Below are 288358 nucleotides of genomic sequence, written 5' to 3' on the forward strand. Positions count from 1 at the left end.
ATTAAATTAATTAATCAATTAATTTTCGAATTAATTGACTAATTAATCAATTAAAAATTAACTGAAATTAATTAAATAATTAATTCAGATTTATTTTTGAATTAAAAATAATTTTTGGAATTAAAATAATAATTTTTTGAATTAAAATAATCATTTTCAGATTTTTTTTGAAATTAAGAACAATTTTTAAAATAATTTATAAAAAAAATCCGAATTTTAAAAGAATTCAAAACAAGAATCCAGAATTTGTACAATTCTGGAAACTTCAGGTACTAACTTGCAAAAACGCCAAAAACAACTTTGATTTAGGAATAATTTGAATTAAAAACAGGTTTTTAATAAAAAGAAATGGGTCAGGAACCGGGTCGCCGGATCGGGATGAACCGCCGGACGAACCCAGAATCCGGTGACCCTTTCCGGATTTCGGTGACCTTAATCGGGGTTCAAAACAACCTTGTTTGATCTGTTCTTCGATGCAAAATCATTCTAAACACCTCCAGAAACCTAACCATTCAACAATCTATCAACAACAATCATTCAATCAGATTTTCGACCAAAGCCGGCCAAAACGCGAAGAACTCCGACAAGAATTTCAAAAGACAACTCCGAGCTTATCAGGAATCGTTTGTGACATATGAATATATGATTCGATTGCAAATTTGATAAGGAACACGATGCACCCATCAAGATCGACTGAAAACCCCTAACAAAGATTCCCCAAAATCGAATTGAAAACATTCAAACAATATAAACCCTAATTCCTTCAATCAGAGAATCAAACCTAAAATTAAACATGTTATTGAACTCCAAATCAAGAGTATAATATACCAAAATGATCAGGAAAATAAGCTCTACAACATACAATCATCAAATCATTCAAACAATCATCCGTATAAAAATTCATAATTTAACTACCAAGAAATTTGAATATAAATAATTAAATAGGAAATCACCTGATATTTCTGGGTTGAAATTGATGGAAGATTTGGATTCTAGATTTCAGTAGCTTCGTTTTGAGTATATGTACGCCAAAATCGGATATCGATAACGCCTCTGAATTTGTGTTTAATTACGAAGAACAAAATAGAATTATAGTATGTATCCCGTTGAATCATTCCGGATATAGAACGGTACGTTTATTTATAAAAACTGATCCAAACGGTACCGGTTTTCGAGATAATTATTTAAATCAGTACAATTTGTACTACGGTCTTGGTCTCAGTGCCTGGTTACATGTATTACGAGGTGATAATTGTGATAGTTTAATAAAAAGCTCCCGTTTATCGAAAATACGAGTTTTATTGATTTACCGAAACGAATATTGTATCGAAAATGTTGCGCCGGGACCCGTGCAGGACAAACCGTACACCGGATCGAAAAAGTCGAAACATGGAAAATGCTCGTAATATTGCAATTAGGTTAGGAAGGAGTTCTCGGAAGAGTTTCGGGTTCCAAAAACGTAACGGATGACGTCGGTTGGTTCCCGTTTTTATAAACTAGGTTTTAAATACCCGGAAAAAGATTTTATAAAATTCATATGATTCCTATAAATTCATAAATCAACATAAAAGTAATTAGTAAGATATGACAATTATCTATAATTTATTTTGGACATATAAAAATTAAAATATTCAATTAATAATATTTTTAAACATCCAAACACATTTAACACTTAACAAGTAATTCACAGAATAGATACTGAACACATATAATAATTATTTAATAGCAAAAATAATTACACGATATATCCCGGATATTACAATAACTAATGTTTATTTAGCTTGTAGACATCAATTTTCTAGAAAATTAATTGATGTTTATGGTCATCTTAGACATTATCATGTACAGATATCCAAGAAACTTATAAACATTAGTTTTTTTATAAAAACTGATTTTTATTTTTCTGAGACATAACTTTTGCCGACATCAGATTTTATTCTCCTCGATATTTCCCAATGATTTTAGAACTGGTCGATATATTTAAAGTTATTAGATGCATATCCATCTGAACACCCACCCGATATGTACCAAAATTTTGACATTTATATGAATAATATTGAGTGCTCAGGAATTGAGGTTAGGTTTCTTCATAGGTGACTACAATGCCTCCCAGCTTTTGCATGCAATCCAAATAAGGAAGACAAAAGGAAAAGGATGCAAGAAGCAAGAGCTCAAAAAGGAAATATTAAGGCCATTTAAAGGCAGATAAAAGAACCTTTGAAAAGTCCTAATAAAGAAATTGTAGGTCTAGGGACATAAGATATTGGATATATTTGAGATGTCATGTCTAATATATTTCATGTTTAGTTTTCAGATATTAACTGACAGGAAATATCAGTTCTTACTGGAATCAGTACTTACTGGATATCAGGACTTAAGGATATCAGGACTTAGATTATCAGAAGATAATATCAGAAGATGGATATCAGAACTTAAGTACTGGAGGACTAACAGTTAAGGAAGGAAGCTGATTTACAGGTCGAGACTAATACAAGAAGAAGATATGCATGGAAAGAGTTAGAGGACTACAAGAATTATATAAGATATCTGATTGATACATTTTAGGAGACAGAATTATATTCCATATCAATTAAAAGTTATCTTGTAACTGTGTGTCTATATAAACACAGATATAGGTTTACACTATATGTGCTACGATCATCGAGAAGATCATACATTGTAACCTAGCAGCTCTCGTGATATTTTTTCATCACTGAGAGAGAACAGTTCCATTATAACAGAGTTTATTATATCGAATACATTTGTTTTCTGTTACTTATGTTTTAAATCGATTTGATTGTGTTCTATACTGTATTCAACCCCCTTCTACAGTATTGTGTGACCTAACAAGTGGTATCAGAGCCTATCTGTTAACACACATACAGTAAAGATCCAAAACAATCATGTCTGAAGAAGCAGAAAATTAACCAAGCCCGCCAAAACTGAAGAAACTCCAAAGACTCAAACCCACAGTCGATATGAGACTATCAGGGTTCCTATGCTGAGACCTTCTGAGTATCCCATATGGAAAGTGAAGATGGCTATGTTTCCGGAAGCTACAGATCCAGAATCCCTTGACAGAATTTATGAAGGACCGCATAAGCCAACCAAGCTCTCTGTTGTAGTTGCAGATCAGCCAGCAAAGACCATACCAAAGGAGAAAAGTGAATACACAGCTGAAGATATCTCATCTATTGCCAAGGATGCAAAGGTAAGGCATTTGCTGCATAGTACCATTGATAATGTCATGTCAAATAGGGTAATTCAATGCAATACTGCAAAGGAGATATGGGATGCTTTGGAGACAAGGTGTCAGGGAACTGATGCAATCAAGAAAAACAGGAGGACAATACTCACTCAAGAGTATGAGCACTTTGACTCAAAAAGTGATGAGTCATTAACTGACTTATATGACATATTTGTCAAACTCTTGAATGATCTGTCACTGGTGGACAAGGAATATGACATTGAAGATTCAAATCTAAAATTCTTTTTAGCTCTTCCTGAAAGTTGGGATTTGAAAGCTACTATTATAAGAGACAACTATGCTCTTGATGAAACTACTCTTGATGAAATTTATGGAATGCTCAAGACTTATGAACTTGAGATAGATCAAAAAAGCAAGAGACATGGGAGAAATTCAAGGACAGTTGCTCTTAATGCTGAGGAGGAATACCCCAAAGTGGCTGTCTTAAAGAAAGGAAAAGGAAAGGCTCTCATCATAAAGTCTGATTCAGAATCATCAAGTTCTGATGATGATGATTCAGAAACTGAAAGTCTACCTGAAGTAGATGTTAATGAAGAGATGATGAAGCTGTGTGCTCTTATGGTGAAGGGTATCACAAAGATAGCCTACAGAAAATTCAGAAGGGGAAAGAAGTTTTCCAGGAAAGGTATAAGTTCTGATAAGAAGGGCTTCAGAAAATCTGAAGGCAAAGGAGGAAAGTCTGACAGAGGAGATTACTCAAATGTCAGATACTACAATTGTGGTAGGAAAGGCCACATATCTCCTGACTGCAAGAAAGGAAAGAGTGACAAAGGTAAGGCTCTTATCACAAAGAAGAAAAACTGGAGAGACACCTCAAATTCTGAAGATGAGGAGAACTATGCCTTGATGGCAAATGCTGATAGCAGTTCTGATGCTGCTGAGTTAAAGGTACCTCAAACAACTTATGACTTTCATACTGATGATATTACTGAGTTGAGATTATATCTTAAAACCATGTTTATTAGCTATAGAAATCAAACTTTAACATGTGAAAGATTAACTTCTGAAAATCTTGCTTTTAAAAAGAGGAATGATTATTTAGAAAAAGAGTTAGTTATGTTCCATCAAACTCAGAAGGATAGAGATGGTGTTTTCTATGTTAGAGATGAAGTGCTAAAAATGAATAAATCTCTAAAAACTGAGTTAGAAAAGGAGAGAAAGATTATCAGGACTTGGACTAACTCTGGCAGAACAACTCAGGATATACTAAGTAGTGGGAACTGGGAAGAGGGCTTAGGTTATGGAGATGAGAAAAGTGAAAAAGGAACTGAACAAGTTAAGCCAATTATTGTTAAATAGACTACTAAGCCAAAGGTAAATCCTATTAAATTTGTAGCTAAAACTGTAAAGTCTGATTCTGAAAAGATGAAAGATACATTGAGACAGAAGTGATAGCATAGTCAACTTCTGACAAATTAGAAGAGGATAAACCAACTGAAGTTAACATAGGCTTAATGACTAAGAAGCAGCTTAAACATAAGCTGAAAGAGATTACCAGTGTAAACAAGGTAAAGGTAAAATAGGAATGGAAAGGAAGGTGTGAATAAAAGCAACAATTATATGCCTGTTCCTAATGCTCCTAGAAAGAAATGCTATAACTGTGGAAACTCTAACCATCTGGCTTCTTTTTGCAGGAAGAATAAGAATGTAAACTCCTTACCTTCTAAGTCAGGAGTTAAGAGTCAGTCTGTTAGGTTTAAGCCACAAAATCCTTGTTTTCATTGTGGTAGTATATGGCATTCCATTTATACTTGTAAGGAATATCATAGTTTGTACTATGATTATTATCAGATAAAACCTTCTTTGAAGAAAGTTGCTTTAATTCCTTCTAGTGTAAAGTATGATGCAAAGTCTGATATTGTTAATACTGATAAGAAAAATGTTAGCATAAACTCTGATGTTAAATCCGCTGTAAATGTTAACAAACTTAAAAAGGACAAAGGATCCAAGCAAGTCTGGGTCCTTAAAACTAACCATTAGTGGTCTTTGTTATTGCAGGGCAACAGGAAAAACATCCTAGTTATGGATAGTGGATGTTTAGGACATATGACTGGAAATAAAGCCCTGCTATCAGATTTTTTAGAGAAAGCTGGCCAGGGAGTTTCTTATGGAGATGGCAACATTGGAAAAACTATGGGATATGGCAAGATCAATCTTGGGAATGTCATCATTGAATCAGTAGCTCTTGTCTCAGGACTTAAACACAATCTGTTGAGTGTAAGTCAAATCTGTGACAAAGGTTATCATGTGGATTTCTTTGAAGAACACTGTGAAGTTATAATAATTCTACAGGCAAAGTGATTCTGAAAGGTTACAGGCATGGTAACATTTATGAAGCCAGACTTTCAACAAGTACTGATGCTTCTACAATCTGTCTGTTGAGTAGAGCATCAATTGAAGAAAGCTGGTATTGGCACAAGAAACTCTCTCATTTAAATTTCAACAATATAAATGAACTTGTAAAGAAAGATCTTGTGGGAGGATTGCCAAAAACAGTATTTGCTCCTGATGGCCTTTGTGATTCATGTCAGAAGGCAAAACAAAGAAAATCTTCTTTCAAGAGCAAAACTGAGTCATCAATTCTTGAGCCTTGTCACCTACTGCATGTTGATCTATTTGGTCCAGTCAATATCATGTCTATTATAAATAATAAGTATGTTATGGTTATAGTGGATGAGTTCACAAGATACACTTGGGTGTATTTCTTGCACAAGAAGACTGAAACAGCATCTACTCTAACTGATCATGTCAAACAGTTGGATAAATTGATCAAAGATTCTTTTAAAATAATAAGGAGTGATAATGGCACTGATTTCAAGAATTCAATCATGGAAGAGTTCTGCAAAGATCATGGAATCAAACAGGAATTTTTTGCACCTGGAACTCCTCAGCAAAATGGAGTTGTAGAAAGAAAGAACAGGACTCTCATTGAAGCTACACGAACAATGCTTGATGAAACAAAGCTACCAACCTATTTTTTGGGCTGAAGCTGTGCAGACTGCTTGTTTTACACAAAATGCTACACTCATAAACAAGCATGGAAAAACACCATCTGAGATGGTGAAGAAAAAGAAGCCAAATCTGAAATACTTTCATGTATTTGGTTGCAAGTGTTTTGTTCTTAAGACTCATCCTGAACAGCTGTCAAAATTTGATCTAAAAGCTGATGAAGGAATTTTTTTTAGATATCCACTTTTCATAAAAGCCTTCAGAGTGTACAATTTAAGAATAAGAGTTGTCATGAAATCTATCAATATCTCTTTTGATGATCATGATTAGCTGAGATTTGAGAATGAAGATTTAAATTCTGATCCTGTAAGTTCTGATGGATTAAGTTCTGATGTCATTGAATCTGTGGTAACAACTCCAAAGGAAAATGCACCTGTCCAGGGGGAGCAAGCTGAAGAACATACCACATCTCAAGACTCTCGAGAAGCATCAGAACCTGTCACTGGCTCTTCAAGTTCTGATTCGTCTAGTTCTGATGAGCCAAATTCTGATAATTCTGGAAGCTCTGATTCTTCAACTTCTGAAAAATCAAATTCAAATTCTGAAGTCTCAGAGAGCATAACTATGGGGGGAGCATCAGAAAATGCTGATGGAGACAACATGGATCATGGGGGAGGATCCAGTTCTAGAGATCAACTTCCATCTGCAAGGAAGTGGACTAAAGCACACACACCTGATTTAATCATTGGAGATTATGAAGCATGTGTTAGAACTAGAACTGCGACTTCAAATGAATGTCTCTATCATTCCTTTCTATCTCAGACTAAACCAAAGAAAGTGGAAGAAGCTCTTCAAGATGCTGATTGGGTGCAAGCAATGCAGGAAGAGTTAAATGAATTTGAAAGAAATAAAGTCTGGACCCTAGTGCCAAGACCAAAGAACATATCAGTTGTTGGTACAAAATGGGTCTTCATAAACAAAACTGACAGTGATGGCATAATTACAAGGAATAAAGCAAGACCGGTTGCTAAAGGCTACTCTCAACAGGGGGGGTATTGATTATGATGAAACATATTCACCAGTTGCTAGATCCTAAATTTCCCAATCATGTCTACAGGCTTGACAAAGCACTTTATGGCCTTAAGCAAGCTCCAAGAGCATGGTATGAGACATTAGCTCAATTCCTTCTGGAAAGTGGATTTCACAGAGGCACAAGTGACAAGACTTTATTCTACCTCAACCATGGAAAGGACTTACTTTTGGTACAGATATATGTTGATGATATCATATTTGGATCTACTAATTCCAAACTGTGTGAGAAGTTTGCAAAGATAATGCAGTCAAGATATCAAATGAGTATGATGGGAGAACTCAACTATTTTCTAGGCCTTCGAGTCAAGCAAACTGAAGAAGGCACTTTTATCTGTCAATCCAAGTATACCAGAAATTTACTGAAGAAATTTAAATGCAAGAGTGTTCAACTGCATCCACTCCCATGGCCACTGCAACCAAGTTAGATAAGGTTACTGGTAAATCAGTAGATATTACTAACTATAGAGGTATGATTGGCTCATTACTCTATCTAACTGCAAGTAGACCTGATATCATGTATGCTACATGTCTTTGTGTAAGATTTCCGGCTGATCCAAGAGAACCTCACTTATTAGCTGTGAAAATAATTTTCAAGTACCTTAAGGGTACAGCTGATCTAGGATTGTGGTATCCTAGGGAATCGGATTTTAAGCTAATTGGTTACTCAGATGCAGATTTTACAGGATGCAAAATAGATAGGAAAAGCACTAGTGGAAGCTGCCAATTTCTTGGAGGCAGATTGGTTTATTGGTTTAGCAAGAAACAAAAGTCAATTTCCACATCAATTGCAGAAGCAGAATATATTGTTGCAGGAAGCTGTTGTGCACAGATTCTTTGGATGAAGAATCAGTTACTGGATTATGGGTTAGAATTTTCTAAAATCCCTATTTACTGTGATAATCAAAGTGCTATTGCTATGACAGGTAATCCAGTTCAACACTCAATGACAAAGCATATCAGCATTAGGTACCATTTCATAAGGGAACATGTGGATGAAGGTACAGTGGAATTGCATTTTATTCCAACAGATCAACAGCTAGCAGATATCTTCACAAAACCACTATGTGAAGCTACTTTTATAAGATTGGTAAATGAACTTGAAATGGTTTCAGGTTCTTTCTCTAAATCTGCTTAGTTTTTGTTCTCATGCATCAGACTTTATGATCAGTGTTTACAGATTGTATTATCTATATGTAAACTGTGGTTAATTTGAAAATTCATTAAATGCTGATTGTTATCTGATGTGGATTTATATACTATGATAAGTGTTTTGAATGTTATGTGACTATTCAATCCAATGAGGATAACTGTGCTAGATGCTGACCTAGTAGTCTTTAACATACTAGAAATCCCATATTTGAATTAGTTGTTTATGTGGAAACTCATTAACACAAGCAGATTCTGATATTGAGCTTAGTCAAGTTTACTTTGTGCATCTTATTACTAAGTCACAAACTAGATTCTTATTTCTTATCTGTCAAATTCTGATGTCAGTAAATCTTAAGAATGAACTAAGTGCTGATAAGCCTCACTTATCAAAAGAAAAGAAAAGAAAAGAATAAAAGTCAGGTACTCCTTTGAGATCTAGAGTAAAAATGTGGAAGGGAAGACCCAAGTGCATTGCTGGTATTAAGTAATATGCAATAGAAAAGCAAAAAAATTTCTTAGTGACTTTTCACACTCTATGATTACTAGAGAAATACTCTGATAACAGCATAAATTCTGATAAGCAAGCGTGACTCACTTATACTGAGAAGCCACTGTAAAAAGGAATTTCAAAAGATGCATAAAATGAGCACAAACAGTTGAGGTGGACTCTTGCATAAATTTTTTCTATAGTAGACATCATGACTGATGACAGATTTTAAGCATTTTTCTTAGTTATGCCTTATTTCTAAGATGTATTGAAGTTTATCAGACTTTAATCTTTATCTGATATTTTGCTGAATGCACACACTTTCACTACATATGAATGATGAAAATTACTGTGGTGATTAAGTTGTTTTTGACAAACTAGTTAAGTAGTTATTTGCATAAATTCTGAGGACAAGTTCTAATGGAAATTATGATGATTAAACTCTGAAGAAAATAAGTCAGTATTTGTATGAAGAATCACAGAAAAAGATATTCACTTTTTGAGTACAGAAGCCATGTTCTGATGACTGTTAAAATCTGATATAAGTTAAGTTCTAATATTAAATCCTGATGGAATCCTTGATGCTTAAGTGGCATTTTTCTTTACTTGACTTATTTGTGATACTATCTGGAACTGTCATAGTTAAATCAGAATAATTTGGGTGAGATAAAAACAGTCATAATCATTATGGGTTAGTGGTTATCTTGTATGTCCTGAAAAACTGCATTGTGCACGGTAATTATTGCTTATTTTACGTGCCCATTAACTCCTGCTCTAACCATTTATTGATTGTTCACATGGTGCCAGTTGTAAAGTGTATCCCATGCTTCAAAAATATAACTGTTAAGTGAAGAGAGTATAAATATGGGAGTTAAAAGATTTTCTAATCTTTTACTTACTTTTTTATTCTTAATCTCTTTTACTTTCTCTCTCTGTCTAATATTCTCTGAAGTGTTTTCTTTCAGGACTTTTAACAAATACTTTGCAAACACACTCTTTCTCATTTAATTTTTTACAGAGATAGCACCAAAAGACATAATTTTCATTGCAGCTAAGTTTGTTTCTAACAATTACTCCGCCATTCTTAGCAAGGCTGAAGCTCCATCGGAACTTCACTTCATTCAGGATTTTCTCGCTAATTCTGATATTGAGTACGCTCTGACCCAACCTGATGCAGTCTCTGGAACTCAAGTGCTGGAGTTCTGGAGAAGTGGAGTATATGATGATGGTGGTGCTCAAGGGACCCCAAGTATAATCTTTACAACAGGGGAGGATGAGCATGCCGTAACTTTGGCTACAGTACGCCAAGCACTGCAGCTGCCTGAAAATAAAGCCTATACAACTGTTGAGGAGCCTATTCTTCAAAATATGATGGCCAGTTTGGAGTATGAAAGGACATCGGCAAAGCTGGGTCAATTGAAGAGACCTTACATAAGGAGGGAATGGAGTTTCTTCTTTGACTGCATCACCAAGGCTTTTGCAAACAAATGTTCTAACTTCGATGCAATCCCCATATTCAGTCAACAAATTGGGTATGCTCTCATTAATCAAACTGATTTTGATTATGCAAGTGATGTCTTAGGTTTCATTGGGGATAGGATGACAGAAGATAGAAATACTGTTTATTTTTCTAGATCATGTCAGCTTATTTATAGTTTTTGTTGTGATGATAAGCCCCAATCAGCTAGTGAATTAATTCCATCATTCAGACTAGCTAAAAGAGCTTTTAATGACTTATTATCTACTGATAATAAGAATGATGTATTAAGACCCCTCCGAGTTCCTTTATCTGTCAAACAAGCCTTAATAACCTATGATCCAGTTAAATACACTGCATTATATCCTGATGTCTAACAATCAAAACCTCAAGCATAAGCACCTACCACCTCTACACAAACACCTCGGACTTCTCAACCATCAGCACCAACAACCAGACCTTCATCTTCCAAACCTTCTAAGAGGACAAAGTCTGTTCCTCAACCTCCACAAAAGAGAAGGAAGATGATTCTCAGAGATGAGTCTGAGAGTGAAGAGGAAACAATTGAAGCACGAGTTCATGCATTTGAACCTGTGATAATTGAAGCTGAGAATGTTACTTCTCAGAAAGAGAAAGCAGCTCAAAGTTCTGATACTTTGAAAAAGAAATCTGTAAATTCTGATGATGTTGAAGCAACTCCTTCATTGGCAAGGAGATTAAAGAAAATGAAGGCTAATAGGTATTTGGATAAGGCTATATCAGAAGATACTGAAGAAGCTGAGGAAGGGGATCAGGAATCTCTGATCTCACAGGAACTAATTATCATTGAAGCCCTTCCAGCTCAAGCCAAAGACACTGCTAATGACACAGTTGTTACCCCTCATGTATCTCCTATTAAAGCTAAAGATGATGCTAAAGAACAAACTGACAATTCTGAAATAGATATTCATAATTTGAATATTCCTGAAGTTCTTTATCCGGAAGCTCCATCTACATCAAAGACACCAGCTCTGGAGATAAATTCTGCTGATCAGAATTTAGATGATGTTATTCCTGAATCTCCAATTGCTTCACACACTGTTGAGCTATCATAACAGAATGAGTCTTCCTCAAGTTCTGATGACAGTGTTTCTGTTGAGACTCCAGTACCTACTCTGGGCAAGGAAGAATTGGTGAAGAAATTTGTTGAAAAGGAAGCACCTATTCCTTGGGAGGATACTCACAAAGGTGTTGAGTGGACTAAGAAGTGGAATGAATCAGATTTTATTCCATGTTCTAAAGTTCTGATAGAGCATATTGTAAAAGCTGATGAGTTGCTCACAAATGCTGATTTCAAGACACAACTCAAGATCACAACTCTGTCAACAAAACATCTTCAAGGTCTACATACTTCTACTCATGAAAAGGTTGTTACACTCAGAGAAAAAGTTGATAAGCTAGATCTACAGATCAAGCTTGACAAGAACAGGTATATCAGACCTATTTCTGAAAAAGTTGAAGCCATTGAGAAAACTCAAGAGGAGCAACAGGCACAAATTACTGAGGTTCTGGCTAATCAAGCTTCTCAAAAAGCTCAATTGGATGAAATCCAAGCTTCAGTTGAACTTTTTCTTTCTCTTTTACTTCCTGATGATGCCAAAAAGGGGGAGAAGGTAGTTAAGTCCAAATGCTCACCTACTCAAGAACTAAAGAAAAAGGATGATAAAGGTGATGACCAGGGAAACTGTGAAAAGAGCAGAGGTCAAAGAAAAGTTCAAGAAAAATCTTCTATTCAGAACAAGTCAAGTTCTGATGCTGTGAATGCTCAAAGACTGAAGTCAAGTGGTGATAAGCAAAGTCTGATATCAAGTTCTGATATTCTGATTCAGTTAGAATCTGAAGACTCTCAGAAGTTTTTGCAAACTCTGAAGTTAAAGTGGAAGCAGACTACTGTTTATTATAAAGATCCTAAAATCCAGACACTTGATGAGGAGATAGCAAGAAGATTATTTCTGAAACACAATCCAGGAATGGATTTATTAACTCTCAAGGAGGAAGAAGCTAGATTTGCTGCTGAAAAGACAAATCCTAAGTCTAAAGCTTCTGATGCAAAGAAACCTCCAAGGCCTAAGGAAAAAGGCATTGTGATCAAGGAAAAGTTAAATTCTGAAACTTCGAAGTTCAAGACTAGATCACATACTGAGAGTGATCCCAAAGACAAAGGGAAAGGAAAAGTTGATGAACCAACCAAGTCACTGGACTTGAAAACATCTCAAGATCTGATGATGAAACTGTTCAAATTCTGAAAAGAATAAAGATAAATGAAGATTCTAAAACAACCTCTGACACTACTCAAGTTGTTGTTCAGAATAAAGGACAGGAAGGTACAGAAGAAACAGCACATTCTGATCAAGCTATCAAGACATCAACTACTGACAATGCTCAAGTTGATTTGGATAAAATGACAATTGCTGATAAGAAGAAGCTGTTATGGAAGAAAGCTACTCCAGTTGAACCAAAATCCAATCTCATGATTAATCAAATTGCTACATTTGGGTTGAAATCCAAGCTACCTAGAGATAGAGCTGGATTAGGTTCTGACGAAGAGAAGATTCAAACAGGAGTAGAGGTTACTCTAAGAGATCCTTTCATGTTGACAGACAAACCATATGACCAAATCAAACAAAGGCACCTTGATAAGGTGTTGTCTGCTCAAATTGTGATAGATGATCATGACAAAGAGAATCTAAAAGAGAAATTGATCGTATTTCTCAATGATGGAAGGATTTATAGATTAGCTGATACTAATGTATTAAAGAAGTCTATCAGAGAACTTTAACATATTCACTATCTTCTAGAAGTAAAATCTGATGTTACAAGAAGATGGTCTGAATACATTTTGAAGGTTATAAGAGATCTATTCAGAATCTCCTGTACAAAGACTTCTCATTACAGTCCAATTATTTCTGAAGGTGATGGAAGAGAAATTCATATGCTGAAGAATTCTACTAAGGTGGAAGTTATTCTGAAAGAAGATGCTTATGTTTTAATGAAAAATCTTCACATCATAAGGTTATCAGACTTGGTGATGAACTTGAAAGAACATCCATTCAATCTCTCAGAATAGCCATTTATCAAATTGGTGATAGTAAAGAAGAAGAACTGATGCAAGTCAAAGCACAGTTAGCTGAAGTTCTGAAGAAAGCTGAAGATAATCTGATAAATAATTTTGTTAAGAATCATTATGGATTCAGATTGATTTAGTGATATTGGAAAAGCTGGATGTTTTTTAAGTTGTAGTTAATAGTCTTATTAAACTCTTATTGCATTTGAACTTAAATGTTTTTGACATCATCAAATATATTAACTTGTATATTCTTGCATAATTTACAAGTTAGGGGAGATTTTGGATATATTTGAGGTGTCATGTCTAATATGTTTCATGTTTAGTTTTCAGATCTTAACTAACAGGAATATCAGTTCTTACTGGAATCAGTACTTACTGGAAATCAGGACTTAAGGATATCAGTACTTAGATTATCAGAAGATAGATATCAGAACTTAAGTACTGGAGTACTAACAGTTAAGGAAGGAAGCTGATTTACATGAAAGAAGATCGAGACTAATACAAGAAGAAGACATGCATGGAAAGAGTTAGAGGACTAGAAGAATTATATGAGATATCTGATTGATATATTTTAGGAGACAGAATTATACTCCATATTAATTAGAAGTTATCTTATAACTGTATGTCTATATAAAGACAGACATAGGTTTACACTATATGTGATACGATCATCGAGGAGATCATACATTGTAACCTAGCAGTTCTCATGATATTTGTTCATCACTCAGAGAGAACAGTTCCATTGTAACAGAGTTTATTATCTCGAATACATCTGTTTTCTGTTACTTGTGTTTTAAATCGATTTGATTGTATTCAACACTGTATTCAACCCCCTTCTACAGTTTTGTGTGACCTAACATAAGAGTATAGGGAAATACGTACCTACCTATATGAAATTGTGCCATGCGGTGATTCAAATAATCTTCCATGTAAAATCGTATATCCTCTTACGCCTCTAGACAGAAATTTCTTCATTAAGACTCTTTGAAGTCTCTTGCATCTGCTTTAACCTGGCCTCAATATCTTCTTTTTGAGCTCTTGCTTCTTGGATCCTCTTTTGTTTCGCTTCCCTGTTTGGATTGCATGCAAGAGCTGAGAGTCACTGCAGTCGCCTCTAAAGAAACCCAACCTCCATACCCAAGCGCTCAATATAATCCAAATTAATCTCCCAATTTTGGTACATATTACGTGGGGTGTTCAGATGGCTGCATCTAATTTCCTTGGAAATGTCTACAAGTTCTAAAATCATTGCAGCAATAAATGTAGGATTCCTATCTCTAAGAAGGTTGCTATGGAGGTATATCTTCTGTGAGCAACAGAGTTCGTGATACTTTATGACAGTGTCTTCTTTTTGCTTCATAAAAATACCAGAGATTCTTTTAAACTTCAACAAATTAAAGACGTTATTCTACCGTTGTTTCGGCGCACATTTCTTGTACAACTACTATTTGTTAGTAGAGATTTGTTATCACATATTTACAAGTTAAAGGAAGAAAACCAATAGTCAAGAGGATGTGAGGATGTGACTTTAAATTCTATCTTGTTCGGTGTCACCTTTGTAAGCTATTTTATATGTTTATAATTTATGTCATCTTATCCTTTATGTATTTGCTATTACCATGATCTGTTTGTGTAGGTTGTATTCTTTTTTGTAGGTTTCTCACGGAGAAGATTTTCTTTTTAAATTCAAATAATTATTGGTGCAACATGGTGTATAGATTATAGGCTCATCTTCTATTAATAATATTTTAATTAATCAGGTATGTTAATTCTTCCTTTCACATAATAAATGTATATTCCAATGTTAAATTGAAAATGGAGCCTAAAAGAATAATTGGATATGGGTACACTAGTTGTGTCACGTGCATGTAGAGAAGATGCTTTAACTTGCAACTTGTGGTAACACATCTGGAAACAAATAATACGAGCACAACAAATGTGGCCCAACTAAACTTTTTTAATTTCTTGAGCTTTTTATGATGTTTTGATGAAGTTTATAGAAAGCATTGTAATCGAGAATTACGAGTTTTGTATCATCCAGAATATGTACTTTTATTAAAATTTTCTCAGAGATTGGAATTCTGCATTTATTTTCCCAATGATTTCAGAACTGGTTGATATTTCTGGAGCTATTAGATGCATATCTATATGAACACCCCAAGCGACATGTACCAAAATTGGAACATTAAGTTGTATAATTTCGAGCGCTTAGGCATTGAGGTTAGATTTCTTCATAGGTGACTACGACTCCTCTGCTTTTGCATGCAATCTAAACGGGGAAGAAGAAAGAACAAGGATGCAAAAAGCAAGATCTCAAAAAGGAAATACTAAGATCGTGTTACAGCGGATGCAAGAAACTTTGGAGCCCTAATGGAGAAATTGCAGGTCTAGGGACAGAAGAGGATAGGGAAATATGTATCTACCTAGATGAAGTTGTACCTTGTGGTGATTCACATAATCTGCTATATAAAATCATATATACTCCTTCATCCCAGAACCTAAAATTTCTTCATTAATATTATTCAAAGTATGTTACATCTACTTAAACCTGGCCTCGATAACTTCTTTTGAGCTCTTGCTTCTTGGATCCTCTTTCATTACGCTTCCCTATTTGGATTGCATGCAAGAGTTGAGAGTCATTGCGACCCACACCCGGGGGGCTCCCGCCCCCGGACAGCCCTCGGACCCCCGATTTATTTTTTTATTATTTCTTTATTTTTTTTTCTCAAAGTACTTTATTTGTTTACTTGAGCATGGTGATGGTTATGGCCTTAAGACCTTTAGATTAAAGTTTATGGTTTTGGTTTTATAAATACGACTTGTATGTCCTTTTCATTATTCTTGTAACTATATTACCTCGAATGTAACTCGAGTTTTCTTATGTAAGTACATTAGTATAGGTTGTTTTTATGTAATGTACTTCAAGAAGGAATGATCCAAGAGGAGAAGCAGCAATCGAGACAAGAAGAATGAAGACATGTAATTGTAATTGTATTTATTTTATTCACCATAGATTGACCTTGATCCTTTCATTAGCTTGAAATGATCACATAGGATAAAGGCCATTAGCAAGCACGTTTACATACCGCACTTTACATATTGATGTATGAATATATGTATAGAATATTTAATGATGCATGCTTTAATTAGATTAATCATGCATGAATGTATGTATTAGATACGTCACCCATGCCATGCCTAAACAAGATAAAATCTGTAACGACTCAAGATTTTAAAATTTACAAACGATTATGATTCTCGTGTTTATGAAACACGGAATGAAATACGAATCTTCTTTATTTCCGACATGGGGCGATTTTGTCAACAACGAGTTCATAGAACTTGTAAGGCTGTGGGTTTTAAGCGAGACCGATGTGACTCCTCCACTACCTGGAAATCAAACCATTGACGAGTATTGATTTGAAGTATTTTATTCAAGGAAAAATTGGGAATCTCTTTATGACGGGATCATGATCGTTATAATACTAACAAAATCCTAATGTTTATATTAAGTTATTTAGATGCCTTCCAATATGTCCAACGCGTTAACCCCTGGATCGATAAGGAGTGGGTTCGCCAGAGTGAAGTACTCCCATCTATCGTGGGACGGCGTGTTGAAGTATATGATACTTTTTAGACCTTTGAGTTTTGACTTAACTAAGTTACCACAATAGGATTGTGAACTTAGAGGCATAGAGTTTGGTGAGATTTATTGGATAAATAAGAATAAATGTTGTTCCACTAAACTATCCAAGAGTTATATAGTTGATATAATTGACAAATGTTGTCTACCTTATTGAATCATGTTTTAGGAGTAAAGCCAAAGCTGAACTAAAATGTTATGAAATTTGGATCTTGGCTCACTAGGAAGTACATAGAAGATACTCTTTCTGAATTAATAGTTAGGGCTATTAATTTGATAAAATAGTGGGAGATATATATTTTGAATATATATGAATATTCAATTGAACATAATTTAATAATCATCTGTAGACTAATTTATCTTATGCATTTTAAATATTGTAGATATCAAATGGCAATCAATTCAAACAACTTCTCTGTGCGATCAGTCCTTGAGAAGGACAAGCTGACAGGAACAAACTTCCTTGACTGGCAGAGGAACTTGAGGATTGTCCTCAAACAAGAGTGCAAGCTCTATATCATAGATATCCCTCGCCCTGCACCTCTCCTTGAAGAAGCATCCTGTGCTCAACATAATGTTTATCAGAAACATATCGATGATGACACGGATGTTCAATATCTTATGTTAGCGACCATGAGTGCTGAACTTCATAAACAACATGAGAATATGGATTCTTATGACATGATTGAGCACCTTAAACGTATGTTTGAAGGACAGGCTAGTTAGGAGAGGTTTGATACTTTTAAATCGTTGGATGCATGTAAGCAGGGAGAACGTGATCCGGTTGGACCGCGTGTTCTAAGGATGATTGGGTATATTGAGTACCTTGCCAAGTTGGGTGCCCCGATTGCTGTGGAGCACCAGATTGACCTAACAATCAACCAACAAGTCACATATAACACATAACACGTCAAATAATCAATGGTATATCATTTATAAAGAAGTCTCGGGTCATAAACAGGCTTTTGGGTATTCAAAATGATTTTTAAAACATTTTTCGGAATTAAAACGGGTCGTTGGATCAATTTGCGGAGTAATAAACAGGGTTCGATTGGATAAATCTGGCTTCAAAACAATTTTATAATAATTATCGAGCCTTGAAAATAATTTAAAATAATATTTTAAAGCTCGAAACTATTTTCCGGAATTTTTAAATCATTTTTAAATAATTAAATCCAATTAAATAATTAATTAAAATCAATTAATATTTAATTAAATTAATTAATCAATTAATTTTCGAATTAATTGACTAATTAATCAATTAAAAATTAACTGAAATTAATTAAATAATTAATTCAGATTTATTTTTGAATTAAAAATAATTTTTGGAATTAAAATAATAATTTTTTGAATTAAAATAATCATTTTCAGATTTTTTTTGAAATTAAGAACAATTTTTAAAATAATTTATAAAAAAAATCCGAATTTTAAAAGAATTCAAAACAAGAATCCAGAATTTGTACAATTCTGGAAACTTCAGGTACTAACTTGCAAAAACGCCAAAAACAACTTTGATTTAGGAATAATTTGAATTAAAAACAGGTTTTTAATAAAAAGAAATGGGTCAGGAACCGGGTCGCCGGATCGGGATGAACCGCCGGACGAACCCAGAATCCGGTGACCCTTTCCGGATTTCGGTGACCTTAATCGGGGTTCAAAACAACCTTGTTTGATCTGTTCTTCGATGCAAAATCATTCTAAACACCTCCAGAAACCTAACCATTCAACAATCTATCAACAACAATCATTCAATCAGATTTTCGACCAAAAGCCGGCCAAAACGCGAAGAACTCCGACAAGAATTTCAAAAGACAACTCCGAGCTTATCAGGAATCGTTTGTGACATATGAATATATGATTCGATTGCAAATTTGATAAGGAACACGATGCACCCATCAAGATCGACTGAAAACCCCTAACAAAGATTCCCCAAAATCGAATTGAAAACATTCAAACAATATAAACCCTAATTCCTTCAATCAGAGAATCAAACCTAAAATTAAACATGTTATTGAACTCCAAATCAAGAGTATAATATACCAAAATGATCAGGAAAATAAGCTCTACAACATACAATCATCAAATCATTCAAACAATCATCCGTATAAAAATTCATAATTTAACTACCAAGAAATTTGAATATAAATAATTAAATAGGAAATCACCTGATATTTCTGGGTTGAAATTGATGGAAGATTTGGATTCTAGATTTCAGTAGCTTCGTTTTGAGTATATGTACGCCAAAATCGGATATCGATAACGCCTCTGAATTTGTGTTTAATTACGAAGAACAAAATAGAATTATAGTATGTATCCCGTTGAATCATTCCGGATATAGAACGGTACGTTTATTTATAAAAACTGATCCAAACGGTACCGGTTTTCGAGATAATTATTTAAATCAGTACAATTTGTACTACGGTCTTGGTCTCAGTGCCTGGTTACATGTATTACGAGGTGATAATTGTGATAGTTTAATAAAAAGCTCCCGTTTATCGAAAATACGAGTTTTATTGATTTACCGAAACGAATATTGTATCGAAAATGTTGCGCCGGGACCCGTGCAGGACAAACCGTACACCGGATCGAAAAAGTCGAAACATGGAAAATGCTCGTAATATTGCAATTAGGTTAGGAAGGAGTTCTCGGAAGAGTTTCGGGTTCCAAAAACGTAACGGATGACGTCGGTTGGTTCCCGTTTTTATAAACTAGGTTTTAAATACCCGGAAAAAGATTTTATAAAATTCATATGATTCCTATAAATTCATAAATCAACATAAAAGTAATTAGTAAGATATGACAATTATCTATAATTTATTTTGGACATATAAAAATTAAAATATTCAATTAATAATATTTTTAAACATCCAAACACATTTAACACTTAACAAGTAATTCACAGAATAGATACTGAACACATATAATAATTATTTAATAGCAAAAATAATTACACGATATATCCCGGATATTACAATAACTAATGTTTATTTAGCTTGTAGACATCAATTTTCTAGAAAATTAATTGATGTTTATGGTCATCTTAGACATTATCATGTACAGATATCCAAGAAACTTATAAACATTAGTTTTTTTATAAAAACTGATTTTTATTTTTCTGAGACATAACTTTTGCCGACATCAGATTTTATTCTCCTCGATATTTCCCAATGATTTTAGAACTGGTCGATATATTTAAAGTTATTAGATGCATATCCATCTGAACACCCACCCGATATGTACCAAAATTTTGACATTTATATGAATAATATTGAGTGCTCAGGAATTGAGGTTAGGTTTCTTCATAGGTGACTACAATGCCTCCCAGCTTTTGCATGCAATCCAAATAAGGAAGACAAAAGGAAAAGGATGCAAGAAGCAAGAGCTCAAAAAGGAAATATTAAGGCCATTTAAAGGCAGATAAAAGAACCTTTGAAAAGTCCTAATAAAGAAATTGTAGGTCTAGGGACATAAGATATTGGATATATTTGAGATGTCATGTCTAATATATTTCATGTTTAGTTTTCAGATATTAACTGACAGGAAATATCAGTTCTTACTGGAATCAGTACTTACTGGATATCAGGACTTAAGGATATCAGGACTTAGATTATCAGAAGATAATATCAGAAGATGGATATCAGAACTTAAGTACTGGAGGACTAACAGTTAAGGAAGGAAGCTGATTTACAGGTCGAGACTAATACAAGAAGAAGATATGCATGGAAAGAGTTAGAGGACTACAAGAATTATATAAGATATCTGATTGATACATTTTAGGAGACAGAATTATATTCCATATCAATTAAAAGTTATCTTGTAACTGTGTGTCTATATAAACACAGATATAGGTTTACACTATATGTGCTACGATCATCGAGAAGATCATACATTGTAACCTAGCAGCTCTCGTGATATTTTTTCATCACTGAGAGAGAACAGTTCCATTATAACAGAGTTTATTATATCGAATACATTTGTTTTCTGTTACTTATGTTTTAAATCGATTTGATTGTGTTCTATACTGTATTCAACCCCCTTCTACAGTATTGTGTGACCTAACAAGTGGTATCAGAGCCTATCTGTTAACACACATACAGTAAAGATCCAAAACAATCATGTCTGAAGAAGCAGAAAATTAACCAAGCCCGCCAAAACTGAAGAAACTCCAAAGACTCAAACCCACAGTCGATATGAGACTATCAGGGTTCCTATGCTGAGACCTTCTGAGTATCCCATATGGAAAGTGAAGATGGCTATGTTTCCGGAAGCTACAGATCCAGAATCCCTTGACAGAATTTATGAAGGACCGCATAAGCCAACCAAGCTCTCTGTTGTAGTTGCAGATCAGCCAGCAAAGACCATACCAAAGGAGAAAAGTGAATACACAGCTGAAGATATCTCATCTATTGCCAAGGATGCAAAGGTAAGGCATTTGCTGCATAGTACCATTGATAATGTCATGTCAAATAGGGTAATTCAATGCAATACTGCAAAGGAGATATGGGATGCTTTGGAGACAAGGTGTCAGGGAACTGATGCAATCAAGAAAAACAGGAGGACAATACTCACTCAAGAGTATGAGCACTTTGACTCAAAAAGTGATGAGTCATTAACTGACTTATATGACATATTTGTCAAACTCTTGAATGATCTGTCACTGGTGGACAAGGAATATGACATTGAAGATTCAAATCTAAAATTCTTTTTAGCTCTTCCTGAAAGTTGGGATTTGAAAGCTACTATTATAAGAGACAACTATGCTCTTGATGAAACTACTCTTGATGAAATTTATGGAATGCTCAAGACTTATGAACTTGAGATAGATCAAAAAAGCAAGAGACATGGGAGAAATTCAAGGACAGTTGCTCTTAATGCTGAGGAGGAATACCCCAAAGTGGCTGTCTTAAAGAAAGGAAAAAGAAAGGCTCTCATCATAAAGTCTGATTCAGAATCATCAAGTTCTGATGATGATGATTCAGAAACTGAAAGTCTACCTGAAGTAGATGTTAATGAAGAGATGATGAAGCTGTGTGCTCTTATGGTGAAGGGTATCACAAAGATAGCCTACAGAAAATTCAGAAGGGGAAAGAAGTTTTCCAGGAAAGGTATAAGTTCTGATAAGAAGGGCTTCAGAAAATCTGAAGGCAAAGGAGGAAAGTCTGACAGAGGAGATTACTCAAATGTCAGATACTACAATTGTGGTAGGAAAGGCCACATATCTCCTGACTGCAAGAAAGGAAAGAGTGACAAAGGTAAGGCTCTTATCACAAAGAAGAAAAACTGGAGAGACACCTCAAATTCTGAAGATGAGGAGAACTATGCCTTGATGGCAAATGCTGATAGCAGTTCTGATGCTGCTGAGTTAAAGGTACCTCAAACAACTTATGACTTTCATACTGATGATATTACTGAGTTGAGATTATATCTTAAAACCATGTTTATTAGCTATAGAAATCAAACTTTAACATGTGAAAGATTAACTTCTGAAAATCTTGCTTTTAAAAAGAGGAATGATTATTTAGAAAAAGAGTTAGTTATGTTCCATCAAACTCAGAAGGATAGAGATGGTGTTTTCTATGTTAGAGATGAAGTGCTAAAAATGAATAAATCTCTAAAAACTGAGTTAGAAAAGGAGAGAAAGATTATCAGGACTTGGACTAACTCTGGCAGAACAACTCAGGATATACTAAGTAGTGGGAACTGGGAAGAGGGCTTAGGTTATGGAGATGAGAAAAGTGAAAAAGGAACTGAACAAGTTAAGCCAATTATTGTTAAATAGACTACTAAGCCAAAGGTAAATCCTATTAAATTTGTAGCTAAAACTGTAAAGTCTGATTCTGAAAAGATGAAAGATACATTGAGACAGAAGTGATAGCATAGTCAACTTCTGACAAATTAGAAGAGGATAAACCAACTGAAGTTAACATAGGCTTAATGACTAAGAAGCAGCTTAAACATAAGCTGAAAGAGATTACCAGTGTAAACAAGGTAAAGGTAAAATAGGAATGGAAAGGAAGGTGTGAATAAAAGCAACAATTATATGCCTGTTCCTAATGCTCCTAGAAAGAAATGCTATAACTGTGGAAACTCTAACCATCTGGCTTCTTTTTGCAGGAAGAATAAGAATGTAAACTCCTTACCTTCTAAGTCAGGAGTTAAGAGTCAGTCTGTTAGGTTTAAGCCACAAAATCCTTGTTTTCATTGTGGTAGTATATGGCATTCCATTTATACTTGTAAGGAATATCATAGTTTGTACTATGATTATTATCAGATAAAACCTTCTTTGAAGAAAGTTGCTTTAATTCCTTCTAGTGTAAAGTATGATGCAAAGTCTGATATTGTTAATACTGATAAGAAAAATGTTAGCATAAACTCTGATGTTAAATCCGCTGTAAATGTTAACAAACTTAAAAAGGACAAAGGATCCAAGCAAGTCTGGGTCCTTAAAACTAACCATTAGTGGTCTTTGTTATTGCAGGGCAACAGGAAAAACATCCTAGTTATGGATAGTGGATGTTTAGGACATATGACTGGAAATAAAGCCCTGCTATCAGATTTTTTAGAGAAAGCTGGCCAGGGAGTTTCTTATGGAGATGGCAACATTGGAAAAACTATGGGATATGGCAAGATCAATCTTGGGAATGTCATCATTGAATCAGTAGCTCTTGTCTCAGGACTTAAACACAATCTGTTGAGTGTAAGTCAAATCTGTGACAAAGGTTATCATGTGGATTTCTTTGAAGAACACTGTGAAGTTATAATAATTCTACAGGCAAAGTGATTCTGAAAGGTTACAGGCATGGTAACATTTATGAAGCCAGACTTTCAACAAGTACTGATGCTTCTACAATCTGTCTGTTGAGTAGAGCATCAATTGAAGAAAGCTGGTATTGGCACAAGAAACTCTCTCATTTAAATTTCAACAATATAAATGAACTTGTAAAGAAAGATCTTGTGGGAGGATTGCCAAAAACAGTATTTGCTCCTGATGGCCTTTGTGATTCATGTCAGAAGGCAAAACAAAGAAAATCTTCTTTCAAGAGCAAAACTGAGTCATCAATTCTTGAGCCTTGTCACCTACTGCATGTTGATCTATTTGGTCCAGTCAATATCATGTCTATTATAAATAATAAGTATGTTATGGTTATAGTGGATGAGTTCACAAGATACACTTGGGTGTATTTCTTGCACAAGAAGACTGAAACAGCATCTACTCTAACTGATCATGTCAAACAGTTGGATAAATTGATCAAAGATTCTTTTAAAATAATAAGGAGTGATAATGGCACTGATTTCAAGAATTCAATCATGGAAGAGTTCTGCAAAGATCATGGAATCAAACAGGAATTTTTTGCACCTGGAACTCCTCAGCAAAATGGAGTTGTAGAAAGAAAGAACAGGACTCTCATTGAAGCTACACGAACAATGCTTGATGAAACAAAGCTACCAACCTATTTTTTGGGCTGAAGCTGTGCAGACTGCTTGTTTTACACAAAATGCTACACTCATAAACAAGCATGGAAAAACACCATCTGAGATGGTGAAGAAAAAGAAGCCAAATCTGAAATACTTTCATGTATTTGGTTGCAAGTGTTTTGTTCTTAAGACTCATCCTGAACAGCTGTCAAAATTTGATCTAAAAGCTGATGAAGGAATTTTTTTTAGATATCCACTTTTCATAAAAGCCTTCAGAGTGTACAATTTAAGAATAAGAGTTGTCATGAAATCTATCAATATCTCTTTTGATGATCATGATTAGCTGAGATTTGAGAATGAAGATTTAAATTCTGATCCTGTAAGTTCTGATGGATTAAGTTCTGATGTCATTGAATCTGTGGTAACAACTCCAAAGGAAAATGCACCTGTCCAGGGGGAGCAAGCTGAAGAACATACCACATCTCAAGACTCTCGAGAAGCATCAGAACCTGTCACTGGCTCTTCAAGTTCTGATTCGTCTAGTTCTGATGAGCCAAATTCTGATAATTCTGGAAGCTCTGATTCTTCAACTTCTGAAAAATCAAATTCAAATTCTGAAGTCTCAGAGAGCATAACTATGGGGGGAGCATCAGAAAATGCTGATGGAGACAACATGGATCATGGGGGAGGATCCAGTTCTAGAGATCAACTTCCATCTGCAAGGAAGTGGACTAAAGCACACACACCTGATTTAATCATTGGAGATTATGAAGCATGTGTTAGAACTAGAACTGCGACTTCAAATGAATGTCTCTATCATTCCTTTCTATCTCAGACTAAACCAAAGAAAGTGGAAGAAGCTCTTCAAGATGCTGATTGGGTGCAAGCAATGCAGGAAGAGTTAAATGAATTTGAAAGAAATAAAGTCTGGACCCTAGTGCCAAGACCAAAGAACATATCAGTTGTTGGTACAAAATGGGTCTTCATAAACAAAACTGACAGTGATGGCATAATTACAAGGAATAAAGCAAGACCGGTTGCTAAAGGCTACTCTCAACAGGGGGGGTATTGATTATGATGAAACATATTCACCAGTTGCTAGATCCTAAATTTCCCAATCATGTCTACAGGCTTGACAAAGCACTTTATGGCCTTAAGCAAGCTCCAAGAGCATGGTATGAGACATTAGCTCAATTCCTTCTGGAAAGTGGATTTCACAGAGGCACAAGTGACAAGACTTTATTCTACCTCAACCATGGAAAGGACTTACTTTTGGTACAGATATATGTTGATGATATCATATTTGGATCTACTAATTCCAAACTGTGTGAGAAGTTTGCAAAGATAATGCAGTCAAGATATCAAATGAGTATGATGGGAGAACTCAACTATTTTCTAGGCCTTCGAGTCAAGCAAACTGAAGAAGGCACTTTTATCTGTCAATCCAAGTATACCAGAAATTTACTGAAGAAATTTAAAATGCAAGAGTGTTCAACTGCATCCACTCCCATGGCCACTGCAACCAAGTTAGATAAGGTTACTGGTAAATCAGTAGATATTACTAACTATAGAGGTATGATTGGCTCATTACTCTATCTAACTGCAAGTAGACCTGATATCATGTATGCTACATGTCTTTGTGTAAGATTTCCGGCTGATCCAAGAGAACCTCACTTATTAGCTGTGAAAATAATTTTCAAGTACCTTAAGGGTACAGCTGATCTAGGATTGTGGTATCCTAGGGAATCGGATTTTAAGCTAATTGGTTACTCAGATGCAGATTTTACAGGATGCAAAATAGATAGGAAAAGCACTAGTGGAAGCTGCCAATTTCTTGGAGGCAGATTGGTTTATTGGTTTAGCAAGAAACAAAAGTCAATTTCCACATCAATTGCAGAAGCAGAATATATTGTTGCAGGAAGCTGTTGTGCACAGATTCTTTGGATGAAGAATCAGTTACTGGATTATGGGTTAGAATTTTCTAAAATCCCTATTTACTGTGATAATCAAAGTGCTATTGCTATGACAGGTAATCCAGTTCAACACTCAATGACAAAGCATATCAGCATTAGGTACCATTTCATAAGGGAACATGTGGATGAAGGTACAGTGGAATTGCATTTTATTCCAACAGATCAACAGCTAGCAGATATCTTCACAAAACCACTATGTGAAGCTACTTTTATAAGATTGGTAAATGAACTTGAAATGGTTTCAGGTTCTTTCTCTAAATCTGCTTAGTTTTTGTTCTCATGCATCAGACTTTATGATCAGTGTTTACAGATTGTATTATCTATATGTAAACTGTGGTTAATTTGAAAATTCATTAAATGCTGATTGTTATCTGATGTGGATTTATATACTATGATAAGTGTTTTGAATGTTATGTGACTATTCAATCCAATGAGGATAACTGTGCTAGATGCTGACCTAGTAGTCTTTAACATACTAGAAATCCCATATTTGAATTAGTTGTTTATGTGGAAACTCATTAACACAAGCAGATTCTGATATTGAGCTTAGTCAAGTTTACTTTGTGCATCTTATTACTAAGTCACAAACTAGATTCTTATTTCTTATCTGTCAAATTCTGATGTCAGTAAATCTTAAGAATGAACTAAGTGCTGATAAGCCTCACTTATCAAAAGAAAAGAAAAGAAAAGAATAAAAGTCAGGTACTCCTTTGAGATCTAGAGTAAAAATGTGGAAGGGAAGACCCAAGTGCATTGCTGGTATTAAGTAATATGCAATAGAAAAGCAAAAAAATTTCTTAGTGACTTTTCACACTCTATGATTACTAGAGAAATACTCTGATAACAGCATAAATTCTGATAAGCAAGCGTGACTCACTTATACTGAGAAGCCACTGTAAAAAGGAATTTCAAAAGATGCATAAAATGAGCACAAACAGTTGAGGTGGACTCTTGCATAAATTTTTTCTATAGTAGACATCATGACTGATGACAGATTTTAAGCATTTTTCTTAGTTATGCCTTATTTCTAAGATGTATTGAAGTTTATCAGACTTTAATCTTTATCTGATATTTTGCTGAATGCACACACTTTCACTACATATGAATGATGAAAATTACTGTGGTGATTAAGTTGTTTTTGACAAACAGTTAAGTGTTATTTGCATAAATTCTGAGGACAAGTTCTAATGGAAATTATGATGATTAAACTCTGAAGAAAATAAGTCAGTATTTGTATGAAGAATCACAGAAAAAGATATTCACTTTTTGAGTACAGAAGCCATGTTCTGATGACTGTTAAAATCTGATATAAGTTAAGTTCTAATATTAAATCCTGATGGAATCCTTGATGCTTAAGTGGCATTTTTCTTTACTTGACTTATTTGTGATACTATCTGGAACTGTCATAGTTAAATCAGAATAATTTGGGTGAGATAAAAACAGTCATAATCATTATGGGTTAGTGGTTATCTTGTATGTCCTGAAAAACTGCATGTGCACGGTAATTATTGCTTATTTTACGTGCCCATTAACTCCTGCTCTAACCATTTATTGATTGTTCACATGGTGCCAGTTGTAAAGTGTATCCCATGCTTCAAAAATATAACTGTTAAGTGAAGAGAGTATAAATATGGGAGTTAAAAGATTTTCTAATCTTTTACTTACTTTTTTATTCTTAATCTCTTTTACTTTCTCTCTCTGTCTAATATTCTCTGAAGTGTTTTCTTTCAGGACTTTTAACAAATACTTTGCAAACACACTCTTTCTCATTTAATTTTTTACAGAGATAGCACCAAAAGACATAATTTTCATTGCAGCTAAGTTTGTTTCTAACAATTACTCCGCCATTCTTAGCAAGGCTGAAGCTCCATCGGAACTTCACTTCATTCAGGATTTTCTCGCTAATTCTGATATTGAGTACGCTCTGACCCAACCTGATGCAGTCTCTGGAACTCAAGTGCTGGAGTTCTGGAGAAGTGGAGTATATGATGATGGTGGTGCTCAAGGGACCCCAAGTATAATCTTTACAACAGGGGAGGATGAGCATGCCGTAACTTTGGCTACAGTACGCCAAGCACTGCAGCTGCCTGAAAATAAAGCCTATACAACTGTTGAGGAGCCTATTCTTCAAAATATGATGGCCAGTTTGGAGTATGAAAGGACATCGGCAAAGCTGGGTCAATTGAAGAGACCTTACATAAGGAGGGAATGGAGTTTCTTCTTTGACTGCATCACCAAGGCTTTTGCAAACAAATGTTCTAACTTCGATGCAATCCCCATATTCAGTCAACAAATTGGGTATGCTCTCATTAATCAAACTGATTTTGATTATGCAAGTGATGTCTTAGGTTTCATTGGGGATAGGATGACAGAAGATAGAAATACTGTTTATTTTGCTAGATCATGTCAGCTTATTTATAGTTTTTGTTGTGATGATAAGCCCCAATCAGCTAGTGAATTAATTCCATCATTCAGACTAGCTAAAAGAGCTTTTAATGACTTATTATCTACTGATAATAAGAATGATGTATTAAGACCCCTCTGAGTTCTTTTATCTGTCAAACAAGCCTTAATAACCTATGATCCAGTTAAATACACTGCATTATATCCTGATGTCTAACAATCAAAACCTCAAGCATAAGCACCTACCACCTCTACACAAACACCTCGGACTTCTCAACCATCAGCACCAACAACCAGACCTTCATCTTCCAAACCTTCTAAGAGGACAAAGTATGTTCCTCAACCTCCACAAAAGAGAAGGAAGATGATTCTCAGAGATGAGTCTGAGAGTGAAGAGGAAACAATTGAAGCACGAGTTCATGCATTTGAACCTGTGATAATTGAAGCTGAGAATGTTACTTCTCAGAAAGAGAAAGCAGCTCAAAGTTCTGATACTTTGAAAAAGAAATCTGTAAATTCTGATGATGTTGAAGCAACTCCTTCATTGGAAAGGAGATTAAAGAAAATGAAGGCTAATAGGTATTTGGATAAGGCTATATCAGAAGATACTGAAGAAGCTGAGGAAGGGGATCAGGAATCTCTGATCTCACAGGAACTAATTATCATTGAAGCCCTTCCAGCTCAAGCCAAAGACACTGCTAATGACACAGTTGTTACCCCTCATGTATCTCCTATTAAAGCTAAAGATGATGCTAAAGAACAAACTGACAATTCTGAAATAGATATTCATAATTTGAATATTCCTGAAGTTCTTTATCCGGAAGCTCCATCTACATCAAAGACACCAGCTCTGGAGATAAATTCTGCTGATCAGAATTTAGATGATGTTATTCCTGAATCTCCAATTGCTTCACACACTGTTGAGCTATCATAACAGAATGAGTCTTCCTCAAGTTCTGATGACAGTGTTTCTGTTGAGACTCCAGTACCTACTCTGGGCAAGGAAGAATTGGTGAAGAAATTTGTTGAAAAGGAAGCACCTATTCCTTGGGAGGATACTCACAAAGGTGTTGAGTGGACTAAGAAGTGGAATGAATCAGATTTTATTCCATGTTCTAAAGTTCTGATAGAGCATATTGTAAAAGCTGATGAGTTGCTCACAAATGCTGATTTCAAGACACAACTCAAGATCACAACTCTGTCAACAAAACATCTTCAAGGTCTACATACTTCTACTCATGAAAAGGTTGTTACACTCAGAGAAAAAGTTGATAAGCTAGATCTACAGATCAAGCTTGACAAGAACAGGTATATCAGACCTATTTCTGAAAAAGTTGAAGCCATTGAGAAAACTCAAGAGGAGCAACAGGCACAAATTACTGAGGTTCTGGCTAATCAAGCTTCTCAAAAAGCTCAATTGGATGAAATCCAAGCTTCAGTTGAACTTTTTCTTTCTCTTTTACTTCCTGATGATGCCAAAAAGGGGGAGAAGGTAGTTAAGTCCAAATGCTCACCTACTCAAGAACTAAAGAAAAAGGATGATAAAGGTGATGACCAGGGAAACTGTGAAAAGAGCAGAGGTCAAAGAAAAGTTCAAGAAAAATCTTCTATTCAGAACAAGTCAAGTTCTGATGCTGTGAATGCTCAAAGACTGAAGTCAAGTGGTGATAAGCAAAGTCTGATATCAAGTTCTGATATTCTGATTCAGTTAGAATCTGAAGACTCTCAGAAGTTTTTGCAAACTCTGAAGTTAAAGTGGAAGCAGACTACTGTTTATTATAAAGATCCTAAAATCCAGACACTTGATGAGGAGATAGCAAGAAGATTATTTCTGAAACACAATCCAGGAATGGATTTATTAACTCTCAAGGAGGAAGAAGCTAGATTTGCTGCTGAAAAGACAAATCCTAAGTCTAAAGCTTCTGATGCAAAGAAACCTCCAAGGCCTAAGGAAAAAGGCATTGTGATCAAGGAAAAGTTAAATTCTGAAACTTCGAAGTTCAAGACTAGATCACATACTGAGAGTGATCCCAAAGACAAAGGGAAAGGAAAAGTTGATGAACCAACCAAGTCACTGGACTTGAAAACATCTCAAGATCTGATGATGAAACTGTTCAAATTCTGAAAAGAATAAAGATAAATGAAGATTCTAAAACAACCTCTGACACTACTCAAGTTGTTGTTCAGAATAAAGGACAGGAAGGTACAGAAGAAACAGCACATTCTGATCAAGCTATCAAGACATCAACTACTGACAATGCTCAAGTTGATTTGGATAAAATGACAATTGCTGATAAGAAGAAGCTGTTATGGAAGAAAGCTACTCCAGTTGAACCAAAATCCAATCTCATGATTAATCAAATTGCTACATTTGGGTTGAAATCCAAGCAACCTAGAGATAGAGCTGGATTAGGTTCTGACGAAGAGAAGATTCAAACAGGAGTAGAGGTTACTCTAAGAGATCCTTTCATGTTGACAGACAAACCATATGACCAAATCAAACAAAGGCACCTTGATAAGGTGTTGTCTGCTCAAATTGTGATAGATGATCATGACAAAGAGAATCTAAAAGAGAAATTGATCGTATTTCTCAATGATGGAAGGATTTATAGATTAGCTGATACTAATGTATTAAAGAAGTCTATCAGAGAACTTTAACATATTCACTATCTTCTAGAAGTAAAATCTGATGTTACAAGAAGATGGTCTGAATACATTTTGAAGGTTATAAGAGATCTATTCAGAATCTCCTGTACAAAGACTTCTCATTACAGTCCAATTATTTCTGAAGGTGATGGAAGAGAAATTCATATGCTGAAGAATTCTACTAAGGTGGAAGTTATTCTGAAAGAAGATGCTTATGTTTTAATGAAAAATCTTCACATCATAAGGTTATCAGACTTGGTGATGAACTTGAAAGAACATCCATTCAATCTCTCAGAATAGCCATTTATCAAATTGGTGATAGTAAAGAAGAAGAACTGATGCAAGTCAAAGCACAGTTAGCTGAAGTTCTGAAGAAAGCTGAAGATAATCTGATAAATAATTTTGTTAAGAATCATTATGGATTCAGATTGATTTAGTGATATTGGAAAAGCTGGATGTTTTTTAAGTTGTAGTTAATAGTCTTATTAAACTCTTATTGCATTTGAACTTAAATGTTTTTGACATCATCAAATATATTAACTTGTATATTCTTGCATAATTTACAAGTTAGGGGAGATTTTGGATATATTTGAGGTGTCATGTCTAATATGTTTCATGTTTAGTTTTCAGATCTTAACTAACAGGAATATCAGTTCTTACTGGAATCAGTACTTACTGGAAATCAGGACTTAAGGATATCAGTACTTAGATTATCAGAAGATAGATATCAGAACTTAAGTACTGGAGTACTAACAGTTAAGGAAGGAAGCTGATTTACATGAAAGAAGATCGAGACTAATACAAGAAGAAGACATGCATGGAAAGAGTTAGAGGACTAGAAGAATTATATAAGATATCTGATTGATATATTTTAGGAGACAGAATTATACTCCATATTAATTAGAAGTTATCTTGTAACTGTATGTCTATATAAAGACAGACATAGGTTTACACTATATGTGATACGATCATCGAGGAGATCATACATTGTAACCTAGCAGCTCTCATGATATTTGTTCATCACTCAGAGAGAACAGTTCCATTGTAACAGAGTTTATTATCTCGAATACATCTGTTTTCTGTTACTTGTGTTTTAAATCGATTTGATTGTATTCAACACTGTATTCAACCCCCTTCTACAGTTTTGTGTGACCTAACATAAGAGTATAGGGAAATACGTACCTACCTATATGAAATTGTGCCATGCGGTGATTCAAATAATCTTCCATGTAAAATCGTATATCCTCTTACGCCTCTAGACAGAAATTTCTTCATTAAGACTCTTTGAAGTCTCTTGCATCTGCTTTAACCTGGCCTCAATATCTTCTTTTTGAGCTCTTGCTTCTTGGATCCTCTTTTGTTTCGCTTCCCTGTTTGGATTGCATGCAAGAGCTGAGAGTCACTGCAGTCGCCTCTAAAGAAACCCAACCTCCATACCCAAGCGCTCAATATAATCCAAATTAATCTCCCAATTTTGGTACATATTACGTGGGGTGTTCAGATGGCTGCATCTAATTTCCTTGGAAATGTCTACAAGTTCTAAAATCATTGCAGCAATAAATGTAGGATTCCTATCTCTAAGAAGGTTGCTATGGAGGTATATCTTCTGTGAGCAACAGAGTTCGTGATACTTTATGACAGTGTCTTCTTTTTGCTTCATAAAAATACCAGAGATTCTTTTAAACTTCAACAAATTAAAGACGTTATTCTACCGTTGTTTCGGCGCACATTTCTTGTACAACTACTATTTGTTAGTAGAGATTTGTTATCACATATTTACAAGTTAAAGGAAGAAAACCAATAGTCAAGAGGATGTGAGGATGTGACTTTAAATTCTATCTTGTTCGGTGTCACCTTTGTAAGCTATTTTATATGTTTATAATTTATGTCATCTTATCCTTTATGTATTTGCTATTACCATGATCTGTTTGTGTAGGTTGTATTCTTTTTTTGTAGGTTTCTCACGGAGAAGATTTTCTTTTTAAATTCAAATAATTATTGGTGCAACATGGTGTATAGATTATAGGCTCATCTTCTATTAATAATATTTTAATTAATCAGGTATGTTAATTCTTCCTTTCACATAATAAATGTATATTCCAATGTTAAATTGAAAATGGAGCCTAAAAGAATAATTGGATATGGGTACACTAGTTGTGTCACGTGCATGTAGAGAAGATGCTTTAACTTGCAACTTGTGGTAACACATCTGGAAACAAATAATACGAGCACAACAAATGTGGCCCAACTAAACTTTTTTAATTTCTTGAGCTTTTTATGATGTTTTGATGAAGTTTATAGAAAGCATTGTAATCGAGAATTACGAGTTTTGTATCATCCAGAATATGTACTTTTATTAAAATTTTCTCAGAGATTGGAATTCTGCATTTATTTTCCCAATGATTTCAGAACTGGTTGATATTTCTGGAGCTATTAGATGCATATCTATATGAACACCCCAAGCGACATGTACCAAAATTGGAACATTAAGTTGTATAATTTCGAGCGCTTAGGCATTGAGGTTAGATTTCTTCATAGGTGACTACGACTCCTCTGCTTTTGCATGCAATCTAAACGGGGAAGAAGAAAGAACAAGGATGCAAAAAGCAAGATCTCAAAAAGGAAATACTAAGATCGTGTTACAGCGGATGCAAGAAACTTTGGAGCCCTAATGGAGAAATTGCAGGTCTAGGGACAGAAGAGGATAGGGAAATATGTATCTACCTAGATGAAGTTGTACCTTGTGGTGATTCACATAATCTGCTATGTAAAATCATATATACTCCTTCATCCCAGAACCTAAAATTTCTTCATTAATATTATTCAAAGTATGTTACATCTACTTAAACCTGGCCTCGATAACTTCTTTTTGAGCTCTTGCTTCTTGGATCCTCTTTCATTACGCTTCCCTATTTGGATTGCATGCAAGAGTTGAGAGTCATTGCGACCCACACCCGGGGGGCTCCCGCCCCCGGACAGCCCTCGGACCCCCGATTTATTTTTTTATTATTTCTTTATTTTTTTTTTCTCAAAGTACTTTATTTGTTTACTTGAGCATGGTGATGGTTATGGCCTTAAGACCTTTAGATTAAAGTTTATGGTTTTGGTTTTATAAATACGACTTGTATGTCCTTTTCATTATTCTTGTAACTATATTACCTCGAATGTAACTCGAGTTTTCTTATGTAAGTACATTAGTATAGGTTGTTTTTATGTAATGTACTTCAAGAAGGAATGATCCAAGAGGAGAAGCAACAATCGAGACAAGAAGAATGAAGACATGTAATTGTAATTGTATTTATTTTATTCACCATAGATTGACCTTGATCCTTTCATTAGCTTGAAATGATCACATAGGATAAAGGCCATTAGCAAGCACGTTTACATACCGCACTTTACATATTGATGTATGAATATATGTATAGAATATTTAATGATGCATGCTTTAATTAGATTAATCATGCATGAATGTATGTATTAGATACGTCACCCACGCCATGCCTAAACAAGATAAAATCTGTAACGACTCAAGATTTTAAAATTTACAAACGATTATGATTCTCGTGTTTATGAAACACAGAATGAAATACGAATCTTCTTTATTTCCGACATGGGGCGATTTTGTCAACAACGAGTTCATAGAACTTGTAAGGCTGTGGGTTTTAAGCGAGACCGATGTGACTCCTCCACTACCTGGAAATCAAACCATTGACGAGTATTGATTTGAAGTATTTTATTCAAGGAAAAATTGGGAATCTCTTTATGACGGGATCATGATCGTTATAATACTAACAAAACCCTAATGTTTATATTAAGTTATTTAGATGCCTTCCAATATGTCCAACGCGTTAACCCCTGGATCGATAAGGAGTGGGTTCGCCAGAGTGAAGTACTCCCATCTATCGTGGGACGGCGTGTTGAAGTATATGATACTTTTTAGACCTTTGAGTTTTGACTTAACTAAGTTACCACAATAGGATTGTGAACTTAGAGGCATAGAGTTTGGTGAGATTTATTGGATAAATAAGAATAAATGTTGTTCCACTAAACTATCCAAGAGTTATATAGTTGATATAATTGACAAATGTTGTCTACCTTATTGAATCATGTTTTAGGAGTAAAGCCAAAGCTGAACTAAAATGTTATGAAATTTGGATCTTGGCTCACTAGGAAGTACATAGAAGATACTCTTTCCGAATTAATAGTTAGGGCTATTAATTTGATAAAATAGTGGGAGATATATATTTTGAATATATATGAATATTCAATTGAACATAATTTAATAATCATCTGTAGACTAATTTATCTTATGCATTTTAAATATTGTAGATATCAAATGGCAATCAATTCAAACAACTTCTCTGTGCGATCAGTCCTTGAGAAGGACAAGCTGACAGGAACAAACTTCCTTGACTGGCAGAGGAACTTGAGGATTGTCCTCAAACAAGAGTGCAAGCTCTATATCATAGATATCCCTCGCCCTGCACCTCTCCTTGAAGAAGCATCCTGTGCTCAACATAATGTTTATCAGAAACATATCGATGATGACACGGATGTTCAATATCTTATGTTAGCGACCATGAGTGCTGAACTTCATAAACAACATGAGAATATGGATTCTTATGACATGATTGAGCACCTTAAACGTATGTTTGAAGGACAGGCTAGTTAGGAGAGGTTTGATACTTTTAAATCGTTGGATGCATGTAAGCAGGGAGAACGTGATCCGGTTGGACCGCGTGTTCTAAGGATGATTGGGTATATTGAGTACCTTGCCAAGTTGGGTGCCCCGATTGCTGTGGAGCACCAGATTGACCTAATTTTACAATCTTTAAACAACATCTATTCTCAATTTGTGATGAATTACAATATGAATAAGATAGATAAGAAACCCACTGAACTGTTGGCTATGTTGAAAACTGCTGAGAACAATGTTCAGAAGGCATCCCCTGCTCCCATGTTGATGGTGAATAAGGGGAAGGCCAAAGGAAAGGGTAAATGGAAAGGCACGAAGAAGATGGGATCTAAATCGAATGCCAATCCGAAACTTGATCCGACCAAGGCTTTGAAGCCTAAAGGTGGTGTTCCAAAGGTTGGTGATTGTCACTATTGCAAGAAACCAGGTTATTGGAAGAGGAACTGTCATGCTTATTTGGAGGATCTGAAGAAGAAGAAGATTGTTATTACTGCTTCTGATTCAGGTATTTACGTTATAGAAGTTAATTTGTCTACTTCTACATCTTGGGTATTAGATACTGGATGTGGTTCTCACATTTATATAAATGTGCAGGAACTGCAGGGAAGTAGGTCATTGGCGAAGGGAGAAGTCAACCTACGAGTTGGCAATGGAGCAAAGGTTGCTGCTTTAGTTGTAGGGACTTATCGTTTATCATTGCCCACTGGGCTTGTTTTAGAACTAGATAACTATTTTTACGTGCCTGCGATTTACAGAAACATTATTTCGGTTTCTTGTTTGGACAAGAAAGGTTTTTCGTGTTTGATTCAGAATAATAGTTGTTCCTTTTCATTCAATAATGTTACCTACGGGGTTGCACGTTTGTTTAATGGTTTATATGTTCTTGATATAGATACTCCTGTCTATAACATAAATAATGATAATAAACGTATTAAGATGAAAGACTCAAATCAAACATACCTTTGGCATTGTCGTTTAGGTCACATAAATGAGAAACGCATTTCCAAATTACATAAAGATGGTTACTTGGATAAGTTTGATTTTGAATCATATAAAGAATGCAAATCTTGTCTCATTGGCAAAATGGCTAAAGCTCCTTTTACCGGACAAGGTGAAAGGGCCACTGAACGATTAGGACTTATACATAGTGATGTATGTGGTCCAATGCGTACGATGGCAAGAGGTGGCTTTTACTACTTCATTACTTTTATTGATGATTTCAGTAGATATGGATATGTGTATCTTTTGAAGAACAAATCCGATTCTTTTGAGAAGTTCAAATAATACAAGGCTGAAGTGGAAAAGCAAACAGGGGAAAGTGTAAAAGTTCTACGATTAGATCGTGGAGGAGAATACTTAAGCCTCGAGTTTAAAGGTTTATTGAAGGAGTGTGGTATCGTATCACAACTTACTCCTCCTGGAACGCCTCAATAGAATGGAGTTTCTGAGAGGAAAAATCGTACATTGTTGAACATGGTGCGATCGATGATGAGTCTAGCAGATCTTCCAATAAACTTCTGGGGTTATGCTCTAGAAACGGCTGCATAAACGGCTGCATATGCACTAAACCGAGTTCCAACTAAATCAGTTCAAAAGACTCCATATGAGATATGGACTGAGAAACGTCAAAGCTTGTCTTTTATGAAAGTATGGGGATGCGAAGCGTTTGTGAAACGCTTGGTGTCTGACAAGCTGGGACTAAAATCGGATAAATGTTATTTTGTGGGATATCCTGAAGAAACTAAAGGGTATAGTTTCTATAATCCTACCGAGAACAAAGTGTTTGTTGCTCGAACCGCTGTATTTCTTGAAAGAGAGTTACTTTCAAAGAAAATTAGTGGGAGGACTATAGATCTCGATGAAAATCGAGTTGTACAAAATAATATTGAACCAGAGTTGGAAAATGGGCAGAAAGTACATCAAGATGTTCCTGCTCCGGAAACACAGGTTGTTCGTAGATCTAGTAGGGCTCGTCATGAGCCAGAGAGATATTAGGGATTTCTCTTGACTCAAGATGATGATGTAATGCTCATAGATAATGATGAGCCTCTTACCTACCAAGATGCTATGAACAGTCCAGACTCCGAGAGATGGCTAGAGGCCATGAAATCCGAAATGGAATCCATGTATCAAAATAAAGTATGGACTTTAGTTGATCCACCTGAAGGGGTAAAACTAGACCTGGCAAAATGGGTGTGGATCCGAAGAACCGAACTGAAATCTATAGATCTGAGATCCGATCCGAGATCCGAATTATATAATCCGATAATTATCCGAAAACTAAATTAAACCGATCCGAAAATTAACCGAACCGAAAATGATCTGAAATATTAGATCTGATTATAAATTAGAACCAAACAAAACCGATTCAGATAATATTCAAACCGAATATGATCCAAAATAAGAAAAATCATACTTAAATGTATCTTATATTCGTGATAACTTAATTATTTAATTATAAATTAATGTAAAAGTATAGTATATTATATTAAAAGTACTACATTTAATAAAAAGATATTTTTTTAAGTCTCGAAACATGAAAAAATAAATAAGTTATGATCCGAAATATCCGAACCGAATTTTGTCCGATTTTTATCCGAATTTCATCCGCTTTTGATCCGAATTAGACCCGAACCGAATCACATCCGATCCGATCTGAATGACCTCCAGTTATATCATAATCCGAAAGTGGAACCGATCCGAAATAGATCCGATCTGAAACCGATCCGGTTATCCAATTTGCCAGGTCTAGGTAAAATCTATAGGGTGCAAGTGGATTTTCAAGAAGAAAACTGACATGGATGGTAAAGTACAGACCTATAAAGCGCAACTGGTGGCAAAAGGTTTTAAAAAAGTTCATGGTATAGACTATGATGAGACCTTTTCACCAGTTGTTATGGTCAAGTCCATCAGGATTTTGCTAGCAATAGCTGCTTACTACGACTATGAGATTTGGGAAATGGATGTCAAAACCGCTTTCTTAAATGAGAGCCTTGAAGAGGATGTATACATGATACAACCTGAGGGTTTTATCGATCCCAAGTTTGCTAAGATGGTTTGTAAGTTATTTCGATCTATTTATGGATTGAAGCAAGCCTCAAGGAGATGGAATCGTCGTTTTGATGAAATAGTCAAAGAATTTGGCTTTATTCAAAATGAAGATGAATCATGTGTTTACAAGAAGGTTAGTGGGAGCCATGTGGCATTCCTAGTACTATATGTAGATGACATATTACTAATAGGGAATGACATACCTTCTCTACAGGCTGTTAAGACTTTTTTGGAAAATAGTTTCTCGATGAAGGACTTAGGTGATGCTACATATATATTAGGGATCAAGATCTATAGAGATAGATCAAGGAAATTAATCGGCCTAAGTCAGAGTACATACATTAACAAAGTATTGCATCGTTTCGGGATGCAAGAGGGAAAAAGAGGATATGTCCCAATGTCTCAAGGGATATTGATCTCAAAAGACAACTGCCCTAAATCATTAGATGATAAGGGCCGTATGAGCAAAGTTCCATATGCTTCGGCAATTGGATCTATAATGTATGCGATGATATGTACTCGTCCTGATGTTTCGTATGCCTTGAGCATGACGAGCAGATATCACTCTAATCCTGGTGAGGGTTACTGGACAATTGTCAAGAATAATCTTAAGTACTTGAAAAGGACTAAAGATTCATTCTTGGTGTATGGAGGAGATGAGAAGCTGGTTGTAACGTGTTACACTGACGCCAGCTTTCAGACAGACAGAGACGATTCAGTATCTCAGTCAGGTTTTGTGTTTTGCCTTAATGGAGGTGTTGTAAGCTGGAAAAGTTCAAAGCAAGAGATAGTAGCTGATTTTACAATGGAAGCTGAGTATATTGCGCCCAGGCCAAGGAGGCTGTTTGGATACGGAAATTCATAACGGAACTTGGTGTGGTTTCATCGATCACAGATCCAGTTGATCTTTACTGTGATAATAATGGAGCCATCGCGCAGGCTAAAGAACCAAGGTCCCATTCTCAAGCAAAGCATATACTTAGGAGATATCACCTCCTTCGAGAGATTAATGAAAGAGGAGATATACATATATGTAAAGCGCATATTGATGATAATGTTGCAGACCCGTTGACTAAGGCTTTGTCGCAGCAAAAGCACGAAGGTCATACTAGTTCCATGGGTATTAGATACATGGGTGATTGGCTCTAGTGCAAGTGGGAGATTGTTAGTGTTTGTGCCCTAGAGATAACACTATTATGTTTATATTATGAAACATTTGGATTATTAATTATGATTATATGGATTATTCTTTAGTAATTTATTATATCTTTATTTTCTGCGATAAGATGTTAGATTAATAAATGTCCTTGGAATATGATATGTAAATCTATACCTCTAAGTACGTGACTTAGAAACTCACACTTGTATTTTACTCAAAATGATTATATAAAACTTGATGATTACAAAGCTTGAAAGAGTGTCCTATTTATAGGCCTCCATGGAACCTATTAGAATATAATTTAATATGCAACTCCCTAGGTACCTGAAAAGCTAAAGGTCATGAACTCAAAAGACCATCAATCCAAAAGTCTTGAACCTCAAAGGTCTATTTTAGATGATTCCAAGAACATTCTATATTATTAAAATAATAATCAAAGTTAGTTTATAATTATTTCAACAATAGATTATAGGCTCATCTTCTATTTATAATATTTTAACATTTCTGATATGTCAATTCTTCCTTGCTCATAATAAATTGATATTCTAATGTTAAATTAAAAATGAAGCCTAAAAGAATAATAGAATATGGGTAGTAGTTGTGTCACATGCCTGTAGAGGATATGCTTTAACTTGCAACATGTGGTAACAGATCTGTAAACAAATAGTACGAGTACAACAAATTAGCCCAACTAAACTTCTTTGATTTCTTGAGCTTTAAAAGGGATCTCTGCAATTATGATATTTTGATGAAGCTAAAAGAAGACATGTAATCAAGTATTATGAGCTCTTTTTCAGCCAGAATATGTACCTTCATAGAAATTTTCTCAAAGATCGGAATTCTGCATTTATTTTCCCAGTGATTTCAGACTTGGTCGATATTTCTGAAGCTATTAGATGCATATCCCTGTGAACACCCCCACGCGACATGTACCAAAATTAGGACATTAAGTTGAATAATTTTGAGTGCTTGGGCATTGAGATTAGGTTTCTTCATAGGTGACTACGACTCCCCTATGCTTCTACAAGCAATCCAAACAGGAAGAAAGAAAAAGGATGCAAGAAGCAAGAGATCAAAAAGGAAATATTAAGGCCGTGTTAAAGCGGTCGCAAGAAACTTTGAAGAGTCCTAATGCAAAAATTGCAGTTCTACGGACAGAAGAGAATAGGGAAATATGTACCTAGCTAGATGAAGTTGTGCCTTATGGTGATTCACATAATCTGCTATGTAAAATCATATATCCTCTTTCGTCCCTAGACCGGAAATTTCTTCATTAAGACTTTTCAAGGTCTCTTACATTTGCTTAAATTTGGCCTCTTTTTTTGAGCTCTTGCTTCTTAAATCCTCTTTTGTTCGCTTCTCTGTTGGGATTGCATGCAAAATCTGAGAGTCGTTGCAGTCGCCTCTGAAGAAAGCCAACCTGCATGCCCAAACGCTCATTATGATCCAACTTAATCTCCCAATTTTGGTACATATCACATGGGGTGTACATATGGCTGCATCTAATTGCCTCAGAAATATCAACGAGTTATAAATTCGTTGCAGTAATAAATGCAGGATTCCAGTCTCTAAGAAGGTTGTTGTGGAGGTATATATCTTCTGTGAGCAACAGAGCTCGTGATACTTTATAACAGTGTCTTCTCTTTGCTCCATAAAATACCAGAAGCGCGGAGATTCTTTTAAATTTCCACAAATTGAAGACTGTATTCTACCATTATTTAGGCGCACATTTCTTGTACTGGTATTATTTGTTTGCAGAGATTTGCTGTCAGATTTAATGTAGTGTCTGCTGTTATTCTTTCTTTTTGGATTGTAATTACTTCTGGAAAAAATTATTCACTGCTACATTCTATGCCACTGTCGGTAGTATGGAAGACTTGCAGATGCTTTCATTTACAGTGTTCTGAGCCGAATGGTCATATTTGTCTTTGTAGTAAACTTCAAGAAACTATCAATAATCCTTCCAAGGTGATTTTTCTATTTCACACTGTTTTAATTGTTTATCAGAAGATCTGGCATAAGTTTTAACTTTTAAACCTCTGGGTTGTTTTGAATCGCATATGTCTAAGGCCTAATTTCTAGTAGTGAGACATGTATGTGTGGTACACCAGATACTTCATCTTATTTCTAAGAAAACTTTAATAAGACTTTTATATTGAAGTTTCATAAATTAGCAAAAACAAGATATTGAAGTTTCATATTTAAAAAACACGAAATTGGAACAAACTGTATATTTGCTGACTATCTTTTTGGAGGATTTCATGAAAAGATTCCTCTTCATCTCCTCTCTTCAAGTCAAACAGCTGCTCCATCCAAATTCTTTTATAAACATTATACCGAGATTGCTATAAGTTCTTTTATCATGAGAGGTGTACATGGTGGTGCACCAGTTGTTGCTTGCTTCACTTATTGCTATGACAAGCTAGTGTGACTGATCTCCTGTTTTCCGCGGATAAAACCAGTATGACCATGGTCTTGCAGGTTACATTTTTCTAGTTTCTTTTAATATAACACAACTGAAATGTTCAACTGTTAGGCATAAACAAAGCCGCAAAGCATTTAAAAGAGATGGACCAACAGTCTGACACCGCGGCAAAAGTGACCTAGCAGTCCATGACCAGTCTTACAACCTAAAATTACCCATTAATTGGTTTTCTAAATTCAAATGAAATATTACTATTACACAAATAACCTGGACTGCACCTTAGCTCTTTAGCCTATGATCATTTGTTTGTTTCAGAATGTCATCAACTAGCAGTGTCATATTTAAGTGAGAAGAGCCTCCTTCTTCAATGGCCTTAGCTGCCTTCTCTCCATACTCCCTAGCTCTTCTTCTTCTATTTTCCCCTTCTTCTCCCTCAGACATTATGCAATTGATAGCTCTTTTAACATCTTCTATCTTTACATTCACTCCAGCCTTCTCTTCCTCGCCCAACTGAACAGCATTCTTACTCCCAACACTCACACCAGTCTCTACTACTTGCACTAATAACTTTTCATTAAAAAACTGCTCCGCGAACAATGGCCATGTAATTAGTGGAACTCCAGCACAAATTCCTTCAATCGTCGAATTCCAACCACAGTGGGTCAAAAATCCTCCAATTGCAAAGTGTGACAAAATTAGAACTTGTGGCGCCCAACCACGGATCAAAAGGCCTCTCCCTCCTATTCTTTTCTCAAATCCATCTTCTACTATCCATCTCTCTATCTCTTCTTGTTTACTTCCAGCCCTTACTGCCCATACGAATGGATGTTTTGATGCCTCCAAGCCTAAAGCAAGCTCTATCAGCTGTCCACGTGCAAGACTACTTAGGCTTCCGAGACATGCATAGATAACAGAGCCAGGTTTCTGGATATCAAGCCAATTCAAACATTTGTCTTGATCATTGATGACATTGTTTCCTCTTTGGGCCTTATCTAAGCTATCTTTGTTGCATAAAGATAAAGGGCCAACACACCAAACTTTGCCTCTTTTTAACTTCTTAAACTCCTCAAAATAACTTTTTTCCAACTCCTCAAAGCTGTTAATTACAACCCCATATGCTCCTACTTCAGTTGCTCTTATTTGTTGGCGAATAACGTTCACACGATTGGGAACAGAACCAGGATTGAATAGACCAGGCAACTGGGGTTTGGTAAATTCAATAGGATCGGGTAAACCGGGAACGATAAACGACTCTGAGTCGGAAACACTCTCATACACTTTTGAAGTTGACAGCATTTCTGTGCATAACTGTGTGAAACAACTCATTCCATCAAAAATAATCCACGGAATCTGAAACATTTCTGCAGTTTTCGCTGTCCAGAACACGTGCTTATCAGACAAAATGCAGCTTGGACGAGGTATTACCTCTCCAAGAATTTTTTCCACAGGCTCCTGTAACATATTTGTAGCGGAGAAAAAGTTCACATTCAAGCTATACGACGGCAGTTCATCAACGCTTTCACATCCCTCGGGCAAACCAGCTTCCGCAGATGGGAATCGGACTTCAAGAAGGCGAATAGGTAGCCCGGATAAAATAGCCCGATTTAAGGCTGCACCAAAACGGACTGAATTACGAGGCGTGGTGACTATTGTGACAATGACATCGCGTTGTGCCAGCAGTTTCGCCATGTCTATCATTGGAATAAGGTGTCCTGGACACAGTAAGGGGATCATAACAAAGTGAACCTGCTGTGACTGTGAACCCATCAGTACAAAACTGAAGTTCGATAATAAATTCGATATTAATATTTGTGTTTCGGACAACAATGGCCTAATCGAAAGGGACTATATATGAAGCTGGCAATCATAAATCTGTGAATGATAAGCATCAAACATGGATATATACATCAACTGAGGTAGAGCTTTGAATATGTTAGTTGTAATGACATAAGAGCCTGCATCAGCAAACGGACCACAAACACACAAATCTATATTGTCAGCGTGACTTTGTATGTAGAAAACATTGTTTCCAACGTCACTTGGCTAAACAAAGAAATACGACAGGCTAGCCAAACAAATAGGTAAGAACAAACAAATATCACATGTAGTATCATTTTCGCAAGTAAGATTTAAGAATTCAGCCATTGAAGCATCAAGACAACATTTTTATATTCTTTGTACTCCTCCGTCCCAAATTACAAGTCTCTTTGACTTTTTACGAGTAATTTAAGGTGTATAAAATTTATAAACCCGCATACTTTTTTCTTAAAAAAATCTTGATTTAAAATTTACTATGTATATTTTTATTTAAAAAAAAAAATTTAAAAATAATTAGCAGAGCAATCATTCTTATTCACCTTAAAATACGCGTAAAAATAAAAGGCACTTGTATTTTAGGACCAAGAGAGTATACATGATAGGTATGACAGTGATGCTAGCCGTTTTATTACTAAAAATGTATTGTTTACAGGCTTATAATAGGTATAACAGTGATGGTAGCCGATTTATTACTAAAAATATATTGTTTACCGGCTTTAATCGAAGATAAACCAAAAATTTGGTCTTGTTATCACAGTTTAAAGACAAATTTCCTAACTATTATTCCTAAAATTTAATCAACCATATTTTTTATTCTGGCAAGCAGATTATTCATTAGTTTAATCTTCTACTAAGTAGAAGAATGGCAAGCAAGTCCTGAAGGAGCATAGACGTAAACGTAACAGAGACCAAGTACTGGCAAACGCCTGAACTGTCACAGGACTCATTGGACAACTGGCCCGAACTAACGCAAACACTAAACAAACAGAAGTTTAGGATGCTTAAACTACACCTTATAGCAGCTCCAATGGAGGGTGCCAAGAGGGGTGTCAACGCCACGTGGTATGATGTGACTTAACACCCTTTTCAGCACTCCATTGAAATTGAGGTATGTTATTGGGTGCCAAATAAGTGCCAAAAGTTGGTATCCCGTAAAGTAGGGTGCCAATTTCATTTGTGGTCCCAATGTGGTCTTAATGGTGCATAAATATCATTTTCCTAATAAATTTCTATTAAGCATTTTTTTTATTGAATTAATGAAATTGACATCTTGGAGTGTCAATCAATAAAATATTTTTGAAAAAATGGTGCTAAAAATTATATGGAAGAAAGAAAATTTAAAATATAATATTTTTGATTATGTGGCAAAGTTGACACCCTTCGAGGGGTGCCAACCATTGGAGTTGCTCTTAGACTGCTAACACCTTCCTCCAGGAGCAACCAAAATAATACAAGTACCGTCAGTAAATATCATCAGAGGGATCATCTGAGCTCAAATCTTGAATCTATTCATTGAGGATCATGCTTATGTCGAAGTTAACTAGGTCAGGCCAGGTGCTGCATTTGCCATATTATAGATTTGTGTAGAATCAATCAATTGAAGAAATGTATACAAACATGTATGTAATGTAAAGAAGACTTAGAAATATCATTGTTTATTTTCTTAGAAGTTTCAGTGAGTACAGAGAGAGCATATTTAAAGTATGATGCTAAAGGTAGATCAGGAAATAACAGAATCAGTTACAAGTGTAAGGTAGTGTTTGGCTAAAAGTTATTTGGAGTTTATGACGCAGTGATGACGTTGTTGACTCGTTGGCTATTCTTGCTATCTTTGTGACACTCGTAATAGTCCCCCTTTTGGCTGACATGGCTTTAGTAGCATTAGCCCTCCCACAAATTGGAGACACACCAGAATAAAAAAGTCCCAATTTGGAGCAGCAGTTCCAATGAGGAACCTTACCCAAACCTTTGGTGATAATATCGGCTGGATTCAGCTTGGAAGCAATGGGAAGAACCTGAACTAGACCAAGGCGAATCTTCTCTCGAATATAATGGCAGTCAAACTCAATATGCTTGGTTCGAGCATGATAAACAGGATTAGCAACCAGATCAAGAGCTGACTTATTATCGCAATGTAATGGTACTGGTCCAGTGGAAGAAACAGTGAGCTCAGCAAGAAGTTGATGAAGCCAGATAACTTCACAAGAAGAATTCGCAAGGGCTCTATACTCAGCCTCAGCAGAACTGCGTGAAGTGAGTGCCTGTTTCTTAGATCGCCAAGAAATAACGACAGGACCTAGAGTAAAAGCATAACCATCAACTGATCTTCTATCAAGAGGACAAGCCCCCCAATCACTATCAGAAAATCCATGAAGAACAAAAGAATTATTTGAAGGAAAAAATAAACCATGAGCAATGGTCAATTTCAGATAACGTAGAACCCTGTGAACAGCTTCCATGTACTTAACACGAGGAGCATGTAAGAATTTGCTTATAACTGAACAGCAAAAATAATATATGGACGGGAGGTAGTAAGATATAAAAGCTTGCCTATAAAAGTTCTGTATTTAGTAGCATCATCTAAAAGAGAACCAGATTTATCACTGTCATAAAGTTTGAGGTCGGGATCAATAGGAACTGATAAAGGAGAAACATGGGACATGTTGGCAGTAGCAATCAAATCCGTAATGAATTTATATTGGCTCAAAAAAATTCCATGATTATTTCTTTAAAACTCAAGACCCAAATAGTACTTCACAGGACCAAGGTCCTTGATGGTGAACTGATTATGCAGAAGATCTTTGAGGACTTGAATTGTGGACATGTCATTTCCAACAATGAGGATATCATCCACATATACAACCACAACAACAAAAATGGAACCAACACTGATTATAAACAAAGAATGATCTAAAAGAGAATGTTAATAACCAGCAGTTAATAGAGAAGGAGCGGCTTAGTAAATCATTCACGAGAGGCTTGTTTACGCCCGTAAATAGACTTATTTAATTTACATACCAGATTAGAGGAAGATAAGCCCTTGTATCCTAATGGAATATGCATATAAACATCTTCTGTTAAATCGCCATGTAAAAAGGCATTGTTAACGTCCAATTGTTCAACAAACTAGTTCTTGGCAGCAGCCACAGCAAGTAAACTTCTAACAGTAACAAGCTTAACGACTGGAGCAAATGTTTCATGATAATCAACTCCAGCAGATTGGGTATAACCCTTAGCCACTAAATGAGCTTTATACCTATCAATATCTCCATTAGGTAAATATTTAATTTTGAAAATCCATTTGCAGCCAACACATTTCTTGCCTGGTGGAAGAGTAGTTAAAGTCCAAGTGTTATTAGACTCGAGGGCAACTAATTCCTTTTCCATGGCTTGGACCCAAAGAGGATTTTTAACAGCTTGGTAATAATATGTAGGTTCAACAGAATTTACATTATTGGCATAAAGCACTTGATCACTAGAATCATAAGAACTATAATCTATTAATTCAAAATTAGCAAAACCTTTAGAAGGAACGTGATAGTCTTGCCCCCAAGTAGGAAGACTTTTTTCCTGGGGGACTTTCTGACAGATACTTGAATATCAGGAATATCAAGAGTATTGAGATTAGTATCAACAGAAGATGATGACACAGGAGTTGATGTATTAATGCAAGATGGTGACACATCGGTGGAAGTATCAGGAATGGAGATAATAGAAGTATCAGATAGGGGTGGTGATGCAGAAGTAGAATATTGGTGTAACCAATTTAAGAAACTATAAGAATTACCAGGAGTCACATTAGTGATCTTAGGATCAGGTGAAGAAGTGGTATGACAAGGGAAAATGTGTTCTAAGAATTTGACATGTCTACTAACCAGAAAAGTATGATTATCTAGTCTCAATAACTTGTAACCTTTCTGATTAAAAGGATACCCTATGAAAATACATTGAATAGCTCGAGAGTCAAAAAATTTTGTTGGGTGGATAGAAGCATAGCATAGGCAACCAAAATATTTAAGTAAACTGTAATCAGGTTTAGTGTTGTATAAAATCTCATAAGGACATTTATGATGAAGAACAGGAGTGGGTAACAAGTTTATGACATAAGTAGCTGCAAGGAAGCAATCTCCCCAATATTTATAAGGAAGACCAGACTGAAAATAGAAATACTTGGCTACTTCAAGTAGGTGTTTATGCTTTCGCTCAACTCTGGCATTTTGTTGAGGGGTATACGTGCATGAAGTTTGATGTAAGATACCAATACCAGAAAGAAAATGACTGAGTTGCTGATTGACAAACTCACTACCATTATATGTCCGTACAGTTTTAATGGTTGTATGAAAATGATTTGAAACATAAGCAACAAAGGCTGTGAACTTCTGAAAAACCTCTTGTTTACTGGTCATAAGAAAAGTCCAAGTAGCCCTTGAACAGTTATCTACTATGGTTAAGAAATATCTACAACCATGAGACATTTCTACTTGATATGAACCCCACACATCCATATGTAAAAGATCAAAAATATTACTAGCATGAGAAAAACTATGTAGAGGAAAAGCAATCATGGTTTGTTTGGAAGAAGGATAAACTGGACAATCAACAGTACAGGAAGTAACTGTCGGAATAGAAGAAATATGATTCAGTACATTGTTTGAGGCATGTCCTAATCTTAGATGCCATAATATTGAAATATCTTGACTAGTCTGAACAGGATTACAAATAGTAGTACTAAGAGATATAGCTGGAGGAACAGGAGCATGAGGAAAATAATAGAGTCCTTCATATTCAACACCAGTTGCCAAAGGTTGCAGCTGTTCCTGAACCTGGAAAAGATATTGAGATGAAGTAAAGGAAACTGTAATGTTAGAATTGTATGTAAGTTTGCTAATGGAAAGAAAATTACAGTGAAAAGAGGGAACCAACAATACATCTGACAAGGTAATGCTAGGACTTAGCACAAATGAACCTAATTGATGTACCAGTATGGTTTGATTATTGGGTAAAGAAATATGAAAAGGTGAAGAAATTGTGTGTAAATTGGTCATAAGATTTTGGTTACAACACATATGATTTGAGGCTCCACTATCTAAAATCCACAGGCTGGAAGCATGTGCAGAAACAAAAAACATCATGAAGTAAGCCAAACCTGCTAGATTAGAGATATGATCCTCTGGTGTGGAACAAGTAGGATTATTATTTGACAGTGAAGAAACCATTTGAGAAATCTTTGTCATTTGCTGTTAAAGTTGTTCCAAAGATATTTGAGAATTACCATAAGAACCAGCAGTTGTTCCTTGATCAATTCTAATAGAATTGGACAAAGTAACACAAGAAGCCTGTACAGTAGGTTGTGGATGAGTTCTGAAGCCTGAAGAAGAATTTCCAAGAAATGGTGTCTTACCCCTCCCTCTTCTGCTTGAAGGGGGGATAACCTATGAGTTTAAAACAGGTCTCTTTAGTGTGTCCATCCTTGTGGCAATAAACGCATCTCAAAAACTGTTTCTTAACAGAATCACCACCAGAGGCTGAGACACTAGAGCAAGTACCGGAAGAAACACTAGGTTTAACACTCGGACCAACCGTCTTGACATTTCCAAGGAAAGAATTAGATAGAATATGGTCTTGTCTCTATTTCCTCTTCTTGCTTAATGAGGGAAAATGTTTGAGCAATTGTAGGCAAAGGATTCATCATCAATATTTGACCCCTAGCAGCAGAAAAACTATCATTTAAACCCATCAAAAATTGCAGCAATCTTTTCCTTTGCTCCTTGTCTTCTAAGAGCTTATGAGCATCACATTTACAGTTACATTTACAAGTAATGGCAGGCTCAAGAGCAGAATATTCATCCCATGGATTCTTCATCTTGTGATAATAAAACTCAACGGATTTATCACCTTGCTCAAGAGCATGTAAGTCTCGTAAGATGTGATATACCTTGTGTCCATCAATGCCAGAAAACTGATCAAGAAGCTCCTCCCAAACCTCTTGTACAGTATTAACGAAATCCATGCCGTTACTAATTTCTTCAGACACGGTATTTAAAATCCAACTTATAACCATATCATTAACTCTCTCCCATTGAGCCCTTAGTGGTGAGTTATCCTCTGGTTTAGGATATGTATCACTTATCATTCATAGCTTATTCTTTGTAGATAAAGCTCTATTTAAAGACCTCTTCCATGGACCATAGGGTTCAGTTCCTGTAAGTTTCTTAGAGATTAAAACTAATCATGGATGATCTATATTCTGTAAGTACAGCGGATGCATATTAGATTGCACAACACTGTTGTTATCATTTTCACCAGATTTTGGTGCCAAAACATCTTCATTATCGTCAAATCCTCCGCCAGAATTCTCACCAGTAAGTGATTCATTATGGCGAACAGCATTAGCATAACTAGTTTTCCTCATATTTTCAATACTAATTCAACGAGAACTTGAAGCAAAAGAAAAACTTCTAAGTTAAACTTAACAACGTAGATCAACCACACAATTAACACCAGAACGAAGAGAAACAATCAAACTATCAAGAACTGAAGGCGAAATCATAAAATTCACAACGATTTACATCAATTCACAACAATTTTAGTGAAGAAAATAACAAAAAACCGTGATTACGAACTTTCAACTCCTAGTCGATTGGAACGAACAAGAGATCTTACTTGATTCGTGTTAAAAACACAATGACGAAGCAAGAAGATCACGAAGAAACGAAACTGGAAAAGTAAATCATCAATTCATCTTCAATACATCGATGCGGAAACGAACAATCTTTCATAGATCTAAACTTTGATACCATATAGATTTATGTAGAATCAATCAATTGAAGAAATGTATACAAACATGTATGTAATGTAAAGAAGACTTAGAAATATCATTGTTTATTTTCTTAGAAGTTTCGGTGAGTACAGAGAGAGTATATTTATAGTATGATGCTAAAGGTAGATCAGGAAATAACAAAATCAGTTACAAGTGTAAGGTAGTGTTTGGCTAAAACCTATTTGGAGTTTATGACGCTATGATGACTTTGTTGACACATTGGCTACTCTTATTGTCTATGTGACACTCGTAATATATATTAATACTTTTTCGTTAAGGTCTAGTAAATTTCAACTCCCCACCATGTGAAACTCTCTCTGTTAAGATAGAGTAACCAAACCAGATTACATGATCTTTCCTTTAAAACTTTATCCACACTCTCATTCAAGATATGATAAATTGTGGGTTGGTACTAACCAAGTACCACGTCAAGAAGAAACATAAAATTATCTTATATGTAAATCGGTCAATTAACATCATTAGTAGGAGGTTTTTTAGTAGATGTACCAAAACAAATCAGTATGGAAAGCAAATAACATAAACTGTACTTATGATCTCCGGACAACAGATGGCTTCTCCTTGCTCTTTAATTTTTTTGCACTTCGAAGTTCAGACAACATATAGATTCTCTTTCGGTTAATTCATCTTACATTCATTTATTATGGACAGAATTTCACATGCATAATATATTATTGGTCTTTCTAATGTGTGCTCAAGTGCACACAATAAATACTAACTCACATGAGTTTGGTGCATTTTTATTGGTGGAGTTGTTATAAATGCGGCGGTTCATCAATATTTATGATTAGAAAATCAATCAAAATACACCAAATTCATTGCACTTGACCACACATTATAAAACCCGATATACTATTTGTAGAGTAGAACCTCATTGCATTTTGCAATATTCTTAAATTTTGGAAGAGATGAAATTATGTCAAATATGTATGGTGTTGATTTTGTGACATGAATTACAATTTATTAGAAATATCGGAATTTGTACTGTGTTGATTTTGGAAGAGATGAAATTATTTTAGAATGATTTATCAGTTGAGTCTGGTCTTATACATACATCTAGGTACAATTATCAAATATAAAAATGAAATAGTGTTCATTTAAAATTTTATTTGAGCAATTTTTATTTTATTTTTTTATTATTTTTTTCTAATCAGTTACACCAAATTGTACGAGCACACTCTCTGAACTCTTTTAGTATCTCCAAAATCAGCAACTCAACTCAAAGATTCTGACAGTTATGCAAACTATTCTGTTACCGGAGTTTCGCTCCTTTTGTATTCCGACTGCATTTCCGGCCAAACCCTCATCACAATCTCACCCTATTTCATCTTTTCGCCACCCAATTGCTATAAACCCCCATCTCCCATTTTCATCTTTTCCTCTGAAAAATCAATCTTTATGTAAATTTTCATTAATTCACAAGAAAATATTACCTGGGGTGGCCCTCAAATCTGCTGTTTATGCGCCGCCTTCGAATGATGAGTCAGAAGATGCAAAACTAGCTCAGGTAGTTTCTTGAATTATTTAAGTATTTGTTTTTGCATTTTTTTAGTTTATTTGAACATTGCATTATGAAATAAATTGAACTTTTGGTGAGAATTTTGGGTTTAGGGTTTAATTTTATGTGTCTATATTATAATGTTGAGAAATTGGTATGCATTTTTAGCATCGTGGGGAGGGAGTGTTAGGTCATATGTGATATGTGTTTGGTGATACAAGACATAATTGGATTGGGTAATAATTGAATGTATTGACAATAATTATCATAACTGGATTGGCTAATGATTGTATGGGTAGAAAATTATTATTAATATAATCAGATTAGATATGTTGTTGGCTAGGTTAGTGATGGCTATATATATATAGTCATGTTATTGTTTTGACTTAAGAGATATAGTCGTCTTAGGTATCGTAGGTATCGTGATGCTTGAGTATTGATTGGCTCAAGTATCATATCGGTTTGGGACACCATTGAGTTGCTATATATTGATGTATTATTGATAACTGTTTTGATTAATAATACACGTTTGGATGTGGGTTTTTCGCGTGATATATATTGTCTCTGTACTCTGTAATGGTATAATTGAATCTCGAACATGTGAACATGTGTGTGTATTTCCTCCTAACACGAAGAAGGGCAATGTGTAAGCAGACATGACCTCTAGTACGCAGACAAGAGACTGTTTCCTCGAAGAGCCCTGATTTTGAAAGTGCGATTTTGTCATTTATAATCCAAATGAAGTAGACTGTATTGTGGAACATTGAGGACAATGTTATAAGTTACGGGCTCCTAAAGATGTAAAATGTTAGGATGATGACTTAATTTGGATCATTTATCTTTAGCATGATGTTTGCCAACTAAGTTTTAAGTTTTACATTTATGAAATATATTTCAACAACATCTAGAAGTTAAGTATGTTAGTGATCATTCAGCTGCTATTGCAAAATTTGCACGGTTGTAAAGTTCTTTTATTCGTTTTTTATTTTTTGAATAGATCCGGAGTTTATTTATCTAATGGTTAAGTGATAGAGCTACTTTGTTTTTTATGCAATTTTGAAGGCTTATTATTGGCCCATTATGTTGGGGATAATTGAGAGAATGATATAGCTAAAGTCTTTTAAGGAGATTCAATATTCTAAAATTTGGCTATTGTTGTAGGTCGCCAAGAGATTGCAACAGACTGCGAGGTATTTCAAGAGGTTGGGTAACTTGGGATTTTGGGGACAGCTGTCGTGTACTATTGTATCTGCTGTTATACTTTCTTTCTCGATTGTTGTTACGGGGAAGATTACTTCGCCAGTTACGTTTTATGCAACTGCTGGTGGTATTGCAGCTGCTTTCATTTCAGTGTTTTGGTCATATGGCTATATTCGTCTTTCTGATAAGCTACAGAAAACTGCCAATAGTCCTTCCAAGGTGATTTTTGTATTTTATATTTCTTTAATCATTTATCAGAAGATCTCACATATGTTGTTTATCTTTTTACTTGTTTGTAAGTTGGTAATTCCTAATAGCTGTAAGTTGTTTCTCATTTGTATGTCTTAATTTCTTTTCTAGTATATTTGAGATACCATTACAATATAATGTTCAAAATTAGTTATTTACCATTTATAGTTTAAATTTTAATACTTCTTTTTGATGTTAATCAAAAAAATTCAAAACTCAAAAAGACTTCAATGATGAAGTTTGAATCTTCAAGAAATACAGTATCAAAATAGGCCGTCTATTAGCTGATCATCCTTTTCTGAGAATTCCATGAAAATGTTACTCTTTATCATCTTCCTCTAATTTAAAAGAAAATTGCTCACTCCGAACTCTTTTACAAGAATAATGTTGAGATTGCTCTAAGTTCCTTTATCATAATAAGTCTACGCGGTGTTCGAGTTGTCGAGTGCTTTCGGCTCTGCTGGAATCTATGCTATCCATGTTTGATAATGGTTAAATTAGAATCAAGAGGAGGTTCATTGTGAAATAAACTTCTTATTGGTTTAGGAGTATATCTAAATTTTCATCTTAAGTAGAGTCTTGTACGATTTTATACCTTACCTACAACTCATGCCTTCTTGCAAATTTTTTTGTTTAAAATCCAATTTGCATATATAGAAAATTAGATAAATATATACCTGTGAGATATTGTATCCAAGCACTTGCACTTGTTCTTTTGTTTTGTTTTGACACCATCGCAGTTGTCGTAGATAACTGATGAAAGAGGATATACAAACTAGGACACACGTTTGGTCATGTTGCTCATGTGCTTTCATTTAGCTAAAGCATGATCTGGATCATCTTGGATTATCTTTATCCTTTATTTCATCTAAAATCAGTCAAATTTTTATAGTAGTACAGGAGCACACTACCACAAAACATAAAAGAAGTACTAATAACTTATCACTCTAAAAGAGATAGAGGAGTGTTCATTCTACACAAGAGTAAATACATAGCATAATGTGTATGTGTGTGTATGTGTGTGATTTGGGTGGGGGTGGGGGTGGGGGGTGGGGAAATGAAAAATACTTTGTTGTGTTAGATTGTCATATTGACCATCAAACTAGACATTATTTGCAGTCTCAATTATTTAAGTGGGTGCTTTGCTGCTTTGTGCTCTTATTTGCTGTGATCTTAACCAGATGATTTGGCTGTCTACAGGAATCTTCTCTGTGGCCGCAAGTATCAAATAATTGCTAATGTGTTTTTCTTAATTGAATTTGTCTAATTTTCTGCTGGAAACTAAATGTTGTTATTTCAGGCTCCTCCCCGTTATGATGTTGTACAAAGCTTGAAAAATGGCATTGTTGTGAACCTTCTGGGAATGGGTGCTGCTATTCTTGGCATGCAAGCCACGGTAGGGTGGTTGATGGCTAAGTCTCTGACGACATCAAGCAATCCATTTTACCAAGGTATCTCACCTGGGAGCAGTCCTGTTCTGGCATTGGATGTGTTATTGGTTCAGGTACTTTTTAAATATTCTCCAAACCTTTCAGTTTAATCCTACTAAACTTGCATCTGAACTCTGAATATTCTTTTACTAGAAGGAAATTTTACATACTTCAAAGCTGTATTGTTTCTTTCGAGGTGAGGTCCATTAAAATATTAAGTTTGAATTTGAACTCCTAAGAATATCTATATAATACTAGTTGATACCCGGTGCGAAGCATGGGCCAAAATTAAAATGTTAAATACTTTGAATGTATATTCCTTATTAATATTTACTACCAGATTACTTGTGTAAAGCACGAACTGAGATTAAAATATTAATATTTAAAAAATTAAATTTAATGAATGAATGAGAATAAATATATTTAATAATATTGCTTAATATATAGTTGCAGAGATTTCAGCCTGAAATTATTAAAAGTCTATATAAATTAATATTTAAATATGTAGTTATAGGGAATCAAACCGGGAAACCAAAGAGCTAAACTAAATAAATAAATATTCTATAATTATGTAGTTGTAAGGAATCGAACCCGAGTTCGAGCGAAACCCAAAATTGGTAATTTGGTACTTTTTGGTACTTTGATATTATTGTGTTCCACTAAAAGGGTGTTTCCCTTATTAAAAAAGAGTATAGATTAAATTGGCATATCAAATAGCTATTCAACAAGATTTTATAGAAGTTAAAATTATATCATGCATCCAAAATACTGCATAACATATTAGATTGCATAAGGTAAAGATTTACTAGATATGAAATACTTCCTCAGCCCCCTTTTTGCTTCACTTATTTGCAACTGTTTTAAAATATTTAATTTCTTGTTGTCGTTATTGATTTGCATTGAAGTTTAGGAGATTAATTTAAAATTAACAATTTTTTTCAAATTGAAGTACATTTATGCATCAAAAGGTGTGCAAAAAGTTGAGGGACTGTGAGAAGGGCACAAAAGGAGTATAAGAATAGTATTAGTATCAGCCATTAGGATAAACAATTATCACATAAGGTGTAAAGAGTAGAAAAATTATAACATCGCCAAGGGTTTGACTTAAAAACCAATTTTAGCTAAGCAAGACTTAGATGGTCAAATTTATGTTTTCCTCTAGCCATGCTAAATGTCTGAATATCTATTTCATTTTTCTTTTATGTGAAATAGAAGAGGATGGAGGGGACTAGAAAAGAGAAAAAATGAACAAAAAATGCAAATAGCTAGCCAATTGGACATTCGACTAGTCAAATCCATTAAGTGCAAATAGCTAGCTGTATATTTTAGCTATCCACATCATCATCACCCCCTTAAATTATATACTAACCTTACTCTTTATATGACTGTACATTTTAGCTAGCCATGTCATGCTCGAAGGAATGGTGTAAGTTTAAACTACATGGTACACAATCAACAATAAACAGTATAAAAGTTAGACTCTTAATACTTAATATGCATAAATTGTCGGTTTCCAAATACTCTGTGTAGGACAATCCATCTTTGCATTGTTTCCTATGGGCTGCTCTCCCAGTCCATATATATAGTATATGATAATTCATGCTTTGTAAAAACAGGCATCTGCAAATACCATCCTCTCTCATTTTTTGGGGCTTGTTTGTTCCTTGGAACTGTTGCGCACAGTGACGCTGCCACCTTCGAAAAGCGTTCCTGTTGCCAGGGTAGCATAAAAATCAGCTGAACAAAATTCTACTATGTGAGAACAGGTATATGCTTCCCAGTTCCCTGACCTTGTTTGGAGTACAGTGTTCAAACTTTCAACAGTGGTACACGAGTATAAGCTTGATTATTTAATCGAATTCAGGTTAAAAGGGGAAGAAGAAAAATGCACTTTTGTGTCTAGCAGGCTAGCACTAACTTATTGACTCTGTTCTTAGGTAATACGTGTGTTATGTGCTTCATATCGCTGTAGCCTTGTACAATTATGTTAGACTGTTAATTTCTGCATAATTGGCTTGTTGGCAAGGCGCCCGTTTGCTCATGAGCGCAAGGTCATGTAAAAGAAAATGCATTGTTTAATATTTTTCTTTTTATAGCAATAGATGACTATGCCTATCGGTTTTTTAGTATATTAAATATTTAGCTATTCCTTAATCTAAACAATTGTTTTTCTCTAATGTTCTTGATGATTACAATTTTTTAACCATAGGTTGGCAATTAAAATATTGTTTGTCCTTAGTTACATCTTGTTTTGGTTCATATTTTCCGGTAATAGTTGAATGTATTCTAGATTAAGATAATGATCATCCGTAGCAATTGTATGCATCTTAAATTATGGAGTGTAGCCTAAGGAACAAGTTGCGAGCATAATGACATGGATTAGACAGTAATCAGAATAAATCTTATGGCATTGGATTGAAGTGAACAAAATCTTCATAAACTAAAGACTTGAATTCTGAAGTAATGAGGAGACCAAGTACATGTGCACTACTTTGAGGAGACAAAGTACCTGTTCACTACTTTGAGGAGACCAAACTTTTGGACTATTTATATTAACTTGAATGTAAAATATAAGAAGAGTCATTGTCACAATTATATAAAGGTAACCTTCCCCTTGTTTACACTCTTTGCAATATTGCAATATTGCAATATTGTTATAAACTGAGGTTGGGATACAATTAAATGGGTGCCTTCAACATTGTAAGTAATAAAATTTTGGTTATAGCTTATAGCAATAGTCAGGCTCGGATATTGCTATCAGATATGTATAAAAAATTCAGTCTGATCTAATTCGAAAAGAATTTGACAAGTCTGATTTTTTAAAAAAATGTTTCATCTTTCGTTTCCTTTTCGTTTGTTTCGAGAAATATATAATTCCGATTCTTTCTTTTTCTCTTGATTCTTTTCCGATCGAGAAGTATAGATCCTATTCATGTTCATGATATCATGGATTAACGAAAATGTGTAAAAGCTCTATTTGCCTCTCCCATTCTATGAGTCTCTTCATTTTTGCGTATGGCATTGCCACTCCCTTTGTCAGCATCCACTAATTCGGAACTTTCTTAAAATTTCGGGCCGGCTTGAATGGTAAAAAATTCGGATAAAACCTCTAATTTTAAAAAAGTTCTGATAAAAGTCTACATTGAGCCACGAGAGTTGTTTCAAACATTCAAATTCATTTAGATTTCAATATTTAAAAAAACCAGGGATTAAAATAGCAGTAGTAAAACAAAGAGTCGATTACAAAAGTGAAACGTCTATTTTGTTGAACCGTTTTAATTAGTTACCCTAATCCCCTGTCTTATATAAACCCCTCTCTTCCTCATTTTAAACTTGGCAAAAGACGTACTCACTTATCTCGCTCAAATGGACCGAACAAAGGGGCCCTGGAGCGCAGAGGAAGACGAGCATTTATCAAAGCTAGTAGAGGAGCAGGGAGCGAGGAACTGGACCGTGATCGGCAACTCCATTCCAGGGCGATCAGGAAAATCATGTAGGTTACGTTGGTACAATCAGCTCTCGCCCGAGGTGAAACACCGCGCATTTACGCCTGAAGAAAACAGTATTATTTTCAAGGAGCACGCGCAGTTTGGTAACAAATGGGCTACAATTGCTAGGCTTCTGAATGGTCGAACTGATAATGCTGTGAAGAATTACTGGAACTCAACTCTTAAGCGTAAGTATGTTGGCAGTGGCGAAAGCGAGGAGCGTGATGGCCAAGTCATTAGAAGAAAATTGGAGGGAAATGATTCGACAAAGACAGTGTCTGGTGTGCGTAAGAGTATTGAGAATGATCAGAATGGATCGGAAATTAGTGATTCGGGTAACTCAAATACTGTGAAAACATCTCTGTCTCCGCCTGTGATGGAACCTCCAACTGCTTTGTCATTGTCTTTGCCTGGAACGGGAATTTTGTATGATATAAAGGAAAAAGGAGTCGAAAAGAACGGAAAGCAAGCTGTTAGGTTAAGTGAAGACGTTGTTATTGTGATGAAGGAGATGATCAGGGAGGAGGTGAGAAATTATATGTCAGGACTTGAGAAATGAGAAGGGGTGCAGGAATGCTGGTTCATAAAATTATGAATGAATGATGACCCGGTTCAATATTTGGAGACGTTTTCAGAAACGTTTTGAATAATTATAGCTAAAGAATGTTAAAAATAACAATTTTTTGGTGCAAATGGCTGAAAATATCCATTCTGGAAGTGGATGGCTGAAAATACCGTTTTGGATACGCATTTGTCATTTGAATATCACTAGGGACTTTTTGTCCGCGTTACGGGCCTTCCAAATTTCTTCAATTTTGAAGTTTTTTCTCGAAATTTATAATTTTTATAACATAAACGATTATCTTCTAGTATTATTTAATTTATTTATTACAGTTATTTAGGTTTCGTTTATTTTGAAATATAAAATTGATATTATAGTTTAACGTTAAATCTCAATATTTTATTTTAGTTTTCTTTCTCTCACATTTTAACCAATTAAAAGTCTCTTAACTCATATTTTAACATTTCTCTTTTACGTTTTTGGTAGTCAATATTTTAATAATTTGTACAACGAAACTGAGTATATATTTTTTTAAATTAAATACTTTTTAAAAAAACCAAGTAAATATTTTTTTTGTCCGCTAACACAAAAATTCGTCCATAACTTATATAATTTTAACTATATTATGAAAAATGCAAAAGTCTTACTTAAAAAAATGCTAAAGTCTTAACTTTTAAAGTTGTAAAAATTTATGTATTATATTCAAAAATGATGTAATATATTATAATTATAAAATTAGTAATCACTATTTTTTTCTCCGCTAACAAAACATTCCGTCCACAACTCATATAACTTAAAATTTATTCAAAGAATTATGCAAAATTCAAATATTTTCAACATATTTCATTTGATTTTTTACGTAATTAAATTAAATTAGTTTTATATTATTTACTGATACAATAAAAAAAATTATTGATTCATAGAAAGGATTTTGTTTTCCCGCAAACACTTAAATTCGTCCACAGCTCATATAGTTTTCATTTAATTCTAAAAAATGTCAGAGTTTTGCTTATAAAAAATGCCAAAGGCTTATTTTTTAAAATTTTCTTAAATTATGTAATATATTTTTATTACAAAATTGTTAATCAATATTTTTCTAATAATTTTAAATTTATTCTAATAATTATGTAAAATTCAAATATTTTCAACATATCTCATTTGATTTATTACGTAATTAAATTAAATTATTTTTAAATTGTTTAGTGAAACAATAAAAATTTATTTATTGGTTCATTCCTAAATTATTCTTAAAAATTTAAAATCATGTATTCATTCCTAAATTAAATTTAGGAATGTTGAGAAGTAAGGAAGTATCGTCATGAATAATTATTCGAAAGTAGATATTTTCATAAAATGGTATTTTATTATTTATTCATTTATCTCAAATTATTTAATAAAATTGACAAAATGCCGTATTTCTTAACAGATAATATTTTCCATCTTTAAAAGTATAAGATAAAATTTTACTTTAGAAGCAAAACATGCATGTAATACCTCTTTTGTAAATCTGCCCATCTTTTAAATTATCGAAATTTAAAATTATAATGTCAGTAACAAATCTAATAATTTTAAGTTTCAAGTAAGTGTTTTGGTTTCTAAAAAGGTAACATAATAAATTAATTTAGATATGATAAAAACGACATAAATTTCATTAATCAGCAATCATGCACATGTTAAAAGATTAAATGTAAAAACTAATACTTCAAAAATTTTATTTGTACATATTGAATAATCTTCAGACAGCCTCTAATTTTTACAATAAAGTAAACTCCCTTGTTAGAGACTCTGAACTCACTTATTTCTTTCATTGTGTACTTTCCACATTTTATCAGTATTATCTAATAGTAATTATTCATTGTCATTTTAATTTTAATAAATAATTATTTTATATATTTTAGAATAAATTTATGAGATATATGAATCAACAATCTAACTTGTATCCTTTCTTAACTCATTAATTCATAATTAAAATAAACACTATTTTTATAGTCAATATTTTATACTTATATATTTAATGAAATGAATATTACTCCAAAAATACATTTAAGTACAGATATGTTGTATTAGTATAAAGGTTTTTTTTATAAACCGGACATGATATTGATCCACACTTAAACCCGCCGACTACCTTAAAACCAAAAGCTACAAAGCATTAATTAAGATCCACAAAACTAAAAATAATCAACTACCCTTCCATACTGCACCACCGTACACATATATTACTACCCTATATAGCTAATGGAGGCAAGTCGCTCACCGATTTTAAGATTACGGGGAAAGGCTTGTTTCCAGACTTGAAATTAGTCTATCTCCTCTATCTGATCATCACATATGAAAACAGTACCACCTTCAAGAAAAATCACTCTCCTATTAAAAAAGTACTGCCTTCAAGAAAAATGACTCTCCCATGAAAAAAATCTTCCTCGATATCTACCCTGCAGAACACCAACATTGAGAGCAACTATCAAGTTCAATATATATTCTCATCCGGAGCACCCATTTGACCCAACCGAAGTCTTAGATCTAGTACAAAATAAAATTAACACCATAAACTGACTTAAACTATTGTCTGACAAACATGACAAACATACTTACCCTTGAGGTAGCCATTCATAATTATTCAGACTCGAATTAAATGTACACCAAATAAAAAGCCAAAAGAATAGAATTTACAGTACCAGCTGAGAACATGAGCTCGAATTATTTGACCATGATTCATTTCCGCCATCTTATCCCACATCTCGTAGCCGCTTATCCTCAACACTGTCAAACATTAGTATAGTAGGTGTCTCTTCTATGGTCTTGATGATTGTCGTCGTGTTTTCATTATCATTTGAGTCGAGTAATATAGTGCCTTCCGTTTAATTATAAGAGCGTCGAAAATAGCCTTGTCACTTGCACAAATCAATCAGAATAAATACTTTGTCCGAAAGACATCTAAAAAGCAAATAGTGTGTAAAATATTGAAAACGAAGGACAGACAAATAAATTTTAGTAAACGTGTTCCCACTGTTGAAATATTTAATTTTAGATCTTTAAAGCAAATATGAGGTCTTCCTTTGTCAACACATCCAGATTGTCAGCTGTTGGTTGCACCTTGGCCACCTTGGCGATAGCCTTGTTCTTTAACAACCACCCTCCAGGAATGCACCTACTATCTTTCCATCATTGATCCACTATGAACCAAACTTAGGATTCTCTGTTGCACCAAAGATTACTGCATCACCAACATTGTCACCATAGAGTTACCATGAGAGGTTGAAAGAATTGAACGTGAATAAAAGAATAGAAGGTAGTCATATTCATCAATTGTTTTTCCCTGTTTACTTGCAAAAATTGCACGTAGTTCACTTATTTTTTAATCTTTGTTTACTTTGAAATTGTACTATTTGAAATTAATAATTTTGTTAAAAAACTGTTGCTCAGGACACGGAGATCAAAATAACAGTCACTTATCATGAAATATCATATATGAAAAAATTTGAATTTTTATGAAAAAGAATTGAACTTCTTTTTTAATTCCATAAACAACCTGGACAGCCGAATTTTCTAATAGAAGTCCTTTATTCCATAAATCATGTTGATATGTGTCACTAAGGGTTGTGTCTTTCCTGTATGTAGTAGTAAATCACTTTCCCTCACAAACTCTAATGTATCATCCGCGTTTTAATTTGTCATCAGAAGTCAAAGAAAAGTATGTAATCCATAAACTATTTTTATGACATTATATTTTGTCCAGTCTAATATAGTGAAAGAGATTTTCTCTACATGAATATCTTTTTGTAGTAGAGTAACACTGTATCAAGGCGGGTCTGGAGATACTTCTGTCATTATAACCATAAGCTAGGAAATCCTTCAATCCTTCTGCAGGAAAATCTAAAGGACGCAATACTTATCTACATCTTAATTTATTTCTTAAATTTTGTGTGCGTAAATGAGGTCAAATTATTAAAATGTAATCATACTAACAATGGCAAGGTGAAGTCATCTTTTTAATTATATCCTCCTGAAACATAGAAACCAAGTACATTTCATAGTATGAAGGCTACTGAGAAACTAACTTACTAATCTAGCACTGCAACCAACTTACTGAGCAACCAACTAACTGATTAGTTATTTAAGGACATCATATTAAAAATCCTTAAAGTGGCCAAGACTCTTGCCCATAAACCTTTTCCACCATTTGTAAGGTTTCACTCAATTTTTTTTATAAATTTTATTTGTATAGGAAGTAGTATACATGATTTGTTGAATATTCTCATTAGTATGATATTAATATCACTGCATATTCAGTTCACCTTTTAAGTAAAGCTCTGGAATATTGAAAATGGAGCTTTTAATTAAAAAGAAGAATCAGGGTCGTAGACAACATATGTAAAGTTGTGTAGTTATGAGAGAAGCATGTGGACCTCGACATGAGATACTGTTATGCGAAGACCTACCAGACAACAGCCTAAAATCCAAAATTTTATAAAATCTAGAATTTGAACTCAAAAATAGCAAATCAACCTAAAATCTAAAATTTGAACTCAAAAAAAGCTCAACAACAAATAAATGCATACCAACCTTAATTACTTTAGATAAGCTTTGTCCCTGAAAACAGAAAGTTATATTTATGAGATACATCTTCATAGAAAATTCAAGCCGGGTTAATTAAAGGTGTCATACATACATACCTTATGTTCTAGAAAAATATGCACATGTTCAATTTTAACTACAATACTTATATCCAGAAAAATAGTTACATTGTTATGAGTGAAACATATAAGGTTAGTTCAAAAACTAACCTTGAAGTGGATTTTGTTGCCAAGAGTAGCATAAGTAGGAAACTCGCGATCTACAGTGCTGGCTCCAATGATGAATTGTCAGGGAGCTATGTTAGTTATTGTACCTACCTGAGAACCTGAATTTCCAGGTGATAAAACAACTGGTAAGTTTAATAGCATGAAAAGATCCAATGGGTTCTCTTTTAAGTTGGAGCCTTATTAGAACAAATTCTGAGGTTCTGATTCTATATCTTCATGATTATTCACTTCAAACTCATATATTTGCCATTGGAGGCTTCTTTTTAAATTTAGCGAAATCCCCAAGCAAAATATCTAGCAAAATAGCAAGTAATATGTTCAATAGTTGCAGTAATTGGAGTATTAGAATGATAAAACAGTCTCAATACCTAACTGACAGTCCAACAGAAGTTTATAAATGTTACTTACCTCCAATGAAGTTACCCATTTTCTAGCATTTTTGCTCAGAGAACACTTTTTCTTTAAATTCTTCAATAAGGTTTCATAAAGCACAAACTGCAAGAAAGGATTGGTCTGCATGTCCTGGTGAAAGCAATCATCAATCATTGAGTAATATGTATTAGTGATACTTTTTACCTACCATGATCAATGTAGGTTAAACACCTTTCCATATTCCTCATAATTTAGATTCATCATAATTTTCCCGAATTTGTAAAAATTAAATATTTCACTTTAGGATATGGTGTACATATCTCAATACAATCTAGCTATGATGGATCACCAACGGATAAACAGTGAAAAATATGATATTTATTACTAATGTTCTACTTATAAAAAGTATAAAACTGCTGCCTTCTTAGTAGCAGCAATTCTTCTGTAATGAGACTAATGAGCTTCAAAAAAGGCTTTCTTTTGTGCAACAAACCCTGGTTGTGCATTTCTCTCCGCCTCTTCGACATGGCTTCGTTGGGTATACCAGAAGTGTAAGAGAAAGCAGGAGGATCAAGCAAGCTGAATCTCCCGTAGATTTTTAGTTTTTGAATTCAAATTGAATTTAAAAATATATGCAAATATAATGTTAATGAAATTATTGAAAAGTAGATAAAAGTGTCCTAACTTTGTGCCGTCAATCTAATTTAATGAAATTTTGAGTTCACATGACCGGACATTAATAAAATTAGGATGAATAACTCGTACAACTAACAATAAACATTTTTAGTTAGGATTTTTTTAATAAATCTATCACGCTTTCATTAACGCGTAAAATTATATGCTATTGCAGCAAAAACATGAGCTGGAATGGAACCATAATAAAATACCAAAATCAAAAGCCATAATTGCTAATAACAATTAACTATTTAAAATAAGATCAAACTAAAAAATTCACGATTGAGATATATAAGTGTTGACGTGTAGCCGATGTTAAGTATGAGAATAAATCCAATAAATGCCTCGGCCGCTATCCAATACCAGTATGAATAAGAAACCTCGAGACTTTAAGATTGCAACTCCAATGGTCTCAGCTTCATCTGTATTTAACTGTTTCAAGAATAAATATTTCCAAAATGAGCCACTTCTTTCGAGAAAGTTTTCAGTTCAACTCTGTTTCAATCACAATGCATTACAATAACTATCCTACAATTGCAAAAATTATCCCCAAATCAACAACCAAAATCTATATCAAACCTAATATGCCTAATATATATACACATATGTATATCACTACGTATGTGCATATACACTGAAAGTGATTAGAACAGTGCTTTTTTTTTCATTGCTAAATTAAAATACTGCTTTCTGTTTTTACCTCTTTTCAGATGCAGCTGCTTAGATTTTGTTGCGTTCAAATTGCTTGACAATGCCATACAAAATCGAGGTATTCCATCTTATCATCTACATTCATTCCATAAGATATAGATTTACATTAGGAAACAAAAAGGGCTATCTTAATTGTTTGTTAAAGCTTTCTCAAGTAGAGGGAAACGTTAAATTGTTATCTCTGAACAGGCAATCCTTGAGTCTGAGAAACCACCTCAGAACGGGTATGATCATCATTTCCATGTGTAAGTTCTTCGGTTGGAACAATATCTTTAGTTGTATTCTTTGCTCAAAATTCACCCATAAAGTTAACATCCACACCCTAAGCAATTCAGTCCAGTTCAGATTCAATGTATAGTGCCAAGAAACACCATAAACACAAACCATTAATTACTTCTTAAAACTAAATCCAAAATGATTAGCATTAACTGACAACACCTTACTTGAAAAATAAAAAATAACACAATTCAACAGAGGACCATAATGATTAAACGGAAAAATTCAAATATAGATTAAAAATAATTACAACACTAACCCGAACCATCGATTAGTAGATTGAATTGGACAAATGTAGAGGCTGCAAATAACACAATTGAACAGAAAATATTGGGTAATCTTAATAATTTGTCTATTAAGATTGTTTATTAATGTAGTTTGTAGTTTTATGTTTAAAGTTACTTGCTACAAAAGAGTGTGATTGGTTAAACCTGAACAATATCACATAGACGGATTAGGATAAACATAAATTGTAAATTTAAAATTACATAATCACTACTAAATTTAAGTCTAATTGCAACTCTAGAACATACCAGACATAATAAAGGAACTAAGTCATCTCTGCGATTGTGTGAGATAGCTTTGTTGGTTACCACCAGTGTTTTTATCCTGCATTAAAAGGTCATCATAACAAACATGATCACAGCAAGTCGGTACATAATGTCAGTGTATACGGGTGTATATGCTTGATATATTTACCATTTTTATAGTTCTTAATACACAATCACACATAAAATGGATATATGGTAATCATAGAATTTGTTAATTAATTTTAAGTGACATAAACATATTATAATTTTTTTTATTGTAGCTCAATAGCATACCAGACAGATTAACGACACTAAGTCTCCTTTTGCGGTGGTGTGAGATAGCTTTGTTGGTTACCATCAATGCTATTTTTTCCTGGATACAAAGACCATCAAAATTATACAATATGAGAGGGGTTTCACATATGGTTAGTTTCTTCATTAGATATAAATTATAGCCAATTGTGCATCAATTTAGTTCCAAACCTGTATTGCACTATTGGTGTCTGGACATAGAACTACATAAGAGAGGAATTGTACATATAAGACTCCAATGTAATACAACATGAGAGGAAGTCTCTAATGTACTATATTGCTATATGTTTTTTGGCATCTGCCCATGCTTGCTTATATATAGAGTACTAAACGTGAATTGAAATATGAGAATAGTTTAAATATCTGAAATTATATGTTCAATCTACAAAAGTTAACAAACCAAGAGTAGTAAATTGTAAAATTAGAGAGTCACAGTCGAAAGAATAATAATAAGGAATGGAAATAAATAAAGGATGTTATAAAAGTTAAAATATTGTTAAGTGCTAAAGAACATATACATGTATTAGATTTAGCAAATAAATGATACTTCATCATCAATATAATACCTGTATCCATCATCTAAATAAGGATACTTCCATTTTCAAGAAGTTGACTCCACATTCTCGAACTTCTTCACCTGTATTACGCAAGTAGTAATGTAAATACAATATGTATATACATATCGCAATCCAATCATATGATAAAAGTCGAAATTTGAGCATACTGAGATTAGAATTAAGCTAAACTTTATGTTTAGTATATGACTTATAATTCACATATACCAGCAATAATTTATCTAAATCGAGCATACTTTATGGGAGTATAATATTTTTCTGTACTCAAAAAAATAAATCCAAATCAAAACTCAATACATGAGGTGTGATAGGTCCATAATATACTTGAGAAGCTCGAATGCTGAAAATAATCTAAGAAGATAATATTGGATTCACATATATGTTATGGAAATACGGATTTTAGAAGCAAGAAATACCCACAATCCGTTAGAATTTGTATCTGGTAAATTGTCTCCATCAGAAATCTTTGTAAGACATCCTTGTTTCACATCCTGTAAATTCAATCAAACAAACAAACAAACAAACATTTGTAGACAACAAATATCTTATACACATACACATATATGAACACATAAGTAACAAAAATTCGCTGAAAGAATATGAAAGAAAAAAGAAGGAAAAAAATGACACGATTGTATGAATAGAGAATCATTCAAAAATTAGGTTTTATCCGATAAGAAGCATAATAGACACAGATGAATCAACATGTGATGGTTACCGTGTTTGTGTGGATAACTGATGTCTAGTAATTCAAAACTGTGTGATGAGCGTGATAAAAGCCTATCGGCTGCAAAACTGAGTTCAAATTTTGGTAGTTAAGATGGGTTGCTAGAATTACGTTGAAGATTGGTGTATAAAATCCATAAATTTTGTGGATAGTCCATATTATACCGGGTAAAAAAATCTATAACCCTTTTATAAAATGGATAGTCCATGTTTACATGTAAAAATAGAGGTAAAAGTGAATGGATAGTATTCATGGGTTTGGATAGTATCCAGAATTTGAAAAAATAAAAAAGCTAGTTCTAGTACACATTAAGAATATATTGATGAGAGAGAATAAGGAAATCAATAATTATCATTGAATTAGTGTTGTAACATATGTGAGAAAATCATGCAAATCTTTCCTTAGATAAGATGTTTAAATTTTAAAATTCAAAAAATTTCCATGTTTAGTGTTTTGATGGGTAAAAAATGGGTAAACTTATATAGATATATCCATGGATATATAGATTTTATACTTAATATGGGTCATGGGTAAATTTATTTACCCATTGGGTAAATTTTGTGGATATATCCATGGATCTAGTGATTTTATACTTAATATAGGTTATGGGTACCCATTTGGAAAATGGGTAAATTAAGGAGTAGTCATTAAGAATATATAGATGTTTTGTACTAGATACGCATTTGTCAAATGGGTATCCAATTTATTTATTTTTTATTTTTTTTAAGGTATGCATTTGGCAAATGCGTATCCCAATGGTAATACCCAAACTACAAATGTGTATCTTTAGTAATTTTCTAGGATACTCAATTCTCAAATGCGTATTACACTTACCTAATTACAAAATGCATATTACACTTACCCAATTACAAAATGCGTAACCAAAATGATATTTTCAGCCATGTGTTTTATAATGATTATTTTCAGCCACCGCACTCAAAAAAAGGGTATTTTTAAATATCACCCGCAGTTCCAAAAGAACATGTCAATAACTTAATAAGTTATTAGCAATGTAATACAACAAATTTGAACAGAAACTGTTAGGTCCCAATTTGTTTGTAGAAGGGGGGGTTGAATGCAAACAATACCGTTTCGTCGAATAAAATGCGGAATAAAATTGTGAAACAAAATTCAAGTTAAATAAAACTTTTATTAAACTTGAAAGGTGTTACAACTACGGTATCGATTACAAGGGTTTAATCTCAAATCAATTATTACAAATTTAGAATAAATTCGACATGAACTTTTTCTATTTTTGTAATTAAAAGATCAAATGCTAAAAGCGATTTGAGATTAAGTTCTAGGGATTTTAATCCGCTAGATTGATATACAAGAACAAGATAAGTAATTCTAGTGGTTTGGATTTAACATTAACAAGCTAGAATATTTGATCTTGAATAAGCAGATGGAAGATGAAATATTTTGTCTTTGTTCTCTGCTTTTTCTTGTTCTGTGTTTTTGGCTGCTCTTTTTTTGCTGTATATTTTGAGATGATGTCTTCTGCTTCTATTTATCAAAACAGTCGAAGTTGTTGAACTGCAGTGACAATCTTTTTAAGCTTGAATGACTTTCGGTGAGACAATCTTATTAGAGCTAGGAAGACAATTAAAATGAACTAGCAAGACTTTCGGTATGACTATTGATTGTCATACCGATTGTCATATTAGTTCAAATGAAATTGTTTTTCTGAATACTTAATTGATTTTATTCTAATTGAAAATTCTATCAATTCAATTAACTGAATTAGCAAGACATTCGGTATGACTATCAATTGTCATACCGATTGTCATGCTAGTTCAATCAGTTGTCTTTTTAGAATTATCACAGATTTTAATCAATTAATATTCTGAAAATCCTTAATATTAATTCTAAATTAATTAATCACTTTAATTCAATTAATCAATAAATTAATCCTTGCAGATAGAATTTATTTTCTTAATTAAATTATATGACTTAATTAAATTAATAGAGAATTAATACTATCTCTGAGCAGCATCCATTCTTCAGACAATCTTCGAGACTTATGAATCAATTCCGTCACTTCAATGCTGACACTCGATGTACTGTCTGGTTCATGAGTGACTAACTTTCGTGACGTTTCTTCATGTCTTGACTTTGTTGTTCTGATTGAATCCTTGTAATAAATGATACCTTGACGAGATCTCTGTCACTTGATTAATTCCACGATCTTGATTTATATCACTGAGGCATGATCAACTTCTTGAACTTCTTCCAGTGAATCTTCAAGACTGCAGATGAACAATGTTTCTTTATTCTTTGACAGATGTTACTTTGTGAGATCTCTCTGATGCTTGATCCACTATTTACTTATTACATTCTTATTTGAGTTGAGTTAAATACTCGAATAAACGAGTAGGCTATGACATATGCCTTTCAGAAACCCTCTTGTAATTGAAAATAATGAATCATATTCACTTCAAAATTTTACGTTCCTTCTCTTTGCAATAAGCTCTTCCGGGCTCAATTACAACTCATCTGTATACTTCCATTCCACCATCGCCTCTTTCAAGTTATGAGCGCCTAAGCGGCTAGGCCACAACAAAGACGCACATAGTTAGCACATCGTCCATCAACACCGTTCTTTTTTGCTAATTCCACCAACATTGTGTTGCATACATCACATCTCTCAAAAATTGCAAAAACGTTATTACAAATATGTAAACAATGAGTATCAGTCACTAAAATCCTAAACTCGATAACAGTTTAGTTAATTGAAAATGATGGGCACAAATACATATTACTAATGCAAATAAACAATGATTAATCCTAAACTCGATAACAGTTTTTATACAAGAAGATAATATTGAAATTGGGAAAGCACGACAGAAAGCAGATTTTCAAGGCCATAATGGTTGGGTACTTGGGTTGGGCCAAAGACAATACAACTTATACAAGGGGTTACCGTTACAGGGGTGATAACGTAATTTTAGTCTAAAATGTATAAAAATATCAGATTTGTAGCTACATTTAGTTTACATTTTGAATCTCAAAAAATAATATAACAAATTTGTAAAAAAATAATTCTTCTTAAGAATATTTCCAGACCGAAAATACTTTTAAAAGCTGTTTGGTAAAATTCAAAAGCTGCTTTTCGGAAAAGTGCTTTTGACCTAAAAGTTGTTGTTTGAGAAAGTAAGTCTCCACATGCTTTTAAAAAAAAGTTGTTTTTCGGCTTTTGCGGGAAGCAGATCCAGATTTCACTGTCAAACCTTACCAAAAACATTATTATTTTTAAATTTTTGCCTCAAAACATATACATATTAAAAAAATTACTAAATTGTTATCTGAACTTTACAATAGCACTTTTTTAGCAGTATTTTTTCTAACAGCAATCCCAAACAGTGCCTTAATCTGTTTTTTCATTAAAAAAATGTTTGTCAGCTTGCGAGTACAATACGTTCCAAATAAATAGATACATATAGCGGTGAGCAGAAAACCGCACAAACCGCACAAACCGCAAAAACCGCCCGCACCGCACCAATCCGCACCGCAAAACACGGTTTTTAATTTTCGTGGTGCGGTTGCGGTTTGAATTTTTAATAAACCGCGCGGTGTGGTGCGGCTTGTGGTTTTAAATTTCTGAAATGCGGTTCAAAGCGCACCGCACCGCAATATTTAATATGTTATAAATAGTGAACTCATTTTGATAGGGTATGAGTAACCTGGCTAGGACCCGCGGCCCATGACCTGGATCACCTGCCTACCCGGATCCAGCCCAGAACCAGGATCACCCTTAGAGGGATCCCAGCAAGCACTTGCACATTCCACAACCCGCCAAGGAAGGGCACGTGGGCGCGTGACGATGACAGCTATTGACAACCAATATATTAGACAAACACAGCCCGTGTCAGAAGGCCGTTAGGACACCCTGAAGGTGGTCCTCCCCTGGACACGTGTAGGCAATCCACCCAAGCCAGGCGTCCTCCGCCCCCAAGAACCAACGGCCCTGATCTAGAGGTAACAACCCCTAAACCCTACCTTTGGGTTATATATACCCCCAAAGATGAAGGGTTTGGGGTTAGAAAAACACTTTCATTATATACTCTCTTACATACAACCTATACACACACAGCCACCTTAGTCCTCTCTATCTTCATCTTCCCCAACCAGCTTCTTATTCTTACACCGGAGGCGTTGCGGGGACAAAACCCCCCTCTGGTCTGGTGTTGTTTTGCAGGCTCCCAACATCAGCTACACCTCAAACACACTCAGAAGGTCCAGGAACGGCGTCGGAAGGAGCCGCCCCGCTCACTGGAGTTATCATTTGGCGCTAGAAGGAGGGCCGCTCCATCCTTGGGTCTCGGTGCCTCTAGATTCACCTTCATCAGCAAACTCTTAAGAGAGTCAACATCTCAAACCTGTAAGAACAAAAGCAACCATGCCCTCTCTTGAATATGAATGTTCATGTTAGCCACATTTGTGTGAGATCATTACTTTAGGCAACGTTTGTGTGAGCCCGCTCTCATTTGTTAATTTTGATTGTTTAGGGTTTGATAATCTTAATAGTCTTGAAGCTTGGGGTTTGATAGTTTTGGTAGTTTTAAAACCCAGATCTGCTTTAGTTTGCATATTGTCTTTGTGTTCTAGAGCCTTCTATTCTTGTTCAATATTGTTAGCAAAACCCAGAAAGTTTGTTTGGTATTTTTCTGGAAATTTTTTGTAATCTTCAAAAAAGCAACCTTAGATCCACATTTTTAGCCTCAAATCTTGGTCAGTTATCTGTACAATTGTCGTAATGGCAAGAGCAGGAAAGAGTACGGTCGGTAGGCCCTTCGCCAGTACCCATGTTCAGGACCAGGACTCCTCTCAAGCTCAAGGACCTGGGGGGACCAAGAGACCCTCCAGGAGCAACCATTGACGCAACATACCCCTGTTCGGGATGCCAGGAATGTCATCGAACTCAACCAGTACAAGTATACCAATGTTCCAGTAGCGGAGGAGCATATGGCCAACTTAACAAGTCATGAACTGGCTGAAGCAATCAGGCTCTATAGAGATGAACAAGCCTGGGCTCAGATAGAATATGAGCAAGATGATGAGCAAGAAGAGTCTGGGGATTCTCAGCAATCTAGGAGATCTGTCTTCGACCGAATTGGAGCTAAGGAATCAAAAAGACCCTAGTAGGAAGGAGACAGAAACAACCAGGAAGAAAAAGTTGGAAGAGATGAGGGAACAGATAAGAAAAGAAGAAGAGGCAAAGCTTGATCTAAAGATTCAGAAAAGGATGCAGCTGGAAGAGGAGAGGCTCTTAGCTAAGACAAAAGGCAAAAGGACTCGGAGGGACCCTACCCCCGAGATCATTTCTGACGATGAAGAGGAGGGGAAGAAGGATCTGAAAGATATGATTTATGAGCTCCAACGAAAAATGGAAAAAGATTCCGGATTGGAAATTGGGGAAACCCTTACACCCTTCATTCAGTCCCTAGAAGCCATCCCTCGACAGAAAAATCTCAAACATTACAATTTCGACTCTTTTGATGGATTGGGGGACCCGGAAGAGCACCTCAATTACTTCGAACAGATAGCACAGATATATTATTACAACGACCTAACCAAGTCCAGATTCTTCGCCTCGACCCTCAAAGGGGGGCTCAAAGATGGTTCAGCAGGATCCCATCACGAAGCATTCACTCCTGGAAAGAGTTCAGGGGGGCCTTCCTTAGAAGATTCAGAGCCAATAAGACACATGAAATGCACATGTGTGACCTGGAAACAATCCGCCAATATGATAATGAAGCACTCTCAACTTATATGCGGAGATTCCAGGAAGCCATCAACAAATCTCGAATCTTGATGAGAGGGAGGCCCTAAGCATATCCGGAGGAACCTGGATCCGAAACACAACGAGAGGTATATTGTAGAGTTGATAAACAAAGAGCTACAAAGCCTAGCCGCTGCGGACTCTATGGCAGCCAGGTTCATAAAGGAAACAGACGTCCTTCAGGCAATGAGAATGACTCGGAATGGAGGTTCCAGGAACAAAACTTTTGATGACCGATCGAAAGGGGGTTACCATCAGGAAAAGAATTTCAAGCAAAGCCAACAAGCCCAGCAGACCAATGTTGTGCAATATACTCCAATATTTCAAAGACTGTGTCCTAAGACAGAATCTAAAAGTGATCTCGGTCCACCTAGGCAAGCCAGAGAGTCTAAGCAAGAGCCAGACTGGACACCACTGAACAGGACCCGGGAAGAAATACTGAAGGAGATCAAGGGAAAGCCATTCTACTACCCACCGAAGCCCATGCAGACTCCCCCAGAGAGCATGCCTTATAACAGGCAATGCGACTATCATGAAACCCATGGGCACAAAACTGAAAATTGTCTCTCCCTCAAATACTTCATTGAAGACCAAGTCAATAAGGGCAACCTAAATCAGTACATCTCCCGGGAGACAAATCAGAAAGAAAAAAGGCAAATGAGAGGAAAGAATGTAGTGAATGTGGTCCTAGGAGGGTCACACTCTCCCCCTAGGGGCCCAGGCTCAGGAGATGAAGTATTCTCCATCCAATCCTACCCGGAGATGGTGATCTCATTCCGCAACAAAGATTATGAAGGGGTTCACCCGAACCACAATGAAGCTTTGGTAGTGACGCTTGACATCTTTGATAACGAAGTAAGGAGAATGTTGATAGACAATGGATCTTTAGTAAACATACTCTTCAAGCATACCATGGACCGGATGAAGCTAGGGAGCGTGCGCTCCAATGAATACCGAGAGGACCCTCTCTATGGGTTTGGGAACAACTTGGCCCCGATCCAGGGAACCTTATACATGCCAATTTAGATTGGCCCCAAACCAAGTCACCCATATGATAAAGTTCTACGTGATCAACACTCCCTCATCCTATAACGGCATAATCAGACGCTTAGCCCTGACCAGGATCTAAGCAATCACATCTATATCACACTTGAAAATAAAATTCCCAACCGGGGTAGGAGAGGTCAAGGGAGATTATGAGATCGCTGAAAGATGCTATAGCCAAGCTCTGGTCATGGCTGAAACTCATCAAGACAACAAGAGGAAGGCCGTAGTCCTTCGCAAACAGCAAAACATTAAGAAACATCGCCCCCACTCAAGGGATGATGCGAGAAAAGAAGTCCAGATCATAGAATCCCTCCCAGATCCAAAAGCAACCAAGCTAAGCTCGAAAGAGCAAAAAAGTAACCAAGTCACAGCAGAGATTGAATTGAGCCCAGGCCTCGACCAAGGCAATCCTGCTGTGCAAGCAACCAACCCAGAAACAAATCAAGTAGAATAAAGCAACCAAAAAGAAATGGCAGCCCAGGGTCAGGTCTACATGAAGAAGAATACAGATGCCAGGATCCAGCAATTGGTGTCAAATATGGATCATTCCAAGATTGAGGCCGCTGTAGAAATGGAAACAATTCTGATCAGTGCAAATGAGCCTTTCAAGAAAGTAAAGATAGGATCCGGACTCGAGGTTACCTTCAAAGAAGAACTGGTATCAATACTCCAAGGGTACTTTGATATATTTGCCTGGAGCGCAAGAGACATGCCCGGGTTGGATGAATTCATAGCAATGCATAGCTTGGACGTCAACCCCGAGAGGAAGCCAGTTAAGCAGAAGAGGAGGAATTTTACCCCAGAAAGGCAGAAAGCAATAGATGAAGAAATTGAGAAACTACTCAAAGCTGGGATCATATGCGGAATGGTTGGAAAATGTTGTGATGGTAAAAAAGGCAAAAGGGAAATGGAGAATGTATATTGACTACACGGACTTAAATAGTGCATACCTCAAAGATCCTTACCCCTTGCCAAATATTAATCAATTGATTGACGCAACATCCGGGCACGTCATGCTGAGTTTCATAGACGCCTACTCGGGGTACAACCAGATCAAGATGGATCCTAAGGATATCCTAAAGACATCCTTCATTACCCACAGGGCGGTCTATGCCTATATAATGCTGCCTTTCGGATTGACTAATATGGGAGCAACCTACCAGAGAGCAATGAACAAAATCTTCAAAGACCAGATTGGAAGGAACCTGGAATCCTATGTTGATGATATGATTGTAAAGTCCACAAGCATCCCTGGTCACATAGGAGACCTAAGAGAATGCTTTGATAACTTGAGAAAATACTCACTCAGGCTCAATCCTGAAAAGTGCACATTCGGAGTAGGGGCAGGAAAATTTCTTGGATTTATGATAAGCAACCGGGGAATTGAAGCCAACCCAGAAAAGATAAAGGCAATCCAGGAGATGAAGCCTCACAGTACACAAAAGGATGTGCAGAAGCTAGCAGGGTCACTGGCAGCACTTAGAAGATTCATCTCAAAGCTAGCTGAGAGATGCCTACCATTCTTTGACCTGTTAAAAGGAGCAACCAACAAGAAAGAAGTTAATTGGAGCCTAGAATGTCAAAGCGCATTTGATGAAATTAAAAGGTACCTTTCTCAACCCCCTGTGTTAACTAAAGCCCAACCCGGGGAGCCCCTATCCCTTTACCTATCAGCAGGGGCCCTGGCAGTTGGAGCAGCCCTGATCAGGGAAGAGAACGACAAACAGCAACCAGTTTATTATGTGAGCCAAGTGCTAAAAGATTCGGAAACCCGATACCCAAGGCTAGAAAAGTTCACTTTTGCCTTGGTCACATCATCCAGAAAGCTCAGGCACTACTTCCAGAGAAGGAAGATATGGGTGGTAACTAACAAATCCTTAAGGAAGATAATACACAAACCACATATCTCAGGAAGGTTGGTAAATTGGGCGGTCGAGCTAAGCCAATTCAATTTGAGTTTCATCCCAAGAGCAGCAATCCAAGCCCAGGCTCTAGCTGATTTCATCATAGAATGTAATTTCCCGAAAGAAGAGCCTGTGCCCATGAACATTGACCCTGAGAGAAACACTGATCAAGACATAGGAGCTTGGGCTCTCAAAGTTGATGGTTCTTCAACAAATGAAAGGTCATGAGTCGGGCTCATCCTAAAGAGCCCAGAAGGATTCAAAATTCAAACAACAATCTCCTTTGGCTTTTCAGCAACAAACAACCAAGCAAAGTATGAGGCCCTAATAGCAGGATTGAAGCTAGCCAAGGCACTCAGAATCCAGAACCTCAAAATTTACAGTGACTCCCAGATCGTAGTAAAGCAAACAAACGGCGAGTACATAGCCAAGGATCCAGTTTTAGCCAAGTATCAAGCTCTGGTCCAAAGCTACCTCACCTTGATACCAAAAACACAAGTCATTTAAATCTGCAGAGAGGAGAATTAAGAGGCTGATACGCTATCTAAACTGGTTCAAAACTCGTCAGATCTGGATTGCTCCGTCTACTTCGAAGAGTTACAGAGACCAAGCATAGAATCTGAAGAGGTCATGGAAATAGACAACAACTCGAATTGGATGACTCCATTTATCAACTACTTGGAGAAGGGTGAGCTCTCGGAAGATAAAGGGAAGGCTCAAAGGTTAAAGGCCAAGGCAGCAAAATTCTTCATTGAAGAAGGGATACTCTATTGTCGGACCTTCTCATCTCCAACCCTAAAGTGCATTGGCCCTGGGGAGGCACAGTACTGTCTGATGGAAGTTCACGAAGGGATATGCGGGGATCATATATCCGCAAAGGCCCTAGCTCACAAGATCATAAGAGAAGGGTACTACTGGCCACCTGTTCACCAGGATGCAATAGATTTTGTGAAAAAATGCAAGGAATGCCAGCTCTTCAGCAATATCACCCGGATGAGCCCAGTCCTACCCTCTTCAGTCTTGTCACCAATCTCCTTTGCTGTATGGGGCATTAATATCATGGGACCCTTCCCCAGGGCCAAAGGAGACCTCAGGTACCTGCTAGTCTCAATTGATTACATGACCAAATGGGTAGAGGCAAAGGCCACGAGAACAATAAACCAGCAAGACTGTATCAAGTTAATGGACAACATTTTGATGAGATTCGGGATACCGAGAATACTGGTCTCGGATAATGGGCCACAGTTTATCGGATCAAAATTTGAATCCTACCTTTAAGAGCGGGGTATCCGGCACAAGAAATCATCTGTAGCCTACCCTCAAGAGAATGGCCAAGTATAAGTAACCAGCCGAATCCTTCTCCGGGGAATCGAGAAGAGGCTCAGGGAAAGCAAAACCAAATGGCCAGAAGAATTTCCTAATGTACTATGGGCCTACAGAACCAGCACCCGGACAAGCACAGGAGAAACACCTTTCAAACTAGCTTATGGAACTAAAGCAATGCTATCAATTAAAGTAGGATCCCCCTCTCATCGAGCAATCAACTTTGATAAAATAGCAAATGACGAGGGGCTCAGAACAAACATTGAGCTAATTGATGAAGTCCGAGACCAGGCTATGGCAAGGATGGAGAAGTACAAGGAAAAAACTAAAGAGCACTTCAGCAAGAAGTCCAAGGTCAAAAACTTTCAAATTGGAGACCTGATACTTCGAGACACGGAAGCTTCAGATCCTACCAACACTGGAAAGCTAATGCCAAGGTGGGAAGGCCCTTATAAAATCAAGGAAGTTCTAAGGCCAGGAACATACAAGCTCATGAACATGGATGAATTCGATATCCCAAACACTTGGCATGGACTCAGGCTCAAAAAATTCTATCAGTAGAAAAAGCAACCAAAACCAAACAAAAACTTGTAGCCTATGGCAAGCAACCATTGTATGAAAATTCCAAATCAATGAAAAGAGTTTTCCTTTCCCAAATTGTTGTTATTTCTTTTACCCTAAAAGTAAAGCAAACAGAAAACAATCTGGATATGGCCTCATACCTGGATTGGAAGCAAAAATAAAAGCAGATAACCCGGATAGAAATTCAAATTCAGATTTACAGCAGCCATTATTTACTTAGAAAATTTATAAGTATATAAAACAATCATCAATCCGGATATGGTAGCATACCGGGATTGAAAGCAACTTTACAAGCAAAAGACAACCCGAATAAGAATCCAAGATCCGGGTTGAAAACAACCATTATGTACTCAGATTGTTTTTTAAGTACATAAAGCAAAATAAGCAAACAACAATCTGGATTGGTAGCATACCCGGATTGAAAGCAACTTTACAAGCAAAAGATAACCCGGATAAGAATCCAGATCCGGGTTGAAAATAACCATTATGTACTCAGATTATTTTCTAAGTACATAAAGCAAAATAAGCAAACATCAATCCGGATTGGTAGTCCGGATTGAAAGCAAAATTATAAGTAAAAAATAGCTCGGACAAACATCCAGACTCGGGTTGAAAACAACCATTATGAACTCAGATTGTTTTCTAAGTGCAAAAAACATCAAAAGCAAAAAACAATCCGGATATGCTATAATACCCGGATTGAAAGCCAATATAAAAAGCGAAACAAACCTGGATAAGAATACAAATCCGGGTCAAAATCATCATTATGTACTTATATTATTTTCCAAGTACACAAAGAAGCAAAAGCAACCATCACTCCGGTTATGGTACCATACCCGGATTGATAGACAATATGAAAAGCAAAATCAACCCTGATAAGGATTCATACCCGGAACCACCTGGCTATAAACCCAATACGGGTTGGGGGCCATAGCCACAGCCCGGATCAGAATCATTTATACACTAGAGCCAGGATCTGGATTACTCATAAAAGTAAACACCACTGGATGAAGTGTCCTACTCGGACAAAAAGATAAGCAAATATTTTCTAGAATGGAAGGAAAATACAAGGAAACGGAAGTAAAATTTAAAGCAGAATCCGGATTGCCATCAATCCGGAACAAATCTAAATATTACAGTAAATTTTCAATCAAAGTACGGGAATTAGAAATCCTAGAAATAGGATATTACAAGGGTTGGGCCCGAGAAGCTTAGCAAAGCTGATCCGGATCTAGAGGAAACTGGGGTTGGGACCGTCATATGGTTTCGGTTCACCTCGTCCCTCTTCAACAGCCGATTTCGCTGCAACGAACTCCTGAATGAAACTGTCTCATTTTTCTAGAGGGTCGGATTTGATGTGCCTCTCTGCAACAAGCCAGGTTCTACGGCCCTCGGGAACCCCAGCCTGGGCCACCTCAAAGTCGTAAATATCGATATCCTTGAACTCGGCGATGATAGCTTCCTTGTTCAGGTTCTCTTCAGCAGCTAGATCGGATTTAAGCTTCTCCACCTCCTTGGCAAGTCCATCAGCCCGGGCCTTCTCATCCTTCAGCTGCTCATTCAATTCGGAGTCGATATTCCGGAAACTCTCCCGGGCCTCGTCCAGCTCACCCTTCAAGTTATTAGCTCATAACTTCTCAGCTCTAGTCCGGTTGTCGGCCTCACGAATCTCAGTAAAAGCGACATCCGAGCAGATGGATATAGCACTCCCAAGCTGAAAAAAGATAAGAAAGAAACTAAGTACAGAAACTGAAAGTTGGGGGACACAACCCGGAACTAAAGCCATAGAATAATTTAATATCACCTGCCCCCATTTCCCGGTTACCCTCTTCAAAGTACCGACCATGATGTATCCCTCGACTTCCTCCCAGTCATCCTCAGAGGGGATGCTCGACATGAACCCGGCGAGGTCGACCAAAGACTTGGTACCTATCTTTACAGCATTCCCATCTGGACCTTTTCCCTCTAAGTCGCAGATGACCCGGCTGGAGACCGCAGCTTTGCCACGGGGAGTCTTGGTTGGGACAGTCTTCCTTTTCTTCCTTGGAGGATCCTCATTACCCGGGATCTCCTGGACCTCGGGCTCAGATTCATGACCCGGATCCGGGATGTTCTGAGGAACAGAAGATTCGGCACCACCCTCAATATCGGCAGACCCGGATCCGGGTCCTGGGGCCCTCTTACTTGTCTTGAAGGCCAAACCGAGGATATTGAATGCCGCAGCATAAGCAGAAGAAGACATGATTTCGAGGAAGTCACAGTTGAAATGAGGCAAACCTGCAGAAATAAAAGAAAAGGTCAAATCCCGGAATAAGGTGATCTGGATCTAAATGCATAATAAGAGACCCGGATCAAAAGCCAACATCTTATCTAAACAGTTTACAAGTCAAAAGCAAATAGGACCTTGATCTGAATCAACAAGCAAAGCAAGAGACCCGGATCAAAAGCCAACATCTTTTCTAAACAGATAAGTCAAAAGCAAATAGGACCTTGATCCGGATCAACAAGCGAAGTAAGAGACCCAGATCAAAAGCCAACACCTTATCTAAACAGATTACAAGTCGAAATCGAATAGGACCAGGATCCGGATCAACAGGCGGAGCAAGATACTCGGATCAAGGGCCAACATTTTATTTAAACGAATTTAAAGTCAGAACAGCCAATCCGGATCATACACATAGAAATGGGACGGGAACTCGGGCCAAACAGCCAAATAGTTTAAAGAAAAACTTACAACCGAGGTTAAAAAGCAACTTGTAGTTCATAAACGTGTCCCGAGTCGGCTGGAATTCAAAGGAATCGCAGAAGCATCTCATCTGGGATAAGGCCCGGCCTTCAAGCACAGTCGGACTAAACTTGATCTGAACACCCTCCATTGTAAAATAGGGGAGATAAGCCAGGTCATATCCCTTTAGCAGAATAATCTCCCCATTCCAAAATTTCAAAGAGTTCTGGTGCATAATAGGCTTGGCTCTACCCGGGCCATAACCACACTCCACGGCCCGAAACCTAATCTCATAAAAAGGCTTCTGACTGGATTTAGAAAGATAGAAGATCTGGTGGAAGAGCTTCTGAGTTGGCAAGAATCCGGACTTGTTGCAACATGCAATAAACCAGGTCATAGACTTTATCCCGTTCGGAGTAATCTGCATTGGGGATACCTTGTACACGTGCTTGCAAAGGTGTTTGATAAACATATGGCAGCAGGGGCTCCACCCGGATCTGAGATGCTCCATCCAGACCGGAACAAAGCCGTCTTCCGGGCGGTGATAGATCCTTTCATCAGGTTCCGGCCACCTCCACTTAATATCAGGGGTCAATTGGAACGCAGCTCGGACCGCCTCATCCATCTCAACCGGATCCGCCTCGGAGAATGAGTCTTTCAGTTGATAGTGATCCCGGCTTATAGGAAACTCGGCGAACATCCTCTCGAGAGCTTCCTGGTTATACACCCTGGGGTTACCATTAGGCTGTATGTCATACCTAACCCTACTATAATCGACTCTGTTGTCAATCTCTGCGGGCTTCTCAACAAAGTGGTACTTCACATCTATCCAGTAACCCTCAGGTGTAAAGGGGGCTGAATTTCCTGGAATCTTCTTGTACCAGAACTTCGAAATTATCTCAGTGGAAGGGGAGGCTTTCTTAACCATCTCGACCCGGATATGTTCTCTTTCAGAAGAATCCGGATCATTCTCCTCTCCAGAAATGGTTGGGTAGCAGTTAAAGACTCTCCTAGCCCGCTTCTTGGTCCGAACCATATACCTATTAAAATGAAGGTCAGTTAGCTTGGGCCCTACAGATTTTATTTGTTTTGCTAAGCGGTCCGGATCAAATACGTTATGTTAGTTTTACCATAACCTAAGGATCCGGACCACCAATGCAAGTCCAACCCGGAAAAACATCAACGATCCAGATCATGTTAACTACAAGCCAAAAAACTAAACCACCATGGACCCGAATCTTAATGACAAATGCCCAGATCCGGATCTAAAGCAGCCAAACAAATTGAAAACCCCTATTAACATAGTTCTTCCCAAACAGCTACCCTGGATCCGGGTCTTACACCCCCTACCCGGATCCAAACTAAAACACAAACCCATAAACAGCCAAATTGAGAATCAAAAAGCAGATTATGCACTTTTTACATATACATACACTTATTCAAGCGAAGAACATCAAGAACATATGTTGCAAAACCCAGAAAATCGAACCAAAAATCCATAGAAATCAACAAAGATCGAGCCTAAAATACAGAAAAACTTACAGATCTGCAAACACATAAACGAATACATACAAACCCTCTACAAAAACGAACCAAAAACACATAAATCCACCGATTACTTCGAAGCATACGAAAACTAGAAGGGAAATACGAAAAATCGAAAAGAAAAAGCAAGAAGAGAAGGGCTTACAGATTGGTCGGAGACGAAGACAACAAAAGACGAAATGGCGAAGAAAAATTGAGCAGCACTCCAAACCTTCGAAGGAAAGCCGAGAAATTTGAGAGAGAAAAGAGGAAGAGCAAGTGACTGTTCAGTTTCTATGAGAATAAAAAAGAAATAAAAGGGGGGTTTCGGCTTTTATAGAGGTGGGGAGGAGAACCACCCCTGCCACGTAGCAGGGTCTTACTAGGTCCAGAAGCAGTTACAAAAAAAATATACATATATATACAAATATATATGTGTATTTACACACATATAAATGCACATTAAACACCATCATCATTAGGGGCCGAATTTCAAGGAAACAACTGTCCAAATTCAAAATCGTGGGGGGAAGTGCAAAACCGTTACAAATTCCCAAATATTTCAGAATTCAGAGCGCCCAACCCGGATCAGTAAGACTTGCCCGGATTGGGGGCAACCAAGGAGCAAAAGTTTTTCAAAAGCGTCCAAGTTCTTCTACCCTTAATCTGGATTGATATCTACTACACCAGATCCGGATTGGGAGGCAACCAGGGAGCATAAATTTTTTCAAAAGTGGCCAATTTCTTTCACCCTAATCCAGATTGGTATCCACGACACCAGATCCGGATTGGGGGGCAACCAGGGAGCAGAAGTTTTTCAAAAGCGTCCAAGTTCTTCTACCTTAATCTGTATTGGTATCTACTACACCAGATCCGGATTGGGAGGCAACCATGGAGCAGAAATTTTTTCAAAAACGGCCAATTTCTTTCACCCTAATCCAGATTGGTATCCACGACACCAGATCCGGATTGGGGGGTAACCAGGGAGCAGAAATTTTTCTAAAGCATCAAGATTCTTCTACCTTAATCCGGATTGGTATCTACTACACCAGATCTGGATTGGGAGCCAACCAGGGAGCAAATTTTTTTCAAAAGTGGCCAATTTCTTTTACCCTAATCCGGATTGGTATCTACTATACCAGATCCGAATTAGGAGCCAATCAGGGAGCAGAAATTTTTTTAAAAGCGGCCAATTTCTTTCACCCTAATCCGGATTGGTATCCACGACACCAGATCTGGATTGTGGGCAACCAGTGAGCAGAAATTTTTCTAAATCATCAAGACTCTTCTACCTTAATCCGGATTGGTATCTACTACGCCAGATCCGGATTGGGGGGGGCAACAGAGAAGCATAATTTTTTTCCTAAAGTAACAACTATGTGATATTACTCTACTCCCTCATCCAGAAAATCCGCATAAGGGAGTGGGGGCAAATGATAGGGTATAAGCAACCTGGTTAGGACCCAACCTGGATTTAAGGGGTACCAGACTCAATTGATGAACCAAGACCCCCCTCACCCAAGGCAATCGAGTGGAGAGACCCAGGCTCAGAGCCAACCTAGGACCTGGATCATCTCCCAGCCAGGATCCAGCCCGGGTACTGGATCATCTTCTAGCCAGGGTCCGGCCCAGGACCTGGATCACCTGCCTACCAGGGTCCAACCCATTACCTGGATCACCTGCCTACCCGGATCCAGCCCAGAACCAGGATCACCCTGAGGGGGGTCCCAGCAAGCACTTGCACATTCCACAACCCTCCAACGAAGGGCATGTGGGCGCGTGACGATGATAGCTATCAACAACCAACATATCAGACAAACACGGCCCGTGTCAGAAGGCCGTTAGGACAACCTGAAGGTGGTCCTCCCCTGGACACGTGTAGGCAATCCACCCAAGACAGGCGTCCTCCGCCCCCAAGAACCAACGTCCCTGATTTAGAGGTAACAACCCCTAAACCCTACCTTTGGGCTATATATACCCCCAAAGATGAAGAGTTTTGGGGTTAGAAAAACACTTTCATTACACACTCTCTTACATACAGCCTATACACACACAGCCGCCTTAGTTCTCTATATCTTCATCTTCCCCAACCAGCTTCTTATTCTTACACCGGAGGCGCCGCGGGGACAAAACCCCCCTCCGGTGTTGTTTTGCATGCTCTCAACAACAGCTACACCTCAAACACACTCAGAAGGTCCAAGAACGGCGTCGGAAGGAGCCGTCCCGCTCACCGGAGTTATCACATTTAATAGAACTTAAGAGCTATGATAGACTTAAGATATTTTTCTACCTTTGGTTACTGGCTCTCGTACAGGGAGATCGGTGGTTTGGGAAAATGACTACTCTGCTGCATTAGCTACAAAAAATATAAAACATATAGACTTGAAATTAACCATTGTTGTGCACTAGTTATTTTTTAACCAGTTGTAAAAATCATTACTTCAATTTTTTATTAGAATAATTATAACTTATATTTATAGGTTATTTTTGTTTAGTAATTGAATTCCTAAAAAAGTTAAACTTTTCAGTGTGTAATTTCTAATTTATATTATTGAAGAATATTGGCGACTTTGTGTTATATTATTCGGAAATTTGATTAAATTTAAGTTTTATATTTTATTTAAATTTAAGTTTTGTATTCTATTTAAAATTTTCGAACTTGTAAAGTGTAAACCGCAGTGAACCGCACCAAACCGTACCGCATTTTCGTGGTGTGGTTTATGCAGTTTTTGAGGATACGCGGTGTGGGTGCGGTTTGGAAATTTGATCAAACCGCATGCGCGGTTTGATTTGCGATTTGAGAAAAAAACCGCACCACCCGCACCGCGCTCACCCTAGGTACATAAATAAAATAAATGAATAATATTTGACCAAAATATAATAATTGATGTGAATTGTGATACTATTATAAATGAGATTTGGGTTGTTAAAGATCCGATCCGACCCAAATTACAGTTAAAAGTTTCAGGTGAGTGTTTAGATCACAGCGGTGATTCATAGATTTCTGAATCAACAAAGGAGATCTATTCATCGATCTCTGCATCGCGAAGAGCTATAGATACATATATCTATATCATCATCAGGTGAAGAAGAAGAAGATGCTGCCCACAGTATCGAAAGGGCGCACGCCCTCTCAAAACTACCGTGCTAATCCCGTTTTCCCTCAGTACCTTCGTAGAATTATTAAGGTTCTCTCTCTCTCCCTCTCTCTCTCTCTCTCTCTCTCTTCCTCTCTCTCTCCCGCTCTCTCTCTCTCTCATCTCTCTCCCTCCCTCTCTCTCTCATGCTTATCCAATTTATGTACACACAGATCTGAGTCCTTAATTCATTTTAATTCAATTGTTGTGCTGTTTATTTGTAATTCTATCTGATTGTGGTGTTGAATTGTGCGGATAATGTGTATTTTATGAGATTGATGTGTTTTATTGGAATGTGATTGTAATTTGTAAGCTTAGGACGTTTGTGTCACTTTGATTTTTGAGTTTCGGTGTCTAGGAATATAGGGAAGTTTTGGATTGGATGGTTAGGGAATGCCTTTAAGTGGCGTGTGTGACTTTGTATTGAATATCCGAGTGGTTTAGTTATGCACAAAAAGTACAAAATGCACTTGGTGGCGTTAAATTACAACAATAACTACATGGTGTTAAATTACAGCAATAGCTACTCTTATATGTAGCACACCATTTGCTTTGCTCTTTTAGCATCAAAATGTGGTTTTTGTTTCTAAAATAACACCATGTCTCCAATGCATTGTTCTAAATCTTGTTTCAAATTTAAATATCTTCCCAGTACTTCACACTTTTGAATACAAATTTAACTAACTTCCAAATATCTCACTCTTTTAAACACCTTATTTATAGTTACCTCTCTTTTTTCACTTTTTATTTTATTTTTGATGAGTTGGCAAGTATAGCAAAATGCTAAATATTGTTCTATATATAGCACAAACTATAGCATTGTGTTATTTTAACACAATGTTTAACACACCATTGGATTGATGAAATTTGTTTTGATGCTATAATATAATTATGACACCAAATTTAGTACACCATTGGACATGCTCTAATAAATTTGAAGGTGCACCCCATGAGGATTTGGAAAAAATTAGTATTCGTCGTAATTATCTGGGATTAAGCTTTACTTTTAATTAATTGATAGATATATAACGGAAAAAATTGTAGAATTCATATGCACCTAGCTTGTTCTGTGTGCAATGATTACTGAATATTGTCTCATCTTTATACCGGTTCATGATGGTTTCAATGGATGAAAGCACCGTTGAATGAGAACCTTTGGAATCAGAAAGAGCTCGTTGTTGAAGCACTGAGTATAATTCCCAGTAATCATTAAAGAAGAGTACACAAAATTCAACTTAATTGTTTTGCCAAGTAATAATTTTATTAACCCGGCAAATAAAAGACATTATACTAGGCAACCCTCGGACAACAAGAATAGCAGGAACATTCTCCAGTTCACTCATCAAAACCAAGTAAAAACATAGATAGAGAGTCTCCACAAGGATCTTAGGTGTACTATCTGCTAGTACACTGTTAACATTAAAGAACTATTCTGCCTAGGTGCTACTTGAAATTTTCCGGAGGAAGTTGACTTCTCTCTCTCTCTCTCTCTCTCTCTCTCTCTCACGCCCAATTTTAAGATCCGAACCACCTCAGCCACGGAATGATTTTTCTTCTCGTGTATTCTTTAATTCCGCTCCTTCGATATATTGTATATAGCAGAAGAAATGAATAATTAATCCTCGACCTTTTTCTAAAGGTTCTTGGTGTTGATACTTGTTTAATTTAGAATAACTAGAAATATTGATTCTTTTTACTACATTTATGTTTTATAATATCTAAAGAGAAGCTAATCCGTTCAAAATCTATTGTTTCCATCTCTAGAACCAGGGTCCAAACTCTCCTCATAGGAGTCAAACACTGGGTGAGCTGTTTTACATCTGCATATAATTGTGAGCTTATTGCCTTAGAGAGAGCAAGTGAAGTGAGAGCAAGTGAACAAGTGTGCAAGTTAGTTTATTAATTTAATATAATTTTTAGTTTGCTTCTAACAGAAGGCTGTAAATATGGGAGGAGGCACCTAACATTGCCAGTTTACACGTCCTCCATCTCATTATACAAGTTTAACTTTGTTTTCAGTTCACATTCTTAACTAGGATGTTCGGTGTATGTTATATTTATGGTTAATTACACTCACTTTAGATATTTTCTTCAAATTCATATGTTGTGTTTAAGTGGGGTGAATGGAATGGAATAGATGAAATTAAAGAAAATTAATAGGAATTGGAAGAAAGATTTGAGAAAATAATGAGGTAGTGCAAAATTGTTATGATAAGGATTTTGAAGAAAATGGATTTAGTAAGGAATGGAACATTCCATCTCAAATTTGAGTGTTTAAATTATAGTTTAGGTGGCTAAGAATGAAACTTTTGAAATTTTAGTCATTTTGTACTTCAAATTTTATTCCATTCACCCTAACGTAACACAACAATAGTGTCTTGTTATGCTGTTCTCATATATGACACACATTAATGAACATAAAGGTGCAGATGGATAATTTACTCTTCAGTCTGCATCTTCTTTGCTATTATACTTTTGAAGACTGTATAGATCTTCAAGAATAAATAAATGAATTCGGATATCTTTATCTGATTATTATCATTTCCTGATCTTGCAGTGGCAACAAATGGACATTGAATATACTTTTTGGCAAATGTTTCATTTATGTACCTCACCGAAAGTTGTGTAAGTATCCATCAGTTTAGACTGATTGTTTGGTTTGGTTATTATGAAGTGCTGCTTTATCTTGTTGCTTATGCTCCTAGTTGCGCTGTTTACTTCAATACAGCAGGCTGAAATTATTAATTGACAATTTAGACATGCAATTTAGATAGGTCAATTAAAATATCTTGTTTAGCAGCACAATGTCTTGGAATGTTGCAGCATAAGAGCATCTCCAATAGAGGCACCCTTTGGGGGTGCCAAACATGTCCAATTCATCATAAATAATAATTTTTTATTTTTTTTTTCATTTATATCATATTTAGCACCCTTCAACTCCAATAGTTGGCACCCCATGTGAGGTGCCTAAATGATCCCCAACAGAATATAAAAAGCTATATGTAGTATAATGGGTATAAACAATTTATAATTTTAATGCAAGTATTGAGATTTTTCCATTTAGAGGAGGTGCCAAGAGGGCGCCAAAAGTTGGCAACGTCTCTTGGCACCCCTTGGCCACCCTTGTAACTCCAATAGTAAGGCACCCAAGAGTGCCATGCCACATAGGATTTGACATCCCTCATGGCACCCCTATTGGAGTTGCTCTAATAGGTTACAATATCAGAAGTAAACTAATAAGTACATACATGCAGTTATTGTATATTATCAAAATGTACTCCAATCTTTTTTTATTCTTTTAGATTAGTAAACTAACAAGTACATACATGCAAATATTTTATATTATCAAAATGTACTCCAATCGTTTTTTATTCTTTTTGATTGGTGAAAAACTGTTGACAATTTTGGTTAATGTTTTTGTGCTATTGTTAAGTAAATCCCACACTTGAACTTTCCCTTATATGGAAATACATTGCACCAGACTAATTGGGTTACCTTCTGTGAAGTTATATTAACATTTAACAGCCATTAATCTGACGCTTTGTTGGATGAATGTCTTGTTATCTTTGATATTTGTTCTATTATGTTATGTGTCTCCTTATTACTGCCAGTTGGAGGAAACTGGGTTTGGTTATGGTTAATTGGTAGTTCTGTTTTGATAGTGCCAATTGAGTTGCTTTGTAAACATGTTGTTAAATTTAATATTTGATTTTGCATGTGGACCTGAAATGTGGATGAAGCTATCAGCACACCAAGTACCACAAACGTAAGTTCCTATCGTAAATCGTTTAGGAGTTGTTTGTAGTATATCCTTGCTCTATATTTCCCTTCAAAATCATGTTCACAATTTCCTGCTGTAGACAAATATATAGAGCTTGGAAGATATTGATTAATATCTTTTTTCCTGACTTGAGCATTCGATTTCATTAATAGATTTAAGGACTTTTCTTTTTTTGATAAATTGTACTGAAATTGATTACTGAATACAGATGTCTAATCTAATTTAGGGACTCAGAACCTATCTGAAATGCTGTAGGAATAAAATCACCTTGAATAACTCAGACAGCCACCATTTTTTTTGTTTAGGTTCAATCCCGAAACCCAAATTCTTATATTCTTAATACATAATAAAACCCAACAATGTTATAACAAGATCTGATCTAATGCGTAATTTACGTAGTTATGATTTGAACAATATAAATTAACCTAGGCAGTTTCTTTTATGGGCAACTTGAGGATAAGGTGTGGGACCTTGGCATATCATGTGGCTAATGCTATTATTTGATAGAACTTATTAACTAACAGGTTCAATCGATAAGAACATAATTCTCCTAAAGTTGCTGACTATACATTTGTCCTCATCGAACCAATCTTTTGTTGCAGAAACCAAAAACCAGTGGGCACGCGATGATCCTGCTTTTGTCGTGATTTGCAGTTTACTTTTGGCAGTTTCAACTATGGCTTATTGTGCAGCGTAAGTTTTTGTTGTTTTTTCCAAATAAACGGTCAACAAAGCCTCTATATCTGTATCGGTTTATTTTGAACTTAATGTGCAAATATTCTTTATAACTTTCTAAAAAACTGTGTATTTGTAAAATTGTAAATGCTTTTGAACTTAAAATGATGTCACTGCTTTTGCTTTTGTGATTGAAACATAATAATTCTTCTTGTTCCTTGTTTTAAATATAATGATGACGATTTTTTTGGAAAGAAGAGAAAAGAAGAGAGTGGAAGAGAAGAGAGTAGAAGAGAAGATTGTTAAATAAATTTTCTCTAACTTGTTCCCAAGTTTTTGATGGAGAGAAAATAAAATTTGGATATGAAAGTAATTAAATAAATTGTTTTGTGAGACAATCCCTCCCAATCATCCCAAAAATGGGAAGAAAGTGTGAAGAATTTTCTCTCCGGTCGTTTCTGTTCTCTCCTGCTTACGGAAGAAAATTTCAAAATTATCTTTTCTTCTTTTCTCTTCTCTCTTATTTACAACTCGGGAGCACAGCTATCCAAAAAAAGTACATCCATGATTATTGATATGTTTTCTAATGTAGATTAAGCTTAATCTGATTCCTGATCTCCCTTGCTTTGTTTTACAGGTATGATCACAGTGCGGCCCATGCTGCTTTTGTTGTCATTTCAGTATTGCTATTCCATTTTTTAGTTACTGGTGCACTTTTGGCTACATGTGGTTGGTAAGATTTGCTTTTGAAGTCAAATATGTATTATGTGCATAATCACAAAATATGCACTAGCATCTCAGTTTCTTTTGTTGCTGATATTTTCTTTGATTATGTTGTGTATCATTTATTATGCTGGAAACCACAACACTAGTTGATAATCTAACTCTAATTTTGAGGGAATATGTTCTTTTAAAAATTTGCAAAATTTAATTTCTTAGAAACAAGCTTTAGGGATTTGTAGGCGGCATACTTATAGATCCTAGGAACTTATTAATGCTAAATCATTCTTTAGAAATTTAATTTAAGTAACATGCAGGTTCCTGACCAACACCTATCTTCGAGAGGAAGCACCAAATAGTCATGTTGTGGAGCAGCGGGTTGAATGGTAAGTTTAAACACCAGTCCGTTGTATGTGGGTGAAATGTTGCATTTAAATGGATGAAAGCAGTAGTCCGTGCAGTTTTCTACTAGGGTTAGATGGTGCTAAAGTCTAATTTTGTGGATGCAGAGAGCATTATTGCGAGATAACATAACTTTTTAATTTTTGTCGTGAGGTGATACATTAACTAGTTAGGACCATATTGGAAATGTTGTTTGCACACTTATAATTGTAGTGTTAAGTGTTAACTGTTCACGCGTTTGAGTCGAGTAACATTTTTGCGTGCAATTATATGCATGTTATTTTTCCAGATTTTAGTTGTGTTCAGTAGTAATTTATCAGTTGTATATTTCAGTAGTACTAACTGGGTACTTGTAGTGAAGGCTGTATGCGTTTGACGTTCACTGCAATTCTTTCTTCCCAATGTTTGTTGTACTTTATGGTACGTATATTGACATTCTATCAAAAACTTTTGACTTAAATCCTTCATTGGAGACTTGGAGTAACTCTAACGTGTTTTTTTGTGGCAGTGATACATTATTTTTTATCACCCCTCCTGGTTGCTCATGGATTCATCCCAGTATTGTTGTCAAATCTGCTTTTGATGGTGGCAGCATCCTATTATCACTACCTTAACTTTCTAGGATATGATGGTAAGTTAAATATTTTTCTCTTAAGCAAGCAATTCAGAGGATTGATGAAGTATGTTGTTTCTTTCTGTGCATGTCTGATAATTCCTGCTATTCTTTAAATCATATCAAGGTTTCAGTAGTCAAGAGTCAAGACATATTATTGCCATATACTGTATGACAAACTCAACAATAGGGTGGTTGGATGAGAAAATTTCATTTATATAGAATTAATTGTAGAAGCTGAACCATTATTCTCATGCAGCAACTTGCCCATCTGAGCCATCTCAATTACACAATATTATAATATAATGAAGTTATGTTACTTGTAAAACTGTACAAGTCACCTAGGGGGGCTTATTGGGAATCGGGAATGGGAATGATATGAAATTTCAAGGAGTTTGGAGGGAATGATTTACCCGCATAGAGGAACGAGGTTTCTATTACATGCAACAAATTGCTAATTCAAACACTAACACGTGGGATTGACGTTTCGATTTTCGTTAACCGGGTTCAATAACGATAAACCAAATACCTCTTGGTATAGCAGTATCTCTCTCGCTTCCTTTTACGGGATGTCGAGGGTTCGAACCTTGTCGAAGACAAGGAGGCTGTGTGAGTGTGTTTAATTAGCAAAAAAACACCCTTAGTTTTGGCAATGGAAGTTATAAGATTATCAACCTGCTTTAACTCGTTTACATCTGGTATTCAGTTTTTGTCCAAATAAATTTCTTTAGAATATGGACACTGATGTAATTGTTTTATAAAAGGACTTATGTACGAGTATTGAGATGGCCAATGTTTTGATGCAGTGCTTCCTTTTTTGGAGAAAACAACTTTCTTTTTGTACCCAATTGGCTTTGTAATCATCCTTTCTCCCATCTGTAAGTATCCTTCATTATTTTCTGTTATTTCCTTTAGTTACATTGTACATCAAAGTTTAATGTGTTAAACCTAACAGTGATTTTGAGTGGCTTCAATCCGTCAAGATATTTCATGAACATTTACTTCAGTCGATGGTTGTGATATCCAGTAGATAGCTCACACACAGCATATCCTCAATTCCACATTGTCAAATGAAGATTTTCTGTGGATGAGGTCGATAAGTTCAGACCTCGCATGAACTTTTGAAGACAATCTATGAACAAAATGCGGGGATTAAAATGCAGAGGCTTATATTACTTTATATGTAGGAGAGATTGTAGATTAAATTGGCAGAGAGAAAATTATGTTGCCTTTGGCTGAGAAACTTAATTAGAGAACCTGTCTAAATATGTAACGCGTTATTGCTTGCCCAATACCCTGTCCTGAGATTATTCTCAAACGGCTGAAGGTAGCAAGAGCACTGATTTAGTGCTGACATCTTTTGCTTGGTAAATTGATTTGTCCTATAAATTTTATCAATATATGGTTAGAATTTGCTACATACACGAGAACAAAGCCTTTATACACATCTCCGGCCATCCGAGGGGAGTTATCAATTTTAACCTATAAGTTTTCATTTACTTATCACTTATAAGTCATGTATATTAAGTTATAAGTTACTTATATTAAAATTTCTCAAACATGCACTTAAACACTATTTCATCTAGCGTTTTACACATATAATTTTTTTTAAAAAAAAATATTTTTAATCTCAAATAAAAAATTGTTAATTCGTAAAATACTAAAAAATTATTTAAACTGTTTCTAAAATTCAAAAGGAAATTGGTGAAACCTAAAATGTTAAAAATTATTAAATTAAACTACACCCTTAAATTTTAAAATTGTTTAATTTAAAGTTTACATTTTTGGTTCTTAAGGTTTAGGACCTAAATTCTAGGTTAAATTAGGGTTTAGACTCTAAGATTTAGGCCCTAAACCCTACATTGGTATAACATTTATTATTTTTTTAATATATCTAAAACATAAAAAGGGATTAGGTGAATCTTAAATGTTAAAAGTTGTTAAATTGTGGTATAATATTAAATTTTAAAAATATTAGTTAAAAAGAAATATTGAAAACATAACATTAAGTGATGTTTCTGGACCCCTAAACAAGACACCAAAAGAAGCTCAAAAAAAGACATAAAACGGAAGGTTGGTTCAGTTGGTTAAAGAAGGAATAACTATTCTCTTGGTTGCAGGTTCGAATTTCATAGGAGGAGAATTTATGTTTATGCCTCATGAGCAAGAGTATGCTGCTTAAATACGGTTTATCTTGATTCACGTGATTTGCAGGCTATTGTGTGAGCCTGTAGGGTTTACACAGTGCGCACACAAAGGGTAGCGGCTGCGGATTATTTACGATAAAAAAAAGACATAAAACGTTACATGAATTAATGTTGTCGCATTAAAAAGTGAAGAAAAAAAACGCTACATCGTGTAGCATTTTTGGTGGTTTTTCAAACATAAAATGATATGAGGTGATCAAGTGACAATTTGGGACATAATTTTCAGAAGTGATATTTTGGATCATTTTATATCCCAAATTAACATTTTGGTCATTTCTCGCAATTTGGTGAGTGTACGTGGCTCGGCCAGGCGACCCCTTTCTTTTAAGAAGTAAAAAATTATATAATAATATGTATAATGTATATTATAATATATATATATATATTATAATATTATAATATTTAATATATAAAATTCTAATAATATATATATAATTAATATATATATAATAATTCAGGTTTTTTCGGATTTCGGGGTTCGGATCGGGGTTCGAACCAGTATACCTAATATCCAAATCCAAATCCAAAAATTTCCGGGTTTAAAAATTAAATCCAAATCCAAAAAATCGAGTTCGGTAAATCCAAAATTTCGGATTTCAGATCGGATATCCGTCGGATCGGATTATTTTGCCATCTCTAAATGTTATCTTTATGTATATATACTAAATTATAATAAACAAACTTGGAGATAATTATTTGTAGTTTGCTATTTTGGTCGATTATGGAAAGAATGATGACCATAAGATTTTTAGTAAATAAATGAGAACCGGTAAACAATATTTTATATTTTAATATTTAAACTATCTATTAAAAGTTTAGGTTCGATACAGTTAAGAACATATTAAAAAAAGTAAATTATAAAGTGTTGGCCGTACTTTACACTTATTTTCAAGAAAATGTCCAAATTTTCAAATTTTCAAAATTTCAAAATAATGGCCAACTTTTCTTTCTGCTTTTCAAAAAAATGGTTGTCGTCAACTCCCATTAAGTCTTCTCCGTTACTTAATATATATAAAGTGTAAATTGCATACTGGTGACCGTATTTTACACTTATTTTTAAAATAGTGGCTACATTTTTAAATTTTTTAAATAATGACATTTTTAAATTTTCAATGTAGGAAGGGTTTTAAAGAGTTTTACTAGATTGATCCTAATACTAGATATCAATTAACAAATCATTATAACTTTGGTTATAAGTTTTTTCAATGGGTGGATACTCTTCCCTATATTTTTGCTAAATTTTTTATTCATATTTTTGTGTGAAGAGGTTGAAAAAACATAGAAGTCGGGCACTTGATTAAATTAGAAGAAGTGAAAAAACTGATAATTATTTAAGTTGTGTTTGTACCTATTTGTTTAGCGATATCATATGTTTGTGTGACGATAAAGATGTGAGTCCGGGTAGCAATTTGATGAAACCATTCTTTTAAAAGGTGAAAAAAGTTTTCAACAATTTATAAAAGTTTAACCACTATTTTGAAAATAAGTACGAAGAACAGCCTACCATTCTATAATTTACGCTTAAAATAAATTATTTAAGGGTAAAGACTTAACGGGAGTTGACGACAACCATTTTTTTGAAAGGCGGACAAAAAGTTGGCCACTGTTTTGAAAATTTGAAAATTTGACAATTATTTTGAAAATCGATGTAAAATGCGGTCACCCCTATGTAATTTACTCTATCAAAAATAACATTTTATATTATTAATTTTAAATAAAAATGTCATCAGTTAAATAACTATTACAACATCTCGTAATTTAAATTCCTAAACAATGCATAATTATGTAAAAAAAATATAATACTCTCCATCCCAATTTACATGTTCCCTTTGAAAAATGTGCATATTAAAAATATTGTTGGTTGAATAAATTTTTTTATCAAATATTGTTATTTAATTCATTGTGGAAAAAAGAAGTCAAACAATATAAAATATAAACAATGAATATAGGAATAATCTTGAAAAATTATATACTTAAATTTATATTAAAAGAAGAGATGGATAAATAATTAACAACAATAAATAGTAAACTTTTCGAAAAAAACAATACATAGTAAACTTTTGAAAAAAACAATAAAGAGTAAAGAAATCAAGAACCTAACGGGAATGAGATAGGGCGCACGTATAATATGGTGTTACGAAAGTTAGGGGTAGGCTGCGTTTGGTAGATCAAAATCCCATCAAACACATACACTCATTTCCTTAAATCTTCAAACTCTGCCGCAATTGCAGTTACGATTAATCGCGATTTTTTCAATTGCGTAAAACCAATTTATACAATTTTATATCTATCAAATATATCTATCAAATCTTAAAATTTTATAAAATTAAAATATTCTACAAATGTTGTAAAACCAAAATGTTCTGCGTATTTAACCACGTACTTGTACATGTGAATTACAAGTATTTGATTTTGTAAGCAAAAAGAGTGGGGACCTTTCAAAGTTTCACCAACTCCGCTGCAAGTCTGTTGTCTATTGTGTTGGGAAGATTCAGGGCCCTATTAAAAAAGAATGAAGTCATTTTTGAAAAATTAAATCATATCGGTCAGAGAGAAGAAAAAAAGAGAGAAAGCATACGTGGTTTTGGCGAGGTCATGAGAAGCATTAGGGTCATTCGAGTCGGGCGGCTCGCGAGCTCGCCCGGCTCCAACTCGTTTAAATAAGCTCAACTCGGCTCGTTTAGTTAAATGAGCCGAGTTCGAGTAGAGGTTCCGGTTCGTTTAATTATTCGAACCGGCTCAACTCGACTCATAAAATTAAACGAGCCGAGTTCGGGTAAAAGTTTAGACTCAGTTAAGTGTAAAATTAAAAGAGCCGGCTCGTCCGACTCGTTTAGCTAAATGAGCCGGATCAACTCGGCTCGTGAAATTAAACGAGTCGAGTTCGGGTAAAGATTTAGACTCGTTTAGTTAAACGAGTCGGCTCGGCTCGACTCGATTAATATCGGTTCGAATTATGTCCGGCTCGAAACTCGGCTCGCTCAGTCCGAATTACAGGCCTAAGAAGCAGGGCAGGACTGCTTAAGTACTGTTTAAGTGTGGTGTGACTGGTGTCACATTTTTTGGGTAAATTTGGTGGAATATGAGGGTAAAATTCGAAAATCTGATCTACTCGGTTGCATTTTTTAAATTCAAGTACTTCATCGATTTTTCGAGTACTTATTTTCAGCATTCGAGTACTCGACTTGTTTAAGTTTGAATTAGTTCAAGTCCGATTTCGTAATACTTGTCTGAATTTGCCGATTTTTAAAATACTATCGATATTAATGTGTCCAATTGAATAATTGATGGGAATCGGAATTTTGAACCCGGACTCATAATATTTGAATCATCAATTCAGCAGTGGAATGAAATCTCATTTTTGAAGCATATTTTTAGATTTTAATTCATTCACATTCCCGTTAAAACCCATTTCAATAATTTCATGCCCATTATCGTGAGTAAAATTCTATTAAATCACTTTTTTGTTGAAAATCTTGAAGACCAGCTGATATTTTGCAACTAAATTTTTGAATAAAAATATTACAAAACGTATTATTTTGAGAATCATGTTCTGCGAAGATTATTAATTTATTCAAAATTTTGAATATCATATATTTACTGCATGTATAACATTACAAAATATTTTATTCTACGAAATATTTTTTAGTTTACAGAATATGTGTTTAGTTTGCGTAACATACACGTTCTACTAATTAAATTTAAAAGATTTTTAATATTTTTAATGAATTTAATGAATTATTGATATTCGGAGAACATAACTCACAAAATAATATATTCTATTATAATTTAATTAGAGAATATAAGTGATTTTCGGGTTCTTCAATAAAATAGTCATCTGAATAGAACTTTATTATAATTCCTGTTTTTTATTTCCATGAATTTTTAAGCTAACGAAGAGTGAAGTTAAAAGTAATTTGGTTTTGTACGCAACATGAATCTGCCTTTCAAAGTTTCACCAACTCTGGGGACAGCAATGCTCGTCTTTTTTCCACCAAAATGAGAATAATTATCGTCATTGTTGACTTGTTGTCACGTTCTCGGTTTCCAAATTACAAAATCTTATCCGTTACTCCCTCCGTCCCGTTAAACGTTTCCTCTTTGACTTTCGGTACTGTTTACGATAAGCGATTGACTATTAATTTACGTTTAATCTATAATATTAAATATAGTCATGAGTGATCTCGTTGGATTCATATTTATCAGTACTTTAATATAGTGAAATTTTTATATTTAATACTAATACGAATTTAAAGATATTAACAATTCAAAAGTGTGCATTGACAAACGTGTCAAAGACAAATAGAAACTTTTTTAGAGACGGATGGAGTATTAATTAAAGATAAATACTCCGTGGTAGAAAATCCAAAAAAAATGTTCGCAACAAACTTTTCTAGCATATATTATTGGTGTTACTTTATTATTTCCTCCGTCCCGGCTCCTAAGCATCACATATATATATATATGGGGTGTGACACGAAATTTAAGAGAAAATGTAATTTAGTAAAAAAATTGATTTTAATTAATTTTTATTTTATAAAATTTTATTATTTTATAAAATATATATAATTGAAAAGGGTATTCCCAAAAAATATTATATTTAGTTTAACGAAAAAATTGAACGGGACAAAAGAAACAGCAGCCTTGTCAAGATTAATATGCCACCTCAGATCATTAGACTACTAACCGGTACTCCTCAGTTTCAAGGGATTATTTACCTTACATTCAGCACGATTTTCAATATTAGTTTAAAATATTGTTTCATAATATTTTTTTTAAATTTTTTTTTGATAATAAAAGTTTTATGTTTAAATTTTTATTAAAAAAAAGTTGAAAAAATATTATGAAATTATATTTTATAAAATCTCGAAATGACAATAATAGTAATTTTCATTTTTTATACTTATCGAGAAAATAATAATTTATCAATATATTTTCACTTATACACGTTAGGTGATTCTCTTTTCTAGATTAAGAATTTTCTTGTTACAGATAATTATTTGGCATCAAAAACATCGAATAATTATTGGTAGCAGACATACCAATTTAAGTTATTTTCTATAAAATTCACGTGCCAAATTTTTGAAGTACATGTGACATTCTGTTATCACTAGATTTGTTTCTGAATATATCAATCTATGTTGCAGTGTTTGAACTCTTTACACAAGTTCGGAAATTCAACTACTAATGTGTGTATAATTAATTAGCAAAACCAATACGTACCTATATCACGAGTCAAACAAGCTCTCATAAGTCATGCTACTAGACCATCAAGTGTTTATTGAAATTTTTTACTTCTCATGCACAACAAATCTTATGTTTGAGTTACAAAGTCATGACAAGATGTACAAACTTGTAGTGCTATTTTAATTTCTAAATGCAGGAGTTTTTTAAAAGGGTTAAATATCAAAATGGTCAAGTATATAGTTTAATCATCAAACTTAACGGGGTATTATTTTAATCACTAAACATTTTTTTAAAATCTTATTACAACCAAATGAAAAGTTATGGATTCATAGTATTTTAGATGAATTTTTGAGATTTTTAAAAATTTATCTACTAATTATTTTTATTTAAATAAAGCAAATGAATACAAAATTAAAAATAAACTAGTAGATAAATTTTAAAAAATCTTATTACATTATAGAAAATACTAGAATTCATACATTTTTATTTGATTATAATAAGATTCAAGAAAAATATATAGAACTCCATAAAATAAATTTTAATTTTCGAGCACATATTTTGAGGTATATGTATGATATTTATTATGAATTTAGTGATTTAAATGATACCGTTAACTGATTAAAATAACGTTCAGTTGAGTGACCATTTTGATATTTAACCCTTTTTTAAAATTATGATATTTGTATGAGACTCCACATCTCTCTTGCTGCCTACAAGACATGAACCGAAACCAGATATCAACCCATTTAGAACTAGAAGTCTCTAAAACCAATTATAAAACTATTTAAATCAAATCATACCCACTTTAGAGTTTATAGTTTTCATATCAACTCCTGTCAAGATAATGAAGTTCTTATCAAATGGCGTAAATCATAAAAAACTTAAAGGGGTGGTAAGTGGTTAAACTCTTGTCCACCTTGCGGGAATTCAAGAGTACGGCTCTCGACTAAAGATGCTAAACTCAAAACCAATTTTGTCGTGTGTCAAAAAACCAAATCCAATGCAACAGGGGAAGCATCAAACCTTAAAACAAAATAGAGATAATAACAGTGGAATCATTTAAATATATCAAGTCTGTTATACTTCACAACAATCAGAAGGAACAATCACAACAAAACATCAGATTATAGCATCTTTGAACTCATGAATAAACCACACAAATACACTTAATTCATCACATTATATTTATAGGAAAAACTGCATTCTCCACGACCTGCAACGATGTTCTTGGGATAATTATGTAGCTCTTTCGCGAGATGTCTGAGTTGATTTTATGTTTCTTGATCAAGTTTGCTGCCTGAAACATCTACAACAAACCGGTATCTGACGTCGTTTTTCTCCAACCTCTCAAAGGCTTTGTTGATGTAATCCATCTTCACTACTTCGATTGTTGAAGTAATTCCCTTTTCATTGCAAAAATCAAGCATTTCTTCTGTTTCTTTTATGCTCCCTATGAAGCTCCCTGTTATGGCCTTTCTCCCTACACAAAATTCGGAAAGTTATAACTAACAAATCATCTTTAGTACATTCGGTCCAAGTACTCATAGTTCATCACAATAATTCTGTATTAGAACGAACTAAATTCACCAATTGTAACAAATTTTAGTCATAGGTATGAAAATGAATATGTCAAATGCAACTTACCCGTATCTGAGTGAGAAAATGTATTGACTTACCGAGCATAACCATGGGGGAGATAAACTGCAAAGGAGTATTGATAACCCCCATCAAGATCAATTTCCCATCAAGTTTCAACAAGGAAAGGTAAGGTTCAAGTGGGTGAAAAACAGGCACGGTGTCAATGATATAATCAAGCGAATCAGCAGCTTCTTGCATTTGAGTAGCATCCGAGCTGACAAGATAAGCATCTGCACCAAGATGATCCAATGCCTCCTCTTTCTTCTTATCAGATGAGCTTATGACAGTCACGTGATGCCCCATGGCTTTCGCTAACTTGACCCCCATGTGTCCAACCCCTCCAAGCCCCAATATGCCCCCTTTAAGTCCAGCAATCTTACTTAATCCAAAATGAGTCAGAGGACTATAAACAGTCACCCCTGCACATAATAGAGGTGCTGCCTGTTCCGGTGCCATTCCATCTGGTATTTTCACCGCAAACCTATTGAAAAGAAGTACATAACAATCAGTTTCGTACTTAAAATCCTAACAAGTAATAGTTAATTTAACAAATGTGAAATTCAATTTTTTGTTCAGGTGTGATGATGCAAAGAATGTGTAATCAAAATGCATTATTACTTTTGATCGACGACCATTGAGCTGGAGAAGCCTCCTTGGGTGGGCTTGCCATCGGTGTAGACATCGTTGTAAGACCAGATCTTCTTGTTGCAGTACTGCTCAACATCAGCGATGCACGGCCTGCAGGTTTTACAACATCCAACGATTGTGCCAACTCCGACACAATCTCCTGTCTTGAACTTGGTCACATCAGTTCCAACCTCCACCACCTCACCAACTACTTCATGCCTTCAAAACAAGAACACCAAATAATTTTTTTTTATCAAATGTCTAGTTATTGTACAGAATCAGAATGTGACTCAACACTCATGTTGCTAAAATCATGTGAATTAATTACATATTCCATTTTGTCCCATAACTGACAGTCTAGTTATTCTCTATTGAATGCTAAAATTAAATATCCACCTATAGGCTATAAATAGTACTATTATACTACAGAATCTCATCCTATATAAATATATGAAAAACTCAGGTCTCTCTTGACAAGAAAATTTAATCTATAAAATGGTGACTTTTTCAGTTTTTTCTCACAACTAAAGAATTATCCCATGTCCTATGTTAGAATATAATATAAAGATGCTGCAGAGAGTCGAACTCGAATCATCTGTTAGCCTAATCTCTGACCCTCTATTCCAACCATTTCTTTACTCTTTCCTTTTGGGATATCTCATCAAATTCTTTACATTTCAAAACTTATAAAAAATAGTAAATAGGTCCCACCACTCTCTCACGTTTTTTTCTTTTTCACACTATTTTTACTCCACTATCTCCTTTTTATACATTAAAAATCAACGGGTCCCACTACTTCACTCACTTTTCTTTCTATTTTTCACTACTTTATACATATTTCTTAACCTCGTGCCCAAACCAAATGTAAACAATTGGTCGGGACGGAGGGAGTATCATATTAGCTAATTGTTCACTCTAAAAACTTAAGGTATCAGAAGAATCTCAAACCGGATCTTAATAATATACGCAACCCAGATATATCTAAGATAGGATGCTCTGCTTATTATATTTATATTTTGTAACAATGAAACAAAAAATAATTTTGCAGCAATGAAACACAAAAGAAAAGAAAAAGTGAACACATACATACCCTGGAACCATGGGGTAATTGGAAGCTCCAAGATCATTCTTGACCTGATGAATATCAGTATGGCAAATCCCACAACAAGTAATCCTGATAAATATATCTTCTGGGCCTGTCTCTCTTTTATTTCATACAAATATACCAAAAAAAGAACAATAAGAAACATGAAAAAAAATAATTAAAGTGTGAAAAATGAGGAGATAAATTCAAGAAACCTGAGAGTGTAAGAGTAAGGTGAGAGAACACCAGAAGGATCTCTTGCAGCCCATCCTGTTGTTTTTCTCTCAATTTCCAAGCTACCCATTTGTTGTTAAACAGAGAAAGAAGTGATAAGAGTGTTGTTAAATGAATCAACAGGGCATGTAAAGGTAAGTGTATGTGCATAACATATATATAGAAAGTGGGAAAGTTTAGTTAGCTAGGCGACATTCAAAACGGGACGTGTTAGCTAAAGGCGGGCGTGGGGTTGGTGAACCAATTATTCTAAGAAAGTACAAGCAATGTATTGTGTATATTGTATTAATGGTAAATATCAATATCACCTTTTTTGTATTTTGCAAGATAACATATTTTTATCAGTATATTCTTTGTCAGTTTCATTAACTTTTTCACTCGAAATTTAAAATAATGCACTCGAAAATGTATAAATATGAGTTTATAAATTAAAACGAGTTCAAATATATGTCAGGTCATTCGAGTAAATATCCGTGAACCAATTCGACATCCTTAGGACTTGTTTGGGTAACATCCTATGTTGTAAAAATATGGAATCGGGGAAAATCGGTCGAACTACTGATTTAGGATTAATTGAAAATCGGGGAATTAATCGGATTAAAAATCCGATGTATTATAATATTAAATTATATTTAATATATTATTATGATTATATTAATTATTTATTAACAAATATATATTTATTATATCATAATTTCTATAATTATTCATTTTTAAATTAATATAGTATTTTAATTTTGATAAATAATTATATATACTCCAATAAAGAAAAATTCGTAAGAATAAATCGGATTTCAAAGATCGAATCAGTCGGGTACTTTATAGGGGATTAATCGGGGATCTTTAGAACACTGGTAACACCAAATAATGGTTTATTAATTTATAAATCCGTAAGTAGTCATCGATAAATATTTGTTGATCCAATTTATAAGTTGGATTTATAACTTATAAAATAATAATCTGAATGTTGGTAACGACGTATTTTTTCCAAGTTTATTTCGATTTTTAATTTTTTTATCGATTTTAGTTTTAAAATATATGTTTGTAAATATTATTTAATTTAAAATTCACAATTAAGATAATTATATTTAAAAATTATTTATTATAATTCTATTAAGTAAAAGAACATTCTGACTTATACATAAATTATCCAAATACTTATAACTTATAAGTACTACCTTCGTCCCACCGGGTTCTCTACGTTTACTATTTGCACGTATTTCGAGTCTTTTATAAAGTATAGTTTCATAATGTTTTTTTAAAATTTTCTTTTTTTGAATAAAAGTTTAAATATAAAAATTTAATTCAGGAAAAACAAATTTAAAAAGATATCATGAAGTTATATTTTAAAGGAGTATTAAAAAACGTACCGAAAAATAACGTATACAATTTAATAGAACAAAAGAATATTTATTAACTTATCATTTATAAATAATTATATATTTTAAATTATAAATTATTTATTTTAAAATTTCTCAAACAACCCTGGTACATAGTTGCCACCTTACACAACATTTTTAATCAAGAGAGTACAGTCTTTGTGGGTTTCATTTTCTTTTTTCTTCGTATTTTAATGCACTCAGAAGGTACTGTACTAAAGATTTAAAAAGTATAATTCGTAATGCATTAGGTTTACTTATTACATAGTGAATAAGTGAAAGATGGTCTTCAAGATGTATAAACTATAGCCAAGTATTTAAAAACTCAAATTGACTTGCACCTTTAGTTGTCTTTTCCAAATTTTAAAAAAACAAAGAAGTTTACTTGAAAGAATTATATGTCTATTGTAGTGAGTAACGTGCTTTGGACGTGCATTTGATTAACCCTTGGATCATAAAAATTCAAGGATTGTAATCCATTAGAAAATATTTAAGGATATATAAAGTTTGTTCTCAAAAATAATTATAAAATATTATGTGTCAATTTAGTACTTGTTAAATGAAAATAAATTTTTGTATTCACACCAATTAAATTATTTTATATTGTCACCTCTGTCATGTCATATCATGTAACAATTTTTTATATTTCTTTTACCTCTAACATTACTCATATATATATGTATATTCAAATTTCATTCTTATTTCTACCAAATTTTTGTAATCATTCTCATTTTTATTAATTGAAATCGGATGATCCAAACAAACACATTAACACCAAAGTTCGATTTTTTATATTGTTTTATTTCGGAAACTATTTGATTCACGTGGTTTGAAAGCTATTGCATGAGTTCGTGAAGTTTATCCAGTACGTATTCAAATGGTAGCGGTTGTGTTCTATAAGATAAAAAAAATAAAAATTACCATGCATTCCTACCTCAAGATGTAGCATAACATATATGAATATATGATTTTTTCCAATCACAATATATTTGACATTTGGAAGCTAAATTTCTGTAAATGACCGTCACCGTTCATGTAACCACAAGTCTTGTGAAATCATACCAGGTCATTGTCGCACATATTCAACATTTGCATAAATGGTTTGCTACTTTGTAGGGCTTCTTGTATGAAAATTATGCTCCAAGGTGTGAAAATGGTCCAAGGAGTGGATGTCCATTAAAACTCTCCCAACAGAAACAAAGTTTCAAACTAAAAGGCAGACAGCCATTCACATTTAGGCACCTCAACAGCTTAACACTGCATCCACAGGACAGGAGTTGCCCACCACATCAACCATTCTATGACTTTTTTATCCTTAACTTGATGCCATGGTGTATCCTCTTTTATTGCTTAGCAAAATCAGATGTCACACAAGCGTGAGCTGAACACAAAATAAGATTTAAAATAAAACTCCCTCTATTTGTTTTTGCTTGCTTCATTGGTTTTAATAGGTGAAAAGCCCCCAATCTATTTTTTTTCCCTTTGTTTTATTCTTGTTTCTGAATAATCTTTCTCAATGGACATTGTTTGTTTTATTAATTAGTTTTTTTTTTCGTGATAGTTATTCCCAATATACTTTTGTGTTTGTTTAGCCTATTCCGGTAAAAGTTCAGTGTGTTTTGGTGTGATTTAGTGTTGGGATGTTATATATGGCCTATTTTTAAGATTTTAATTTAAAAATGAAAGTTCATATAAGATTTCATTTATAGTCTATAATCAGATATGGCAAATCGGGTAAATATATATATATCACCTTCAACAAATTGTTTGATTCTATCTCCGAGGAAAATAGATGAATCACCGATATGATCTATTTTATATTTATTTGACTCGATTGTGTTTGTAAATACTGTATGATTTTTTATTATTAAATTAACTAGTTGATAGCCCGAGCACATCAAATTAGTCTTTGCAGAGAATCTAACAATAACCCGTGTGAAATGTAGATCGAAATTAAAATATTAATATAAAATATTAAATTATTGGTACATGTAACTGAACCTGATAATAATGTATAATAAATAAATGCTTTTAAGTTATTTTGTTAAAATGAATTGAACCTAAATGTAATTATGAAATTCAGCTTATAGTTATAATTCCGCACCCAATAGTAGTTTTACTTCTTATAGAAATATAACCGATAAACTTTTTAATAATATTCTCTTGTGAAACAAATTGTATAATTATTATATGAACTAAACATGTTTGTTATTTTAAATAACTTATATTATATGATAATTATCTTTTTTAATATAATTTATCTGATATTACCTAATTATTGATGAAAATTATTTTTTTAATTAAAAGTAAATAAATATTATTTTACTTAATTTAATATTACTAAATCATTTATTACTTTTTTTTCAAGTTTAGGAAAAACCCCCTTATTTTTTTGTAAAAAACTTTTAAGTTTAACCACCATTTCAAGGAGTAAACATAATATTTGACCTAACAACCACCATTTACGAATTACTCGTAACAAAATTATGTCGAAACCAAAAATCTAAAAAGCTAGAACTTAATAATGGGCCCAAACTGGATTATCATACTTGATTACGGATCAGTATACCCCTATGACCCATCCTCTTTCATTCACAATAGGGTTGCCTATTGAATAAATAGAAAGCCGAAGGGATCACGCCCCTGAAGGCACCATCATGCCCTCGGTAGTCGTAGGACCAGCCTATGTAAACATAGCTTACGGATACTGTTGGCGTAATCGATCTTATCCTCTATCCTTTTCGTTTACACATGTCATTCACGCAAACCTCATATGTCATTTTTCTTCCTCCCCTTGCATTTCACGTGTCCCGTTATCTCCCCTCTCTACAATCCACGTGTCCCCTAGCCCGTGACAGTCACCTAGCTATTAACATAAGGGACAGCTGGCTAGTAGGAAGAATAAAAAGGAAAAATAAAGGAAAGAGAAAGACAGACACAACAAGACAACTAAAATATAAAAGAACCAAATCCTTACAGACCAAAACAAGAACTTGGAATCATAGCCATCAATACTTATACATAGTGTTCTAAAAATCGGCCGATTAACCGACTAATCGGCCGATTAATCGGAATTTGGACGGGTCTCGTCTCAATTAATCATTAATCGGGCCAACGTACGTTTTTTTTAAAAATCGGGCAGTTCGGGAAAAATCGGTCGACTCAGGTCAAAAATCGGCCGAATCAGTCAAAGTTTAAAATTAATAAAAAAAATTAAAGAAAAATTGAAGTTTTTTGAAACTAATAATTAACATTTAATAATTAATATTAATAAATTATTAATACTATATTAATATATTGACTCCTTTACATACACAAAGTCAGAAACAATAGTAAGGGTTCTTCATACAAGTAGGTAATAATTTTGTAACTACCAATATTGACTAGTTAGTAGTCAAGTAGTAAATAATTAGTATAACCACTTAAATATCAAATATGGACTAGTAATGGTGATTTTATTAAATAGAATTATTTATTAAATAAATCTTATGGAAGGTTAGTGACATTTAAATAGAATTATTTATTAAATAAATTACTTCCGATTAATAAATCCGATTAATCACCGATTATCCGATTAATCACTGAAAGATCCCTCCGCCAAACAATCCCGATCTCCGTTTTTTGGACACTACTTATACTTGATAAAGTAAAGCATAGAGTGAAGAGAGAAAAGTAGGGTTTTATTATAATACGATTTTTGAAGAGAGAAAAGTAGGGTTTTATTATAATACGACTTTTTCTGTATTACAATAGAACAATATAAGAGATGTTTATATAGTCAACAACTAAACAATAATAAAGAAAAATATCTTAACCGGGAAATTATTATAATAATGAAACTCATGATGATGAATCGCGAGTTTGCTAAACAAGAAACAGAGTTACATAATCAAACGATTTAAAATTAGTTGAGAAAATAAGAGTATCCAAATGAATCCCAACATAGTCACAAATCCAAAATAATCAAAAGTTTCCAACAGAATCCATAGCTCAGCAACATAAGAGAAATTGTAAACACGCGACAAAAGAAAAAAAAAAGCAATCCAATAAGAGAAATCGTATACGTTATCAATAAACAAAATAACTTTATCACTAAAACAATTCTGTAACCATCGAAACTAAATCCAAATAACAAATCTGCAACCATCGAAATTAAATCTAAATATAAAATCTAACCCAATAACCAATCCAAACAAATTTCAAATAACCGAATCCAGGTTAACAAACTGTATCCAATTCTCAACCAAATTAAAATTGTATCCCAATTCAAATTGTATCCAAATCTAATCAAATCCCGCGAAGGGTCGTTGTGCCTAGAGTACCAGATAAACTAAATCAATGTGCATAGAGCACCAAATAAACTAAAACAATTTCTCGAATGGTCAATGTACCTAGATTACCAAATAAACTAAATCAATCCCTCAAACGACCAATGTGCGTAGAGCACCAAATAAACTAAATAATCGCTTGTAGCGCCAATGTTTCTGGAGTACTAGATAAAATAAAATAAAAGGCGGAGAAGTATACAGATGTACCTAGGGCTACCCTATTATCAACACGAGAAAAGGAAAGGAAGATGAGAGAAAAAGAAAAAAAAAACAATATTATCGAGGAGTCAATATCATCAAAACGAGACCGAGAGTATATATTTCAGTACCAACCAAAACCAGCAGAAAATTTTACGAGAGTTTCAACCAAAAGCAGCAGGAAAAAATAACTCAATCAAAATCAAATACCCACGTGAATCCAACCAAATTAAAGTAAAAAAAACACGATTCGAATAAGAAAAAGATGAGAAAAAATAATAATCATAACATATATTTTAAACCTAACATTTGAAACCCAACTCGATATAACTTATCATTAATTTATTCTGGTCAAAATATAGTTCTTGGTACCATAATATTTGTTATCATGGTATCAATAACAATACCCTGCATGCCCAAAGAGAATTTATTGCATTTATATAAGAAACGAACATAGTTCAGAAATGTTTACTCTCTCTGTTTTTTTATTTGTCGCTTTAACTTTTTGCACACATTTTAATGTATTTTGACCGGCTAGTTAAAATTCTCATTTATAAAATTTTCTTTTTGTAAATAAAAGTACACAACTTATATTTTAATTCATAAAAATAAAATTTTTAAAATCATATTTATAATTAGCCGGTCAAACCACATTGAAATACGTGCAAAAGTCAAAACGACGAATAAAAAAAACAGAGGGAGTATAAGGTATCCATAATTGCATTTATATATTGATTTATGGATATAAGGTATACATAATTGCAAGGTCCGGAAGTGAATTCAGAAATGTGTCTTGGGGGAGTAAGTGATAATCACTTTTACCAGAAGCACTGAACGCATCTACAGATAATTGTTGTGAAAATCAAGAAATGTTTGTTCGCGGATCACATTGAAGCTTAGCTTCAACATTTTTTCGCAACTTGCTTGGAAGTCAAGTTTTGTAAGCTCAGTCTCTACTTTTTTTTTTTGACAATCAGTCTCTACTCAATCGGACGTTATTACGAGGATTGAGTGTTACAGATTTCGGAAATTGGATTTATTCGGTTGATATACCGATTTGCGATTTATCAGATGATTTATTGGCGATTTACGGAAATCGGACAAACCGGACAAATTTTTTTGAGCGATTTTTGACCGATTTATCGGCGATTTTTGAAAAATCGGCCGATTTCTAAAACAGAGAATGGGTTAATTAATAAAAATTTTTGAAAGGAGGATGGGTTAATATTAAAATGTTGCACTTTTCTGAAGTGTCAGGATCCGCATGGTTAGCCTTTTTTTAAACCAGTTTACAGAGATCAGTTAACGGAAAAGTAAATGATATTTTAAATTTACAGGCCAGCCCAAAGTTCTTTTTGGGCCTTATTGAATGTTAGTAAGCATGCCCAGTGGGCCTTCTGTATTATTTTGTAGTAATGTCACTGGCAACATGGCCTAGTAAAATTCAATGCTAAACATGAAGAACATATTATCAAAACAAAAGGTTAATTAGGTTTTAATTTTGTTCCCAGTTTTATTTATTATATTTTATTTACCTACTAGTAGAACATTTGATCAAAAGTATAGTTGAGTTGTTCGCTTCAACGAGGGAGGTCAAGAATTTGACTACTAAAGTAAACTGTGTTCAACTATCTAAAAATGGTAAGACATAAGAGCATCCCCACAAATTGGTTAACAAGTTTTCGGTTCAGGATCTTATCTTTAGGTGCCGAAAAGAGCATCCCTAAATTGATCAAGATTTCGAGGAGGAATGTATCAGTCAACATGAGAAAGTCCAATCACATCTGATTATCAAATGTTGATTTTGCTGTTGATATTTGGCAAACTTCGTTTTCACCTAAGATTTTTAGTTGCAATAGACGGGTGTTACAATTAAAACACTTCCATGGTTCATATGCATTTCGCTGACTTTTCATTTTTGTTACATTTTGGTTGGTTCATTAGTTCTAACTTCTCACAAGTGAATTGCAAGTTATCATGGTTTATAACATTTTTCTCTTCTCTTTTAAGCTTATATACAACTATATCAATCAATCAATCTAGCGTACCCGGTATCTATCGATTAGGACAGGGAGGGTATATTGCAGGCAACTTTACTATTATTCCAAAAAATAAAGAGACTGTTTACTTAAAAAACTCTCGGCTTGTGTATGCACAGATATGTATATTTTAGTTACAAATTGATATATAATGATATATAAAAGTATGTAAAATATTTTATTTATACGAATATTATAATACTACTATATTTAAACATTAATACCTTGGCCCATGATTTTTTTCGCATGCGACTCACATATCTCGTAAAAATCTTCGTTCATAAATGAGTTAGGCCCTTCTCGTCCGACTTCCCCTTAAAATCTATAAACACACATATCATTCTTCGTAGACTCACAAGTCATCGTTCGTAACCCCGGGATGACAATGGAAGTACCCGACAATAATTCTTAATCAAGTAAAATATTGCCTATAATGCTACTATGATTTATTTATATAAAGAATTGACTTGGTCAAAATCAAGAAATGAAAGGGGATATTAGGGTTTGTTCAAAAAGAAAATTCCTCATGCAGATATTATTTATGATAGCTAAATGAATGTCATTACATAATTTTTTTCGATCCAAATTCCATGAAGGGGGGGCACTGAACAGTTAATTTTTTTTGCAAAACTTTGCTATGACAGGAGGCGGCACTAACAATGGCCGCATTAAGTTGAACCAAAAGCAACTAATGCACACATCTTATATATAACTATACAATATATAAATCAACATCATTGTCAATAACTCTTTTATTTTTTCTGATGATCTCTCTATGTAAATTATAATATATAAATCAACATTCTCTCATCTCTTAATACAATGAGAAATGACCGAGTACACAGCACAGTTCCCAAATAATATGATACATGACTTCTCTAATAATGAGAATGTGATCACGCGTGCAAATATATGCTTTCATAAATTAAAAATTAACAAATGTCATCTCATGTGATTCAAGAAAATATTTGGGAACATTATTCACATTTAGGGTATCTAACATTATTCATCTTATAATAGGTTAATCCACATTCTGAATAGTGAATATAGCTTAAATTAGACAAATTATTGGACAGTATAAAGCAACACGAAGCTAAAACATGTATTATAAAATTTCAAGCAGTAATACATATAGATAACCTTAACTTGCGATAATATTATTACTTCACACACAAGTCTCCCTCATGCCTTAAAATGTGGCACCTGCAGCTGCATGTGTACAAAGTCTAGTATGCTGACTCCCTATGCGGACTTCAAATGTAAAATCTTCTCAAGATCCTTCCAAATCATAATAAGAGTATCTTCTCAGTTACATAGTAGTAAACTAACCATTTTTTTTGGTATGACATTTAAATCGAAAACAAAAGACATGCCCTAGCTTGTAGTATAATCTTCATCATGTAAACTTCTTGAATTTTAATGGTGATCATTGGCCGTGACATATTTGTGTCCAACACCAGGACTAGGACCGGAGTCCTTAAGAGTTCGAAGCGATGGAAGGCCTTTAACTCTGTGTCCTGGGCCTACGGGAACTCGGTCCAGAGGATTTGATAGCTGCCAGCTGCATATCCATGATCCTTAAGAAAATCTTCGATATCTTTGCTTACGTGATGATTGAGCGCTTGTTCTTGTCTTCTGTAACTGATCATGATCATTTGGACAATGGCCGGCTGGCTATTGTAGCAGGAGCCTTTGAGCACAGAAGAAGAGAAAACAGAAGAAGTTTGATTGTAAAATGAACGACTTTGTTTGAAACCATAATGAAAGAGCTTAATGAAAGCTAGTTAGGTTTGTGTTCTTGAGCTTGTGTGTTGTTATGAAACGTTATAGATTGGGATATATATACACATGTGGTGCATTGTGGGAGGAGTGGTGGATTTGACTAGAAAACTGAAGTTCACTATAGTTGATGGAGGATTGGACTACATTCTTGATATATATGCCGCCACCTATTTTGGGGAAAAACGTGCTACTTTCTCAGAAAAGAGGAACTCAATGAATAGAATGTACTAGAAAAAGAAACAGTTTTGGGGAATGAAAGATTTGGGAAAAGACATATAAACTACATTGGTCCTAAAATAAGGCTACCTGTTTCCCATGTTGGAGTACACTGCATCCAGATACAGATACCGATTGGTTCTTGAATGGTGCAAACGACTAGCAAACTTTTCACGCAAATCTAAATAAGGGTCTTTTGGGAAATCTACATGATAGTATCCCCAAACGCTTTATAATTTAGTTGAACGATTTTTTTTAAGATTATTACACTGAATAAATTTTGTTACGTAAAGACGTTAAAATCTTCGTTAAGTGAAACTAACCTAACGTGACAGACCTAACTTTTTAAAAGTCCACCGGAATTAAAAATATAATTCAAATGCTCATAATCCTTTTAGACATGGAAATAAAAGAAATAACTGATGTGATGATTAGCAGCGAAGTGCTTAGATTTTAGTTACCATATCCATATCTAATCGGACAAGATATCAACAGTTTAAATTCTTTATTTCTCAATATATGTATTTTTATATGAGTTTAATTAAATAAATGTGGTTGGGAGGACTCAGCATTCAAAACTAGTTGAATCAAGCTTTTTAAGAGATCAATTTATAGAAAAACTTAAATTGTTAGCGTAAGCAGTAAGGCCTATTTTAGGCTATTAAACAAGTTATATAATAGATTAGTAGTGCTAGGTGTACAGAATTTTGTACAAAAAATTTGTGTAGAATAATATAACAATTGATGTATAATATTTTTATTGAGTTTGTTGATGTGAATACAGGGTCCATTCCAATTAAAACCCACGATATGTCATTTTCTACAAAATTTTGTATACCATTTTATACACAAAGCATTTTCTTGATTCAGGTTGGTCATTGATGTGTAGGAAATTGTTTTTGGAGGATAATCTGTTTGTGCAGTAGCAGGGTCAAGTGAGAGTGAAATAAACCAGAATACATTATGTGATTGGCTGCATATTTACTCTAATGCAATGCACCCAATATCAAAGGTGTTGTCCAAGTTATAAAGATTGGAAAATCTGGGGAGGAGCCAAACCCACTGAAGCAACCAGCCTATAAGCTGCAGTTCAATTAGTCTCCTCATACTGATATCATATCATAAATCATAATATACTGCATTGACCCAACTTTGCCTTGTCATATAGCCTAGGCTGATACCAATTAAAACAGTCATTTTGTAGTCTAGATTCGATCCCCATATGTCATATAGTCCTAATTTGCAAGTAAATGTGATAGGGTTGCAGGGAGAAGCTCATCCCAAGATTCATCTTTAAACTCATTAATTCAGTGTTCCATATACAACATGCTGGATCCTTCATCGAATATAGTTCTTCTTACTATGCCGGTTTGAAATTAGAAGGCACAATCTATATATTCGATATTCTAGTTGATAAGACAAATGGGACAATCTCTTTTGTAAATGGGACAGACCCTTTACGAGTGAGACAAATTATGAGGTTTACTTGAGGTTGTCGTCTCCTGATAGTATAGCCCAGCCACCTTTACATTACAGGGCACTAATGAGGAAAGTACCACAGATCGAAGAGTATGGAAAAGGAAAATGAGGGGGAGAATAAAAGGTTAAACTAAGGAAGTTTTAACATCAGAAGTCACAAAATACTACCAACATATAAATCCCAAGTGTCATATTTTACTTTTAAGAGCAGTCAGTCATAACACTAAGACATTAGCTACAGTCCTATGGATGACCATAGATCTTTACTCCCAGTGTCGCTGTACTTATGAATCGACAGTGCTGGTATGATTTCCCAAGAACAAAAACAGGCTATCGTAAACATCTTTCTTTGCTGACCAACTGAAGAGAAAATCTAGATGACCATAATTCGGCACTTCCAGTGCTGCTGTTTCTCGTGGTGATTGTTGCAGCTCGGATAGAGTATTCCTCACATCTATCGAGTCTGACAATGGATCATTTTCCCCAGATGCAAACCACATTGGAATTGAAGCAGGAATTTCAGATAGATTAAAGCTAGGAGCATTGAATCGCCCGTATTTGTCAATGTTACCCAACTGTCCATAGTCATATACAGTAATATAACCTGATCGTACCACTGCAAATTCAACACAAACTGCACATTAGAAAGGGAGTTATGTACATAACATGTTTCTGTACCAGATATTAAGCACACATACTTTTAGCGAGATGTGCTAAGTTCCTTGTAGACGTCGGTTGAGGACCAAATCTCAAATAATTGTTCACTTTTTGGATGTCAAAGCAGCAGTTCTCCCCTGCAAACATTCAGCTAAATGCTTGATTAAGTACTTCAAATGAAAGTATTCCATTATTTATGATTGATGGAAGAAACGTAGAAGAACGTAACCTGTAAGGGATCTAACCAAATTCTTACAGTACTCTGCATCTCCCCTGCATAAATCCCTCATCGTGTGAGTGCCTATTGCACTGAAAAAAATAGGTGAAAGCATCAATGTTAGAGAACTTAAAACAACCCTTCAGTGACAGAGAGACGAAAGTGAATGAAATTATTATGAATTACCTCCTTAAATCAATTGAAGGTATGTCGTCTGTAACCATCTGTCAACAAATTATTCAATTAAGAATCGTAGTTGCATTTCTAACTAAATCTATTAGTTGATAGGATGATATTAGATAACGTTTGAACAATTTGAGAAAACTAGAACAGAAGAAGATACGTACGTTATCAACATGCAGTAGAACTGCCATTCGGATAATTGGAACCTCTACCCAGTGCAAGTATGCTATGGGACAAAGAAAGGCAGCGCCATTAACTTTGTTTGCCAATTCTTGGTTCGTAAAACCAACAATTGACATCAACGTTCCCTAACGCAGGATAATCACACAAAAGACGTTCTTCAGAAACACAAGTAAATAGCGCGGTTTACAAACCCTACCAGCTATGAAAGACATTAAGGTACCTGTGAATGTCCAATGACGAATACTTTGGAATTTGTGATATTGTTTACATAATTGAGCATTGCAGGAAGATCAAATTTAGCCAATTCCGTCCAACTCCAGGCCCAAAATTCCTAAAGATTCATCATATTATTTAAAAGATTCTTGAGTTGAGACTTGAGCTAGTACATTTTGATAGTTCTCCTATCAATAACATATGCATTTACAGTACTGTAATAACTACATGGAAATGGAATTGTGAGGTTACTGAGAATACCTTGTCCAATTTCGACAAAGATACATGGCCGGGACTCCATTGTACCCCTCTTACATTTCCAACCCAAACATCATAACCTTTGTCAGCAAGTAGGAAGCCTAGTGAGTTATCAATGCCGTTCAAGAACCAAGCTTCACCGCCCTGTTTGTAAATTAGAGCAAATTAACATTACTCATTGCAGTTAGAACAATGTTCCAAGCTAATCACGCTTACTATAGCGAAAATCTGCAGATGATACATGTACCAAAGGAAGATCTAAGTACCATGAAGAGTCCATGTAACAGCAGAACTGGAGGACCTTTCTTTCCCTCTGAATTTGCCTTACTAGACGACACCCTTTGAAGCCCCAGCAAAAATTTATCTTCTGTTTGAACCTGCAGTATGTGGTAACATGTAATCGGTATCAGTTCTTCCCTTCTATCGATTCAGAAAAAATTCGAGAGCTCGATGTAAATATAAATCCGTCGCGAGTTGAAAAAGGCCAAAAGACTTTATAATGAACAAGCCTACATATCATTCTAATTATAACATCTTTAGATTGATTATTACTCCAGATGGCAACTTAATGTGCAAGACTACACAGTAGTACAAAATCGTAACTGCATGGCTGCTTATTCAAATCAAGATTAAACAAGCACGCCCAGATAAAAAGCAGGGATTTTTTGGTCTCCCAACGAATCCATGTGTCCTACGCACCCCACGTCTGATACTGAGTGAGGATATCGGATGCTCAAAAGTCTCAATTAAAATTCATCTTTTATTACCATTTGCACTACAATGTTAGTGATTTTGTTTTAAATTCTTGTGTTTCAAATGTTATATCACCTATATGATTCAATTTGCATAAAACTATTGGTTCTTGTTAATGAATTTTCATCATTCATAACTCATAGCAAATACATATTTAAATCATTATTATTATCCATGTCTTATTCCCCGCACCAACAAGCCTCGTATTATTCTATTTACCGAATTCATGTATTGCCGCACCCGTATACGCCTAGTATATAAAACGCAGAAAAATATACAATTAAATTTACACAATGGCAGTTCATCTTCTGTAACCATAGAGAAAGATCATGTACATACAATGTGTTCGGAGCAAATATACCCGAGAGGTTGAATGACTTGAGAACATAAACCATCTGTTAAATTTCCGGTAACTACACAATCTCTCAGGCCCGCTGCTGCACTCGTTGAATTGTCGCATGCAGATATAAGTACCGGAAAACTAACTACGAATAAACTAAACGCCGCCACCACCGCCAACAGGTCGACAACTTGTCTGTCCATTAACCTGAGTATATTATTATATATGAGAATGACAATACAAGGTTAAGTGATCTAGTACGAAGTGGTTAATTTGCAGGTGTAATATAGTTCAACTGTCGAGTAATTATTGTAGAAATAGAAGTGCATGCTAATCAGATTTCTCAGCTAGATGAACTAGCATGTTTTAGTTCCGAATTAATCCTCTGGTCCATAATAATACAGGTAGTTTGACTTTCACTCAATGTGCTTTAAATGTATAGCGAAGATAATAATTTTAATTTTTTTCTGAATTAAATATATATATATATATATAATACTCAGAACAAATTATTGTTAATTTAATTCCACACTACCTTAACAAATTCATGAGATAGGAAAGATATTAATCAGTGAGAAGTTAAAAGCGATGATAAAATAGATATTTGAGTTAGTGGCTTATAAATACCATGCACGAGCTAAAATTCAAGTCGTAGATCACATTTTTTTTGAAATTCATGTATTCAAGTAAAATTCATGTATATCATAATTTATAAACAAGAAGAGTTCGGATTTTACAGAAACGTTATCATTATTTATAAACAAAAGAAGTTCAGATATTTTTTAACAAATTATAAGTCAAAAAATACACGTATAATTAAAGGAGATTATTTTGGATTTACAAAGAAAAAATATATAATTATTTAACAATGATGAGATGTGAGAATTTAGGTGGCATCCTATTCAAATTAGAAAATACATTCATATTTATATATTTAACAATGATGAGATGCTAGTATTGTCACACATAATAGGAATTTTGTGTAACACTAGACCATGGTCCATTAGCTGATTTCTAATCCAAAGCACTTGAGCACAACAACTTCCAGCAGCTATATATTCAGCCTCAGCTGTGGAAGTTGACACAGATTGTTGTTTATTACTATACCAGGATACAAGTCTTTGACTAAGAAATTGACAGCTTTCACTAGTACTTTTCCTATCAACCCTGCATCCAGCAAAATCTGCATCTGTGTATCCAACAGCTTCAAAATCAGTTTCCTTAAGATACCATAATCTCAAGTTTGGAGTTCCCTTTAAGTATCTGAAAATCCTTTTCACAGCCATCAAATGTGATTCCTTTGGATTGGCTTGAAATCTAGCACATAGACAAGTAACAAACATGATGTCTGGTCTACTAGCAGTCAAATAAAGCAATGATCCAATCATCCCTTTGTAGCTTGAAATATCCACATTCTTGTCTTTTTTGTCTTCATCCAACTTGGTTGCAGTAGACATTGGTGTAGATGCAGGTGAGCTATCCACCATACCAAATTACTTCAATAAGTCATTCACATATTTGGTTTAGGATGATGAAAATACCATCACTTCTTTGACTAACTTGAAGGCCAAGGAAGTAACTCAATTCTCCCATCATGCTCATTTCATACTCACTCTGCATTAGCCTAGAGAATCTTTGACAAAACTTTTCATTTGCAGATCCAAAGATGATATCATCCACATAGATTTGAACTAGGATCATATCTTCACCATGCTTCTTGTAGAAGAGAGTCTTATCAATAGTACCTCTGATAAAACCATGTTTGAGTAGAAATTCTGACAGTGTGTCATACCAGGCTCTAGGTGCCTGTTTCAATCCATATAGAGTCTTGAGTAATTTGTAAACAAAGTTAGGAAATTCTAGATTTTCAAAGTCAGGTGGCTGTTGCACATAAACTTCTTTTTCTAGTTCACCATTAAGAAAAGCACTCTTGACATCCATTTGACACACCTTGAAATTTGAGTGTGCAGCAAATGCCAGAAAAATTCTTATTGCTTCTAGTCTTGCAACATGAGCAAAAGTCTCATCATAGTCAGTTCCCTCTTCTTGTGAGTAGCTTTTAGCAACCAGCCTTGCTTTGTTTCTAGTAACAATTCCATTTTCATCCATTTTGTTCCTGTACACCCATTTAGTTCCAATTATGCTTCTGTTCTATGGTGCAGGGACTAATTTCCAAACTTTGTTCCTCTCAAACTGATTCAGCTTCTCCTGCATAACATATATCCAATCAGGATCCAATAGAGCTGAGATAGAAAACATGCATGTAGGCATTCATTAGCAGTTACACTTCTAGTTCTCACACCAGTTGAGGGATTACCAATCATAGCTTCTACTGTATGACTCATATCCCACTTTCTAGTGTGTGTCTGTTGACAAGTGCCTTCATCATTTTCTTCAGTATTACCATGACTGTCATTTCCATTCTCTCCTTCTCCCCCTGAGTTTGTGCCATCAAATTCAGGTGTCTGAAGAGAGCTTTCATTTCCATGATTTTGTTCAGAGGTCTCTTCATTTGTCATTTGTTGTGCCACAACTTCATCTTCCTCATCAGAATCACTATCAATGGTTAGATTCTCAAATGCAAGGGCTTCAACATCATTTACATCAAGGCATTCCAAGCCTGGACACTTGTCATCATCAAAAGTCACATCTGTGCTTTCCATAATTTTCTTTTGATCAATCACATAAACTTTGTAGGCTGTTCTTTCCAATGAATATCCCAGAAAAATTGCATCAAAAACTTTAGAGTCAAATTTTCCCACATATTCAGAGTTTTCTTTTAGAATATAACACTTGCTTCCAAACACATGTAGATGTTTCACTGTAGGCTTCCTGTTAGACATGATTGAGTAAGGTGATTTTCCATGAGCTTTGTTGATGAGATATATGTTTTGAGTGTAGCATGCAGTATTAACAGCCTCTTCCCAAAAACTAGTTGGCAACTGAGCATCTTGTAGCAAGGTTCTAGCAGCTTCAACCAATGTTCTATTTTTCCTCTCAACTACTCCATTCTGTTGAGGTGTTCTAGCTGTTGAAAATTCTTGAACAATGTCTTTGCTTTTACAGAATTCACTTAATGTTGAGTTTCTGAATTCTATTCCATTATCACTCCTCAATCTTTTCACACTAACTTTTCCTTCAACTTGCTTCTCAATTTTCTTGATGTGCTCAATTATAATGTTTGGAGTTTCATCTTTAGAGTACATGAACTCAACCCAAGTGTATCTTGAAAAATCATCAACCATGACAAGGGCATATTTGTTCCTTGAAATGGACAAGACATTTACTGGCCCAAACAAGTCCATGTGAATAAGTTGCAGAGGTGCACTTATATAATTCATAGATTTTGACTTGTGACTTGATCTTTTCATTTTTCCTCTCTGACAAGCTTCACAAACTTCCAGTTGAGCAAATTCCAGACTGGGCATGTCTCTCACAAGCTCCTTCTTGACTAAGGTGTTGATTGCTTTGAAATTCAAGTGAGATAGCTTCTTATGCCATAATTTGCTTTGCTCTTCTGATGCCTTGGTGTAGAAACAACAAACTCCATCCTTATTTGTTGAGTCTAACTCTGCAACAAACAAGCTTCCCTTTCTTACTCCTTTAAGAGCAATTTCACCAGTCTTTTTGCTAATAAAAGCACAATCTTCTTTGTTGAAAACAACTTGAAAACCTCTGTCTGCAAATTGACTAACACTTAGAAGATTTACTTCTAATCCAGCAACTAGTGCTACATCTTCAATGACAACATTTCCAGAAACAATCTTGCCATATCCCATTGTGAACCTTTGCTGTTGTTTCCAAAGGTCACCAAAGGGCCAGCCATCTCCTCAAATTGTGATAGCAGGGCCTTATCACCTGTCATATTCCTGGAACATCCACTATCAATGATCCATATGACCTTCTTTCCTTTGCCCTGTACACAATGAGAATTAAGTGTGTTTAGCTACCGAAGCTGTGTTGGGCATTTTCTTCTTGTTAACTGATTTTGCAGAAGTAGAATGAGAAATTTCAGATAAAATGGAATTCATAGACTGTTGAGCATTTTCCCTTTCAGATATAGAACCAACTTTTGATTTTATGAAATCAATTCTCAATTTGTGGCAACTCTTCATCACTTTCATGTTGCAGGGAATGCAGTCAAACTTGTCATAGAATGAATAGAGATCATTAGCCTTAGCTTCATTGTACTTGCAGACTCCTTCAGGTGGATTGCTAACAATCTTTTTACAAAGGTGAGTTAGGTGATGCATTGATCCACAATTCTCACACCTCTTTCTAGGAGCATCTGCAACATAAGCAAAATTATTGTTTTTATTTATCCCAATCTTTCCATTTATATTCTTCTTTTTCTTTTTGACCTCTTCAGCTTTAATCTCCTTCACAGCCTCCTTAGTTTCTCGATTGGCTTTTAGTGTTTCAACAGAGATGGAAGACTGAGTTGTCTCATCATTTTTCTTTTCCTTGTCCTCATCAGCTATCTCCTGTTTGATGATCAACTCTTCTTCACTGAAGTTCACCTCACATGCCTTGAACAAAGGTGATTCAACTTTTTTCAAAATAATTGGAACATTCTCAGTTTCAGTTGATTTTTCTTTGTCACTGACATACTTTTTTTTGTTGTTCAAACCCTCATAATCAAGATCAATGGCAATTTTTGCACATGGCTTGTTCTTTTCATGATATTGGCCAATCAACTCAGAAGCATTTTTGAAGGATTTCAGCTTCACTTCATTCTTCTCCAGCCTTTCTCTCAATACTGCTTCAATTTCACTTGCACACTTTAATTTGTTCTTTAAGTATGCATTTTCTTGCTTAGCAGCATCAAGCTCAACCAGCAACAAATCAGTCTCTTGTTTTTCACTCTCAAGTTTTTAGTTTTTCATTGATCTTTTTCAATCTGCTAACTTCCTCATTTGCAGCAACCATGCTTGTATGAATGTGGAACATTTCTGTGCTCATCTTTTCAACAGTTTCCTTATATTGACTCACATTTAAATCAATTGTGGTAAGAGTTGGTACCTGTGATTTAGATGATGAAGAATCTCCTTGCTCCAAGGCCATGAGTGCATAGTTTCCAACTTCTTCATCTTCATCATTATCTGAATCATCCCAGCTTTTGCCCTCAGCAATATAAGCTTTCCCTTGTTGCTTCTTTAGAAGAGCATCATACTTTGCTTCCAATTCAAGATAGGCTTTATCTTTCTTTGCCTTATTGGGTTTCCTACATTCTGTAGCAAAATGGCCCAACTCATCACAGTTAAAGCACCTTATGTTTGATCTATCAACAGATCCAGTTTTGTAGCCAATTTTGCTATCAGGAGTGTACTTCCCTTTTCCTTTCCAGCTGCTGTCTTTGTTGAAGGACTGTCCTTTGCTCTTGAAAAATCTTGGTTTCTTCACTCTAATGTTAGAGAATTTTCTAGCCAAGTAAGCCATTGATTTGTCTAGCTCATCAAGCTCATCAAGAGTGTATAACTCATCTTCTTCATCCAATTCCAGTATGACTTGCTCTTTAGTGTCATTGACTCTTTTCTCACTTGTAGAAATTTCTGGAGTTTGGGATCTTTGCTCATCATTAGAGGTCTGGCCATCATTCACAATCAGTGCACTTGAGCCATCCATTATATATCCTTGACCAGCTCTTAATGATTTCTTTTGAATCATTTCAAGTTCATAAGTTTTCAGAACCCCATAGAGCACTTCCAGTGTGATTCTACTCAAATCCCTTCCTTCTCTGATTGCAGAGATCTTTTGTTCCAAATGATCAGGGAGAGTAAGCAAAAACTTCAAATTCACTTCTTCAACATCATAAAATTTATCATGAAACTGCTAGTCATTTATCAGCTTATTAAACCTTTCAAACACATCAATAATACCTTCCTTTGGTTTAGCCATAAAACCCTCATACTGAGAAATCAATATCCTTATTTGATTTGACCTAACCTCCTCAGTTCCATCACAGAGTATCTCAATCTTTTCCCAGATCTGTTTAGCAGTGTCACAATTGACAATGTTATTATACATTACATTGTCAAGTGACTCAATTAGTATCAGTTGCAAAGCACTGTCTAGGGAAACTTTCTCTATTTCAGTTTCAGTATACTCAGAGGCATCCTTGGGAGCATAATGAGCTGGAATAACCATGTCTCCATATGTGGTTTCCTCAACTTCTAACCATAGGAGTGAAGGGCCCATTTTTGAGGATCTGAATGTAAAGGTGATTGGCTATTCTTATAAACAACAACATTTTCTTTTTCCATAAAGTGTAGTTGGCCTTATCAAAGGGAGGAATCTTGATACTACTGATTTTCTGTGTATTCATTTTTCCAAGATCTAATCTGTTTACTTTCAGATTTTGCTCTGATACCACTTATTAGATATGAATACAACACAGAGGGGGGGGTGAATGTATTTTGGCTTAAATGTTTACTTTTTGATCGACTTTGGGTTTAGCAGTTGGTTGTTATCAATGATTTTGTAGAATAGATGTTAAACATAAATAACAATGCAAATATGTAAAACAAAGATTTTCAAAACTCACTTAAATTTATATTAAAAATCAAGTAGTGTTTTGCTACAAAATCTCTAAGTTCTTGGTTTGGAACTTAGCTTCTTTCTTGAGAGAGAATTCAATTTCTAATCTATTCAGTCCTATCTTAAACAAAGGACCTCAGTTAACTTTATATGATAGTTAACTTTGGTTTACACAGTGAACAATAAGAAGTGCTAATCACTTTTCTAACCTGTCACTAATCATTTCTATTTAAAGGAAAAATGAGATTTCCATATCTAGATTAGCATATCTTCATCCACTGTATATTGGTTGATCCTCCTTTGTCAGTTAAGCTTCACCATTAATCTTGCACATCTCTCAAGTTGCTTTTTGTAGACTTGTCAATCCAGCTGTGTGAATTGTTTGTTGATTTGCAACCTTGGATATTTAACTGTTCTGTAATTCTGTACTTAGAGAAATTTCTTCACTTCGAGATCTCCAATTAAGCTGTAGAGAACTTGTCATCTCGATAGGCATGTTGGCTTGTCGATATCTCTGAAACTTCATTGTTGACTTGACTTATCGACATCTCTGAGTTCTCTAGTGAATTTTGGTTTATCGATAACTCAGAGTTCTCTAATGGACTTTGGCTCATCGATAACTCAGAGTTCTCTAATGAATGTATACTTGTCAATATCTCTGAGTTCTCGAATGGGTATCCGACTTATCGATATCTCCAATAGCATTTCCTGAGTTCTCGATAGGTATTTCTGAGTTCTCGATAGGTCTTTCTGAGTTCTCGAATGACTTCTCTATAACACTAATTTTGTGACTTGTAGAGATATTGACTTAGAATGTTTTTCACCAAACAGAATTATTCAACTCCAAGCTTCTTCATAATTCTTCTGAGGCATGACCTTCTTGATCTTCTTCCAGATAGAATTCTTAGGCTTGACACTGTTTAGGGAAAAATGCTCCAGTCTGCTCCATTTTTATTTTACAGACATTAAGTGTTACAAGTATAAATTACAGATTAAGATTACAATACAACTAATCTTAGGATTGTCAATATGACTTAGTCTTGTTATGATACATGCATGTCTTGCACAACAAAGGCTTATTGCAAAATTGCTTTATTTGAATATGACCAGACCTGATATTTCTTTTGCAGTGTAACATCTTAGTCAATTTCTTCAAGCTCCTGCCTAAACTCATCTTAATGCTGCTATGCATGTTTTGCATAATCTCAAGGGCACTATTAATACTGGTTTGTTCTATCCTTCAAACAATGATATGGTTTTAAAGGCTTACTGTGATTCAGATTGGGGTAATTGTGTTTTTTCTGCAAAATATGTTTCTGGCTATACTGTTTTTCTCGGCAATTCTTTGATTTCTTGGAAAACAAAGAAACAGAAAACCATATCTAAAAGTTCTTGTGAAGCTGAGTCTAGGAGCATGAGCTATACTACTAGTAAAATTATTTGGCTTCATGGCTTGTTGGCTGATATGCACATCTCTATTCCAACTCCTATTGACTTGTTCTGCGATAATTTAGCTGCTCAATATATTGTTGAAAATCATGTATATCAAGAACATAATAAACATCTCAGGGTTGATTGTCATTTCATTCGGGATTATGTTCTCAAAAATCTCATAAATATTTTACATGTTAATATGTTTTGCAACTTGCTGGTCTTATGACAAAAGCTCTGGGGGCAGATCAACATCGTTTTCTCTGTCTCAAGCTTGGCCTGGTTACTCACTCCATTCCCAGTCTAGCTTGAGGGGGGCTGTGGAAGTATAATATATTTTTTTTCACATATTGTAAATATTAGATAAATAGTTTTATTTAGTAATGCTGAGCTGGCGGTTAGTTAGAAAGTTAGTTAAATAGTTTTGTATATAAGTGAGTTTCATTTCATTTTTGTAAACTAACAAACAGATTTATCATCTTCTGATTTGAATGGAATTACTTTTTCCAACTTGATCTCTCTTTCATCTTTCTTGATTGTTTCTCATAGTTCTTCGTGAAAATCATCAATGATATCAGATTTAAATCGGAACCAAACCGAACCAAATAATTTTAAATGAATCAAATTGTTTTAATTTTTTTTACTTAACAATTTGGTTCAAATTGAAATTTAAAGAATCCCATATATTTGGTTTGATTCAGTCTGGAGCCTTGAAACCGCCCGATTCTCACCCCGATATGTGGGTGTGAAAAGTGAAAACAATTAGGATATATAGAAATGGACGGACTCTTGATTAGGTTGAGATGAGACTTTTATAATTAGAATCACTAAAAAATATATGTATTATATAATATAATATAATATAATATATATTATACTATATATACATTTAAATCGAATTGGATCATTAACAGATCGGATTGACCTAAACCAATATTCGCTTCATTTATTATCGATTTTTTAATCAAATTTTTCTTCAAAACAGATTTTTTAGTTAAATCTATATACGCTAAAATGATCTTGGATCGACGGGTTGGATCTGATCTTTGCTCATTAAGAGGCATATATGCAACTACTATCAGCTCGATCGTTATGCAGTCATTGGCAACCTGATTTGTAAATTTATCCATTTTTTACAAAAAAAATTGACAGTTTGACAAATTTAAAAGAAAAAAAAAAGGTTCCCACAATTTTTATATAGTTAAATTTAGATCTATCTAATTAAAAATGATAATGAGTTAAATCTCAAATTGATCACCGAAGTGAGACCCATATATTAATATCTTCATCATTTTTATCGGGGTCTCTAATATATCACTTTAGTAGATGATAATGACACTCCTGTTAGTTTGACTGTCTTCACCTAACAGAAACTGTGATAAACTATCCGTGGATATGACGTGACAGATGAATCAGTGTGTTGTTGTGTACTTATATTCTTCACTGTAAATAAAAAAACATCCATTGTAATTTAACACGAGCTTTATTTTGAAATTGGAGATAAACTCCTAATTGCAATATACCCCATTAGACCTTAACTACTTTCATGTAATACTTAAATCAATTTTCATACAAGGTTAGTTTTGTGTGTTACTGAGTTAGGTAAACTCATGTGTTTTTGTTGAAAAAACTTAGAGAAAAAAGAAGACACCTGCATTTTTTTGCAAAAAACTTGTACTGCTCTTTTCTTGTTATTCTTTTCCTCTTGTAAAATTCAAGGCAAACTAACCATTATATAGGCTTTACAAACATATTAAAACTAACTATTACTAAAACTAACCACTACTAATTAATGGGTAAATTACATGTCCATAATTTACTCCATAACTCCACTACCCCACTACTAAACAATTCTAAAATAATATTTTTCTCTAATAATTAATCTATTGCTAAATATCTAAAATATCTAATAATTAAATAAACAAATAATTAATAACTAAATTTAAGATTATTCCAACATTCACCCCATAATCTTAAATTTACGAAGCACTTTCTATTCGCATGTGATGCACTTCTCACCACCATCAATTTTGATGCACTTTCTCATCAAAAATACTTTGGAGCACTTTCTCTCCGCAACTCTAAAGGAGTGGTTCTCCCTCGATCAATTGTCGATCAATTGTGCCATCCTTTCTTCATCATTCTAAAATCTACAATTCTTTGCCAGATGCCCATATTTTTTGCATTTGTAGCATTGTGGCTTTCCTTTGAATAATGGAATAGAGACGGAGAAATTGTTTGATGCCATGGAAAATATTAAGGATAATATATATATATGTATATGTGTATTTTTATAAGAGTTTTATAAGTCCTGAATCATATGGCTCTGATACCATGTTCAAAAAATTTAGAGAAAAAAGAAGACACCTACATTTTTTTGCAGAAAACTTGTACTGCTCTTTTCTTGTTATTCTTTTCCTCTTGTAAAACTCAAGGCAAACTAACTATTATATAGGCTTTACAAACATATTAAAACTAACTACTACTAAAACTAACCACCACTAATTAATGGGTAAATTACATGTCCATAATTTACTCCATAACTCTACTACCCCACTACTAAACAATTCTAAAATAATATTTTTCTCTAATAATTAATCTATTGCTAAATATCTAAAATATCTAATAATTAAATAAACAAATAATTAATAACTAAATTTAAGATTATTCCAACAGTTTTTGCTTGAAGACTTTGGTTTCTATTCCTTCCATAATTGATAGCGCTGAGTGATTTTGTCTGAGCTTCAATCTGACAAATAAGATTGGGGTTATGTTTTTCCAGGAAGTTAGAGTTTAGTTTGATTTTAAGTAAATTTTAATTTTTCAGTCCAAACAAAGAAAAAGAAATATTACTGATAAAGAATTAAAACAAAAAAACATAATCCTTGATTTTAAAATAAAAGTTAACCCGTGGAGAAAATGTTAATTTTTTATAAATTTTACAAAAGTTTGAGATTTTAGTAAAACATGGTTTTTATTCGATCAAAAAGAAAGATAAGGAATTTGAAACAAAAACTTAAATTTTGATTCTTAAACAAATATATTTGGTATATTTTCAAATAAAAACTAAGATTTGAAGTTATAAGTAAAATTAAAAGCTTATTTTTTCTTTAATAAAAATTATTTTATAAATTTATAACTTTAAAAAAAAAGATTGAGATTCCATCTAAATTACTCATTCAATTAAAAAACAAAAGATTGGGGTTTATCGGAAAAAAATAGATTAAAAATTCAAAATATAAAAACTTAATTTTTGATTTTAAGTATATTTTTAATACATTTAATTTTTAGAAGAAAGATTGATATTTTAAAGTAATATATAACTTCTTTCGTGTTTAACGAAGAAAAAATATTTACAATTAAGTATACAAAATTAAATTTTAGCTTTACAATAATTTTTGATTGTTTTTATTTTTTTTTAAAAGATTGAGTTTTTTAAAATAAAATATGACTTTTTTCAATCGGATGAAAAGGAAAGAATGAAAAAGAAAAACTTAATGTTTAACATGCCAAATGCCAATACATATGAATATGAAACGCGTCTAATGACCCCAGGTCTGTGCACAACCTTCAAGCCACATCAACATCCTGGCATTCTCCGTTAAGTCAATTAGTCAAACAAACGACAATGTGATTACTAACCACTAAAGTGATGTATTCGAGACCCCGATAAGAATGATCAAAATATTGATATCTGGAGATAACTTCAGTGATCAATTTAAGATTTAACTCAAATGTTAATCTATTGAAATATCGATTATCGATTAGGGATTAATGAAAATGATTAATTAGAAAAATATTAGTCGGATATGTTTTAATATTTTAATAATATTTAAATCATTTATCTTATCTATAAATTAAAAATACTATTTTTAAAATTATTAATATTTATTAATTTATGTGAACGAAAATTTTCACGATATAGGTTAGTTTCATGCGGAAAAAATTATGGGTTAATATATTGTCTCGCTTGCTTTATAGATTATATGATCAAATATTTAATATTAGAATTTTTAACATTTTTATATATCATTATACACAGGGGAGGAACTAGGGGGGACCGAAGGGAGCCCCGGTCCCCGCCAACTGCGGAATAACCCCAAAATTTTAATATAAAATTTTAAAATTTACTATCAAAAATTTTTTTGGTCTCCCTAGATTTAAAAAAAAATTGAAATTGAGAATTGATTATACAAAATTTTATTGATTTTGTTAATTATTTTATTCAAAATAATATTGATTAGATGGAAATCATGGAATTTGTTCATTAATCTTAATAATTAATAAATAAACATATAAGATAAAGATAGTACAATTTGAAACAAAAAAAAAGATGCTTAAAACTAAAGTCTAAAAACAGAACATACTTGTTCAGTTGTTCTGCTCCGGTCCCAAAACCCCCAATACACACTATACATACAAGTTACAAAATTACAATCCCTAATATCATCTCTCTTTATCTACTCTACATTTGCATCTAATCCGTAAATATGAGTAAAAGAAAAGAGATTACATCCTATTTTCAACCCAAGAAGAAGCAAACAACTACTTGTGAAGATGAAGAACCTTCTGCCGCCTCAATTGAAGTCACTGGAGATGGAGTTGAGCCTCTGATTTTTGGTGGGATAAACAGAAACTCCGAGCAAAATCCTCAAAATCCAGAGATTGTTAATGAAGGTATTGATTCTGAGAACACTAATGAAATTATTGATTTCAATTCGTTAATACGTGATCCTGGTTTGCGGAAACACATTGAGACTTATCATCCAAATAAAAAAGATTTAATTAGGAGAGCATACATTGATCTTGGCCCATATCAACCTGTGCAAGTTTATCCCTTCTCTGGTCCAGAAAATCATCCCCATCGATTTCAAAAAAGTTGGTTTGATAAATTTCCTTGGTTAGAGTACTCCCCAGAAAAAAATGTCGCATATTGTTTTTATTGTTTTTTTTTTTCTAAAAATCCATTAGGAAGGTGTGGCTCGAATACTTTTACTGTCAAGGGGTTTAACAGTTGGAGGAAAGTAAACAATAGAACATATTGTGCTTTTAGATGTCATGTTGGGAAAGGAGATGGTTCTAATTCAGCTCATAATTTTGCGGCTAAATGTTATTATAATCTTAAAAATCAGCCTTGTCACTGGGAGAAGATAGTGGAGAAACAAAGTGCAGAAGAGATCAAACGAAATCGAATGCGTCTTAAAACATCGATAGATGCTATATGTAGTTTGATAAGAATGTATGGTGCTACTCGCTCGGTTTTAATTGACGTTGCTGCTCAAGGGACAACTTTTTCTCAACGAGGTGATGCTTTAAGTGCTATTAAAATGTTAATATCTTATGAATTTGTGTTTATTTTACATGTGGTTAAGGAGATAATGACTATTACTGATCTACTTTGTCGAGCATTACAACAAAAGTCTCAAGATATTTTAAATGCCATGCATCTGGTTTCTACTACAAAGATGTTGATTCAAAAATTGAGAAGTGATGGTTGGGAGAGTCTCTTAGTGAGATCATTTTGTGAACGACATACTATCTTGATTCCTGATATGAATGCTCCCTACTTTGATGTGCTTAAATCCCTTCGTCGACAAGGAAAACAAAAGCAAATGGTGACAATGGAACATCATTACCGAGTAGAAATCTTTACAGCTGCCATAGATCAACAATTACAGGAGCTAAACAATAGATTCAGTGAACAAATGATGGAGCTTCTCATTTTAAGTGCATCACTAAATCTTAGGGATGGTTACAGGTCTTTCAACATAGAGAACATTTGCAAGTTAGCTGAAAATTTTTATCCAGAAGATTTTTTGGGAGATCAAAAAATCCATCTACAGTGTGAACTACAACATTATGGGTTAGATGTTCTGGTTCATCCAGATTTGAAGAATCTGTCTACTCTTGGTGATTTATGTCATGGATTGGTAACCACAGGGAAAGCTGACATGTATCCATTAGTTGATAGACTATTAAGGCTTGTCTTGACTCTTCCAACATCTACTGCAACATCTGAACGAGCTTTTTCTGCTATGAAAATTGTGAAAACAAGTCTTCTCAATCGAATAGAAGATGAATTTTGTATGGATTATTTGATAGTGTATATTGAAAAGGAGATTGCGGAGACCATTTCTGCCGAGTAGATCATTGATTCTTTTTATTTGATCAAAGAAAGACGTGCACATCTCAAATAAATCGGTATATTTTCTACTTTTATTTATTTTGGTCCCCCATATTAGATTCCGAGTTCCGCCCCTGATTATACATTAATATTTATCTAGAACACACATTTCTTTGCAATCACAGGTCATGATTTTTTTTTATTTTGAGCATTATACAATGCACTACTCCACTGCTTTATGTAGGGGGAAATAAATTTTTCAAAAATAAATCTTTAACAAAAACGCATGTAAGATATGCTTATTTCAGACTAAACGCATGTTGCATGCGTTCCCTGTCAACTAACGCTTGTTCTTTGAAAAATGTTAAACTAGGGACTCAAACCTGGGACAACATGCCAGTTTAGTTATAGAAAATTCGTGCTTAAATGAGAAAGCACTGTTTTAACATTTTTTTAGAGGAAGGCTCATCTTTTGAATGGTGAGTTTTTGGGCTATTTATCATTAAATTGCGAGAGAAAGGGCCATATTTTCGATGTCGTACATAATTATTTGAGAAATTATCAAAATTATTAAGTTTTTTAACTTTTTTTTGCGATTTTATAATCTTTTAATTTTCTTTTAGAAAAATACGGAATTAAGAAAAATCAATCTGACATACAACTAGTTGAATCGAGTTTTTTGTTACATTTAAGATTGTACGTGGTTACATGGAGTTGTAGAAACTCGTCGAAGGGTTGAATCAAGTTGCAGAAAACCGTGTTTTTGTAAAAAAATAATTAAAAATAGTATTTTACAAATAAAAAGGTATATTTACAATTTTTTTTTTCAAATATGATAATATTTTTGACCATGAGTATTTTTCAAACAAGTCCTAATTATATTTGTCTAACATATATAGAGTAAATTTTAATGAAGTTCATCATTTTAGTGGAGCCGTCGGAGTTCATCTATATTCTGCAAATAAAATATATTGTAAAACATATTATTTTGCAAAACATGTTTCCCAATTTCATTACTTCAATAAAATCAGACAAATCGCATACATTTATAAGTATAATATCTATATTATGAAATTAAATATGTATGTTCTGCAACATGAACATTTATATTCTGCAAATTAAATATGCTTCGTAAAATAATATATTTTGCAATATTTTATTTGTAAAATAATACTCCCTCGGTTCACTGGATTCTTTGCATGAGGACGGAGGATCGACACGCATTTTAAGACTCCAGTAAAATATGATTTTCTAAATAATTTTATTATTTTTTTCTTTTAAATAAAAATATAATATTTAAATTTTTATACAGAAAAAGAAAATTTTAAATATAAATTATATAACTATCCTATGCGTGTCAACCATGAGTAAAAAGTATGTAAAGAATCCCGTGGGACAGAGGTAGAAATCACCAAGATTTTTAATAAAATAGTGATATTTTGTAGAACATCATTCGAAAAATAATATATTTTATAATATTTTAAGTTATTTTTTATTAGTGAACATATATGGACTCATGGTATTTCAACTAAATAATGAACTCCAATTAAACAATGGACTCCAAAGAAATTAACTCATATATATGTAATTATTTTCAACTTATTATTTACTAAGTTTTCAAAAGTTAGGTATCAACAATATTTATATTGTTAATTTAGATCTATTTAATTAAAATGAGATAGTTAATTGTAGCAAATTTAATCAGATATATTTTAATATTTTAATAATATTTAAATTATTTATCTGATATATAATAAAAAACTGTTTAAAATAATTTATATTTATTAACCGAATTTGAAAAATTAAAAATTAGTCATTTTATTAAAAATATTGATTTAAAAAAAAAAACAAATCACCAATAACAAGACCAGGTTCAGTGTACTTTACAACAACACTCCAAGACTTCCTGAATCACAAAAGTAAACTAGTTCAGTCCACTCCATATAATAATCTTTCTTAATCTCATTGCAATAAACACACCCTTTAATCTACAAAACCCACCCGCCGTTGCCGCCGCAAAACCCACCGGAAAATGGGTTCAGGCGAATTTAAGCCGTTGGACGAGAAGTTTTTGATAGAGTACATACAAGCAACACCATCTCTATATGCACTGCTAGGTAACAATCTTCAAGACTTGCAAATTAAAGAAGTGGGTGATGGTAATCTCAATTTCGTTTTCATTGTTCAGACCTCCTCTGGCTCCCTTGTCATTAAACAGGTACAATTATTTTTTTCGAAAGTTTTCGAGATATTATGCAAGTGCTTTGATTTTTTTTGTTAATTTTTGCAACTATGTAGAGAGGTTTAAGAAATACCCCCTCCGTTCCAAAATGCAAGTCTGTTTCACTTTTTACCCTTTGTAAGGTGAATAAATATAACGGTTATTCTGCTGTGTGCGTATGGCACACACTAATCACAAACTTCTATAAATTTAGCTTATTTTGATTGGTCAGTACTTTTTAATGATGATGGACTCCTGCATTTACTACAAATACATCAATCAAAACACTCCAAATTTTATAAGTTTTAGTGCATGTGGCTAGACAAACCCTAAATATAATAACCCCCAAATCATTTTTTTTTTCTGAATAAAAGCATACATATTAAATTTTAGTTCAAAAAAAATTAGAAAAAAATATGCGAAGCTATGACTTTTATACACCTTAAAGTACGCGTGAAAAGTCAAATGGATTTATATTTTGGGACGGAGGGGGGAGTATGTAATACGGTAAATTAGTAATAGTGGATACAATTTGCGTTTTTTCACAAATGGGTGCGAATATAAGCTGCTTGAAGCTCATAGTATAGTTGGCCTAGCAGTTATGGCTCTCTATTATAATGTGCATATTGTTATTGATACATTATGTTTGCTAACTAATTCTCTTACACCTGTATGTTATTGTTTCTGAATTACAATTTGTTAGATAATTAGGCACCTTTATGAACATATTATTTATTTTGTTACATAAAACATTGACATTGTCGTGCATGATGTGAGAGAAAGGTCAATGATGGTGTTAAAAGTTGTGTTAATTCAATAATAGAGGATCGAAGAAAATAACCTCACTCCAATGGGGTGCTAAACATGAATGCAAAATAGCAAACTAAAGTTGAGATGAATGAGTTTTTAAAGTAAAGTGACGAATAAAATAGTGCATTTATAGATTAATTGAATGAATTAGACCTATTTTTAGATATATTTAGTGCCAATTTGAAAATATGATGGCAAGTTCTATTTTAACATCAAAAATCACTTTTTGATCTCATAGTATAGCATATGTATTTTAGCACCGCCATTGGCCTTGCTCTGAGTTCTGTTAATATGTGATTCCTCATGTTTGATAATTCGCAGCTTTATTTCTATAGCTGGTCAGGGATAGTGGCCTTACACATGTTGTGCTTTTACATTGTAGGCTCTTCCTTATATACGTTGTATAGGGGAATCATGGCCGATGACGAAGGAACGTGCTTATTTTGAAGCAAGTGCTCTAAAAGAACAGGGCCGTTTGTGTCCTGATCATGTTCCTGAAGTTTATCACTTTGACAGGAGTATGTCTTTGATTGGCATGCGGTACCTCAAGCCTCCACATATAATTTTAAGAAAAGGCTTGATTGCAGGAATTGAATACCCGTTTCTTGGGGAACACATATCTGAATTTATGGCCAAGACTTTATTTAGTACATCCCTTCTGTCTCTCACCACGACAGAGCACAAAAGTGCAGGTGAACTGCATATAAATCATAAATTTTATTGGTTTCTGTGTGTGTCTGGGTTGGTATTATGCACAATCTTTAAAGCTGAAGCGCTGTATCATGATTTATCATAAAACTTATTCGGTTTCTTGTTGCATATAGATGTATTTTCTACTACATAGAAAGATGGAAGCTGAGGTCTGTTTACATTGTTATAATTAATACCACACTGTATTGAGGCATAACAAACTTATTTTTTCCAAGTTCATTTCTGTACAAGGCTTCATTAGAATAAGCTACCAGAAGCTCGATTCACTATGACTCATATATCTATTTTCCACAGTGGCAAAATATTGCGGAAATGTTGAGATGTGTAGGCTCACTGAACAAGTTGTCTTTTCCGACCCTTACAAAGTGTCTCAATACAACCATTGGACTTCCCCTTATCTTGATAAAGATGCTGAGGCAGTTCGGGAGGATAATATTCTGAAGCTTGAAGTTGCCGAGTTGAAATTAAAGTAGTTTGCAGTTTTAGAGCTTCTCTCTATTAAGAGTGTTTCCACATGATACCTTTACACATAGAAGGTCTCTTTATTTACTGGTGTCTTCCTTTCAGGTTTTGCGAGAGAGCTCAAGCTCTTGTACATGGCGATCTCCATACTGGTTCTGTCATGGTTACTCATGATTCAACTCAGGTTATAGATCCGGAATTTGCTTTCTATGGGCCAATGGGATTCGATATAGGAGCCTTCCTGGCAAACCTTATTCTGGCATACTTTTCACAGGATGGACATGCAGATCAAGGAAATGATCGGAAGGTATGCCTTTCTACTGCTAATAAATGAATAAATATATAAGAATTTATTGTGTGTAGATCTTCCATTTTATAATATGTCAACTTAATCTGTGTCACGTCTTTACTTATGTTATACATTCTTTCAAAATTTGATGCTATCATTTTATGTTTTACTCATCTTAAGAACTTATTATCTTGCACACGTTATTTCGTTATCTTTTACTGCAATTAATACTTGAGTATGTTCTTGTAAATGACTAAGATGTAAGATTGACCCAAAGCTCCTGCCTGTTTGATGGGCGAGTAGTTTTGAGTTCTAAGGATTAATAGATGCTAGTACTTCAAATGAGACAAATGTGATGAATGGGACTCCTACATTCTAGCTTCATTTTGGACATCAGCGTAAATCTAGCTATTTACGGAACTTTGGCAATTACGAATGTATAACAATTAACACGTGTCTGGAACTTTTTACTGTGCCCATACATCGATATAATGAGAACACTGACTTGCACTCCAAAATGTATTTAAATTGAAAAATGCAAGGCATAGTATGTTGCTGTTACAATGCAAACACAGGCATACAGATTACAGGCACTGGCTGCAAGCAGATAGACATGCTTGTTTGCAGTAACACACAATAAAATGCAAGCACCACTTGAACACATAGAGTTATATACTTATATGCAAACCATCTTGCACTACTCCACATATGTTGCAAACCTTATGCTTAAGGAATACGTTGAGAAGGATTCTACAAGGACTATTAATATCATGCTTAAAATTAATGACTACAAATAATAGGGATTATGCTCCAATACGAGTCTTACTTTGGACTTGAGTGCAAGATGATGCAATTGTTAGTTTTCGTATTTTGAACTAGTTAGCTATGCATTGATGAGGCTGTTACCTCTTCCCCCCTCTTTTTATAACTAATCTTTATACAATAAAATTTTGTTTCATGTCCTTGCCACATTTCTTTTGTATATTCATAGAATTGAATTTATAGGCATAATCAGTAAAGATCTGCATCACCGAGTCATGTTCTGTGCAGAATTATAAAGAGTGGATATTAAAGACCACGGCAGATACTTGGAATCTTTTTGATAAAAAGTTTACTGCTCTTTGGGATGAACACAAAAATAGCTCGGGTGAAGCCTATCTTCCTGAAATTTATAACAATGCTGAACTCCAGCTGATAGTAAAACAGAAATTCATGAAAGAGTTGCTCCATGATTCTTTAGGATTCGGTGCTGCCAAAATGATAAGGTGAGATGGTGCTTCTAATTTTATTAACTTACATTTAAGTATCTCTTTTTTTCTTTTGTCTTTTATACAAATATGAAAGCAATCGGAAGGGGTGGAAAGGGGGAGAGGTCCTGAAGTCTGCAATATCTACAAAGATTGTATATAATTATAGTCCTCTCTCTCTCTATATATATATGTGTGTGTGTGTGTGTGTGTGTGTTTGTCTGTGTCTCTCTGTGTGTGTGTGTGTGTGTGTGTATAATCATGGTCTATCTAATAAATTCACGCGTGACATTTTTATATATTATATTTAAAGAATATAGTGACAATTGAATAATTATATATGTACATTGGAGTTCAAAAAAAATATTTCTACTCTTTCTTAATTTAGAGGTGTCTTCCTCACGCCATCAAGGGTCCAAATATTGTTTGAGACAAGGTGGGTATGAGATATGTTACCTACACTCAGCTAAGGTGGGGGACGTGGGTGCGGGTCCAAGAGATAGATTCTTAGTTTTTAAAATATTTAGGATGATTTGATATGGATCCAGCATAGGACACAGGTGCGGGGACTCAAGATGAAAGCTTAACACAAGTAAAACTTCATAAAGAATATTTAATTTTTGTACATCTGTACATACAACGTCTACTACATAATTCATTTACACTTAATTTTGTATGTGAATTTGTAGAATAAATATAAAAAAAACATGAGAAGGTCATCCAGGGAATTTGTTCTCTATAAATAAGTTGGTAGGAGACTATTTATTTCATATTGAACTAGGATATAGCAAGGTCATGTATCTCACCTTAATAATAAGGATCCAACTCAGATCCCAGGGCCACACCCATTTTAACTAATAAAATGGAGAGCACCCCTTTTCCAAATTGGATCAACCCTGATCTGTCCTCAAAATATACAAAGACTTTTGTCCTTACATAAACCAAAAGATTCTTCTCAAGATGAATGACACTCTTATATCTCAAGATGAATGGCACTCTTTATATTACTATCCATAATTTTGAGGCTTCAGCTATTGGGGCGGGTGAGCTTGTGTGAATACTTTGTAGGGAACTGGTCTTTCCTTGCATACAACCAAACCAAGTCACCGGGGCATACCTCATCTTCTTTCTTCTCTTATTCTTGTCTCTAACAGCCTTATTGACCTTGATAATCTGCTATGTGTTCATTAAAATCAATTCTACATTTTGATGGCCTTAGTAATTACGGTCAAAAGAGAAGACTTCTCTGATGCTTGTAGATTGTCGTGAATCCATGAATCCATGCTACGTAATTAGTACTGAGGGTGCTTGAATAATCTGTAATTTCTCTGAGCATGCAACTTAAATCCTATATTCTCAAAATATACCTCTAAAAGGAACGGCCCAACAATATTATTTCCATAAAATAATAAAAATTTAAAATCTAATGCCCATGAATGATAAAACCCAAAGCATTCTAAAATGCCGAACGGAATTGCTAGCCTCCACATCCAAAATTGACCCAGAATACTGACAATAATGCAGCACTTAAGTAGCTAGTGACTGTCAGCAAACACCAATAACATACATTCTAAACAACGAAACAAATCAATGTATTAAGTAGAAACCGTGAATTGATAGGACTGAAAAACTGAAGGGAAAATATAAGTAAAAGTTAGAGAAAAATCACACTGTGTGCCAGTTGTGCCAAACTCAAGTGCTATTCCTGAAGTTGCGGATGGGGGGTGTGAGGCGGTGGTTCTGGTCAGCTTTTGTCTGGTTGTACTTAGTCCAGAGAAGATGACTGTGGTGGTGAAGGTGTCTCAGATTTAAGTGGTACAAAAGAAGATTTTAAGAACAGATTGTTTTTTTATACTAGTATATGTTTTTGTGGTTGTATTGGTTAAATTTCTACGGAAGCTCAGGTACCATGTAATCACATGTATTGTTGAGCTGCATACCCAATATGTATAATTATCGCTTCTTGCTTACAGTGAAATGCAACCGATCCTTATGTAGTAAGGAAGCGTCGCTGTTCAAGAATTAAATTTGTTACGATACTTAAACCACAACACTAGTAATTTGACAACTTAGCATACCTTAACAGCTGTGTGTGTTTTCCATGTGTATGTATGTCTTGTGAGACGGTTGTGTTCAACTTGGCGGAAAGTCTCCTTTTTTGCTTTCTTTTCTATATTAAACTTTGCTCTTCAAGATTTGGACTTGCTATGAGAATTACCCTACAACAGTACAACACTAATACCTTGACCTACAAGTAGTCTCTTGACAGTTTTGTGTGTGTTCCATATGTGTGTGTGTGTGTGGGGGGCGGGGTTCTACTTGGTGGAAAGTCTCTTTTCTAGCATATCCTTGCAAACTTTATAGAGCCTTTTTGGTGGTTATAACTTTCTTTTACTGATCAGATTAATGTTTTAAGCTTTCCTGGAAGTTGTTTTGAGTTTTGAGTTCTCAATTATATCTATAGCTTTCTTGATTTAATTGTTTTCTGCATTCTAAAGTGAGTTTCTTTACATATTAGGAGAATTGTTGGGGTAGCTCATGTTGAAGATTTTGAGTCGATTAGTGATGCTGCCAGACGAGCAGATTGTGAGCGGCTTGCTCTTAACTTTGCCAAGATGCTCCTAAAGGAAAGAAGAAAATTTCAGTCCATTTCTGAAGTGGTGCTGGCCATCCAGAAATCCCAGTGATGTAGACTTCTGTTTGAATTACGGTTTTTAAGTCTGCCCAACAGAGATCTGTAAGTGGTTTGGCTGTTCAAAATAATTCTGCTTTGAACTCGTTAATATTTGTCCAACGCAGAAAAAAATATGTATACCGTATCAGGGAGGTCTTCTTCTCGTCAAAAAGTATGATTGTGTCCTTGTTTTCATACATTTATGTAGTAATACATGCCGAGGTTTTTTTTACATCTTTTATTGCTGCCCTCTCCTTGTGGCAATAGGAAGTCCAGAGTTCAAGGCTCAGTAGAGGCATAGACGTGTGTGTGAGTATTAGCAATTACCTTTGACAAAAAAAGGGTTAAGTACTTTCTATTTTGCTAAGTATAAATAGTAGCAACTTTGATGATGATCATACTCAATTCTAAATTTCGTTCTACTAATTTTACTGAAGAAAAGTTTATGTGGATACATACTTTCTGATATCAAGGACCAACGCAATGGCAAGCTTAATTTTTTTTAAACATTTCTGGCTGATACTGGATAACTGGATATTAAAAAATTGATGTCAGTACATGAATTGTTCTTTGTATCGACTCAGACAGTGCTGGTTTGTTAATTTGGCCATGTATTTGTATCGTTTGTAGCTCAGCTTTCAGCTGAGTGAAATACTTCTATTGAAGTTCAGATAGCTGCTAGCAGATGATTACATTTGCTTTAGAGTCACGCACACACACAAACACACACAAACACACACACATGCACACACTTATTTTGTTTGATATAAGTGCGAAGTGGTGGCTTTCATTTCTTTGTTGATTGTTGGTCAGCTTCAGCTGAGAGTCATAGTGCAAAAAAATTAGAAAATTTGTTTATTTATTTGTTAAGAATTTATTGTAATTGTGTACATTACATCCCTGACAATAATATTCTGTGGCCAGTATCAAAGATATCTAAGTTTGATACTTGGCCTTCTTACTCACTCCAGAGCTGATCAACCGATTTTCCTAAAAGGTCATTAAATAAGTTAGCGCTGTAGCCATTCTTCATTTTCTTGTTGAGTTCAGCCACAAAACCATTTCTTAGACTGTTATAGTAGTCTAAGAACCTAGCAGTTACATCGTAGCCCTGATCCCACTTGTCACCCTTCCCCAGTTGTACCCAATGGCTCGGTGCATACCCAGCCTTGAGTCTTACAAAATCCGCAATTCATTCAATCAATCCCCCTGGAGCTCCATTGCTCCATTGCCCCATTGCCATATTTGCGCCATTTCATGATAAAGTACTCCAGTGAATTCCCTCTTCACATCACCATTGTAACCTTGTATGTACCTGGAACTTGCATGAATTTGGTTACAGCTGGTGTCCGCAACTTCACCCATATTGTCTATGAATAAACTCACTTGTTGGACATTCTTCGGCCAGTGTTCTGCTGGAAGGTCCTCAATATGAAGTCTGCTGAGGACGACATGGTTCGTCTCGTGTGGTCTAATCCGATTTGATTAGTGAATTTCTGACCACCTGGTGTTGCAGCATTGTTAGTGACACTGTATGTGACTGCATTGGTTCCTTGCAGGACTGCTAAAACCAGCGCAGATAACAGAGAGAGAAGCATATTAATAACGGTCTTCTAATATGTGCCCGACACATATTAGTCACTAACTCCAATAAAAATGGGCTCTTTTTATTGGTGGAATTGATGTGAATGCAGAGGGTCATTAACATTTATTATTCAACCACCAATAAGAAGAACCCATTTATATGGGAGTTAGTTACTATTGTGTGCACTTGGACACAGAAAATCCCATTAATAATAGGTTGTGAAATAAAGTCTGGTTTGGATCAATTATATATATGCACAAAGATGGACTAGTAAAGGATAGGAAACTAAACCAAGTAAGCTTATTAATCTAATTGTGTAAATGTACATTTTTCTTAAGTGGATTAGTGCTAATTCTCATAATTTACCACTACCCCTTCTACAGCAACTAATTTTTATCACCGGATGATCAGAGTGGGTTAATGCAAAAACGTAAAAAGGCCGACACCAAAATTTGGTCCAATACAATTCGATTAATCCGATCAAAATCCGGCCTGAAAAAGTCCAATTAAAATCTGGTCCGGCCTGGCCTGTTGCATTGGACTATTATTAGTCTAAGCAAGTATACTTTTTAGTGTCCCGTTATTCTGACAAGAAATAAACACTTAACAACTTGAGTTTTATTTCAACGGATCGGTAGAAAACTTTTGGAGGGTCTTTCATCTTCTTCATTTCCACCACTAGACAACCACTTAAATTTTCTTCTTTCTTTTGGACTTTGTCCATCATGTTGACGGAGGAATTTGGGAATAACAAAAATTGAGGTTAGCAGCCGGAAACAAGATCTATGATGACAGTTCTTCGCCGGAAATGTGAACAGTAACCGATGAATCCGATGAACAGTATTCGTCGGAAAAGATGAACAATATTTGATGATGATGATTATTGGGGGCTGAGATTACTTAGGGTTAGTGGTGGCTCATTTGCGCTCTCGCTTCTGACCCTTCACAATGTGCCTACGTACCCCTATTTATAGGGGATCAAGCCCACGTATTTTTTGGGGAACAAGAAACCTAATGGACTTAGATTTCTTATCCCGAGGCCCAATGGGAAACCCACTGGAAACCGTCTTCTACTAGCTTTAGGAATGTCCGCCGATGAGGCCCAACCACAAAGGCCCAAGACTCGTCCGCGGCTTCGAGACTTCACGGATGAGGCATCTCCCTGGCCAAGGATAACCCTCCGCTACCAGCTGTTTCTCTAGTCTGTGGACGCATGTATAGCCGTGGTTCACCCCAAATGTTGGACGCATCCTTGTCCCCCGATAAGGAGCCCCTACCAGATTACAGGACAAGTGATCTCAAGCTTTTGGGTGCAAAGTGCAGGATACTCCAAAGTCTCCCAACGAGGACACCCGTTGACTACAGAGACAGAGCTCCCAGAACACACACCAGATTTCACCCCACATCCCCAATGAGGACACCCATTGACTACAGGAGTAGGCCTTCAGTCCAAGCATACCCCTGGAGGTCTCTGACCACGGACACCGCCTTTCCTGTAGATATGCTACAGGAAGGAGTTCTTCAATAGAGTACTTGCATCAAATAGGTTAGTAATAACATTCTCCATCTTCCTTGAGTCTTCCAGAGAACCCATCCAAGCAACACATAAAAGTTGCATTTATATGTCAAGTAGAAGTTGAGGGCGCGCCCTGACATCTCTGCATGTTGGCGCCGCCCTGTGTCACCAGCCTTTGGTCTCTTCTTATATCATTCTACATCATAGGGCGCGCCCTAAACTATTCATCTTTAGGGCTCGCTCCAATTCTGTCCAAGCCAACGAGCAAGTCTATCAAAGCAATCATGTCCAAACACACCGTCCAAGGAGCCTTCCTTGCCCAAGGCGCGCCCTAAGGCTCAATACACTACAGGTTTCAATTAAGAAATTTCTTTCCTCCTTCTCGATAACTGGGCGCGCCTCCTCCACCTGTTTGAGGGCGCGCCTTTAATACATGATAATCACAACCGTTAATCAGCTACTTAGTCAACGGGGCGCAATCTTTGGGCGCGCCTTTTATTTATGGAAAGTCAATCTCATCTTTTCCCTAGATTTCAGGCGCTTCCCCTTTGATTCTGCTCATTTTTTGATCTTAATCTGAATATTGTTTATACCAATTTTTGGGCATAACACATCACTTTGGTTCAAAACTTTAGGGAGAATAAAAATTTCATAAATAATCCATCACTTCTTTCTTAGGGTTTATGATTTGTTCATAAACTCTTGATCACAAATACGAATTTATTCGCAGTATAAAGAAATATTTCATGATTTTAACTTATTTTAGTTATCTAAATAATAGATCTAATAAATAAAAACATACAAATAAAATAAATAAATTTGAGTATTTAGCATTTAATTTTGATTTAATTGTGTTATTTTTATTAAAATAATAATATTATATATACACACACTAATTAAATACATAAGTATAAATTATATAAAATCGATAAATATTTACCTATTTAGCATGTATTACAATTTAAATTATCTAAATATAAATTATTTATAAATTAAACAAAAAGTTAATAAATAGATTAAATTTAATAGGTAAATTTGTTTGTAAGTAAATGTGTGACACAATTATAAGCTGATTATTGTGTCGTCATAAAAAAATGTTTACGAGACTATATAACAGTAGTTCATATTCACTAGATATATCACACGAACCTGTTTAATAAATATATTAACAACCTCTTCAAGAAAATGTAATTGACATTGTTCACCAATTTTGGAGCCCAATTATGTTGTTCTGAACTAGATTACAAATAGAATTTTAAAATTGTGTTCATGTGAGCTTCTTTATAAACCAAACCAAACAACAAATTTTAGAGACATATATTTACGATCAGTCTCATAATGAATTTTCATAATTAGTTTGATAATCCAAGCACAATTATTACAGCATGCAGAAGAGTAGTACAAAATTAAACTGAAAATATTAGTTATGATAATCTATATATAGTATTTTCAAGAAATTTTCGTGATGCCAAATGCATTTCAGCTTTTTCAATCTTGCCCGAAAAGTGTTTATCACTCAGTAGTTCATGCAGTGTGATTGTCAGTTCTCAATGTTGTAAGAGCATGTCCAATGATAGGGTATAAGAGACCCGGATAGGCGTCAACCCGGACTAAAGGAATACAGGCTCAACTGACCTGCTAAGACCCCCCTCTCCCAGGCCAATCAAGCATAAGAGCCCAGGCCCGGGTCTATCCTATTGCCCGGATCCGGATCCACCTGCATACCCGGATCCGGATCGGGGCCAAGACCTCCGTGAGGGAGGTCCCAGCAAACACATGCACATCCCACAACCCGCCAAGGAAGGGTACGTGGTCACGTGACTATGACAACTATCAACAACCAAAACACCAGACAAGCACGGCGCGTGTCAGAAGGCCGTTAGGACACTCTGGAGGTGGTCCTCCCCTGGACACGTGTAAGTAATCCGCCCAAGTCAGGCGTCCTCCGCTCCCAAGATCCAACGGCCCAGATTTAGAGGTAACTACCCCTAAACCCTACCTTGGGGCTATATATCACTACTAAAAATATGGGATCAGACATCGGTTCTGAACCGATGTTAAAAAAAACTGAACCGATGTCTTCGCGTGTGATATTAAATGTCATCAGGCTTTGACATCGGTTCACAGCCGATGTCTATTACAGTGCTATACATCGGTTTTAAGAATAATTCTGATGTCTTTGCAACAAATTTCAGCTTATATTACAGTATTTCTAGGTGAATATGAGTATATTATGGGGTAATTATCCATTAAAACATGAAACCTACAAGCTCTAAAAGATATTTTTTTAAAAATCTTTCAAACAAACCGATGTGAAAATCTAGATCAGACATCGGTTATGTTGTCTGACCGATGTGAAATGGTCCATCAGACATCGGGTACTTTTATCAACCGATGTAAAATAATGGGTTAGACATCGGTTTCGTTCATTTGGTGATGTTAAATCCTTTTGTTTAACATCAGTTTTTTTTTCTAACCGATGTTTAATCTTTAATATTGTAAAATTTAAGACATCAGCTATTGAAAATTCGATGTTATTTGGCTTAAAATACATTGATTTTTTTACAGAACCGATGTCAAATGACTATTTGACATTGGTTTTTGTAGTTCTTTTTCTTTTAATATTGTTTCACCTGATGTCTTTTGTTCATTTTTACATCGGTTTTAAATTACCATTCTGATGTTAATATATGTACTGTAAATTGCATATGCCATCCTGGTACTATTAATAGCCCAGGGAACCAATTGCAGTTTCAACCAGAAAAATACCAATAATATGCAATACATCCAACCAAATTTGTAAAAATATAGAGGTATACATTGATACCAAATTTACTAACATTCAATCCAACAAGAGCTCAATTCGGACATTACATTCCAAGTCTAAAATAAACATCCCAACTAAAAACAATAAAACCCAAATTCTCTAGTTATTACATCCAACTTCTAAACATGTTTGACTAGTTAATATGTACCACTTGTCAAATTTCGACAATTCCAAACATAAATCAGAATGATGGATGTAATTGTCACCAAACATCCCTTAATTAACCACCAACCACCAGCAAACACAATATCAATTCACATAGTTCAGAGGAAAGCTATATATATAGATACTTATCATTTTTACATCTTGTCTTGGATAAATTCAAGCACCTCCATCCGCACCTCATCCAGCTCCTGCCTTGTGTAGGACTTTCGAGTTTTGGCTGCCCACTATAAAACACACGTAAAAATTAGAAACCAGAATATTATTAACCAGAATTGCCATATGTATAATTAAAAATAAACAGAACCAACTATTTATAATTTAACCAGAAGAGGACCTTTTCTATATTTAACCGTAATTTTCTTCGTTAATCCAAAACTATATACCAGATAGTTCCTTATCACTAATAAAAACAAGATCCATCTGGAAATCACTAATAATAAAAACTGATAATAAAAATGGCACTCATATTTATCTGTCCTGAAAAACTACATAAAAAAATTCTACATGCCATCTATCGGAAATGATTTGCATATATACCTTGGTAGTAAAAGATAGATCCTTATCAGCAATGATATCTTTCATGTATCGCATTATAACATAGCCACATTCAACCCCTCCTGGTTGTTTGGGAGATCCCTGTTACAATATAAAATCTGAATTAGCACCAGAAATTAATTAAAATTACAAAGTGATAAAAAAATACAAAAAACTTACAAGAAGATTCTTTATCTGAGGAGCTTTATTTCCCCTTCCAGTTTGAGCATTGTAGGATTTCATCGCTCTACATTGCAGAACAATAATAATATACATGATTATTTTTCAAAAGGGAGAATATTTACTATATATATATATTTATATATAGTAATTAACAGAAATATATTACTCTGTTAATGATTTTTCCAACTCATCAAAATGTGTTGGATGTGGCAGAGGGTTCAGAATATAAATGTCGCCATCCCAAATTACAACTAAAATCCAGTGGCAACTATGTTTATAAAAAAGAAAAAAGAAAAACACAAGTCAGAAATTTTAAAAAAACTACCTAAATATATTAATTTGTAAAAGCATGTCTAAATTAAAAATACTTACTTATGATTATGTGGCATGAAGTACATGCGATAGGGACTACTCTCTTTCAACCGATTAACAAAATAAGAATGAAAAGATTTGTTCAACGTAAATGTAGCTCCTGGATCGAAAAATCCATATAAGACCACATCATCATTCTTCCTCTCAATCTTAATCAGTCTTTGCAAGAGCCTACCAGGGAGTGAATTACATTACTTATAATATCCGTATAAAACATGAATATTGAATATATAACGATAAAAAATTAACTTACGCCATATAAGCAGATATTGCAGCTTGGCCAATCTTATCGAACTCCAACAATGCTTTCACATTTTCATGCAATATATAAATTATTTTCTCAGTCCCAAACACGTCCGAATCACACGAAATTGGTATTGACTCCCCAGTGGCTTTCATGAAGACTGCTGCATGTTTGTATAACACCTTGTACTGCTTTGGCACATTCTTGTTTAGCTTCATTTTTCTATAATCATCTTGAAGTTTCTGCAACTCATCTTTCCGCTTAGACTGCCCCTGCAACACTTCCTTTTTCTTTTTCTACACAGAATTAAATAAAACAAGAATAATCGGTTATTATTGACATAACTACTATAGAATGCAACAATCAATTCAGAGTATATTGACATAATTTTTATATAACATACCGCCACAGTTGGGTAGATGATCAATTCACGAGGCCATGCTACGTGAGAGCCAACTGCTTGGCGTACAACCTCAATTTCACCAGGTATGGGCACTGGAACCGACGCCTCTGGCTGGATGTGTCCGTCAACCGACACACGAACATGTCCGGGCTTTAGAGGCACTCCGTGTACTGAAACACATCTCTTCGTGATCATCAAAAACTGTTCCAAAAGCAACCTTGTTCTCTATGCAATCCAGTGCAAGCTCACATGACTGTGGACCCTACATTATAGTGAGGGATCAATTTAATTTTATTGCATAAATCCCAAGTCTGTAGGCATATATCTAGTAGATCTTAATAATATTTTACCTTCTTTCCGCTCGGAGGAGAGGGGTCAAAACCAATAAAGTCTTCATCATTTACCAACAACTGTTTGGCACTCAGCGGTTTAACATCAACTCCAACATTCCGCTTATCAGCAGCTCCCTCTTTATTAACAGGTACTTGATAACTTGATTTGTCAGAGAACATAGGAGAGTGACCATTCGAAGCATTAACCAAGGCCTTAAGTTCAGCCATCTCCCGCTGATTTCTTTCCAACTGATCCAACAACTCTGCCTTGGTAATTTTAGTCTTTTTCGCTTTCGGCAAATTGAAGAATGCTGTTGGAGTGACAAAGTCGCCAACCCCTCGAACCCTTCCTGCGTGCTCAGGAGTCTGAAGTGCCGTAGTCAACACATCTTCTGTTCCATGTGGAACAAATTCACCCTTCTCCTTCATTTCAAGTAACTCAGCCTGTAAAATAAATACAAACAATTAGTGCATTATTTATGACGCAATTATCTTTGAAGGGAATGCAGTATTAAAAATATCACTTACAATTCTCGCATTTATTTCCGCTTGCTCTTCAGTAAGCTCATCAGGATTCTTTGGCATCCTAGCCTTCCACCAAAAAATTGCACGATCAGGTTTCTCTTTCCGCTTTAAGTTCCCTTTCTTTATCTGTTAAAAAAGAGAAAATGTTTAAACTCCCTTAAAACTTAGAATTGCAAAGCCAAATAGATATGGTTCTTACTTCTTCTTCTCGCAAACCAATATACCCCTTCCTTGACAAGCGGTGATGATATTTCCGTTTACCCACTCTATTGCTCTGTAACTTACGTTGTTCCTGCACCAAAATAAATTAGTAAAAATTAATAAATATTATTTAACCAAAATTTATTTAATCATTTAGCAAGTAAAATGGCAATCATGTATATTTTATTAGTAGAATATATTCATACCAGCCATTTGGGGCTCGTCCTCTCTGCAACAAATTTCTTCCAAGGTTCTTTACCAACAAACGCATACTTCTTCGGAGGCTTCATCAATTTCTTCTTTTTTCCAATAAATGGCATCACATATTTTGCAGTTAAATCAGCTTTAAACTGCCTCCATTTTTCACCTGCCGATTGTAGCACAAGCTTCTCACTTTCTGGGGCAATTTTGAATGTGTCCTAAAGAGCCACATAATATAAATTAGCCACATAATTTACAGTCACAATTTAAATAAAATGAAGAAGTCAACAAGGGATATAATTTACCTGGACATCATCCCATAATTTTGCTTTTAGATCACAATCCACTTTTGGCCAGTTTTCAGTGTCGATTGGAATCATTGTCCTTGCGAGCATTCCTATGTAAGACTGTAAAGTAGGCCTGGTATTTCCGATGGGAACTCCAAAATCATTGTATCTAACTTTAAATTTCTTTCCCCGAGCTTTCTTCACCACTACTTTGTGAAGAGCTGAAACACCACGCGCACCTCCTAGCCTTTTTTTTGCAGATTCAGAAGTGGTCATCGTTTCTTCACAACTACTTTGAGTTTGATATTGTGGAGGGACTTGAACCAACTTTTCATTACAAGTCTCTGAAGTTTTGACATCAGGAACAATCTCATCATCAACCTTTTCAGAGTTATTCTTCCTGTCATTTTCTTCGAAAATTACTTTCTTGGCTTTTTGCTTCTTTGCCATTTTACTCCCTTAGTCTGCATTAAATTGAATAATAAAGCCATCAGTTGAACAATATATTTTCAGTCCGTCATTAATTACAGTCAAGCATAAATAATAAATTGTAAAATCAGCAAGTACGAATACAACTATACAAGAACAATAATTTACCTAAACTGCAATCAGTAATTAATCACATCCGAAATAACTCTAAAGTATTTTATAGAAGTACAATTAAATAATGCAAAATAATTAAAGAAAAAATAATGCCATCAATCAGTAATTATGGATGAACTACTTATATGATTATAACAATGCAAAACAAAAGAAAAAAAAATTAACAATATATTTTACACATTATAACACAATTAAAGTCAAATATATATGGTTCATTCAGTCATTCAAATTACCATTTAGATATATATTTTACATAAAGCTACATCATCAGTCAGTAACGACATTAGGTGCAGGAGTTTTAGTAGCAGTATTTTTAATCCAAATTCCCTCAACATTAGGTCTAGCAGTATGAGCGACATCATCAGTAGTGACATCAGTTGCGGGGATTTCAGTGCAGAATGGGGGATGTTCCATGATCGTGTTTCCTAAGTCATCTTCATTATACAATTCTTGGTAGTCTCGAGTTGTGGAGGACAGAACAATAGACCAGGTAGCATCAACGGGATCTTCAAGGTACAACACTTGCTTGACTTGGTCAACAGAAACATATTTATCTTTTTTGTGACCTTGTCGACTAAAATCCACAAGTGTGAACCCAAGATCATCAACCCTTATTCCTTTATCATTACTTGCCCATTTACACAGGAACAAGGGAGCTTTGAATGCATGGTAGTCTAATTCCCATATCTCTTGTATGATACCGTAAAATGTCAAATCACTTTCTACGGGGTTCAAGTCCTTGGCACTAGAAACTTGGACCGCTTTAGCAATGACAGACACCCCGCTGTTTTGAACAACGCGTATGTCATCTCGTTCCTTTGTAAAATATCGCACTCCATTCACTAGATAACCTTGATAAGTTAGTACTGAAAATGATGGCTTGGCGGCGAGCCATCTTATCGTATCTGAAACACCTTTGTTGTTCTCCCTTAGTTCATCATTCACCTACAGATATGATAAGAAATTTTAAATTCTAAATAGCTAATAGTCGTCATTACACTACAGATCAAAGAACCTAATACAACACTGACTTTGTTTTGAAACCAATCAGCAAAGAGCCGATTGTGCTCTCTCATGAGCCAATGTAAGCTTTTCCTTTTCCCTCGGTGAATTTCTTCAAGATATTCCTTATGCATTCTGAAAAATGCATATGGAATGATATATTAAAGACACATTACAAGACTAATTACTGGATAATGAGGAATTGAAAACAACAAACTGCATAAACTCACAGAATATATGGAAACACTTCAGCGTTGTTTAGAAGGACATGTAGATGTGCTTCATCTCGCTCCTTCTCTTCCACTGATTTTATTATCACAGCGGATAATGGACCTGATATCTTATTATCTTGGTCCTTTGGAAGACCGGCAGTGGAGTAATTCTGACTAAGAAATTCGATGCAGAATTCTACGGACTCTTCTCCAAGGTAACTCTCTGCCATACAACCTTCGGGATAATAACGGTTTCGAACATAACTCTTTAGTACTTTATTAAACCGTTCAAACACATACATCCACCTATAAAATACTGGTCCACATAAGCGTAGTTCCTGGACAAGGTTAGTATAACATCTGACTGCAGCTTATCCAGTTTTGACACGTCTACTACTTTGTTGCACAAAGCATTAAAAAAGAAACACAATCTAATAATTGTGACCCTAACATGCTTCGGAAGAACGGAGCGTATTGCAACCGAGAGTAATTGTTGGAGAAGAATGTGGCAATCATGTGATTTCAGCCCGTAAATATTCAAATCAGGCATGGAAACACAATTTTTTATGTTCGATGCATGTCCGTATGGAAGTTTCATCGACATTAATGATGACAAGAAAGTCCTTTTTTCTGCCTTTGACAAAGTAAAGGGAGAAGGAGGCAAATAGGTTTTCTTTACTCCTACTTGGGGAGCCAAATCAGATCTAACGCCCATTTCCATCATATCACGACGGGCTGCCGCACTATCCTTTGTCTTATGGCGCATATTTAGTAATGTGCCAATCAGACTATCACATACATTCTTCTCGACATGCATGACATCAATACAGTGCCTAACATGGTGAAATTTCCAGTATTCTAACTCGAAAAATACTGACTTTTTCTTCCATGGACTTTCAACCTTCTTTGCCTTCTTCATTTTCTTCCCAAATTCAAATTTGATTTGTTCTTGCTCTGCTAACACTTCTTCTCCGGATAGGGTTTGACGCGGCTGCCCAAACTCTTGTTGTCCATTAAAAGCAGCCTTCTGCCTTCTATAAGGATGATATAGAGGCAAATATCGACGATGCCCTTGGTAGCACATTTTCCTACTATGAGTCAAAAATTTAGCTACGGTGTCATCTCCACAAACTGGACAACACTTATAACCCTTATTAACGCAGCCAGATAAATTTGCGTAAGCAGGGAAGTCATTTATCGTCCACATTAAAACTGCTTTTAAAGTGAAAAATGATTTGTTATACGCGTCATACATATTTGGTTCCCCTTCCTTCCAAAGCTTTTTTAAATCATCAATCATCGGTTGTAAGTAGATGTCGATGTTATTACCAGGCTCATGCGGGCCAGGGACCAATATCGACAACATCATAAATTTTCTTTTCATACATAACCAGGGAGGAAGATTGTAAGTCACCAATATGACTGGCCAGCAACTATATCTATTAGATAGGCCATTATTGTGCGGGTTTACACCATCCGCCGATAAAGCCAAGCGAAGGTTTCTCGGTTCACTACCAAAGGATGGCCACCTATAATCTATATTTTTCCAAGATGGAGAGTCGGCTGGATGTCGCATTTTACCATCTTGTGTCCGCTGTTGCGCATGCCAACACATTAGTTTAGCGGTGGAAGGAGATTTAAACATACGTTTAAATCTAGGAATTATTGGAAAATACCACATGACTTTGGCTGGAAGATTAATCCTCTCTTCACCTTTCTTTGTCAACTTCCACCGAGAAAGTCGACACTTAGGACACTTGGTTGCATCAGCATGTACACCCCTGTACAGTACACAGTCATTCGGACATGAATGGAACTTTATATACTCTAGACCTAAATTGGAGAGGTTTTTTTTTGCTTCATATGCATTACTAGGTAACACATTATCTTTGGGAAGTAGAGACCCAACAGAAGAAAGGAGGTCAGTGAAGGCACTATCGGTAATACCAAACCTAGATTTCCAGTTATGCAACTTCAACATCGACTCTAACTTAGTACAGTCACTACCCTCATATAGAGGTTGCTCAGCATCGGCTACGAACCTCCTAAACTGATATGAATCATTATCATATTGACTCGAGTTATATGCCGCTTCACAAACATCAACAGTTTCCGAAGCAGCGACATGCTCCTGATCTTGCTCTGACGCTTCATCAGAGGCTTGCTCAGGAGGTGGGTCTGGAGCTTGCTCTTCAGGTGGACAACTAGCACTTGAAGATTTAGGACCCGTAGAAGCAGTCTCCCCGTGCCAAACCCAATGCACATAACCTAGACAAAAGCCATTGTCATAGATATGGCCCCTGATTGTTTTTATAGAGAATTTTTTAAAATTGGCGCATCGTCCACAAGGGCAAGGAATTTTGTTACGATCTTCAGAATTTTCTTCAGCATATATCAAGAAGTTTTCCACCCCCATTTCAAATGCTAAAGAATCCCTATCTTGCAAAATCCATGTCTTATCCATCAAATTTCCCTACCTGATAGCCACTATAAATATTAAAAATCCAACACATACCTATTTATAATTATTTAATAAAAGGCATATCAAATTTGTGTTGGTTACTGTAGGGATTAATTATATAAACTTAGAAAGGAGTAAATACCTTGATATCCTAATAATTTATAGTACTACTTCATTACTCTAAGATCCTATACATATATCCAATTAATTACAAAACTAGACTAAATTTATAAACTAGACTAAATTAAACCAAGATAATTAAAACAAATTAAACCAAGATATTTGAAAATATCACATAATTAAAAACCAATAATTCCAACATTCACAGCCCAGACAATTGTTAAATTTCCTTCACATAAATAAAACTCAGTGAGAACTTGAGTATTGAAACAAATTCAGCCCATAAATAAATAAATTAAAATTATCTGTTACTTGTATCTGTGAGAAGGATAATTATACAAAACAATTACTATAATACAACACAAGTAACAGATAGTTCATATCAGGAATGCAGAGACTTGTTCATATCAGAGAAATGACTATCATACAAAACAAGAAATGCAGAGACTTGTTCATATCTGAGACCTGTTCAAATGCAGCCCCAAAAACCCCCCCAAAACACACTAATATGTATGAACAACCCCCAGAAAACACATAATTAAAAACAGAACAGAAACATTTACATTTACATCAATGTACCTAAAACATTGATTTACATCAGTGTACCTAAAATATTTAACATGACATAAAATTCCCAAAAACAGGACATAAAACCCCCAAAAAGAAACAAACATAAAACCCCCAAAAACATAAAACATTTACATGCACAAAGAAGAAAAACAGTAAAGAAGAAAAGAAGATAAACATAAAACATTTACATGCACAAAGAAGATATTAAACATAAAAATGAGGGAGATAAACAATAAAGAATTAAAGAAGAATATACCTCCGGATGCTTTCAATGTTCCGAAACCCCAATGTTCTAAACCCTCAGTGCTCCAACCTCCAAATGCTGTCTACCTCCAGATACTAGCTCCAACCTCCAAATACTAGCTCAATTTCAAGTTTAATTTGCTCTAATTTGAAGCTCCAAATCTTGAATTAGAATTGGGGCTAAAATTAGGGTTTCAGAGAAAAGAGAGAAGAGACGGTTAACAGAGACTAAGGTAAGAAGAGAGAAGAAAGGTAAGAAGACTAAGAGAGAAGGAGGGGAGAGATGAGAGAGACGAGAGAGGCGAGGGTCGGGGAGAGATGAGAGGCTCGCGGGAGGTTTTTTGGAAAGGGGGGAAAATATGTTAAAGTGAATTTTTTGTTAAAATTAAAGGGGGGAAAGTGTACTGAAAAGCGGGGGGGGGGGGAGTTAAGTAATTTTTATTTTTTTTAAAAGGCCATAGACAACGGTTAACAAAATGAACTGATGTCAAAGTTAAAAACAAATTTGTGGCCTTTTTAATTTCTGAAGATAGACAACGACTACTAAGTGAAACCGATGTCAATATGCGTATTCAACATCGCTTTTTACAAAACCGATGTTAAACTGCATTTTAACATCGGGTGCATTACATGCCGATGTCTAAGGACCGATGTCGTATCTACTATTTCTAGTAGTGTATACCCCCAAGACTGAAGGGTTTAGGGGTTGGAAAATATTCACTCTTGCACACTCACACACTCTCATATATTCATAAACACACAACAGCCATCACATACACACATCCATAAACACACACACACAGCAGCCTCTATATTACATATATACATCTTCATCTTCTCCAAAGTCCTGTTCTCATTCTTACACCGGAGGCGCCGTGGGAGCCAAACCCCCCTTCCGGTGTTGTTTTGCAGGCGCCCAACCAGCAGCTACACCTCATCCATGCACAGAAGGTCCAGGAACGCCCTTCAGTCACTCCCTAGAAAAATGGATAAAGATTCCGGGTTGGAAGTTGGGGAGACCCTCACGCCCTTCAGTCACTCCCTAGAAGCCATCCCTCGATAGAAAAATCTCAAACATTATAACTTCGACTCTTTCGATGGACTGGGGGATCCGGAAGAGCACCTCAACTACTTTGAACAGATAGCTCAGATATACTATTACAATGACTTGACGAAATCCAAATTCTTCGCCTCGACCCTCAAAGGGGGGCTCAAAGATGGTTCAGCAGAATCCCATCAAGAAGCATCCACTCCTGGAAAGAATTCAGAGGAGCCTTCCTTAGAAGATTCAGAGCCAATAAAACACATGAAATGCACATATGCCACCTGGAGACAATCCGCCAGTATGATAACGAAGCACTCTCAGCCTATATGCGGAGGTTCCAGGAAGCCATCAACAAAGTCTCGAATCTCGATGAAAGGAGGCTCTAAGCATATTTCGAAGAAACCTGGATCCAGAACACAATGAGAGGTATATTGTGGAGTTGATAAACAAAGAGCCCCAAAGCTTGGCCGCTGCTTATTCTATGGCAGCTCGGTTCATAAAAGAAACAGATGTTCTCCAGGCGATGAGAATGACTCGAAATGGAGGGAACGGGAACAAATCTTCTGATGACCGACCGAAAGGGGGTTACCATCAGGAGAAAAAGTTCAAACAAAGCAACCAAACCCAGCAAACAAATGTGGTACAAAAAACCCCAATATTCCAAAGATTGGGTCCTAAAACAGAATCCAAAGGTGATCCCGGACCACCTATGCAGGCAAGGGAGCCTAGGCAAGAGCCAGAGTGGACACCACTAAACAGGACCCGGGAAGAGATACTAAAGGAGATCAAGGGAAAGCCATTCTACTACCCTCCAAAGCCAATGCAGACTCCTCCGGAGAGCAGACCTTACAACAGGCAGTGCGATTATCATGAAACCCATGGGCACAAGACTGAAAATTGTCTCTCTTTAAAGTACTTCATTGAAGATCAAGTCAAGAAAGGCAACCTCAATCAATACATCTCATGGGAGAAAAACCAGAGAGAAGAAAGGCAAAGAAAAGGTAAGAATGTGGTAAATGTGGTCCTAGGAGGTTCACACTCTCCCCCTAGGAGCCCGGGCTCAGGAGATGGAGTGTTCTCAATTCAATCCTACACGAAGATGATGATCTCATTCAGCAGCAAGGATTATGAAGGGGTCAACCCGAATCACAATGAAGCCTTGCTGGTAACACTTGATATCTTTGACAACGAAGTGAGAAGGATGCTGATTGATAATGGATCTTCAGTGAACATACTCTTCAAGCATACTGTGGACATGATGAGGCTTGGGAGCGTACGCTCCAATGAATGCCAAGAGGACCCTCTGTATGGGTTCGGGAACAACTTGGTCCCGATCCAGGGTACCTTATACTTACCAGTCATATTCGGATCGGGCCCAAACCAAATTACCCATGTGATAAAGTTCTACGTGATCAATACTCCTCCATCCTACAACGACATAATCGGGCGCTCAGCCCTGACCAGGATCCAAGCAATCACATCCATATCACACTTGAAAATCAAATTCCCAACTCCAACCGGAGTAGGAGAAATCAAGGGAGACTATGAGGTAGCTGAAAGATGTTATAGCCAGGCTCTGGTAATGGCTGAAACCCACCAAGACAACAAGAGAAAGGCTGTGGTACTCCGGAAACAGCAGAGTATTAAGAAACATCGCCCCCACTCAAGGGACGACGCGAGAAAAAGAAGTTCAGGTCATAGAGTCCCTCCCAGATCTGAAAGCAACCAAACCAAGCTCAGAAGAGCAAAAAAGCAACCAAGTCACAGAAGGGATTGAATTGAGCCCAGACCTTGGCCAAGCCAACCCTACTGCGCAAGCAACCAACCCTCAAACAATTGAAGTAGAGAAAAGCAACAAAAATGAGATGACAACCCAGGGTCAAACCTACATGAAAAAGAATACAGAGGCTTGGATCCAGCAGATGGTATCAAATATGGATCAATCCAAGATAGAGGCCGCTGTTGAAACGGAAACAATTCTGATCAATACAAGCGATCCTTTCAAAAAGATAAAGATAGGATCCGGGCTAGAGGCTAATTTCAGAAAATACCTGGTTTCGCTACTCCAAGGGTACTCTGACATATTTGCTTGGACCCCAAGAGACATGCCCGGGTTGGATGAATCCATAGCGATGCATAGCTTGAACGTTAACCCAGAGAGGAAGCCAGTAAAGCAGAAGATAAGAAATTTTGCCCCGGAAAGGCAAAAAGCAATCGATGAAGAAATTGAGAAACTACTCAAAGCCGGAATAATATGCGGAGTCAAGTAACCGGAATGGATAGAAAATGTAGTGATGGTGAAAAAAGCAAACGAGAAATGGAGAATGTGTATCGATTACACAGACTTAAACAGTGCATGCCCCAAAGACCCCTACCCCTTGTCAAATATTGATCAATTGATCGACGCGACTTCTGGGCACGTAATGCTAAGTTTCATGGACGCCTACTCGGGATACAACCAGATTAAGATGAATCCCGAGGATATCCTAAAGACAGCCTTCATCACCCACAGGGCGGTCTACGCCTATGTGATGCTGCCTTTCGGATTGACTAATGCGGGAACAACATATCAAAGAGCAATGAATAAAATATTCAAAGACCAGATTGGAAGGAACCTGGAATCATATGTCGATGACATGATTGCAAAGTCTACAAGAATCCCCGGGCACATAGGAGACCTGAGAGAATGCTTCGATAACTTGAGAAAGTACTCACTCAGGCTCAATCCAGAAAAATGCACATTCGGAGTAGGGGCAGGAAAATTTCTTGGATTCATGATAAGCAACCGAGGAATTGAAGCCAACCCAGAAAAGATAAAGGCAATCCAAGAGATGAAGGCTCCCAGAATGCAAAAAGATGTGCAGAAGCTAGCAGGGTCACTGGCTGCACTAAGAAGATTCATCTCCAAGCTAGCTGAAAGATGCCTACCCTTCTTTGACCTGTTAAAAGGAGCGACCAATAAGAGAGAAGTTAATTGGAGCCCAGAGTGCCAGAGCACATTCGAAGAAATCAAAAGATACCTTTCTCAACCCCCCAGTGTTAACCAAAGCTCAAGCAGGGGAGCCCCTATCCCTTTACCTGTCAACAGGGGTCCTGGCAGTTGGGGCAGCCTTGATCAGGGAAGAAAATGGCAAACAACAACCAGTTTATTATGTGAGTCAAGTGCTAAAAGACGCGGAGACCCGATACCCGAGGCTAGAAAAGTTTGCTTTTGCCTTGGTCACAGCATCCAGAAAGCTCAGACACTACTTCCAAGAAAGGGAGATACGGGTTGTAACTAACCAACCCTTAAGGAAGATAATACACAAGCCAGATATCTCAGGGAGGTTGGTAAATTGGGCAGTTGAGCTAAGTCAGTTCAATCTGAGTTTCATTCCTAAAACAGCAATCAAAGCCCAGGCTCTAGCTGATTTCATCATAGAATATAATTTCCCAGAAGAAGAGCCCGTGCCCATGAGCATTGACCCCGAGAGAAACACAGATCAAGAAACAGAAGTCTGGGCCCTCAAAGTTGATGGTTCTTCAACAAATGAAAGATCAGGAGCCGGACTCATCCTAAAAAGCCCAGAAGGATTCACAATCCAAATAGCAATCTCCTTTGGCTTTTCAGCGACAAACAACCAGGCAGAATATGAGGCCTTGATTGCAGGATTGAAGCTAGCAAGAACACTCAGGATCCAGGATCTCAAAATGTACAGCGACTCCCAGATAGTGGTAAAGCAAACAAATGGCGAGTACATAGCCAAGGATCCAGTTCTAGCCAAGTACCAGGCTCTGGTCCAAAGCTACCTCGCCTCCATACCAAAAATCCAAGTCATCCAAATCTGCAGAGAGGAGAATTCAGAAGCTGATACACTATCTAAACTTGTTCAAAATTCATCAGACCTGGATTGCTCCGTCTACTTCGAAGAATTGCAGAAACCGAGCACAGAATCTGAAGAAGTCATGGAAATAGACAACGGCCCGAATTGGATGACTCCATTTATTAACTACCTTGAGAAGGGAGAGCTCCTGGAGGATAAAGGGAAGGCTCAAAGGTTAAAGGCAAAAGTTTCAAAATTCTTCATCGAAGAGGATATACTCTATCGTCGGACCTTCTCCTCCCCGATCCTCAAGTGCATAGGCCCAGGAGAGGCACAGTACTACCTCATGGAAGTTCACGAAGGAATCTGCGGGGACCACATATCCATAAAAGCCCTAGCTCACAAAATCATAAGACAAGGGTACTACTGGCCCACTATACACCAGGATTCAGTAGACTTTGTGAAAAAATGCAAGGAATGTCAGTTATTCAGCAATGTCAGCCGGATGAGCCCAGTCCTACCTTCCTCAGTCTTGTCACCAATCCCATTTGCCGTATGGGGTATTGATATCATGGGACCATTCCCAAGAGCTAGAGGAGACCTCAGGTACTTACTAGTCTCAATTGATTATATGACAAAATGGGTAGAAGCAAAGGCCATAAGAATAATAAACCAGCAAGATTGTATCAAATTCATGGATAACATTCTGATAGGTTCGGGATCCCGAGAGTACTGGTCTCAGATAATGGTCCGCAATTCATTGGTTCAGAATTCGAATCCTACCTTCAAGAACGGGGTATCCGGCACAAGAAGTCATCTGTAGCCTACCCTCAAGGGAATGGCCAAGTTGAAGTAACCAATCGAATACTTCTCCGGGGGATCGAGAAAAGGCTCAGGGAAAGCAAAACAAAATGGCCGGAAGAATTGCCTAACGTACTATGGGCATATAGGACAAGCCCCTGAACAAGCACAGGAGAAACCCCCTTCAAATTGGCTTATGGAACTGAAGCCATGCTACCAATTGAAGTAGGATCCCCCTCCCATCGAGCAATCAACTTTGATGAGATAGCAAATGAGGAGGGGCTCAGAACGAATATTGAGCTAATTGATGAAGTCCGAGACCAGGCAGTGGCAAGAATGGAAAAGTATAAATAGAAAACAAGAGAGCACTTCAGCAAGAAGTCCCGGGTCAAAAACTTTCAAGTTGGAGACCCGATCCTTCGAGATACGGACTCTTCAGACCCCACCAACACTGGAAAGCTAATGCCAAAGTGGGAAGGCCCATACAAAGTCAAGGAAGTTCTAAGGCCAGGAACATACAAGCTCATGAACATGGATGAGTCTGAAGTACCAAATATATGGCATGGACTCAGGCTCAGAAAGTTTTACCAGTAGAAAAAGCAACCAAAAGCAACCAGAACTTGTAGCCTATATCAAGCAACCAATCTATGAAATTGCATTTTGTATGAAAAAATTTGCAAATCAATGAAAAGAATTTTCCTTTCTTAGAAAGTTATTACTTTTAAATTACCAGTTATGGAAGCAAAAAACAACTCGGGTACGTTCTCATACCCGGGTTGGAACCAAAAAACAAAGGCAACCACTATTTGCTTAGAAAATTTCTAAGTAAATGGAGCAATCACCAATCCGGATTAGACATACCCGGATTGAAAGCAAAGTAAAAAGCAAAAAACAACCCGGATAAGCATTCAAATCCGGGTTGCAAGCAACCATTATGTACTCCGGTAACCCTCCAAGTACATAAAGTAAAAAAGCAAACACCAACCCGGATAACAATTCGAATCCGGGTTGAAAACAACAATTATGTAAAGCAAAAGAGCAAAGAACAACCCGGATAAGCATTCAGATCCGGGTTGCAAGCAACCATTATGCACATATTTTGTAAGTACATAAAGCAAACAAGCAAAAATCAAACCAGGTCGATTTTATACCCGGATTGAAAGCAAAATTCAAAGCAAAATCAACCCGGATAAGCATTCGAATCCGGGTTAGAAACAACCATTATGCACTTATATTTTTCAAGTACATAAAGCAAAAAACAATACTTCAACCCGGGTGGGTATCATACCCGGATTGAAAGCAATTCCAAGAGCAAAACTCATGTTACAAGAATTCAAATCCGGATAAGACTACATACCCGGAACAATCCGGTTATAAAGCCCATCCGGATCGGGGGCCTGTTACACAGCCCGGATCAAGGGCATTAGTGCAAGGATCCGGACAGCCTATAAAAATTAAAACTACAGATGGAAAAGCAGATATTTTCAACAATGGAAGGAAAGTACAAGGCAATGAAAGTAAAATCTAAAGCAGAATCCAGATTGCCTTCAATCCGGAACAAATCCAAATATTACAAATAGTTCAAATCAAAGTACGAGAATGGGAAATCCTAGGAAAAAGAAATTACAAGGGCTGGGCCCGAGAAGCTTAGCAAAGCTGGTCCGGATCTAGAGGAAGCTGGGACTCGGACCATCATAGGGTTCCGGTTCCCCCTGACCCTGCTCCACCGCGGCCTTTGCAGCAAAGAACTCCTGGATGAAGCTCTCCCAGGAAGCCAAGGGGTCGGTCTTGATGTGGCGCTCAGCAACGACCCAGGACCTGCGCACTTCGGGAACCCCGGCCTGAGCAACCTCAAAATCATAAACATCGCTAGCCTTGAATTCGGCAATTATAGCCTCCTTGTTCAAGTTTTCTTTGGCAGCAAGTTCAGCCTTGAGCCTCTCCACCTCTTTCGCAAGCCCCTCAGCCCGGTCCTCAGATTCTTTCAACTTCTGGCTTAACTAGGACTCAACCACGCGGAATCCCTCCCGAGCTTCCTCCAACTCCCCCTGCAAGGTATCGGCCCTTATCTTCTCGGTATTGGTCCGGTTGTTGGCCTCCCGGACCTCCGTGTAGGCAACGTCTGAGCATATAGATATGGCACTCTCGAGCTAAAAAAAAAGAAGAAGAAATCGACTAAGTACAAAAAAAAAGAATGGGGGACGCAATTCGGAACCAAAGGCATGGAAATTTTGGATACCTGTCCCCATTGCCCGGTGACCCTTTTCAGAGCCGCAACCATGCTGTATCCCTCCACCTCCTCATAGTCATCTTGGGAAGGAATACTAGACATGAACCCGGCCAGGTCAACCAAGCTCTTTGTCCCTATCCTGATGAGACCCCCGTCCGGGCCCTTCCCCTCAGAATTGCAGACGACCCGGTCCACAACAACAGCTTTCCCGTTAGGAGGCTTTCCCGGGGCAGACTTACTCTTCTTTGAAGGGGGATCATCTTCTGAAATTTCTTGGATGTCCGGATCCTCGGCCAAGGGTGCATTGTCCGGATCAGCAACATTCCGGGGGGCAGAAGACTCGGCTCCACCCTCTGCGTCCGCAGACCCGGATCCGGTCCCAGGGGCCCTTTTGGTTGTCTTGTATGCCAATCCCAGGGAGTTGAAAGCTGCTGCATAAGCTGAAGAAGACATTATCGCTCTGGATGCAGGGTTGTAATGCGGCAAACCTGAAAATTTGGAAAAGAAAACTATCAGCACAGGATTGACATAAATGCAAAGACTACCAAATCCGGAAATAAAATACTGCAGTAAGCCCGGATCATGGGAAGATGTTTTATGCAAATTAGCTACAAGTAAAAAAGCAGAATAGAGGTTGATCCGGACCATCAGGAATAGCAGAGAGACCCGGATCAAAGACCAAACAGAGTTTCCCAACAATAATTACAAGTTAAAAGAAAAAGGAACGTAATCCGGATCTCCAAGCAGGGATGGGGACCCGGATCACTAACAGAACAGGTTAAAGAAGAATTTACATCCAAGTTGGAACAGGAGTTTATGGTTCATAAAGGTATCCCGGGTCGGCTGGAACCCGAGACTACCGCAAAATTTCCTAATCTGATCGACGGCCTCCCCCTCTCAGATCTCCGGGTTGAACTTTGTCTTAACTTCCCCGGTTGTAAAGTAAGGGAGAAACTCCAGATCATACCTCTTCAGCATCAATATCTCCCCGTTCCAATATTTCAACGAGGTCTGGTGCATAACCAGTTTTGACCTACCCGGACCAAAGCCACACTCTGCTTCCCGGAACCTCAGCTCATAAAAAGGCTTCTGACTTGATCTAGAAAGATAAAAAATTTGGTGAAACAACTTGAAGGTAGGCATGAGCCCGGCCTTGTTACAGCAAGCTATGAACCAAGTCATAGACTTAATTTCGTTTGGAGTTATCTGCATTGGGGATATCCTGTAGACATATTTACACAGGTGCTTAAGAAAAATGTGGCAGCGAGGGCTCCACCCGGACCTTAGATGCTCCAGCCAGACCGAAACAAAACCATCCGCAGGGCGATGGAAAATTCTCTCATGGGGCTCGGGACCGCCTCCAAGCGATATTAGAAGTTAATTGAAAAGCAGCCCGGATTGCCTTGTCCATATCACCCGGATCAGCTTCAGCATAAAAATTCTTAAGCTGGTAATGATCTCGGCTGATCCCAAATGAAGCAAAAGCTGCTTCCAGAGCACCTTGGTCATAAACACCCGGGTGGCCATCCTCGTGCCTCTCGTATCTGACCCGGGTATAATAAATGCTATCTTCAAACGGTGGCTTTCTCACGAAATGATACTTAATATCAGACCAGCGGCCCTCTGGCGTAAAGATGACCGAGTTCTCCGGAAGCCTCTTGAACCGGAAGTTAGTAATTGTTCCCACAGACTCGGATCCCTTCCTCACCACTCGCCCTGGATCTGTTCTCTACCAGATGAATCCGGATCACTCTCCTCGTCAGAAAAGTTGGGATAGCAGTTATAGACTTTCCTAGATCGCTCCTTGGTCCGGACCATATACCTATTAAAATGAAGGTCAGTTAGCCTGGGCCCTACAAATTTTATTTGTCTTACTAAGCGGTCCGGATCAGGTACGTTATGTTAGTTTTACCATAACCTAATGATCCGGACCACCAATGCAAGTCTAACCCGGAAAAACATCAACGATCCGGATCATGTTAACTACAATCCAAAAAACCACACAACCACGGACCCGGATCTATACGACAAATACAAAGATCCGGATCCATAACAACCAAAACTTAAAATAACTCATGCACCCCGGATCCTCATGGCAAACACCCTGACCCGGATCCATAGCAGCCAAAAACAAATTACAAAACCTAAGGCATGCAACCCTACCCAAATACTAAACCAGACCCGGATCTAACACCCCCTACCCAGGTCCAAAACAAAACCCTAACCCACAAACAGTCATCTTGAGAATCAAAGAGCATTATAACCAAAACAAACACATACACACAACTATTTTATACCAAGAACACGAAGAACATCCATATTGCAAAACCCAGAAACTCGAACCAAAAACCCACAGAAATTTACAAAGAACAAACCAAAAACGCCAGAAAAGCACAGATTTAAACACTTTTAAAGACCAGAATCAAACAAAATCAAAAACAACCACTACAAAAAAAAAGAGGGGTATCTACTATCAAGCCGAAGCATACAAAATTGAAGAACAAAAAGCGAGAACAAAATCGAAGAAAAAAATCGAGGAATATAACGAGGCAGTAAATGAAGGTCTTACATATTAATGGAAGATCGAAGTAGAGACCGGAGAGGCAACGACAACAATCAACCACAGACACCGCGTTTTGCAGAAAAGCGAGAGAGAAAAAGAAGAAAAACAAATGACTTTTGGGCTTCTTTCGGTAGAGTAAAAAAGAAAAGAAGGGGGAGTTACAGTCTTTTATAGAGAGACGGAGAAAGAGAAAACCCCTGCCATGTGGCAGGACCGGATTGGAAAAAAAACAGTTACAAAAAAAATATATACACATTTAAATGCAAATTAAACCCATAATCATTATGTGCCGAGTTTTTAGGAAATAACTGCCTAAAAATTCAAATTTGTGGGAGGGAAAAAACTGAAAGACGTTACAAATTAAAAACTCTTCAAATTCCACAGCCCATGATCCAGACTAAAAGCCATGATCCAGACCATTGACAACCGGATACAGGTTTGAATCAGCAACTATTCTACCTTAATCCGGATTGGTATCCATTACACCAGATCCGGATTGGGGGGCAACCAGGAGCATAAATTTTTCTGAAGCAACTATTCTACCTTAATCTGAATTGGTATCCATTACACCAGATCCGGATTGGGGGGCAATCAGGAGCAGAAATTTTTCTGAAGCAACTATTCTACCTTAATCCGGATTGGTATCCATTACACCAGATTCATATTGGGGGACAACCAGGAGCAGAAAGTTTTTTCCTAAGCCAAATACACAACCCTACTCTACTCCCTCATCCAGAAAATCTGCATAAGGGAGTGGGGAGCAAATGATAGGGTATAAGAGACCCGGATAGGCGTCAACATGGACTAAAGGAATACAGGCTCAACTGACCTGCTAAGACCCCCCTCTCCCAGGCCAATCAAGCATAAGAGCCCAGGCCCGGGTCTATCCTATTGCCCGGATCCGGATCCACCTGCATACCCGGATCCGGATCCACCTGCATACCCGGATCCGGATCGGGGCCAAGACCGCCGTGAGGGAGGTCCCAGCAAACATATGCACATCTCACAACTCGCCAAGGAAAGGTACGTGGACACGTGACTATGACAGCTATCAACAACTAAAACACCAGACAAGCACGACGCGTGTCAGAAGGCCGTTAGGACACTCTGGAGGTGGTCCTCCCCTGGACACGTGTAAGCAATCCGCCCAAGCCAGGCGTCCTCCGCTCCCAAGATCCAACGACCCAGATTTAGAGGTAACTACCCCTAAACCCTACCTTGGGGCTATATATACCCCCAAGACTGAAGGGTTTAGGGGTTGGAAAATATTCACTCTTGCACACTCACACACTCTCATATATTCATAAACACACATCAGCCATCACATACACACATCCATAAACACACACACACATCAGCCTCTATATTACATATATACATCTTCATCTTCTCCAAAGCCCTGTTCTCATTCTTACACCGGAAGCGCCGTGGGAGCCAAACCCCCCTTCCGGTGTTGTTTTGCAGGCGCCCAACCAGCAACTACACCTCATCCACGCACAGAAGGTCCAAGAACGCCGTCGGACGGAGCCGCCCGCTCACCGGAGTTATCATCCAATGTTGTGCTATATCTTGTGCTATAGTTATAATCTAGAATAAAAAGTAAAAAAATTCAATCCAATGGTGTGCTAAACTTTGTGCTAAAATAGCACAATGATATAGTTTGTGTTAAATTTAGCACAAAATATAGAATTATGCTATAATTGTCAACTAATCAAAAAGTGGAAAAAGAGAAGAAATGAATGAAGTAGGAAATTAAAATTGTGGGGTAATTGTAAGGTAGTTAAATTTGTAATCAAAAGTGTAGTATATTTTGGAAGTTATCTAAATTTGAAACAAGATTTAGAACAAACCATTGGAGATATGGTGCTATTTTAGTATCAAAATATACTTTTTGGTGCTAAATTATAGCAATACATACACTTATATTTAGCACACAGTTGATTTTGCTCTAGAACAATGTATGATCTAAAAGTAAGATGTATTTGGATCATACTTAGTAAAATGTATGCAGATCATACCTCTCCCTACAATAACGTACATGCATTATACTTGAGGCATGTACTGCAAGGTTTATTATAGTATTTCTTAGTTGCTTGACACTAGTCTGAGGATTTCTCAACTAATAGATGCTGAAAACCCACTGCCTTAATTACCTTGCTAGCAGTTACACTAATCAGTAGAAAAATACAAACAATGGTAATTTATTTGCACAATAGAACAATTTATTCCAGCTTATATATTTACCGACAGTTATTCAATGTAGCCACTATTAAGTATCAAAGATATAGAACCTTGATACTTGGCTTTGTACTCACTCCAGAGCTGATCAACTGTTTTAGCTAGGAGCTCAACAAAGAAGTTGTCACTATAGGTATCTCTCATCTTATTGTTGAGTTCAGCCACAAAATCGTTCCTGAGACTATTACAATAGTCCAAGAATCGAGCAGTGACATCATAGCCTTGATCCCATCTGTCACCCTCCCCTGGCTGCACCCAATTGCTCGATGAATACCCAGCCTTAAGCCTCACATAATCCGCAATTCCTTCAATCAGTCCCCCTGGAGCTCCATTGTTCCATTGCCATACATGTGTCATTTCATGATAAAGTACTCCAGTAAATTCAAACTTGACATCACCGTTATAATTTTGAATGTAGCGTGCACTTGCATGAATTTGATCATTGCTAGTGTACGCAACTCCATCCATATCGTCTATGAACAAACTCACATGTTGAACATTCTTCCTGTCAGCCTCAGTGTTCTGCTGGAAGAGCATCCATATAAAGTCCGTAGAGGACGATAAGATCTGTCTGCTGTAGTCCGATCCAATTTCATTGTTGAATTTCTGACCACCTGGTGTTGTTTCCGCAGTGTTGGTGACACTGTATGTGACTGCATTGGTTCCTTGCAGGACTGCAAGAACTAGCAAGGATAAAAGAGCGAGAAGCCTTACTTTAGCCATAAATTGTTCTAAGCCTTTATTTTTCTTGTTTTAGGTTGTATATGTAGCCTGTTTTGCACCACTATATATAACACCAAAATGGACTGGTATAAAAACAGGAAAATCGACCAAGTAAACCTCTTTCAACCGACATAGTCCTTGGTTGATGTTGTAAATTGTAAGATTCGACTTACTTGTCGTGTCTGAAAGCTCGCCTCGTGTAGTTCTATGAAACTAAAATCAATATCAAAATGTGCAGAAATAGTAAAGGAAATAAACTTAAATTTTGTACTAAATATTTTTTGTAATCTTACTAAACTACCAAGGAAAGAAAGAAGGGGGAGAAAATATGAAACTGGAAAAATTAGAAGTCCGGAAGAATGGTAAAGATCCAGAGTGTATTTCACGAAAATGAAAACTTAGGCCAAGAGTTTGGTATAGTTTATGCTAGAAAATAAGAAGGATTGCGTCTCCAGAAATTTGGTAGTATATGATTATATGATCAGAATCTGAATCCGGCTAGTTTCGACCCGGCGGATGATTCTGTGTTTCCTGCTCCGTAAAGTCAACGTTTGTGTTAAAATCAGTATTCCAGAAACCGTTACGCGACCGAGGGTACCTTCGAGAGATTAATCGGACCGATTAATTGGAACATTAATCGGAAGAATATAAATATTATATTTAATTTTTATAATTATATAATGATTAATATGTCAAATATTTGTTTGAAAAAAAAAATTAGAATGCTATTAAACAATATCTACATATTTGACATTCGTTATGTACTATTATTAAGTTTACACTTCTAAAATAATTACAATATGTCATTTTTATATTTTAAGTGAGAAAATAAATATATTAGATTACTTGTTACTTCTTACCAATACTTTATATTAGAAATTGGTATGATATTGTGTGAAATTATGAAATTAATGAATTAAAATCATAAAAATGTAAAAAAAATGATTTTTTTTAATTATTTTCCGTCTAGCACCGATTTTTGATCGCCTAACCCGCCTATTCCCGATTTTGACCCGATCTTCAAATAAACGCCTAAACCACCGTCTTGGTCCGAGTCGGGGCGTTTTACAACTGCCTAGCGCCTAGGCGGCCGCCTAGACCGATTTTTAGAACAACGGTTAAAATAGATGTAACAATTGTTATAATTTTTTAATGTTAAAACATAACCTTATTTCTTATACATAATTTCAAAATATAGCTAAACCTGTTTCAAATATACTTAATTCTAATTTTCTTAACTACCTCCACCTTTATCTCTACAAATTTACTATTTCTATTTAGTTGCCTCTTTTTTCCTAAAAAAGATTATGCGACAAATATAATATCATATTTTAATTCGTTTAATAAATAGCACAAACTATTTTAGCACAAGATTTAGTACACAAGTTGATTGTCATTTAGTACATCATGGGACATGCTCTTCGGTGTTCGTCATTAGAGTTTTGAATTGGCCTCCGAAGCTCGAACAACTTGATGCACGTAACTGGTCTACAAGATGAAACTGGGTGCCGATTGTTACGCCCAGATTCCTTCGGGTGGATGAACAGGCTTTGGCCTCCACGAATATGGCTTCTGCTAAGACCTGAAAGTGAAGAGAATGCGAGGGTTTGTACCCCCGATTCACCTCCTGCGTGAGAATGAGAATCTGGTTGTAAAGTGAGTAGAAAATACAAGAAAAGCAGAGTGTTTGAGAGAGAATTGTGTGTTTTTTGTCTTACTTTCCAAGGGGTTTTATACCCATTTAGGCCATGAATGCTCATCCTTTACTCATCATTAAGGAGGGAGTGAAAAGGGGGCGGTATGCCTCTTTTGCTTTCCAACGGTCGGGAAGAAAGATGGGCCTTGGTCTGAGGCTCTCCGTGGGCCTTCGGCTTATGGGTCTGGTGGACCTTCGGCCCAATAGCTCAATCGTCCGATAGCCTTCGTTCAGTGGGCCTTATTGGGCCCATAGCCAACATGTCCCTGTCCTTCGGTTGGGCCTTCGGGCGGGCCGATGGACATTAATTCTGGCCCATATTGGGGCGAAGAAATCCTAGGGTGACTGCTTCAGTTTCGCCTCGATCTTCGTTCGTCCACGTGGCAAGCTTGTGGGAACTTGTGGTGCATTAAATTGACAGATGTTGGCACGTCGTCCCATGACTCAATCTCAGCCATTGAATCTCAGCCGTCTCAATCTGGGACATCCATTTTAAAACCCCCCAAACGTCGCCCCTTTTGGCACTTAAACTCATTTTTGGGCGCCTATATAAGAGTCACAGTGTGTTTCATTTTCTTTTTAACATTTTCCAGTCTTTAATCACAAATAGCAACAACATTGTCGAGTTCTCCAATCACGGGCAACAGCAACTCCGTTTTTCTAGATCATCCCATTTCAATCCAAGAGCATCTTCGAACCAGTAAGTCCCCTTTTCCCTTTCAGTGTACTTTAGGCTTTCAGGCAAGTTTTTCAGTTTTATTGTTTTTGCATGTAAGTTCAGAGGCTCTTTTCTGGGCTTTTGTATGTGTTTTGTTGTTGTGTTCTGGGGTTTTTTGGTGTATGGGATGTTTCCTGGGTAGGTAATAGGAGTTTCTTTTGGGTTTTGTTTATTTTGGGGGCGCCCTACGGGTTTAAAGATGGCATGTGAGGTGTTCTCTGGCCAAGAACTCTCTTCTGGGAGTTCTTGGCTTTAGAACATCCTTCGGGAGCCGACCAAGGGTGTAGATGTTTGGTCTGGGGTTTAAAGATGGCAGGCGAAGGGGTTCTGGGGGCAAGAACTTCCTTCGGGGAACTTGTCTTTTGGAACACCCTTCGGGAGCCGACTCCAGACTCTTTCTTTTGTTCTCTCGGTTCTAGGACATGTACTTGGTCCTTCGTCCTTTTTACTTTTCTTTTGGTTTAATCCGAGAACATGGACTAATGTCTCTCTGTTTCCGAATTTAGGGACATGGACCGAGCGAATCGTCCGGCAGAGAGTTGGGACCCAAGGTCAAACAGTTTGGCCGGGACTTCTATCCGCCCAGAGAGTACGGGGCGAGACCTTTTCGGTTCCGCGGCGAACTCCGGCGGCGAACAACTGATCGGAGTTGTCGAAGGAGCGGGTAGGTCAGATGTACTCTGACTTCTTCGTTCCTCGGGGCTTCTTCTGGCTTTATGCTACCAAGGAGAACGAACGGATTTATGACACTCCAGCAGTGCCGAAGGGATACGACAATTGTGTCGTTGGAGTTTCGAAAGCGGCGTTCAAATGCGGCTTCAGAGTGCCGACGCTGAAGATTATGAAGCATATTTTCAGCCAGATGGGGATTGCCATAGGACAGATGGACCCCAACGGGTTCATCCACATCAACTGCTTCTAGAACAAATGCCTTCACGCCGGGATCACTCCCTGCACTCGGCTGTTCTGGTACCACTATGACTTCCAGAAAAATCTGAAGAGCCCAGGTTTCTATACCATCGCTCGTCAGGCTGGCCGAACGGATTGGACGGCCACCAACTCCAGCAATCAAGTCCACTCATACTCACTGGTGCTTCGTGAGTGGATCGAAGCTGGCTAAGATGTCTGTCTGGCGGGAGGTGAACGCTTCGTTGCTCCTCATGCCGAATTTAACAGAGGAGGAGAAGGAGAATTATGCGGCTCTGGTTGATGTCCGTGTAAGCAAGCTGGGTCCCGAAGAATTTCGGGACAGAGATGGCTGCTTAGTTTGTGGGGTGGGGTAACAAACTTCTCCTTCGTCTATTTCGTTGTAGTTTTATTATTTGCGTAGTTTTCTTTTGTCCGTACATACCCACCTTCATTATGTCTTCCTTATTTAATTGGTTCTGCATATATTGGGTCTGACTTATAATGTCATGTTTTTCAGTGTCTTCAAGGGAGGCTTTGATAGAGAGGAAGAAGGCCAGGGCGGCCGAAAAGAAGGTCGTGGAGGAGGCGGCGAGGGAAAAGGCCGATGGGAAGAAGGATGTCCCGAACACCTCCGAGGAGATGGAGGAGAGGCCACAGGCTGAGAGGATCTCGCTGCTTCGACAGGTTCCTCTTACCTCGGAAGACGGCGAAGGGGATGAGCCGGAGTTCATGGGGAAGGGAACCCTTCCAAGAGGACTCGAAGTCGAGATGGGGTCGTTCAGTCTTATCTTCCTGGGTGGGGTGTTCTGACGTCCGACCACACCGTCTACTCGGCGAGGCAGTCGACGAAGGAAGTGGCCTCAGACTTATGCCACGGTCTTCAGCTTCCTGCCGATCTCCCAACCTTTGCATCGGCCTCTGCGACCGAAGCTTGTACCGAGCTTCTGTCCTTCTTGTCCTTGGTACGTATTTAAATTTGCTCGTCTTTAACCTTCGGTATTCTTCTCTCATTTGACATTTTTGCCTTGTGTATTTTTTGCAGGCTGCTCCTTGGGCTGCGGCCGTGGAGGACAAAGTTAGGGATATGGAGACTCGAATGGCCGAGGTAAAGGAGTTGGAGAAGAGGGCCACGGCGGCCGAACAGGAACTCCAAAGGGTGAAAACCCAGAATGAGGTGATGGACGGTTAGGCCAAAGTGCTGAAGGGCGACAGGACAAGGCTGGAGGAGGCCCTTGACAGGGCGAATAGGAGGATCGCCCACCGGAATTTCCAGCTGAAGAATTCCCGCAAGGAGCTTCGGAAGAAGAAGAAGCAGCTGGACCTGACGGAGGAGCGTTGTTTCCAGTTCGGCGCTGATTATGTCTTAGAGAAGGCTCACGGCCTTAACTGGGATTATAAGAAGCTGCTGGATGATAGTCTGGAGGATCCTATCGGTCGGCCAGCGGTTGAAACCCCTTATGTCTCCTCCGGCGAAGACGAAGAGCTCTCGGACGAAGACCCTCAGGCCTAAGCTTCCAGCACCGAGGTGCTTCACATGACTGAAGATGATCTTGTTGCGAAGTTTGCTGTTGGTATTTTCATGGTCATACCCAACTCTTGCAGCGGCTTCCTTCGTTCATCTTCTCTTTATTTTTTATAATTGGTATTCCTGCCTTCGAGCTTTTTTAATTTAACTAGCGTTCGGGCTTGTATATTTTTAATGTATCTTTTATCTTTTGTCAGCATTGTTTCTGTATTTTTTATTTTAATCGCGTATTCGGCTTTACTTTTTGCCTTGGCAATTTTAGTAATTTTAATCGCATCTTCGGCTTTATCATTCGCCTTAGAAATTTTAATAATTGAACCGTATCTTCGGCTTTATCATTCGCCTTAGCAATTTAGCAATTTTAATAACTTTAATTGTATCTTCAGCTTTGTCGTTCGCCTTAACAATATTAATAATATAAATCGCATCTTCGGCTTTATCATTCGCCTTAGCAATTTTAATAACTTTAATTATATCTTTGGTTTTGTCGTTCGCCTTAACAATTTTAATAATATGAATCGCATCTTCGGCTTTATCATTCGCCTTAGCAATTTTAATAATTGAACCGCATCTTCGGCTTTATCATTTGCCTTATCAATTTAGCAATTTTAATAACTTTAATTGTATCTTCGGCTTTGTCGTTCGCCTTAACAATTTTAATAATATGAATCGCATCTTCGGCTTTATCATTTGCCTTAGCAATTTTAATAAATTTAATTGTATCTTCGGCTTTATCGTTCGCCTTAACAATTTTAATAATATGAATCGCATCTTCGGCTTTATCATTCGCCTTAGCAATTTTAATAACTTTAATTATGGCCTTACCACCTCTTTCGGCCCCGAGTGTTAAAGGCTGAAGGTGACTTCGGGCTGTTAAGACTTTAAAAGGCTTCTGTTGGGCGAAGGAATATGGATGCTGATCATTTTTTATTTCCCTTTGACCAACATGCCTTCGTTCATTTGGTCAATAAAGAAGAGGGGCTGGTCTTCTTTGGGATTGCCCCTAGACCAGGCCTTTATCGCTCTGCAAACGTTTTAAATATATGCGAAATTAAGGCCGAAGGGTCCTGTCTTCTTTGGGTTTGCCCTAAGGCAGGGTTTCCTTCGGTCTTCTTTAATATCACTAAACAATAAGGGAAGGACGAAGGAGAAGGTCTTATCTCAGGATTGCCCTAAAGATTCTTCATTCATCCTTACCATGCATTTATTGTAAATTAGATAATAGTGGTGGAGCGAAGGATGTTTGATTTTTGTGGGATTGCCCCTATATTCTTAATCATTCATACTTCGTTCGTAAAGAGAACAAATGTGTTGGCCGAAGGGTTTATCTTTGTTGGGATCGCCCCTAGATAATACTTCTTCGGCCACGCATTTGGTATTTAATAAAGATAGATGTGACAGAAAGTGCATTTTCATTTATGATTAAACTCCTTACACTTTTCATATAAAATTCAAAGTACAAATTGACTTTAAGGGAAATTTCTTACTGATAAAACTTTCGAAGGCGACTGGCGTGCCAGGTGTTTTTTGATTGCTTCGCCTGTTAATGTTTCAAGTTTGTATGTTCCTGGGCGAACGACTTCAGTCACCTTGTATGACCCTTCCGAGTTCGGCTGAAGCTTTCCTTGTTTGGCTGGCATAGAAGCAGCCAGCTCCCCTAGGACTAGGTCTCCTACTCCGAACGACTTCTTCTTAATGTCGGAGTCATAATATTGGGCTGCCTGTAGCAAGTATTTCATGTTCCTTTGGTGGACAACCTCTCTTGCTTCTTCCAATAAGTCCACGTTCGCCCTTAACCCAAAGCTGTTAGTTTCTACATTGTAGACCTCGGTTCAGTATGATTCCAATCCCACTTCGACGGGAACTAGGGCTTCGGTCCCGTAGGCCATTCTGAAAGGAGTTTCTCCTGTTGAAGACCTAGGGGTCGTTCGGTAAGCCCACAAGATCCAAGGGAGCTCTTCTGACCACCTGCCTTTAGCTTCGCCCAACCTCTTCTTTATTCCTTGAAAAATTATTTTTTTTGCCGCTTCGATTGCCCCATTCCCTTGTGGGTGGGTGACTGAGCTGAATCTTTGTTCGATCCCAAAGTGGTGCAGGAACTTTCGGAACTTGTTTCCAATAAACTGAGTCCCATTATCAGAGATGCAAATCTTCGAAATCCCGAATCGGAGAATAATCTGTTCTAGGAAGAAATTATTTGCTGCTTTTTCGGATATAGCCGACAACGGTCGGGCCTCAACCCACTTGGTCATGTAGTCGATGGCAATTATGCAGTATTTTGCTTGTTTCGTGCTAGTTGGGAGAATGTCAACTATGTCCACGGCCCACATGACGAACGGAATAGGGTTGAGTACATAAGTCATTTCTTCAGGGGGTTGGCTTGGAACAGTGGCGAACAACTGACATTGTACACACTTCTTGGCATATTCGCTGGCATCGGCTTTTAGAGTTGGCCAAAAGAATCCTTGACAGAGGATTTTGTAGGCTAGGGACCGTCCATCCAGATGCTCTCCACAAATTCCCTCGTGGACCGCTTCAAGAGCCTGATGTTGTTTTTCGGTGTTTAGGCATCTGAGGAGGGGCTGGCTGATAGACCGTAGATACATCCTTCCATTAATGATAGTGTAGCTCGAGGCTCTATACTTTATCTTTAGTGCTTCCCTTCGGTCCGGATGGAGTATACCTTTCTCCAGAAAATTTCTTAGTGGGGTCATCCAATCGGTCCCCTGATGGATTTCTAGACATTCTCTCTTTTCGATCGAAGGCGTCTTGGCTTCGGTGAGGTAGATAGAACCAGTTAGGCTCTATGTCTTGGCCGAAGCTAGCCTGGAAAGGGCGTCTGCCCTTCCACTGTTTTCCCTACCAATTTGATTTAGCTCAAAAGTTTCAAATGACGGAGAAGCGTCTTTTACCTTGGTGGCGTAAGCCTTCGTCCATGGGTCCCTTTGCTCATATTCTCCGGAGAAGTGCTTTACTACCAGCATAGAATCGTTGAAGGCTCTCAGGTGCTTCGCCTCAAGGCTTCGGGCTAACTCCATTCCTGCGAGGAGTGCTTCGTACTCTGCTTCATTGTTCGTCAGAGGAAAGTCGAATCTTATAGCCTGGCATATCTCAAACCCTTCGGGGCTGGAAAGTATTAAGCCGGCCCCACATTTTTTCCCAGCTACCGACCCATCTACAAAGAGTTTCCATTTCCCAGGGGTCCGAATAAGCTGTTCATCTGGGGTGAGATCCTGCGGCCCCGAGAATGTGCATTCGACCACAAAATCTTCCAGAGCTTATGCCTTGATCGCCGTTCTGGGGACATACTCAAGATCAAACTCTCCAAGTTCGATGGACCAGGCTACTACTCTTCCCGAGGCCTCGGGCCTTGTTAAAATTTTCTTCAAAGGTTGAAGGGTGATAACTTGAATCGTTCAGCTTTGGAAGTAATGTCACAATTTTCGGGAGGCCATAACCAACCCATATTCGAATTTTTCGTCTTGGGGGTACCTCGTCTCTACATCCTTGAGGACATGGGACACATAGAACATAGGGTGTTGATTGCCTTCATGGTTTTTCACAAGAACCGCCCTTAGGGTTCTGTCGGACACATCCAGGTAAAGCTGAAGAGTCTCCTTCGGATCAGGCCTCATTAAGAGTGGTGCCTTAGTAAGGTATTCCTTCACTTCTTCGAATGCCTGTTGGCATTCAGGCCCCCATTCAAAATTCTTCAACCCTTTAAGCACGGCGAAGAAGGGGAGTGCCTTCTCGGCTGACCTGGAGATGAAGCGGCGAAGGGCGGCGAGTCGACCAATCAGCTTCCGGATGTCTCTGATGTACTTAAGGGCTTCCATATTAATGACCGCTTCGATTTTCTCAGGGTTCGCCTCTATTCCCCGGGTGCTGACCATATAGCCCAGGAATTTGCCACTGGACACTCCGAAGGTGCATTTGTTCGGATTTATCCTCATGTTATTTCTCCGGAGCGTCTCGAAACATTCTTTCAAGTCTTCGGAATGATCTTGGAACAATGATTTTACAATCATGTCATCCACATAAGCTTCCTTGTTCCGACAAATCTGCTCTTTAAAGATCTTGTTCACCATCCGCTGGAATGTGGCTCCGGCGTTCTTTAGTCCGAAGGGCATTTTAATATAAGCATAAGTCCCCTTCGGAGTTATGAACGCTGGTAGCCAGCCGTTGCGTCTATCAGCTGATCGATGCTAGACAAGGGGTAGTGGTCCTTCAGACATGTCTTTTTGAGGTCTGTATAATCCACGCACATCCTCCACTTCCCATTTGAATTCTTGACAACCACCATGTTGGCTAGCCAGTCAGGGTATTCAATTTCTTTAATGAACTTGGCTTTCAACAGTTTTTCTACTTCGGCCTCTATGACCTTCTGTCGTTCGACTGCGAATGTCCTCTTCTTCTGCTTCACCGGTTTGGCCTCAGGCTGTACATTCAAACAGTGCTTAGCCGTCTTGGGATCCAAACCGGGCATGTCTTCCGGCCCCCAGGCGAACACATCATGGTATTTCCGAATGACAGCTATTACCTTTTTCTTCAGATCTGCCCCCATATTTTTCCCTATCCGAACCATTTTTCCCAACTGGCCTGCATATAGCTCTACCTCTTCGGTTTCCGCCTTGGGTTCGGCGATAGGGCTTGAGAGATCCGCTCCAAACTTTTCTAACTCAATATTCAGTGTTTCTCAGCTTCCACTGTGCTCGGCTTCGGCCCTTTTTCTTTTCCTGGTTTCGTCTGGCCCTTCATATTCTTGATCCTTCTCTAGGTCTTCCAGCATTATGATTCGGGTAGTTTTTTGATCGCCCCTCATCTCTCCTACCCCTTTCTCGGTCGGAAACTTGAGTTTAAGATGGGGTATAGATTCTACCGCTTCAAAGGTCGACAAGAAGGGTCTTCCGAATATTGTATTGTAGGGGCTCTCAATCCGTACCACGTAGAACATCACCGGCTTTTCAACAATATACGGTAACTTGCCAAGGAGGACAGGAAGCGTGATTGTTCCCTCAAACTGTATGGGGTGTCCTCTAATGGTGTAAAGAGAAGCCTCATTGCAGGGCTCCAACTGTTCTCCAGCCAAATTCATCTTGCAGTAGGTTTTGTGGAACAGTATGTTGGCCGAACTTCCGGTATCCACCATCACCTTCCATATTTTATTATGCCCGATGATAGGGTTAATAATAAGGGGGTCCTCTTGTGGGCGAATGACGTCCTCGTAGTCCTCAGTGCTGAGGTCATGGGCATGTGGGGCTTCGCCTGACCGAACTGATAGAGATTGTACACTTGTCAGGCCTACTTTTTCTTGGCTGTCTTGCTATCCTTGTCTAGGATGCTGCCCTCAGATATAGTTTTTATTTCGCCCCTTATCCTATCCCTTCGTTCCGGCTCTTCGGCTTCTACCTTCTCCTCTTGGTTTTCCTTCGGCCCCAATCTGTCTCTCAGATCTCGGACGAACTGATTAAGTTCACCGTCTTTGATCATTCACTCAATTAGCCTTTTGAGGTGGTAGCACTCGTCGGTATTATGCCCCTTGTCCCTGTGATAGTCACAGTATTTGTCGGGGTTCTTCTTATGGTTAGGGACCTTCATTTTGGCCGTCCGAACGAACCCGGGCTTGCCCTTGATTTCATGGAGAATCTTGGAGATTGGCGCATTCAAATGGGTGAATACGACTGAATCTCTATCTCGTCGCCGTTCGGCCCCGCGATCTGTCTCTTTCCTTCCTTCTTTTCTACCATCCCTTCGGTCAGAGCCTAATCATGAGCCTTCGTATCTGTCAGCTCGCTTCGATCAGTCATCCCTTCGGGAGTCCTTATACCCCCAATACTTTCCATTTTTCGGCGAATGTTCTCGCCCCTCACATATATATCATTCAGGGATTTTGGGGGAAAATCGTAAAGAGATGAGCGAAACTTTTTACCTTTATAGGGGTCCAGCCCCGTCGTCAAGAAACCCATTGCCTTGACCTTGTCCAGATTAGTAACCATCCCAGCTTCTTCTTTGAACCGAGCGAGATAATTCCCCAACTCCTCGTTCGCCCTCTGTCTGCAGTGGACCAGGGCTTCAGTGTCCTTCGCCTTTCCGCACAGGTGCGAGTAGTACTTCAGAAACTTCCTCTTCAGTTGTTCGTAAGAGCCAATGGACCTAGGCTTAAGGGATTTGTACCATATCGAAGCTGACCCCTTCAGATAGGTCTTGAACATTTTGCAAAGCATGATATCATTATGACACATCCCAATTATTAGCAACTCGTACTTTTCACAGTGTTCCTCGGGGTCTCCCTTCCCGCTGAACTCACTCATCTTAGGGAATTGCCTTTCTTCGCCCGGAGGGGGTCGATATTGTTAGATTTCTTGTGTCACGACCAGTTCTCTGTCTGCCTCTTATCGCCGAACAAGGCCTTTTCTAGGCAATTGTGCCTGAGGCGGGATCCATCGAGCTCCTCATCTGACTGCTCCTCATCTGAGTCAGATGAGAAGGGTTATTCCGTCCTCTTCCTCCGGGGATACGAATCAGAGTCAGACTCATCTTCTTCGTCATGCACCCTACGATCTCTCCTATCCTTATTCGTTCCTCCAGGCTCGTCGGCCTGCAACGCTTCGTGCAAGGTCCTCTCTTGCAGTTCAATTTCTTCTCTTTGAAGCTGCAGGGCCTTCAGTCGTAGCGCATCAGCCTCTATTCGCTTCGCGCGGGCCTCTGCCTCCTTTTCAGCTTGGCCACTTTTGGCTTTACCCTTCTCCGCAACCTTTTCCGCCCGAATATTTAGGAGTAAGGCTTCTTCTTCAGGAGTTAATGTGATGACTCCACCTTCGTCCGCTAGGGTGGATGGTTGCCCCTTATCGGAAAAACCAGGCGGCGGTGAATGCTCATGAATTATTTCTGTCATGCTCTCGTTATCTCGGCTTGTAGCTCTCGTAGTTCTCACAGACGGCGCCAAATGTTACGCCCAGATTCCTTCGGGTGGATGAACAGGCTTCGGCCTCCACGAAGATGGCTTCTGCTAAGACCTGAAAGTGAAGAGAATGCGAGAGTTTGTACCCCCGATTCACCTCCGGCGTGAGAATGAGAATCTGGTTGTAAAGTGAGTAGAAAATACAAGAAAAGCAGAGTATTTGAGAGAGAATTGTATGTTTTTTTATCTTATTTTCTAAGGGGTTTTATACCCATTTAGGCCATGAATGCTCATCCGTTACTCATCATTAAGGAGGGAGTGAAAAGGGGGCGTTATGCCTCTTTTGCTTTCCAACGGTCGGGAAGAAAGATGGGCATTGGCCTGAGGCTCTCCGTGGGCCTTCGGCTTATGGGCCTGGTGGACCTTCGACCCAATAGCTCAATCGTCCGATGTGTCTTCGTTCAGTTGGCCTTATTGGGCCCATAGCGAACACCGATTGATACATCTTGACTATTATACACGAGTTCAAGCCCGATCCGACTATAGTCCTCGCGGAGTTGTTCGTGCACAATGTCAACAAATTTATCTTCTTTACTATTACCAGCCTATAACCCATGCGATGCACGGGCTGATTATAACATAATATTATTATTTATATAATAATTTTTGTAAAATTAAAAAAACTGTAAAATATAATTAAATAAAATATAATAATTATGTATTATTTAAACTAATGATACATATATCATTTATATTATACTTTTGACAGATTCAAATTTATATATTTAAAATATTAAGATTTAGAATACTGTTCATATTGAATATAACGATTCTCGTATATTTATTTAAAAATTTAAAAATATCATCACATATTAATATTATATTATTACAATTAAAAGATATTAAAATTGTGACATGCCTACTCATATTTTAATACTTACATCATGAATTCTTTATTTTATAACTAAAATTTTAGTGTACAGATCCTAAATTCAATTTTTTTTTAATTCGAAAACATCCATTTTTTAGTTATCGGTGTTTCTTAAACATAAGAAAATCAATTTTAATATAAGAAATCATATTTCATGTTGGCGCCTATGTAAAACCGTGAGAATGCAATTTTTGTGTTTTTTCAATTTCATGTATTTTTTATTTTATTTTGAAATATAGTATTTGTGTTCATCTCATGTGCATAAACTATTAAGAATTAACTGATTATGGGTTATTTGGTAGAATTATAATTTGAATTAATTTTAGAAGAGTAAAAAATACATGTTTTTCTTATCTTTAATATTAATAATATTTTTGAAAGTCATGTTAACTATTTTTTAGGAAGTTATTAAACAAACCAATCATACCATATTACGCTTAAAATAGCATATAACTTGCGCGATGCATGGTTTAATTTTAATATTTATTATCATATTATTATTATTCTTATATTTACTTTTATTATAAAAGGTAAATTATGAAATAAAATAAATAAGTTTTTGAAATTTATGATATTAATTTTAATATAAATTATTTAATCTTATTTTTTCAAATTTGTTTATTAATTTTGCGATCCAAATTTGTTTTTGATATAAATGACCAATGGAGTAGGTTTTAGCGTTAGGCTGTTTTTTTAGAAAGTATTAACCAATCAACCAAACAAAATCATGGTTTGCTTATAATAGTATAGTATATATAGATAGGTTGATATTATTATTTTTTAAAAATATTTTTTTTATTTTTTTCTTGATTTATTAAATATATTATTGTTATATTATAATTTAAATTACTAAAATTAATTTTTTAAAAGTGTTTGGTTTCTACAAAAGAGGTAAGAAATAATTTGAGTGCAATTAGATATTAAGTTGGATAACAATTCATAGAGTTTGTAGTTATATTAGATACTTAATTTATTTTTATTAATACAATTATATTTGTTTACACTTTATTTTGGAAGGTGTTATCATAATTTTTAGGAAGGTGTTAACCAACCGACCAAACGAAACCATATTTCGCTTATAATAATATAGTATAGATAGGTTGATATATTATTTTTTTTAATATTTTTTTTATTTTTTTCTTGATTTATTAAATATATTATTGTTATATTATAATTTGAATTACTAAATTTAATTTTAAAAGTGTTTGGTTTCTACAAAAGAGGTAAGAAAGAATTTGAGTGCAATTAGATATTAAGTTGGATAAGAATTCATAGAGTTTGTAGTTATATTAGATACTTAATTTATTTTTATTAATAAAACTATATTTGTTTACACTTTATTTTGCTTATAATAATATAGTATTTTTTTTTGACAAACAAAATAGAATGCATTCATTAAAATACTGAAAAACAGTCGGAACAACCTCCGAACTGATAATACAACCTGATTGGGAAAAAAATAAACGAACTAAACAAGTAGTCGTCTTGTTTTCAGATTGTTTAACAAATAGAATAATATTCTTTAAAATAAATAGGCTTATAATAACTTTCCCAGCAATCCACCCAACACCAACACAATTGACCGTCACATTAATGCCATCTGTAGCCCAATATTCAGAATTTTTAGTTACATCAACTAAAACCGGAGGAACAAATACCCCCAAACTATGAACAATCTTCTGTCGTGAAAAGTAAGCACTTGTAATATTCACCATCTCAGTTTCGATGCAAGAAATCCAGACTGCCAAAAAACCATATAAATCCTTTCTAGCGGAACCCACATCAACAAACACAAATACTTTAACAAAACATACTAACACCCAAAAAAATTTGGGACAACCTTGATAACAAAGTACAAGAAAGATCTCACCCAAAAATGATTAAATCACACCCATAAAAGATGTTTGTTCGAAATTTTGAAAAAACAATAAAATAAAAGAGAAGATGGAATAGTGAAAATGATTAAATAATGAAAGAGAATTGTAGATGGAGAAGAGAAGGGGTAATCTGAAAACGGAGGCCAACTCTCGTTGAAAAGAATAGTAGGGTAGAGAGTTGTACTTGCATGTTACTTATAATAATTTAGTATAGATACACGAGTTCAGACCTGATCCAACTATAGTCCTCGCCCAGTTATTCTTGCATACACTGTACAATGTCAACAAATTTGTATTTTAAGTTGCATATGTACTTGTAAATATATTCTCATTACATTGTTAAACAGTGCCTGCAATGCAAAAATTCTTAATCACTTCGTTGCTCCTCATAGTCACTCTCATGCGGATTGAAGCCGTCTCCAAGTTTAAACAATGCCACATGAACACGCGGAGCAACTAGATTCAATTACGAAATCAGGATCCTGTCGAGTACTCACACTCTAAAGCATGCATCAAGATTCATATAGAGAATCTTTTAACGACAATATTAAGATGACAGAGCTAAGATTGACAAAATTACAATTATAGCAGAAGACAGTTTTGTTGCTGAGCTTAACTGGAAAATGAGATATACCTATAGTGATGACTATTTTGTGCTGCTACTCTAAAAAAATTGTGGATAAATTCTATGCATGAACTACAAAGCAAACTATAGTACAAGCTAGCTTGTAGCAAAATGTCTTACCTGTAATAACAATTACACCAGTCAATTAAATTGACGAACAATGGTAATTTATAATTTATCATGTAAAGGTTCATGCTAACTTAATTTATTAATCAACGATTTATTGTACACTTGTATAAAATAAATATTACATTCCCCTCAGTAATTTCATTTAACCACTATCAAGTATCGAATTAAGTTTGATACTTGGCCTTGTAGTCACTCCAGAGCTGATCAACTGTTTTGCCTAGGACCTCAACAAAGAAGTTGGCACTATAGGTATCTTTCATCTTCTTGTTGAGTTCAGCCACAAAACCATTACTGAGACTGTTACAATAGTCCAAAAATCGAGCAGTCACATCGTATCCTTGATCCCACTTATCACCCTCCCCTGGCTGCACCCAATGGCTCGGTGCATACCCAGCCTTAAGCCTAACAAAATCCGCAATTCCTTCAATCAATCCCCCGGGAGCTGCATTGCTCCATTGCCACACATGTGTCATTTCATGATAAAGTACTCCGGTATATTCACCCTTGACATCACCATTATAATCTTGAATGTAGCGTGCACTAACATGAATTTCGTCATTGCTAGTATAAGCAACTCCATCCATATCGTCTATGAACAAACTCACTTGTTGCACATTTTTCCTATCAGAATCGCTGTTCTGCTGGAAGAGCCTCCAGATAAAGTCCGTCGAGGCCGATAAGGTCTGTCTGCTGTAGTCCGATCCAATTTCATTGCTGAATTTCTGACCACCTGGTGTTGTTTCCGCAGTGTTGGTCACACTGTACGTAACTGCATTGGTTCCTTGCAGGACTGCTAGAACTAGCAACGTAAAAAGACCGAGAATCTTAACTTGAGCCATATGTTGTTCTACACCTTTGTTTTTCTTGTTGTAGGTTATGAAATGTAGACTATTGTGCAGCAGTTATATATACACAAAAATGGACTCGTATGAGCCAGAAAAATCGACCAAGTAAACTTCAAGTAATCTTCTGGTGGTTAATTTGAAGGATTCAACCGACAAAAAGTCGTTCTTTCACATTATATAAAATCTAGTTGTTGAATTGAATACAACAATTACGTTCCAGGACAGTCATTTCTAGGGATCACACATAAATTATAACTCAATGACCATGACTTTATCAGATAGTCTCTACATGACAAATTGAAAAAAAAAACATGTGTACATAATTTTACATAATTTTGTACAAAAAATTTGTGATATGATAATTGATGTGTAATATTTTAATTGAATTTGTTAATGTGAATACGAAGATTTATTCTAATTAATATACATCACATGCTATTATATATAAAATTTTGTACACAATTCTATACACCAAATATTTTTTTTTTTTATTTTATAAGTTGTTATCGAAAGTTAACCCGGATATGTTACAAGTAACTTATAAATCAGATATATATTTCTGACTTAAACGTCAAATATCACTGTTTTTTTTTCTTCTCCAAAATGTCTATATACAGAGATCTACATCTACTCATGCCTTGTATAGTTTTGAAATATATAATGACCTTGTCAATTTTACTAGTCTAACTTAACATATTAAATAGCGGATTCAATGATATTATTTGTATTCTACCTCCTGTATTTTACCAGCTGCGACAAAAAGCATGTAGATCAAGAAGGTTCGTACAAAGATGACTTCGACCTACTTGTCGTGTCTGAAGATCACCTCAAGTAGAAGTTCAAATCGTTTTTTAATTGTATAAATATAGGGGTATTTTCAAAAATAAAGTTTTAAAAAAATATTTTGAAAATTTTGTTATTTCTAAACTTACTTTTTGAAAATATTTTTTTTTAAGTTTTACTTTTGTTACACCCAGATTCCTTCGGATGGATGAACAGGCTTCGGCCTCCGTGAGGGTAACTTCTGCTTAGACCTGAAAGTGAAGAGAATGCGAGGATTTGTACCCCGATTCACCTCCGTCGTGAGAATAAGAATCTGGTTGTAAAGTGGGTAGAAAATAGAAGATAAGCATAATGTTTTTAGAGAGAATGTGTCTGTTTTGTCTTACTTTCCAAGGGGTTTTATACGCATTCCAGGTCATGAATGCTCATCCGTTACTCATCATTAAGGAGGGAGTGATAAGGGGGCGTTATGTCCCTTCTGTTGTCCAACGTTCGGGAAGAAAGATGAGCTTAGCCCGAGGCTCTTCGTGGGCCTTCGGCTTATGGGCTTGGTGGACCTTCGGCCCGTTGGGCCTTCGTTCTGTGGGCCTCATTGGGCCCATAGCCAAAATGTCCCTGTCCTTCGACCGGGCCTTCGGGCGGGCTGATGAACATTAGTTCTGGCCCATATTGGGGCGAAGAAACCCTAGGGTGACTGCTTCAGTTTTTCCTCGATCTTCGTTCGTACACGTGGCAAGCTCGTGGGAACTTGTGGTGCATTAAAGTGACAGCTGTTGGCACGTCGTTTCATGGCCCAATCCCAGCTATTGAATCTCAATCGTTTCAATCTGGGATGTTCATTTTAAAAACCCCCAAACGTCGCCTTTCTGAATTCATTTTGGGCGCCTATATAAGATCCGTTTGTGCATTTCTTTTTCTTTTTAACACTTCCAGTTTCTCAACGAACGTCGTCGAGTTCTCTAATCACGGGCAACAACAACTCAACTTTTCCAGATCACCCCATCTCAATCCAGGAGCATCTTCAAATTAGTAAGACCCCTTTCTTTTCTCCGTGTTCCTTACATTTTCATGCAAGTTTTTGCGTTTTACGGTTTTTGCATGCAAGTCCATTGGTCGTTTTCCTGGGCTTTTAAGTGCGTTTTGTTGTTGTGTTTTGGGGTCTTTTGGTTTATGGGACATTCTTTGGTAGCTAATAGGAGTTTTCTGGGTTTTGTTAGTTTTAGGGGAGCCCCATGGGTTTAAAGATGGCATGCAAGGCGTTTTTTAGCCAAGAACTCTCTTCGGGGGTTCTTGGCTTAAGAATGTCCTTCGGGAGCCGACCCAGGGTGTAGATGTGCAGTTTGAAGTTTAAAGAAGGAAGGTGAAGGGTTTCTGGGGGCAAGAAGTTCCTTCGGGAAACATGCCTTTTCGGAACATCCTTCGGGAGCCGACTCCAAATTCTTATTCTGTTCGCTCGGTTCTAGGACATGTACTCGGCCATTTATCCTTTTCATTTTTCTTTTATCTTGTCCCGAGTACACACTACACCAAATATGGCCTATTGCAAGACCAAAAAAGCGTTGTGGTAGACCCAATATATGTTACAATAGAATCTATGGTAACATATTTGCCAAAAACCAGCGTTGCATTTGCGGCCGTTGCCATAGACCCTTTTTGTAACGAATTTTAGTCTGTTGTAACACTTTCTTGGTTATTACAATAGAGCTTTTTTGTAACACTTTTTCCTCTTGTTGTAACATTTTTAAATTGTTACAATAGATCTTGTAACACTTTTGTGTAACATTTTAATATGTAAATATGTTACAAAATGGAGTTTTAGTAACACTTATTTCTGTTTTTGTAACATTTAAGGGTGTTACAATAGAACTTTACAACACTTTAGTGTAACATTTTTATATTTAAAATGTTACAAAATCGAGTTGTTGTAACATTTTTTGCAAAATTTTATACTATTTATAACAAATTTTGGGTTTTTAGTAACATGTGCTTGCACTATTTTTATCTCCTAGTGTAATACTTTAAATGTATATGGCAACATTTTTGTGCAACACTTTTATATGGTAAAACTGCAATATGCTGTTTGTGATTACAATAACCTGACAAATTATACTTGTCAAAATCCTGAAAACACATTCCAGTTTGCAATTTAGCAAATCCAACAATAACAAGTGGCAACAAACCACATACTGCATCATAGTCTAAACATCAAACCAAGTACTGATAATAGTCTAAATATCAAACCAAGTACTGATAATAGTCTAAACATCAGCAACAATATTGTTGGACCAAAATATCAAAAGACCAAGTACCAAAAGTATGCACATAGAAATAAAACTACTGAGCATCATTCATCAGAAATTGCAGTTTCAGTATCATCCTGTTCGCCGTCCACCTGATTGTCATCCTCCAAATTCTCATCACCATGATCACTATCCTCACTTTCATCCGTAGCAGCAGCACAAAGCTCTTGAACATCAATGTTGCTGAAATCTGGATTGATTTCTCCAAGTCTTGCCACCACTTTGGTCATTTTATCAAACACCTTTCTTTCTATCATCTCTTGCATTTCAGCCATGAGTTCCTCCCTTATTGTGTTTTTCAAGTCAGTGACATCAGTAGGCACAGTACTGCCTAGATCTTTTAGTTGCTGAGCCTTCTTTGTTTTTCTGCATTTCCCCGATCTGCCAAGAAGCCAATTCGGTCCATGACTTGGTTTTTTACCAGCTTGGTCCCCACTGCCATCTTCAGCAACCAATGTAGTCTACCCAATTAACAGGTATAAAACATTAGTATCATGTTCCGTAGCTTAAAAATGAAAATTAAAATGACTTGCTCCCTGTAACTGAAAATGAGTAATTTAAATTACCATGTATTCGCGTCCTTTTCGTTTACGGGTTTTCACATAAATTTCATCCATGGGAGCTAGTTGCTTAGGTGACATTTTTTTCTTTGCTTTCTACAAAGATAAACCAAGAACTCAAGAAAAATTCACAAGAAAAAGTGAATCTATGAAATCGTAAATAGATAATAAAAAAATATCGATTTTATAAATTATGGACATACAATTTTCTCCCCAATTTGTGCAAAGCTTTTATGACCAGCAGTGTGCGTTTTGACAATTAACTTGCGATTTTTAGCATTTTTCTGAGCTCGATCCTAATCATTCAATAATGTGTAAACAAATAATTAATTTCCAACATGACGTAGAGTACTGGCTAGCTGTTCAATATTTAAAATGCATACCTTCACGTCTTTATCCCCCCAGTATTTAAGTAAAATCTTAAATTCTTCGACTGAAACAACATTTGGCCTATTTTTGAGTTTGTCCTCGTCATTATCATACTTAAGATAATGGTTCTTCTTAAATCGGCTTTTGTGCAGCCTCCACAAAGCACAAATTGTTCGCAATGTGTACGTCCTTCCTTCCTCAGGAATATCATATTTTGACTAGTAAAATTTGTTAAAATTAGTGCAACTCGATCTAAACCTAAAGACAGTACAAAATATACCATATTAAATTATTGTGTTTATGTTTCCGGTTTACCTTAACAAAACTCTAGAGCTCTTTCTTCTGCTGTTCAGGAAATTTATGCCAAGAGAGGCAATCAAGTGGGACAGACTGCCTAGCCAACGTACCTAAAAAGTTGGTAAATTCAGAGAGGACCTTGTCATCATCAGCGATGGCCTGAAGCTCGTAATTCAGTTTAATGACCTTTCTTTCATCAGGCCTTCTTCTGTAAACGTCATTCATGAGTGTAGGTCCTCGACGCTTTCTATTCTTGGGTGCACCTAAATATATTACAAAACACTTAATTAATAGTTGAATGCCAATTAAATCAAGAAAAAAATTAACAATAGAATTAAGCCAAAATCAAGAAATAGAAATTGACCTCCTAAATTATCATCACTCAGTTCGTCATTAGGTTGTGGCTCAGATGTTTGACCACCAGCATCCCCTAGCCCTTTATCTTTTTCAAGGTTCTTTTGACATTCTTTCATTAAAACATAAGCTTCCATCGTACCAATTCCTAAATTATTGAATTTTTTGGCAGGAGCCACTTTCAATGGGAAGAATGGTGATGTAACTTCAGGTAAGGGAGGGGGAGGTGGCATTGGAGGGGTTAATTCTCGAGTTAGTTGTTGGGGTGATTTTTCAGTGGGTTCAGTAGGAGCTGTGGCCCTTGAACGTGTGTTCGGTCTTTTCACCGGAATGGTCACCTTTTTATTTTTTGCTTTCTTGTTACCAACTTGCTCAGCTTTCTTTGTAACAACTCGCACATCTTCTTCTTCTGCATCGGACAAGCTCTCATGTTCGGGAATGTACTCCCTATCAACTTCCTCATCATCATCAGGTGGAGTGATTTTTGTGCCTTCCTTATCTTTCTCCGCATTTATTCCCAACTCCTTCAACTTCTTTTTATTTTCTTCAATCTGCAACATTCTTTTCCTCTCATAATCTGTTACCTGAAAAAAATGGATAAAATAGTAATTAGATCCAAGGCATAACTGATAAGAGTAATTACATGAAAACATAAAGAAAAATTACCTGCAAATTTTCAAGAGCCAATCGACGACTTGTCCTCTGTTTCTGCAGGGCATCCACTGTCACAAAATTTCATTTTGCTTGTAGACCTGTTGGTGCAATAACAGTTTAACAATATGTAACATTTTAATATGCACAAATTGAATGCATCATCAACATGAAAATCTATTACCTTCAAAAAATTGTGTTCTTGGTCGCACAACTACATGGGGCTGAACCTGTTGCTTAGCCTCTACAGATTGGTCAACCACATCAATGACATAAAAATCCAACCTTTCACCTTCAACTTTGCTTAGGAATGCAGTTAAGTCAGCATCTGACTGAATCAAGTGCCAACCTGAAGGAACCTTCTTCACATAAACACCACCAATTTCCTTGTATTTCAGCACATCTAGCACATACTCCATCAGAACCGTGTACGAGAATCGGTCTGCATCAACATACTCCAAAATCACTTTACAGGTCCCACCGACATATTTGGATTTTGTAAAAGTTCCCTTGTGAAAGAACCTGAGAACATAATCTGTACTTGCCATCCTGAAAATTAAAAAGTACAAACAAATTGTCAGTGATATAAATACAAGTCCTAGATGTTACAAATTAAAAAAAACAAGAAACTAATTGAGGCTCATGTAGAAAATAGACAAATAGATTACAAACCAACGCAAGTTCCAAATAAATTACTACTCAAGTTACAAACCAACTCAAGTTCAACTCAAGTTCAAAATAGATTACAGACCAACTCATTCAACTAACAAATTACAAAGCAAACTCTAAGTACCAATTACATAAACAAATTATAAATCAGTGCAATGTCATATATCAATATCATCCAGGTCTTCATTAGGTGTAACAGGGAATTGTTTTTTCGGGACATCATCTCTGGACCAAGTGAATGTATCAGGTATGTCAACTCGCGGGATATAACCTATGTCAGACACTTCTTCTACTTCAGAGTATTGATCCTTTGGATATTTCTGAAGAACAAATTGCAAATTCTTCAGATTAAGGTTGAAAGAATTAGATTTTCGGGTTTCATGATTAACCAGGAGGGAGGTTATAATTTACGAGCACTACTGGCCAGGTGCTATGAGATATGTTCATTGATCCATATGGATTGAAACCGTCTGCCGCTAAACCCAATCGTACATTTCGCATTTCGGCAGCAAATTCAGGATATTTACTGTCCATCGACTTCCAACCCTTTCCATCAGCCGGATGCCTTAACCGTCCATCTTTCTTTCGTGATAAAGCATGCCATGTCATTGAGCTCGAGAAATCAGAGCTCAAGAACATTCTCTGCAGCCTTGGCTTTAAAGGGAAGTATCTCATCACTTTAGCCGGGATTTTAGGATTCGATGCTAGTTCTATGTTTGCATCAGACCTGGCCTTCGCCTTCTTTTCAACTACTCTCCATCTTGATGTTCCACACTTAGCACAATTCTCCAGCCTCTCGTTTTCTGCCCAAAAGAGCATGCAGTCATTTGGACATGCATGTATCTTTTGGTAATCAAGTCCTAGGTCTTTAATCATACCCTTTGCCGCACTAAAAGAAGACGGAAGATTTATATGAGGGAAAACCTCCTTTATCAATTCAAGTAAGTCACTAAATCCTGATTCGCTAAATCCATGAATGCACTTTAGTTGATAAAGCCTAACTAAGAAACTTAATCGACTAAATTTTTTGCACTCGGGATATAACGGTTGTCCACCCTCCTTAACAAGGCGATAAAATTTCCTTGCGTCATCGTTTAGTCCTGTTCTACCAACGTGGTCAGTAACGTCATTAGTACCATATGCATTGTGTATCATAGCATCAAATTCATCTCCAAGACCTACACCTATATTAATATCCATCTCATCAGCAACCCTATCTATCTCATGGGTTGAGACCTCGTAAATCCATTCAACGGAATGGGAACAAGGACCATTACAGACTAGATGTTCGTGTATAGCCTTAGCACCACTCCAAAAATGATTACCACATTTCTTACAAGGGCACTTAAGCTCGTTTCCTACGGCATATCGGGAAAATGCTTGGTTAACAAAAGCTTCAACTCCCTTCCTATATCTATCACTGTACTTGGGAAGTGTTACCCATTTCTCTCCTTCAACATCCATTTTCTACATAAATTTCTTGAAACAAAACCACAAAATTCACTTAAGTTTTCAACACAATCAGACAACAACAAGAACCAAGAACAAAAAAATAGACCAAGAACAGGGCACTTTTGACTTAAAATAACATGGTATTTTGACTTTAAAACATCAAAAAATTAAAATAAAATTCTCAGAAATAGTCAGACCAAGAACCTATTAATTTTACAAAAACACAAAACAAAAACAAAATACAAAAGAACACAAAAAGCACAAAAAATACATAAAATTTTTATATGCATTCACAAATAATCAGAGAGAGGAGTGTTTGAAGAGTGAGAGAGATAAGTTTTACCTTATATCAAGCTTTAATCGAGTTTAATCGCGCTTCAATCGAGCTTCAAGTGAGAGAGATGAGCTTCAAGCCTTCGAGATGTGAGAAAGCCTTCGAGATGAGCTTCGAGTTGCGACGGAGAGATATGGGAGAGGTGTGAGAGAGGTGTGTGAAGGAGAGATGTGAGAGAGGTGTGAGAGAGGTGTGCGAGAGAGAGATTCGAGGGAGGTCAGAGAGAGAGATGCGAGGGAGGTGAGAGAGAGGTGTGAATTTCTATGTAATAGATTTGGGGGTGAATTTTTGTCCAAATAAAAGTGTATTCAATTTTTGGTGCTAAAATAAAAGTGTAAAATAATTTTTGGTATCCCGCCATCCCCAATTTCAGTGTTCCCGCCTGTGTTTTCGGTCAATTTGACCAAAAGCGTTACTATTATTGCAACATTACTTGAAATATGTTGCACGTTTTACAATTTTTTCAAATTGGACCTTAATAATGCAACACTTACGTATTTTATGTAACACTTTTATAAATTATTGCAATAGAGTTGAAAAATTTGTTCTACTGCAATATTTTCTGCAACACAATTATATTTTGTGCTTGCAATAGGTCATATTTGGTGTAGTGACATGGACTAATGTCTCTCTGTTTTCGAATACAGGGACATGGACCGAGCGAATCGCCCTCCAGAGACTTGGGACCCAAGGTCAGGTAGCTTGGCGGGAACATCTTCCATTCGCCCGGAGAGAACGGGTCAGGATCTCTTCGGTTCCGCGGAGAATTATCCGGCAGCGAGCAACCGGTCGGAGCTGTCGAAGGAGAGAATAATTCAGATGTATTCAGATTTCTTCATCCCCCGGAACTTCTTCTGGCTCTACGCCCCCAAGGAGAATGAACGGATTTACGATACTCCCGGAGTGCCGGAGGGGTACGGCGACTGCGCTGATGGGATTTCGGAGGCGGCGTTCAAGTGCGGCTTCCGAGTGCCGACGCTGAAGATAGTGAAACATCTCTTTAAGCAAATGGGGATCGCTCTTGGGAAAATGGACCCTAACGGGTTCATCCATATCAACTGCTTCCAGAATAGGTGCCTTCATGCAGGAGTCACTCCTATTCCGAGGCTATTCTGGTGGCATTATGACTTCCGAAGGAACCCGAAGAGCCCGGGTTTTTACACTATCGCTCGTCGGCTAGCCGGGCGGATTGGACGGCCACTAACTCCAGTAAGAAGAATACCCATACTCACTAGTGCTTCGTGAGTGGGCGGAGGCTGGCCCCAATGTCCATCTGGCGGGATGTGAATCCTTAGCTGCTCATCGCGCTGAGTCTAACAGAGAGGGAGAAGGAGGACTACGCGGCCCTGGTAGATGTCCGCGTGAGAAAGCTGGGTCCCGATGAATTTCGGGACAGAGACTGGCTGTTAAGTTTGTGAGGTGGGGGTAACAAACTTCGCCTTCGTCTATCATAGTTTTGCTTTTATTATCCGTGTAGTAGTCTTTTTTCGTTCATTTATATTTTCCTTCATTCTGTCTTCTTTGCTGGTCTGACGTATTTTGCCTTATTTTTCAGTGTCTTCTAGAGAAGCCCTGATTGAAAGAAAGAAGGCTAGGGTGGCCGAGAAGAGGGCCGCGGAGGAGGCGGCGAAGAAGAAGGCTGTTGAAGGAAGAGCCACACCGAATCCCTCCGAGGAGACGGAAGAGAGACCCGAGGCTGAGAGGGTCTCGCCACTTTGCCAAGCCCCAGCTGCTTCCGAGGAGGATGAGCTGGAGGTTGTGAGGGAGGGGAAGAGCGCTGCTTTCAGTTTGGCGCTGACTATGTCCTGGAGAAGGCTCACGACCTTAACTGAGATTATAAGCAGCTGCTGGACGACCGCTTGGAGGATTCTATCGGCCGGCAAGTAGTTAAACCCCTCCCGTCTCCTTCGGCGAAGACGAAGAGCTCTCAGATAAATACCCCCAGGCCTAAGCCTCCAGCACTGAAGTGCTTGATATGACTGAAGATGATCTTGTGGCGAAGTTTGACGTTGGTATTTCCATGGTCATACCCAATTCTTGCAGCGGTTTCCTTCGTTCATCTTCTTTACTTGTAATTTTATTTTTTGTAATTGATACTCCTGCCTTTGAACTTTTATAATTTAACTAGCCTTCGGGCTTTTATATTTTAATACATCTTTTATCTTTTATCAGCATTGTTTCTCTTTTGTTTTAACCGTGTATTCGGCTTTATTCATTCGCCATAGTGATTTGAATCACATCTTCGGCTTTTTCATTCGCCTTAGCAATTTTAATAAAATAAATCGCAACTTCGGCCTTATTATTGGCCTCAGAAATGAATCACATCTTTGACCTTATTATTGGCCTTGACAATTTTAATAAAATAAATCGCATCTTCGGCCTTATTATTGGCCTTAGCAATTTTAATAAAATAAATCGCATCTTCGGCCTTATTATTGGCCTTAGAAATTTTAATAAAATTAATCGCATCTTCGACCTTATTATTGGCCTTAGCAATTTTAATAAAATGAATCACATCTTCGGCCTTATTATTGGCCTTAGCAATTTTGATAAAATGAATCGCATCTTCTGCCTTATTATTGGCCTTAGCTATTTTAATGCCTTACTACCTCTTACGACCCCGAGTGTTAAAGGCTGAAGGTGACTTCGGGCTGTTAAGACTAAAGGTCGAAGGTGACTTCAGGATGTTAAGACTAAAAACTTCTATTGGGCGAAGGAAGGACTGATCTTTGTTGGGATTGCCCCTAGACCGGATCTTCATCGCTCTGAAAGTATTTCAAATACATGAGGGATTGAAGTCGAAGGGTCCTGTCTTCGTTGGGATTTCCCCAAGGCAGGGTGTCCTTCGGTCTTCTTTATTATCTTTAAATAATAGGACGAAGGAGAAGGTCTTATCTCAGGATTGCCCCTAAAGATTCTTCATTCGTGCTTATTCTGTGTTGAATTTGCGTGGGATTGCCCCTAGGTTCTTAACTATACATGCTTCGTTCATAAGTTGGACAAATGTGGTGGCCGGAGAGTTTATCGTCTTCGGGATCGCCCCTAGATAATACTCCTTTCGGCCGCACATTTGGTATCTAATAAAGATGAATGTGAAAGAAAGTGCATTTTCATTTATGACTGAACTGCTTACACTTTTCATATAAAATTTAATTATGAATTGACTTTAAAGGAAATTTCTTACTGATAAAACTTCCGAAGGCAACTGGCATGCCAGGTGTTTTTGATTGCTTCGCCTGATCATGTTTCAAGCTTGTATGTTCCTGGGCGAACGACTTCAGTCACCTTATAAGGCCCTTCTCATTTAGGCTGAAGTTTTCCTCGTTTGGTGGGCATAGAAGCGGCCAGCTCCCTCAGGACTAGGTCTCCTACTCCGAACGACCTCTTCTTAATATTGGAGTCATAATGCTGGGCTTCCTGTAGTAAGTATTTCATGTTCCTTTGGTGGGCATCTTCTCTTTCTTCTTCCAATAAGTCCACATTCGCCCTTAGTCCAAAGCTGTTAGTTTCCATGTTGTAGACCTCAGTTCGGTACGATTCCAATCCTATTTCGACTGGGACCAGGGCTTCGGTTCCATAGGCCATTCTGAAAGGAGTTTCCCCTGTTGAAGTCCTAGGGGTCGTTCGGTAGGCCCACAAGATCCAAGGGATTTCTTCTGACCACCTTCCTTTAGCTTCGCTCAACCTCTTCTTTATTCCCTGAAAGATTACTTTGTTTGCCGCTTCTATTGCCCCATTCCCTTGCGGGTGGGCGATTGAGCTAAATCTTTGTTCGATTCCAAAGTGGTGCAGGAACTTACAAAATTTGTTTCCAATAAACTGAGTCCTATTATCATAGATGCAAATCTTCGGAATCCCGAATCAGAGAATAATCTGTTCTAGGAAGAACTTCTTAGCTACTTTTTTGGTAATGGCCAAAAAAGGTCGGGCTTCGACCCACTTGATCATGTAATCAATGACAATTATGCAGTACTTTGCTTGCTTCGTGCTAGTTGGGAGAATGCCAACTATGTCCACGGCCCACACAGCGAACGGAATGGGACTTAGAACGTAAGTCATTTCTTCTGGGGGTTGCCTTGGAACGGTGGCGAACAACTGGCATTGTACATACTTCTTGGCATACTCGCTGGCATCGGCCTTCAAGGTTGGCCAGAAGAATCCCTGGCGAAGGATTTTGTAGGCGAGGGACCGACCAGCCAGATGCTCACCGTAAATTTCTTTATGCACCGCCTCAAGAGCCTGATGTTGTTCTTCGGTATTTAGGCATCTCAGGAGGGGCTGACTGACTGACCGGTGATACATTCTTCCGTTAATGATAGTGTAGCTCGATGCCCTATACTTTATCTTTAGCGCCTCTCTTCGGTCCGGAGGTAGGAGGCCTTTCTTCAGAAAGTTCCTTAGGGGAGTCATCCAATCGTTCCCCTGGTGAATTTCTAGACATTCTTTCTTCTCGATCGAAGGCGTCTTGGTTTCGGTGAGGTAGATAGAACCGGTTAGGCTCTGTGTCTCAGCTGAAGCTAGCCTGGAAAGGGCGTCTGCCCGTCCATTGTTCTCCCTGCCAATTTGACTTAGCTCAAAAGTTTCAAATAACAGAGTAGCATCTTTTACCTTGTTGGCGTAAGCCTTCGTCCGGGGGTCTCTTTGCTCATATTCTCCAGAGAAGTGCTTTACAACCAGCATAGAGTCGCTGAAGGCCCTCAGGTGCTTCGTCTTAAGGCTTCGGGCCAACTACATCCCTGCGAGGAGTGCTTCGTACTCTGCTTCATTGTTCATTAGAGGAAAGTCGAATCTTATAGCCTAGCATATCTCGAAACCTTCGGGGCTGGAAAGTATTACGCTGGCCCCATACTTTTTTCCAGTTACCGACCCATCTACAAAGAGTTTCCATTTTCCAGGGGTCCGAATGAGCTATTTGTCGGGCGTGAGATCTTGCGGCCCCGAGAATATGCACTCGACCACAAAGTCAGCCAGAGCTTGGGCCTTGATCGCCGTTCTGGGGATATACTCAAGATCAAACTCCCCAAGTTTGATGGACTAGGCCACTACTTTTCCCAAGGCTTCGGGACTTGCTAATATCATCTTCAAAGGTTGACTGGTGACAACTTGAATCGTTCGGCTTTGGAAGTAATGTCGCAATTTTTGGGACGCCATAACCAACCCATATGCAAATTTTTCGGCATTGGGGTACCTCGTCTCTGCATCGTTGAGGACATGGGACACGTAGAACAGAGGGTATTGATTGCCTTCATAGTTTTTCACAAGCACCGCCCCTAGGGTTCTGTCGGACACGGCCAGGTAAAGTTGGAGAGTTTCCTTCAAAGCAGGCCTCATTAAGAGTGGAGCCTTAGTAAGGTATTCTTTCACTTCTTCGAATGCCCTTTGGCACTCGGGCCCCCACTCAAAATTCTTTGACCCCTTAAGCACGGCAAAGAAAAAAAGTGCCATTTCGGCTGATCTGGAGATGAAACGCCGAAGGACGGCGAGTCGCCCGGTCAGCTTCTGGATGTCTCTGATGCATTTGGGGGCTTCCATATTAATCACTGCTTCGATCTTTTCAAGGTTCGCTTCTATCCTCCGAGCGCTGGCCATGTAGCCCAGGAACTTGCCACTGGAGACTCCGAAGGTACATTTGTTCGGATTGATCCTCATGTTGTTTATCCGGAGCATCTCGAAGCACTCTTTCAAGTCTTCGTCATGATCTTGGAAGAGTGATTTTACAATCATGTCATCCACATATGCTTTCATGTTCCGACCGATCTGCTCTTTAAAGACCTTGTTTACCATTCGATGGAATGTGGCTCCAGCGTTCTTTAGTCTGAAGGGCATTTTAATATAAGCATAAGTCCCCTTCGGAGTTATGAACGTTGTCTTGGGCACATCCTTGTCATTCATAGCAATTTGATGATAGCCAGAAAAAGCATCCAAAAAACTAAGTACCTGGTATCCTGTCGTTGCGTCTATCAGCTGGTCGATGCTAGACAAGGGGTAGTGGTCCTTCGGGCATGCTTTATTGAGGTCCGTATAATCCACGCACATCCTCCACTTCCCATTTGATTTCTTGACAATCACCACATTGGCTAACCAGTCAGGGTATTCAATTTCCTCAATGAACTTGGCTTCCAACAGTTTTTCTACTTCGACTTCTATAACCTTCTGTCGTTCGACTGCGAATGTCCTTTTCTTCTGCTTCACCAGTTTGGCCTCAGGCTGTACATTCAAGCAGTGCTTAGCCGTCTTAGGATCCAAACCGGGCATGTCTTCCTGCCCCCAGGAGAACACATCATGGTATTGCCGAATGATAGCTATTACCTTTTCCTTCAGATCTGCCCCCATATTTTTCCCTATCCGAACCATTTTTCCCGAATGGCCTGCATACAGCTCTACCTCTTCGGTTTCCGCCGCGGGTTCGGCGATCGGGCTTGAGAGATCCGCTCCAAACTTTTCCAACTCAATGTTCAGTGTTTCACGGCTTCCACTGGGCTCGACTTCGGCCCGCTTTCTTTTCCCGGTTTCGTCCGGGCCTTCATATTCTTGATCCTTCTCTAGGTCCTCAAGCATTATGATTCTGGCGGTTTTTTGATCGCCCCTCATTTCTCCTACTCCTTTCTCGGTTGGAAACTTGAGTTTAAGATGGGGTATAGATTCCACAGCTTCAAAAGTCAACAAGAAGGGTCTTTCGAATATGGCATTATATGGGCTCTCAATCCGTACCACATAGAATTTCACCGGCTTTTCAACAATATATGGCAACTTTCCCAGGAGGACAGAAGCGTGATGGTTCCCTCAAACTGTATGGGGTGCCCTCCGATGGTGTAAAGAGGAGCCTCATTGCAGGGCTCCAACTGTTCTCCCGCCAAATTCATCTTGCAGTAGGTTTTGTGGAACAGTATGTTGGCCGAACTTCCAGTATCCACCATCACTTTTCATATTTTATTCTGCCCAATGATAGGGTTAATAATGAGTGGGTCTTCGTGTGGGCGAATGACGTCCTCATAGTCCTCAGTGCTGAAGGTCATAGGCATGTGGGGCTTCGCCTGACTAAACTGATAGAGATTGTATACCTGTCGGGCGTACTTTTTCTTGGCTGTCTTGCTATCCTTATCTAGGATGCTGCCCCCGTATATAGTTTTTACTTCGCCCCTGATCCTATCCCTTCCTTCTGGCTCTTTAGCTTCTATCTCTTCCCCCTGGTTTTCCTTCGGGCCCAGTCTGTCTCTCATATCTCGGAAGAACTGATTAAGTTCACCGCCTTTGATCATACGCTTAATTAGTCTTTGAGGTGATAGCACTCGTCGGTATTATGCCCCTTATCCCTGTGGTAGTCGCAGTATTTTTCGGGGTTCTTCTTGTGGTTTGGGACCTTCATTTTTGCTGGCCGCACAAACCCAGGCTTGCCCTTGATTTCATGGAGAATCTTGGAGGTTGGCGCATTCAAAGGAGTGAATACGGCCGAATCTCTATCTCGTCGTCGTTCGGCTCCTCGATCCGTCTCTTTTCTTCCTTCTTTCCTACCATCCCTTCTGTCAGAGCCCAATCTTGAGCCTTCGTATCTGTCAGCTCGCTTCGATCGGTCATCCCTTCGGGAGTCCTTATACCCCCAATACTTTCCATCTTTCGGAGAATGTTCTCGCCCCTCACATATATATCATTCAGGGATCTCGGGGAAAAATCGTAAAGAGATGAGCGAAACTTTTTTACCTTTATAGGGGTCCAGCCCCGCCGTCAAGAAGCCCATTGCTTTGACCTTGTCCAGATTAGTGACCATTCCAGCTTCCTCCTTAAACCGAGCGAGATAATCCCCCAATTCTTCATTTTCCCTCTGTCTGCAGTGGACCAGGGCTTCAGTGTCCTTCGCTTTTAGGCACAGGTGCGAGTAGTACTTCATAAACTTCCTCTTCAGTTGCTCGTAAGATCCAATTGACCTAGGCTTAAGGGATTTGTACCACATCGAAGCGGACCCCTTCAGATAGGTCTTGAACATTTTGCACATCATGATATCATTATGATCCATCCCAATCATTAGCAACTCGTACTTTTCGCAGTGGTCCTCAGGATCTCCCTTCCCGCTGAAATCACTCATCTTAGGGAATTGCCTTTCTTCGCCCGGAGGGGGTCGATACTGTTCAATTTTGTAACACCCCAAAATCCAGGGTCAGGAATCTGGGTTGTCACGAGTTCCAGTTTCCTTAATATTACTTAATCTTTAATCAAACTACTACTGTATACTGTGACCCCTTTCTTTCACACACACATAGGTTAGAGTCTCAGAGAACGCGCCGATACAATACTGAACCATAATAATATGTTGATTCAACAATCATTACATTCTTCCAAATATCTCTACAAAATATTCTACTGATTACTACTTTTAATTGAAGCGTAATCAGAAGTCCAATATAGACCTAACTCAAGGGCTATAATGATTCCCATAATTCAACTTAAACAAATCATGCTAGGATAACTAGCCTCCTACCAGATTAATCCTTCACTTCAAGCCAGTCGTATGGACTAATAGATATCGTCGACTTCCTTGCTCTATTTCGATGGAATGACCACATTGCTATATGTGGGGTTGGAAGAATAAACAACAAGAATGAGCACATAATGCCCAGCAAGTTCTCCTAATAACTATCCACTTATATAAAAAAAGGAATATACCTCGATAGGTATAATAGGGAAAAGAATCAAACCTGTATAATTCTCTAATAGTTCAAGTTATTAAAGAATATACTTTTCATTCCTCAACCGATTTATGACAAATCATTTCCCACCAATTAAGCTGTAATATAAATTAATCACAACAATTACACAATCCCTCTTTCAATAATCTACATCAGTACAAGATGTTCCATAAATAAACTATCTTAAAAACCCATTATGTTGTTAGATTAACACAATCTAGTTATTCTATTTATTGTCATAATTTATATGTGACAATTCAATTTATAAACATTTTAATAATTTCTTTTCCAAGAGACTGGGACTTTCAACCAACTGGATATGATTAAACGATGATCAGTCGTTTTAATCATGTCCTTCCGAGGGACCGTTTTACTACTAGTAGATGGGCAAGAACACTTTTCAAACTTGACCAGGACAAGAACACTTTTCGAACTTGACCCGATGATTGACAGGAACACTTTTCGAACATGACCAAATCATTCTTTGGCAACACATGGGCCAGAATTAAAATGGCCGGACCGGCACCCCGGCCTCTTACGCAGAATTATCGTATTACCGGTATTCTCAATCTGCGGTACTAACGTTTATGTCGGCCGCAATCTCATTTAGAGAGTATGCTGACTTCCGGTCGCATCTGCTAGAGCATCATATAAAATTATCCATGCATTAACCGAGTCCCCTGAGTTATCAAAATTTCTTATTATTATTATTATTATTATTCATCTCATTCTTATCACTTTATTCTCATCATTATGGTTATTCAGCTCAACCATCATCTCATTATTGGTTATCCATTAGGAAATTTTATTAACCAACGAACATTCACTAACTGACCAGGAAGCCTTAACAATTGCTAGATTAATTAATAATCTCTTATATATTGATTCAAAATAATACTTTTTAGAATACAACCTTTCATTGAATCTCAATTTAAAGGAAATCCCTTAGTCAATATTTGAAAATAATTAACTAAATAAAATAAATTTAATTAAATAGTTAATTCCAAAATGTCTTAATAAATGTATAATCAATGAAATTACGAATACACCATCTTTCTGAGATTGGGTTATAATAATATCATTTACTATCCTCAATCTAGCATTTAATAATATTAAATACCCCAATATCTGATCCTCAAAGAAAGAAATAATATACAGTCATATAATATTCGAAGGAACAATCTTCGATTTACGATGACTACTGTCAGAAGAAAGGTCGGCTTCCGATCGACGTAATGAATACAGAAATAATATGAAAATACTTCCTCATTTATTTGAGTCTACCTCTCTTAATAGTTCTTTCCTATTCTAGGGATTCACAAGTCCTTAAACATATTGTACTTATGTAGCCATGCATACCTCAACAAAATCCTCCATTCATATTTAGTCTATGCATATATATACATATGAACACTTTATGATGAACAATATCATAAGGTAGAGAAGTCAACAGTTAAGCATAGAAATTGTGCCTTAACGGTGCGGATATAAATGCGACTGCAAACTCCCATGCGATTGCGAGGGTCCTGGGTTATGTCGAGGTGCTATAGCGCTGAAAACAAAGTAGGGTTAGCAACTAGTGCTAACCTATACCACTTAAACTATCACATACAATCCAATGCATAACTGCTATACACAATTGCCATTTCTACTAGTTGATACTACACATATCTTAAAGGACGCATAAGCATGTTATTTATACTCACATTACATCCTATGACTTAGCGAAATCCAAGTTCTAACTCAATTGTATTCATTAACGCTTCCCGTCATTTTGCTTACGGTTTTCCATGGATGTTGCTTACTTCATCATTTTTATAAAATCAAAAAATAATCTTTTCAATCCAAAACTTTTACGAGGACTTTCCTAACTGACCCTAGCATGTCATACTAAAGTTTCAGGATTTTCTCAGTCCTTCTAAGGGGTGAAATGATAGTCTCAAAATTGCACTTAAGCAAAGTTTGGTTTCGCGAAACAACGTTCACTAAAATGGACATAACTTTTAAACCGTAAATGCATTTTACGCGGTTATTACGCTCACGTAAACTAAATGACAACCTCTACACATATACACAGTTAGATGGTCAAAAATGGACAGGCCTCATTTCATGATCTCGGCAGTTTTAGTGGCTAACAAAAATTCGGCATTACGACGACTATAACTATTCGATTTCCAAAATCAATCCATGTCGAAAATAAACCCAATCAACAATCACAATCCATACCCTAACCATTAACAATTAAATCAAGCTCATAAAAATCAACTTTCATAACACTCATCCAAACACATACTACTAAACAAATCCAAATCAACACCAATCATCCATTATACTAAGCTCTTAACTTTATGTTAACACATAATCACTAAATCATCATCAAAACTCAAACTCAGTATCAAGATTCTTGGAGTCCATACCTTCCTTGGAGTTTCTTAGCCATCACAAAGCTTTGTACTACCCTTGTATAGCCTTAAACTAGCTTGGCTCATCCAAGGAATCAAGAAACAAAAGTTAGTTTCTTGGAGTTACTATTGGTCCGATTTAATGAACTGGACAAATGAGGGTCTTAATATCCTTATCTGGACGAGACTTGTGAAAAAGAGTTGTAGATCATCTTAAGACCTTTCCAAAGAGCTATAGCACACAATATTTGAGTGAGAAATGAAGGAGATACAGCAGTTTTAATGTGCTGGTTCTGTTTTGGCCGAGAGCAATGGAAATGGGGGAGGAAATGCTTTTGCTTTATTGTGTTGGTGGAATAATATGGTGGATGATGATGGGTTGTCTTGATATTTTGCTAGGTTAATAATAAACAAAGTAGTTAGTGGAAGATGATCTCACCATTTGCCATGCGTTGGTGATTTATGGTGAGATGAGATCATCCCTAGTTAACAAGATAATTAACTAGCCATTTCTTCCTAACTATCACTTGGTTTCTTGGTTGATCAACCATCCACTTTCCTTTCCACTTGCAAAGGTATTTGCAAGAGTCTTTATTCATTTCTTTGTCCGGTTATCACTCAATCTTGTTGATCGTTTGGTTAAATATCTCAATGGTTTTATTGATAAAATCTTCTTGGTATTTTTAATACCTAAATTAATTCTCCTTTATAATCCTTGGATTTAAAATCCGTCATCTTAATATTAATTCCTTAAATCCTTTAATGTCTGGTGGAAATCTCGGGAAAAAATAAAAGTGCTCGTTTTCGAAATCCGACGGCTTTTACATACACTTATTTTCACTATCCAATACTAATATAAGCTTAGAATTTTCATAAGAGAACTCCTATATACGAGCGTCTGATAATATTTCTTAATCAGCAAAAAAATACTATTCATCAGGGTTTAGAAAAAGTACTGTTCACTAGTGCTTTAATTATTACCAAAAATTGGGGTTATTATAAATTTTTTGGGTCACGACCGGTTCTCTGTCGGCCCTCCTATCACCGAACAAGGCCTTTTCTAGGCGAGTGAGCCTGAGGCGAGATCCGTCGGGCTCCTCGTCTGAGTCAGATGAGAAGGGTTGCTTCATCCTCTTCCTTCGGGGATTCGAATCAGAGTCAGACTCATTTTCTTCGTCATGCGCCCTTCAATCTCTCCTATCCTTATTCGTTCTTCCCTATTCGTCGGCCTGCAATACTTCACGTAGGGTCTTTTCTTGCAGTTCAATTTCTTCCCTTTGAAGCTGCAGGGCCTTTAGTCGTAGTGCATCAGCCTCTCTTCGCTTATCGCGGGCTTCTGCATCCCTTTCTGCTTGGTCACTTTTGGCCTTGCCCTTCTCCGCGACCTTTTCCGCCCGGATCTTTAGGAGCAAGGCTTCTTCTTCAGGAGTTAATATGATGACTCCATCTCCGTCCACTAGGGTGGATGGTTGCCCTTTATCGGTAAAACCAGGGGGCGGTGAATGCTCATGAACTATTTCTGTCATGCTCTCGTTATCTCGGCTTGTAACTCTCGTAGGTCCCACAGACGGCGCCAAATATTACGCCCAGATTCCTTCGGATGAATGAACAGGTTTCGGCCTCCATGAGGGTAGCTTCTGCTTAGACCTGAAAGTGAAGAGAATGCGAGGGTTTGTACTCCCGATTCACCTCCGGCGTGAGAATAAGAATCTGGTTGTAAAGTGGGTAGAAAATACAAGATAAGCAGAGTGTTTTTAGAGAGAATGTGTCTGTTTTGTCTTACTTTCCAAAGGGTTTTGTACCCATTCCAGGTCATGAATGCTCATCCGTTACACATCATTAAGGAGGGAGTGAAAAGGGGGTTTATGTCCCTTCTGTTGTCCAACGTTCGGGAAGAAAGATGGGCCTTGGCCCGAGGCTCTTCGTGGGCCTTCGGCTTATGGGCTTGGTGGACCTTCGGCCCAATAACTCGAATTTCCGTTGGGCCTTCGTTCTGTGGGCCTCATTGGGCCCATAGCCAACAATTTTTAAAAATACGATTTATAATTGCAACTTGTTATGTAACTTTGTAATAATATAATGTATTTCTTGAAAAAGAATAAAAAGTAGGCGAAGAGTTTTGGTGTAGTTTTTTTTCTAATTATTTAATTTATATATCTTATAAATCAGCATACTACCAAATTTCGGGATGAATGAAATTACCATTAGGCTAGAGCTATTCCAGAGAAATTACATGATATGAAAGAATCGGGCTAGTTTGAACCGCCCGCTCGATATCAGCTCGTACAGACACCCGGAATTATTCAGTCCGGTACAGGCCAGTTCAAACCCACCCAATTTGTTGAAAACTATGAGCCCGTTATAAATACATAACTAGAAAACCGGGACCGGCCCGGCCCGCACGAACCCGTTCGAACCAACGCCCCGCCCCGCCCCGCCCGCGGTTACGTGCACGCGCCAATAGCTTCTCAATCTCCACGCAGCTTCTACCGAAATAGCCTTCAACTAAGCTCTCACACCCGAACTCTAATCCGGCTAGAATAGCTAATACATAGAGAAGAGTAGCCAGACCCGGATTTTATTGCTTTATCATAGTATGAGTTTATATTTTAAGCTGCTCAAATTGCAAAATACTATAAGAACATCTATGATATTTGACATATAATATGTTTATCCATAATATATTGGAAGATGAGACTTGTTCTCCCCTGTTGTGCATCACAATTCACAAGTTACCACCAGATGAAATTCATATGCCTATACCCTTCAGTGGTCAATTGACTTGACTTTTCTTTTGGTTTACTTCACGCCAAATTCGGTTACGCTACTGGTGAATCTCAGTGCCAATTACGAGTTTTATTTTCTTTTTTCGAGCCCGGCCCGACCTGGTTCGTGAATCCTGTGTGCTGGTTCAGTGTTCATGTTTCACGAGTTTAACCTGCGTTCAGTCCAGCCCGGCCCGGCCCGACCCGCATGGACCGCCCAACTGGCTAGCACTGCCTGTGGGTGATTGAACTACTTTTCCTACTCTTATTATGCGCCGTACTTATTTTAAAAATTACCGATTTTACCGATTAATTGTTTCAATGTGCTCTATCGATTTAATTTTATAATGCGATTAATCACTGCATTTTATTTAAAATTAATATATTTAGTTTACTAATTTAATTATTTTTATAATTTATTTAAACATCCGATTAATGCTTCAATTAATCAAATCCAACTAATATTCTAATTAATTACCGAAAAGTTATTTTAGTGAACAATACCAATTTTTGTATTTTAGAATAACGTACGTTGGTTGAAAGTTAAATATGATTGAAGTTTTGAATTGGGCCTTCGAACTTTGAGCAAGAGGAACAGAGGATGCACTTAACTGGGCCGCAGATTGAAACTTCATGACGATTGATACATAATTATCTTATCTGGATTTAAAAATATTTCCAGGCCCGATGTGAGTTGTTAGTGCAAAAAGTGCATGTCTACAACTTTGTACTCAACTGACTAACTTGCATGTATGTACACTTACACTTCTACATTCTCTTTGCCTTCCATATGGCATGAATTTGTGCACTGCCGCATCTTACATGACAGTAACATTCCAAAAGCCAAGTAAAACATTTTATTAAAATCCATTATGTACGTGTGTGCATATAAATAATAACATTGACCAAAGCAACTTATTGCATTTGTTAAATAATGCCTACATGCAAATACTCTTCACCATTTCATTACTCCTCATGCCCACTCTTATGCCAATTCAAGCCGTCTATTACCAAGTCCTAAACAATGCCACAGGCACACCTGGAGGAGCCCGATTCGTCGGGATCCCCTGGAGGGCTCACACGCTCAAAGCATGCATCAAGATTCATATGGAGAATCTTTCAACAACAACATTCAGATGATAGATCCAAGGTTGAAAAAATTACATTGATAGTAGAAGATAGCTAGTATCTCGCGTATGCAGAAGATAATCAAATTCATGTAGACACGAAATCTATAGCGAAATTTGTTGAGATGTCATGGTTGAGTTCAAAGGACTTTCATGAAACTATACATATTTGGCAATAGAATGGGAATGGTACAAGTGTACAACCAGGGGAGGATCTAGTAAGGGCCTGGGGGACATGTGTCTCTCTTAAAATTAAATTTTACCAAATTATACATTTTTTTTATGAAAATATATGAAAGTGCCCCCTAAATATTCAAAAATATAATGGTGTATTCACAAAATATGGTCAGTGTCCTCCCGGAATATAATTCCTGGATCCACCTCTGTGTACAACTCCTGGTGGACTAGTCGAAGGCATGGCGGATTTTGTGCAGATGAATAGTTTAGCGATGAATATTTTGTGCAGCTTCTAAAGGAAGAACGTAGATGATCTAGGGATGAACTACAAAGCAAAATATAATACTACAAGCTACTAGCATAATATAAAAAAAACTCACAAGTTTGTAGTTGCTAATTGCTTATTAACCTTTTGCAAATTACAACCATTGTTAAGCTCCCTAGACAACTCTGCATGTAGCAGTACAAACTTACAACAAATAATATCACTCCCTCTTTATTCTATCTCTTAATCTAAAGTATTTCACTACAGAAGATCAGCCTGCAGACCTTATAATTTAGAACAAGGACCGACGCACTTGTTTAATCGTAAACATTAGGTAATACTAATACCAAGAATTAACTTATATTTGATCAAGACCTACTTAACTATAAACATTGGCGATTTCACCACTAATTAATGACCGCGGCCTCGATGACTTGGTCCGGAGTAAGCTTTTCCCAGCAAGAAATCCATCGCGGGAGAAGAAGAAGAAGAAGAAGAAGAAGAAGAAGAAGAAGAAGAAGAAGAAGAAGACAGTTGTTGAACTTTGACAGGCCTCGAACCCTCGACAACGATCATGGAATGAGAGAGCAAGATGAAGAATAAGAAGATGGAAATTGCATTCATAGTCACTACCAAAGAGAATGAAGAAGACCTCATATTGTTCTGTAACTTGAAAGATTTTCTACTTGGTTTAGTATAAGAATTTGGTGAATTAGATATGAATAAATCGAGGTATTTATAAATATGTAGTGTAGGTAACAAGTGGGGAAGTTGATTTAATTGACATTTCCTAGTAGTGTATCCGTGTAGGGTTAGACGGCGGGAAATATAGGGCAAGTCAATTTGTGCATGGTTGGCTAATTGGATTTTACACTGCCAGAGGAGCACTTGCCGTATGGCTACACACATTTTTTAGCTGAATTTTTCAATTAAAACTCTGTGCAATTAACATCTGGCACTAAATTACTTTCATTACTTACTTGGTAATTGATGATGAGGTGTAACCGTGTAAGGTGATCTATATGGGTGAACTTGTTATTACTAGAGGGCGAGTATTTTATCGATTAAGTTGTACTATTCACAATTATGAATATTGATTGTCATTGAGTTAATATTAGTGTTATTATGAATTTAATATGTCAAGCAATATCTGACAAAAAAAAATTGTTAGGCAATTTGCATTAAAAATGAATATTAATGGTATTCATGTTTAAAATAATGCTACGATACAAGTCTCTTTTTTAAAAATTAAGGATATTAAAAAAACTTTAATTTGATTATGATTTCCACTTATACACGTGACAACCTGGGTCAAATTCCGAGCTCTTTTCAAAAATCGGGTCAAATTCCGATTACGAGTCCGAAATAAACTGAATCATATTGTCCCGAGTGTATCTCCAAAAGAATATGATTTGTTGGTGAACATAATATAATAATACTTTGCCTTCACTACAACAAATCAGGAATTTTACGACGGTCAACTTACGATGGTTTTTTTTGCGCGCCTAACTTACGACGGTAAAATTATGTCATCGTAATTATTTACGACGGAAACCATATCCTGTCGTAAGTTAATTATTTTATTATTAAAACTATTACCAAAGGAATAAAAAACTACAACCAGTCGCGTAGAAGAACGACGTCGTGTTTAATTTACGACGACATTTTTTATTTCCGTCGTAAGTTCAATATCTTATCATTATTAAATATTTATGATTATTAAATAGGATATTAAAGTAGATTTTTTGAATTGCAGGTGGTTTGTGATGCTTTTTTTTTTGTCAAATTATGACCTGAAGAAAAGTGAAAAGTTACTATATATATATATTCATAAATTTGTAATTTTATTTCTCGGTCATAAAGTTACTATATATATATATATATATATATATATATATGAAATTTAAGATTAGGAATCATATTAAGCAAAGGTAAACACAAGGAATCATATGAAATTATTTTACGTAAAATATTATGACAATGTTAAATTAAAACAGATTAAGTAGATTGTAGATATACTTTGTCCACTTGCAGGGGTGATTAGGAATCAATGTTAGGTATGACATAGACTGAGATTTCAAAGTATTTAATTTATTTGGTTCAATTATACAGATAAGTCATGTAGTTCAGTTAGTACAGATAAACCATATATTTTCTTGAACTGTTGCTTAGTTGATCAAAAATTGTATACCAGGAGTTTGTATCTATTACAAGTTCACCCCAAAATTATCTATTATAATTTTGTTAACTTATTTTGTGTACATTGTAGGGGAAGGCTATAGCTACAGAAAATGATAGTGATGGTGGTGGGAGCGACAATGAGAGTACTGAGTCGGAAGATGATCGTGATATGAGTGCTTCAGCTTATGATCGTGATATGAGTGCTTCAGCTTATGATCGTGTTCCCCGTGGCGGTCCAGTTATTAGGGGTTGAATGTTAGTTAGCGTTAATATATCTTATGGATGTTTGTAAGATAATCCAAATTATATTTGTAAACTGAATTTGGGTTTTTGGATGTTTGTACATATAAGTTTGCGTATGATACTCTAGGCTTTTGCTTGTGAACGAGTACGGATTTATGGTCACATTAATATTATTTTGGTATTTTGACTTGTAGTGTTAATTATAAATGTTGGTAGTGCTTGGTTAAATAATTGAAAGGCAGGTTTAGAATTTAATTTGGAAGCAAAAAATGGCCGGAAATCAAAAGGTCAGAATATATGCTTTTCTGGAAATACAAACGTACGACTACTGTTCATAACATATTTCGTCGTATTTTACTTCATTTAAAAAACCAAATACGACGTTTTTATCGTCGGAAGTTAACAACTTACGACGTAAAATTTCGTCGTAATAAAAGCTCAAATTTATTACGGGTGGGTCCCTCTTCATAACATACGACGATATTCCTGTCGGAAGATACTAACATACGACGGAATATTTCGTCGTAATAAAAGCTCGAATTTATTGCAGGTGGGTCCCACTTCATAACATACGACGACATTTCTATCGGAAGATACTAACATACGACGAAATATTCCGTCGTAAGTTTTTATTATTATTTAACTCCAGAAGTGGGTCCCAGTGTTTTAACTTACGACGCAATTCAAATTTGTGACGAAATTTCGAACTTTCTACTCGACCAAAAACGACGGAAAAAAACCCGTCGTAATTGGCTCAATTACGACGGTTCCCGAACAAAAAAACCGTCGTAAATGCCCCGTTTTGTTGTAGTGTTTATAAACTGGACAGAAGTCTTAAATCTCCCCGATGTGGGACGGGGCTATTACAATACCATTTGTAAATATATTAAAGTGGACTTTTACTAAATCATCCTTAATTGTTGTACGATTTTCAAGAATGGTATTTTTAAAATAATGTCAACATATTCGGAATTGAACATATATTATCAGAAAAGAAAATCTCTCAAAACAGTCTATTTCCTCTCTCTTACTCATTTATTTACCTACTTTTTCTTCATATTTACACACATTTTAAAGTTATTATAAAATATACTTCTATAAACTATTTTTAAAATTTTTCTTTTTTGTATGAAAATTTAAATATTATAATTTTATTAAAAAAATTAAAATTATTTAGAAAACGATATTTTACAGGAGACTTAAAATGTGTCTTAAAGGGACTGTAGAGAGTATTAATATGAGAGGGAGGGTCTATATTTTAGACCTAACAACAATCATATTTAGTGTTTTCGGATTTTCATATCTCCTGATGTCTTATGTCTTAAATTAATTTGTAGAGAATCATTTATGTAATACTTTTCCGGGAAATATGAAATTTTTGTTCTCATTTAATAACTTTTTTGCTAAAGGCCCCTAGATTTACACAGTTTGCCTGTTTTAGTAGGAATCATATCACCAAGACGTTGATTTTTGAGATTAGTTGTAAGTTGTAACGCAATGTACCAAGTAATTAAATTCAGATGCGAAGCAATTTTCCGAGTTCAGAGATATATGAAGCGTCGTGAATTATTTGAATAGAAAATAACAAGTAGAAATTACCAAAAATACTAATTTTTTAATTTTTTTTGAATTTTTACAAAATTAACCAAAATCAAACATATATGCAACTAGTTGAATCGAGTTTTTTTGTTTGGATTTGATGTTGCATAAGGTTGCATATAACCGCAGAAACTCGTCGAAAATTGCATTCAGTTGATTCCAATCGCATAAAAACGTAATTTTGTAAAAAAAATTGAAAAATAGAATATTTACAAATAAAAAAGTATTTTTGCAAAAATATTTTTAGACTTTGGTATTTTTTAAAAAAACCCAAATAACAATGCTTAATTAGCTTATATATAAACATATAAGTCCTAATTATATGAGAATCTTTCTGTCATATACGAAACCTAATACCTTGAACTTGATACTTAATTATGCACTAAATAAATCATGTTGTTGATAAGCTCAAATGGAAAGTTGAATTTATAACCCCAACAATTAGACACCAAAACGTTGAGATTAAGTGTAAAAACACATGTTTATACAAATGATTTGGGCTTCACAGGCTTTACTAATGATTCTCCTTTAATTGGAAAAGTTTGTCCACTTTAACTTTCTAAATCATATACACGAACCTTGACAATTTCTTTTAAGTATTTAGTCAGGAGTAAACGGAAACTAATGATTACACTATTGTGTGGGTTGGAAAGATTTGATTGCAATTTCTATGCACATCATTGGTACAAAGATGAATCTATATGTAACGGAATTTCCAGTGTCTTTTTTATTGGTCATCCATAGCTTTTAACACATTACCGGAGTCCTATTCATATCAAGTTGTTATTGTTGCTAACTATCTGTTCACTATAAGTTTTCAAGCCAGCATTGCTAATAATTTGTCCACATAATTATTTTGAATAGATGGTTACGACTTACAACCGTGTTTATAAGGAGCACTTTGACCTACATAATTGTTTGTCTAATAAATAGACTTCTGGTTTTATTTAACAACATTGAAGGTGTTAATTCCGCATGATCGATTCCGTGACATTTGACTGTAAGAACAGTACAAATAATAGAATGAGCTTAATTGCGGTGATTCCACATGTTGATTCCGTGAAATCAAACATGACCTGAATTACACACAACCCTAAACTTTTGTCGCTAATTTACAACCTCATCCACTACGACCTGGTACCAGGAAATTCACATCATCTGTGCCCAGGGGCGGATCTAGTAAGGGTCACCGGGGACACGTGTCCCCCCTAAAATCAAATTATATAATTTTTCACCATTTGAAAATTTGAAAATATATGAAAGTGTCCTCAAAACCATAAGAGTTTATTCACGAAATTTGCTTGGTATCCCTCTAAAAAAATATTTTTGAATCCGCCCGGTGCTTGTTCTTGAACATGCAGCAGGCAGTACATGTTAGTGTGTAAACCCAGTGTTTTGTCTTAGGCTTATACAGAATAAAGTTTGTTGTGCAAAGCACATGGATTTGTTCAATTTGCTACTATATTTGTGTTAGCAAACTTATATACCATTACAAGAACTATTCTGCAACAGTTTCTTACCGAATCGAGTTGCAGTACATGTTAGATTGTCGAATGAGATTAGTTATGCAAAAACAAGTTAAGTAGTAGCAATACATTGCACCTAGTGTATCCATGGAACTTGAGGAAGCTTTGGGTTGATTACCATTTGGTTTTGGAATGATTGTTGCACAACATGGTAAGTAAAGAATCTATATCCCCCCTTGTGTAGTTGGATGAGTTGTTGGTTGTTACACTCTCAGCACACATACATTACACATTCTTGACTAATTAAGCTAGGATTAGCTGAGCATAGTTGTTTAACTCAAGTGGTTAAAGAGTCATCCAGATCATGGGTTCGATGTTCGATCCTTGCTCACCCCGATAGTTTATAAAAACAGATACTTATTTGTAAAAAAAATTAGGATAAACTTGTCTTGTTGTATACAACGTTACTAAAAAATTCAAAATTATTTTTCTTTTAAGTTATAAATAAAACTAAATTTATATATGAATATTCGAAGTCGTATGCAAGAAAGGCCATCTTTTGTTTTGTTAAACTAAACTTAATTAGAATTCGAATTTAAGTACTCCAAGCTTCTTAAAATGAAATAATGTTGTATATCTCAAAAACGATCTCAAAAGTGCTCCCACGCGTGTCGTGTTTTTATCTGTGGAACTCGTATATATGCATTTAAGGAAAACAAGTAAATAGTCGGGTGGTAAAATAAGGCTCACGTTGAAAAGGGGGAAGCAACTAAATGGAACGCTTCACCCGCTCGCTCGAACGCTCGTTTAGTAGACAACGATGGTTTTGAGAACAATTTTGGGAACTCAAACTATAAGTCAGGTTTCTAATTTATCTAAAACACATACTGATTCAAAATTTTGCAAAAAAAAAAAAAATTAGGGATCCAAAACGGTCTATGATGAACAAACTGATTCTGTATCAAGGCAATATTTCCAAAGGGACCTGACTAATCACGATTAGGGATCAATAAATTGGTTGTGACATTGTGTATTCGGCAAAGATATGATTAATATCGCTGACTTATTACATAGTTATATAGTGGAAAGGTACTTAGGAAAGAGGTCGCTACCAGCAGCAGCAGCAGTCATGAAAATTAAGTATATATTTATATGGCAAAGCCGCCCTCCAAATCTCACCTTTGCACGAATGATTTCTTAATTATCTAACTAATGCTCATACTAACACACGTTTAAAATAAGACGAGATAGTATATATTTACACGAGTGCATACAATAAGGTAGGGTTCGACGAAATTGGGGAAGAGAAATACTGCTTACATTGACCTTATGTCTTGGATATACAACCGCCCATACGGCACGAGAGGTTCAACTTAACACCAACTTGATAAGAAAATTGGCCATGTGTCGTAAACCTGCTAATGAGGGAGTCTATACACTAGGAACTGGACTACAAACAATCACTAGTCATCTTGCAGCTTCTACAGAACCACAATGACATGAAATATCAGTTGAACATATATATAAACATATCCTTCACCTGAACATGGTGCGGGTATGTTTATAGGCACACACCAGCCCCGTAGGAGCCATCAAAACGGATAATATCTCACCTCGATGAAATGTCTTTGTTTGACAACTAAAATTAATCAATATTCGAGCCAACAGAAACATAACCTCAAGCCTTAACTGTTGAGACAGAGGATACTGAAAAAACCAGAGAGGAGTGGCAAAGCAGAGAAGGAACTAATCAGTGGGTATATTAATTCTAAGTTCAAAGTATAAAACTCTTACTAGAAAACAATGAACAAGAATTAGTTTAGTTTAAAACTAATGCCGTGAAAAATTAATTTCAAATTTGACAGAAAACATTTTTTAAGGCTTAATTATACATTAAACCCTGAAGTATGATGTTTTGTACACATAAATCCTCGAAAAATTAAGTCATACACATTAAACCCTTATGTATCGAAACCGTATATTTTGACCCTTATTCCAACAAACACTTCTAAATCGTTAAATGTTAGGTATCGGGTAAGGGAAATCTTGGAAAATAAATTAGACGGATACATATTATGTAATTTAGTAGAGGGGTTCATATGTTGGCGAAAAATGGACTTACAACTTTGGAAGAAAAAAATAATTTTCTGTCCACATTATCGTGCCTAAAATTGTGCATTTTATAATTCAGAATTTTTTGGCGGAGCAAGGGTCATAATGTATACATTTGATACATTAGGGGCTGATGTGTATGACTTTTTTCTTTAAGGGTTTATGTGTATATAGTATTATACTTTAAGGTTTAAATTATAATTAAGCCTTTTTTTATATAAACCAATTCGTCTAACCATGTTGATGAGATAATCTACAAAGGACTACACACCCTCAGTCTTAGAAACAAGAGCAACAGTAAAGAAAGCGTACCATCTAGAGCAGGGGCAATCCTAGGAGACATTAAATTAAACATGGATAATATTTTACTAATAAATTGCAAGTATAATAATTAGTACGCAAAGTAGTGGATATATAATCTACCTGCTGGGAGAGGACACTTGTAAACTGCCTGAGTAGTTGAAAACAAAAAGACCGTAAACCAATAAGTAAATACATTTGACTGCTAAGTTAAAATTGAAAGGCTCCTTTCCACAAAACAATAAACAGGAACTAATTATAGTTGTTTATCAAGAGGCCAGGACAGAACAAACTCCTTAGTTATCTTGGCAATGTACTTCATCCACATATAAGATCATATTTAAACTAGTAAATGGATAATTGAGTAAGGCCAGAGTTCGCATAAAAGGATAATCATGTTACACATAATCCCCAGACTACCCCTTACTGCATGCTTTCCCCGCTTCTTGAACAGAGGTTTATCCAGATTGGAACTTAATTACCTCATCCATCATATTTGTATCCGACAATCATAAAGAAATGGAACATCATTGCTACATACTATGGAATTGTTGTACATTGTCCTTTGTCCCTCAAAAATACCATTCGAGAATACTCCTTCATAGCTACGATATGTTCCTGATTAAAAAGACACTTTAGCCAAGGCACCAGCTATTCTGCTATCTACATCCGTATATATATAATATAGATACAATGTGAATTATTTTAACAATAATACTATTGATATAGATTATATTAATAACAAATTAAATAACTATTAATAACCTTCTATTGGAAGGAAATTGAGACTATCAATATTAGTTTAATAGGTTTCAACTGTGATAATGGGTTTGTTTATCAATCAGGGGCCTAAAGGATACATTGTAAAAGCATGATGAGCCAAGAAAAATTATGACTTTTCCAACCAAAAATAAGCATTTTCAAGTTATAAATAAAAATAATAATTAATATGCACATGAACACTTAATCGCCTGATGAACTCCTAGATGCCTATGGACGACAAAGAATCGTAAGGTGCTGCTCAATGCTTACCCACTAATATAGAGGCAGACTGTACACCTACCACCACAATTTATCTCCTTGCCACCTAAGTGAAACCCTAACTGGTATGTGCTAGGGTTGCTAATTTCACAAGAACTATATTGACAGCGCAACGAGTACTATAACCTTGTGTTTAAAACTTTACATATTAAGAGATCAAACACATCCCCCATAAACAAAGATTCATGTAGAAAAGAAATCCAATCCAAGGGGCATCAATCCACTAATGACATGGTTTGATATAAAGTGTTGAATGTATTTAATTGAGTGGAGAAGGTCACTGGAGTTCCACCAAACGCATGCAATGACCTAGCTAAGTAGGCCAAAAAGAGACATCTTTGTGATCCACATTATATTATTGCATTTCAAATATCTCAGCATAAGCATAGGCTACTAGCCAACTGTAATGCATATTTCGGTTATACTACTCAAGTAACTAAATCAACACCTTTGCATAAGAAAAAAGAAAACCCAAATGCAGAAATACTGATAATTTCTGCAAGTAACTATCTATAATTACTCAAAACAAGGTTATAACAGTCACAAAGAGACAATCGTTAAGAACTAGAAAAACATAAAAGGTCCATGATAGGCCAAAGAGTACATGATCTTCTTATTTCTCAGTAAAATAAAGTGACCTCCCAGGCTTTGTACAAATAAGTAACAACAGTCACATCTATGAACTATGACAACAGAAATGATAAACTCTTTAGTGCATAAATTTTATTGATAGATCCTTCTATTCACTGTACTAACAAGTTCTATAACCAAGACACTTAACTATTACTCATCATTCAATTTACCATAGAACTAACCACATAGAGTTCTAAAATTAATACTAAGTTTTCACCATGGCTTCTATGAACCAGAAGTCTCAACACATAAGCTTTTAATTCAGAGATTGAACAACGCCAGACTCTGCACAAAAGGGAAGAACATACTTGGTTGAACATATTCAGAAGCATCCACATTTTTTCTGGACATATATCTACGAGCTTTATACATGCTTCGAACTGCATTATCTCCAAAACTAAACTCAATCACCCCATGCTTTATGCTCAATAAGATTTCTCGACAATCATTAAGAAATGCAAGTGCCTGAGAACCACGAAACTTCATTTCTGGATAATCCCTCATCACACCACACAAATTGATCTTATGCTTAACAACCCAATTCCCTGATCTCGCTAAAGGCATCTGCTTTGTTTGCCAAACATTAACCACCGTTCCAATCACTCGACAATACCAAAGCTTACCCTTCGACACTCCCAAACAACCAGGTTCCCTAAACTCCACACTCCTCGTCTTCTTTCTCACCAAAGGTAATCTCATAACACAATCAATCTCATTACCCACATCATACGCAAGCAACGAATGATCCCTCAATTCCCAATACAAAATCCCATTCAAATAAACCCCTCTAGCACAACTATAAGGCAATGCCCGATTATTCACCACCCGGGTTTCACTCCCATCACTCCAATTCAACCCCTCGGACGAAAAGACCTTAACTTTATAACACCCTTTAGTCTCCTCAACAAACACAACAAACTTAAAATGATCACTAACCAAAGGATCAATCGCAACCCCATACGCGAAAATTTCAAGAAAATCGAAAGTCCAAATAATGGGTAAGCACCTACTAGCCAAAGGGTTAGATACAATAATTCTTGAATTACCCACTAACCAAAGAAGCAACCCATTACAAGAATTCTGTAAAATAGCAGGTGAATCGAGAAACCCTAAACAAGCAGGTGGGTCAGAGATATATTCTTGATTAGGATAAATAGACACAAATTGAAGCTTCTCAGGGTACATATCACTAGACTGAAAGAAAAAGGCAGTAACTTTAGGCCTTTTTTCAGAGTAAAGCTGAGTAAAAGATCTATTTTTTATCAAATCATACCAAGATTTTGAGACACGTTTGCAATTGTAGAGAGATTCTGGGTCTAACCTTGTCAAGATTTCAGCACAACAGAGATCTTTTGGGAGTGAATCAATGGATGTATCATGAGCCATGGATGCTGGGTGAGACCCCCTCTGTGAGCGAGCGAGAGAGAGAGAGAGAGAGAGAGAGAGAGGGAGATGCTGTGTGTAGTGTATACAACAGAGGTTCGATGAAGTGAAATAGCGATATGTTTTACTATAATATTTAGGAAAATAAATGGGAATTGAATATTTATTTAGGAAAAAAAATGTATATTCAAGAAAGATTTTTAAGAACTTTTTTTAGATTTTCAAAGTTTATGAATATTTAATTTTAAATTTTAAAAATCCTTTAAAATCCGGAGGTATTCAGTTTTAATTGTAAAAAGTTTATTTAAAATCTGAATATTTTCAATTTAGATTTTAAAAAATACATTAAAATCTTGTGATATTTAATCTATTATATATATATAATAGAGCAAATAGGGGGTTGATTGCGACAAATTATTCAATTAAATTACTCAATTACCCATCATAAATATATATTAATAAATATCAAATTTAATACAATATATTAATTACGTCTAACTCATAAATTATTAGTAATTTTACATATATTACTACTTCATTATTGACAATTAACAACTTAGATTATTAATGACTTCACAACACATACTTATGTCAAATTAACTATAATAAAACTCATTTAAACACATTTAACATTCAAATACATTATATATGTATATGTACACACACTTATACGTATATTAAAAAGAATAAAAATGTATTCATATCTAAATGATGGCATAACACTTATATGTATATTAAAAACAATAAAAATGTATTCATATCTAAATGAATATGATGGTCGTTATGCACACCGAACATGAAAAACATAGGAAGTGAAGGTAAATCATACAAATTAACTTAATTTCCTCTTAATCAATTAAAGTGCTCGTTTGGGAAATCTGAAAATAAGTAACTTACGATTTAAAATTAATAAGTGAATTATATGTGATAAGGAGAAGAATACTTATAAGTTAAATAAGTGTTTGGATAGTTTTACTTATAAGTCATAATTTTTTTCTTAAATGAACTAAAATAAATAATTATTAGATATAATTATTTAAATTCATGAATTTTAATTTAGATTAGCATTTAAAAATATAAATTGAGATTAACAAATCAGCGAAAAATCAAAATAAGTTGAGAAAAAGTATTTCGTTACATACTTTGACTGATTGTAGCATCGGTATATCATTTCCTATAAGAAGTATGTCATCCACATACAATACAAGAAATGTTACCGCGCTCCCACTAACCTTCTTGTAAACACATGGTTCATCTATGATTTTGATAAAACCAAACTCTTTGATTGTCTCATCAAAACGGATATTCCATCTACGAGAAGCTTGCCTTAAACCATATATGGTTCGCAACAGCTTACATACTAGGTGTTTATTTCCCTTGAAAAGAAAACCCTCTGGCTGTGTCATATACACTTCCTCCTCAAGTTCCCCATTGAGGAAGGCCGTTTTCACGTCCATTTGCCAGATCTCATAGTCGTAGTAAGCAGCAATCGCAAGCAAAATCCGAATTGATTTTAACAGGGCTACAGGCGAAAAAATTTCATCAAAGTCAATCCCTTGCCTTTGTTTGAATCCTTTTTCCACGAGCCTGGCTCTATAGGTCTCCACCTGGCCATCTGCTCCAATCTTTCTTTTGTATACCCACTTGCACCCAATAGGCTTAACACCTTCAGGCGCCTCAACCAGAGTCCATGCTTGGTTGGTATACATAGATTCCATTTCGGATTTCATGACACTATGTCATTTCTCTGAGTCAACACTACTCATAGCCTCATTATAGGTCACAGGGTCGTCATCATCAATGATTGACAACTCATTGCCATTCTCAATGACAAGGCGATAATACCTCTCAGGTTGGCGAGACACTCTCCCTGTCCTACGAATGGGCTGTTCCACAGAAGGTTGTTCAGTCTGAACAGGTGTTTCCACTTGATCCGTAGTAGTTTGTGCTTCTTGAACTTCATCAAGTTCAATTTTGCTCCCACTGTTTCCTTCAAGGATAAACTCCTTTTCCAAGAAGGTAGCATGTCTGGAGACAAACACCCGATGATCGGTGTAAAAGTAATACCCCAAAGTCTCTTTAGGATATCCCACAAAACTACATTTAACGGATCGAGATTCCCGCTTATCTGGGTCAACTTTCTTGACGTAAGCTGGACATCCCCAAATCTTAACGTGTTTAAGACTCGGTTTCCTTTCTTTTCATATCTCATATGGAGTTTGAGGAACAGATTTGGAAGGCACCTTATTCAGTAAATATGCTGAGGTTTCCAATGCATAACCCCATAGGAATACTGGAAGATTCGATAGCTCATCATGGACCGAACCATTTCTAACAAAGTTCGATTTCTCCTTTCATATACCCCATTTAACTGTGGAGTATATGGAGGAGTCCATTGGGAGACTATACCATTTTTTTTGAGATAATCTAGAAACTCTCCATTCAAGTATTCACCACCTCGATCTGATCGAAGAGTTATAATACTGTGTTTGGTTTGTTTCTCCACTTCATGTTTATATTCTTTGAACTTTTCAAATGCTTCAGACTTGTGTTTCATCAAATATACATATCTGAATCTAGATCTATCATCTATGAAAGTAATGAAGTACGAAAATCCACCCATGGCATACGTAGACATTGGTCCACATACATCTGTGTGTACCAATCCTAGCAAATCTGCACCCCTCTCTCCATGTCCACTGAATGGAGATTTGGTCATTTTACCCAATAGACAAGACTCACATGTAGGATATGATTCAAAATCAAAAGGGTAAAGTAACTCTTCCTTATGCAATGTCCGCAGTCTATTTTCACTAATATGACCTAGCCTACAGTGCCATAAATAGGTCAGATTTTCATCATCTCGTTTTCTTTTATTAGTTTGTTCAATCTGAAGTAAATCATGCTCTACGTCGCATACATGCAGGCTATTATTTAAAATTCCACGTCCATAAAGAACATTATCTCTAAGGATAAAACATCATTATTCTTAATAATAAATGAAAAACCATCCAAATCCAACATAGGGATAGAAACAATATTCCTCAAAATAGAGGGAACGTAATAACAATTATTCAAAATAATAGTCTTGCCCGTAGGCATATGTAAACTAAATGATCCTACAAATATGGCCGCAACCCTTGCTCCATTGCCCATACGTAGAATCACCTCATCTTTTTCAAGAGTCCTACTTCCCTTTAGTCCTTGCAACGAATTGTAAATATGAGAACCACAGGCGGTATCTAATACCCAAGTAGAAATTTGACCTAGTGACATATTAACTTCGATCATGAACATGCCTGAATCAGAAGCGGTAGTCTTACTACCCTTCCTCTTCTTCAATTCTGCAAGGTAAACCTTGCAGTTTCTCTTCCAGTGCCCTAACTTGTTACAGTGAAAGCAAACAGCTAAATTAGGATTAGTCAACTTGTGAGCATCTAGTATGCTCCGGAGTGATAGTGCAGAAGATATGATGAATATAGTAAATCTGTAAATGATAAACACATAACAACACTTAGCAAATATTCAATTTCATTTCAAAATACTATATGAATCGGGTCTTTATTCATAAGTGTCTCCCACTAGTTAGTCTAATTTATTCAACCCCTAAGTGAAAATTAAGCATTCATAATGCTAGTGGGAATAGGGATCCTACATTCCATCACACAACCTCGGCTGTAGCACGAAACGTCATGTGATGTTCAATAGGCAGACAACTCTTGTCAATTACATCTTATGTTATTCCCTAATATAACTTTAGCCTCTTGAATAATTGAGTCACGGCTGTGGCACGACAAACTCAATATTCTAAGTCAAGTCTAACCCAACATTTCGTAAAATTGAATCAGTCTCCAACGGCCCACAGCTGTGGCACGTACCGACCTTTAGATTCTAATTCAATGTACACATCTCTATGTAATAGACAAGTATTTTTTATTTCGAAATCAAAGTCCTCGGCTGTAGCACGAAACGATAATGATTTAAAAATAAGAACTACTTTCTATCATGTTGGAAGGCTATGACCGACACAAGCTCGTCATGTCATTGGCCAATTACTACTTGATATTATTTAATTTTAGAGGGTTTATATTACGTTACAATCATAATCATATTATAAAGAGATTCTTCCTTTTAAATTAAATATTTCAAATCAATAATCGATAATCAGATGATTCCCAAATCGGGTGGAGCATTGTCAAGAGGCGTCACGTAATAACCCTTTCTTACAGATAGAAATCTGTTGTTGACAGAATCATCCTTTCTCTCAATATTGAAAATTCATATTCAATTACGTGTTTCATAAACACAAGAATCTCATGATCGTATTCATAATATTTATATTAAGGTCATGAAACAATTTCACTATACTAGATTTTCTAACAAACGCCTTATGTTAATTAAGTTCACCTAAATCTATCATCGCATGATAAACTAAGCATATATCACATATATAAGCATGAATAAACGTAAAGGAAGGCATGTTAAATCATGTAGCATATTGGTCTAAGCATTATACATCTCTATGTATCACATGAGACATTTAAAAGTAATTAAAACAGTCAAAAATAGCTTTAAAACACTTCTGTTAGCTATAAACAGTTCGAAATAATTTCAGAAAATATCATATAATATACCATTAGATGCGTCTCGAAAAGACGAATCCAACGGCACCAAGAACGCCCCATTCTGAGCAGCCACGCGCCCTCATGCGCCCGAAGAAGCAAATCCACGCGCTAACACGCGCACACGCGCACACGCGCTGTCAGGCGCGTGTCTGACATCCGCCACACGCCTTAAACCCTAAGCTGACGTCAGCATGACGTCATCCGATGACGTCAGCATGGCGTCATCCGATGACGTCAGCATGACGTCAGCACTGGTTGACCGTTGACCCGCGCGCGCTGCGCGTGGTACACCAGTGCGTGAGCCCTACGCGTACGCGCGGTCCTCTTCCCAGATCTGATAGTCGCCGCACTTTCTTGCACGGAATACCGTGCCGCCGTCCCTGTTCTGTCTTTCTTTCTGTGACACCATTAAAACACAGCAGCAAAAGAACTCATATATATATAATTAACAGATTATATATATATATTTAATTACGAATTTAATTAATACAACTTCAAAAATTCATAACAATTAATCCATATATCATAAAATTATGAAAAAAATACCCAGACGATCTACAACACTTGTAGAACCCAGATCTACAGTCAAAATTATTCTGAGAAACGATTTCTAATCAGTCATAATTAATTCATGATATAACTTGTAAAAATCATAATTAATTCATACAAGCACATAATATTCTGAAATTTTTACCACAGATCTATATGCATACAACCTATGCTCTGATACCATTGAAGGATTTTAACTATCATGAAAGTATGGTAAAACAATTTTACACATATAAAATCCTTATAATATGCATACAGATCGTAAATAAAATCGAGGGATCGATTTCTAACCTTTAAAAGCGATCCAAGAACAACGAGCGGAGATTCTTAGCAGTTGTTCCTCAAGTGTGAAGCACTCCACCGGTATCCACCAAGAAAACGATGTAATGAAGGAGAAGGAGGAGGTGGAGAGAATTAGGGTTTTGTAAATCTTTTGGGTTGAGGCAAAAATAGGGTTTATAATAGTATATTTATAGGCAAAATTTTCAGCTGAAAATTTTTCAATAAAATATTATTATTATTAACCCATTATTATTCTCACTAATAATTAAAACACCTTTTAATTATTAATCCTTTTTCTAAACACTTTTGAAATAATTCTCTCACTTGATTTAATTTCCAAAAATTAAATTCTTAATTAATAATATTAAGAACCTTTTCTTAATTAATTTATAATCAATTAAATCTCATTTAATCAATTATTAAATTTGCCAATTATTTATTTATGTAATTAATTCCTCCACCATTAAATCATTCTCTTTTATGGTGTGACCCTGTAGGTTCAATATTAAGCCGGTAGTAGAAATAAATAATAATAAAACTATTTTATCATTATTTATATAAATTCTCTAATTCATTAAATATGATTAATTAATTAATCATATTTATTCTACATCGTGAGGGATACTTCTCAGCATATCGCGACTATCCGGATAATACGAATTCACTGCTTAGAATACCAAGAACCTATTCAGTGAATAGTTATCGTACAATTAATTCCTTCTACCCTGCAATGTCACGATTAAATACAAGGCATGGAACTTGTGTCAAGCCTATCTTATTTAATCACTTGCTTTCCCATTCACTATGCTTAGTTCTATTTAATGTAAATTAGAAACTCCTTTCTAATTTCATTCACTCGGGCTAGAGATTCCAGAACTAGCATAAGTGGATCAGCATTGAACATTCTCTTCCTTCACTGGAATGGGTAGATCCTTTATTGATCATACACTATCTTCGTATACAAATTCCTATACCCAGTAGAGCCATTATAATTGTCCCTGAAGACTAAGAACTAAACCAAAGCATAGTTCAGTGTACACAAGATTACTATGATGACCTCAAGTCTAAGGATACTTGTACAACTATTACTATGTGAACAACTGCTGACACGTGAGTGAACTCCATCAGTTGTTCAGTTGTGCGAGTCATGTTCAGTGAACTTATTCTATAATAAGCACCTACATACTAGCTATAGTGTCACCACACAAATGTCTATGAGAACAGACATCCTTCATAATGAAGCAAGCATAGTATATACCGATCTTTGCGGATTATTAATTACCAGTTAGTAATCCTACGACCAGAAACTATTTAAGTTTAGAGTTATCATCTTTTAGGTCTCATTATTATGATCTTATCACAATCCATAAAAAGCTTTACTCTAAACTGTGGTATATCTTATTCAAACACTTAAAATAGATAGAGCCCGTAATAAAAACAAAACAAGTCTTTTATTAATATCAATGAAATCAAAACAGACTACATAAAAGTTATTCCTAAATTCTCATACATGATTGGACTTAGGACATATCTTTTCAAGATATTCCCTAAAGTCTGTTACATCTCTGTTTTTGTCAAAATTAATTAGATTTTTTGACCAGCTGTATATAATTTTAAGTTTGATGCTGATGAAGATCAAGAAAACATCAAGTGGTCGGAGAAGTAATAAGATGGGAAAGAACAAGAATAAGGAAATAAAGTGTCTACGGTATAATTGTTAATTGATACTTTTAAGGAAGTGGTTGAGAATTGTGGCTCTGGGATTATTCCCATATCTGAGAACATCCAACGACTCAGAGATGTATGTTATGGTTGAGGAGCCACTACGGCGGTGTTTGGCAACTTCGGCGGCTTATGCAGTTTCTGATCGATAATATTTCGTTCATGATTTCTTCAAAATACAATATACACCATCATCCACATTTCTTTGACATCTCTCTCTATAATAAAATTTTAATCTCTTCGCCTTAAATATGTTAGTGATTTGTGTTTTTTCTGAATATAAGTGATGTTAGTTGGAATAATTCATAACAAGAATATTGATGATTCTACGATGAAAGCCGGATATATTGATGTTCTAGAAACAGTCAAGGAGGTTGTTTGGGCATGTGCTTAGACGATATCACCTTATTACTGAGATTAATGATTAAGAAGACATATATGTAAAGTACTACATATAAATAATAATGTTTTAGATCCATTGACTAAGGTTTTGTCATAGCAAGAGCACAGCGGGAACACGATGGTCATAATAGTTATGTGGGTATTAGATATATGGGTGATTGACTCTAGTGAAAGTGGGAGATTGTTAGTGTCAACGCCTTAGTGTTAACACTATTTTGTTTTAGTATAAGATATTTGGATTATTCATGTTTATGTTCAATCGATTATTCATTTTATAATTTATTATGTATTTATTTATTGCGATATAAATGTTAGATTAATAAATATCCTTGAAATATGATATGCATTATATATCTCTAAGTACGAGACTTAGAAATGATATTATGAGAATAATATCAATATTCCTAAAGGTCCCTAGTCGATTATCATTATTAAGTGGTAATAATAATGCATTAATACTAATGTGTTTGTTAACTAATAATCACATCTCATTGATCATAAGTATAGTGATACTAAAATGAAAAATACAGACATATATAAATGTACATGGTGCTGGATAGATCCAATGTGAGATTTCACATGTTTGTAATGTCATAAGTAATTTTCAAAGTGATAATGATGTAATGATCCTCAGACTTGAAATTATAATATTTATATACGAGAGTTATTGTACTTTAATTACATTAAAAGTTACTTTTGATCGGTTAATGATAAAAGTGTATATCGAGTATATTATAAATTGTATGAGAAATATGAATGATCTAGAAATTATTTAACCCTCATAATTTTAGGAGTGATATTATTGGTTTCTTTTGCGAACTAGACTATAAAATGCTTGGTCGCGCTCAAATATTGATTTGATATGATAATCTACTCATTGATCAAGAAAACCTGGATTAAACTATGATGAGGATGACACATTACATGTTTTTAGTTCAATTTATAATAATAAAGGGATTATATTATATTATACATTATTCATGAAAGATTTAATCAATCAACGCTTATAATTACTTGGGTAACAATGATGTATTACTAGATGTCGCTCATTATTTACGATTTTAAATCTAGATTTAAAATTCATTGTGAACGTTATAATAACCTATCACACACAACGAATTCTTGAATGATTATTTAATTTAATTTTGATTTAAATTAAATTAAAGTAATTCAGATTATATATTATTATTAATTAAGTATAGCTTAATTAATTAGATAAATAATTATATTCGAATTTACTAATATTAATTCTGGAATTTATTTTTTAAATAATTAAGTGAGACCTAATTATAATATAAATAAGAATTCTGAATTAATAATAACTCCTAATTAATTAAGAGTTATAATTTAATTTTCTACTCTCTATATAACATCTATTGTGGCTGATTTTTAAGGTAAGACTTCTATTAAAAACCCTAGTCACCAAGAGAGGAGATAGATAGAGCAAAAAAGAAATGACTTTGTGATGATACACATCTGATCCTTGAGTTCAAGTATTCGTGTGTATATCGATAGAGCGTAGATCACGAGTGCGAAATGCGTGGTGATTGAATAGGTTTTGGATCTCCATTAATCAACCAATTTGTAAAGCTTCTTAAGATAAACAATTTGATCTATGAATTAAATATTATTTTTAGCATTGATCTTGTGTAAGGTTTCAATTTTTCTGGTTTTTACAATTTCATACATTATTTCCGCTGCTTTTTATGCCCCGAAACCCTTCAAAATCATCAATTCTGGGTTGTTTTTTCATCTACATCTATCAAAATTAAAGGTGAGATAATTGTTGGTCGGCCAAATGGTAATTTCTTATATGTACTACATGGATCAGGTAGAAATCAGAATAATATTTTTAGTCCATTAGACATATATTTGCGATATATTAGTCTCCATCTTTTTTAGATCATCTTATATAGTATCTTAGATTTCTTTTTTTCTTTATATGACTTGGATCTTCTCTTTTCAGTGACGTTTTTTGCCCTCCGACTTGTTTTGGTGAGGGAATTTATTTTAATTTTTCTTATCAAAGACCTTCGTGATTATATACTCTTTTAGTCATCGTTAACTACAAATTTTTTATTTTTATTACTTATTTGTTAAAAGTATTGTCTAGTTCTTATGTACATTATCATTTTATCAATAAAATATCAATTGTATTAACAAATATATTTATTTGTTCTTTTAAATATGTAATACATATAATCTTAATTGAAAAACTTGATATTATCGTTAAGTTTTGTTGATTATGTAAATTTAACTTGAGAAACTTGTAATTAACAATGACTGAAAGATTATACAATCATGGAGGTTTGTACTATTGATGAGAACATTTAAAATATATTTACTCACCAAAAGAAGTAGGGGAAAAAACCTCACTGAAAAAAATATAAGATAGAAAAAGAAAAAGAGAAATCGAAAATACTCCATAAAATGATCTAAAAAAGATGAAGACTAGTAAATTATAAATATATATCTAATTGACTAAATATATGATTTTGATTTTATACCTGATATGTGTAGTATATACAAGAAATTACCTTTTGGCCGATCAAGGATTATCTAACCTTTAATTCTGATAGATACCTACCAAAAAAATAACCTGAAATTGATGATTTAAGGCGGGGAGATTAAGGATTATGTTGTAGAGAAGGATGTCATAGAGATGTGGATGATTGTGATATTGTATACATAAGAAATCATGAACGAGAGATTACAAATCAGAAACTCCATAAGCCGCCAGAGTTGTCAAGCGCAGCAGGAGTGGCTCCTTAACCATAACATCCTTGAGTCGTTAGATGTTTTCTAGTATGGGAATAAATACAAGGCCACAATTCTCAAACACCTCCTTACATGTATCAATTAACATTTGCACTAAAGAACACTTCCTTTCCTCATTCTTGTTCTTACTAGTCTTATTACTTCTCCTGCTACATGATATCTTCCTTATCCCTATATAATTTTGAGTTTGATGGAAATGGGGATTAAGAAGACATTAGGTGGCTGGAGAACTAATAAGACGAGTAAGAATAAGAATAAGAAAAGAAAGTGTTCTACGGTACAAATGTTAGTTGATACTTGTAAGAAAGTGTTTGAGAGCTGTGGCCCTGGGATTATTACTACACCGGAGAACATCCAACGACTAAAGGATGTTTTGGTTGAAGAGCCTCCGACGGCGGCGACCGAATGGCGGCTGCCGCCGGTGGCTGCCATGGCTGTCGGCGAGGTGGCTGTGGAAGAAGGAGGGAGATGGTGGGAGAGTAAAGTGTATTTGAGAATTAAAATAATAATGTGTTAAAATAATTTTTGAAAATAGATTGTATTTGGAATTACCTTGGAATGTATTTAAAATGTATAAAAATAGTATTTTAAAGGGTATTTTGATTTAATTTATTCCGTATTAAAAATGTATTTAAATGGTATTCAGAATGTATTTTGCTTTTACTTAAATCTATATTTGTGTATTAAAAGTGTATTTCAAAAAATACAAGAGTAAGTATAATTTTAACCAAGTGTGGATTAAAATATCATTTGAAGGAGACACTAAAAACAAATAAAATAAGGTAGCATCTCCAAATTAAAATGAGATAACCGCAGAATTGTCTCTAGATGGTTAAAATAAATCAGTGGAGTTAAGTTCAAATATTAATTATAACATTATTAAATTAAATGTTTATAATTAGTAAGTAATTAATTTGGGGTATTGTCTTCCCTCATAGAAAACGATTTATAAGCAAGATATTTTCATACATAAATAAATTTCCGGGAGATAATAATAATAATAATAATAATAATAATAATAATAATAATAATAATAATAATAAAATTTGATCCGAGTGTGGTAAAAGATAAGTTCGTAAGGCGAGTACTTTAGAAATAAATGATTTAAGGTTCATCAGATTATTTATTTTTAAATAGTTGTACTAAGAAATTGTATGTGTGGATGATTATTTTCTAGAAATTATCGACGTCGGGAATAATTAATCCGGGAAGGTGAATTTTCTCTACTAATGCGCTACTATCGGAAACAAGGTAAGTTTTCTCTGCTCTATTCTTATTTATGACTTATATGTCTTATTCATTAATGATAAATATTGTGGATTTAAATTTTAAAGACCTCATTCACGATTACTTCCTTTCGACGATAATTCAAAATCTTAATTTCTTTGACGAATTTCTTATTTAAATTCCCGATTGTTTCTGTCATTCAGAACAATTATCTCTCCATATCAGACAAGCTTAAATTCTTATAATCGTCTAAATCATTCTTGAATCTGCATCGATTGTCAGTCAGATTGATTAATTAATTTTCTTAAATCTAAATTATCTTTTATCAATTCATTGAACCCTTCCCAAAACTCACAACTTGCAAATCAATCATTATTTGTTTTCTTTGTTCGCGTACTAACTTTTTCGGAACTATTCACTTGATGAAGACATTCGAGAACTTCGTTTGACATGGTTAGATAACCATTATTCTCATTAATCGAGATAACCCTTATTCTGTATAGATGTTGATATATCATTCATATCGATGTAACAATGATATTATAAGCGTGAAGAACTGGTTTATTATTCGAACCAGATCAAGTGATGAAATTCTGAATAGTATGATGTGAAGTGATGTAAAAATTGAATCAGGATGTGTACATCTATACTGGTCAACGTGGAATTTGATAACCACGATACTTATAATATGACAAGTCCGATGTGTGGACATGTTATTCAGCTCAAGTGTAGCCGAGGGTTAAGACGTTAACCCTTCTTTTATGCTAGCAAGTGTGTGTTGGGCGTTCTTACGACGAGCCATGATCGGGTGAGCGTAAGATTCGCAGGAGGACGGTACACTGTGATAGTTGATCGCATCATTGATGTACCGAGGATGGAAAATGACCAGTTAATCTTAATATCGATGGCACTATTCCAGATAAGAGCTTCTTTGATAATATCGTGATGTGTTGTTATCTCTTCTTGCTTTAAAATATTATTACTCTTGGCACCTAGTGTTACCATCAACTTAATTTTTTTAAGTCATTTCTACTTGTTGAGTACCCAGTTGCTCACTCTTGCTATACTTGTATTCATCCAAAACATTGAAGAATGAAGAGGGCGGAGCATCTGATTATCCAAGGCAGAGGAAAGGAAAGGAACATGTTCGCGATGACAACCTCTATGGGATTGCCATATAATATCTATATTATGTAATAATGTTAAGCTATGAACTAGACTTGTAGTAGGTTCCTGTGGCTCATGTAATAATCAGATTATGGAGGAGACTTGATCCTGAGAACTGTGGAATGGTGTTCACTATAAATGACATATTTGGTTATGTTTGTAATAATAATACAGGTGTGTGAAGTTTGATATCGTGGCGACCCGAATCTACGAAAGGGTGGATTTGGGGGCGTCATATTTTTAAATTAAAAAGTAAATAATTTGTATAAATATAATATGTAATGATTAGTGTAATCATTACACGGTTTTTCGTGCACTGCAAAAAGAAAACCAGAAACCAGAAAAGTACATAAAATGTGTTAGAAAATGGAAAGTTTGAGGCATATTTTATATATGTTCTTGATATGATTTCCGGAAACTAACACTTGGAGGTTGTTCCTTGATATGAGGACTTAAACTTTCATATTTGGATCTAAGATATTTTCTTAGTGGAATCCATGAATATATTGAGACAAAGTTGCTTCTTTGAAATGGGTTATGGGGATTTTGTCCCACATTGGTATTGTAAAAGAAAGATATTGAGTTTATATAGCATCTTGTGTTAGTGTTGTTTACAACTACTAGCATAAGTGGAATGCTTGTGTGGCCTAGTGCTAGTGGGAACTCTTATATTTTTCTTTTCTATTACAAGTTTAATTATTTATATTGATTATTTAATTATTAATATAAAATATATTGAGTAAGGATTATTTTAATCATACTCTGAATATATTTTGTAATATTAATATTAATTAATCAGGATATAATATAAATAATAAGGAAAATCCATTTTGTTTACTTTTTCTGTTTTGTTACTTGGTGTACTACATCGAGTAAAATAGAAGAAGAGCAACTTGAGATGCCTATATATTCAGAGGTATACTTGAGATTAAAATGACACAAGTCTCGGTGCCTACCTCGCAAACATATATGAGTTGCATAGGTTTTTTGGGCAAACTGAGGTGCGAGTCGCCGTTGATCATTGTTGGTTCTGTGGCCAGATTGATCTGTTGTTGTTTTATCCTGGAAGCGATATTGCTGCATTCCATCACAGCTTAAGTGGGGGGCAATAATCTCTTCAAGAACAGTCAAGTCCTCTTGAAGGGTTTGGCGACTCAGCTGTTGTGTTCTTCTTATCAGAATTTGGAAACTGATAAGAGATAAGTTTTCTTTACTTTCTTTGTCAATTACAGTCTTTATAGTTTGTTATTGCCTTCGTGTTTTATTTCGTTAGTTGGTTATTTGTCATGTTCTTGTTATTATATATATAACTGCCCATTGTTGCTGTGTAGTTAGAATTATACCCAACAAAATGTCAGCGGAGCAGGCGGCTGTGCGCATTCGGGCGCGTTCGACACGCGCACGGAGGTAACGCACAACTGTTTGTCTGTTTTTGTTTTGACTCATACGGACGCGTCCGAACTCCGATTGAGACGTGTAATATATCGTTGAATTCATTTTTTCGAGACGCACCTGTTGGGATTATTTAATATTTTTAATAAATTTATTTGTAACTGATTATATCCCTTAAAGTGTAATTAATACTTTATATAATAATATTAAATACATGATTAATTCGTACATTTGTATATAATTGTGTTACATGTTATAACATTCCTATTGATATGCTCTTTTATGTTTATATATGTGATATATGATTGAGTAATCATGCGATGATAGATTTAGGTGAACTTAATTGACATAGGGCGTATATTAGACGATCTAGGCTAGTGGAAGTGTTCCATGATTTTAATATATATATATTACGAATACAATCATGAGATTCTTATGTTTATGAAACATATATGAAATATTATTTTGATGTTGGATATGGAAATTCTGGCTAGGCCATTGGATTTTAAGCGGGACCGATGTGACCCTTCCGACCACCTGAGAATTGTCCATTGATATATCATTATTTTATTTCGTTCAAGAAAAAGAGAATATCTTTATATTATGGTTGTAATATAATATATTTCCTTATAAAATAATATCAAGTATAAAATTGGCCAATGACACAACGGGATTGTGTCGGTCATAGCCTTCCAACATAATAGAAAGTAGAGTTCTTATATTGAGACATTGTTGTTTCGTGCTCAGCCGAGGGCTTTGTTTTGAGATTAAGAGATGTTTTTCTATCACATGAGATGTGTATGATAAATTGGGATCCAATGGTCGTTACGTGTCACAGTCGTGGGATATTGGAAGTCTAATTTAATTATACAAGATGTTGGGTTTGACTTGACTTAGAATATTGAGTGAGTCGTGCTATAGCCGAGACTCAATAATTCAAGAGGATAAAAGATTATAGAGAATAACATGAGATGTAATTGACAAGAGTTGTCTACCTATAGAACATCACATTGCGTTTCGTGCCACATCCGAGGTGATGTCCGAGGTGATGTAATGGAAAATATGATCCTTATTCTCACTAGCATTATGAATGCTTAGTTATACATTTAGAGGGTTGTATAACATAGATTAAATAGTGGAAGCCACCAATGGATAAATCCTCGATTCATATGGTAAAGTAATAATTGAATTATTTATGTGTTTATGTTGTTATGTGTTTTTATTTTCAGATTTTATAGATATCATGTCTTCTTCACTATCACTCCGTAGCATACTTGATCCTAACAAGTTGACTGGTCCCAACTTTGCTGATTGGCTTCGAAACTTGAGAATTGTTTTTAAGTCTGAGAAGATGGGCTATGTGCGAAACTCACCATTGCCTAAAGCCCCCGATGATGATGCAACTTATCAAGAGCATCAAGAATATCATAAATGGATAGATGAGGCAAATGTTGCCCAATGTATTATGTTGGCATCTATGAACCCTGAGCTTCAGAAGCAACATGAGCACATAGATGCATACATTATCCTAGTGCATCTACAAGAGTTGTATGATGTAGAGGGGATGACAACTCGATATGAGATATCAAAAGAGCTATTCCGCAGTAAAATGGCAGAGGGGACATCTATGAATGACCATGTGCTCAAAATGATCAATTTGATTGAAGGTTTGGGGCAATTTGGTTTTGCCATGGATGGGGAGCTAAGCCAAGACTTGATCTTGCAATCACTTCCAGATTCATTCTCGCAGTTTGTTGTGAACTTTCACATGAATAAGATGGATGTCATTTTGCCTGAACTCCATAACATGTTGAAAACTGCTGAGTCGAATTTTCCTTTTAAGAAGAGTTATGTTCTTCTTATTGGAGAAGGCTCAACTTCCAAGAAAAGGAAGAGGACCTTTCCCAAGAAGAAGAAGAAGATTGGTGAGAGTAAGCCAACTCCAGCAAAGGCTAATGTAGACCCCAAAAACAATACTGTTTGCTTCCACTGTAACAAGGTGGGTCACTAGAAGAGAAACTGCAAGGCTTATCTTCTTGCAGAGTTGAAAAAGAAGAAGGGTAGTGAGACTACCCCTCCTGATTCAGGTATGTTCATGATCGAAGTTAATATGTCACTAAGTCAAATTTTTACTTGGATATTAGATATCGCCTGTGGTTCTCATATTTGCAATTCGTTGCAGGGACTAAAGAGAAGTAGGACTCTTGAAGAAGATGCGGTGATACCACGTATAGGCAATAAAGCAAGGGTTGCAGCCATATCTGTAGGATCATTTAGTTTACATATGCCTATGAGCAAGACTATTATTTTGAATAATTGTTATTACGTTCCCTCTATTGTGAGGAATATTATTTCTATTACTATGTTGTATTTGGATGGTTTTTCATTTATTATTAAGAATAATGAATATTCTATTATTAGAGATAATGTTCTTTATGGTTGTGATACTTTAATTAATGGTTTGTATGTATGCGACTTAGGAAATGATTTACTTCAGATTGAACAAACTAATAAATGAAAACGAGACTATGAAAATCTGACTTATTTATGGCACTGTAGGCTAGGTCATATTAGTGAGAAAAGATTGCGCTCATTACACCAGGATGAGTTACTTGAACCATTTGATTTTGAATCATATCCGGTATGCGAATCTTGTCTCGTGGGTAAGATGACCAAATCTCCATTTACTGGACATGAAGAGAGAGATGTGGACGTGTTAGGCTTAATACACACCAGATGTATGTAGACCTATGTCAACACAAGCTATGGGAGGTTTTTCATACTTCATTAATTTTACGGATGATAAATCTAGATTTGGATATGTGTATTTAATGAAATACAAGTTTGAAGCTTTTGAAAAGTTCAAAGAATATAGATATGAAGCAGAGAAACAAACCAAAATGAGTAATAAAGTTATTCGATCAGATCGATGAGGTGAATACTTAAGTTGGGAGTTCCTAAATCATCTCAAAGAAAACGGTATACTATCACAATGGACACCTCCTACAACTCCACAATTGAACGGAGTTTCTGAAAGAAGGAACCGAACTTTATTGGATATGGTTCGGTCCATGATGAGCTATACAGATCTTTCAGTATCCCTTTGGGGTTATGCCTTAAAAACTTCAGCATATTTACTGAACAAGGTACCTTCTAAATATGTTACGAAAAATCCATATGAGATATGGAAAAGAAGGAAGCCAGGTCTTAAACACATTAAGATTTGGGGATGTCCAGCTTTTGTCAAGAAAGTTAAACCTGAAAAGCTGGAATCAAGATCCGTAAAATGTAGGTTTGTGGGATATCCAAAAGAGACTTTAGGATTTACTTTTACACCGAACAAAGGGTGTTTGTTTCCAGACACGCAACCTTCTTGGAGAAACAGTTTATCCTTGAAGGGAACAGTGGGAGCAAGGTTGACTTGAAATCGAAGAATTTGAGAGCCCAGGTCGTCCAGAAGCCTATATAAACACATAATAATTCGTTTTTAATAACAATGAGCCAAGGGAGAGCATTGAGAAGACCTAGAGAGCACAAGACGGCTACGGAGAAGAAGACTTTTGTGTTCTTCGATATAGTTGTTACTTCAGATGCTTGTTTTCGATTTGTCTTTAAACCATGGTACTCTTATATTATTTATTATCATGTTTTTATTGGAACCCATGGTGACGATGAGTTCGATTATGAACTAATCGTTGTCATGGGGTTCTAAGGGATGTATTTATGGATTTTAATGGATAATTATTTTATAATCTTTTGTGTGTGGTGATTTATGATTTCCTAGTTTGGTTGTGCTTATTCGTCTTTGATGCGTAGCTAACATCTAAGATTGTTTGTTAATCTCTATTGAAGCGACAGTGAATACAGAGGTTTAGAACTTGCCATACTAGCATATGTTTATGTATGAGTTGGCATGCATGATTCGTGGGTAATTTTAACCATCTTATTCACCCTATGTAATCACGATAGATAACTTGCTCTTAAGCCATTATGTTTTCAATCTTTATAGACATATAGGGACTAAGCATAATTGGCGTCTATTCAATTTCTATCTTAATTATGGATGTTTGATAGTAGGGTATACATATAACAAAAGTTGCGTATATTAGTTTCGTGTTATCTGATTAGTTGTTATCACCATCACATGTTAGGGTTAAAGAACATAACTTTGAATGAAGTATTTAATGAAGTTAGAATCCCATGTTTATTCTCGTATAAGTAATTCAATCTTAATTCTCTTAGTTAATATTATTTAGTATAATCTCTTAGTTAAATCAAAACTCAAATTGTTATTTTTCTTAGCAGTGAGTGATAATCATACATTGTTGCATAGGTACATATTCTGAACTTAACCTAAACCAGTCCATGTGGGAACGAACTTGACTTATATCTTATACTACTTTTGATCATGTGCGCTTGCGTGTATTTTCGCGTGTTTTAGTGCGAAAAAATTCATAAACAATTTTTAAAAAATCGAAACTTCAGTATGGGACTAAACACTAGTAAGAAGTACTGGTCAAAATCATAAACATTTTTTTAAAAAAATCGAAACATCGGTATGGGACTAAACACTGGTAAGAAGTACTGGTCAAACTAGTTGACTGTTAAAATAGTAAACCAAATACATTTATTTTTTTCTAAAAATTTTATCATATCACTAAAATATATAGATCCTGACATCCTTAAGGTTGGATCATTCATAAACATTTTTTAAAAAATCAAAACATCAGTATGAGACTAAACTCTAGTAAGAAGTATTGGTTAAATTAATAGTTGATTGTTAAAATAGGAAACCAAATACATTTTTTTTCTAAATTTTTTATCATAGCACTAAAATATATAGATCTTGACATCCTTAAGGTTGGATCATTCATGAGCAATTTTAAAAAAATCGAAACATTAGTATGAGACTAAACTCTAGTAAGAAGTACTAGTCAAACTAATAGTTGACTGTTAAAATAGAAAACCAAATACATTTATTTTTTTCTAAATTTTTTTCATATCACCAAAATATATAGATCTTGACATCCTTAACGTTGGATCATTCATAAACAATTTTTAAAAAATCGAAACAACCGTATGAGACTAAACACTAGTAAGAAGTATTGGTCAAACTACTAGTTGACTATTAAAATAGTAAACCAAATACATTTATTTTTTTCTAAATTTTTTATCATATCACTAAAATATATAGATCCCGACGTCTTTAAGGATGGATCATTCATAAACATTTTTTAAAAAATCAAAAAATCAGTATGAGACTAAACTCTAGTAAGAAGTACTGGTCAAACTAATAGTTGACTGTTAAAATAGTAAACCAAATACATTTATTTTTTTCTAAAATTTTTATCATATTACTAAAATATATAGATATTGACATTTGTAAGAAGTCCTAGTCGAAAATAATCGAAAATAGTTAAATATATGTAAAATAATAAAAAGTTAATTATAAGATCTAGGATGAATATATTATTACTGTCTATTTATATATTTTAGCAATATTTAAAATTATAATTTTATTTTTCTGATTTTTTTTCAAAAAATTATTTTAAAATATTATTTTTTTAAATTTTGAGCTGATATTTGGGTCCAATTTTTCCCTCTAATTTTTCTGGCTGGAAAATTTCATTGGCGGGAAAGTTCCCTCAAAATTTTTGGCGTGACTAAATTCAACTGAAATCAGTCATATTTAAAAATAGTTTTATTTATGAGGGGCGGCTAAGTACAACCGTTTAGAGTTGTAATAGGTGTCGGTTGTAATTATCCGGTTGTATTTAGGCGGGGCTAAAATAGACCGAATTCGGTTGAATTAAGTAGATCGGCTAAATTCAACCATTTTCGGTTTTAATTGAATTCGGTTAAATTTAGTCGGTTGTATTTGTTTCTAAATTCAACCGCCTAAATACAACTGGTTTTAAATATGACTGATTTCAGTTGAATTTAGTTGCGCCTCTTAAATTCAACCAGATATGGTTGTATTTAATCCCGGTTGTATTTATACAGTTGTATTTAACCTTATTTTCTTGTAGTGGGTTCGTGTACTTTCGTATTCGTGTACTTTTATTTCGTATCATTTTGTGTCCTGTTTTTTGTGTAAAATTGAATATTAATATTAATTAAAATAAATAAATAAAATATAAAAATTTTAGGTAAATTTTTTACGAAATATCTAAAAATATATATTTAGATCACATTTATATATATATATTATAAAATTAAGTAATTATTTTAAAAATGAATATGTATATATCTATTATAAATATACATATATTTATTATAAATATTAATATTGGATTATATAATTTATTTATGTCATATATTTCGTTTCGTCACAAAACCGACACTAAATCTCGGTTATGTACTTTCGTGTTCGTGTATTTTCATGTCGTGTACTACAATAGCAAACACAAACTCTAAATTTTCGTGCCGTGTTATGTCCAAAATTGTCGGGGTCCAGTCAAAAGAGGTCAATCAGTTACAGAAATGGTTAAAGTAGATTCTAATTTATATTACTGAGGAAATAAAATCAATATTGTCTACAGATAAAATATTATTAGTTGAGAAATGCTAGTACTCACTGTTGGTCTTAATCTAAACTATTTATTATTTCCCATGTTTTATTTTGATTATTAGTCTGAGTTTAGTGGTTTAGTTGAACTGGTCTTTCACGTTGTTGAGAGATTGTAGGAGGAGTGCTAATAAACGTTAGGTGGTAGAGTATTTTCAGGAAGTCAGGTGCTGGTTTTTAGCCATTATCTTGTAAGCCAACTTCTATTTAACTTGTACTGTTTCATGGAATAAACCAAGAACGTTCAAAGTCATCTTTTGTTTGTCCAGTTTACTAAACAAACACCTATATCTATATTTACTTATGTGATTAGATTCTGGGTTTAAGCAACATCTTGGTATCAGAGCAGGTTATTGCGGTTAATGCCAAAATATATGCCCAGGTCTGTTGAGATGGAAAATAGTAAAACAAAAGATGGAACGTTTGGTTTGAGTTATCCTGTGTTGAAAAGAGGGAATTACACAGCTTGGGCAATCAAGATGAAGGTGTATATGGAAGCACACGGAGTGTGGAGTGCTATAGAGAGTGACGACCCAAAAGCTGTGGCAAAGGGCAGAATAGACAAGATAGCGCTCGCTGCAATTTACCAGGGGATCCCAGAGGACATTTTATTGTTCGTGGCAGATAAGAAGACTGCGAAAGAGGTTTGGGAAGCCGTAAGAACCATGTGTTTGGGAGCCGAACGTGTGAAGGCTGCAAGAATTCAGACTCTTAAGGTAGAGTTCGAAGCATTAACTATGAAAGAAGCAGAGCCTTTTGACGATTTTTGTATGAAATTGAGTGGTTTGGTGACTAATATAAGGGCCCTTGGTGAAGAGGTTAAAGAGGCATACGTTGTGAAAAAACTATTATGGGCAGTCCCCACCAAATTCTTGTAGATAGCATCAACTATCGAGCAGTTCGATGACATAGAGAAAATGACCATTGAGGAGACAGTTGGTTCACTGAAAGCTCACGAAGAACGATTACGGGGTTAGGTTGAGACTGGTGGCGGGCAACTACTACTGACTGAGGATGAATGGTCAAAAAGAGAAAAAGAGGAAGGCAAGGTACTATTGACAAGAGAGGAGTGGTTGAGACGCTCGACGAAAGGAGGGACAGATGGGTCTTTCGGACAAAAACCTCGAAGCAATAGAGACTTTGGTCGAGGTGGTGGACGCGATAAAAGCAAGATTCGATTTTTTAATTGTCAAGCTTATGGTCACTATGCTGTCGAGTGTAGAAAGCCAAGAAGGGAAAGAGAACACAAAGATGAGGTGAACATAGCCCAGATGCAGGATGACGAGCCTGCCCTGTTGCTAGCAGAAAACACAGAAGAAGGCGACAAGATGATGTTAATCAATGAAGAGAAAGTACTGCCAAAACTCAGTAAAAGCGACGTTGGTGCGCAAATAAACTCGAACATGTGGTACTTAGACAATGGCGCTAGCAACCACATGACGGGGCAATTGACAAAGTTTACAGAATTAGATGAAGGGGTGAAGGGACAAGTAAGATTCGGAGATGGGTCTGTTGTGCTCATAAAAGGGAAGGGAACAATCTCGTTGAAGTGTAAGAACGGAGAAGAGAGGCTGCTAAAAGGTGTATATTATATTCCTAAGCTATGCAACAATATAATTAGTCTCGGACAATTGTCTGAAGAGGGTAATAAAGTTATTCTGAATGGTGCATATCTCTGGATTTACGATAGAGGAAATAATTTGATTATGAAGGTAAAGAGGTCCAAAAATCATTTGTATAAAATCATCATTGAAAGTGGTAACACAGAATGCTTACTGTCTAAATATGATGGAGAGTCCTGGCTTTGGCATGCCCGTCTTGGACATGTCAATTTCAACGCTATGAACTTGATGAGTTCTAGAAAAATGGTACATGGCTTACCAGAGATCAAGATATATAATGAAGTCTGCACAGGATGTTTGATGTCAAAATAGACCAGGAGCTCTTTTCCGCGACAAGCAAGCTATCATGCAAAGAGGGTGCTGGAAATTGTACACGGTGATTTATGTGGACCGATTTCACCTGCTACTAGTGCCGGAAAAAAATATCTCTTCTTGCTGGTGGACGACTACAGCCGAGTAATGTGGGGTTACTTGTTGAAAAGCAAGGATGAAGCGTTCGATGCATTCAAACGTTTTCGAGCACAAGTAGAAAATGGGAAGGACAAGAAAGTGAAAATCTTCAGAACAGACAGAGACGGTGAGTTCTCATCTAAGCGATTTAATTCTTATTGTGAAGAAGCAGGTATCGCGAGACAATTCACAACACCTTATTCACCCCAGCAAAACGGTGTTGTAGAGAGGAGAAATAAGACAGTGGTGGAAATGGCAAGGAGTTTTTTGAAAGAAAAACAACTACCTTTGATGCTCTGGGGAGAGGCTAATCGTCACTCGATTTATGTCTTGAATCGGTTACCCACTCGAGCGGTCTCTGGAGTGACTCCATATGAGGCATGGTCCGGGAACAAACCTAACATTGGACACATTAGAGTGTTCGGTTGCTTGGTTCATATGAAACTCCCACCTGCTCACACAACTAAACTTAATGATCGGAGTAAGTTGGTGATTAATCTTGGTAAAGAGCCTGGAACAATGGCCTATAGATTGTTCGATCCAGTAAATAGATCTGTGCATGTTAGCCGCGATGTGGTTTTTGAAGAAGATAAAGGTTGGCCATGGGAGTATGAAAAGGGAATAAAAGAAGAGCATATGGAAACCTTCAATATTTTTGGTTCAATTACAGGGGAGTCAAGTGACAATAGGGAGGTGGAAGAATCATATAATTCTCAGAATGAAGGTTCGAGCTCAGATGGAGATGTCTCAGGGGCTGCCTATACCCCATAATCGCAATCAACAACACCACAATCCTCTTCGACAAATTCAGATGCTGATACAGATAGTGAGCCCAGGCATTACAGGTTGATAAGAGATATTTATAACGAGACTCAAGAGACTGTACTGGAAGATGAGGAGCTGATGTTCGTTGGAGTAGATGAGCCTACAAATTATGTTAATGCAGCGACTGATTACAACTGGAGGCAGGTCATGGAGCGAGAGATTGAATCTGTTGAAAGAAACAATACATGGCAGTTAACCGAGCTCCCTCCTGGACAAAAGGCTATAGGACTGAAATGGGTCTTCAAGTTGAAAAAGGATCCAAGTGGGAAAATAATTAAGCACAAAGCAAGAATTGTGGCTAAAGGTTATGTGCAACGTCAGGGGAGAGATTTCGAGGAAATTTTTGCTCCGGTCACGCGCCTTGAGACTGTCAGAATATTGCTGGCTCTCGCTGCAAAACAAGGCTGGGTAGTGCATCATTTAGACGTGAAATCCGCATTTCTGAATGGAGAAATTCAAGAGGAGGTTTACGTTGCCCAGCCCGAGGGTTTTATTAAAGAAGGCCAAGAACAGCTCGTGTATAAGCTAGTGAAAGCACTCTATGGTTTACGACAAGCACCTCGTGCTTGGTACGCCAAATTAAATAAATGTCTTGAGGAATTTGGTTTTGAAAGGTGCCCCTATGAGCATGCGGTATACACTAAGAAAACAGGAGATGAGGTTCTGATTGTCGGAGTTTATGTCGACGATCTTTTGGTGACAGGCACAAGCATTTCGAGTATATATGAATTCAAGGACCAAATGAACAAAATATTTGAGATGAATAATCTCGGGACATTATCATACTACCTGGGTATGGAGGTGAAGCAAACAAGGGATAATATCGAGTTAACACAGACTGGTTACGCACGAAAAAATATTGGAAAAAGCTGGAATGTGGGAGTGCAACCCTACAAAACTTCCCATGGACCATAAAGAAATTATCGGTAAGGATGAGGGAGGAAAACGTGTAGATGCCACTCAATTAAAAGCATGGTCGAAGGCCTGCGTTACTTAACTCATACGAGATCTAATATATCTTATTCAGTGGGAATTATAAGTAGGTATATGGAGAAACCCACAGTGATGCACCAGCTAGCAGCAAAGCGTATCTTACGCTATGTCAAAGGTACTATGAATTTTGGGTTGGTTTATACAGGAGGAGGTATTGAGTCATTAACAGGTTACTCAGACAGCGATTTGGCTGGTCATGTCGATGATAGAAGAAGTACTGGTGGAATGGTGTTTTACTTGAACGAGGGATTAGTGACGTGGCCTTCACAGAAACAGAGATGTGTGGCTCTCTCGTCATGTGAAGCGGAGTTTATGGCAGCAACCGCAGCTGCATGTCCGGAAATTTGGTTAAGGAAAATGGTGAGCCAAGTGACTGGTAATCTTGTTAAACCAGTAGTGTTATACATAGACATTAGGTCCGCTATTGATTTGGCGAAGAATCCAGTTTTTCACGGAAGGAGCAAACACATTGATATCCGCTACCATTTCATTAGAGAATGTGTCGAGAATGGTGATATTATCATCAAGCATATTGCTATAGACTTACAACGCGCAGACATTCTAACGAAGGTTCTGCCAACTGCTGGTTTTGAGAAGATGAGATCGTTGTTGGGTGTGAGAGAGCTCCAGGTGATGGTTTAGATTATAAGGGAGAATGTTGGTCTTAATCTAAATTATTTATTATTTCCCATATTTTATTTTAATTATTAGTCTGAGTTTAGTGGCTTAGTTGAACTGGTCTTTCACGTTGTTGAGAGATTGTAGGAGGAGTGCTAATAAACGTTAGGTGGTAGAGTATTTTCAGGAAGTCAGGTGCTGGTTTTTAACCATTATCTTGTAAGCCAACTTCTATTTAACTTGTACTGTTTCATAGAATAAACCAAGAACGTTCAGAGTCATCTTTTGTTTGTCCAGTTTGCTAAACAAACACCTATATCTATATTTACTTATGTGATTAGATTCTGGGTTTAAGCAACACTCACGTTGAATCCCAAAAATTTTTCAAAATAAGTAACATGTTCTTATTGGTTATTATATATTTACTTTATCCCGTTCATTTCTATACACTTTCCTTTTTAATGTCCCATTTAATTTTATACATTTCAAAACTTACCAAAAATAGTAAAAAATTAATATTTTAAAACTCAATCACATCCACTACTTTATTTCACTACACATACTAAACACATTAAAATATTGATTGGTACCACCATTTTACCCAACTTTATACTTTTTCTCATTTAAATTATATTTTTTCTCTCTCTCATATCCCATTATCTTACCGAAACTAATATTAGTTTAATGTGTTTCTTGTCCTCCGTGCCCAAACCATTTGTATACAAATGGCCGGGACGGAGGGAGTAATTTATTGATAAAATGATTCCCCAAGGATACATCACTCATATTACGTCATTTTAAAACTATATCTTTTTTACATAATTTTAGGTACCCGCCAGGCTAGCGCTACTCTTATCAGTTACTTAGACACCAAGTAATCCGGGAATAAAATGAATACAGATAAGTGATAAGGATGTGTACAATATAAGTTGAATAAATCTTCTAAAATTATAGCCAATTAATAGAATCCCACTAAAGCGCTTTCACATATTTAGGGTTTTAAGCAGCTATATAATAACATACTCTCACATCTTCTCCCATTTTCACTTAAACCCTCTCTCTCTCTCTCAAGTTTTATCGCAACAAAAATGGCATTTCGTGGTTCGATCTCCAGAACCCTAATGACTGCGGCGAGGTCTTCCCCTCTCCGATCACCAACACCTCTCCTCCGCCAGCGTTTGCCATCGTTAGCTGCCCCTCGTCCTCATTCGAGCCGCTTCGCCTTTATAAACCCTAGGTCTTCTTGATCTCACCACACTCTTATTATTTTCTTGCTGATCTTGTTGTATGTATTTTGACAAAAGTGAAAATGATATTACAAGATAACAAAGAAGAGACTCTAATTTTTTCCATTAATGTACTTGTGCATTAACCGAATCTGGTGTGTTTGTTTATTAATGGATCAGGGTTTTGGGTGAAATCGGAACCGTGCAACCACTGTCTTCAATGGTTCTCGGATCTCGCTTGGCGTCGAACCTTGTTGTCAACCCCAGGGCTCGTGTCGAGTTGTCACACGGTAAACTATGTCCTGATGATTAGATTTTTTTGTGCGTTAATATGATACATGTTGACACACTAAACCTAATCACCTAAATTGAATTGATGTCATTAGTTTAATCACTTTTGTGTCTTTTTGATTTTATGGATTGTTGTTATGATAGAGAACAATTGGGCATTTTGTGCAGCTAATGTGATAAAGAACATATTAAAACTTCTGAGATCTCTTTTTGTTCTCAACTATAATCATTTTTTCCGGAAAACTACTCATACAGATGTATATTTTTCTTTTTTATGTAAAATACACAAGTTCAATGCATAACAAATTAAAAGTATAGTAAAGAACATACTAAAACTTCTGAGATCTCTTTTTGTTCTCAACCATAATAAAGTCGTGGTTGAACTCTACCCGCTTTAGCATTTTGGTAAATTTGAAACTACGGCCACCAAAGTGCTAGCCGAGACTAAGTTTAGCCACAACGTACTCTCTAACTGACTCTAGCATATTAGGTTGAATCTTTAGATGTAAGCTGTGATCTATAAGCTAACTCATGACCTTTTGACAATGTGCAGTTACATGAACATGCCGTTTGGAGATATCGCAGCATTTGAGCTGATTAATTGACAAGGTGATTCAGTTTCGTGAAGGGGTGTTTCCAGTTCTAACTGGAAATGTGATATTCTGATGGGAATTATTGCTTTTTTATTATTATTCTACGGTTCAGCTTAATTAGAAATAAGTATGCACTTTATGATATGTTTTTGGATTCTCGTACTTGTAATTACTCTACTTCTGGTTTATGGATTTACATATATATTTGAACTTCTGTATAATTTCGGTTATTTCTTTTCTTAGTTCTAAAGAATCGTGATTGCTAGCACAATTCTGTTATATCAAAAAATCAGCTCTAATGTTAAACGAATTTCAAATAGAAGTTTATCAACTAAATCTATGGACAGCACAAAGCAATTGAATCACCGATTTCTACTGCTTCCATTCCACTGCAGCTCTACGGTTCAGATTCCATTCTAAAAGGGCAATCTATTTCAAACAAGATCCTTCTTATCTCCATCTTCTAGCCAAGAAGTATATGTTTGATACATACTAATCAAAGATAAATTTACTTAAAAGGGTAGCTTTGTACTCAAAACCTACACAACCACCAAATCCAGGAAATAGATCTAAAAGTTCACAGCACTAAGTAGATATGTATTTTTGCATCATTTTTCCCCCGGTTTTTTTTGTTATCATAGGATCTATTGATAGCATCAAGGGTAAAAAGGTTACTTAAACATAAGTTTATGAAAGTATATGTACTGCTTTCTCTCTTTACGCTTTTTGTTCATGGAACAAGTCGAAAAGCTACTAAAACATAAATTTATGAAAATATATGCTCAGCTTTCTCCTTTTTTACACTTTTTGTTCATGAAACAATAATAGAAATTTATAAGATGCATAATGATGCAGAAGGTGTTTATATGCCTCTGGCAATCTGTCCCAAATCTCAATTCAAGAGCAAGGAATTTGGCAATGTATGCCGGATGCCAGAGTGAAGATAAACAAAGAAACATTATGCAGTAAACAGTAAAATAATGTGAAGATATAAATAAAAATAAAATTTTCCGTCATGTAATAAATAAGTACAGCATTATCATACTATAAAAAGGATTAGTATAAGTGCACTGCGTACATGTTAATCAGGAATTATAAGCTTTTGGGTCTTATGCAAAATGATAGGAAGTCTTTGGCTGATGCTGCTTGGATCAATATACGCAGCACAATCAGAAGGATATCCTTTCTGCACAAGTTAACAGGATAAGTGATTATAACACTTTCCATTTAGAAACTGATGAAACATATGAACAGTAACTACATAAACAAAATAAAATATTAAGTGGTGTGGTTCAATCCAATAAAAAGAAGAATGTCTGTACAATTAACTTACAGAAGCTAGTGCTTGAAATGTGGCTTCTCTCCAGCAACATTCTCTCAGAATAACCGGTTTTTTACCCTCACCAAAAATGCAATGGATGCGTGTGTCTCTTAAACGCATAAGCACACCATCAACTCTAAGCTGTGAAAATAAAGCATCAGCTACTAGCAGCAATATAGTAACGTAAAGTACAAAACCACATTTAGTTTACAATACATTATTGGTTTTCTAAAGAATGCATCCGTTTCTGTGAACACATACATGCCCGGCCATTTCATGTTACATAGTAGGTTGTTGAGCTGCTTTAGTGAAAACTCAGGCATCTAACTTGCACATACTAACAAAAGAATTTCATAAGAATATATAATGGCAAATATACTAACCCAAAAACGCAAGAGAAGAAACCAACAGCTCGGCATCACTCTCTGCAAAATCACAAATGTGCTCAGTCCTCCGCAGTCGATATACATATACAAAAGATAATGATGTCCTTACGGTAGAGCCATTAAAAAGATTCAAGCTTACCACTTTTACTGTTAAAAGCGATACTCCACTATCAGCCAATTCATCTTCATAGAAGATCACCTATTGAAGTACAACAGCGCTTAGGTCACCACAAAGAAAAATATACCAAGCAATCCTACTAGAGGTAATAATTTTTGTTCTCCACCTCCTCCAAGTTTCATATGTTTTTAGAAATACAAACCTCATCATAGAAGAGAATGGGCTCTTTTGATGCAAGTGCAGTCAAATCAATTTGTTCCTCACAGTCCTCCCAACGAAGCTTGCAGATGCCTTCATCAGAGATTGTATCCCTCTGCTGATCATTTAACATCAATGACAGTAATGCTAATAAAGTACTCCAAAAATTGAAAAGCTAGTAATTCAACCCATGCTACTTTGAGGATGACGCAAAAATACTAGAGAAGCATTTTCAGGGTTCCAGAATATAAAGCAGCTATAAGATTAGCTATACTTGATCCCAATACAATTTTATACACCTGTACATAGTTTTATACCCTAACATTACAGTATAACAGGATATTAGTGAAACAAATATTTAAACGTAACATGCTGTACCACAATCTTTATCATAATTTTCAAACACTAAAACAAAATGCATAACACAGACCTCTGAGTTTTTCTCGATAGTTTCACTTCCACAATATGGCGTTGTAAATGTGTAGTCATAATCTAATATCACCTGCTGAAAAGGTTTGCTGCAGAAAGACCAAGAAATGGTATCAAGAAAGCATAGACTTCACTCCGCTGTGGGGGATAAGAACATATTGTGAATATGCGAGTTTTTCTAAACAGTGGAAAGGTAATTTCAGTGCACGACTATCTAAGAATCACGTTAAATAAAAATTCTATCCCTCTAGTATTTAAACTGCCAGCTTGCAACCCCATAGAACAGGGTTTTGTAAATTTGTATGGGGACACTTGACACGCTGGAGAAATTTTTATATAAGTTTTATAAGGGAATGCATTGATTCTAAGGAACATAAAATGCCTATCAAGGGATTGGTGATACTTGCATACAATTGATCATCAATATATAAAACTTCTTTCTCTTTGCCGAAATTTTGTTTTTAAGCATCACCAAAAAGTCTTCTTGATTCAAAAAAGACCTGAAGTTATAGACATTACCATCATAGACGAATGTTTCTGAAGGTAATAAACTGAGCATATCGCTCAAATGCACACACATGACAGCCCCCCTCTATCCTCCAAGTTACTTCATATGGCAGTGGTACAGTGTCATATGCCCTTTCTTGATCTATGACACCTCCTACAGGTTCTTACAATATTCTCTATATATTTCCATGAGATGTAACAGGGTCTATAGCCTCGATCACTAACCTACCTGACATGAATTTGAGTTGCTTCTCAGTCACCTCTGTTTCTCAGTGCACCCTGGACTATTTCACTCTGTCCCATAATTTCTTGGTGTAACTGTTTAACTTTAGACCACTACAGTTGTTGCATTGCATCTCTGTATGTAGCCTTTGTTCTTACAAGGCAGAGCCACCACCACACCTCAACAAGAATCAGGTCTAAGCGTACAGCATTATCAATGCCCTTCTTCCTTGTGACTTCCTTCACATCCTCCACACTGATGCATATTTGAAAACAAAAATCTTGTGATCATAATACATTGCGCTCCTAAACCCTAATCCATTTCTCACCCATGTTAAAAAAAAAACTTACTAAAGAATCAGTGATGCAGGACATTCCATGAAGACACAGAAAAAGACCTAGATTAAACAATATTTCCGGATTTGGAAGATAGAAATTCCTAAATTATGGAAATATAGGTAAACCTGGAGTTCAAGTGAAATACTAGATGCTGATTATCTCTTAATTTTAGAACATTTCTAATTAGATCATGCAAATATGTAACTATAGACTCACTTACATATAAATTCTCTCATATTCACTAGCACATGTTCTTACTCATCCCTATAAAACTTAGAGTGTCTAGGACACAACACATTCTCTGTCGCTGGTTTATATATTTCATTCTCCCTCTTTCTATTTTAGAACACTCATTTATATTTAGATGCCTATGCAACTCCCCGTAATCCTTATACCTTATATGTCACTACCTTTTTGCGTCCCATATCTCCTTTACACCTTTCCTTCACCAAAAATCTTGTGATCATACATTGCGCTCCTAAACCCTAATCCATTTCTCACCCATGTTAAAAAAAACTTACTAAAGAATCAGTGATGCAGGAAATTCCATGAAGACACAGAAAAAGACCTAGATTAAACAATATTTCCGGATTTGGAAGATAGAAATTCCTAAATTATGGAAATATAGGTAAACCTGGAGTTCAAGTGAAATACTAGATGCTGATTATCTCTTAATTTTAGAACATTTCTAATTACATAATGCAAATATGTAACTATAGACTAACTTACATATAAATTCTCTCATATTCACTAGCACATGTTCTTACTCATCCCTATAAAACTTGAGTGTCTAGGACACAACACATTCTCTGTCGCTGGTTTATATATTTCATTCTCCCTCTTTCTATTTTAAAACACTCATTTATATTTAGATGCCTATGCAACTCCCCGTAATCCTTATACCTTATATGTCACTACCTTTTTGCGTCCCATATCTCCTTTACACCTTCCCTTCACCAAACCCCGTTCCTCCCCTTCCCAACACGTCATGAGCTCTTTACATGTACTATTTCCCTCCTCAAGCTTTAAAGTATACTATATCAGTAACTTTTTAAAGGAGTAAGCCTATTCATGTATAAAATATATTGGAAGGAACAAGTCTGAACATTAAAAAAAAAATTGTAACGAATGATTTATATATGGCGGAGTTATATATTATTTAAAAATTGAAAATTTATTTTAATGTTAAAAATGACATATACAAGAATAATATTTACTAATACACATATTTCTATTGTAATCACAACCATGGACTATATAATAGCAGATCCCATGCCGTGCACATAAAATATGGACACACTATATGAAAGAATTTATACTAACGGCTTCAAATTGGGTTAAAGAAATTATAAGTTTAAAATAATAATGATAAATTATTAAAAAGGAAATATTTATATCTATATATCACATTATATTAAGTAATCATATCAATACTGGAAGACAACTGTTAAAAAAATTCATGTTTCACTTCAATTGTAAAGGATAGATACCTGACCTAATGCTAAATAGAGGGTAAAAAGTTGCAATTACCTTCTAAATTTCCATTTTGCTGCTGCAGGTACTTCAACTGGTGGTAACTTTTCCTGCTTCCAACCAACTAGAGAATCAAATGCATTGAAATGAATCTTGACATCGCTGTTCAAGTGCTTCAGAACCAATGAACTTTCCCCAAAAACCATTTCTGGCAAGTGAGAGGTCTGAAGCTTTTGTTCCCACCTGCAAGCATACATAATACAATACCACCCCATCATTAGTGCACTGAACATCCCCACGTTTTTCTTACGGGATTATCACTTTCCAACTATCAGCTAATATACTCTAAACTTTTGCTACATTTTATCCTTAAGTCGTCACAAGACTCGATTTTAATCATCCTAGTTCATTTCTTTAGAGTCGATAATAGTAGGTATAGCGTGTGATTCAATGGTCCCAAAGAAATGAACTAAAATGTAGTCCACGGAATTAGCATAGCCTGGAAATTATAGTCGTGTCAATTTCAAGTGTAACTACTAGCCCAATCAAACAATTCAACAGAAAAAGTAGTATAAAGTGCTCGTGAAAGAAACTGTTATCTAAACACCTAGCAAAACTAAAGAAAGCAATGAACTTGAACTAATTCCAAAGAAAAGGGTAATGCATAAAAAGAACTACTTTGAAAGTTGTCGAAGCAACTCCGAAACGCGTATACATAAATTTTGAGTCATCTTGTACCAAATCATAAAATATCAAGTCAATACACTCATCCATCAATCTCATGTTAATTGATTATCATATCACATACCAAATTTAATAAATTGTGCAGTTATGCAAAACCAATTAAACTTCAAAATCGAATACATTAAACAATATGTGTAAGGGAGATAGAGAGAGAGAGGGGGAAGGGGTGTGAGAGAGAGAGACTTCAATATCGAATACAAACAAAATGTGTGCGAGAGAGGGAGGGCGAGAGAGTGGGGGAGGGGAAAGAGGGAGGGGGAGGAGAGGGAGAGAGAGAGAGAGAGAGAGAGAGAGAGAGAGAGAGAGAGAGAGAGAGAGAGGAGGAGGGAGAGAGAGAGTAAGAGAGAGAGTACAGTTGGACATTAAGAGAGTTGAGAATTGGGAACTTGCGAGTTTCGATCTCCCAGCCTTTAATTATTAAGCCACTTCTGCCGTCGGGAAGAAGCTGAGCTCCGGCAGCTTTCAGTTCTTCCTTGTCGATCTCGCCTTCCATTGTCTGACTGATATACCTGATCGGCCGGTCACCAGTTGCCTGTGAATATCTGTGAGAGAGTGAACAAAACAGCTCCCTTTTGGAAATTAATATGACCCAATTAACCTCACCACATAACCGGCCCGTTTCACAAAACTCCTAGTCCCGGCACCCCGATTTAATAAACGAGTTCGAGATACGAGTTCGAATCGAGTTCACTTAAGTTACTTGCTTATTGGACCCTCCACAAAGGGCTTTGTGTTCAACTTATATATTTTCTAATAAAATATATATAGGACAATCGTTTTGTGTTCAAGTTATATACTTTCTAGAAAAATATATAAATATTTTATGGAATAAATTATTTTAGAGGTTGTTTTTTTTTTGACAAATTTTTTTTTAGAGGTTGTTTAGTTCGTGGGATGGTAAAGGTTTCAATAAGGAATCAGGTTAACATGCTGCAGGTCGTGAAATTATCCTGATATGTTCAGTATTGAAACGGATGGGTTAATTTAAATATTTTGAGTCATTGAATAAATCGAACTTTTATATTAAAAATTTATTTAAATACTTTTATTTATTGTTAATAATATTTGTAATTTTTTAAATATTATAATCAATATTTATTTTTTATTTTTAATGAAATTAATAAGTCTTTTTCTTTTTTTTTTTGTCGGAGAGAAATAAGTTTTTTTCTAGTTATTATATTATTTGTAAGTATAATATATAGTATACAACTAATTTAAGTTGTTATACAACTTTAAAAATATATAGTATACAAATAATTTAAGTTGTTATACAACTTTAAAAAACTAACTTAAAACCCGTGCGATGCACACTTTTTTTAATATTATATATATTTTTTTATATAAATTGAATTGCAACTTTTAAGATGAGGAATTTGTTTATTCAAAAAAAAATTATATGATGTGATTTAATAATAATTATACATATACATATATATTTATAAAAAGATTTAACGGTCCATATTAAATTGACAGTACATAAATCATAACTATCAAAAATTTGGATGAAATTCCCCTTATGAATTTTATATAATGAGAATATAATTTGATTTTTTTTATTTAGAGCTATTTAAATTTAAAAAAAATAATATTAAATTGAAATACATAATATTATTGTTATTTATACGCGTGTTTACGAAATATAATTATTTTCTTAATTTAAATAATAACTTTTATCCCGGTTCAATAATATACAAATCACATTTAATTTTTTTATCCCGAGACCCATTATACTATACTAATCAAATTCAACTAATTATATTCAGTTTTTTTTAAAAAATTTTGTTTAAAACCAGATAAATATATACTTTTGTTTAACTCATATGAATAATATATATTATTTGTTTCAGGCAGTTGAATTTTATTTTTATATTATTCTTTTTTACCTTATAAATATTATTTTCTTTTCGCGCGATATTATTATCCCAGTCGACGAATTACATGTTCAATGATACAAGTTTTTAGCCGAATCAATTGTAGTTATTATTTATTTTAGCCCGAAATCCATTATATCAACTAAATTTAACTAATTATACTTAATTTGATTTTAAATTTATTTTAACCTCGACCAATAGTATAATTTTGTTTTAGTCACTATATATTACTTATTTTAATGTCATTACACTGCCGAACAAATTACCTATATTTAAATTTTGAAAAAAAATTATGAATAACATAGATGCAAAAGAAATCTCGTGTACTACATTAACCCGAGTACCTATATAAACCCAAAAACAATTTCGACTAACTGACTATCAAATTTTAATATTTCGACGTGCAATGCATGAATGTTTTATTTTTTTTTGAACATCTATTTTTTAATTTGAAACTATTTAAAAAATAAAATTAAAGTTCAAACAAACAAAAAACATTACCGAGTTTTGTTTGATTTTATTTTATCTCTATCTTTAGTTTTGTTAGGAATATGTTGTGTACTTGATGATAACTTGAACAAAACACATAGTAGATTTTATTTAAGTGAAATTATAGCTTTCAACGGATGATGAACTCAACATCCGTTGAAAAAGTAGCTTATGTAAGAATAAGATTAGTAGCACATTTTTGCATACTTAAGTAACTTAGTGAACTAGATGTTGTAGAATGTTTAAGTCATGTTAACTACTAGACTGATATGCAAGATAGGATGGTTAATTGTAAATATTAGAGGCCTTGTAATCTTGTATAAATGAAATGGAGTCAAATGTCAAGAAGATAGTTTCAACGGATGATTCGCAAAGTTTCAACGGATGATCAACATAAGTCTCGACGAATGATCAACCTGAGTTTCAACGGATGATCAATCTGAGTTTCAACGGATGATCAGATTCAAAAGAGCAATTGATAGTAACTTGACAGTCATATGCGTTGGTTGTATGCAAACGGAATGTGGCAGCCTAATTCAGGTTTTAGAGAACAAAGAAGCATTTCCACTTTCATGCTAAACTGAAGATATTCAAAGATGCTGGAAAGAGAAGTATAGCAGCATGAAATTAGACTAGAAATAGTTTGTCTTATTATCTTGTCTTTTTATCATGTAACTTGGTGATATATAAACCAAGGGTAACAAGTTGAATATCATCCAAGTTAATTAGCATTTACTAGATAAATAGATAAGGCAAAATCTATAAAGAATTTCTATGTTCTTGTTGTTCAACTTGTAAGCATCTGTGTACAATTTTGTAACACAGAGTTCTCTACTTAATATATATCTCTGGTGGAAAAGTTCAATCCACCAGAAAGTTTTTAAGTACTTGTATTTAAATACTTTGTATTTTGATTTCTATACTACTTTCATTCCGCACCATTGTTAAATCAAACACAGTTATTTATTTATAGAAGAATTGTTCTTGAAATCTAAAAAGTAGCCAGAATTACATTCAACCCCCTCTTCTGTAATTATTTGTTAGATTGTTTGGAAATAACAATTGGTATCAGAGCAAGCTCTAGAAGAACAAAGAGTTTAAAGATCACAACAACTAACAAGCTGAGCAGAAAAGATGTTGGAGTAAAGATTCTATTTCTGAACAAAGATAACTATCACCATTGGAAGGTGAAGATGCACCTGCATCTCCTATCTCAAGATGAAGCATATGTGGACTGTATTGAGAAAGGTCCACATGTCCCTATGAGAGCTGCTACAGGAAATGAACCATCTGTTCCAAAGCCTAGAGCAAAATGGTCTGATCCTGATATTGAACAAGTTCATAAGGATAAAAAGGCCATGACCATTTTGTTTAATGGTGTTGATGGTAACATGTTTGACAACATCATAAACTGCAAAACATCTAAGGATATCTGGGACACAATTCAGGTTATATGTGATGGAACTGAACAGGTAAGGGAAAACAATATGAGCATTTTCACAGTGAAGAAAGTGAATCACTCACTGACATTTTGAGTAGAATTCAAAAATTACTGAATGCTCTAAAACTGCATGGAAGGATAAATCAAACAAAAGATTCAAACCTCAAATTCCTTAGATCTCTGCCAAAGGAATGGAAGCCTATGACAGTCTCATTGAGAAATTCTCAAGATTACAAGGAATTCAACTTGAATAAACTGTATGGGATTCTAAAGACCTATGAGCTTGAAATAGAGCAAGATGAGAAGTTGGAGAAAGGAAGAAAGAAGGGAGGATCCATTGCATTAGTTGCTGAACAAAAAAAGGAGAATGAGACAAAGGTTGAAGCTGTTGAATTTGCACCAAACCTTAGAGTTTATGAAGGCAAGGGAAAAGGGCTAGTAGTTGAACATGAAGACAATCTTAGTCAAGATGACATAGATGACATAGATGAGCATCTTGTTTTTCTATTCAGGAGATTTGCCAAGCTCAAATTCAAGAAGAATTTTGGAGCAGCCAAGTCAAACAGAAACATGGTTGATAAGTCTAAATTCAAATGTTTCAAGTGTGGCTTGGCAGGTCATTTTGCTAGTAAAATGCAAAAAGTCTGATTCTGGAAAAATGAAGTTTGAGTCTATTGATTATAAATAGAAATACTTTTGAGTTGCTCAAACAAAAAGAAGGGGCTTTCATCACACAAGAAAATGACTGGGCTGCAGATGGATTAGATGAGGATGAAGATACAAGTTATGTCAATCTAGCACTTAAGGCCAAATCAGATGAAACAGAGGTCAGTTCATCCAGGAATCAGGTAATTAACACTAACCTAGCATATTTATCTAAAGCTGAGTGTAATGATTCTATTAATGACATGTCTACTGAATTATATCATATGCGTGTCACACTCAAGTCTCTCACTAAAGAAAACACCAAACTTAAAGAAAATCATTTGTTTTTAAGTGAAAGAAACAATGTGCTAGAGACTCAATTTGTTGAGTTTGAAAAATTAAAGATAGAATGCAAGATTGCTAAAGATGAACTAACTGGATCCTTAAAGAAATAAGAGATTTTAAGAAAGCAGCTTGAATGAGAACAGGAAGTAATTAAGGCATGGAAATCATCTAGAGATGTCCATGCTCAAATTACTAAAGTTCAAGGTATAGAATCCTTCTGTGATGAAGCCTGGAAAAAGAGTAAGGAGAAACTAGATTCTAATTTGGTATAAGGACTTTCTACGGATGTGGATTCGACGGATGATGAATATCATCCGTCGAAAGATCTAAAGGATCATTCGTCGAGTGAGAAAAAGCCAATTAGCAAAACTAAACTAGCTAAGCTAAATGAGATATATGGATCAGTTTCTAAGAACTTTGTTCCAGGAGAAATAAGTCAAGTGAACAAGAACAAGAGAGTCAATGTAGGGCATCTTTATATCAAGCAATTGAATGACAGATTGGAGAAAATTGAAGTAAGAGCATTATCAAAAAATAAAAACAATAGAAATGGGAAAGTAGGAATTAACAAATATAACAACTACACACCTGACAAATATGCATCAAGAAAAATATGTGTTAAGTGTGGTAGTGTTAATCACTTGTCTGTTAATTGCAAACTTGCTATGCCTGCTCCCATGTTATGCCTACAATGTCTGTAAATGTTATGCCTGCACATAATTTGAATGCACAGTTTGCTAATATGCCATTTGCTCAAAATCCTTACTATGTTGCATATAGTATATCACAAATGCCATTTAGCATGCCATACTGGAATAACATATTTGCATAGAATATGTCTTTCCATGTTAATCAGCCTGTGCATGATAATTCTGCAATGATGAATGATTTTAAGGACTCTACTCAACTGACTAAGGATGAAATTCAAATGCCTAAGTCAAATGAGGACAAGCCTAAGAAATCTAAGAAAAAAGCTAACAAAACAGGACCCAAGGAAACTTGGGTACCAAAATCAACTTGATTTGATTTTATTGTGTGCAGGGAAATAGAAAGAATCTTTGATATTTAGATAGTGGATGCTCAAGGCACATGACTGGAGATTCTACCTTGCTCACTGAGTTGAAGGAGAGAGTTGGCCCAAGTATCACCTTTGAAGATGACAGTAAGGGTTATACTGTGGGATATGGCTTGATTTCAAAGGATAATGTCATCATTGAGGGAGTTGCCCTAATGGATGGACTCAAGCATAATTTATTGAGTATTAGCTAGCTTTGTGATAAGGGAAACTCAGTAACATTCAATTCTGAAGCCTGTGTTGTGACCAACAAGAGAAGCAACAAAGTGGTTCTCGCTGGAGTGAGAAAAGGGAATGTGTACTTAGCTGATTTCAACTTATCGAATGCTGAATCTGTCACTTGCTTATTTAGCAAGGCAAGTCAAGATAAAAATTGGATATAACACAAGAAGTTGTCCCACCTTAACTTCAAGACTATGAATTAGCTAGTCAGGAAAGATTTGGTAAGAGGTAGTCCTCAAGTGGAATTCTCAAAGGATGGACTGTGTGATGCATGTCAGAAAGAAAAGAAAATCAAGGCATCATTTAGAAAGAAGTTTAATTCAACAATTGAAGAATCATTGCAACTATTGCACATGGATTTATTTGGACCTGTCAATATATTGTCCATCTTAAGGAAAAGATACTGCTTAGTAATTGTGGATGATTTCTCAAAGTTCTCTTGGACATATTTTCTAAAATCCAAAGATGAAGCTAGTGAAATCATCATCAATCACATAAGGCAAGTCAACAATCATCCTGACTTCAAAGTAAGAAGAATCAGGAGTGACAATGGAACTGAGTTCAAGAATTCTGTGATGAGATCATTTTGTGAAGAGAATGGGATCATGCATGAATTTTCATCAGCAAGAACCCCACAACAAAATGGTGTGGTGGAAAGGAAAAACAGATCACTTATTGAAGCTGCAAGGACAATGCTAGAAGAATCAAAGTTACCAACATATTTTTGGGCTGAAGGTGTAAATACTGCATGCTACACTCAAAATATTTCTTTGATTAATTAAGCAAAATGCATGACACCCCACCAATTCTTCAAGAATAAGAAGCCAACACTAAACTTTCTTCATGTCTTTGGCTGTAAATGTTATATCTTAAAGAATCAAACTAATCAACATGGGAAGTTTGATGCCAAAGTAGATGAAGGCATTGTTGTTGGATATGCAGTTGAAAAAGTATATAGAGTCTACAATCTCAGGACCAACATTGTTATGGAATCTGTACATGTTGTGTTTGATGATAACAATATTGAACGACCGCAAGATGGAGAATTCCATGAAAACCTCAAATTTGACAATATTGAGATGATTTGTGAAGAGAGTGATGATGAAAGTGATCAAGAACATATATCTAAGGATAATGCAGAAAAGTCTATAATCAATGAAGCACACAACTCAACATCCGTCGAAAGATCATGTGCATCATCCGTTGAAAGACAGACTGCATCATCCGTTGATAGGCGAAACTCAACATCCGTGAACCATCAATAGAAATTGAGGGCCAATACATATCACAATTAGAAAGGACCACAACTACAAGTCAAAGATCCACAAACTCAGGGGGAGTTTCTTCTAATCAAAAATCTGTCACCCATCAAGACAACAATGAGGCCTCTTCATCTAGAGCTAATCTACCATAACAGAGAAAATGGACTAGAGATTACCCATTTGAACTGATCATTGGTGATGCATCTTCAAGAGTGCAGACAAGAAAAGCAACTCAAGAGGAATGTCTATATAGCAGCTTTCTATCTCAGGAAGAGCCTAAAAAGGTAGAGGAAGCTCTATTGGATCCTGATTGGGATTTAGCTATGCAGGAGGAGCTAAACCAATTTGAAAGGAATAAAGTATGGAAGCTGGTACCCAAGCCTAAAGGAAAAAATCCTATTGACACTAAGTGGGTATTCAGAAATAAGATGGATGAAATTGACATAGTAGTCAGGAACAAAGCTAGATTGGTTGCTAAGGGCTACTGTCAACAAGAAGGAATTGATTTTGATGAAACCTTTGCTCCTGTTGCAAGACTTGAAGCCATCAGAATCTTTTTAGCCTATGTTGTTAGGTCACACAACACTATAGAAGGGGGTTGAACATAGTGTTTATACAATCAATCGATTTAGAACACAAGTATGTAACAGTAATCAAGTTTATTCAATATAATAAGCTCTGTTACAAAGTAGGTTAAACTACTCTCTTAGTGATGAACAATATCACTAAGAGCTGTTAGAGTTACAATGAATAATATTCTCGTGAATGATAACACATATAGTGTAAACCCTAAGCTGTGTTTATATAGTACACAGTTACAAGATATCTTCTAATTGATATGAAATATATCTCTTCCCAAAATATATCAATCAGATATTATCTTTTTACAAGTCTTCTAGTCGTCCAACTCCTAAAGCATATCTACCTTTGTTTTAGTCCAGATCATCTCCTGTAAATCAGTTGCATTCCTTATCTGAAGTACCCGCACTTAAGTCCTAATATAAATCCTGACGGCCTTAAGTTCTTATATCACAAGTTCTGATATCTTAAGTTCTGATTTCCAGTAAGTCCTGATATTAAGTTCTGAAACTAAACACAACAGATTAGACATGACATCACAAGTATATCTAACAATCTCCCCTAAGTTTTAAATTATGAAAAATATACTAGTTAATAGATTTGATGATGTAAATAACATTTAAGTACAAATGCAATGAGAGTTTATTTAGACAACTAACTACAACTTACAGTCCTTGCAGCTTTTACCAATCTTACTGAATCAATCTAAATCCAAAGTGATACTTGACAAAGTTTGATATCAGCTTCTCTTCTGGATTTCTTAGGACTTGAGCTAATGTAGCCTTGACTTGCTTCATTTCTTCATCTTGACTTCCAATCTGGTAGATGGCAGTTCTAAGTGCTGAAATGTGATTTCTTTCCAAACCATCTCCAAGTCTGATTACCCTTGGATGAGAGGAGTCTTCATTATAGCATAGACATTTCTCTTTCAGAATAACTTCCATCTTAGCAGAATTCTTCTTCATTGGAATTTCACTTCCATCATCTTCAACTATCTTTGGAATAAATTCTGTAACCCTTGATCCAGAGATTCTGGCTTTATCCCTTATGGTCTTCATGATAAAATTTGACCATCTTCTGGTAACCTCAGACTTTATCTCCAAAAGATAATGAAAGAATTGAATTTCTTTTAGAGATTTGTTCAGCACATCTGATTCTGACATTTTGTATGTTCTTCCATCTTTAAGAAATAGAATCAGCTTTTCTTTGACATTACTCTTATCATGAGCATCCAGTACCACTTGAACAGATATAACATTGTCAAGGTGTTTCTGTGTAATTTCCTCAAGTGGTTTTTCAGTTAATAAGAATGGATCTTTGATAGTCACTTCAACTCCTGCTTTCAGCTTGGCTTCGCTTGATCCTAACCCTGATCTGTCTCTTGCTTCTCTGGTATTCAATCCAACAGTCAAGAAATCAGATAGCAGTTGACTTTTCTTAGGATCTGATGGTTTAACATTTTTCTATAGGAGTTTCTTCTTATTAGTAACTGTCATCTTGTTCAAATCAACTTGAGCTCTGTCAGAGGTTGATGTCTTGATGATTTGTTCAGGATTTGCAAATTCTTCTGTAACTTGCTGTTCTGAAATATCTTCACTCTGAACAACTTGAGCTATGTCAGAGGTTGTCTTAGATTCTTTTATCATCTTTCTTCTTTTCATAGTTTCAACAGTTTCATCTTCAACAGCAGCATCATCAAAAACTTGAACCAACTTGCACACAGGATCCATCAGAATTTGAGGAATCTTCATTTCCTGCTTCCTGACTATCTCCCCAATTTTTCCTTTTCCCTTGTATTTGGGATCAGTAGTGGTTTGAGATCTAGTGCTTGATCTTGGAATCTCTGTGGCAGATCTTTTTTTTATCACAATGCCTTTTTCCTTAGGCCTTGGAGGTTTCTTTGCATTAGAAGCTTTAGACTTAAGATTTATCTTCTCAGCTGCAAATCTAGCTTCTTCCTCCTTTAGAGTCTCTAAATCCATTCCAGGATTATCCTTGAGAAACAATCTTTTAGCAATTTCTTCATCAAGAGTCTGAATCTTAGGATCGCTATAGTAGACAGTAGTATCCATTCCCTTAAGCTTCAGAGTTTGTAAAAACTTCTGAGAGTCTTGACTTTCAGACTGAATCAGAACATCAGACTTTGTCATCAGAATTTGATTATCAGAACTTGCTATTAGAGTTTGAGCATTCACAACTTCAGAACTTGAATTCTTCTGTGTAGAAGATTTGCTAGAATCAGAAATTAGTTTCCGTGAAGAAACTTTGCTGCTTTGCTTGCCTTGACCTTGACCTTTGCCCTTGCTAGGGTTTCTCCTGGTCATCTTCAGAATCATCCTTTTTCTTCAGTGATTTTCTAATTGAGCATTTGGACTTAACTACCTTCTCCCCCTCTTTGGCATCATCTAGCAGGAGTAGTGAAAGAAGGAGTTCCACTGAAGATTGGATTTCATTGAGATGTGTTTGTAGAGAGGCTTGATTCTGCAAAACCTCATCCAGTTGAGCCTGCTGCTTGGTTTGAATTTGCTCAATAGCTTCCACTTTTTCATGAATTGGTCTGATAAACCTATTTTTGTCTAGCTTGAGCATCAGGTCCAGCTTATCAGCATTTTTCTGAAGTTTATCAACCTTTTCATGAGTCTTGGAGTGTAGACTTTGAAGATTCTTAGTACTGAGAGCAGTGACTTTAAGTTGGTGCTTGAAATCAGAATTTGTCAGCAACTCATCAGCTTTGGAAATATGTTCTGACAGAATATGTGAGCTAGGAATGAAATAATTATCATTCCATTTATTTGTCCATTCCACTCCTCTAAAAGCTTTCCTCCCATGGAACAGGAGCATCTTTTTCAACAAACTTAAGAAGTGCCTCCTTCCCAAGAATTGGAGCATTAACTGGAACACTTGTTGGAGCACTATCTCCAGAACTTGATAAATTCTCATCATCTTCTGTTAACACCAGAGTGTGTATAACTGAAGGAGATTCTGGAGCTTCTGTTTCCAAATTCTGATCTTCAGGTTCCAAATCCAGAATTGGAGTAGTAGGAATTTCAGCATTTACAGGTGGTGCTTCTAGATACAACACAGTTGGAATATTCAACCTGTGAATGTCAATTTCAGGACCTAATCTTAAATCTTCAACTATGACATTTTCTTTGAATGGAGAGATAGGAGGTGTGATCACTGTGTCATGAACAGTATCTTCAGGTGCTGAAAGGGCTTCAATTATAATAGGTTCTGATGAGATCAGAGATTCCTGATCCCCTTCCTCAGCATCTGTATATTGAGATTGTGTAATTTTCACACCTGATCTAGTCTTCCTTGATCTTCTAGATGGAGGAGTGACTTTCTATGTATCAGAACTTGAAGATCTTTTTCTTTTCAAAATCCCCGAACCCTCAGCTTCATTCTATTTCCGAGGAGTTACCTCTTCAGCTTCTACCTCCTTCTGAAAAATTACCTTTTCAGCTTCTTTTGTCACAAGTTCTGATGCAGGAACCTGGACTTGATCATCCTCATCAGATTCATCCCTCAGAATAATCCTTCTTCTTCTCCTCCTTGGTGGAGATTTATGCACATAGATAGTCCTTTTAGGCCTAGAGAATTTGTCAGATTTTACAATTGGCACTTTTTGAGAAGTACCAGTGGTTGGTTTGGATTTGAGAGGTGAGGTTTTGATAGTAGGTGTCGATGATTGTGATTGAGAGGATTGTGCTGGTTGAAAGTAGGTTCTGATAGTAGACTGTGGTTGTGGTTGAGAGGATTGAGATGGTTGAGTATTGGTAGGTTATGTAGGTGGAGGTTGTGCTGGTGCTACATCAGGATATAAGGTACTGTATATGTGAGGATCAGAATTTACTAAGAACTATTTTACAGATTGAGGAATTTGGAGGAGTCTTAGTACATTCTTCTTATTATTAGCAGATAATAAGTCTACGAAATCCCTTTTGTGAAGTTTAAAGGGTTCAATTGTCTCACTAAAGTTTTGAGGTGCATCAGAACAACATAAATTATATATAAGCTGACTGAATCTAGCAAAATAAACTGTGTTGCTATCTTCTTTCATCCTATCACCTATAAAACCCAAAATTGCAGTAGCATAAACCAAATGAGTTTGATTAAGAAGGGCATACCCAATTAGTTGACTCATTATTGGGATATCATCAAAATTGGAGCATTTGTTGGCAAAGGATTTTGTAATGCAGTCGAAAAAGAAGCTTCACTCCCTCCTGATGTAGGGCCTCTTCAGTTGTCCCAGCTTGGACAAAGATTTCTCATACCCAAGATTTGCCATCATATTTTGAAGAACTGAATCCCCAACTTGTGAACTGTAAGTACAGTTTTCTGGCAGATGCAAAACTTGTCGAATAGTAGACAGGGTGACCAAGTGCTCATCTTTCCCTGTTGTAAAAATAATGCTTGGGGACCCATTTTTACCACCATCATCATATACCCCAGACCTCCAAAACTCTAGAATTTGTTTTCCTGAGAGAAGTTGTGGTTGGGTCAGAGCATACCCAATTTCACTTCGAGATAGAAAATCTTGAATGAAGTGAAGTTCTGAAGAAGCCTCGTCCTTGTTGAGAATAGCCATATAGTTATTGGGGACAAACTTGGATCCATCATAGATAAGATCTTTAGGTGCCATTTCTGTGAAAAATTAAGTGAAAAACGTGTGTTTGCAAGGTGATTTAATAAAATACGTGTAAGAAAGTCCGTCAGAAAATAGAGAGAAAAAGAGAGAGAGAGAGAGAGAGAGAGAGTAAAAGAAATAAGAGATTAAAGTAAGAGATAAGGTAAAAGATTTGTATAATCTTTTATCTCTAATTTTTATACTCTTCCCACTCAATGGCTCTTTTTGGAAGTAAAACAGACATGTGACACCTGGCAGCATGTAAACAGTCAAAACATTATTAGTGGGCACGGTAAACGTGTAGTAATTATTGCTCACATGAGGTTACCAAAACAAACACGCAACCCATTAACCAAATGATTATCACTGTTTTTATCTCACTAAATTATTTTATGATAAATATGACCATTACAGTAAAAACTACAAATAAGTCAAGTAAATAAATAATGCCACGTAAGCATCAGAACTTGACTATTATCAGAATTTACCGGTCATCAGAACATGGCTCCTGTACTCAAAAAAATGAATGACTGTTTCTGTGTTTCTTCACACAAATACTGAATGGTTTCTTTAGAGTTTAATCATCAGAACTTTCATCAGAACTTGTCCTCAGAATTTATGCAAATAATACTTAACTGTTTGTCAGAAACAACTTAATCACCACAGTAATTTTCATCATTCATATGGAGTGATAGTGTGTGTGTGTGTGTGCAAATGATCAGATAAAGATTAAAGTCTGATAAACTTCAGTATATCTTAGAAATAAGGCATAACTAAGAAAAGTGCTTAAAATATGTCTTGAATTGTGAAGTCTACTATAGAATAAAGTTATGCAAGAATCCACCTCACTGTTTGTGCTCATTTTATGCATCTTTTGAAATTCTTTAGACAGTGTCTTCTCAGTGTAAATGAGTTACAACTGCCATCAGAATTTATGCTGTTATCAGAGTATTTCTCCAGTAATCAGAGAATGTGAAAAGTCACCAAGAAAAATTAATTTGCTTTTCTAATGCATATTACTTAATACTAGCAATGCACTTGGATCTTCCCTTTCACATATTTACTCTAGATCTCAAAGGAGTACCTGATTTTAATTTTTCTTTTCTTTTATTTTCTTCAAATAAGTGAGGCTTATTAAGCATGTTGATCATCCTTAAGATTTACTGATATCAGAATTTGACAGATAAGAAGCAATAATCTAGTTTGTGACTTAGTAATGAGATATAAAAAGTAAATTTGACTAAGATCAAAATCAGAATTTGCTTGTGTTATTGATTTCCACATAAATAACTAATTCAAATATGGGATAAATAGTTTGTTAAAGACTACTAAGTCAACATCTAACATGTTAGATATATTTGTGATGTCATGTCTAATATGATTTGGGTTTAGTTTTCAGATCTTAACTAACAAGACAAATCAGTACTTAACTGGAAATCAGTACTTATACTGAAGTCAGGACTTAAGATATCAGAACTTAAGTTGTCAGAACTTAAGTTATCAGGAGATATTTATCAGGAGATAATATCAGGACTTAAGGAGACGTTCAGATAAGGAAGGCGGCTGATTGAAAGGAAAGAAGATCGAGACTGAAACAAATACTTGGAAGAAAAGATAACTGATTGATATATATTAGGAAGCATAATTATATTCGATATCAATTAGAAGATTATCTTGTAACTGTGTAGTATATAAACACGGATATAGGGTTTACACTATATGTGTTATCTTAATCGATTTTATTATTAATTGTAACCCTAACAGTTCTCGTGATAATTCGTTCATCACTGAGAGAGAACAGTTCTTTGTAACAGAGTTTATTGTGTTAAATAAAATCTGTGTTCTGTTACTTGAGTTCTTATAATCGATTTGATTGTAGTAAACACTGTATTCAACCCCCTTTTACAGTGTGTGTGACCTAACAAGTGGTATCAGAGCTATCTGTTAACATACATACAGTAAAGATCCAAAAATAATCATGTCTGAAGAAGCACAAACTCCAACCAAGCCCACCAAAACTGAAGAAACTCCAAAGACTCAAATCCATAATCGATATGAGACTATTAGGGTTTCCATACTGAAACCTTCTGAGTATCCCATATGGAAGGTGAGGATGTCTATGTTTCTGGAAACTACAAATCCAGAATACCTTGACAGAATTAATGAAGGATCACATAAGCCAACCAAGCTCTCTGTTGTAGTTGCAGATCAGCCAGCACAGACTATACCAAAGGAGAAAAGTGAATATACAGCTGAAGATATCTCATCTATTGCAAAGGATGCAAAGGTAAGACATTTGCTGCACAGTGCCATTGATAATGTCATGCCAAACAGGGTAATAAAATGCAAGACTGCAAAGGAGATATGGGATGCCTTGGAGACAAGATGTCCAGGGAACTGATTCAATTAAGAAGAACAGGAGGACTATACTCACTCAAGAGTATGAGCACTTTGACTCAAAACCTGATGAGTCATTAACTGGTTTATATGATAGATTTGTCAAACTCTTGAATGATCTGTCACTGGTGGATAAGGAATAATTCCTTTTAGCTCTTCCTGAAAGTTGGGATTTGAAGGCCACAACTATAAGAGACAACTATGCTCTTGATGAAACTACTCTTGATAAAATTTATGGTATGCTCAAGACTCATGAACTTGAGATGGATCAAAGAAGCAAGAGGCATGGAAGAAAGTCAAGGACGGTTGCTCTTAAGGCTGAGGAGGAATCCCCTAAAGTGGTTGTCTCAAAGAAAGGCAAAGGAAAGGCTCTCATCACAAAGTCTGATACTGAGTCATCAAGTTCTGATAGTGATGAGGATTTAGAAACTGAAAGTCTGTCTGAGATGGACCCTGATGAAGAGATAATGAAGCTGTGTGCTCTTATGGTGAAAGAAATCACAAAGATTTCATACAAAATATTCAGAAAGGGAAAGAAATTTTCCAGGAAAGGTGCAAGTTCTGATAAGAAAGGTTTCAAAAAATCTGAAGGCAAAGGAGGAAAGTCTGACAGAGGAGATTACTCAAATGTTAAATGCTACAACTATGGCGAGAAACGCCACATATCTCCTGATTACAAGAAAGTGAAGAGTGACAAAGGTAAGGTTCTTGTCACAACGAAGAAAAGCTGGACAGACACTTCAGATTCTGAAAGTGAGGTGAACTATGCCTTGATGGAATAGCAGTTCTGAAGCTGCTGAGTTAAAGGTATCTCAAACTACTTATGCCTTTCATACTGATGATATTACTGAGTTGAGAAGATATCTTAAAACCATGTTCATTAGTTATAGAGATCAAACTTTAACATGTGAAAGATTAACTTCTGAAAATCTTGCTTATAAAAAGAGGAATGAATATTTAGAAAAAGAGTTAGTTATGTTCCATCAAACTCAGAAAGATAGAGATGATGCTTTCTATGTTAGAGATGAAGTGCTTAAAATGAATGAATCTCTAAAAACTGAGTTAGAAAAGAAAAGAGAGATTATCAAGACTTAGACTAACTCTGGCAGAACAACTCAGAATCTGTTAAGTAGTGGAAATTGGAAAGAGGGCTTAGGTTATGGAGATGCTAAGAATAATAAAGGAACTTGTTAGGAATATGTGTACTAGTTTGGTGATAAGTTAAACAGAACACTTAAGTAGAAATCTAGTGTTTGTAGCCTCAACGGATAAGACCATCTTGGCTATCCGTTGAAGGAGTAGCTTTACTTAGCAATAAGTTTAGTATTGTAGCACATTTCATTCTCTGGATTCAAGTTGTAATTCTTAGATGTTGTAGGAAATTATCAGTCATGTTGACTACTAGTGGATATGCAAATAGGAGGGCTAATTGTAAATATTTCACGCCTTGTAATTTTGTATAAGTGAAGAAGTATCAACTGATATTGAAGACCTTCAATGGATAAGAAACAAAGCTTCAACGGATGTCTCTAATGCTTCAACGGATAATATTCATCAACGGATGAGTGCTTCAACGGATAATATTCATCAACGGATGAGTGCTTCAACGGATAAAGCTTCAACGGATAAAGCCTCAACGGATAAGGCATCAACGGATGAAAGCTTCAACGGATGCTTAGTTCATTAGCAGTTGATAGTGACAATTCACAAGCTGACAGAGGCACATGGGTTGACAGAGACAAACTGGAATGTGGAAGCCTCTAGGAGGAATCAAGAAAATGCAGCATTTCCATTCTGATGCAAACAAGGAAGTATTCAAAGATCTACATCCAAGCCTAAATTGCATTTGATAGAGAAATGAAGAAGAAACATGTGAAGAATCTTTTTAATTGTATTTTACAGTTTTGTCTTCACTTGTAAACTTGATGATATATAAACCAAGTAGCAGCTAGTAATTAGATAAGAATTTTCCTGAGATGTTTAGAAATATCCAGAGAGAAAATCATCTAGTTTGTACTAGGAAGCAGCTGTGATTTAATTCTTTGAATCACAGATTTTCTGAAATAACACATCTCTGGTGGAACAACAAATCCACCAGAAAAGTTTTTAAGTTCTTTGTGTTCTTTACATTTGTGTTTGAATATATATCTGTCTGTATTAGCTTCAAGCAATTCACACACTTGTTCTAAAAAACACTTAGCCTTAGAAACTGCTCAAAACTTGAAAAAGTTTTGAGATTTACATTCAACCCCCCTTCTGTAAATCTCATTGTTAGTCCACTGGGAATAAAAATTTGTATCAGAGCTTGCTCTTAACATACAAAGAGTTTAAAGATCTATTCTATTAACATCATGAGTAAGAAGGATATTGGTGTAAAGATTCCAATCCTGGAAAGAGATAACTATCATCACTGGAAGGTGAAGATGCATTTACATCTTCTCTCTCAAGATGAAAGCTACATCAACTGCATTGAAAATGGTCCTCACATCCCACACAAGGTGGCCACAGCTGCTACTCCAACAGTTGCTGTTGGACAGTCTATTCCCAAGCCAAAGGCAGAATGGACTGTTGAAGATATTGAAGAGGTCCACAAGGACAAGAAAGCCATGAACATTCTGTTTAACGGCCTGGATCAAGATATGTTTGACAATGTCATCAACAGCCAAACTGCTAAGGAAATTTGGGATACTGTGCAGCTTATCTGTGAAGGCACTGAGCAAGTTAGAGAAAACAAAATGCAGCTTCTCATTCAACAGTATGAATATTTTCACTTTGAAGAAGGAGAATCATTGAATAATACCTTCAACAGATTTCAGAAACTGTTGAATGGATTGAAGCTGTATGGGAGAATTTACCAAGTCAAGGACTCCAATTTAAAATTTCTAAGGTCTCTACCAAAGGAATGGAAGCCTATGACTGTTTCTCTAAGAAATTCTCAAGATTATAAGGACTTCACACTTGAAAGATTATATGGAATTTTGAAGACATATGAACTTGAGATGGAGCAAGATGAGCTGTTGGAAAAGGGAAAGAGAAAAGGAGGATCAGTTGCACTTGTAGCTGACAGTGAGAAGGTTGAAGCCAGGAATGAGGAAAAGACAATGCCAAGTCTCAAAATTGGCACAAGCAAATCAGAATCAAGCAAGGGTAAAGAGCAAGTAGCTGAGGATGAAGACAATTCCGGTCAGGATGACTCTGATGATATTGATGAACATCTGGCTTTTTTGTCCAGGAGGTTTGCAAAGATGAAGTTCAGGAAAAATACAAAATTTACTAAGCCAAACAAAAACATGGTGGACAAATCAAAGTTCAAATGTTACAACTGTGGCATTAGTGGACACTTTGCAAGTGAGTGTAGGAAGCCAACCTCTGATAAAAAGAAATTTGAGCAAGTTGATTACAAAAAGATGTATTTTGATTTGCTCAAACAAAAGGAAAGAGCTTTTCTCACTCAAGATGATTGGGCAGCAGATGGGGTCAATGAAGATGATGATATGGAATATGTCAACCTAGCCCTGATGGCTAATTCTGATGAAAATAAAACTAGTTCATCAAGCAACCTAGGTAATTACTACTGATCTCTCTCAGCTTTCCAAACATGAATGCAATGAAGCCATAAATGATATGTCCAATGAATTATATCATTTGCGTGTTTCCCTTAAATCACTAGCTAAAGAAAACACTAGGATCAGAGAGAATAATGTGTTTTTAAGTGATAGGAATGTTGTGTTAGAGAATCAGGTAATTGAGCTTGAAAAGATTAAACTTAAATGCTTGACTGTTGAAAGTGAACTAGAAGAAGCTGTTAAGAAAGTAGAAATTCTTTCTAAACAGTTAGAAAGTGAGCAAGAGGTAATCAAGGCCTGGAAAACATCTAGGGATGTTAGCGTTCAGATTGCCAAGGTTCAGAGAATTGAATCATTCTGTGAGGATGCCTGAAAGAAAAACAAAAAGGAGTTAGAATTAATTGATGGATTGTCAACGGATGTGGAATCAACGGATGATGAAAGTTATCCGTTGAAGGAAGAAAAGGAGCATCCGTTGAAGGCTCATCAATTAAAACAGGCAAGTAATTTTAAAAATAAAAATCTCAATAAGAAGAATTATTCAACTCTCAAGAACTTTGTCAAAGAAGGAGCTAGCACATCCAAAGATGTCAGTAAGGTGAATATAGGACACATGACTTTAGATCAGCTGAAAAATAGGCTTAAGTTGGATGAGGATAAGAAGGAAACTAAAAGAAAATCTAAAAGAAATGGGAAGGTAGGGATTAATAAACATAACAATTACACACCTGATAGGTATGCTCCTAGAAAAAGCTGTGTGCATTGTAAAAGTGTTAATCACCTATCTGATAATTGCAAATCTGTTAAAAATGCTCCCATGTCTTCAAATCCCTCCATGCCTAACATGTCTATGTCACCTCTGCATGCCATGCCTGTTATGTCTCAACAGAATCCCCATGCACAGTTTGCAAACATGCCATATATTAATAATCCTTATTTTACTGCATTTAGTATGCCTCAAATGCCATACAATATCCTATGTGGAATAACATGTTTGCACAATCTATGCCTTATCAAATTCAATCAAATGTGCTAAATGATTCTGTGACTAACCCTACACTTCAACCAACCACATCTGAGATCAAGGTTGACCCAAAGTTACCTAAGTCAAAAGATGCAGGAGGAATGAAGTCTAGGAAAAAGACTAACAAGGCTGGACCCAAGGAAACTTGGGTACCAAAATCAACTTGATTGATTTTGTTGTGTGCAGGGAAAAAGAAGGAATCTATGGTACTTGGACAGTGGCTGTTCAAGACACATGACAGGAGATTTCACCCTGCTCACAGAGTTTAAGGAAAGAGTTGGCCCTAGCATAACCTTGACAACAAAGGATTCACTATGGGATATGGCTTCATTTCAAAAGAAAATGTCATCATTAATGAAGTTGCATTGGTTGATGGTCTCAAACACAACTTATTGAGCATCAGTCAACTATGTGACAGAGGGAATACTGTTTCCTTCAATTCTGAAGCCTGTATTGTCACAAGTAAAAAGGACAATAAAGTTGTAATAACCCCAATTTTTGGAAAATTTTTGAAACCCTTATGAATAGTGTTTTTGCTGAATGAGAAAACTTTTCATGCCACACTAGGTAGGGGTTCTTTTATGGATATTCTGAGATATTATTAGTACTCTATATGATAAATAAGTGTATGTAAAGATCGTCAAAATCCAAATTCGAACACTTTGATTTTTCCCGAGAATCTACCAGATACAGAAAGAATTGAGTATAAGGTAACAGAATAAAAAGGATTTAAATTCAAGGATTAAAAGAGAGGATCATGAAAAGAACATAATGTATTGAGAAAGGTTAAAGAAACCTAAGTAATAAGATCCCGGGTATGATCCCTCAAACGATAAACGAAAACGAAAGTTAAGCGAACCGTATAACAAATCAGCGGTTATTAGGCAAGCAATTAAGAGTTAATCAAGGAGGTTAGGGATGATGATGTCATCAAACCAACAAGAAGAGGACAAGTGTGGAGGGTGACATCACATGATGACCAAAGCATGACATAAGGGAAAGAAGTGTGGTTGATTTATAACCACACAATTTTTCATGGTTAAAAATGATTAAAACAAAACAAAGTCAACCAACCAAGGCAAATCAAAATAAATCTCAAAAAACACAAAAGCTCTTCCCTTTTCTTCATCAAGCTCTCGGCCAAAATAAACACAGCAACTTCAAACTGCCATATCTCCTTCAATACTCACTCAAATGTTGTGTTCTATAGCTAGTTGGAAAGGTATTGAGATGGCCTAAAACTCTTGTTCACAAGTCTCCTCCAAATAAGCATGGAGACCCTCATTTTTACAGTTCTTTCAATCGGACTTTTAGAAACTTTAAAGCCTAACTTTGTGTTCTTGATTTCTTTGGAAAGATCAAGCTTGTAGGAGGCTCCATAAGGCTTCCTAGTAACTTTCCACCCTCCAAGAAAGGTATAAATCTTCACACCCTTTAGTAATAAGTTTGAATGTTGAAGTTTGGAGATGGTTTGGATGGATGAGTAGTAATTTGAATGATAAGCATGATTCGAGCTTAATTGTTAAGTAGTTTAGTTGAATTTGGAGATGTTATAATATATGATTGGATTGAGATCCTTGAGCTTATTATGACTGAAATCAGTAGCATTGATGTGTATCTTGAGTTGTTGTTGATTGGTAGTTGGATTGATATGATTTGGAATGGTAAAAATTTGGGAAATCGCGTAAACATAGACGTCGTAATGTCCGATTTACTTTAGACTGTTTTTGCTCTTAACATCAGGACAAGAGAACTCCCTGTTAGGTTTTGACCATTGCCATGATTAGATATTTCATGCTACGAGCTTCGTTTTGATATGTAGTTCGTTTGATTCCGATGTACGGTTTAGGAGAAACGACCGTTTTAAGTAACGGCGTTTCGCGACCGAACCATTACCCCTCGCCTTACTTTGAAACCTTGGTTAAGGATCTTAAAGGAGTAATTGGGGTATGAAACAATTATGTTAAGTGTATTAGGCAGTTGGTAAGGTACTCGGGAAAGAATCTCCTTAAAACCCTTAATGGTTAATTTATTAAAAATGGTGGAGCCGAGAGTACTCGAGCGACTTAAGTGAATCGTTAAGCGCAAAAGCGAACGTTAGGACTCTAAATGGTTAAAGCCTAGTTTCTTAAGCGACCGGGGTTTAATTCCGACTTATGTTGTTGTTCATAGGTTATCGGACCCACTCTAAGCTTAAGTCTATCCGGGAGCACTCAGGCAAGTTTTCTACCCGTTATACTGTTGTTGTGATGTATATGTGTATATGCATGATCTTGCGATAAATGCATACTTGTTATTAGCAAATTCTTGCGATATATTGTAGCATGTGATATGGTATATATGCATGCCTGTTTCATATTCTTGGATTATATATCTGTTGGTTAAAATGCTTACAGTTGCATAATACCTATGCTATAGATAAGCGGTATTGAGTTTACCCTTAGTATAGGGGATCAAAAGGTGAACATATTTCTAAACCGGGAGTCGATGTTCCCGAGTATAATATATATATTTTTATATATATATGGTTATATTTTTCAAAACTATTAATCGAATAAGGTTTATTCGATAACTTTAACTTTATTTTATTATTGAATATTATTTTGAATATTCATCCGAAGACTTATGACTCCTTTATTTTATTATTGAATATTATTTCGAATATTCATCCGAGGACTTATGACTCCTTTATTTTATTATTGAATATTATTTCGAATATTCATCCGAGGACTTATGACTCCTTTATTTTATTGTTGAATATTATTTCGAATATTCATTCGAGGGCTTATGACTCAGTTATGTTATTAATGATTATTAATTGAATATTCATTTGAGGATGTATGACTCCGTTATTTTATTTTATGAAAATTATTTATAATATTCATTCGAGGTATTATGACTCCGTTTATTATTTAATAATATTCTTTATTTTATTAAAGAATAATGTTTCGATAATCAAACTTATTTTCGATTATTCAAATAAAGATAGTACTTTCGTATAAGTATATCTTTGGTTATTTAATACTCATTTCAAGTATAAGTCTTACAACTTCTACTTCAATTATTTGTATAAAGATTATTCTTTATGGGAATATTATTTAAATAATAATATTCAGATATTTTCTAAATATATTGGGACTAATTTACTTCATTAAATCAGCATTACTCCAAACACTCTTTAAAGTGTTTTCGAGTCTTCAAAATGATTTTTAAAAGTTAGAGCGGATCCCAAAACTCATTTTTATATTTAAGATCTTCCTTTTAAAGGGGATTTAAATACTCGTTCAAAATCTGAGGGATCCAGCTCTGTGGTGTATTTTATACTCGCAACAAGGTTGCAGTTTTGGTAAATGAATTGATTACTTACCCAACATTCGGGAAGTAAGTCCATCTATCGAGTCGGCATAAGCAACATGGGCTCAATGGGCGTCCATGATAGTGTAAGTGGCTCAGTGGGAGTCCATCAAATGCATAAGTGGCTGAGTGGCAGTCCAGCATAAGGTCCTATTGCGACCAGGGTGATGACCAGTGGGGAATTCGTCCATCTACTAGTAGAAAAGGTTACTTATTGGTATCGTTGCCTGATCAACAAGATATCAGGTTTATGCCAAAATTCTTTCCTTTCCAAATTTATTGGATATTGTAATTCTGTTCATACTTTACATGACAGAGGTTTTCAGGAAACGTATGTATATATATAGGTGTATATATATATCGGGACTTAATGAAGTATATCATAACTTCATTTCCTTCAAAATATTTCAAAGATTGAATCTATTCAAGTCTTATCTTATAGTCTCATCAGTGTGATGAACTTTTGAAACTAATTATAACTTGAACGGTGGTAGTTCAAGTAGTATTCGGAAAAGATATAAGTATATTGGAGTATCTTGTAACTTCATCTTTTAAACTTATATCTAGTAAATTATTATCTTATGCATATCAAAGACTTTCAGAAAAACGTTGAGACAAGGTTAGATATATGAGATCACCTTGCAACGATATTTTTATACAGTTATAAACTGGAACTTTGTGTATATTATACATGGAAGAGGACTTCCAAGATTTTGAAAAGTATATATGTATATATACTGAATATTTTGCGACTTCATCGCATTAAGATATTAAACTTGGTTCATTTCTTTTGACCAAGACTTTCATGAGTACTATGAGAAGGCTCATATACTGTAAATCATTATACATATTATTTTGGTGGGCTTGCTGCTCACCCTTGCTTTCTTCTTTCATCACACAACAACAGATAGAAAAGATGAACAGGACCAAGCTCCCAATTCGCGGGCGGATAGGAAACGTTCCGCAGTTTCCTATAGGCGTTGATGTCGCTGTAGCTGAGGTAGGAGCTACCAATAGTCTAGGCTTTCAACTTTTGATGTACCAGATTAGGTATATTTATGAATTGTAATAATGGCAAAGAAATGTAAATTTATTCAGAAACCCTTTTAAGGTGTAATGGCATATAATTTTGGAATAAAATGACTTGTGATTATTTTTGGATATTCATCTCTGAGACTATAACTTGTGGTGTGTGTATTTATTGTGGGGTCACAGTACAGAATAGTTGATTATTTATTAAGATTGGGTGTTATTAAGGGAAATGGAACTCGTGACAACCCGGATCCCCGACCCCGGATTTGGGGGTGTTACAGAAGTGGTATCAGAGCTAAGCGTTATAAACCTCAGAGATGATGTGACGTTAAGATAATAAGTTCACTAAGATAATAAGAACTCTTGCCAAGTTCATAGTCGGACTACCTAACGTAGTACTGACAGTTAAAACCCTTATGGGAACCCTTATAAATATCGTGATAGTAGCGTAGTTCGTTATCTTATATGGTAGCGGGACTCCGAACCCTGAGGTTGAGAAGTGACAGCGCGATGATGTTTTATTACTAATTGGAGAACGGATGGTGGATCCGATAGAGCGTCCTAACGCAGGACCAGATGATGTTCATATTGAGGATGTAGCGGTTGAGGATGTTGTCCTAGAAGGGATTGTTGCTGAGAAGAATTCCGTGGAGGGTCCTGATAAGAATGAATAAAGGACCACTGAGGAATTGATGACCATGGTTTGGGGAATTACCAGAGGTAGGATTGGCTGGTCACTACCGGAGGTTCGTTCAAGATTGTAAAGATAGTAGCCCCTTTAACGCGGCTTACTCGTAATACTGAGAAGTTTGAATGGACAGAGAAATACGATAAAAGCTTTTAACAACTAAAGCAAAGGTTGGTGACGACCCATATGTTGGCATTATCGGATGGAAAAAGGAGATTTTGTGATTTGTATTGACGCTTCGCATAAGGAATTAGGGTGCTTCTTATACAGCACAACAAGGTAATCGCGTACGCGTCAAGACAATTAAGGGAATTTAAAATTCGATATCCCCACCCATGAGCTTGGGCTCATGGCAATAGTTTTGCCCTAAAGATTTGAGGCACTACTTGTATGGAGAGAAGTGCGAGATTCACAAACCATAGGAGCTCTAGTACATTTTTACGTAGAAAGAGCTCAACATACGCCCGAGGAGGCGGTTAGAGCTAATCAAGAATTATGATTGGGAGATTCTGTATCATTCGGGGAAAGCACATGTGGTGGCTGATGCCCTTAGTAAAAAGGAGAGACTCAAGATGATCATGTCTTTGAGAGAGTTTATAAGAGATTTTGAGAAAATGGAAATAGAAGTGAAGGTAACCAGAGTCGGTACCGAAAAGATGTTTGAGATTGCAATACAGTCCGAATTATCGGAAGAGAACATATTGTGCCAGAAAAAGTGATGAATGAAGGCAGAGAGCTAACAATTAGATAAAAGATTAACACCGAGAAAGATGATAAGGGAATAATGAGGTATTCCTACAGAATTTGGGTTCCAAATGTTCAAGAGCTTAAAGATGAGATCTTAGATGAAAGCTAGTTTGAGGAATAAGATTTAGGGCAAACCCTGAATGTGATAGTCAGGGAGGACGCCATCAAGATAGAAGGAACCCATAACATAATGAAGTGGAAAATGAGGATTTTAACGTATAAGATAACCCCAAGTATGGGAGAAGGATGAAACATTTCATACTACGGAAACAGAAAGACGAGTAAGGAAAGGAGACTCGAGACGGTACTCCTATACGACAATTCATGGACCTGTCTAAAAAGAACTTAGACTACTATCCCCAACCACCACCTTGAGGAAATAATGCGGTGAGAAATTCTTTCAGGGCCTTTAAGTCGCTAAGCCCTTAGAGTTCCAAGGAACAAGCTGAACCAGTCGAGGCAAGAACCTCGCTAAAGGAAATATAGGAATCATTTGAGATTCTAAGTGATGGACGAATCACAAAAGACTATTTTTGTCACTTACCCTCCTAAGAGAAGGGCCACCACTGGTGAAAGACCAAGAAAGGCACAGAGCTAGAGGTTAGAATAAACTGATTAAAGTTCAGTCAATTGTTTTCGGGAAAGTAATTCCCAAGGTTATGGAGATAGTGTAAAAGCTTTAGAGTCAGAACAAAGGCGGACGAGTATGATGAAATATGAAGCTAAGATGTAAAAGTTGTCAAGATTCATTCTGATGACAAGAATCCCAGAACGATGTGATGCTTGAAGTCAATGATTAGTGGGTTTATGAAATAATGATAAGAGAAAGGAAAATAAAAAGAAACTGAAGTGGAAAGGAATATAAAGGCAATAGAGTTTGAGGAATGATAAGGGAGTTGGGTATGAGGAAACCCTAAAGACTCGTAGCAATAGAAATAGAAAAGTATGTAATTGTCAGGATGAGGGTGATTCTCCATGAGTTAAAGTTGATGATTGAAGGAATAAGAGATACATATATTTTATCCCCTGTAAGTTGGGAGGATTTGAGGAAACCTTGAGATAGTTCGAAGGATAAATATTGAGACGCGGATAGACTGAGGAGACAAGGAAGTAAGAAATTAGGAAAATTGGATGAAGGAAGTGACCTTCAAGAATGTGAAGTATATGTAAGACCGGTGGCATGATACTCAGGAAGGGAGACACCAGGAATGAGAGATATCCCAACATTGAGATGGCTGTTGAATTAAACAACAAAAGTAAATAAGGAATTATTAAGAAGAGGTTCACGTTGAACACGACCAATATCTTCCAGAACATCCTTGTTATCGTTACCAAATTAGGCAAGAAAAGCGGATAACCGTTGTTATCTTTTGGAGGCCATATTGATTGACCTCATTTTGAATACAGATGTTATTGTGAAAATTAGGCATATACTATCGAGGTGGGAATGATTGAATAAGACACCCCTATCAGGGATGTATGACTTGATTTATCCATGGAAGGATGCATTTTAAAGGTGGAATTAAGGATAGAACATCGGTAACTTAAAACGAATCCTAGGGGAATGCATAAAGGTTGGCATTTCATCCTTAATAGGGATAGTATGAGTTTTGACAGTATGAATTGGAAAGGATTAAGGTAATAATAACCTTTAAGGATCAGTGGAGAAATTTTGCAGAAGTATATAGACAATGATTCTGGTATTAATAAATGGTATCTTGATATGCCCTGTATCTAAGGAATACAGGAGGAACGATTCAAGGATAACCTTAGAGGTTTTACAAGGAGAAAGGTAATATTCAAAATTCTCAAGAATAGAAATGTTGATAAAGGGAATATGACGTAATTATAATGATGCCAAGTGGGGCACGTGTTAAACCACGAGAGATTATGGATCGAACCAGTAAAGGTCGAAATTGTTCAGGGCAATTAGAGCCTAAGATTAAGATGTTCTAAGTATGATTGAAAGTCAGTCGTAACAGTGATTAACCTCTAAAGACTGAGGCAATAACTTATGGAAAAAGATGGTGATATTTTTTTTTTACTCATTAGATTTTAAGGAAAACATCTTCACATAAGCTGTGATTGAAATGAGGTAGAAAATTATTTGGAGGTGGTTAAAATGACATTGACTGTAAGGAAATTTTACTATCAGGAAAGGCCAAAGAGGTGGCCGACACTTTAAAGGTAAGAGGATAATTATAAGCGCTTGTGCCAAAAGAATACAGTGATGATGGTTAAAGCTGTGAAGGTTGTATTATGGTTTGGAAGATTGACATTCCTTCTGATGACTGTGCAATACCCAACCGTAATAGTAGTTGGTAAAGGTTTAATTTGTGTAATCGCCATGAGCGGGCTATCTATCTTAGAAGGTACTATCTTGAGAATGAGCCTGGACCATGTTTCAAAAGGACTAAACGAACCTTTGAGTTAAGTCTTCTATCGAAGGCATATGATTAAGAATGGTATTAACCTGCTATCGTTGCTTTGATTGAAACTCTTCTGCAATTTTATCTGCTTCATGTCATGTATGTATGGCAGGATCAGGAGTGTTCTTCATGAATCATGAATGGTGAATATGTTACCTCCTTAGAAGGATTTGATACGACATGTATGGACTCCGTATGGTTAGATATTAAGATTTCATGGAAAGTGAATGACGATAGTAGGTCAGTGGTGGACCATAGTAATGCAGCAATGATTCTGCGAGTAATGAGCTGATTACAACCGTGAGAGTTGTATTGGAATGGATGTTGAGATTGAGTACCACTAATCGGGTCGTGGTAATGTATAAGTTATCATTGATAGACTAATTAAGTAGAGTATCTACCTATTGAATATTTATTCCTTCTTATGAAAAGAGAGTCGTATTACTATATGAGGAAGGTTGCGGTGCAAGCATAGAATTCTAGTAACGATGATGTCTAGAATGAGATCCCAGATTCGATTTTCGATATCGAGGGAGTTTCAAAGGTGATTGTGTATAAGCTCGAGGAAGAGCATGGGTCCATAGAATGATGGACGGAATAGCAAAAATATTTAGGCATGTGAAATACGATGCTATAATACTTGATGTTGATATAAATAGATATATGTTTTGTTCTCCTATGACAGACCTCTATAGTTCAGAGGTAGATTCCAAGCCAGATATTTTGTGGGAGTATATTTTATATATACAATTATCTTCAGTTCGTCTTTTTCTCTTCTCTTCATTTCATGTAAGCTGAGAAGAACAACCCTTCTAGAAAGGGAGGTATTGTCGAATGACTATCTATCTGTGTGATAGAAGCCTAGTAGGATACCACCTGTTGTTTAATTGCTTGTCAAGTACTAAAGGCCGGCCACCTTCTGTACTAACTATGCAATGAAACAAGTGTTCATGATCATAGTGATCTCTCAACAAATTCCTTTACTTCTATATGATTGATCAAACTTTGGGAAATAGAAACAGCTGAAAAGGAGTAATAAAGTTGTGGTAGTATTCGGAATGGAAACACATTCGTGATACTAAGGTTGACGTGGTTATTACAAGGTTATAGAACGCTAACGAGCAAAAGTATAACCAGTATAATATTAGGAACGGAAGGTAGTAGCGATTACGAACTGGAAAAGAATGGGGATTAAGAAGCAAAAGCTCTAATGCTAAAAGCTATAATAAGAGTCTGCGCAATAGACTTGAAAGAATTTGGAATGATCACTTAACACAGATTGAGTTTTCTTACGACAATAGATCATATGTCAGTATTGAGATATCGCCTTATGAGATCCTTGAGGGAAGACAATGTTGATCTCCCTTATGTTAGGATGAAGTTGTAGAGCGCAAGATGCTCGGACCTGCAGTGGTCCAAAGGACCAAGGATATGATAGATCTAATCAGAGGACGGCTGGTAGTAGCCCAAGATGGACATGATAAGTATGTTGATTTGACACGAAAGGACAAAGAGTATGAAATAGGGGACCTAGTAATATTATAAGTATCCCTTGGAAAGGATTGATGAGGTTCGGAAAGAAAGGAAAGCTAAGTCTACAATTTGTTGGACCCTTGGATATATCAAGACGTTTGGGAAGTTAGCATATGAGCTAGCCCTACCCCCGAACATGTAGCAAGTTCATAACGTGTTTCACGTATCAATGTTAAGGAAGTGTAATTCGGATGCCAGATAAATAGGGGCATATGAGCGCATAGGCATGCGACTAGACATAACCTATAGGGAGCAACCAGAAAGGGTTATAGATCGAAAAGGAACAAGTGCTTAGGAGAAGGGTTATCAAACTAGTCAGAGTTTGATGGAAGAACCACAATGTGGGAAAATTTACTCGAGAGTTAGAAAGTGCAATGTTAAGAAAGTATCCCTATTCATTTTCTATCTGATTCCGGGACGGAATCCTTTTAAGGAGGGGAGACTGTAATAACCCCAATTTTTGGAAAATTTTTGAAACCCTTATGAATAGTGTTTTTGCTGAATGAGAAAACTTTTCATGCCACACTAGATAGGGGTTCTTTTATGGATATTCTGATATATTATTAGTACTCTATATGATAAATAAGTGTATGTAAAGATCGTCAGAATCCAAATTCGAACACTTTGATTTTTCCCGAGAATCTACCAGATACAGAAAGAATTGAGTATAAGGTAACAGAATAAAAAGGATTTAAATTCAAGGATTAAAAGAGAGGATCATGAAAGAAACATAATGTATTGAGAAAGGTTAAAGAAACCTAAGTAATAAGATCCCGGGTATGATCCCTCAAACAATAAACGAAAACGAAAGTTAAGCGAACCGTATAAAAGATCAGCGATCATTAGGCAAGCAATTAAGAGTTAATCAAGGAGGTTAGGGATGATGATGTCATCAAACCAACAAGAAGAGGACAAGTGTGGAGGGTGACATCACATGATGACCAAAGCATGACATAAGGGAAAGAAGTGTGGTTGATTTATAACCACACAATTTTTCATGGGTAAAAATGATTAAAACAAAACAAAGTCAACCAACCAAGGCAAATCAAAACAAATCTCAAAAAACACAAAAGCTCTTCCCTTTTCTTCATCAAGCTCTCGGCCAAAATAAACACAGCAACTTCAAACTGTCATATCTCCTTCAATACTCACTCAAATGTTGTTTCTATAGCTCGTTGGAAAGGTATTGAGATGGCCTACAACTCTTGTTCACAAGTCTCGTCCAAATAAGCATGGAGACCCTCATTTTTACAGTTCTTTCAATCGGACTTTTAGAAACTTTAAAGCCTAACTTTGTGTTCTTGATTTCTTTGAAAAGATCAAGCTTGTAGGAGGCTCCATAAGGCTTCCTAGTAACTTTCCACCCTCCAAGAAAGGTATAAATCTTCACACCCTTTAGTAATAAGTTTGAATGTTGAAGTTTGGAGATGGTTTGGATGGATGAGTAGTAATTTGAATGATAAGCATGATTCGAGCTTAATTGTTAAGTAGTTTAGTTGAATTTGGAGATGTTATAATATATGATTGGATTGAGATCCTTGAGCTTATTATGACTGAAATCAGTAGCATTGATGTGTATCTTGAGTTGTTGTTGATTGGTAGTTGGATTGATATGATTTGGAATGGTAAAAATTTGGGAAATCGCGTAAACATAGCCGTCGTAATGTCCGATTTACTTTAGACTGTTTTTGCTCTTAACATCAGGACCCGAGAACTCCCTGTTAGGTTTTGACCATTGCCATGATTAGATAGTTCATGCTACGAGCTTCATTTTGATATGTAGTTCGTTTGATTCCGATGTACGGTTTAGGAGAAACGACCGTTTTAAGTAACGGCGTTTCGCGACCGAACCATTACCCCTCGCCTTACTTTGAAACCTTGGTTAAGGACCTTAATGGAGTAATTGGGGTATGAAACAATTATGTTAAGTGTATTAGGCAGTTGGTAAGGTACTCGCGAAAGAATCTCCTTAAAACCCTTAATGGTTAATTTATTAAAAATGGTGGAGCCGAGAGTACTCGAGCGACTTAAGTGAATCGTTAAGCGCGAAAGCGAACGTTAGGACTCTAAATGGTTAAAGCCTAGTTTCTTAAGCGACCGGGGTTTAATTCCGACTTATGTTGTTGTTCATAGGTTATCGGACCCACTCTAAGCTTAAGTCTATCCGGGAGCACTCAGGCAAGTTTTCTACCCGTTATACTGTTGTTGTGATGTATATGTGTATATGCATGATCTTGCGATAAATGCATACTTGTTATTAGCAAATTCTTGCGATATATTGTAGCATGTGATATGGTATATATGCATGCATGTTTCATATTCTTGGATTATATATCTATTGGTTAAAATGCTTACAGTTGCATAATACCTATTCTAGAGATAAGCGGTATTGAGTTTACCCTTAGTATAGGGGATCAAAAGGTGAACATATTTCTAAACCGGGAGTCGATGTTCCCGAGTATAATATATATATTTTTATATATATATGGTTATAGTTTTCAAAACTATTAATCGAATAAGGTTTATTTGATAACTTTAACTTTATTTTATTATTGAATATTATTTCAAATATTCATCCGAGGACTTATGACTCCTTTATTTTATTATTGAATATTATTTCGAATATTCATCTGAGGACTTATGACTCCTTTATTTTATTATTGAATATTATTTGGAATATTCATCTGAGGACTTATGACTCCTTTATTTTATTATTGAATATTATTTCGAATATTCATTCGAGGGCTTATGACTCAGTTATATTATTAATGATTATTAATTGAATATTCATTTGAGGATGTATGACTCCGTTATTTTATTTAATGAAAATTATTTATAATATTCATTCGAGGTATTATGACTCCGCTTATTATTTAATAATATTCTTTATTTTATTAAAGAATAATGTTTCGATAATCAAACTTATTTTCGATTATTCAAATAAAGATAGTACTTTCGTATAAGTATATCTTTGGTTATTTAATACTCATTTCAAGTATAAGTCTTACAACTTCTACTTCAATTATTTGTATAAAGATTATTCTTTATGGGAATATTATTAAAATAATAATATTCAGATATTTTCTAAATATATTGGGACTAATTTACTTCATTAAATCAGCATTACTCCAAACACTCTTTAAAGTGTTTTCGAGTCTTCAAAATGATTTTTAAAAGTTAGAGCGGATCCCAAAACTCATTTTTATATTTAAGATCTTCCTTTTAAAGGGGATTTAAATACTCGCTCAAAACCTGAGGGATCCGGCTCTGTGGTGTATTTTATACTCGCAACAAGGTTGCAGTTTTGGTAAATGAATTGATTACTTACCCAACATTCGGGAAGTAAGTCCATCTATCGAGTCGGCATAAGCAACATGGGCTCAGTGGGCATCCATGATAGTGTAAGTGGCTCAGTGGGAGTCCATCAAATGCATAAGTGGTTGAGTGGCAGTCCAGCATAAGGTCCTATTGTGACCAGGGTGATGACCAGTGGGGAATTCGTCCATCTACTAGTAGAAAAGGTTACTTATTGGTATCTTTACCTGATCAGCAAGATATCAGGTTTATGCCAAAATTCCTTCCTTTCCAAATTTATTCGATATTGCAATTCTGTTCATACTTTACATGACAGAGGTTTTCAGGAAATGTATGTATATATATAGGTGTATATATATATCGGGACTTAATGAAGTATATCATAACTTCATTTCCTTCAAAATATTTCAAAGATTGAATCTATTCAAGTCTTATCTTGTAGTCTCATCAGTGTGATGAACTTTTGAAACTAATTATAACTTGAACGGTGGTAGTTCAAGTAGTATTCGGAAAAGATATAAGTATATTGGAGTATCTTGTAACTTCATCTTTTAAACTTATATCTAGTAAATTATTATCTTATGCATATCAAAGACTTTCAGAAAAACGTTGAGACAAGGTTAGATATATGAGATCACCTTGCAACGATATTTTTATACAGTTATAAACTGGAACTTTGTGTATATTATACATGGAAGAGGACTTCTAAGATTTTGAAAAGTATATATGTATATATACTGAATATTTTGCGACTTCATCGCATTAAGATATTAAACTTGGTTCATTTCTATTGACCAAGATTTTCATGAGTACTATGAGAAGGCTCATATACTGTAAATCATTATACATATTATTTTGGTGGGCTTGCTGCTCACCCTTGCTTTCTTCTTTCATCACACAACAACAGATAGAAAAGATGAACAGGACAAAGCTCCCAATTCGCGAGCGGATAGGAAACGTTCCGCAGTTTCCTATAGGCGTTGATGTCGCTGTAGCTGAGGTAGGAGCTACCAATAGTCTAGGCTTTCAACTTTTGATGTACCAGATTAGGTATATTTATGAATTGTAATAATGGCAAAGAAATATAAATTTATTCAGAAACCCTTTTAAAGTGTAATGGCATATAATTTTGGAATAAAATGACTTGTGATTATTTTTGGATATTCATCTCTGAGACTATAACTTGTGGTGTGTGTATTTATTGTGGGGTCACAGTACAGAATAGTTGATTATTTATTAAGATTGGGTGTTATTAAGGGAAATGGAACTCGTGACAACCCGGATCCCCGACCCCGGATTTGGGGGTGTTACAAAAGTGGTTCTAACTGGAGTTAGAAAAGGAAATGTGTACTTAGCTGACTTCAACTCTACAGATACAGAATCCATTACTTGTCTTTTCAGCAAAGCAAGTGCAGTTGAAAGTTGGCTATGGCACAAGAATCTGTCCCATTTGAATTTCAAGACAATGAATGATCTGGTCAAAAAGGACTTAGTTAGAGGAATGCCTCTAGTGGATTTCACAAGGGATGGACTGTGTGATGCTTGTCAGAAAGGAAAGCAAAAGAAAGTATCATTCAGTAAGAAGCTTGAATCTGCAATTGATGAACCATTACAACTGCTACACATGGATCTTTTTGGACCGGTCAATGTATTGTCAATTTTAAGGAAAAGATATTGCCTAGTGATTGTTGATGATTTCTCTAAGTTTTCATGGGTCTATTTTCTTGGATCAAAGGATGAAGCTAGTGAAATCATTATCAATCATATCAAGCAAGTCAACAATTATCCTGATTTCAAAGTAAGGAATATTAGGAGTGACAATGGAACTGAGTTCAAGAATTCAACCATGAAGTTGTTCTGTGAAGAAAATGGGATCATGCATGAGTTCTCAGCTCCAAGGACTCCACAGTAAAATGGTGTGGTGGAAAGGAAGAACAGATCACTAATTGAAGCTGCAAGGAAAATGCTTGAAGAGTCAATACTCCCAACTTACTTTTGGGCTGAGGCTGTTAACTGTGCATGTTACACTCAGAATATTTCCCTAATCAATCAGGCAAAAGGCATGACTCCCTATCAATTATTCAAGAGAAGAAAACCAACTTTAAACTTTCTGCATGTCTTTGGGTGCAAATGTTACATCTTAAGGAATCAATCTGATCACAAAGGGAAGTTTGATGCAAAGGCTGATGAAGGAATATTTGTTGGCTATTCTGCTGGAAAATCTTATAGGGTCTACAATCTAAGAACCAACATTGTCATGGAATCTGTGCATGTTGTGTTTGATGATAAAAATATTGATGGACTAACAGATGAGGGACATCATGAAGGACTCAAATTTGACAACATTGAGATATATTGTGATGATAGTGAAGATGAGAATGATGAAGAAGGCATCTCAAGAAGAATTCAGAATCTGCCTTTGGATAATGCACAGAATGCTGCATCCGTTGAAAGTCATAATTCAACTTCCGTTGAAAGAAGCAATGCAGCATCCGTTGAAAGACAAAGTGCATCATCCGTTGAAGTTCATAATGAAGCATTCGTTGATCACAGTCTATCAACGGATAATCAATTCACTTCATCAGTTGATAGAGCTCCCAATTCCTTTCAAAGGATCAACAACTCAGGGGGAGTTTCAACCAATCAACATTCTATCTCACATCATGACAATACTGAGGCAACCTCATCTAGAGCTAATCTACCACCTCAAAGGAAATGGACCAAGAATCACCCTTTTGAACTGATCATTGGTGATGCTACATCTAAAGTGCAAACTAGAAGGGCTACTCAAGATGAATGTCTGTATAGTAGCTTTCTATCATAGGAGGAACCTAAGAGAGTGGAAGAAGCTCTATTGGATCCAGATTAGATTTTAGCAATACAAGAGGAGCTAAACCAATTTAAAAGGAACAAAGTACGGAAGCTGGTACCCAATCCAAAGAATAAGAGTTCTATTGACACAAAATGGGTATTCAGAAACAAGATGGATGAAAATGGCATTGTCATAAGGAATAAAGCCAGATTGGTTGCTAAAGGCTATTCTCAACAAGAAGAAATAGATTTTGATGAAACATTTGCTCCAGTTGCCAGACTTGAGGCCATCAGAATCTTTCTAGCCTATGCAGCCCATGCCAATTTCAAAGTCTATCAAATGGATGTCAAGAGTGCATTTCTAAATGGGGAATTGGAGGAAGAAGTTTATGTAAGCCAACCTCCAGGATTTGAAGATCCAAACTTTCCAGACTATGTGTATTATCTGTTGAAAGCACTCTATGGACTAAAGCAAGCACCTAGAGCCTGGTATGAGACTTTGTCAAAATTCCTTCTAGATAATCACTTCACAAGAGGTACTGTTGACAAAACTCTCTTCTTTAGAAATGTTAATGGCTCTAAAATACTTGTTCAAATTTATGTAGATGATATTATATT

The 288358-nt window shown here is 35.9% G+C and overlaps 17 protein-coding genes and 1 pseudogene across 18 annotated transcripts; 7 read left to right on the forward strand and 11 right to left on the reverse strand.

Moving 5' to 3' along the window:
• Positions 1-43037: 43037 nt before the first annotated feature.
• LOC141682759 (UDP-glycosyltransferase 73C6-like) lies at positions 43038-44981 on the reverse strand. Its single transcript, XM_074487454.1, has one exon. It carries the CDS (start codon positions 44705-44707, stop codon positions 43220-43222), a length of 1488 nt encoding a protein of 495 aa, XP_074343555.1. The 5' UTR covers positions 44708-44981; the 3' UTR covers positions 43038-43219.
• A 7756-nt stretch (positions 44982-52737) lies between these two features.
• LOC141682438 (protein TIC 21, chloroplastic-like) lies at positions 52738-58136 on the forward strand. The gene is made up of 5 exons (XM_074487141.1): positions 52738-53103; positions 54256-54513; positions 55844-56047; positions 57590-57739; positions 57838-58136. Exons 1-4 carry the CDS (start codon positions 52834-52836, stop codon positions 57701-57703), a joined length of 846 nt encoding a protein of 281 aa, XP_074343242.1. The 5' UTR covers positions 52738-52833; the 3' UTR covers positions 57704-57739; positions 57838-58136.
• A 519-nt stretch (positions 58137-58655) lies between these two features.
• Positions 58656-60121, forward strand: LOC141684948 (transcription factor MYB73-like). Its single transcript, XM_074490079.1, has 2 exons — positions 58656-58659; positions 59317-60121. Exons 1-2 carry the CDS (start codon positions 58656-58658, stop codon positions 60018-60020), a joined length of 708 nt encoding a protein of 235 aa, XP_074346180.1. The 3' UTR covers positions 60021-60121.
• Positions 60122-78369: 18248 nt separating this feature from the next.
• Positions 78370-79623, forward strand: LOC141684949 (uncharacterized). Its single transcript, XM_074490080.1, has 2 exons — positions 78370-78833; positions 79179-79623. Exons 1-2 carry the CDS (start codon positions 78370-78372, stop codon positions 79621-79623), a joined length of 909 nt encoding a protein of 302 aa, XP_074346181.1.
• Positions 79624-86809: 7186 nt separating this feature from the next.
• Positions 86810-94641, forward strand: LOC141684367 (uncharacterized). The gene is made up of 10 exons (XM_074489292.1): positions 86810-87081; positions 89588-89655; positions 90771-90796; positions 91414-91504; positions 92124-92219; positions 92524-92592; positions 92970-93028; positions 93117-93239; positions 94028-94099; positions 94177-94641. The coding sequence occupies exons 1-10, from the start codon at positions 86992-86994 to the stop codon at positions 94239-94241; spliced, it is 759 nt and encodes a 252-aa protein (XP_074345393.1). The 5' UTR covers positions 86810-86991; the 3' UTR covers positions 94242-94641.
• Positions 94642-101654: 7013 nt separating this feature from the next.
• On the reverse strand, positions 101655-104338 carry LOC141684025 (putative cinnamyl alcohol dehydrogenase 1). Its single transcript, XM_074488853.1, has 5 exons — positions 104180-104338; positions 103971-104084; positions 102872-103099; positions 102292-102734; positions 101655-102095 (listed from the first exon to the last, which is right to left on the reverse strand). Exons 1-5 carry the CDS (start codon positions 104266-104268, stop codon positions 101887-101889), a joined length of 1083 nt encoding a protein of 360 aa, XP_074344954.1. The 5' UTR covers positions 104269-104338; the 3' UTR covers positions 101655-101886.
• Positions 104339-115773: 11435 nt separating this feature from the next.
• On the reverse strand, positions 115774-118691 carry LOC141686931 (triacylglycerol lipase 1-like). Its single transcript, XM_074492043.1, has 9 exons — positions 118423-118691; positions 117597-117707; positions 117334-117474; positions 117080-117190; positions 116841-116984; positions 116680-116717; positions 116506-116585; positions 116318-116413; positions 115774-116235 (listed from the first exon to the last, which is right to left on the reverse strand). Exons 1-9 carry the CDS (start codon positions 118624-118626, stop codon positions 115904-115906), a joined length of 1257 nt encoding a protein of 418 aa, XP_074348144.1. The 5' UTR covers positions 118627-118691; the 3' UTR covers positions 115774-115903.
• A 12190-nt stretch (positions 118692-130881) lies between these two features.
• On the forward strand, positions 130882-132537 carry LOC141684955 (uncharacterized). The gene is made up of 2 exons (XM_074490087.1): positions 130882-131269; positions 131363-132537. The coding sequence occupies exons 1-2, from the start codon at positions 130882-130884 to the stop codon at positions 132535-132537; spliced, it is 1563 nt and encodes a 520-aa protein (XP_074346188.1).
• A 1880-nt stretch (positions 132538-134417) lies between these two features.
• LOC141686598 (methylthioribose kinase) lies at positions 134418-141161 on the forward strand. Its single transcript, XM_074491622.1, has 6 exons — positions 134418-134733; positions 135929-136238; positions 136552-136726; positions 136825-137026; positions 138059-138273; positions 140774-141161. Exons 1-6 carry the CDS (start codon positions 134548-134550, stop codon positions 140940-140942), a joined length of 1257 nt encoding a protein of 418 aa, XP_074347723.1. The 5' UTR covers positions 134418-134547; the 3' UTR covers positions 140943-141161.
• Positions 141162-141887: 726 nt separating this feature from the next.
• Positions 141888-143241, reverse strand: LOC141684956 (uncharacterized; annotated as a pseudogene).
• Positions 143242-146832: 3591 nt separating this feature from the next.
• Positions 146833-148510, reverse strand: LOC141684957 (uncharacterized). The gene is made up of 6 exons (XM_074490088.1): positions 148365-148510; positions 148112-148282; positions 147906-148007; positions 147737-147803; positions 147560-147658; positions 146833-147246 (listed from the first exon to the last, which is right to left on the reverse strand). The coding sequence occupies exons 1-6, from the start codon at positions 148508-148510 to the stop codon at positions 147157-147159; spliced, it is 675 nt and encodes a 224-aa protein (XP_074346189.1). The 3' UTR covers positions 146833-147156.
• Positions 148511-149093: 583 nt separating this feature from the next.
• Positions 149094-150754, reverse strand: LOC141684958 (uncharacterized). The gene is made up of 5 exons (XM_074490089.1): positions 150323-150754; positions 150023-150235; positions 149815-149907; positions 149619-149741; positions 149094-149534 (listed from the first exon to the last, which is right to left on the reverse strand). Exons 1-5 carry the CDS (start codon positions 150752-150754, stop codon positions 149094-149096), a joined length of 1302 nt encoding a protein of 433 aa, XP_074346190.1.
• Positions 150755-151174: 420 nt separating this feature from the next.
• On the reverse strand, positions 151175-154537 carry LOC141684959 (uncharacterized). The gene is made up of 4 exons (XM_074490090.1): positions 152422-154537; positions 152140-152356; positions 151939-152044; positions 151175-151852 (listed from the first exon to the last, which is right to left on the reverse strand). Exons 1-4 carry the CDS (start codon positions 154535-154537, stop codon positions 151175-151177), a joined length of 3117 nt encoding a protein of 1038 aa, XP_074346191.1.
• Positions 154538-168134: 13597 nt separating this feature from the next.
• LOC141683047 (uncharacterized) lies at positions 168135-168982 on the reverse strand. The gene has a single exon (XM_074487733.1). It carries the CDS (start codon positions 168916-168918, stop codon positions 168208-168210), a length of 711 nt encoding a protein of 236 aa, XP_074343834.1. The 5' UTR covers positions 168919-168982; the 3' UTR covers positions 168135-168207.
• A 15307-nt stretch (positions 168983-184289) lies between these two features.
• Positions 184290-185110, reverse strand: LOC141684604 (uncharacterized). Its single transcript, XM_074489657.1, has one exon. It carries the CDS (start codon positions 185066-185068, stop codon positions 184394-184396), a length of 675 nt encoding a protein of 224 aa, XP_074345758.1. The 5' UTR covers positions 185069-185110; the 3' UTR covers positions 184290-184393.
• A 32986-nt stretch (positions 185111-218096) lies between these two features.
• LOC141684960 (putative F-box protein At3g16210) lies at positions 218097-219221 on the reverse strand. The gene has a single exon (XM_074490091.1). It carries the CDS (start codon positions 219219-219221, stop codon positions 218097-218099), a length of 1125 nt encoding a protein of 374 aa, XP_074346192.1.
• Positions 219222-243874: 24653 nt separating this feature from the next.
• LOC141684961 (secreted RxLR effector protein 161-like) lies at positions 243875-244462 on the forward strand. The gene has a single exon (XM_074490092.1). The coding sequence runs from the start codon at positions 243875-243877 to the stop codon at positions 244460-244462; it is 588 nt and encodes a 195-aa protein (XP_074346193.1).
• Positions 244463-247543: 3081 nt separating this feature from the next.
• On the reverse strand, positions 247544-252993 carry LOC141687006 (TIP41-like protein). 2 transcript variants are annotated; one of them, XM_074492138.1, is made up of 8 exons: positions 252639-252993; positions 251599-251784; positions 249002-249089; positions 248576-248689; positions 248395-248454; positions 248253-248294; positions 247882-248010; positions 247544-247734 (listed from the first exon to the last, which is right to left on the reverse strand). In XM_074492138.1, exons 1-8 carry the CDS (start codon positions 252776-252778, stop codon positions 247630-247632), a joined length of 864 nt encoding a protein of 287 aa, XP_074348239.1. In that variant the 5' UTR covers positions 252779-252993; the 3' UTR covers positions 247544-247629. The 2 variants fall into 2 exon arrangements, with proteins under 2 accessions (XP_074348239.1, XP_074348240.1); XM_074492139.1 differs by having other exon boundaries at positions 248576-248686; positions 252639-252991.
• Between the last annotated feature and the right edge of the window lie 35365 nt (positions 252994-288358).

The sequence above is a fragment of the Apium graveolens genome, chromosome 9, assembly GCF_009905375.1.
Source record: "Apium graveolens cultivar Ventura chromosome 9, ASM990537v1, whole genome shotgun sequence".
Lineage (NCBI taxonomy): Eukaryota > Viridiplantae > Streptophyta > Magnoliopsida > Apiales > Apiaceae > Apium > Apium graveolens.

What these genes read in the sequence shown, in the direction of transcription:
- LOC141687006 (XM_074492138.1), bottom strand. Translation starts at nt 252,778, where the DNA reads ATGGAAGGCGAGATCGACAAGGAAGAACTGAAAGCTGCCGGAGCTCAG. An exon ending in CCATTCTCTTCTATGATGAG is followed by an intron (nt 248,455 to 248,575) that starts GTTTGTATTTCT and finishes GTACTTCAATAG; the next exon opens with GTGATCTTCTATGAAGATGA. An exon ending in CATTTCAAGCACTAGCTTCT is followed by an intron (nt 247,735 to 247,881) that starts GTAAGTTAATTG and finishes TAACTTGTGCAG; the next exon opens with AAAGGATATCCTTCTGATTG.
- LOC141682438 (XM_074487141.1), top strand. Translation starts at nt 52,834, where the DNA reads ATGCAAACTATTCTGTTACCGGAGTTTCGCTCCTTTTGTATTCCGACT. An exon ending in AAGATGCAAAACTAGCTCAG is followed by an intron (nt 53,104 to 54,255) that starts GTAGTTTCTTGA and finishes CTATTGTTGTAG; the next exon opens with GTCGCCAAGAGATTGCAACA. An exon ending in TGGATGTGTTATTGGTTCAG is followed by an intron (nt 56,048 to 57,589) that starts GTACTTTTTAAA and finishes TTGTAAAAACAG; the next exon opens with GCATCTGCAAATACCATCCT.
- LOC141684959 (XM_074490090.1), bottom strand. Translation starts at nt 154,537, where the DNA reads ATGGGGGTGGAAAACTTCTTGATATATGCTGAAGAAAATTCTGAAGAT. An exon ending in CCAGTATTTTATAGGTGGAT is followed by an intron (nt 152,357 to 152,421) that starts GTATGTGTTTGA and finishes ATTATCCCGAAG; the next exon opens with GTTGTATGGCAGAGAGTTAC. An exon ending in GAAGTGTTTCCATATATTCT is followed by an intron (nt 152,045 to 152,139) that starts GTGAGTTTATGC and finishes TGCATTTTTCAG; the next exon opens with AATGCATAAGGAATATCTTG.
- LOC141684949 (XM_074490080.1), top strand. Translation starts at nt 78,370, where the DNA reads ATGGAAATAGACAACAACTCGAATTGGATGACTCCATTTATCAACTAC. An exon ending in AGGGCCAAAGGAGACCTCAG is followed by an intron (nt 78,834 to 79,178) that starts GTACCTGCTAGT and finishes ATGGGCCTACAG; the next exon opens with AACCAGCACCCGGACAAGCA.
- LOC141684961 (XM_074490092.1), top strand. Translation starts at nt 243,875, where the DNA reads ATGGAGAAACCCACAGTGATGCACCAGCTAGCAGCAAAGCGTATCTTA.
- LOC141683047 (XM_074487733.1), bottom strand. Translation starts at nt 168,918, where the DNA reads ATGGCTAAAGTAAGGCTTCTCGCTCTTTTATCCTTGCTAGTTCTTGCA.
- LOC141684957 (XM_074490088.1), bottom strand. Translation starts at nt 148,510, where the DNA reads ATGAAAGCCACTGGGGAGTCAATACCAATTTCGTGTGATTCGGACGTG. An exon ending in TTCATGCCACATAATCATAA is followed by an intron (nt 148,008 to 148,111) that starts GTAAGTATTTTT and finishes TTATAAACATAG; the next exon opens with TTGCCACTGGATTTTAGTTG. An exon ending in CTCAGATAAAGAATCTTCTT is followed by an intron (nt 147,659 to 147,736) that starts GTAAGTTTTTTG and finishes ATATTGTAACAG; the next exon opens with GGATCTCCCAAACAACCAGG.
- LOC141684367 (XM_074489292.1), top strand. Translation starts at nt 86,992, where the DNA reads ATGCTGCCCACAGTATCGAAAGGGCGCACGCCCTCTCAAAACTACCGT. An exon ending in ACCTTCGTAGAATTATTAAG is followed by an intron (nt 87,082 to 89,587) that starts GTTCTCTCTCTC and finishes CTGATCTTGCAG; the next exon opens with TGGCAACAAATGGACATTGA. An exon ending in ACTATGGCTTATTGTGCAGC is followed by an intron (nt 91,505 to 92,123) that starts GTAAGTTTTTGT and finishes TTTGTTTTACAG; the next exon opens with GTATGATCACAGTGCGGCCC.
- LOC141684955 (XM_074490087.1), top strand. Translation starts at nt 130,882, where the DNA reads ATGAGTAAAAGAAAAGAGATTACATCCTATTTTCAACCCAAGAAGAAG. An exon ending in TCCCCATCGATTTCAAAAAA is followed by an intron (nt 131,270 to 131,362) that starts GTTGGTTTGATA and finishes AAAATCCATTAG; the next exon opens with GAAGGTGTGGCTCGAATACT.
- LOC141684958 (XM_074490089.1), bottom strand. Translation starts at nt 150,754, where the DNA reads ATGGCAAAGAAGCAAAAAGCCAAGAAAGTAATTTTCGAAGAAAATGAC. An exon ending in AATTATGGGATGATGTCCAG is followed by an intron (nt 150,236 to 150,322) that starts GTAAATTATATC and finishes GTGGCTCTTTAG; the next exon opens with GACACATTCAAAATTGCCCC. An exon ending in GGACGAGCCCCAAATGGCTG is followed by an intron (nt 149,908 to 150,022) that starts GTATGAATATAT and finishes ATTTTGGTGCAG; the next exon opens with GAACAACGTAAGTTACAGAG.
- LOC141684604 (XM_074489657.1), bottom strand. Translation starts at nt 185,068, where the DNA reads ATGGCTCAAGTTAAGATTCTCGGTCTTTTTACGTTGCTAGTTCTAGCA.
- LOC141684025 (XM_074488853.1), bottom strand. Translation starts at nt 104,268, where the DNA reads ATGGGTAGCTTGGAAATTGAGAGAAAAACAACAGGATGGGCTGCAAGA. An exon ending in CCTTACTCTTACACTCTCAG is followed by an intron (nt 104,085 to 104,179) that starts GTTTCTTGAATT and finishes ATGAAATAAAAG; the next exon opens with AGAGACAGGCCCAGAAGATA. An exon ending in TCAATGGTCGTCGATCAAAA is followed by an intron (nt 102,735 to 102,871) that starts GTAATAATGCAT and finishes TCTTTTCAATAG; the next exon opens with GTTTGCGGTGAAAATACCAG.
- LOC141684960 (XM_074490091.1), bottom strand. Translation starts at nt 219,221, where the DNA reads ATGGCTCATGATACATCCATTGATTCACTCCCAAAAGATCTCTGTTGT.
- LOC141686598 (XM_074491622.1), top strand. Translation starts at nt 134,548, where the DNA reads ATGGGTTCAGGCGAATTTAAGCCGTTGGACGAGAAGTTTTTGATAGAG. An exon ending in GTTGCCGAGTTGAAATTAAA is followed by an intron (nt 136,727 to 136,824) that starts GTAGTTTGCAGT and finishes TCTTCCTTTCAG; the next exon opens with GTTTTGCGAGAGAGCTCAAG. An exon ending in ATCAAGGAAATGATCGGAAG is followed by an intron (nt 137,027 to 138,058) that starts GTATGCCTTTCT and finishes TGTTCTGTGCAG; the next exon opens with AATTATAAAGAGTGGATATT.
- LOC141682759 (XM_074487454.1), bottom strand. Translation starts at nt 44,707, where the DNA reads ATGGGTTCACAGTCACAGCAGGTTCACTTTGTTATGATCCCCTTACTG.
- LOC141686931 (XM_074492043.1), bottom strand. Translation starts at nt 118,626, where the DNA reads ATGGACAGACAAGTTGTCGACCTGTTGGCGGTGGTGGCGGCGTTTAGT. An exon ending in CTTTGTCGAAATTGGACAAG is followed by an intron (nt 117,191 to 117,333) that starts GTATTCTCAGTA and finishes ATGAATCTTTAG; the next exon opens with GAATTTTGGGCCTGGAGTTG. An exon ending in TCGTCATTGGACATTCACAG is followed by an intron (nt 116,985 to 117,079) that starts GTACCTTAATGT and finishes ATCCTGCGTTAG; the next exon opens with GGAACGTTGATGTCAATTGT.